Source organism: Diorhabda sublineata, chromosome 3, assembly GCF_026230105.1.
Source record: "Diorhabda sublineata isolate icDioSubl1.1 chromosome 3, icDioSubl1.1, whole genome shotgun sequence".
Taxonomy (NCBI): domain Eukaryota; kingdom Metazoa; phylum Arthropoda; class Insecta; order Coleoptera; family Chrysomelidae; genus Diorhabda; species Diorhabda sublineata.
Window position 1 is genome coordinate 17,322,667 of NC_079476.1, and position 211,337 is coordinate 17,534,003.

General features: G+C 32.7%; 12 protein-coding genes, 2 long non-coding RNA genes and 2 other non-coding genes across 19 annotated transcripts; 9 read left to right on the forward strand and 7 right to left on the reverse strand.

The window, feature by feature from the left end:
- Positions 1-1,055: 1,055 nt before the first annotated feature.
- On the forward strand, positions 1,056-78,332 carry LOC130441683 (dynein axonemal heavy chain 7). The gene is made up of 38 exons (XM_056775466.1): positions 1,056-1,244; positions 2,410-2,676; positions 4,633-5,698; positions 8,967-9,276; positions 9,837-10,151; positions 10,623-10,625; positions 11,034-11,287; positions 13,168-13,565; positions 15,557-16,154; positions 19,238-19,495; positions 19,677-19,895; positions 21,966-22,195; positions 24,315-24,480; positions 25,954-26,349; positions 27,131-27,459; positions 27,621-27,951; positions 30,387-30,666; positions 32,361-32,705; positions 35,268-35,614; positions 37,709-37,912; positions 37,970-38,217; positions 38,272-38,581; positions 39,693-39,929; positions 40,016-40,252; positions 40,720-40,946; positions 41,026-41,210; positions 41,417-41,618; positions 42,334-42,550; positions 42,889-43,179; positions 48,597-49,010; positions 52,156-52,731; positions 59,770-59,875; positions 62,483-62,847; positions 64,211-64,627; positions 67,687-68,307; positions 69,455-69,622; positions 71,747-72,052; positions 78,169-78,332. The coding sequence occupies exons 1-38, from the start codon at positions 1,056-1,058 to the stop codon at positions 78,330-78,332; spliced, it is 11,796 nt and encodes a 3,931-aa protein (XP_056631444.1).
- A 4,908-nt stretch (positions 78,333-83,240) lies between these two features.
- LOC130441518 (glucose dehydrogenase [FAD, quinone]-like) lies at positions 83,241-94,413 on the forward strand. The gene is made up of 5 exons (XM_056775236.1): positions 83,241-83,611; positions 86,121-86,339; positions 88,048-88,325; positions 89,704-90,058; positions 93,529-94,413. The coding sequence occupies exons 1-5, from the start codon at positions 83,434-83,436 to the stop codon at positions 94,365-94,367; spliced, it is 1,869 nt and encodes a 622-aa protein (XP_056631214.1). The 5' UTR covers positions 83,241-83,433; the 3' UTR covers positions 94,368-94,413.
- Positions 94,414-96,985: 2,572 nt separating this feature from the next.
- On the reverse strand, positions 96,986-103,512 carry LOC130441519 (uncharacterized). The gene is made up of 5 exons (XM_056775237.1): positions 103,383-103,512; positions 102,989-103,105; positions 98,772-98,953; positions 98,429-98,715; positions 96,986-97,518 (listed from the first exon to the last, which is right to left on the reverse strand). The coding sequence occupies exons 1-5, from the start codon at positions 103,476-103,478 to the stop codon at positions 97,346-97,348; spliced, it is 855 nt and encodes a 284-aa protein (XP_056631215.1). The 5' UTR covers positions 103,479-103,512; the 3' UTR covers positions 96,986-97,345.
- Positions 103,513-108,602: 5,090 nt separating this feature from the next.
- Positions 108,603-121,655, reverse strand: LOC130441282 (sarcosine dehydrogenase, mitochondrial). The gene is made up of 11 exons (XM_056774886.1): positions 120,932-121,655; positions 117,409-117,662; positions 116,721-117,263; positions 116,450-116,630; positions 115,997-116,262; positions 115,740-115,937; positions 115,433-115,681; positions 114,310-114,458; positions 111,204-111,460; positions 110,871-111,141; positions 108,603-108,864 (listed from the first exon to the last, which is right to left on the reverse strand). The coding sequence occupies exons 1-11, from the start codon at positions 121,071-121,073 to the stop codon at positions 108,675-108,677; spliced, it is 2,700 nt and encodes an 899-aa protein (XP_056630864.1). The 5' UTR covers positions 121,074-121,655; the 3' UTR covers positions 108,603-108,674.
- Positions 121,656-124,921: 3,266 nt separating this feature from the next.
- On the reverse strand, positions 124,922-136,939 carry LOC130441684 (xylosyl- and glucuronyltransferase LARGE1-like; the record flags this gene model as incomplete). The annotated part of the gene is made up of 11 exons (XM_056775467.1): positions 124,922-126,646; positions 127,868-128,091; positions 129,348-129,527; positions 129,691-129,843; positions 129,898-130,022; positions 132,115-132,442; positions 132,502-132,748; positions 132,801-132,871; positions 134,233-134,450; positions 135,358-135,624; positions 136,807-136,939. Coding segments are annotated over 11 exons (2,133 nt in total), but the record flags the coding sequence as incomplete, so codon positions are not given.
- Positions 136,940-137,652: 713 nt separating this feature from the next.
- LOC130441918 (uncharacterized) lies at positions 137,653-142,541 on the forward strand. 2 transcript variants are annotated; one of them, XR_008909656.1, is made up of 3 exons: positions 137,663-138,009; positions 138,823-139,221; positions 140,568-142,541. It is a non-coding gene; the product is annotated as an uncharacterized LOC130441918 (long non-coding RNA). The 2 variants fall into 2 exon arrangements; XR_008909657.1 differs by having other exon boundaries at positions 137,653-138,009; positions 138,823-142,541.
- Positions 139,252-145,352, reverse strand: LOC130441916 (gastrula zinc finger protein XlCGF26.1-like). The gene is made up of 6 exons (XM_056775795.1): positions 145,249-145,352; positions 143,926-144,456; positions 143,662-143,870; positions 143,251-143,604; positions 141,590-141,806; positions 139,252-140,134 (listed from the first exon to the last, which is right to left on the reverse strand). Exons 2-6 carry the CDS (start codon positions 144,399-144,401, stop codon positions 139,681-139,683), a joined length of 1,710 nt encoding a protein of 569 aa, XP_056631773.1. The 5' UTR covers positions 144,402-144,456; positions 145,249-145,352; the 3' UTR covers positions 139,252-139,680.
- A 31-nt stretch (positions 145,353-145,383) lies between these two features.
- Positions 145,384-151,763, forward strand: LOC130441917 (sulfite oxidase, mitochondrial-like). 2 transcript variants are annotated; one of them, XM_056775797.1, is made up of 11 exons: positions 145,384-145,498; positions 146,008-146,127; positions 146,575-146,668; positions 147,605-147,786; positions 147,863-148,022; positions 148,144-148,333; positions 149,009-149,140; positions 149,198-149,390; positions 149,451-149,651; positions 151,312-151,484; positions 151,563-151,763. In XM_056775797.1, the coding sequence occupies exons 4-11, from the start codon at positions 147,693-147,695 to the stop codon at positions 151,692-151,694; spliced, it is 1,275 nt and encodes a 424-aa protein (XP_056631775.1). In that variant the 5' UTR covers positions 145,384-145,498; positions 146,008-146,127; positions 146,575-146,668; positions 147,605-147,692; the 3' UTR covers positions 151,695-151,763. The 2 variants fall into 2 exon arrangements, with proteins under 2 accessions (XP_056631775.1, XP_056631774.1); XM_056775796.1 differs by having other exon boundaries at positions 145,437-146,127.
- A 1,873-nt stretch (positions 151,764-153,636) lies between these two features.
- LOC130441685 (sulfite oxidase, mitochondrial-like) lies at positions 153,637-158,853 on the forward strand. The gene is made up of 5 exons (XM_056775469.1): positions 153,637-153,665; positions 153,716-154,002; positions 155,953-156,028; positions 156,335-156,519; positions 158,810-158,853. Exons 1-5 carry the CDS (start codon positions 153,637-153,639, stop codon positions 158,851-158,853), a joined length of 621 nt encoding a protein of 206 aa, XP_056631447.1.
- A 2,078-nt stretch (positions 158,854-160,931) lies between these two features.
- Positions 160,932-166,943, forward strand: LOC130441919 (sulfite oxidase-like). The gene is made up of 5 exons (XM_056775799.1): positions 160,932-160,986; positions 161,036-161,222; positions 162,871-163,071; positions 165,245-165,414; positions 166,767-166,943. Exons 1-5 carry the CDS (start codon positions 160,963-160,965, stop codon positions 166,890-166,892), a joined length of 708 nt encoding a protein of 235 aa, XP_056631777.1. The 5' UTR covers positions 160,932-160,962; the 3' UTR covers positions 166,893-166,943.
- Positions 166,881-176,540, reverse strand: LOC130441920 (protein preli-like). Its single transcript, XM_056775800.1, has 4 exons — positions 176,248-176,540; positions 175,926-176,139; positions 168,231-168,386; positions 166,881-168,170 (listed from the first exon to the last, which is right to left on the reverse strand). The coding sequence occupies exons 1-4, from the start codon at positions 176,337-176,339 to the stop codon at positions 168,003-168,005; spliced, it is 630 nt and encodes a 209-aa protein (XP_056631778.1). The 5' UTR covers positions 176,340-176,540; the 3' UTR covers positions 166,881-168,002.
- Positions 176,541-176,774: 234 nt separating this feature from the next.
- Positions 176,775-176,846, forward strand: Trnaq-cug (transfer RNA glutamine (anticodon CUG)). Its single transcript has one exon. It is a non-coding gene; the product is annotated as a tRNA-Gln (tRNA).
- Positions 176,847-177,313: 467 nt separating this feature from the next.
- Positions 177,314-177,386, forward strand: Trnak-uuu (transfer RNA lysine (anticodon UUU)). The gene has a single exon. It is a non-coding gene; the product is annotated as a tRNA-Lys (tRNA).
- Positions 177,387-177,507: 121 nt separating this feature from the next.
- On the forward strand, positions 177,508-206,847 carry LOC130441921 (insulin-degrading enzyme). Of its 2 annotated transcripts, XM_056775802.1 has the most exons (20): positions 177,508-177,979; positions 178,040-178,084; positions 189,620-189,816; positions 189,894-190,101; positions 190,158-190,327; positions 191,112-191,234; positions 192,635-192,837; positions 196,115-196,315; positions 196,372-196,509; positions 196,566-196,669; positions 196,794-196,896; positions 198,457-198,552; positions 198,612-198,721; positions 200,977-201,121; positions 201,180-201,290; positions 201,398-201,518; positions 201,750-202,111; positions 204,588-204,722; positions 204,784-204,993; positions 205,377-206,847. In XM_056775802.1, the coding sequence occupies exons 1-20, from the start codon at positions 177,927-177,929 to the stop codon at positions 205,596-205,598; spliced, it is 3,057 nt and encodes a 1,018-aa protein (XP_056631780.1). In that variant the 5' UTR covers positions 177,508-177,926; the 3' UTR covers positions 205,599-206,847. The 2 variants fall into 2 exon arrangements, with proteins under 2 accessions (XP_056631780.1, XP_056631781.1); XM_056775803.1 differs by lacking the exons at positions 177,508-177,979; positions 178,040-178,084 and adding an exon at positions 188,927-189,553.
- LOC130441923 (uncharacterized) lies at positions 185,310-187,733 on the reverse strand. Its single transcript, XR_008909658.1, has 3 exons — positions 187,054-187,733; positions 186,826-186,957; positions 185,310-186,745 (listed from the first exon to the last, which is right to left on the reverse strand). It is a non-coding gene; the product is annotated as an uncharacterized LOC130441923 (long non-coding RNA).
- LOC130441922 (probable histone-lysine N-methyltransferase set-23) lies at positions 192,853-193,697 on the reverse strand. The gene has a single exon (XM_056775804.1). It carries the CDS (start codon positions 193,668-193,670, stop codon positions 192,867-192,869), a length of 804 nt encoding a protein of 267 aa, XP_056631782.1. The 5' UTR covers positions 193,671-193,697; the 3' UTR covers positions 192,853-192,866.
- Positions 206,848-211,337: the final 4,490 nt, after the last annotated feature.

Here is a 211,337-nt window from a genome sequence, read left to right on the forward strand (position 1 = left end):
GTAGACAAAATGTTCAGTTTATTGCACAGAGTTTCAAAAGGTACCTTTTGATTCGTTTGACAATACTTGTTTAGATTAACAAAACTCTTGCTAAACAATCGTTGGATTGTTGCTCGATACTTAACAATTCTTGAGATTACAAATTGAAGCACGTTTGCCTGTCGCCATTTCGCTTTTTCGCTGTCGCGTAAATATATCACAAAATGCTTATCGCCTGCCAAATTAACTAAATTAAAAATTAACATGAACAAGGTTACCAGCTTTGACTCTTTATAAAACAAAATTGAGTGAGGTAACGATAGGGTCAAGGTTGAGATATGTCGGGTCAGCTGTCAATTTGATCAATTCTCAACAAAATGTCATTTCGTTAGGTGAATAAAATCTGAGTAGGTTCTTAAGTTAAGAAATTGTGAAACATTAGTAACGAACCAAAAAAATTAAAGCCGAGCAATATACCAATTCAAAAGATTAAAGAAATATTAATTGGATTTAATATGATCGTTGTTTTTGGCAATATTAGAAATATGGAAGCTTTCATATGATGGCTACACGCTTGTTGTAATTTGTGACAGCAGAAAATTGGATTGTTTGGGATTGTAGAAAGCAGACCGTCCCATGCCTTGTGGCAGGGTCTTTGGAAACTTACGGAAAAAGCATTTATTTACCCCACGGTGGTCATTTTTGAATGGGCATAAGTTGTTTTTGATAATTCATTAGATTTCTCAATACAGCGCTTGTCTGAATTCAAAAGAGCGTTCTGCATTGACTGCATTTGTTTGACCAACTCAATCCGGCAGCTCTTCTCTCTCCCTGATACTACACTGCAATAATGTTTTGTTTTTTGCATGAATATTTTGTTGAGACTAATCGATTGGTTAAAGAATGTTGTAATTTGAAACATAGAATCGAATAAAAAATTGTCTGCAAAGTTCTATAATAGTAGATTTCTTTTTTTTCTTGATTATTTTGCCTCCGATTGACAGTTAATTGATAGTGAAGTTATTTTACTGTCAATAATTAATAATTTTCACATAATTTATTATTAATATATTATAATGTTTAGAAAGAAAGCAAGTAATACGGACAAAAATACGAATCGTAGGAAAAAACCATGTAATTTCACAGAAAAAGACTTACGTCAACCGCAAATTTTAGAAGAACTAATTGCCACACAACTTTCAGAAGAACTTATGAATAAGTTCAAAATTAATAAGAAAAAGAGGGAAAAGCTGCTTCAATTTCAAGTAAAACATAAATTATTTTGTTATCATAAGTCTAGATATGTAAAATTTTGAAAATCATTATATTTTTCACTCAATTTTTTTTTAAATTAAAGTAGGACGCTAAGTAAAGGAGTTGGACGCATAATTTCTGCTCAACAATGATATAAGTGAGTTAGTTATAGAAAGAAAGCTAGTGGAGTTTTCCTTCCAAAATTAAAATTAAACTATGAGGTCCGTAAAATAAGAATTTTCACAATGAAAAACATGATTACTGGCATTGAATAATATAAATTTAGAAAAATTAAAGTTACCTTTATTTTCAACCAATAACATTTATGCCTAAGTCCACGGCAACGTCACGCAGATAGCGGAAAACCTCTTCTTTCAGTTCTTCAACGGTTGATTTGCGTCTTTCCCAAGTATTTGTTTTCGTTTGTCCTGATAGATACGCTCTCCAATTGTGAGCCTGTCTCTACTCTTATTTTGAATCGCGCGCCGAAGGTTCTTCAACGTCTTAAGTTGCGATCCACATTAATTATTGTGCCCGTAGACAGGAATTTGCACAACAACAACCCTTTCTGGCCACAAAAGACACTTGGTATTACTTTGCCGGCAGATAGAATTTACTTCTTCTGCTTCGGCTAGCTTGGATGTTTCCACTAACGGGATTGCTTTTTTGATTCCGTTAGCAGTTAGTGGACCCAGGTCTTGTCCCCAGTAACAACAGTAACCAGAAATTTCTCGCCATCGGCTTCGTAGGCATGAAGAAATTCGTGGGCCGCTTCTACAGGTTACCGTTTGTTGTCATCCGTCCGCATTTTCGAGACCCAGCTTAAACAAACTTTGGCATGCTTTTAGACAGTCTTCGACTTTTACAATCACTGGTTGTCTGTATGTCTGTCATCCATTTGCGCACATGCTGCACTCTCACAATTTTTCCCATAAACCTCACACAGTTGGGAACTTTTTTGCACCCAAAAAAAGGAATTATAGAGCGTAATTTGCATCTGGTGTGAGGATCAAATTGAAGCTTCATCTTTCATTGCGGGAAACATCCCAACTCAAGCCGTGCATGGGAAACACTCCTATATTAGGGTCATGTTGCACTAAATATATCCCAATTTAACTAAAACAAAGCCTCTCTTTCATCCATATCTGATATTGTATCTTGTAATTTTATTTTCAGGCAGAGTTTGTGAAAGAGGAGAAAATTAAAGAGTTCAAACATCGTCTTACGCCATTATACCCTCAAGTTCCCCGAATGGACGATTCCCATAAAAAAATTAGAGCCAAGGCGGAATTGTGCCCTTCTACTCCTATGTCCATATTTCAAGGGCGTTGTATCACAAATAAAGTTGCCGCTAGAGGTCTCGAAAAAAAATTCCCATGGGTTATACCGAAGATAATGGAAGAAGCAAAAGAAGACTTCATAAGAATTACTCATTTGGCTGGTGTAAGTAAATCTGGAAAATAGATTACTACGTGCTTTTTAGTAGAGAGCTTTCTTTTTTGTAGCAATTCCTCTTTATCTCCTTTTCCTTGTGGTGCCCACTCGTGATGAATATTGGCGATCATCAAGGCAATCTTTATTCTGTCAGAAGCGATTCGAAATATTTCTTAATCCTGAACGTTCGTTTTCTTATTAGTTTCCAAATCTTTTGACTTGTAGGATGGCTTGGAACAATGCATATCTGGATTCGTTTCGGACTATAGTGTCGAAATACTCTGCATTCAGTATCAAATTACAATAACAAAATTAAAATCTTTCTCCGACCGTATAGCGTCGATCACTCGATTCAACTGACCAACGTCGAGTCGACGCACACCTTTTATATCGATAAAGAAGATTCTAGTCGAGACTCGAAGCGCATAGAATATTCTATTGTTCTCAACAAAAATAAAAGATTACTTCTGCGTTTTGTTAAGAGATGGCACTACGGTCTAGGGCAAGCATAAAGGTATAATCTCTGCCTTGATGCAAACGGCCCTCAACACAATCTAAAACTGGAGTGATTAAGAACAACTCTCGATCAAATCCAGTAAAATATCACTGGTCCCATTTACAAGGAGAAGGAAGACGAATATAAGCGCACCTATCCGTTATGGAACTGAATTAATGATTTCAAATGAAGCAAAATACTATCAAGGAGTCATCCTGGGTAAAACACTTACTTGGAACCAGCACGTCGACGAGGTAATTGCAAAAGTACCTGCGACTATATGGATTTGTCACAAGCTTGGTGGCAAGACATGGGGAGCCTAAAATTGTATTCTGGATATACTAGACAGTCATCAAACCCACGATCCCATACGTAGCGCTCGTTTGGTTGTCAAAAACTGCACAAAGAGCAGCTCAGAGAAAAACAAGATTTAAAGGCTATGCTGTCTAGGTATTGAAGGGGCAATCGCAACCTGCCCTACTATAGCGCTAATGAACCTGCCTCGTAGGGAAGAAAGAGGCATTTAGCGACGCCCAGAGGCTAATCCAGACAGTAAAACTGAAGCTAGAAAATTTGATAGTCATTTAAGGATTCTAGAGCTAATAAAGCTAGAATGCCGTGACAAACCAATGGATCAAATGTATAGCGAAGTGGTATTTAACAACCTCTAATCATGGGTTAACAAAAATCTTCCAAAACTTTGAAATGTGTCTTTCTGGTACACAGACAGTTCGAAGCTTGTATAAGGAGTTAGACTGGGAATTTCTAGACCAAAATGCAAGCTCTCTGTACCTCTAGAAACATCATGTGCTCAGGAATGTTTGGATAGAAACGTCTCTAACATGCACATAATTATACATTCTTCCAGATAATCAAGTTCATGAATCATGAAAGTCCCGAAAGCTAAGCACATCCAAACTAGTGTGGAAGTGTGAAAAAGCCATAAAGCAATAGCTAATAAAAACAAAGTAACCCTAAAGCGGCTTCCAGATCACCAGGGTATACCAGGAAAAAAGGAAGAAGACAGCCTTGCTAAAAGGGGACACACTTTAGACCAGAACCCTTCTGTGGCCTCACGAGATGCCACATCAATAACAAACTGAAGGAATGGCTAAAGAATCAGATGAAGTCTAACTGGAGAAACACTAAGATAATCCTGAAGACTTATAACCATATCAGCTGAGAAGTTTGAAGAGCTTTTCAAGATGACCAGAAACATAAGGTACTTAAATCTTTTAGCATTTCGTTAAAAGATTTAAGTACCTTGAAGGATGTAGAACAAATCTATGTAGAGTCTTGTATAAAATACCTTCTAGGTATAGCTGCAGAGGGATGCAAATCCAAAACGACTCTCCAAAACAATCTACAATCTAGTTTCTATCTCATTCGCTTGTCTAGGCACGTACTAATCGATTGATTTAAAGTGATGTATGGTTAATATCCGTATCGTAGTAATTGTTTATTTTCAGGTGAACTTGAAATCGAAGCCGATCGATCCTGATATAAAAAGATTTGTTCTAGAACCTTACAAATATCTTGGAAAAACACCGAATTATTCGATTTACCTTTGGACGAGAAAACAATTTCGAACAAAATACTTGCTGCAACATCCGCTAGTGAAAAAGATTTTCATCGTCTGTTCAAATCTACCTGAAATATTGTTCAATCTCGGTAATTTTAGGGTGAAACCGCATACTTTAGAAGAGCTGGACGATATATTTAATCATTTAGTTGGAGATTCTGAGAACCTTTTATTAAAATTTTACGACAAAGTTTGTCAAATAGTCGAATCGGATAATAGTAAATTGGATCAAGATAGTTACAAACATCTTCTTAAAGTTTGTACAGGACTCGTTTCGGTTTATATGAGTTTACTTATCCAAAATACAATAAAACATATCATAGAAGTAACTAAAGACGAAAATTTGATACCGTATCTACAGTTATCTTTGAAATATAGCAAAAATTTGTACATGCATCCCAATCAACAGGACATCATTTTACTATATAGTCTTTTTATTTCGAAATTAGTCGATTTGGGTACCAATTTTCCCGTTCTTGAGGTACTGAAAATAAAAAATTATCCGGATAAATTGACACATTTGAATATTACCGACGAATTTTACGAAGAATCTTTAAATCAGTTGGGGGATAATATAATTGCTATGTTTATACCTATAGACGAATATCTTCGTAATATAGTCGAAGATTTTAAGGAAATGTTTTTGGATTTTAATATGGAAGAAGAAAATGAGAAAGTTTTCGAAACCGGATGTTTGCAGATACGCCATTTCCGAAATTATATATCCAAGGCTAGTTCTATGTTGGGGAGTGAATATTTCGGTATAGGTCAATTGGTATTATCGGAATACGTGGCATCTATGAAAGAATCATTATCGATTATCATCGAAGATATTTTTAATAAAATATGCGAGATACATATAAATGAAAACGAAAATATTTGTCTGGCTTTCGAAAATATCAGACAAGATGCATTACGCAAATTACATAACAGCGAAGAACTCATTGCTCAAGGTATGTATATAGAGTAAAAAAAAGAGATTCGTTGGGTATATTTTAGGTGGGAGGAGGAAATTTTTTATGGAGAGGAAGGTTCATTGGAATTGGCCCTGATAGAATTGCTTCTCTGCAGAGCGGGGGTTGTGGTGATAGGTTTGCTTCAGACTGACCAGACGGGGTTTAAAGAAGAAGAAAAGTAAGCTCCAGTCTAAAAAAGTCCATGTTTCGGGATATTTTTTGTTATTTCTTATTATTTTTGTTTTGTTTTTCTGGTTTGAGAAAATTAGTGGTTAGGATGTGGGCGGATACAGCTGAGGTTCACCAGATTACAGAAAATCTGAAGCACCGACGATTGAAGAACTGTGAGAGTAGGGATTTATCTAATGGTTATGGGAGAATTGTCTAAGAAGTTGAGGTATATCTCAGAGAGGTCTCCGTGTGCAGTTGCTAGCAGCTAAAATGGCATATAGGGGAGTTTCCCTTTGAGTTTTAATGCGAGGAGCCAGGGTATGAGAAGAGTTTCTTTGGCAGCGGAGATGTTTGATTCGATAGTACTAATCATTTGGCGGGCTTGAAGGTCATTTGGACGGCTTGGAATGGGAGATGTCAGTATTGACATAAACAGTGTTACTGGGGCTGAATAGATACTTGTATTGGTAGTACCTAAGAATGAAATGCTCGCAGGTCAGAAGTTTTTGAGGAGTGTGACCGATGAGAACGCCAAAAAAAAACTCAATTTGGAAGACCGACGCGATACTGTACGCGATATGGCAGAACAGCTCGATTACCGCACAATTTTAGCCAGATGACTTCTGAATTCTGAGCAGAAATTCACACGCTGGTTTGCACGCGTCTCCTGCAGAATATTCACAATAGACGAGACTTGGGTACAGTACTATATTCCGGAGAGTTAACGCGCGACTCTGGGGTGGAGGAAGACAGAAGAAGGCGCACCATTTAAAGCGAAGGTTACACTATCAGCGAGGAAGGTGTTCTTTATCGTGTTTTGATACTTGAGACGAATTGTGAACGTGCACTCTTATTGTAAAATCCTGATAAACTTGTCTACATAGCAAAACGACATATTCCAATCGAAAGTGTGATATTGCTGCAAGACAACGTCAAACCACGCGCAGCTCGGTTTGCGATGGAAACGAACGAATTGGGTTGGGGAACACTGGAAAAACCCTCCTAATAGTCTCGATTTGTAGCCATGCGACTATTATTTATTTAGTCCATTGAAAGAGGCAGATTTCTTCGTGTGCGAATGGTTACATGGCATGTCGTGTGATTTTTACGAAAAAGGCATCCGAAAGCTTCCGATGCTGATGGTCATCACCAGCGACAGTTGGCGGAGTGTTAGGAGATTATTTAGAAAAAAATTCAGTTCTGTAACTTGATAATTTAATTTTATTTGGCAAAATTCCAGTTTATATTTGAACCACCCTTGTAGTATATCATAATTTGGTTAATTTTAATGAAAAACAAGGTATAAATTTTAAAAAGGAACAAGCTGAAAATTAGTGGCAAGGCCATCTCTCCCTCACCTTCAGGGAGTGATGGCTATTGTGAAATTAATTAGGTATACTCAATGCTTAAGTGTTTTTTTGCTTTTATTGTTTTCCACACTTTTGACAGAAGTCGCTCTAAAATGTACGGTCTTCGTGTAACAACATGTTGCAGTGTATTTATTTAATCCATTTTATCTTCCTTTTAGTCTGTATATAGTCTTCCCACACCCGACGTACAAACTTTCATCAAAATCCTCAGTTTCTCTTTCACTAAAATTACTTTTTCATCTTAGCTGTTTGAAAATTGCATTTTTCTTCTCTTCATTATCTTAAAACCTTTTTATTTTCCTTTGCAGTCTTTTTTTATTTATCTCGGGCCTTTCTCTCCTTTTCTTTGCGATTTTCCAGATACTCTGGAAAAAGTTAAAATAGTCGCTACTTGTTTAGCTCGTTTTCTAGCAGCATATTTTTTCTGGAAAGATGGACAATATTTTGTTATTAATGATTTTAAGCGCTGATGGTTGCGCGTTATCATTTGGTATGTAATATCTGTTGGTTTTTGAATGAATAGTTTACATTTATTGCCGGAGAGGTTTTTTCATCAATTTTATAAAGTAGTTGTCTTTCCTCAGCTTACACTCACACATCTCACAAAATTGGTATATGGTACTACGGTGTCCAACATTATTTCTAAGCTATAATCGACACGTTTTCAACGGTTTAAAAAAGCTTCTGTTTAAATGCTGAATATGATATGTGATATAGCTGGTAAGCATAATATGATGATGCAATTAGATTTTGCAAACTACAACATTTCGAATGAATTTACATGAGAAGCATGCCCGTCGAGCACTGATCGGACTTCTTGAGGTTTTCTAGGTACATGCATCCTCGAAGAAAAGTAGTGGCGTTGATGAAGGCAAATTTTTGTGCCACACTTCAATTAAAAATATCAATCAACAAATCATAAGCTAATAATAAATCAAAAATTGGTCTAATAATATTATTCAAAAATTACGCTGTCATAAAATGAGCAGAAGTCATTGGATATTATTAGTTCTTCTTCTTCTTAATTGATGAGCTTCTCTTTATATTTGTCTTGGTAATCTTTGGAGATTAAATTGTTCTTCATTCTTGTTTGCTTTATTTTTATAGTTTGACCTTCTAGCTTAGAACTTCTTAACTGATGAGTTTTTCTTTATATTCGTCTTGGTAATCTATCTCATTGAATCAGACATGTGTTTCAAAAGAGTTAACACTAGAAAAGTGAACAAAACCACCTGCTGCTTTTCACAAACATACCTCATGGAATAATAAAACCTTTGGAGATGGAAATTTTGCAAAAAGAAATATTCTTTTCTTCGTAGGTGAATGGTGATGAAATTTCCGTCTAAAACTAGTTTTTTTCGAGTTACGTGCTTTCGAACATAAATGTGGGATGATTAAATTGTTATAACACCAAAAAAAAAAAACGAAAATTTGATATTTTGGGATATGGGTGGATCATAATTAGGCCGACGATATGCCTTTTTCAAAAGCAAACCGCAATTTGTCTTTGGATACTGTCTTTATTATTTTTTTTTTAGGAACAAACTTTTAATTGTTTTCAAAATTGCTTTCCAACTTGATTTTGTTACTTTAATTTGTCACTTGAATTTTTTCTTGTATTCTTAATCAAATGGTATTAATATTTCTGTTTTAAAAAAATCAATGTTTTAAATATTTGAACTAATTCTTTGATTATTTGTAAGTTATATATTTAACCATTCCAGGACAATATATGGTTTGGGTGAAAACCGAATTATTGCTGGAATTAAGAGAGAGAATACAGAAAATGCTGTACGATCTTACACAGCTGATGGAATTTGGAACTATTAATAAAGACCATATGGATTTAAATACTACAACGGTCCTATGGCTTCAAAATATTGAAACGATCCTCGAACATTATTCATTTATGTATGAACAGTTAAAATTCGAAGCCGAAGAACGATTACAGAAAACAATAGCTTATGTCAACGCCGAGACTATCATATTACTGCCTTTGTTAAAAATTTTGGATGATATGGATGATTATAATAGGTAAGAGCTTGCCATGAATGATAAAAAAGAAGAATTAGCTTTTGAAACATTCGATATAAGAATTTCTACAAGGACAGGTTTTTTTTTATTAATTCAGAAATTTTTGTTAGAAATTTGAGGGCATCGAGAGGTATCTAGTCTTCGATACCTGATTTTTCATACATTTATAATACAAAACTTGGCAAATACGAGGCTTGTAAATATTGTATTGATATAAAACATAAGTAATCATTTTCCAAAAATAGAGTATTCAGTATTATATACTCCAATGAAAATAACATAGAGTCAATAAATTTAAATACCTTGGATTTATGTTAAATGAAAAATGGGATTGCGACGAGGAAGTTGAAACTCGGATAGCAATTGCAAAAACATTGATTCTACGATGAATATGAATTGCTTGGAAGCTCTGAAGTATTGAGAAAACGTATAAGAGTACGCATCTGTGTGACGATATTTACAAACCATTCAAACAGAAGTAGATTCAATCGTATAGTTCTTTCCAATAGATTTCGCTACTTGGGGAAAATAATTTCACATCAAAATATTAATATTTTTAGATGCAGAGATTATGTATTCAAAATCAAATGTCATTTGGTTAAGATCAAAGAGCTTCGTTCGAAGATTATATGGATAAACAAAGAGCAACGCGTGCTTGGATTCAATGTGGCGCCGTTTAAGCAAATAGAAGATGTTGAAAAATTCGTGTATCCTTTTTTTCATTTGATTAAGATGTGCATGGACATACAACGGCACATAGATGTCTGTTTATATGGTCCTTTTGAATTTTTAGATTTCTCGGTCACCGAAAATGTTATAGAAGATTACATGAAAGAGTTATTAAAAATACAGAAAGCGTATAGATTGAAATGTAGGTAAGTTTCGAATTTATTGATGTGAATACAATTACAAGTTTGGGTATATTGAAAAACCATTTATATTTATAAGAAGTTCATTAATAAAATGGTAGAAAATGAGAGCTAATGACATTGGAATTAAATATTACAACAATGCTTTAAATTAACGAGCGCAGTGTACTGTATTGAATTACTGATTTTATAGTAAATTATTGTCAAAAGTTAGGTTAGCGGGCGATTAAAACCACCGAGGTTTTCCTTGAAGACACCTTGCCTTGAACCTTGGATAAACTGTAAGTTCTGTTCATAAGTTTGAAGCTCGCTGTGAGTACTGGACACTCATTGACGACATAGTCTGCTGTTTTTTCTTCTTACACGCATCAGCGGAATCCCAGATCGTCTAACTTAAAAAGGCCTCTTAGATTCGGTTGCAAGGTCAGCCACTAGTCGAATTTGGCCTCCATTCAAGTGGTTAATTTAATTGGTAAGACAGTATGACTTTAGCTTGCCGTACGCTAGGTGTGATATTGTTTTACTACCGAGAGATGAAATAAAAATGGATTCTGAGCCCATTGGTGGTTTTTCTTATCTCAATCTGGCGAATCCAATCACATTTTGGTCACAAAAGCAAGTCTAGCAAGGAATTAAATCTTTTGAAACCTTATAGACATGAATAAATTTACGAAATCGTCAAACAGTTGATGTTAGATGAAGGTTTGTCAGCCCATAGATTTTTTAATTATACTATGAACAACTAGGAGTGTTTCCACATCCACCCTCTTTACGGATTTAGTCCATAGTGACTATTGACTGTCTTTAAACGTGAATAAACTGTGTAATAAAAATATTAAAAGCAATTGGTTAAAAAAAGTATACTGTTACCATAGATAAGTATTTTAGGATTTCCTCGAATGACGATGAATTGCGGTTTTTCGGTTCAGTCGATGATCCCGATACGAACGCGTGGCCTTCTCCGTTGAGATTAACCGCGCAAGCGATACAAGCTATTAAAGATTTTAGACCGGCGATGACAATGATGCGGATCATGTGTAATGACGCTTTAATGAAAAGGCATTGGAAGGAAATGTCTTCTTTGGCTGGTTTCGATCTCACCCCTAATGCCGGTACTACCTTATTCAAATTGACTCAGATGGGTAAGCTTGTTATATACAAATGGGAACCGGAAAGTAATGTTTTTAACACTATTTAGAAGTACACAATGGCAAGTCACGATCTAATATTGACATGCGCAGACACGACATTACTTTCCGATCTAATATATCATAATTATTCTATATAAAGCCTGGTTTATGCGAGATTGTCAATTACTAAAGTACTTCTGAGCGTATACGAGTTTTCTAATCGCTACAACATTTTCTTAATAGGAAAAAAATGTCCAAAATGCCATCTCGAGATATCTTATTCCTTTTTGCTTACTGGTAAAATTGTGTTGATAATGAAGTCGATTATGAGGTCTGTCTGGAAAGCTAGATGAATGAAATAGAACAAAAGATACAATTGAATTACCTTTATTGATCATTGTACATAAAACACTTTTGACAATATTCATAATGCTTCTGAAAATTGTCGGAATCGATCGCAGAAAGGATATCAAATGTATTTGGAGGTTCAATACGTTGGCAAAACGTGTCCCTCTTAGGACCTCCTACATGAGGGGAAACATAAAGAAGTCCACAGGAACCAGTTCAGGGGTGTACTACTTTGTTTCTCCTTCACATTAACGATTTAATCGACAAAACTAAACTTAATCTATAGTTTCTCCGACGATAGCGCACTGAAGACGTCGTTTAAATCAACCGCCACAATAAACTAGGCTAACACCCAAATCTGTAGACGGCAACAGATCACAACCATCAATACCGATCTTGAAAACATTGTAGAGTGACGTGGAAGCAATATCATTAAATTTAATGCAGCAAAGACCCAGACTGCTGTTTTTAGTCAGAAGGCTTTGGTTTTGTATGGATATAAAATATCACCATCATCACAAAGAGTTATATACTCCGCAACAGTTTCTACAAGGCTCATATCGGTCCGTCTTTGTAGTATTGCTCGCACATTCGGAACTCGGCTTCCAAGCTTAACCTAAGGATGTTGGACTCAATACAGAAGAGAGCAATTCGATTTATAGGCCCTCAGCTGATCAGAAACTTGGACAGCTTAGAACATAGATTAAACGTCGCCGACCTGACTCTGTTTTACCACGGCAGACACTTTTCCGAGCTGTCCAGCATATTCATAACTAGAGCAGTTTTTGGAAGACCTACGCGACATATAGACCTGGCCCATGAAGACCGAGTTCGTCTTAAGATTCCCAGAACGTCAATTTATCGGGACTCCTTGGAGAAACTTTGGAGAAGTGCAAGCTACCAAGGCAAGTCTTTCCCGAACACGACAACCTACAGAAGCTCAATATCAATATCCACAGACATCTCCATACGGTTTGCTTTTAACATAAACAAAGAATTGGCGTATATTGATTGCAAAGTAAAGAGGCGTGTTATTGTGCAGCTAGACCCATTGCCCAGTCCTAAGAAACTGTAGTCGAAGCAGTCATTTTAAAATTGTGAGTGACGTTTACGGTTGGACCCACAAGAACTAATTCCTGATAGACCATTCCATTATAGGTATCATCATGTGTTATACTCCATGATAATGATTCGAAGGATGTGTCTCAATCACACATGGTAAATAAATATTCATCGGCTTCCCTTTATTATAGGAACAGGTCTTTCTTTTAACTAAATATTCATGCACGAATTTGCAAACCGTGTCCTCGCTAATTTTGAATTCTTTCGTCATTTCGTCAATCATGTCTGATTTCCTCTTTGTAGATGGCCGTGGGTCATTTCAAACGGTTAAACCACTCGAATACATATTTTCCCGTACACTCCATGTGTCTTCATTACATTTGGTATACTAATATTCACGTTATTAAAAATATATCGATTCAAATTGACTTTAGACAGATTATAAATATCATTATACTTTCGCTAATAAATTTTCATGGTAGGTTTGGAAGGGGATCTTGATAAATACGATGTAATCAGTTCGGGAGCAACGAAAGAACGTGAACTATATAGAAACCTTCAAAAGATACAAGCCGAATGGCAAGAAATCCTATTTAAAGTAGGACAATTCAAAGAAACTAACATAAATATATTGACGGCTTTGGATGATATCCAAATTATTTTGGACGATCACATATTGAAAGCTTTAACTATGCGTGGTTCGATTTTCGTCAAGCCGTACGAAACTGAAGTTCGAACTTTTTACGATCGGCTTGTTAGAATTAATAGTACTTTAGATGTATGGGGAAAAGTGCAAAGTCAATGGCTTTATTTGTTACCCATTTTTTCTTCGAAGGATATTGTGGCGCAAATGCCGGAAGAAGGAAATTTATTTAAAGAGGTTAGTTTTCACCTTTCATGAAAGTATTAAAAGTGCTCTTATCTTTAAGAATTCATATTTTGAACAATTAGGATCTTGATATTATAACATTTATTTAATCAGTCATGATTTTGCGTGATTATGAACTTTACGTGATCTCTACTCTCAGACCCCTCATACTGCAGAACAGCTGAGATCTTATTTTTTGAAAATATTTAAGTAGTTGCGAGTAAATCTTGATATGTTGTCATTTACTAAATATTAATTCTAATACGAGGGCTGCTACTTCAGCTTCGAGATATGGCAATACTGATGTACGTGACGTACACAGAACGTGTAGTCATACGAATGCTAATTGAGTTGTTTACAGATACAGATGTTTACAAAACATTCACTTTGGTCAAAAAATTGAATTCAATCGATTATATTTTATGACTCGCTTCGACTTCGATGTGACTAAGCACCATCTTGAGCCTGGTTTTGCGGATTCAATCGTGCTTGGCCTTTGCTGCTGTATGAATTTTGTGATGGTCATCCATGGCTGTCTCGACATGTCTCCACCGTTTCTTTAGAGCAACGTAGAACGGTCAGTTCCAGCACCAGGAGAATCAATCGCGAAAAACCACGACAATGTTAGTTCACACACATTAGTTCAAACAATAACGTTTTTGAACAGTCAAAACATCGAATTGATGGGTCATCCGCCTGCCTTGATTGGCACCCAATGATTTCTTATTATTCCCGCAGATTAAAAATAAATTGTGATGTGAAGGTCTATACCTGAAGAAGTCGTTAATGAATTCAAATCACATGTGGAGGTACCTCAATGGGAATGGAAAAAATGCTTTGATTCGAACGTATACAAAAGTATGGGAATTGATCTTAATGGAAAATATTTTGATAAATATAAAAACATATCCAATAATGAATATATTTTTTTTATTTTTCTATCTCAAAACTTAAGTAGCAACCCACTTATACGTTGTGGAACAGTCAAATAGATTAAATTCGTTAATAAACAATGAGAGTGTTGAGAAAAATACTTAAACAGTTTCAAATGTATTATTTTGAGTTCTCTGAAAATTCTAAATAGAATTAATGCTCAATGCTCTATACCTTTCTGCAACTGTTTCGGAAATAATAAGTGTTTTCAGGTTTGATACAAAAATTGACCTAAAAAATAGAAAATTATTTTATTTCACAAATTATTTCTTAATAATGTAAAAATAGATTAATGTCGATGTAAAAAATCTAATACCAGACGTGAATGGTCTAACCAGAGCTTTATATTTAATATTTTTGGCAAATCCCTACAAAAAAAGTCTGATGGCGTCAGATTAGAAGATCGTGCTGGCTTTTCTATTTATCCGGGTCTCTCTAACCACCGATTTAGAGGAATTTCGTTAAGATACTGCCGGACGTTGATTTGGTAATGAAGCGGTGTTTCATCTTGCTCGAACTATATTGTATTCGCAGGTTTGTTGGATCAGGATATAAGTTGCCACGACATTTTGAAGCAGTTCTAAGTATTTATCTCCATTCAAGTTGCCATCAATGAAATTGGGGTATGTTCTTTCATCCAGTGACGATTATCACAAAAGCGGAAATTTTGTCGATTAACATGACCGTGAAGTGTAAATGTACTCTAATCACAAAATAAAACATGATTTAATCGGATCATTTATTTACAAAAAAACGTTCTCTTATTGAAATCGTCGTTCATGAGCTCTTGAGTTGGTGTCATTTGATAAGGATGCATTGTGCGATAGGAAAATGCACCAATGAGAAGGGGTTTGCTAAGTTTAAACAAAGCGAATAAGCACCAAAGACGATGCATACAGAAGAAGCCCCGAAAACATAAAAAAAAGTTTCTATTTTATTCGTGGTTCCTCAATTTTTCAAAACAAACCTGATATTAAACAAACAAGAGTAAATTTTAGACAATTGTTACCATAATAGGAATTGTGAACAAAACCACTGTCGAGCAGAGTAATTTTTTGCTCAATTTCCAGGTAAACGATACTTATAAAAGATACATGGATGTGGTGACCAGAGATCCGAGAGTTTATGAAGCAGCTGGAGCTCCTGGAGTATTAGAAACAATGCAACACTGCATCGAACTCCTCGACAAAATCAACGACGGTGTCACTAATTATCTCGAGAGAAAAAGATTGTTTTTCCCAAGATTCTTTTTCTTATCTAACGACGAGATGTTGGAAATACTTTCCGAAACTAAAGATCCTCTTAGAGTTCAACCGCATCTAAAGAAATGTTTCGAAGCCATTAATAGATTACAGTTTAACGAGAACTTGGAAATTTTGGCGATGTACAGTCAAGAAGAAGAGAAAGTCAATTTTAAAAGTATCGTTAATACTAAAGACGCTGGAGGTAGCGTTGAAAAATGGTTGGTTCTAGTAGAGGAACAGATGATTATATCGATGAGAGATCAAATTCTGAGAAGTTTCAAAAACTATTTCGTGTTAGCGAGAACCCAATGGGTACAAAAATGGCCAGGGCAAGTGGTATTATGTGTGTCTCAAATGCATTGGACGCATAAGGTACATTTGGCGTTAAATAGAGAAGAAGATATGAATGTTAAAACATTTTTAGGTAAGTTGGATGTATACTTTTAAAACATTAAATCAAAATTTGTTCGTTTCTATTACCACATTCAAACATTACACTTGTATGTTCATTTTATGTTTAACTGGATTTTAATCGTTAAGGGATTAACACTTGCTGATTTGCCTAAAGTGTATCAAGATTGACAAGACAGAGAAACAATAGTAATTTCGTGATATCCAGGCGGGCAGTCGCATATCCGTCGTCTGATCTAATAAGCAATGAACGTTTGATGTGAATGGATGGATGAGTTGTGGTGAATCTTAATCTGAGTCTCATTCTAGAGGTTTTTGTATGGGAATGGGAATTTCTTGAACCGTTGGCTATATTTATACTGAATAAACTGTTTACACCACTACTACACCAACACACACTCTCTGACATGCGTTTCGCTAACCAAATTATCGTCTTCAGAGACTGAAGGTAAACTAAAATCTTCACATTCATTCCTTGATTAGTAAACTATAGAGTGGGCTGTAAGGAATTGGCCCTTTGTCCCTCATGATTGAGACAGGAGAGTGATAGGCAATACCTGATTTTCGGGCTGCTCCATATTTTACTTGAGCTATGTGCTCTTTAAACCAGACAAAAACGTATGTCTTAGTCTGCCCAATGTACTTTCCGTCACAATCACCACAGTCAATTTCATATATACCAATCTTTTCCAAATTTGGTATTTTATCCTTACGATAGAACATAACTGTTGGATGCATTTGGAAGCATTGAAATCGCTAGATGTAAGAGTAGCTTAAATAGGGTCAAAGGGCCAACTCCTTACAGCCCACTTTATAGTTTAGTAGTCAAGGAATGAATGTGAAGATTTCCGCCAAGGAGGTTTTCCCGCGGAGATTAATTTTCGCTGGAGAAATGAAAATTTAGTATAAAACAAGTAAGTCAAGTCATTTGATTTTAAATCACCTTCAGTCTCTGAAGACGATAACTTGGTTATCGAAACGCGCGTCAGACAGTCAGACAATTTCAACAAAAGTTGTTTTGAAGGGAATAGTCGCCTGTTTCTTCCATTAGATCAACGTAAAACGGTCAATTCTGAATGGTAAACCAGTAGATGTTCGCCAGATGTGTTCAGGGAAACTAATCGCACCCACCACGACTATAAGAGTTTTCACACATCAAACAAAAACGTTTAGGAACAATAAAAAAAATCGAATTAATGGATCATCCGCCGTACAATCTGTAATGTCGGGCCATAACGAGGGGTAGAAATTAAACAGCGATTGAACTTCACCATTTCTCTATTGTCTTAATAGTTTGGAATTACCTTTTACAATGAATGATGACACATAATATTGGTTCATAATTACAATATAGTTTACCTACGTAGACAGTAAATTGCAATATCACCAAAACATAGGTGACCTGGTTATAAATAATTAACAGTTAGCGTACAGGGTGTATACATAGATAGAGATAGAAAAGAATAAAATAATTGACTTAAAGGGCACCACAAATCCTTTTCTTCTTATTTCTGTAGATCAAAAATAAATTACCAGGTCAACGTTTTCTTGACATCTGAAGAAGCGGTGGAACCTCAATCGGAGTGGAAAAAATGCTCATATGCATTCAGGAGTGTATTAATCTTAATGGGGAATATTTTGGAAAGCAATTATGCCATATCCCACTATAAATATTTGTTTTAATTTGATCTCAAAACTTAAGTAGCAATCCTCTATATGACACAATTTTGTTATCAATAAACTATTTTTATTTTCGGCCATTAAGCCATTACAGTCGACGAGTTTCATTCCTAGTTTTGTAAATATATGTTTTCTCCAGGCTAGACCTCTATAACTACTATTAATCTTGTGGGATGTTGGTGAATCAGTGCGAGATGATAGCACAGCAGTGTCATCAGCAAAAGTTGCTATGGTGGATCTTGAAGTAGGGGAATCTACTCTGTCGTTGTTAATGGCTGCTATTTTATTTATTACTAGTGCCCAAACTTTTGCAGTTGGATTCAGCTTCGAAAGGTATAGAGGTTTATGTAGTGTTTGACTATAATTATCCTCTAGAATTTGGTTTATGACATTGACTTTATCAGAGCTAAAGGAGCATAAAATTCGTCACATTGAATGATTGTGGCTCATCTCTATTTCCAAAAAATTATAGTAATTCTTGATTTAAGCTCATTTCCTGACAGCCTTGTTTAAATTTGTCGCACCACACAATCGTTCTTGGGTAGTTGCTTTGAATCGGGTGTCTTTACCAATCGATAGATTTAGAAAATGGTTACTCAATCAATTACGAGGGTTTTCACGAAAAGAAAAGCAGAAACGTACAATTTTGGAAACATTTTTTCCACTCTAAAGCTAATATAGCTCTGAAAGTCTTGAGGTGACGAAAAACGCTGCCCGTGTATCTTTTGTCTGACAATGGGGAACAAGAAAAAGTCAGGCGATAAATACTGGAATCCGGCCTTAATACGAGATGTTCCTCCTTCAAATATTCAGTTGTTGACGTCAAATTATGCAGAATACATCTGGAATATATCACATCTAAATGTTTATGCAAAATCATAAGAGACGTCTCTATCTATCTGTTACATGTCACATGCCAATTTTCTTCAATCATGTAGCGCACAGTATCGATGTCTCTCCGAATGACAACCGATTTTGGCCGATCTTGTCGACATCTATCATTGATTCTACACATTGATATTGATTGAGACTTCTTCCCAAATCATGAAAAATCGTCCAGCGTAAGCCTTCACGGTTGATACCGCTTTGTAGATTCTCATCGCAGCAGTATCACAATCAACTGAATTTGAAAATTATTTTGTTTTTTAATGGTTCTTGTTGATCTTGGCCTACCATAACTTATTTTTTTTTGGTCTTACATTCCCAATTTTTTGTCAACGTCGTTCAATGGCTTTAAATGTATTACCACTTGGTAAGTTTCTTCCATTAGAGGCAGGCATCTATTTTGAAACACTCTGTATTTGATTTCCCCTCGAGAAATTATAATTCACTTTCTGCATAAACGTTATTGATTAATACTTGAAAATTAAAGATCGATATTCACGTGGCAAGATATAAATCGATATTTTCTTGTAGAAGAACTCAAAGAACAACTCCAAGACATTGTTAATCTGATCAGAGATCCTTCATTAACTAATCTATCGAGGATAACTATAAAAGCGTTGATAGTAATAGACGTCCACGCTAAGGACGTGGTTGATTCTCTGTTCAAAGAAAGAGTTACCAACGATAGAGAATTTAAATGGTTATCTCAGATGCGATATTATTTGGAAGACGATGAAGCGTTGGTACGACTCATCAACGCCACCGTCAAATACGCTTACGAATATTTAGGTAAGTTTTTATTGAAGTGAAACTTTGTAGAGCTAACAAAGCAATCACACTCATTGTCCTTTTCTAAATACCATCAATTTAAGTAGATTGAGAGAAGCGAAAATCATTACAGAAAGGAGACGCCGAGATTAGTCGACGTGCATTGTTTTCTTTTTATTTCAGATAAAATTTTTTATTTCAGGTAATTCGGATCGATTGGTAATCACTCCGTTAACGGATAGGTGTTATAGAACTCTTATTGGAGCTTACCACTTGCATTTAAATGGAGCCCCGGAAGGACCAGCTGGTACTGGTAAAACAGAAACTACAAAAGATTTGGCTAAAGCTCTGGCAGTGCAATGTGTGGTGTTCAATTGTTCCGATGGACTAGATTACAAAGCTATGGGGAAATTTTTTAAAGGTAAAGCAATAACTACTCGGAGTTAAGTGTCTAGAAGCATAATTACAACTTAAGCTACCGATAAATATTTAATACATCGTCGATTTGGAGTGTAAACCTGCTACATTTTTGGCCTCGAATGACTTATGAATACCATTCTAAAGAGAAAAACGGTTATTTTAAATCAAGACTGACAGCGTACGAAAATGAGTGATGAATAAAACTATTAAATCCCGCGTCACCGTCCTCTTGTACTTAGTCTTTGCTGCTGTCACTTAATGTTCATAATATCGTAATTAACGATTTTTGAGTTTATTGTGGGTTGTTGAAATAATTCTTTATTATTATTAAACAAAGGTGAGTATCTTTGATATCTGTGTAGTTTTATTTTTGTGACATTTACCGATATTCAAATAAAGAATCTATTTTTAAATCATAACTCTAAAAATTATCCTGGGAGTAAGCAGAACATTTTTAAAGCTACTTCTAACATTTTTGGCAGTTTAAAAGTCTATGTTTTCTTTTCGTAAGAGTTTTGATGGTTGTTTTCTTTTATGTTTCTATAAAAACTTATAAAGCCATAGAAAATCTGTTGTCTTGACGTGGTTTGCAATATCTTCCTCCTTCATAAACCAAAGGCATTCCCAGTCACTCATGATGCCCATAGTGTAGAGATGGCTTCTTAGTTAACCGTGTCAATTAACCAGTAGAATGTCACGTCTTTTTAAGTAGAGCAGTCCCTTTATGTGTGCCTTAGCTTATCTCATACTAGATGTCTCTATCCATATCTGCAGAGCCTGTCTTGCAAGCGGACCATCGATAGCAACACTTTTGGTCACACCAAGAATGGGTTCTGGGTCCATTTGTAGATTTACCGATCCCAATCTGGCGAACGAGTCCGCTTTGTCTTTATTCTTGTTATCCAAGTGACTCCGCGCCTAATCGAGCTGGATCTTGTAAACTCACTCACTAGATCTTGTGCAGATATTCTAGCACAGCTTGAAAGATGGTAGCATGTTTCCCAAGCGAGGAAAATTCGTTTATCTGGTGGTGTCCTTCGCAGAAGCTTGCTCCGGCGAAGTCATTCATCCTGGAGCTGTCTGTACACCAGGTGGCTGTATTATTTAGTATAGAGGACATAGAATCTCCACTCCACGGCTCTTTACCAGTAATGTATACCTCTTATCCATTATTATTAACGGTAACAGGTGCCCGTAAAATTCACCGCCTGACTCCAGATTTCCGCGTGATCAGTTGGTCTAAGTTGCAATTAAACTATGTGTTTGTATATTTGTGTTCATCACTGTCATATTATCACTTTTAATTCTTAGGTTAAGTAAATCTGTATGTTTGGTACCATGTTTTTTGTTGGTCTGTTTTTTCGTGAGTATGTCTTTATTTCGAGTTACACATATCTGTTATTGTTTCTTACTTAGTATATAACCCATACATCAATGGAGCGCAGATAGATAGTAAGAAAGGTTAATAATTAGAAACGGTAACATTAAATTAGGTATTTGTATCGATGTGAGAGCAGTTCGTTACAGAAGGTCTACTATCAACTTACGATTGTCGAACTATAACTATCAACTTTATCTATTTTTCATCACAAGTAACGAAGTTTCATGTGGTACTATTCGACAAGTTTTATAGATGCTACCCAATAAATTTGAATGGCGATTATGGTATCTCAAAAGGGTCCAAAGGAATCCGATAATCGGCGAGTGCTGGTACTAGATTCATTTCCCAGTATTTTCCTTGTAACTTTAATATACCACACAGGTGGACGATGTCAATTCTCCACTATTAAAATGATTAGAACCAAAATCTTTCCTGCTGATTCGGTTGCTTTAACTTTTGTTTTCAATTATGTCTTAAGAAGGAACGACACGTACTTTGTCGTCAATAGACAAATAGATTGGAAGAGAGTGAAGCAGTATACTTTTCATAGCATTAGAGACTAGTTTTAACAAGTTACGACATTTTTAAGTCGAGGCTTATAAAAACGGACACTAATGAGATTCAATAAGCCCGTGCATCAATTTTAATGATAGAAGATTTTTATACTGTGTTCATTTAATTAAATTTTAGGTCTTGCTTCTTGCGGCGCGTGGGTTTGCTTCGACGAATTCAACAGAATAGACATCGAAGTATTATCCGTGGTAGCTCAACAGATATTATTAATAATAACCGCTGTTAGAGCACACGCAGCTAAATTCAATTTCGAGGGAACGGAAATAAAATTAAATCCAACTTGTTACGTTTGTATAACTATGAATCCTGGTTATGCAGGCAGAACAGAACTACCGGATAATTTGAAGGTATCGAATGTTTTTACCACACTTTATTCAACCTACTTGTTGAGTTTGTTCGATTTTTCCAATAATTTTTTTTAACTGTAAATCAATCTATGATTCGACATTTATTGTTCGATTTAACATAAAAATTGGTGATATATTAATATGTCGATATTTGATTGTCATTGTCAGCTTATTTTGTACTTTAAAGTCGTGTCAAAGATGTATTAAAATTATTATGACTTTTTCACCAGTTCACCAGTCGCTTCCTTACCTTTTAAATGCTCTTTTATTTGTTTCAATTCCAATTATTGCTCTGCGGATTCATTCAGTTACCTACAATATTGCTTCAGGACTCAAAGCACCATTATGGTTTGAGTAGTCGCTTCTGTCATCTGCTCAATTCCGTTTTTACAGCTACTTTTGAGATTTTTCAAAGTTTGACTCCATTCAAAACTCCTTAGTTGCCTTTTGAAGCAAACATCTAGTAAGGGCAAGTTTTAACTAATCTTATTGTTTCCTCCCTTTTGTATGCTCTTCCAGTAACTCTTACATTTGTTTAATTAATCATTTAGTGTTCTATAAAAATGTTTGATAGCTCAAAATACCATTTTGGTTAGTCCATTAGACATATTTAAGTAAAGTCTATTCAAAGGTTTCAACTGAATTAACTGTATCCTCTTACTTTTCGTGTACATAAACTGCCAATTTTCCAATTTTTGGATATTCTAGCTTTGTAGTCCTAACTGTTTGAAATCGAATAGGTTTATCTAAATGCATTAGGCGTTTGTGAATGCCTAAGATGATTCTTCTAGTTCAAATTAGGTAATTTTGATCTTTCTGATTCTTATCGATGACAAAATTAGACAACGACATGCTAAGAACTGAAATGGAAGCAAATCCTATTCAAACAATCGTGGACATATCAAACACCCTCAACAAATTTTGATCGACTATGCAGCAGGTTGGAAAATAAGCAGATCACCTACAACGTAACTTCAATGGCACCATATATAACAATTTTTTTAATATCTTGAGCTTCTTATGATAATTCAAAACGCAAAAAGTAGTGGCTGCCAATTGAATGACCTACATTTTTGTGCCAAAACTGGAATATACGAAAGCGATTGTATTAGCTGGATCACTTATTAACCGTATGGTATAGTTTTCGTCGTGTGCTACGACCATGAGTGAACGTCAAGTGCCAATCACCTTGCTCAACGTATTGTCATTAATTTTTTGGTGCTAAGGCTAAAAAACCATCGAGAAGAGCCGCATGTTCTCAACTGCGAACAAGCATCACACCAGACAACAATCGCCGCGTGAACCAACTCATTTTGAAGGACCGTAGGAAGGATTGTTCGAAAAACTTGGACTGAACTTGGTATTAGTCTTGGTAATGTAGAGTATATCATCCACGAAAACCTTCAATTTAGCAAAGTAACGACGCGATGGGGTCCGAAACATCGCGCAAATATGCATGCGGCTAGTAGTTTGTAGTCACTTGCTGAAGCAACGATTTTTTAGCGCAAATTTTCAATATGAATGCACTATCACACTCCCGAAAGAAAGGTGTCCTTTAAAGAGGAAGAAGGGAGAAGCGAAGACAACCAGGTCCGCGGGTTAGATTATGTGTACTGTATTCTGCGCTACCTCATACCATGCGTCACACGTTCGATACAATATTAGACCTGACGTGGGAGATACTAGCACATAGCTCCTACAGTCCGGATTAATCAACATTTTTGGATCACTGAAAGAAGCATTCGGAGGTCAAAAATTCAACACCGACGGTGAGGTCGAGAAGTTGGTGCGCATATAGCTGTCCAAGGAATCCAGCACCAAAAAGAGGTGGCAGAAATATACATCTAGTGAGGAAATTAACTGAAAAAACTATGAATTTTTGTGCCATATCTGTACTTTTACAACTTTGTTGTATCTATTATTTAAGACCAGATTTACCCCTTGCTTGCTATAGGGTTCCATTTAACATTATTGGTCACAAAGATCCGAGAAGGATTTTACAATAGCATTATGTAGAATAATAATATTGGAAGGTTTATAAACGTTTATTACAATGAAGCCGAGCACCGCCATATTTTTATTTGTGATAAAAATGTTTTGATATTTCCATAATTTTAAGGTGTTGTTTCGAACTGTAGCCATGATGGTACCAGATTACGCGATGATTGGAGAAATTTCTTTATATTCGTATGGGTTTGTAGACGCGAGGAATTTGTCTGTGAAAATCGTTACTGTATATAGGTTATGTTCGGAACAATTGTCGTCACAAAATCATTACGATTACGGTAAGTATTCTAACCTTAATAGTATATTTTCATGGTTTAAAAACACACCTTATGGCCAAAATTGACTGATCTAACAAAGAAACAAGACATTTATTTCCTATGTTTATTTTTCTTTGTAACAGAGTCTATACATTTAGTGTAGCGATGCTCTTACTGTTTACTTACTCAAAAAAGAGATTAAAGTATGTGATAACGTCCTCGTCTTTTGATAATATTTCTCCTGCAAGTGAGACTTTAATATTAGAAAATAGGAAAAACTCACTGGGTACCAGATATGGTGATTCCGGTGGGTGTTCAACCAATTCTAAGTGCAATTTTAGCCATGTCTATTATCAAAGTGTGAGAAGGAGAGTTGTCCCGATGAAAAAGTGAAAACAGCAAATTTGGTTATTTGAAGAAGGATTCGCCTAGTTTATAGTCCTATAGATTAATTGATGAGATTGATTATTTTGATTATTATTTATTTAAAATTACGCACACCTCAAACACCCTCACACGATCCGTGCCCCCGTCAACTGACTGGAATTTTCTACTACTTCATTCCATGGTATCGTCTGTTCCTTCTTCGATATCTTTCCTCCACCTAGCTCTAGATTTTCATCACTTAAGTGGTGGACCTCTACTACGTGTTCCAATTGGAGAATTATTCCTTGCTATTTTTACAAGTCTTTCGTTTGTCATTAGACTTATATGTTGGTTCAATTTCGTCTTACGCTGTAACACCCAATAATTGATGTAATCAAATGATCGTCTGACGTTTTCACTTCTTTCTCGGTTCATAGGGTTCTTTCCGAGATTCTCCTGAGAATTTTCATTCCTCTCGTTTTCAAGAATTGTTTCGTTTTGGATATTTCTAGCCTTACGAATTCTGAAGACATCCCCAGACCTTATTTGCTCTGGATACTTGACCTCTAACGTCTTCAACGCCTCTCTAACTGGTAATGTCAATTCCAAGGTACTTGGATTTCATTTATTATCATATTAATTAAAATGGGACTAAGCGAATCTTTTTGTCTAATAGCGCTGTTGACTGATAATGATTTCGTTTCTTTACCATTAATGCGAGCTTAATACGAACAAACGCTTTTGTGAGGTCAAGGAATCATGAAAAGTCTGGTTTTTCATATTCTATGGACCTTTCAACCAGTTGTCGTAGGATAAATATTTCATCTACCCTGGATCTTCCTGATCTGAATCCTTGCTGCTCGTCTTGTCTTGTATTTTTGACCCAAACAATGTTAATTTTGTTCAATGCTTATGGACTTTCAAAACTTTTCACGTTTTCTAAACGTAAAGGGGGGCTCTGTGCTCGTTAAACACGGAATCATCCCAAAGTCAGTTTAAAAAACTAGCCCAGAGTGACCCCTATCAATGCCACGTTGCCAGAGCTCTCAAATCGTTTTCTAGAATTTTGCTAGAGCTCTCTACTACTCTGGTCCAGGAGTTTAGTTTCAATTTTTTTTTGTCTTCTAGGAATGAGAGCTGTGAAGTCGGTACTTTCTGCAGCGGGTAATAACAAAAGAAAATTTCCCGATCTAGAAGAAGACATATTGCTGTTACGCGCCATTTTAGACGTAAATTTGCCAAAATTTTTAAATCAAGATTTACCTTTATTCGACGGTATTATAAGTGATTTGTTTCCGGGAGTCGTTTTACCGGAAGCCGATTATACTAAATTAGTGGAATGCATGAAAATATGTTGCGAAAAACGGAAATTAATACCGAAAGATTGTGTTATAACCAAAGTGATTCAAACTTACGAAATGATGATAGTTCGATGGGGGTTCATGATAGTCGGTTACCCATTAGCTGGTAAAACTTCGACGTTGAGAGTTTTGGCAGATACCCTTACGCTAATGAACAAACAAGGTAAATTTGAAACAAAATAACATCTCCTTCAAAGAACATAATGTCTATTTTTTATCGAATTTTTTTTCATATTATAGACAACTAAGCTTGATTCACCAGATCTAATATTTCGTAATAGGGCGCGAAGATGGTACCAAGCAATACTCGCTCTGATGAGATGCAAAAACACCGAAACCGGTTACAGAAATACGTCTCTATTCTTTCACTTTCTTGACTGTGCTTGCAATTTTCTTCAATAATGTGTGAGGTAGGCAACAAGAAGAAGTTATCGGACTCTATTGACACATTAGATGTGGGTGGGTATTTATGGCAACTGTGTTTTGGTATCGGAAGGAGGTATTTCTCTTCGATTCCATACAACGTAGGAAGACAATAAGACAAACTCCGGCGAAGAGTTCAGAATTGCAGCAAAGGACGTTTGATGTTGGTAAAAGTACTTTTTCCCGACATCGTCCGATCCTATGTCGCTTGTCAAACACAACTTGGACTTAGTCCCCAGAGATATCACCTGTTTCCCAAGAAACACTAACTTTCCAACAGCGACGATAAAGTTCCAGCAGAGATCACAAGTTTCCTCAACGGATTGAAGGGAGACTTCTTAGATTTAGAAATACAAAAGCTGGAGTACTGTCTTCAAATGCCTTTCAAGAAATAAACTGATATTATGTTAAAAAATAGACAACAATGTAAGCTTCTCAACGATGTATAAATAACTTTCTATTCTCTATCCTCACATTTGGTATGACACTCGTACTCTTCTTTTTTTTATTGTAAATTCTAGGTCTTCCCGAAGAGAAAGTGGAAATGCTTACCATGAATCCAAAAGCCATTACAATGGGACAATTGTACGGTCAATTCGACCCGGTATCCTACGAGTGGTTCGATGGCGTTATAGCCACAGGATTTAGAAATTTTTGCACAAATCCCAGTCCACATAGAAAATGGATGATATTCGATGGACCCGTAGACGCCGTTTGGATTGAAAATATGAATAGTGTTTTAGACGACAATAGAAAACTATGTTTGATGTCAGGGGAAGTTATGTCGATGACAAGTTCGATGTCTCTTATATTTGAGGTCATGGATCTGGAACAAGCGTCTCCTGCAACGGTTCGTCACGTTCATCATTAACTTTTCCACGATATTCTGCTTTAATTTTGTCTCCACGACTTTCTGTTTACTGCACCAGTTGTCTGCACGCGTAATCAACGCGCTTTGAAACCTCAAAGACATCAAATTATATGAGGTTGTATTAACCTATCAATTTACAGGTTTCTCGTTGCGGAATGATCTATATGGAACCGGTAACACTAGGTTGGGAACCTTTCGTCGAATCGTGGTTACCAACTTGTAATCCGATATGGTGCGGCCCCGAGAAAAAAGATTTCATTCACGACATGCTATATTGGATCATACCGCCGTCGTTGATGTTTATAAGAAAAAATTGTATACAATTTTGTAATCCTGGAGAGATCAGTCTGGTTCTAAATATGATAAATATATTTCAAATGCATATGGACGACGCCGTTACTGAAAATCCCAAACGAGAAGATCAAGTTAAATATTTGGATATATGGACGCAAGTTGCATTGATTCAATCTGGTAAATATTTTTCGATTTATCTAAAGACAAAGTATTTTCTACTTAAAATATCCTCTAATGTAGAGGAAATTGGATTTTAAAAATTTCGAAATACTCAATTTTTCACAAATGAATTTTACAAAGAAGGGCACGACTTTGAAAAGTGAAAATTTGAATCGCTAACAAATCATAACAAAAGTCATTTTACTGTTAAGAAAGTGAATTTCCTGATGTTTTTATAACAAACATACTGTTATGAATAAGTTTTCGAAATGGGTCCTCACGCCAGCCATAAAGGAATTTAAAATTCGACGAATTCGCGTAGCGCCTTTCATCTATTTTTTATATATGGCGGACGCACCTTTGACGTTTGCTTATAGAACTTCTTATTATAGCAGGCGGTGCATTTACAGTATATCTTTTAAATAATTATCCGGAAGGTCTATTTATTTATTTGTTTTGTTTCTTTTTGTTCTAAATCTAGAAAATTCTTCTGGGATAGACGTATAAGTACATAATGTAGCGCAGTTAGTTTTAAATAAATAGTCATAGTGAATAGAACGAATTAGAAAAGTAAGCGCAGAAATTATTTAAGTGAAGTTTATAAGTGCATTATTATAAATAGTGTATAGTGTGTAAATAAATTAAGAACGTAAGAGGCAGTGTTCATTTATTTACCCCAGGAATAGGAAGAGTGTAAATAAATAATACGAAAAACATTATAGTATTAACCATATGCCTGCCGCACATGCCTCACTTCGTGCTAGTAGCGTGAATCGCTGCGAAAATACTGGTGCCATTCAAAGGCGTGGAATGCTTACTGTACTCTAATTCCTCTAATCCGTTGAGCGTCTTGACGAAGAGCTGAAGACATATGCGTCATGCTGGTTCCATTCTTAGGAATTTTACTATGGAGAGAACCCACGAGGTGTCTCGTGATTGTGTTGAGATAAAATCCTGAGTTCTTTTAGAAATAGTCGAAGACATAAAAATAAAAATATGTAACACGATAGCAGTAAAGATCGACCAACATAGCTTTGCCTCTGAGATGCGCAAACGATAAACAGAGAGGGTTAGTAATATTTCTCTCTGATAACCATGATTGCATCTCGGATTTTTGGTCAATGTCGTTGGCATTTTGTCGATTTGTTTATTATGATAAGGTGCATTATCGATAACCACAACGCTCTTTGGCGGCAAATTCGGAATCAACTGTTCTAACACCCATTTTTTATAAATATTAAAATTCATCTCATTATGATAATCACCTATATTGCAATTCGATTTCCATCTTATATAAGCATAGGCACAAATCCATTTTCTCCACCTGCATGTATTATGATTAAACGTTGTCCTTTACTAACAGGTTTTTTTAGACCATCCTCGGTATTATCACTCCAGCCTTTTTGGTGCGTGTGTGTAGCATGAATATAAGTTTCATCCATTTAAATAATAGGTCGACCCTCTTCTCTGTAGGTCCGCATTTTTTTTCAAGAATTCTATTAATATTTTTCTGTTCGTTTTCACCTTCCTCCATCGAAATCCAAGTTTATGAATATTTTTTCTCAAAGACTCTTTGCAACGCTGATAGTCCATATCGCCAATGATATTTCTATGAATTACCCTGAGAGTAGGAATTCTTTTTTCTGTGAAAATGGAAATTAACTATGCACCTACGTAAAATAGCCAATAGCCTATTTTTTTTCATCTCTGCTTTGTCCAATCAGAACCTTGTTTTTCACTTTACTGTTCAAAGGCATTTTCAAAGTAACGAACACAGAATTATTACAACAGTTCTCTATATAATTTCTGCACTGACTGTACTAACCGATGTTGACTGCACGAGATACTCGATATGCTGGTCGATCTATACCCACGTTAATATAACTAACAAAAAGTCACAGCTTAGAATAGTAGCAGCGGAGTGATTTTCATCTTTTTCCTGAATTTAAGCGGTGACTTCACGGGCGGCGCTTTCAAACTGTCTTGTTAGAAATCGTCACAATCTACTTCCAATCAATGGCGGTTACATTTTATGAAGACGGTTTTTCAAAGTGTGTTCACAGATATGACAAATGCCTTAATCGTCAAGGTCCATATTTTTTCTTTACTGCCTATTTGAGGTTGAAAAAATAACCCTCGTAGACCAATTTTATAAACTATTGCACAGCCTTAAATCCGGTGGAAGCAATGGATTATCATTTGAAATGATATTCTGGAGTAATTCCAGCAAAAATCTTGTCCATTGTGTTCACATCCATGTTTTGTAAGATTTTGGGCTTGGGACTCCAATGTTAATAATATAAAAAATATCAAGTGTAGTAGACAAGATTAAATCTCCAGCGCCACAAGAACTTGAACACAATAATGTTTTCAAAGTTCATTACGTTTCTCTATCAACTTTTGCGCTTCGAAGATATTTTTCTCACTTGTTGTACAATATACTATTTTCTCAGGTGTTTGGGGTGTAGCTTCAATTCTCGATCAAGATTCAAGGGATAAATTCGACGAGTTTTATAGGGAATTGTGGAGAGGTGAAAATGAAAAATGGCCATATCCCGCCTGCTTGGAAAAACTTGAGGTATCCATTCCCGCTGAAGGTATAATTTTCGATTACAGCTACAGTTACAAAATGAAAGGAAATTGGAAATTTTGGCCGGCGGTCGTGAAAACCGAAAGAGTCGATGAGTGTAAAAATATCATGCAAGCACTTATACCTACCGTTGATACGGCCAGGTTAGTAACTTTTAATTAATTTACTTAAAGATAAGGCATACACAGAATGTCTCTCGAATAAGTACCACAACTTATAAGTAATATCTCAGAGATGTTGATTATGTTTTTGTTAAAGAAACTGGGAAGCATTGGGAAAACTTCACGTCTTTCTATTACTGGCTGGAGTTTTTCAGTTGGTGATATTAAATTGCTCTAGATCTCTTTCGACTATCGTTATTTTATTCTTCTTCTCCTTTTCCGGCCACATATTGACCTCTCTAAAATGGTTCTTTACGTTAGTTTATTATCGTCAGTTCCCAAGTCGATCTTGCTGCTCTGATCACGGTTTTGTATGTACGGATGAGAAAGATAGAGGAAAAATGAAAATAAAAATTGATGAATGCAGACAACGTACGAACTATGATATGCTGAAAAAATGAACAGGGATAATATAATGAAAACAGCTTAAAAACGTTAGTCCGATGCGGGAAACAAGAAGTGGCTGAGAGGAGTAAATTGGTATTTGATAATGATATCAACGGAAAAAACAAACGAGAAAACGATGAATTGGTGGGGATCGGTTCGCACAAGAGGAAACAAAAAAACTTTTTTATCACTTAATTTTCTGTTGACGGGGTTTTGGGATCGACTCCAAACACGTGAAGAATTTATAGTTGATATGAAGAACAGTTAATTGGATGAAGACGAGATTATGAAGATTTCTTTCGTTTGTTGAAGGAAGAAGCATATATCTTCTTGATTTTTTTCGTTCAACACCCCGGAGATCACTAAACGCACAAAAAAGCCTTTTTGGACTGTAAACCCGGGTTCGTGTTACTTTAGAACAGAACCACTGCCCATTTTTCGTCTCCAGTGATCAAGCGATCAAAAATGGGTTCTGCATGGTACCGGTATGGTCCAGCAAGGTTGGTTAAGGTAGATTTGAAGATAATGAAAATGATTACAACTAAAATTAAAGAAACATCTTTACGATAAACATGCTCTACCTGGTATTTGGCTGGCAATGTCACACTAAATTACAGAAAAATCACATTAAACATAAAATGTTTTTGATGCAACTTCCAATTATGTAGGTGACAAATGACAAATGACAATGATATATCGACATGCGCAAAAACGCTTCTGGTCCCCCTAATATCTTAAACGACTTTTTGGGTTTGCGAGTACACTTTCATAACTAGTTTTTGTAATTTTTTGTTTTCCTTTGTTTTAAAAGAATTCATTTTCACCAACAATCACAATAGAAGTGAACAAAATATCGTAATCTACAACTTTTATGTGTTTTTCGTGATAATTTGTCTTGATTTTAGGGCTTTTTTCTATGAAAATCGATTTAAGCTCTTCTGATTTTCAAAGAAAAAGGTCTAAAATGAAGACAGATTATTACAAAATATAATAGTCCATTCGACACACAGACACTTTGGCTACGCCACTGTACTAAAAGCTTTCAACTACATATTGTGTTAAACCTTACAAATCATCATTTTTATTGGTTGAAGATCGATGATTTAGCATTTTGACGCACATCCTATGCATCCATATCCACAAAATCGCTTCCCTTTAAATAAATACGAGTGGTAAAGAAAGGTAATTTTTCGTTCCGTTGCTTTGTGCAAACGCCCGTGTTGGTATATCATACTTATTCACTGGGTACTCTGTATAATAACGATTCTAAATTTCATTATTATTTCAAGATACATGTTATTGGTTGACATGCACATAAGATACGGGAAACCTTGCCTTTTAATAGGACCGACGGGAACCGGGAAGTCGTTCTACATAACTGACGTATTATTGAATAGATTAAACAAAGAAAAATATGAACCGGCCTTTATAACATTCACTGTTCAAATAACTTGTAATCAAACTCAAGAATTGGTTATATCTAAATTGAATAAAAGAAAACGCGGTCATTATGGACCTCCCAAAGGGAAAACTACCATACTTTTTATCGACGATGTTAATATGCCCGCGAAAGAGGGTTATGGTGCGCAGCCCCCCTTGGAGCTATTACGACAATATTTCGATCATAAAAACTGGTAAGCAGATATAATGTATAATTGATTAAAATATTTTTTATTTATGTCACGTAATGAGCCACATTAATTGAAACTCTTTTTAATATACTATGTGATGACATTTGACCCATGTTGACACAAACAAACAGATTTTTCACGTATTTCAATACAAATCTTTATCATATCTTTCAAAATAGATTCTTTTCGAGCTAATACAAGTATACCAATAGTGTTAGGTAATATACTATTTGGTTTAAATGAGAAGTTAAAGCGCAACAATCGGAAGTATTGATTTCGACGCGAGAAATCGCCAAATTGTTATTTATTTTTCAATGATTGGTATGCATGAGTCTGGTTTTATATCTGTCATTCACTGGGGGACACTAGAACCTCTGGTTAACCCTAGACGGTTACGGAAGCTGTGGAGGATAGAGAGAAGGAGAACAAACTGTGTTTATGAAAAGTGTTTGTCGAAATGTGTTAAATAAGGATGATAAACCAATGAATTATTTCTTTGTAAATTTTTTAAATCGGCATGCTTGAATTCATCAACAATTGCTAGATTCATACTATATCCATTGCTCACACCAATGCCATTCTGGAAGGTTATTATTCGTAAAAAGACTGGAGAGAGAGTTAAGAAAGTAAAAAAATATTTTCATGGTTTAAAAGTCTGCTATTCTGTAGTATGGAGGATGTTAAACAAAATAAATAGATTTCAGCAATTGCTTCTTCATTTGCGCCAAATTTCTTATCAGCGAGAACTTTTTTGCGATCAGCGAATAGCTAGCAGTCACTGAGGGCCAGATCTGGATTATACGGTGGATGAGGAAGCGATTCGAATTGAAATTCTTTCAATTTAACTTTTTTAACTTTTTTCTTCGACATAGGAGGCCGTTTTTGCATTCGAGAGAGAGAGAGAGAGAAAGAGGGAGAGAGAAATGCTTTATTCTCAAAAAATTGTTACAATTTGTAGACAAAATCTTGTAAAAACTGAAAAACAAACATAAAAATAACTAAATAAAGATACAAGTAAAATAAAATTTCAATATACGGGAGAAACCCACAATGAGTAAGCAAATACAATATAAATCCATAGCAAAAATTTAACAATCATTTAAATATTATTATTGGAATAGAAGTCGTTAACAGAATAAAAGGTACTTTCCAATAAATATGCCCTCAAATATCGTGGAATACGAGAAAAAATGATATCGATTTGATTTCAATTGGCTAGTGATTGTGCATTTTTTTCCATTGTGAAATATTGAGCCTCCCCGTTCCTAAGTGGATAGTCGTAGTTTCTGAAATTGTGGTTGAAATATAAATCGGAGCTCTTGAGTAAATGCGCCAAAAATTTATTGCACTAAAAGTGGCATCACTGAATACTAGACTGGTCTGTTACGAAGTATAGGAAATAGTCGGGACCACGTATAGCTATGAAGGAGAAGGATGTACCAGTGTCTGTTGTGCATCGCATCATTATTTGGTGAATGGTATTCAGCTTTCCAAAAAGATCGAGAAGTAGTGGCAAAATAGCTCCAAAATAGCCCCAAAATAGCTCAGTAGAAAAAGTTAGTCTGCAGTACTGTACGCGATATCGCTGAAGAATTGGGCATCAGCGTAGGTAGTATTGAACAAATAATTCATGAATGGCTTGGTTACCGCAAAATTTTTGCCAAATTAGTGCCAAGAATTCTGAATTTTGAGCACAAATTCACACGCTGGCAGCGGTATGAAGAGGAAGGATAAAATTTATTGCACTGAATATATACCACAGACGAGACCGTATTTTGGGACATTAGAGGAGTAACTGCGATCGATTTTCTCACTGAACAACGAACTGTAAATGCGCAGTATAATAGTAACCTCTTAAAAACACGTTGAAATCTGTCTACAGACGAAATATTTCAAGCCGTAGTGCGATATTGCTGTTAGACAACACCAGACCGGATACAGCTCGGCTTACGATGCGAACCTTGAACGAATTGGGTTTCGAAATACTGGAACACACTCCTAATAGTCTCGATTTGTCCCCATGGTCTATTGGAAGAGGCACTTGGCAGACTGCAATTGGAAAGCAATCCGGAGGAAGAATCCTTTGTGGACAGAATGTCAGATGACAGGTTAACAAAGATTGCAAAGAAATAAAAACCGAATACATCCCGACCACCAGGACGACCACCTACAGGATGGTATAAAAGTTGGTCTTCATCATACCATCTACAGCTAGGCAACCATTGATGCAAACACAGGACTAAGTTCTAACGTACGATGAAAAAGAAGAAGAAGACAGTTGTTGTCTGTGCTATTTTCAAATAAGCATTTTTATACCGCATTTTTTTAAAAATGATCCAAAATAACTGACTATACCCTATGACAAATTAGTCCCCAATCATTACCTAATCACCTAATCTCAGATTAAAAGAAATCAAATAGGTAAGATCCTAAAAATATTTGGGAAAAAAGACAATCAAACTAAACAGAGATCATTAAAAGTTTCAATTTACTTTTGATATCAAAAGAAATATAGCAATTAATTACACCATTTCAACCGATTTAATTCGTATAAATTCTTCTCAGGTATGATTTAAAAACTACGGAACCTCTCTATTTGCACGACTTGATGTTTTTGGGTGCGATGGGTTTAGTAGGAGGTAGCCGACAAGATATTTACCCGAGATTCTTAAGACATTTCAGTATTTTCTCCATAAACGAATTCAGTCGTGAAAGCATGGCTAAGATATATAGTAACGTATTGTTATTGGGTTGGAAAAATAACGGATTTCCTTCTGAAATTATTAACGTCGTAAATCAAGTAGTGAACGCTAGTTTGGATATGTTCACGGCAGCACAGGAGAACCTTCGACCGACACCTTCGAAAAGTCATTACATTTTTAACCTACGAGATTTTTCAAGGCTCATTCAAGGTATGATTTTCATTCTATTATAAATAAATAATACTTCCTGATTAGCTTTTCCAACATCGGCATTTCGTAGTTTTAAATGGGGCATGACCTATCAGAAGGCTTAAGTGCTCAACGCTTCTTAATCACCCACTAATTCAACTATGAGCTAATTTGACTGCAATGTTCATGTAAAGGGTTACCTCTAATGACGATTTGTTGTCATGGTATGTTCTTTGTGCTCCGGGCGGGGTCAGCCAAGAAAGAAAATACTCCAGGGGTCACTTTGGTGATGACGAGAACGCTGAAGCTAGTAGAACAGATTTTACGTGCTATCCTCGATTGGTAAACTCGGTATTTGCTGCTGAAGCTTTCCACTTACGAAGTCGTAGAAGAAAGTGGAATAACACCAATTTGTTCATTGAAAACTCAAAAGAAAACTATACTGAAAACACAGCAATACAAATGAACCAATCCGGAAAACGAAACGATACCGATTCAAGTGGTACTACTTAATAAATTCCAAGCAAGGAACAGTTGCTAAGCAGTACGCAAAACGTAAACAGATGCGTGTAAAAAGTAGGTTACGGTAAGGGCTGAAGGTATATGATGTCACCTTTGCAAATTACTTCATATGGGGATAATTTTCCAAATCGTTTCCCTGCTAGGTTTGCTAAATGCATCAACACGACCACGACTGAGACGTGAAAGCTCAGCTTCCTCAATGGTAGTTTCGTGACTCTTAGTGAAGCTCTTCCAGTAGCAGTTTAGATATAATCGGTTAGCTTTTCGAGTCGAAACTGTCTCTTCAGCGATTGAAATTAGATGGTAATGATTTTTTCTAGCTCGAATATTCTCGAGCAAAGCGTTTATCCACGTTTTAATGGAGTGGGAGATCTGTTCGCGCATATATTCGAACCGTAACTGTTCTAATTATAAACTGCAATAAGCAAAATGCATATTTTCTCCTTAGATGCAGACATAGTATTGGTATTGTCTCATCTCTGGTGTTATCAGGATGGATATCTTTGAAAGCGATGACAAATGTGATTTCGAAAACGCTCCGTCATCATTTTCATTAAAATTTTTAACGACGCGCTAAGAAATAATTTAGTTACAAAAACGAACAGTTACATGTATCGAAATATTTGAGGGAAACCAGCGCATACAAGTTCAAACGAAATAAGGCAGTTTTTTACAATTTACAAAGTTTATGCAAAACGCCAGAATAAAGGCATTATCGTACCAAAAATTCGATTTAACATCAATTTTTCCCAATGTATGACGGGTAAAAGATATAAAATTCTAAAACAGTTTCTCTCCTTTTCGAATAGCGAAGAATTTGGTACAGATACTCATCCTGGTCCAAAGCTAAATCAAATTTGGCCGATCTGTGAGGATTTGGTTATGAAGTTTCAAAATCTATGTACACTTGAGCAAAAGTAGCGATGGATGAGAGTCCCTTGTTCGTTGGTTTGGATCACATACTTCCCAAGAGAGCCAGATTTGAGATCAAAACCTACTTGCTCTGCGGATTCAAAAGTGGATATATTTGGAGCATCAAAATTTATACATGCGAGAATACTTTGGTTGATCGGGAATTGCAGCAACTTCCAGTTTCGTCCCAAGTTGTAATGGCCCTCTTTTAAAGAAAAGGTACTGTCTGACTCAACCGATAGATCTATTTTTATTTAAACAAACAGATGTTTATGAAACATTGAGAGCAACAAGAAGAGAAGTTCCTAAAGAACTGAAAAATAAAGAATTGAATAAAGGTTTTCATTTCTACTGTACATTCTATGACCATACAAGAAGTTGTAGGGAAAGCACCATCGGATGGAGGTGTGCTGGTGCAATAGTGCACTAGAAAAACAAACGCTGGACAAGTACCTTGAAGTGCCTGTGAAGGTAACAGGAAGATCGTCTATCATTCTATCACCAATACGTTTGTCTGCTACTTGTTGTAGTAAGGGGGATGAAAAAAGTAAAAGGGTCGAGAAGGAAACGAATTATCATTTTTCGGATTATGTTGTTCCATGTTTAAAAACTTATCACACTAGTTCAAGCATTTGGAGTGTTCTAGAACTTTCAATTTATACAATATTTGTTGTGTTCAAGGTTGTGCGATGCTCAAAAAAGAATCTGCCGACGATAAAAAAATATTCGCGAAAATTTGGGTACACGAAATACTGAGAATATTCTATGATCGATTAATTGAAGACAAAGATAGAATATGGGTATATGAAAAAGTGAGACAATCTGCTAAAGATTCCTTTAGAGAACACTTCGATATGCTTTTCGAAAATTTGAAAAACGAAGAAGGTTTGTTTGATTTTAACAGTTTTTTTTTCTATAAATTTGTGACCGAATGAATTCCAGGTGTGGTTACCAGAGATGGTTTGAAGAAATTAATTTTCGGTACGTTTTTCGACCAAGATTCCGATGAAGATAAACGATATGAAGAGATTTTGAACATCGAGGCGCTGAGAGAACTATCGGTGAACGCTTTGTACGAATTTAACGCCACGCATAAAACCAAAATGGATATCGTATTATTCGATTACGCGTTAGAGCATCTGTCCAAAATCGGCAGGGTTCTATCCATGAGATGCGGTAGCGCTTTATTAGTAAATAGATAATACAGCTTAAAAAGCACTATTTTCAAAATACTTTTTTCGTAGGTTGGTATAAGCGGTTCGGGAAGACAGTCCTTAACCCGACTCGCAGGAGAATTATACGGTTACGGCGTTCATCAAGCAGAAATTACCAACAATTATTCCATCAGCGATTGGCGGGATGATATTAAAAAAGTTCTCAAAGAATCGGGTGGTAAAGGAAAGGATTTCATATTTTTAATAGGCGAAGGACAAATAAAAGAAGAATTTTTTCTACAAGACGTAGATTGTTTGCTAAACTCAGGTGAAGTTCCCAATATGTACCAAATCGATGAAAAACAAGAAATTTTGGATATGGTACGGTTAGCTGCGCAAGGTACTATTTTGTTTTTATTTTACCACAAAGGTTAGAGTTGTTCTTTTAGATTACATTAATTAATACATTAATAAACTTGTGAAGATCGAATATTCCTTCACTATATTCTCGATGTTTGGGCTCAGAATTATCTAGAATACCTGTTATGTCAGAAAATATCTTGTTTATCACTAGAATGAGATTCAAACTGAACTACACTAGTTGCTGCTAGCTGCTCCTCTGTATGGTATCCATAAGTAAGACAAACTCTTCAAAGTGAGAACGATTATACTGTAGTCGAGTAATGAGGAGGTCTAAGCACAGGGCACACGTAAGCCAGTTATTACAGGCACGTAGAATTTGACGGAAGAGACTTAGTTGAAAGCCATCGATGACGGAGGATTCTTAACTTTTTATAAGCTTTCTTGTAACAAGGGTAGTGACAGAGGGGACTGCAAAGGCGTTACCAAGGCAATTAAGACCGATATTCTAAGTATTAATGGTAATTTGAAATAGAAAATTTTCAAATAGCTACAACAAGAGCTAGGAGATGCTTCATACTGATCTAGACAAGACAAGACAACGATCATAACCCTAGAGCTACTCAACTGCTGATCATTACTAAGTAAAGGAGTTTAAAGAATATAGAAAAGAAAAAAACGAAAAGGCTTGGCAGTAGCTAGGCTAAAAAAATACTTCATAGGTAAAACCAACTACTCAAAGTGTGCGGCGGAAATAGTGCAGCTAAGTAGTGAGGAAGCCTAAGCCTAGGTCACAAGTCGATTATTACAGCTTTGTGAGCCTTCATGCAGCGAGAGGTGCGACCAATAGTACTGCAAAAGGATTGCCCAGATATTTTGAACCGATATTCCTAGTATTAGAAATAATTTCGAATAGATAATTTTGAAGTAGACTAATTGTCATTGGTACATAGTGAGAAGAACAAAGATGATGAAGAAATCTTGGGGATTGTCGAACAAGAAAATTAAAATTAACTCCTTTAAAATTTTAGCTCTTATTGTACAACTAAAGTATTGTTTTAATTTATTCTTATTTCAATTATGTACATAGTTCAACCAAGTAGCAAAATTAATCCCCATCCAGATATTATTGTATTAATTTTCTATTATAGGAGGGAACAGAAATCTCGAAGTCAGTCCATTGGAAGTGTTCTTCTTTTTCACGAAACGTTGCAAAGAAAAACTGCACATCATTTTATGTTTCAGTCCAGTAGGATCGGCCTTTAGAAACAGACTGAGATTATTTCCCGCTTTGATAAATTGTTGTACTATAGATTGGTTCGAAGATTGGCCAGAACAAGCTTTGGAAGAGGTTGCTCATACGTGGATGGAAGATATAAATTTATCAGGTTTGGATTCATAACTACATCCCTTGATATGCTTTTTTACAGTAATCTTAATTATTCCATTTATAAGAAGGCAATTCTATTTTTAGATGAGATCAAAGGAACTAGCGTGATTGCGTGTAAATATTTCCACGTGGAAGCCAGAAAGGCGTCAATGGAATTTTATGAAGCAGTTAGCAGACGCACGTATATCACTTCAGCATCATATTTGGAGTTAATCAAATCATTTACCGATTTAACCAATAGAAAACAAGATGAGATTATGAAAGCTAAGAAAAGATACTTGGGTGGATTAGAAAAATTGTACCATGCGTCAGTTAGTATAGGTAGGTTGATCGGCTCTATAGAAAAGAGAACAATTCGACTTGTAGGTGACACAGAGTTGACCACAAACTTAAGCAACTTAGAGCATAGACATAATCCCACCTAGAGTAGTATTTACAAGATCTACTCGACAGGCAAACGTAGCTCATGAGCTTTGAATTCGCAGAACGTCAGTTTATCGGGACACCTTCTTTTGGAGAAGTACAAGCCTGTGGAATCAGCCATCAAGCTTGTCTTTCCCGAGTACTACAACCTCCAGAAAATCAAGATCAATATCTGCAGAACTCTCCACATTGCAGGGACCATAATTTGAACAACCTTTTTAAATGAACTCAGCTCATAGCAATAATAATAGATGAGGTCAATCTACTGGCTATAAGCCATTAAGTAGATAACCTGGGGAGCCTCTATAAACGAGTTGCTAACTTCAATTGTTATTTATATAAATTTTTGTAATAATTCCTTTCAGGTGAGATGCAGAAATCTTTGGCCGCTTTGCAGCCTCAATTGGAAATTATGAGTAAACAAGCGGCTGATATGCTGCAAAAAATCGAGCAAGAAAGTATCACTGTCGAACAAGCTTCGGCTGTAGTGAAACAAGACGAAAAAGTTGCCAATAAACAAGCTGCACAAGCTCAAGCTTTGAAACTGGAATGCGAAGCGGATTTGGCGGAAGCTATGCCAGTTTTAGAAGAGGTTTCGAATATTTTATTACTTTTATTACCGCGATAAAAGATTTAGAATTGTCGAAGGTATTTCAATCTTCTGTTTTTAGGCTATTGGCGCTTTGGATACTTTGAAACCATCGGATATAGTGTTGGTGAAGTCTATGAAGAATCCACCTGAAGTGATTAAATTAGTTATGGCGGCTGTTTGTATTATCAAAGGGATTAAACCGGATAGAGTACCGGAACCTGGTACTGGTAGAATGGTATTAGACTTTTGGGGACCAAGCAAAAGGTATGAGAAACAAAAAACGTCTTAATTATTTCTCATATCTTTATTTAGTTACAAGTTCTGAAACTAGTGATATACACTTCATTAATCGCACTTTCTGGTCTTTCGAGCTTTTCTGTTCAATATCTGACTCGAAGGACCTGTTAATATGATTTTATGTCTTATGTAGTGATAAAAAATAGTGTGTATAGTAATTTTTTTGTTGTTAGACTTTTAGGTGACATGAATTTCTTGCAATCACTAAAAGATTTCGATAAAGATAATATAAAACCTGACGCTATGGCGAAAATACGTAAAGAGTTCATTCCCCATAAAGATTTTAAACCCAATATTGTCGCTAAAGCTTCCAGTGCAGCAGAGGGTCTGTGCAAATGGATCATAGCTATGGATATGTATGATAAAGTATACAAGGTACGTACAATTTTTACAAATTGATATTTTCTGTATGGTTCTGAAGATTCATTTTTTAAACAAAGAGGGCCTCATCAAAATCTATTTGTTAAAAATGTGTGCTTCAAAATGGAGGCTAAAATTAATTACATTCCACAATAAAGTGAACACAAGAAAACGTTCGCAAATTTTCGTATATAAATATTATAGAAAATGTCTATTGGTATAGACGAGTGTACCTGTGATTAATTTTGTCGAACATTGTGTCCTAATAAACTGGAGTTCATTAGTTTTTGACATTATCACGAAAAGACTATCTTATTTTATAATATATATAGTAATAATTATTTTGAAACTTTAAGAAATTATTTACCAAAAGCTTTCGCGTCGATTACTTTATCTATTGATGAAAACTACTTTGAAATCAGTACATTATTTAATTAAATTATTGCGAACAGAAGATAAACATGGTGGAAATCTTTTTTTTTTAATATATATAGTAAGGACTAAATATTGATAAGAGCCCTTTTGAAATTCGTTCAATCACTTCTCGAATTATCTTGAACAGAAAGAAAACGCGGCGATGAATCTCGTTTTATAATATAAAGTAACAATTCTTAAGAAACTTTGGTAGCTTTAAGAGCTTTCTCGTGGATTAATTAATTACTTTTTCAGATTATAATGAACAGAAAGAGCCGCGAATTATTTTGTTTATCGATTAAATGATTATTTTCAGGTAGTGGCACCCAAGAAAGCAAAATTAAAAGCCGCCGAGGAAGAATTTAGCATGATGATGACGATGTTGATAGAGAAACGTGCACAAGTTGAAAAACTAGAAGAACAATTGGCTGTTTTAAGGGAAAAATTGGAGGTAGCTCAAAAAAAGCAACAAGAATTACAAGATGAAGTCGATCTGTGCAATAATAAATTGATACGAGCTAAAAAGCTTATTGGTAATGCAAATCGTCTAATTTTACGAATAACAATTTTTTTTTCGTCAAAATACGTTACATTTTGTTAATCATTATGGCACAGTAGTCACTTACTTCGCATAATCACTCTAAATTTATTATTTATTCTTCCCCATTGTGTGTTTTATTGGTAGCAAAAGCTCATATTACAAATCCTTTCTTTAACTTCACTTTCAACAAATTGTAAAAAGCAAAACAAATAATCATACCAGTATTATTTAAAAAAAAGAAGTAATGACAAATTAATTTTTAATTTTAAGAGTGAATATGCGGTGGAAGTGACTACTAAATGTGCGCCTGAGGATTATTTTTTCTTAAAGGTGGCCTTGGTGGTGAAAAAACCCGATGGACTGCGGCAGCTGAAGCTCTCCAATTACAGTTCGACGGTTTAGCAGGCGATATATTAATGTCTTGTGGTATAATATCGTATTTATCACCGTTCAATAACGCATTCAGAGTTCGTTTGGTACAAGATTGGCATCGTCAGATCAAAAATTTGAACATACCGACCATGCAAATTTTCGAAATGACTTCAGTTTTAGGATCTGACGTTACGATACAACATTGGAATATAAATGGACTTCCTCGTGATACATTTTCAACTGAAAACGGTACGGAACAACATGTTAATCTAACCTAACCTGAACTTGACTATATCTATTGCAGTAATTATCTCGTGTCATTTCACAGTCACTCCACTACAATATATCTACACATTGTTCACAGTCGGATACACTGTCCGCCATATATGGACAAAAGGGTCGACTCCTCATTGTCTCACGGTTCGATGCCGGAGATACGCGCATTTATGTAAGGCCTGTGTGCAGATTTTATCAGTCAGCTCATGTTTCAAGCGCTTCCAGCTCTCTTCAATTGCTCGAGTTTGAGAACCTGTCTAAGGGCTTACAAGCCGACCTGTGTTGAGGGTGCTGTGATTAATAGTCTTGTGCACATAGTTTATCCCCGGGATATTGTCCAGTCTACACTGTGTTAACCATACCGAGATTTCAATTGCCTTCTCGTATCTTTCCTATATTGTACTTACTCATTCCCACTTTGGACTCATTCATATGCACTATACGTCCGCGGCCACATATGCTATCCTTATCAGTGTATCTGTCATACAAAGCGTACATCCACACTTCTTGGAAGTAACTGCTCCAGTGTACTACTGTAACTGAGGAAACGAAATTATCATTTGAGGTCTGGTTGATGGCTTGCTGTTACCTTTTCTGGAGCAATATCTTAGTTGCAGCTCTTAGCATTAGTACCAACAGAAAACCATGTACAGACGGCGAGTTCTCGAAAAACGCATTCATAAATTGTTCTGAACACTTATTAAACGACTTTGCAAATAAAAAACAAATAATTGAGACAATCGAAGAAATGCCATTGTCAGCTAGAACATTCTAGCGTCGCGTTGAAGATATGGCCAAGAATATTGATGAACAGGTCAAAAATGATTTGTTATCTTGTGACATAATTAGCATTGCAGTCGACAAAAGTACCGACATAAATAGTATTGGTAGGCTTGCAATAATTATTATTAGTTTTGTATCAATAAATAGCTCGAATGTCAATGAACAACCATACGTTCTTGCTTTATTGAATGACACCACCAAAGGCATTGATATTTTTGGTCAAGCATAAGAATTTACAAATTTAAAAAATGGACAAATACTGGATCAAGAAAGTAAATTGTTTAGTTAGGTGACGGTGCTGCAAGTATGAAAGGAAAAACTGTTGGATTTGTAAAACTAATAGAAAATGAACTTGGACGTTCACTTTTATCATTTTATTGTATTGTACATGAAGAAAATTTATCTGTAAAGGAATCTACACCACAACTTAAGGATGTTATGGGAAAAGTTGTTAGGATCTTAAACATGATAATAGCGCGATCAGCATTAATACACAGGCGCTTTATAGATTTTTTGGAAAAAATAGAATCGTAATATGGAGATTTGTTATTACATTCTGAAATACGGATGGTTAAGTCGGGGCAAAATTCTTAATAGATTTGTAGAGTGTTTTGATGATATACAAATATTTCATCACGAAATCGGTGAAAATGATCTGGAACTCAATGATAAACAATGGTTTTTAAGACTTCTTCTTCACAGACATAACGAACCATTATAATGATTTCAACGACTCCAAGGAAATAATCACACAATTTTCGAAATGTATGAGGAATGGAAGAGTTCTACTTCAAAATTGATATTATTTGAAACTGACATAAAAACTAAAAAATTTCATTTCTTTACCTTGTTAAAAAGGGAAACGCCATCTAAATATTCGAAAGTTGGATTTCGGTCATTAATAATCAATATGGACGTCGGTTTCAAAATCTTAAGAAACATGGAGAAATGTTTACATTTATAATAAAGCCCGATGAAATAGGAGAAAATATTATAAACTTGCAGTATTTTGAATTGACAATTTTAGTTTAGAAATGATTGATTTTAAAAGTTCAACATTATGGACGGATAAATTGAAGAAATTGCGGAACGATTTGGAAATTACAGAAGATAATCATTTTCTCATGATATCAACATGTTGGGTAGCACTTCCTACGAGGTTTTCATCATTGAAAAAAAATATTTTAAGTAAAAACAGGAGCAGGTCAACTATTGAGAATTCAAATGTTTGTGTTCGACTTGAAACGACTAACTATAAACCAGACTTGACTAAATTGACGTCACAAGAGGAGCCTGACTCAACTCAAGACCTACTTGTCACCTAGACGTGGTTCATAAACACTAAGCTCACCTGCAGAACGTAAATTTATCGTGGTTGCTTTCTTTAGAGAAGTGCCAGTCCGTGGAATAAGCTACTAAAGCACGTCTTTCCCGAATCCTACAACATATAGAAGTTCAAGATCCATATCCACATACGACATACACTACTCGGGTGTGATAGGGCTTGCTTTTTACATAAAAACAACTTCAAATTCTCAGGCCAGGCCCCTGGCCTAGCACTTATCACTAATCACTATCGCCCCATACCTTCCATGACGCTTTTGGCACCGGAATCGCACTTTACGATTTTCATCAAATGGACATCATACTGCTTTTACTTGGGGCGATGTAGCGCCGCTGAATGGAGGAAACCTTAGACTCTAAGCCATAGTATGAAAGTCAAATTATCCTTTGAATGAGTTCGTAAGGGTTGGTAGAGGTTGACGTAATTCATGTCATGTATACCTAGGAGCCATCCAGATTAATAATGCTCACTCTGATCTTGGTATAAAGGATTAACGAAAAAAAAATGTCAAAAAACATAATTTAAATAACGTACACTAAGAAATAAAATCAAATCTTGTTGGTATAATTGGTATTTAAGAATGATTTACATACGACTCTTACTGCAGTTGAGAAGAAATGTCAATAAAATCAAAATAATTGGGGAGGATTTGGTCGAATTAGATGCCGTTGAGAAAAACATTTTTTGTTCTATAAACGATGAATGGAGGGTGTTTCGTACCAACATAAAATATCGATAAAACCAATTAAAATATTCAGCAATATCTTACCTTTGATGATATTTTTAGTATTCTATTTTTGAATTCTTATATAGTGCAGTCATTGAAGCGAAAAATGGGATCATACCTCCGAATTTTTTTACTGTGAAGCGATTTGCATAAAATTTTGGAATTAGGCTCATCTTACCCTTAACTTCAAAAGTGCAAATGATCTGAGCTCCGCCTATTATTTTTAAGGGGTGTAAACAGCCCCTTGATGGAAAAATTGATATTGAGCCATTTTATAGCTGGAAAACGTGTTTAATATTAAGGAGTGAAATTGTAAAGTGTTTTGTAACACAATTATCTCATAATAAAATCATTCTCAACCCCTTGTAAACAATCCCTAAATTGAAAAAATCAGAAAAAATTACTTTGGGATGACATAAAAAGATTTAAGTATAGAGTAAATAATATGTTCTCTATCTTAATTATCGTATTTTTAACTTTCTTTCGAACCTTAAAAACAACCCCTTGATAAAAAATTGCTTAAAAAATTTCTTTCAATGAAATGAAAAGGATTTAAAAGTTATTCCACATTCTCGAAAATGATTATCATATTCTCAAGCTTTTCAACCCTTAAAACTACCCCTAAATTAAAACAGTAAATATATATGATTACACATTTAAAAGTAATTTAGTTATAGAGTAAGAAATCACCATTTATTGAATAAATTATAATCTTATAAGTTGTCTAAAACTGTACCAGATTGAAATAGTAATACATTATAAAAAATCCTGCAAGAAGAGCATCACAATGCATAAAAAATAATAAAAAACCCCTTAGTCGTCATTTTCATTCAATTAAAAAAAACATTATCCTTCATGACAACGTCGGAGTCGCTGTCACAATATTCACACTCCGAAATTTTCAGTTTACTAAGTAGTAAATTAGTTTTTGGACCATAAGTACTTCAATTTTGATGCTATAACAATTTATATAAAATCATTTTAAAGATAATTAAAAGAGCTATAACTTTTTTCATTACAATCTATAGTGAAAAACCTTTTATTTTAAAACGGTGAAGGGTCAAAGGGCTCGAGAGAGACTGTTACTGCGCTGCAGTCATGTCTCCGTCAATTTTTGAGTGACAGAAAAAAAATTTTTTGTCAGATAAAGACCTACATTTTTTCAATATTAATGTCCCGAGTGCATGTGAAATTGTCGATAATTTAATTTTCTCGAGTGCGCGAATGCGCACGAGAGGAAATTATGAGACAATTTGACATGCACGAGAGGGCATTTTGGCAGACTATTTCCTGAGAAAAATTTAATTTAAAATAAACAATAATTGTTCCTTTTCTTAAAATATAAAATTAAAACCAAATGATGTTTATTAATCCTAGACGAAAATTTGGCACTCGTGCAAATTATCGATAATTTGCACTAGTGCAGTATTATCGCTGAAATTTGATCGTTGCTAGGTAAACATAAAATATTACAGCTTTTTGGTTGGCTTAAATTTTTCGAAGGAAATAGTCATCATTATACTTTTATACGAATCTTTCATCATTTTTGAGATATTATGAAAAGAAGGTGGTTTTTTTTGAAAATTCGAAAATTTTTTCTTAAAATAGTGATTTAAAAAAAAATATGTGTCCTAAAGCAGCCAAACTGCTATAATTGATCAAACTCTTTATATTAAAGTTAATTCTAGATGGAATACGATTAATTTTAATTTTGGTGGAAATGGCATCAATGAAAATCAATTGATTTAAAAGAAAAAACCAGAGATGTTCCTCTTATTTACATTACAGCTCATTCATTTTACGTGCAAAAGACTTTTTTACTTTACCCATTTTAAAGCGTATTTCAAGCACTACAAAACTCTATTTCATTAGAATGCATAAAATGTATCTGCTCGCCACTAGATGGCATTGAATACATCGATTTAATTTCAGACAAAATAAAAAACGGCTTTGATCTTTAATATCTCGCTTAATATTGCACTTAGAACAATTTATAAAAAACCGATTTGCTCAGATTTTTACCTGCTACAATTTTTTTAACATGAAATTTTGGTTAAAATGCATATTTTTGAATATGTTTGCAAAAAACCGGTGAAAAACGTGAAAAAATAGCGAGTTTTCAATTGCCTATAACTTGAAAAGTATTGGGTATTTTGAAAAACTTTATAAAACATTTCTTCTCAAAATTTGGAAAAAAAATTACACCACCGAGAAGGGGTGGCAACCACCCGCAGAGTGGGTGCGGAGTTCACATCATTTCCACTTTTGAAGTTAAGGGTAATTCCAAAAGTTAAGAGTAATTCCAAAATTTCATACAAATCAGTTCTCAGTAAAAAAATTCGTGCAATAACGCTTCAATGACTGCACTAATAGCAAAATATACAAAATTATGAAAAAACTTCGTATTTAGAGATTGTCATACAAAATAATGAATTTCTCGGCCACCTTTATGATAAATTCTCTACAAGCATTACTTATCGATATAATTTCTAGTACCCTCTTTAATTAATTACCTTGTTTATGTGAATATTGAAGGTATCATAATGGATAATTCAAGAAGATGGTCGCTATTCATCGATCCCCAAGTACAAGCCGCGAATTGGATCAAGAAAATGGAGAAACGAAACAATCTGTTGGTGGTGAAATTTTCTTTTCCGGATTATATGAAACGCGTCGAAACTTGCATCCAAAACGGCTATCCCGTTTTAATCGAAAATGTCGAAGAAACTCTAGAAGCACCTTTAGACCCAGTACTATACAAACAAACTTTCAAACAAGCCGGTATGCTGGTTATAGCTCTAGGAGAAAATGTCGTCGAATATAATACTAATTTTAAATTATATTTAACGTCGAAATTAAGAAATCCCCATTATTTACCGGAAGTATTTAATAAGGTTACCATTATAAATTTCGCTCTCACTTTGGAAGGACTACAAGATCAGCTGTTAGGTATTTATGTTTTCTATCTCCCTCGTATACAATATTAAATTTAGGGATAAAATATTTTGTTCATTTCAATATGTATAATGACTTATTACAAAAAAAGTTTTTCTTCAATGGAAAATAGTTTCTACTCGATTTTCCGAATTATTAACGCATTAAGCGATTAGCTTGCAGATGTTATGTTTTCAGCTTGTGACGTTACCTCTTTGTTTAACAGTGTACACCAGGGGTCACGTCAGTGTTGCCAAGTCATGTCATTTTATTTCAGTAAAGAGCTGAAATGATTGTTTGAAATATTCTCACAAGCTAAAATATGATACGATCCCATACGAAAGTCCACTTATGAAAAAACAGACAATTAATCAAAATACAAGCAATTGAAATGAACTTTAAGACATAACAAAAAAAAAATAGATAATCAAGAAATAAGGAATGAATTTGATTCAGAAACAATAACAGAAAAAGTTAATTAACTGAGGACACGTGAAAAGAATGAGATTCATAAGGAAAAGAGAATCTAATACGAAATATAACTAAGAAATACAAATTTCAGAATCAACATCAAAACAAAAAAAAACAATTATATGCCAGTAATGTGTTAGCCGAAGAAAAACGAGTAAAAAGCAGAAAAGAAACCCGAAGGGAAGACAGTATAAGAAGTATAAGATCTGTAGAGTAACGGTTACCGTATAATCAGCCTAAAATGTATCGGTGGTCCCCATGAAATCTGAGAAAGTTGAAGAAAAATTCGAACTTTGTTTCCCGGACTTTCATCCCACACAACTGATCTGTGGCAAGTTGATAAGTCATTGTATTGCCATCAGGCTTCTCCAAAAATTGTTAGACTATAGCAAGGGGGTCTGCCCTGCACGCCTTTATCGTGCAGATTTTGTTACCGAATGGATCAGAAACCGACGTTGGTGACTTATCTGATAACCAACAAGGTTTTCGCTCAGGTCGCAGCAAAATTAGTGCCACATCAGAAGCAAAAGCTGCCTGGATAGGTGTCTAACTATGATCTGCATTACAAGCGTTAATGTATATGATCGTTTTCTAATATACTGGAGATTAGTGGAAGAATTTTCGGACCACAGCTATGAAAACCAAAAAAGGTACTGCTATGAGATTTTGCTAATGATGTAGCAACATTGTAGCGTGGAGTTATAGTGAAGCACAGCGATTAGCGAGGAACGACTAAAATTAATGCGTGTCTGGAAGAACATTGTATGAAATTAACAAAAACGAAGACCGAGCTCTTGGTTATCACAGTACAGAAGCGGTCATTGGAATATCTAATCGTAAATAAACATGTAAAAACTGAGGGTCGTTAAAACCTCTCAGTGAGATCATAGACACGAAACTGACGAAAAGGCATTAAAGACAGTGGCACAATTATCTCGAGTAATATCGAACATTCGGGAGCCTAAGAATAACTGTCATGTGTTAGGAAGCCCAAATCATTTAGACTTCACCCATATTGACGTAGATAATACTTCACGCATTTTCCTAATATCTTTAAAAGCTCACCATAAATAAGAACCGACAAAAATTGCTCTTCAATTTCAAAGTATATGGGAATACCTATTTCTTTTTTTACCATTTCACTACTTCCTAGCTACGAAAGTAATTGCTTGAGAGGGGTGATTTATAAAATGATGTTTGCCTACTTTCTGGTATCCGAGTTTATTTCAGGAACGATCCCAATTAGAAAGGTTTAGAAATATGGAGTATTCGGAACGCTCTTAAAGCTGGTGAAGGTCTGCTAACGATTTTTCGGAAGCATGAACGCCAGATAAACTGGTAGAAACGAGTGAAAAAGAACGTTGAATCAATGCGATCATTAGTTACAAACGTGATAGGAATTTACAGATTACTTCTCTTAAATAATTCTTCACTGGACATGGAGAATTTAACGCCTTTTGCATCGTATGTGGATTATAGAGGGTATTGATTGGTTGTACTCTCTATGTCCTAGAACTACCTGGTCTGACTTAGAGATAGCTATAGCTGTTTAAAAATTATCACTGTATTAAGTAAGTACACAATCTATACAGCGTATGTTCCAAGTTTGAAGACGCCACGTTGTTTAGTTTTTTTTTGGCGGACATCAATAGTGAACGTTTTCAATGAATTTGTAAGGAAAAAATTGGTTATCGTTATGTAACCAGCATCGCAGAGGTCGACCAAATAAGGTGATGACTTCAGCAAGAAAATCCATAAAGCGGAGCTGGATGATCGTCGACTGATAATGCGCGAGCTAGAAAGCTGTGCGCAAGATGGATGCCATGTTAGCTCACAAAATGGAAGAAAAACAGCGTCGTGAAGAGTGTGTTCCATCGAGTGTTTGGTAACGTTTGACAGAAATAATGCCGATTTTTTTGCGCCGTTGCTTGACCGTGGATGAAACGTGAGTCCATAACTTCAAACTCGAAACAAAAGAATAATAAAAACAAGACATGAAAATTGAGAACCGGCTCTAAAGACCGTTCCATCTGCAAGCGGTTAGGTTTTTTGGGATGCGCGTGGGATATTTTTCATTGAATATCCTGAAAAAGCAATAACCATCAATGGCGAGTACTCGTATTATGCGAACTTATTGCAACGTTTGAGCGCAAAAATCAAACAAAATTGCCACATTTGGCTAAGAAGAAAGTGTTGTTTTATCAAGACAATGCACCAGCTCACACATACTAAATTATTGCAATGGTCAAAATAACCCAATCACCAAATTTAGCCCCCTAAGATTATTTTTTGTTTCCAAGCCCTAAAAAATGGTTTAGTTTCCGACAATGATGAGGTGATATAGGCAGTTATTGGCTATTTTAAGGAGCTTAACGATTCTTATTATGAGAAGGGTATCGAACTTATTGAAATCGCTGGAACCTGTAAGAAGCTAAAAGGAGATTACATTGAAAATTACTTATATTTTTTTCCAAACTCAATAACTGAATATTTAATCAATCTAGTAGAAAAACAGTACACTTGGCAACACTATTTCGATGCGATATTTACAGATCTCTGTATTTTAAGCGAAATGACAGTTGTAGATGTAGTCGCTTATTTCATATGGTAATCTTTTTACAGAATTTCAAAAAAAGTTGTTATATCCCAAGAACAAATTATAAAAGTGAAAAAAATTTCTTAAATTTAGGTATAGTCGTTGCAGTTGAAAAACCGGACTTGCAGCAACTAAAAGAAGAATTGACAGTACAAAAAGCCGATAATAAAAGAGCCCTAAAAGAAACGGAAGATAATATATTAAAAACTTTATCAGAAACGAAAGGAGATATTTTAGAAGACGAAAAAGCGATACAAATATTAGACGAATCGAAAATATTGTCGACCGAGATAATGGAGAAGCAAGAAAGATCGATTATAATCGAGAAATCGATAGAAGAATTCAGGGATAAATACAAAATCGTTTCCGAGCATTCCGCTGTGCTTTATTATTGCATATCCGATTTAGCTAACGTTGATCCGATGTATCAATATTCATTAGACTGGTTTATAAATCTCTATATCGGATCTATTCAGAGAGCCGAGAAGTTTAAAATAATCGAAAAGAGATGTCAGTGTCTTATCAACGCGTTCACTTTCGATTTGTACAGTAATATAACTAGATCGCTTTTTGAAAAGGACAAATTGCTGTTTTCGTTCCTCTTGTGTTCAAAGATCATGATAGCGCAGGGCCGACTGGACGAGAAAGAATTTTTATTTGTTTTAACAGGTAATCCTGAGACATTTTCACATTTTTAAGTATAAATCTTGCCGGAGTTGATCCATTACGCGGGTTTCCTATTCCACACTTTATTTCTTATTTATTTCTCGTTTTGCTAAAGCTAACTTTTTTTCTTTCATCCTACTATTCCTCAGTTTTCCTTATGTTTGTTCGTGCCTTCTACATCTTCCGTAATAATCGTTTTTCTCTCATTATCCTCTCATTGCCAAATCATCTTAATTGTCCTTCTTAAATTTTGTTTTGAATTGATTTTAATTTCAACTCTATTCCTTGTTTTGTTTTTATCAGAAATCTCATTTGTGTACTATATATTCTACTCGTTTGTTTCTGTGCAATTATCCATGTTTCTGATCCAAATGTTAATATAGATATCTTTTTGTTTTTATTTGCTTTATCGATCTCTTGTTGGCTAAAAATTGTGTTTTAATTGCGTTGAATGATCTCCCAATTACTCGATTAGTTCCTTTAACTCTTATTTTAGTCTTCGATTTTGTGTAAGACTGTCATGTTTTATCTTATGTGTCTTCTCCTTCAAGTTTATTATCAACATGTTAATCTTTTTATATTCATAATCTATGAACTACAATTATATTTAAGTTTGAGTTTAAGTTTTTCTCGATTTCTTCCTATTATCACTATGTCATTTGCATCTACGAAATTTTAATATCTTTCATATTCTAGTTTCAGACATTGTCTTTCGTTCTTTTCGCTTAACACCATGATAAATAATAATGAGCTTAGTACACATCCCTGCTTTACTGCTTTTGTTGTTCGAACAAATTTGATACCTGTTACCTATATATACTTCAGCTCTAAAGGCTCTAAACCCTTGGTTTGAACCTTCTTCACTATTCTTCTCCACTTTATTTCGTCATTTGCTACTTATTTCGAATTAATCTTTCCTACCTGATCTACATCTCGCTCTACTTCTTGCAATACCTTCTTTTTCCAATTTCTCCTTCCTCTAGCACTATTCTCATAATTCTCTTCTGTGACAATTTGTTAATATGTCATAGTCATTTTACTCTTTGTATTTTAACTATTTATGTTGTCTTCGGTTTCTTGTATATCTTTATATTAGTTCTCTGTTATACGTCTTCCCAAGATATATTCTGTCTTTTTCACATAGTCATATATTTTCTTTAGGATTTTTCCTATAGGCGAACCAGAAATTTGGACAGCTTAGAGCATAGAAGAAAGGTCACTGATATGGCTGTTTTACCGTTACTACAACGGCGAATGAGTGCTCGTTCGAGCTGTCCAAAATTAACCCACCTAGAGCAGTATTTACAAGACCCGTTTGAAGAGTCATATGTGGATCGTTAATATCGAGTTTGGGTCTCCTTTCTTTGGAGAAGTACAATCAGCTACCAAGGCACATCTTTCTCGAACGCTACAACCTACAAGCATCTTCATACGGCTGGTGTTACTCGAACTTCTCTTGTGTAATAGGGTTCATCCTCTTTTGCTTGCTTTTACTTGAACTGCTGGTCTTACAATTGTTTCATATGCTGTGAGTTTGACTGCTCATGAAAGGTACGCTGCCCACAATATTTTTGATAGTGTTCCTACTACTTTTTTACCTTTCACAATAGTTATCTCATTTTCTTCTTTATTTGTGAGTTTAAATTTTTTCAATAAAATATGCTGTCAAATTTTTAATATATATCGAAATATGCGGGTCACAGTTCCAAGTCTACAATTCTAAATTCAACACTTGATTCGCTCGCTTAATTTTTGATCTATTTTCCACTAAGATAAATTCCCAACGACATGGTGATTGTTATGAATTCAAGAGACTCTGATATGTAAAGTGTGAAAATTCCTACGCTTCAATTTAAACTAGACAAATTTTATGAAGAGTACAATCACTCATTTAGTGCTTTTCGTGACATTTGCTTTTTAGCACGGTCTCTCCTTTCCATAGAATCTCTTTTAGATGTCGATTATAGTAAAAGAAAGAAGATAGATTCATCACTCGATACAATTGAGTGGATTACATTTTCTTAATCCCCATGGCAAAACTTGATCCTTGAAACACTTATTCTGTTTTTAGGCACAATTTTGTCGACCAATTTTTAATTGTTAGATACACACTGTTTACAACACCACTCCCGATTACGCTGTCTGAAGCGCGTTTCGATAACCAAATTATCGTCTTCAGAGACTGAATGTAAGCAGTGAATATCGCCAACGTTTCCAGAAATTCCAACTTAGTAATGATGAACACAAGTCATCATAAACAGCCTCCATTTTGTTTTGGTCTAAATCTGTCTGTCTAAATCTCAATTCGAGACTTTTTTCGAAACAACTTGGACTGAATGGTCGTTCCAGCTCTACTATAATGAAATGGATCGGAGCAGAAACATTGTTACAGACGCGTGCATGAAGATTTTTGTGAACGCACTCTATATATTGCGATAGTTACGCGAAATAAGATCGATAAACTATGTGGTATTAGACTCCTACCATATCCAGCTATAATGCGGACTTTGCACCATCAGACTACTATTTATTTTGACCCATGACGAAATTCTTGCGTAGGAAAAATTTGTACACAAAAGAGCTGTTGAAAATGCAATGAATGGTTTGAGTAAGAGCTTGCTGAACATTGGGTTAAAACCATATAATACGATGGGCTATATTTCGAATATTAAGGCTTTCTTTTTGTACAATTCTTTAGTAAAAAAAACTGTGAACCGACATTATTTACTCTATACAAATCTTCTTATGGTTATCCACATTTTTGGCATCCCATTTTGTTACATTTATTCAAAGGTTTTCATATTGAGTGAATTTTGTTATCAGTTAAATAAATGATGTGTACAGAAAGAATTTAAAGGCTATTAGAATGAGTTTACTAGCGGCTCGTGTTGTAATTACCATAAACTTTTGTTAATTGCCGTAGTTGAATGGTCATTATATAATTTTCTATTATTATAATTAAATTTTATTATATACAGAGTGAGGCAATTGGAATCTAGGATCCACTGAGTATTCTGATACGATCGGTGCATTTTGTATCGGTTTTGACTCGAGCTTTTTCTATTAATCAAGTACATGTACATGCTTCAGATGGTATTTAGAAGAATGTAGATAAATAAGAAGACATTTTTTCCATAATTAATCTAATTTTTATCACCCTTAATCACCTCTTAAGCCTATGCACGACCTCGTCTGATTAAAGTCTCTCTTCTGCAAGTAAAACTTAGAGTTAGGAAGCATGAAATAGTCGCCGTGGAACGGATCTGGTGTTATCCTGAAGGAGAAGCACTTCCTTTTTCTTCGAATATGTTTGCTTCGTCCTATTTCATCCCCTTACCTTACAAGCAATGATGAATACTACACTAATATTATTGTTTCACATTTTTGAAGGTGGTTGCTGAACACAATGTCATAGCTATACCAAAACTCGGTCATCACTTTTCCGACAGTATGTGTCTTTTGAAAATAAAACTGGGAAATGAACCGTTTTTCTGAAAACGAATTGATTATTTTTTTAAAATCAACTAGGCGGACGTAATGATTCTATGAAATTCGTTGTCACGAATAAAAATATGTATAGAATGGGATGTGGAACTAGATAATAAGATCGAAAAAATTAAAAAAAACTGGCGTTTTGTCGACAGCTCGTAGCTCAATCATTTTTTTTTTTAAATTTGAGTCGTTGAAATTTTGTAAAAAATAATTAAGAACTGTAACGTTCTTTATATGTATAAGTGATGGGTGTCAAAATTCGTGGTACATTTTTCCCATAGATTCGATTAATATTTCTAAAATTGTGTAGTACAAAACATTCATAAAATTACTGAAAATCAGCAGAACGCTCTTACACTATTGAGTGGTAAAATTTGGCAACGCCGGAGGAGTCATTAATTCCGCTACCATCATTATATTATTAATTTCCACCATGTTTCTAATGTCATCTAACAGATAGAATAATTTTACATATATATATATATATATATATATATATATATATATATATATATATATATATATATATATATATATATATATGTATATATATATATAGTGTTGCCATTCCAACTAGGTTTTTGCTTACAGTGAAAAGCCTACCCAAATCATCTAGAAACAGTCTCCAAATGACACGTTTTCTATGAAAATCTCTGCGCGAATCTTTCTTCAGTTTTTCTATACAATCGTTCTTGCAGGCACACTCTGCTTTCGTCTGAGAAGAGCACGGTGCTTCATTGTTCGTCAGTCCAATTAATGTGTTCTCTGGCAAATCATAGATGGGCTGGGCTGCTCGGGTTAATTTGGTGTCAGTAGCTGGCCTTCTTGGCTCTAGGTACTTGCCTTAAATTTTCTTCCAACTGTTAACAGTCATTCCTCGTGTTTCTCTGGGGTTCTTGTTTAGCTTGAATTCCAGTTAGGGCCCGAATTGATTTCTCAGAGATGTGCTGACAATAAATCGCTCATCTCACTCAGATGTGCACCTTTTTCCGTAACGACGGTAAACTCTGGAAACATCAGTCTGACTCATATTCAGCTCACTGGTTAGTTCTTGTTGATTCTCGCCGACAAAGTAGATATTGAAATAAAGAGTAAGTAGAACTTGAATACATCTTTCCATACAAACTCTAAATTTTTTTGCATATCCATTTATCACGAATTTAACGCAAAACAAGTTTGATTCTTGACAAATTAGATGAATTGCAATTTTGAGAATACAAAACAAATCAACAGAGATTCTAAAAAAACCAAAACGCTTTTGTAATTCAATATAAAAAATTTTAATTCACCATTTCATTGCAGTCCTTTTTTCACAAAACTCTTCTCATTTAGAATGTCGCCAATTGTAAAAAACTTCATACGACGTCTTTAATTTTTCCTTCTATCCAAGGTTGACTCAATGTTTAATCAAATCCCGGCACTAAGTAAAACGATTGCGATTCAAGCACTGATTAGATAGAGATGGGGAAACTTTTTTTTCACGTGCCAATTTTTGTTAACGAAATATATAGCGGGCCAAGTTGTAGCATTACATTATTTACTAAAATAAAAGTATTACTTTAATTTTTCTGAAATACTAATTGTGGGTTTGGTCTTTGTGGGAACATGTGACATGGGGAACCATTGTGATGCTGAATTGTACAATGAAAAAATGAGGTCATCCGAAAGCCTATTACGAAAACAATTTTTTCTTAGTTTCATTATTGAAAACGTTTGTCCGCACAAATAGCTTGAACCAAACATAGCCATTATTTTCTGGGCGTTGGCAACTATATGTGGATATTGTTTCCTAGATAAGGACTTATGAAATTCCAATTTGCTGGTGTTCAGAAATAGTTGCTTCAAATGGGTAGTGCGTTTGACGACAGACGAACCTACTCGAGCTTCATTTTTGGTTTTCGGTTTTCGCTCATATCCCCGTCCGCGCTCGCACATGTTTTATGTGCGACGTGTACTGCCATTACTGCCAATTGATAATAATGTAATTTCTGATAATAAGAAAGCTGTACTTGATTTTTGTTTGATGGTCGCGGGCCGGATTTCAACGCTTTGCGGGCCGGAGACGGCCCGCGGGCTGTAGTTTCCTCATCCCTGGATTAGACGTTTGAAAAGATTAGTTAGGCTGTAAACATAAAGATTATAAGATCGTCGCGAATATGAAATTTCTATTTTATACATTCCAGAGCTTGTTTCATGGTTCTTGAAATAATTCCGCTACGAATAACTGAATTTAATAATGAAATGAACCAGTAGCAAGAAATAAACGACTTGAATTTATCAAAAAAGTAGTCAGGGGTCTCAGGATATTGTTAATTTGTAGTATTTTTGAACTAAAATAAGTCATTTCCGAAATCGTGACGAAATGACGTCAAAATATTCACAAGATGGAGGCTTGGTGATGGAGAAGTTCTAGATAACGATAAGAATAATAAATAAAGAAGTTAATGTTGGGTTGCAACAAGTTACTCAAGATTCATTTCTTAAACTCAATTATTTTTCTCCTAATATGAGCGATGACCACGGGAAGAGGTTCCATGAGGCCATTTCAAAGATGGAAAAGCGCTATTAAGGAAAAGAAATCATGTCACACTAGTCAGAACAATATTTTTTACGTGAAAAAACAATTTGAAAAAAAAAATGAAAAAAAGTAACGTAAATATTATCCTGAAAGTGCTCTATCCAATACAATGATTTTTAACATATGAACACGAATGATATTGAACATCCAGGACAGTAATGTATCAACTCCTACAGAATTGGTTAATAAAATCATTGCTCACTTTTCATTACTTATTTTTCATGAATCAACCCATAATTTATTTTGTTCCTTAGAGTCTTGGTTTCAAGTCTGTTTTTATAGAAAATAAGTTTCAAAAATAGGTCAAATTTTGCAAATGTATATTTATAAAGAGCTGATATTGAACATCCAGGACCGTAATTTATCAACTCCTGTAGAATTGGTTATATTCTATTTGCAAAGAGCCTAGAGTAATAAATGCTCATTACAAATGCAAAACCCTGAAATTTTAATACGTTACTTTACATCGAAAATTTGGAATATTTAAATATGCCAATGATAAATAAGTTACTGGTCAAAGATATATTTTCCCCATAATTGACCGTACTAAAATGTAAGCGGTTACCTAGATAATCCGAATGGCCATCCTTTTCTTTCCAAAATTGAAGAATATCTTTATTTTTCTCTCTATTTTAATACTTTCACACCAACTTCTGAATCTCCCCAAAAATAAGAAGACCCTTATTATCATAGCCGTTGCAATGGGTTTTTCCCTTGCTAATTTTTCATGAATCACCCTATATATTATTTTCTTCCTGATAGTCTTGGTTTCAAGTCTATTTTTATAGAAAATAAGTTTCAAAAATAGTTGTATGTATGTAATTGTACGAGACTGCACTATCGAGACTACCATTTATATCCCCTAAAAAAGGGTTTGAACATCATATAATTAATGAAATAAATAAATCCAAGCGCATTCACCACCCCGAAAACGTTAATGTCACTCGAAAATAAAATATAATCGTTTTCAGGTGGGGTCGGTGGTGAAAGTGATAAGAAAAATCCCTGTTCATCTTGGTTGCCAGACAAATCCTGGAAGGAAATTTGTAAAGTGGAAAACATTCCCTCATTTAAAGGGTTAGTATATAAAGTAAATGGTATTGATAGGTTCCGTTAATTATAAAAGCAGATCAACGAGATTAACATAGTTTGCAATGAAGTAGACCTGAAGATGAATCTAAATAAAATGAAAATAAAATTGATAACTAAAACTGGTTCACTCCTTTCATAGATTACCAGAAAGATTCAATTAGATGGAATTTTAAAACTATTAAACCGTCTTTAGAAAATAAAGATAAGCCTTTACATTTAGTCTCTGAAGACGATAACTTGGTTATATCGAGCTTCGATAGAATGCATCTCTGCCCAAAAAAGAAAGCTGTGAAATCTGGCTAGTGACCACAAGAGGGCATGAAGAAAGGGCAGAACGGTTTGTTTCATTCATTACATGAATTATATGTGCATATGATAGAACCAAAAAAGAGAACAACCATATTCTTTCAGACACACAATTCGAATTTAAAAAGATGTTATGCACGATTGTTGCGGTGAATTGGATTTATGAAAAGGACTCGAAAGTAGTTATGATGATACACTTGATGAAGATTGTGGAAAACTGTTTTAGAAAGAGACATATAGACACAGGTCCAGTTTTAAGACCAAATTTATGGAATATGCCATATGATGAAGTACTTTAATTGATTATGCCTAAACGCCAATCCACGAGAGAGGAATTGTGGAAACGTTCCTTCCTCAAATTCCCAAGTGCTCTGTTACCAGCAATAAATATTGGCAATTTCGATTTAATTAGTTAAATACGTTTTATTTTATCAAATCTCTGATCTACAGCGTAAATATTAGCTCTTTAAATACTGAGGTTCTTCTGCAGAAATAGTATAGGAACCTTAGAAATAGAGTACGTGACCTTTAAAAAGTTGTTGTTGGTATAATATTCTCCTTCTGTTATAGCCTACATATATCAAATTTATATGGTAATTTATCTTTCTAATTTCAAAATAAGTCAAACTGAGTCAAATTGAGAGTTATTTGAATATCTAAAAGTTCCTCTTCCAAAAATTAATCCTGAATCTGCACTTGGTTATGCCTGAAGACTGTTGGACAGGGGCGTATGCGGATGACCTAATACTGGTGTCTAAAGGAAACGAAAACGTTGGTCGGGACTACCAATAAGGCTTTACAGGAAATAAGTGTGTAGTTGAAAAGAAACAAACTGAAACTGGAAGCTATCATCCTAAGTGGTAAGGAACGATATTGAATCAATGTGGACGGGATCCTGGTTACCACAGAGAAGGTAGTACCTTGGGATATGAATTAACAAAGAGTTTCATGTCACATATAAAATGGAGCCTTAGAAATTAAACCCAAAACACATGGACCAGGAACAAGTAAGAGAATATTGAATAGGGTATGATAATCTACTGAGAGCCGACACCACTATTAAGTGGTAGACGATATGGGATAAGACGCTGCATGCACTAGGAGCTTCTTACAAAACGTGGGTGAGTGGTATGACTGCCAGCATAGAAAGACAAACTGTTATTCAAACCAGGTACCAACAGCGCATGAATGCTTCAGAACATATGTAAAAAGAATTGGAGGGACTGCAGACGGGATATGTATGTACTGCGGAACAAACACTGTTTAAAACTGTGGAAGGACAAAGGAGTCCATGACGAAGAGAATATCTGAATGTAGAGAGAATTGAAATGTCATACAAAAAAGGAAGAGGGCGAGAGAACAATGTTCGGGGAATAGAAAACGCTTGCCTCTCAGTATTATACACTCGGTACCATTCGATTAACTTTTTCGATGATATCACTGGTTGTAGCAGTTTTTGGCCCCCCGAACAATCTTTGTGAATCAAGCTAATACTGCGACGATTTAATTAAAATGCTCAAAATGTTGTGGTCGTAAATGATGGTGTCCGTACACATTATTCATAATCAATTTAAATAGACGTATCACATTTCAGAAACAAAGATTAAATGACAGCTTGATGCTAAATTTTCCCAATTTTCATTAGAATCTTTACACTGACTCAGTCATATGATTGTCAAACAGAAACTAAGTATCCAAAGTAGCTGAAATTGTATTATATAAGTGCTGACATCTTCAGGCTCAATTCTATAGTTTCTTAAGCAATTCTATTCATAACAAAGATAGATGCGAGTGGATTAAACCAATGCAAAGATCCGGATAACAGATATCATACACAGTATCAAATGGAAGAGACCAACAATATGTGGATCAAACGTTTAGTACAATGGTACTCAAATGTAAAATGCGATTATGATGTCAGAAAAGAAGCAGTAAGGTATCAAATTTCTAAGCAACGCAACATATGGGCAGACATCAAGAAGAGATATACGATGAGGTTGCACTTTTTTTAGGTTGAAAGTGGCTGCATATGATGATGATGATGATTTGGTAGAAGATTGAACAAAAAAAAATAGTGTATTAATAATTTTTTTCTTAATTTCATCATAATTGGTTGTAAAAATTGAGTTTTTGGGAACGTTGAAACAAGAAGTGCAGGGTGATGAAGACAAGTTGCCGAAAGTTTCGTAAATGTGGAAGAAGAAAACTACGTCAGTCGTTTTTGTGATATTTATAGAGGTTTAGCATAAAATACGATGCAATGTATAAAGGAGCAAATTGTTTCAGATTTTCTAAATCGATTGTCGATTATCAATCGATATGGAAAGAAATCTACGACAACTTCACCGATAATTTCAACGTACCGCACGATTGGGAAGAAAGATTAACTAGTTTCAGAAGATTGATAGTGATTAGAATACTTCGGGCCGATCGTTTGATCAATTCCATTACGAATTTTGTGAAAAACGAAATGGACGATAGATTTATCAAACCGCCGCCTTTCAATATATCCGTCTCGTACGGCGATTCCTACAATCTATGTCCTTTGATATTCATATTATCTCCTGGAGTTGATCCGATGAGTGCTTTGGTTAAGTTTGCTGGAGATAAAAAAATGGCCGATAAATTTAAATCAATATCGCTTGGACAAGGTGAGTGAGCTTAAATAATTGTGAACTCTCATTCTATTTTATCTGATTTATAGAATAATTAATGCCTGAAATATTGTACAGGTTGTCTAGAAAGGAAAAAACAAATTGATATTCATTTATTGTCAATTAAATTTGATATTATATCATCCAAATATTCAGTTGACGTTTCGATTAACACATTCATCATCAATCTTACTAATACTAGTTCGTCTTCAAAATAATTGAGTTGAAGGTGAATATGGAAATTCGAAACGTTGGAATATAGCAAGACCTAACTTTTGGGGTGAGTTTTGAGAGGGATGTTCGATACTTTCATTATTATTGAAATTTTTCATAAAAACTATTAAAAAATTGTGGGCAACGACATATTAACAAGGTGACTCATAGCTGTGGTCTTCTCTACGTTTCGGCTTTTGATTTAAGACAATTGTCAGAGGGTAGTGCAGTGATCCGCTTTCGTGGTTCCAATCACAATCAAACACAAAGAATCACCTCTTTTTTGTTGGTTTCAAGGACTTAATCTGCCTACTCCTTAGAATTTTGTGGAAGAAATAAAAGCTGGTGAAAAAGAGGGTCCAGACTGGGACTGAAAGAAATATTGCGAAATGGAAATGGAATTACATTAATTAATCCAGAATTATGATTTTATAACTTTTACAACTTTATAACTTTTATAACTTCAAAAAACAACCTTTTTAATGACAGCAGACATAAATATTTGTTTGTTTATTGAATTTTGTTGATATTCTCACATTTTTCGAAATTGAAATCTGTCCAATTGAAGGTTAGGTTAGCTTAGGTTATATGTCGCTACCAATGTCGTTGAATTTTTATAGAATTTGCTATATGCATAGGCCACACTAAAGTTATTTGAATAAGTTTTTTCTAATAATACAGTCATCATTTTAGACGTTTTTTATAGTTATTTTCTGTTGTCGATACTTTGCTAGATTTATAATGCATAGAATAAAATTAATAAAAAACGTGTGCGGCAATGAACATCTCTCAGGTTATAATATGTTTCCACTTTTGTGAGTGGTAATTCTTTTAGATTAACCAATGTATTTTTCGTCATAATATACACAAGGAACTTCATAAACAATGCTCGATAATTAGTTAGTTGGTTTTTCATCCTAGATTTCACTAGAAATAGAATGGATTGGAAACTGTTTATAATCGTCATATTATGTTGGTTGAAGATTCCAGAGGGTTTAGGAATTACTGGTTTTGATATAAGATATATAAAATATTATTATTAGAATAAGTATTATTAAGCTGTAAACTTCCTCTAAAGTCAGAAGTATTATATAGAATTCGTTTCAAAAGATATGAAGGATATCAGTTTCAATAACAATGTTTTTAGGTCAAGGACCAGTTGCTCAAGCGATGATACAAGAAGGCGTGGAAATTGGTACCTGGGTTTGTCTTCAAAATTGCCATTTGGCGACGTCGTGGATGCCTACTTTGGAAAAAATTTTCGACGATTTAGATTTCGATACACATCCAGAGTTTAGATTATGGTTAACCAGTTACCCATCTAATAAATTTCCCGTTACACTTTTACAAAAAGGAGTTAAAATGACCAACGAACCTCCTACTGGTCTACAGAATAATCTACTCAAATCCTATATTAGCGATCCCGTTAAAAATCCAGAATTTTTCAAAGGTTGTGTGGATCACGACGAAATGTTCATTAGATTATTATACGGTTTAGCCTTTTTTCATGCTTGTATTCAAGAAAGACGAACTTTTGGACCGTTGGGTTGGAACATTGCTTATGGTAAAATACCACTTTCATGTATATATATATATATATATATATATATATATATATATATATATATATATATATATATATTAAATTTTGGATAAGATTTACGCGAATAGTTAGTCATAACACAATTTATATTTCATCAATCCCAAATGAAATAGTATGAAAATAGAATATTATTTAACAAAGGTAGTGTGGTCATAGGCAGAAGTTTGCAACAAGAGCGCTTATTTAACAAAAGAGTTATAACTTACTAGTTGATTCTTCTTCTTTATTGACTCAATTTTTTATTTTAATCTTCACTGATTATCGAGGCTCAGGTGTCTTTTCAGTATCAAAATACCTGATGTAGTCTTCTTTGATTTAGTTCGTCAGCTCCTGCACCTGATATTAGAACGTAACCTCAAATGTCGGATTTTTTTTCTGGCAATATTCTTGTTTACTTTTTTGGTATAATGTCCGTCTTCAAATAGCGAAAATCTAATCTTTACAAAAAGAGATAAGAGACCCCTCACTATGAACAATTTCCCCAATTCCGCATTACAATATGTAATTTTCGAAATAATGTAACCATTTGAAAGTATAGATAAACAACAAAAATACACAAAAAATTAAGTCCTAAAGCAAATGGAATAATTCTGAGAAAATATTGAACGTATTTATAATACTTTTTATATAATCATCAGCTAGGTACTTTTAGTAGGGTTTCCGGTTCAGTCAGTAGTTAGTTGTGAGCTGTGCAAGTGTGCCGTGTATGAAAGTTCAATTTATTCTTGAATAAATGTTTTGTAAACAATAAAGTATCAACAAGTCGATTTGCACAAAAAGGAATGTTTCAGGAATTTTTTTAAAAACACACAAACCTGATAGATTAAGTCCAATATGCGAAATAATCTATAGCATCAAACAAAATGCCAAATCATCCTTGAAGTATGTTTAGTACGAACACTTGAAATATTTTGAAAAATAACATGATTTTAGATTTAAAACAGTAAATAAAATGCAAACAGTAATGGAAAGTAGTCATTTGATAAAGTTGAAAACCGAATATATAACAAACATCCGTAATGAAGGAAAACTAATCTATAATTTCGATGAAGCATGGTTTGACCGCCACGATAAATAGTAATTGGAAATGTAAAACGAAACACCCCTTTCCAGATGTAAACGCATATGCATATTATGCGGTAGGGAGCAGGCATTGTCGCACGAGCTCTGAAAATTTCTGTAGACGTCTGTCCGAGCCATTTGCGCAAGTTTTTCAGCCATGAATTTTGTCTACGATCTTTCCTTCTATCATCAAGCGGAGAATCTCATATCGCCCGCCTCTTATTATATGTCTTAGGTACTGCAACTTACCATCCTTAATTGTCGTCAGAAGTTCTTTATGTTTACCCATTTATTGTAGGACCTCTATGTTTGTCTTATGTTCCGTCAAAGATATCCGCAGCATTCGCCTGTAGACGTACATTTCGAACGCATAAATTTTCTTCTCTGTGGCCGCATCCATGGTCCAACTTTCGCATCCGTACAGAAGAACAGGAAATATGTAACAGCGAAGCATTCTGGTCCGGAGTTCCAGGCTGCGGTTGCTATTTGCCAGAAGTGTCTTCATGTTGTTCAGAGTTTTCCGCGCTTGCTCAATTCTTGATCTGATTTCGAGTTTTGAGTCGTATTGCTGGTTGACGAGCGTGCCCAGAGGTGACACTTGATCTCTCTATGGAGTCTTAGGGTGGTGGTGGTTTCTTTATATTATTGAGAATACTAATAGTTTGGTCTTGGACGTATTCATATAAAGACCGAATTCCTCAATATATTCTGTAATAAAGTCCATAAGAAATTGAAGTTCTGGTAGGCTACTGGCCACTACCATGGTATCATCTGCGTAACGAAGATTGTTTATAATGTTTCCTTTAATCTTTATGCCTGCAGCTGTATTCTCGGGGGCTTCGAATATTGCCTCAAAGTAGAGGTTAAACAGATTACCAGATATTGAAGGCACCCTTTTCGTATCTTGGTTCAAAGAAAAACAGCACTACATGCAAACAGTGTAATTGTGTTGGACAACAAATCGTATTATTCAAGACAAATTTTAAAATCCAATTAAATATTCTTCCAAAGCAGATATATAGAAATTTCTACTTGAACAAGATTTATATTTCGAATATACAAAGGAACAACTGTTTTAAAAACAAAAATAATTGCCAAAGAACATTGGTCACATTGTTTTAAGATTACCTCCGAACTACTGTGTTTTAAATCAAATTGAATTAATTTAGTCCCGACCAAAAGACATCCTCCTTCGTCGAGGAACTGAAATGTCATAATTCACGTAAAAATAGTTAAATATGGCAACAAAAACAAGAAAAATCAAAAAATTATCTTAACAATTGTTTCTGCCAAAGATTTTTTAGCTCTACGAGTAACTTTTATCAACAAGTAATATATAACTTTTACTTAGTTTTTAAGTTACAAATAAAACTTGGAAGTAACATATTCTCTCTAAAATTTTTAATGGGTTCCTCACCTACGTTTGTAAGCCAATTATGATTTTACAAAGTGAGAATATCTGTGGTAAAGTTTTCGCTATTTGATGACCGGCATTATACAACTCTCTCTCTAGATCTGTTGGGTGCTGAACTACCTAAAAGCTTTCATTGATATTCACAGGCAGAAGTTGTAGTGGACTTGAAGCTTCTTACGATTACTTTTGGTAATAGATCTTGAGACGCTTAAGATGTGTAAACTATGATGAGAATAAGTATGTGATGAAGTGGAGCTTAGTCCTCAGTTATAACTTGGAGCTTCACGTATCGTTTTTGTCCACTAGTTAGTTGATGTGATACGTTATTCTCAGTTCTAGGTCTAAGATAACATCTTAGGTTTTTAGCTTTGATCCTTTAGATGATTCCTTCTCCCGCAGTATACGTGTTGTCTTCTAGAATATTTTCCGCTTGATGCTCATCTTTCACGTTGTACAATGTTTATTATGGAGTTAAACTCTATATTTAGAAGTAATTGCAAAAATTAATCGAGCGTTATTTAACCAATTATTCTTTTTTATTAAGGTTTCAACGATTCCGATTTCGACATATCGGTTCAACAATTACAGATGTTCATAAACGAAAGCGACGATCCTTACGAAGCTTTATCATATTTGATAGGGGAATGTAACTACGGAGGAAGAGTAACCGACGATTGGGATAGGAGGTTGATTGTTACGATACTGAGAGATTATCTCAATCCTAAAGTGGTATCCGAGAAAAATTACTCGTTCAGCGACGCAGGTAGTTGTTATGGATTACCGGAAAAGAACGATTACCAAGCTTACATTCATCACATCAATTCTCTACCTGTGATGCACCCGCCCGAAGTGTTCGGTTTACATACCAACGCGGGTATTACCAGAGACCTTCAAAATTCCAATTTGCTTCTTAATTCGGTGTTGAAAGCTTACGGGGACGTTTCGGCTGGAGGCGCCGGTGAAACGGATAAACATATAATGTCGTTATGTTCAGATATTCTAGGGAAATTACCGAAACTATTTGATATAGAACTCGCTAATGTGAAATATCCTGTGGATTATTCGGAATCCATGAACACTGTACTCGTACAAGAAATGGAACGTTTCAATAAGTTGCTAAAAGTTATTGTGGCTACATTGATAACAATGCAAAAAGCGATACAAGGTATGGTATGAAATTATCAAAGTACAATTTTTTATACGATCTCTAGAAGGCAAACGGTGAGGACGAACTTTAATTCAGCTACCATCTAAAATTATTTGCAGCCATATAGGACGTACCAAAACTAGTTGAACAATTCAAACATACGATTTTTTGATAACAATTTAGAATTCTACAACAATTTTTAATTAGATTTGATTCAGAGATCGGCATAAGTCAGGCAACAAATTTGGAGAGAGATGGAACAGAAATGCACGGTCAAAATGTTTTTATTGAAAGAAATTACAGAAGGGATTTGAAAAAGGGTGTTCAAATAATTGCCCATTCATTTACGGCAACGTTTCTCAAAGGTGAAGCATGTCAAGTTGTCCGTGAAGAGTTTCAAATTCTTCTTCAATTGTAGTTCGACGGTTGGGAAGGACCCACAGGAAGAAATCGTAGGGTCTCAGGTTACCTGACCTACCTATCCACGAAAAACGTATGGACTCACGAGACCTCCCGCATTGACACCTGCCCACACACACCCCAGGCAGGTTTAATTCTTCTTCAATGAAGACGTGAGAATTCTGATCGTTCCAGTAGACGCAGTTATACCGATTGACCGTACAGTTTAGCTTGAAGGTTGCTTCATCCGATGACATAATGAAATGCTGATCCTCCTAACTGTATTTGACTTGCAAAATTCCAATCTGCAATCGAAATCATCCTTGTGAAGATCGTGTAGGAGACGCGGTCGGTAAGCTCGATAGTGCATGCGTTGGTTCGGCGGCTCAGCGCAATTGTTAGTTGTTGTTGATACCTGTCATCCAGGACGCGGCGCTTCGGCAACAAAGCCCGTTTTCTGGTAAGAATTTCTGGTACGTCTTCCACACTGTAGAACGAGTTCGGAAATTTTTGTTTAAATTCGGTAAACAGACTTTATACGCAGATACGACATAACAAAAAAATCTTTCTTTATGAGTGAACTTGTACGGATTATTCAATCTGTAAACGCGTCTACTCGACGAGCACGTGTTATCATGACACAAACACTCGAAATCAATGATTAGTGCTTTCATTAGCTGAGCACCACGTTCCGCCTTGTGTAAATGAGTATCAACTATTTCATAAAAAAGGCCACATCGTCACGCTTGTTGTTCAATTTTTTTAGGGCTTGTAGCGATGTCCCCAGAAACTGAAGCTTTCGCGTCTTCATTATTATTGGCTAGAATTCCAGGTAAATGGGCGGGAGTTTCTTATCCAAGCTTGAAGAATCTCCCTAATTATGTGGCTGATTTTATCGCTAGAATAGATTTTTTGCAACAATGGTTTATATCAGGTAAATTATTAAAAAGTAATATTTACGAGAATTAAATATGCTGGAGCTTCTTCGTCTGGTATTCCACTTCGATTGATCCGACCATAGTTTTATCGATGTGAATAATTTAATAATACATTTACAGTATTTGTTTTATATTGTGTGTACAGTTTACAATTGTATCAAGTATGAAACGTAAACCCGTTATTCTTTCATTTTATTAGCAGTGCTACAAAGACTGGACAAAGGGAAATCACTCCAATAAATTATCAAGGAACTCAATATACGCGTTACGATGATAAAAGATACAAGAAAGTACAATAGATGATGAAAACGCTCTCAAAAACCGTAAAGCTGCTTGACAATGCATTGTGGATGTGATTTAACCAAGAAAGAACACAGATATCTGACCCCATAATAAAAGACAAGGTAATAGCTTTGCACAAAAATCTAGAAACTGTTAGTGGGTTCGCTGCTAGATTGATCGCTGGAAACCCGTCATGGCATCCACTTTGCTTCAATTTCTGGAGAAAAATTATCCGCTGATGCTAAGGCGTTTCAGGAAATTGTCGAACAATATGAACTGTTACTTTGCCAAGTCTATAACATTGTCAAGAGAGCTCTAAACTATAAAATGCTTCCAAATAAATAACTCGCTTCATCAAATGATGCCGTGGCAGAAACCAAACTTATAAAAGATAGACTAACCATTGCCCATTGCAGCAACGAAGATAGAACACATAAGTTTCCCCTGTTTGTCATTGGTAAATCTAAGAATCTTACGGCACTCCAAAAATTCATCTTCTCACCCTGTTTATTATCGCAATCAAAAATCTGCTTGGATAGATTCCAATCTTTTCAAATCTTGGTTCATCGACGAGTTCGTTATATCTGTGGAAAAGGACTTGAATCAAAAAAATTTCCCTATTCGTGCTGTATTGCTGATAGATAACGCACCATCACATCCATCTGAAGAGAAATTAGTGAAAGAGGACACTAAAGCTATCTTCTTACCACCAAATGTCACATCACTTAACCAACCAATGGATAGAGGAGTTATAGCATGGTTGAAGCGGCGGTATCGCAGAAAGTAAACAAATTTGAATCAATGAAATCCTTTAACATCAAATATGCTATACAGTATGAAAATCTTGGCGAACGCTTTAGCCGGAAGATATGACTGAAAGTAGATGGACGAAACAACGTCACACAATAAATCATTAGACCTTCAAAGCATACAACCCTTTCAGTAAAGTTGAGGAGTGGATTGCCCAATGTGATAAAGACTGTGGAACTAGTGAGGATCTCAATGACGACCAGATTATTACTGTTGTTTTGGGAAATAATGATGAAGAACCTGTGAACGAGGATTCGAATGGCGATAGTGATGAACCTCCTACCCGGATTTCACACACTGAGGCCAATAACGCGTTTGATATTACCCTTCAGTACATAGAGCTAAATATAAAATATTTCTAATAGAATCTAAGTATGTAATACATATGTAAATAAAAATGTCCTGTTCGGATTCCGACCACACTCCTAGCCCCGCAGATGATGGATTAAAGAGGTTCTACTGTATTGATAAGAAGTGATAGTGTTTCAAATACTTCTGAAATTTAGATCTTGTTGAATAAAATCCGCAAATAGATAAAAATAGTGATGTCGTCTTCTTCTCCAATCCTATTATGTTTTTTCCAATCTAGATTTCTCTTCTGCTTAACGTGTCTTCGGTTGCCTCCTTTAATGCTTGTTTCGTGATATTATTTCGATTCCATCCTGTTATTCTTTTGTGTTCCTTTGATTACTTTGATTTGATTCCTTTGATTTGTTTAGTTCTAACTTTCATACTTTTACTATTAGTGTCGGTAGATATACAAATCTAGGAACCTTTTTCGACCTTATTGTTTTTCTCTTGATTTTATAAAAAATATACATCCTAATTATTTCCAATTGCCATGTATTTCATCCTCTTTGCAATGATTTATTGATTCATGAAAATAGAATCAATTCTTTACAATCTACTCCATATTTCCATTGAATCCAAGACTCAATTCCATTTCAACGAGAAGGCTTACCTGAAGATGATAATTTAGTTATTAAAAGGAGCATTGATTTAGAAATTATTTTCTCGATTAATTTTAGGTAAACCTCCATGTTACTGGGTCTCAGGATTTTTCTTCACTCAAGCTTTCCTAACTGGAGTGAAACAAAATTATGCCAGAAAATATACCATCGCCATTGATAAATTGACGTTTGATTTCAACATATTAAAAATCGATTCGTCTAAAACCCCACCGAACGACGGCGCTTATATTTACGGTTTATTCACCGATGGAGCTAGATGGGACAAACAAAATGGTAAATTAGCCGAATTATATCCGAAAGTATTGTTCGACATCATGCCCATTATTTGGATAATACCGATACTCACTGAATCGTATTCGCCAGGTAAATATTGTTTTATCAAAGTGTATTTTTTCTTACTTTAAGGACTATAAACAGTATTGACCGCAATCTATCGTAGCATGTTATTATTATGAAAGAGTTAGCTGCCGCGGAAAGACCATTTTTGCCAGCTATAACCAATGCGTATAAAATCTCACCAACATCTGCGCTCTATGTACTAGCGGGAGTTGACGCTTGGACGACATATAAAATTTATAATGAGAACAAATCAATCGACTGACTTACTTCTTCCAATCCACAGAACTATAACGCAAATAGACAATAACAATAATCCAGTCATACAGACAAAAGCGACAAAGACAATGACAAAACAATTGGCATATACATGGACAAAACTGGAGAAAAAGAGACATACAAATATAAAACAAACACCACACTTGACATAAACAAACTCGAAGCATTTGCACTAATGACAGCAGCCGAAATTATAACTGAGAACGGTTTAACTTTGACTTCATTGCGATAACCCAACAGCTGTTGAACAGCACTAGCAGACATAAACTCAAAATAAAAATTTAAAAGAATATTGAGACAATCACAATTGCGAAATTTGCGGGAACAAGCAAAACAAGCACAAACACACAGACAAAACCTTTACTTACACGACAAAAACTGATACAAAACAACAAAAAAATACACTACAACTGACAACATGGCGAGACAAATCGGATAAATCAAATACTGGACGTAAAATATTCGCGATCTTAAAAACAATACGAAGATAGTGATTTGGAAAACGACATAACTCATTATAGGGCACGGACATATGAATGACTACTACAGACACTTTAAGCTAAGAGACACTGATGTCAGGCAAATGCATAAATTGTAACGAGTCTGAAGATCAAAATCATTTAATTATTAAGCACTGTACAATATATGGCAGACAAACCGCTAGACACCTACTAACAAAAAGTCTTTGACAAATATGACATATCCACCAATAAATATCGACATATCTGACATGACATGCGTTACACAGTAACACACTTTTACATCATCACACAACACTACAATAAAATCAACAAAACACACCAACAACCACATACAAAAAAAAATAAACAAAATAAGAAAACATATTAAAATATTTTTTTCTACGCATTTTAGTTTTACACTAGTGCGGGAAAGTTAAATTATGCAAAATTTGATCTTATTATATAGTTTTTAACTTTTGAGATTATAACTATTGTTACTGCAGGTAAATAAATATTTACGAAATAGTCCATCAAATAAAATTTAAACCTTTTCTAGCTTTAAGTAGCATTTTTAATTTTTTGAAAATATAAAATAATACAGATATTTTTTATATAACCATGTAATTGTTACTAAAACGTCAAAGTTGTTCAAAACGTCTTGGAAGTGACCAAATAAGTGCAATCTTCTTTTAAATTAAACCACATTAAACCGAATCCGATACAATAATATTAATTCATCATCAACCGAGGAAGAACTTCCCGAAGCCATTTTGAAGGCTGCAAATGAAACTAATTCCGAGCTGTTACCTGCCAAATGACTTAAAACCGTTGCCGTCACCGTCATCGTCATCTTTATGCGACCTGCAACCGATGCCATCCTCCTCGACGTTATCTACCTTCCAGTTGTAACCAAATAACTCCACTGGACCGGCAATTCTTACCAGTCTACAGAATACAACAAATTTTGTTTTCAATATTAATATTTATAATAATTAGTACTTTTTAGTTAAAGTTTTGTATATTTTGTATATTATGTTTGTTGGAATAAAATAATTTTAGAAAAATGGGTTGGTATACTTTTTTGTATATATGGTCGTAGAAAAAATAATGTTCCTAACTCATGCGTAAAGTGTCTTTCCCGCATTTGATCGCTCGCCCGAACTCCGCTCCGCGTCGTTCGGGACAGCTGCAGTCGCGTGCGGGAAAGTATCACTTTCCGCACTTGTTAGGAAAATTACTATTTCATGAGAGAAAACAGATCTTTCTTTTCCTGCTGGTTTGTAGAGTGCAATTGCTGGGATGACTTCCGTTGTCGGGTGTTTCTACAGATACTAGGTGCAAATGGCCTTATGCCGAAAAGTAGGTGGGCTTTCGGTGACGTGGTTTGGGCCTGGAGTCGGCTACGGCTGCAGTTGAATGTTTAAGACGAAAAATATGGAGATGCGTTAAAAAATGATATTATTAAACGAATTCAATACTTAACTTTAATACCATATCCTACAATTGAATCGAAATAAAGTTAACTGAAAACTGATGAAAGTTGACGATGCAGCTAAATATGTTGTAGGTATGTAACATTCAAGAGGAAGACACAGTTAACTAAAGTTCCTCTAATGGAAAGTCTGGACAGGAGCGGTCACTCACGCGATTGGTTGGCCTGGAGATAAGAAATAAAAGAAGCGCGCGAAACAGTGATCTGTTGACTATCGGGATTTATATGTTGGAACATATAATCAAATTATGGTTTTTTAAAGAAAATAGCATTTATAAACATAAATAATGGAATTACAAAAAGAAAATATTTAAGTATGCCATATATCATGTTTTTCCATGATTGGTAATATTTTTGCAGCCGGGATAGCTGTATGAGGGCATTTTTTAAAACACTTTTACATTTAACAAACGTGAAATACTTCGAAATACAACGCAAGCAAATTCAAGTGTGGTCTGTTTTGTTTACATTCGCCACATGATCAAATGACAGGAGATACTGAAGCTGCGCACAACCGTGGCCTCCACTAATATCTTGAAATGAGAGAATAGAAAAGAACTCAGAACTCTCTTACATATAGCTCGTATACAATCTTTCGAATACGGGAATTTTACAGTTAACGAGCGTTGGTTTAATCACTTTAATAGTGAAGATTTGATGTCGTCCGCCTCTGAGGGATATTGAGGTTACAAGGAAAGCAGTAGAAAACCAATCTAGCACGAGATCTTGTCAATTATAGAACTATGTTAACAAATACTAAAGCTACATGGACATACAGCCTTGTAGTTTTAATGCGCGCAATCGTATTTAAAAAAATCAATACAGCTCATGGACAAACCCACGTTGTGGCTCTAAGGTTAAACTAGGTACTACTCTACGACTTTGATCATTGTAAAATGTTTGCGGTTATTAAAGGTCAATTGTATTTAAACTATAGTCTATACACATTTATTAGAGAATAATAAAACCTAATTTATAATCCAAAACTTACTACGGCCATTTTAAATATTATTACAGAATAATCTAAATATTTATTAAAATTTTTATAACATTAAATTGGTAAAATGGTTTTTTATTGGTCTTTCATAACCATAAGATAAAAAGACAGGTTTGGATAGGCCAAAAGCCTGTGCATTAAAGATTACTAAGGCGTATCATGAATTTTTTTAAATAAATAGGTACCTATTTGCCATTAAAGGTTCGAAATTTTCTTCTTTAGACAAAAATTTCTGCCACTGCTCGATATGATAGGGATTACCTCGAGCTGAACACATTATAGAAACTTTTAAATGAAATAGGATGTTGCTAGAAAGCGCATTTACGATCGTCTATTTCAATATAAACAAACCATATTGTGGTGTGAATGAGGAATTACCAAAGCCTATAAAACAATGAGTAACCAAAGAAACATGTATCAGCGAGGAACATACACCAAATAAATTTTGGCAAGAAGATGATCTACTAATTTGAACTCACCAACAGAAAAGGGCGCAGACTGATCATCCTACAAATCGGCAATTCAAACGGTTATTAATATACTAGTCCCGCTGACTGACCATAAGGTCATGGATGCTGATGATTTACAGAATTGGCTTAATCCAAAGAATATTAAGTTCCGACCCGGCGATCCCTTCATAAAGCAAAATTCTAACACGATGAAATTAATGTAATTGCAGAAAATTGTAGAATGGCGGTGGTTAGATCACCACCATATCATTACCAACTTAACTTGAATGGTATGGGCACAGATGAGGGGACAAGTTTCAAGAGAAAATAATTCTTTTGAAATGATTTTTTGAGCCGCTCATTCTAAATATCAGTTGATATGAATAGGGCCGTAGCAAACAGTTGGTATTCGGTAATGATACAGTGGTTTGAAAGCGACAGTGTGTCCACATCCGATTGGCCGGTATGTTTAACTCAAAGTACGACCTAAAATAAATTATTTTCTTATATTTTTTAGTTAAAAGTACTATTGAGCCCTTGAAAAGTTTTTGATTAGGTATTTGTGAATATAAATCACGATTTAATAAGCGTTATTATGAAAAGAACAAATGTTAATTAGTCGAGTCTGGGTTAAAATGGCGGCCACTTTCATGAGTAACGGGTGCGCCATCTAGTAACGAGTAACGATAACATTCAGTTACTCGCATTTTTTGTAGAATGTTATTTAAATATTATTGTTGTCTGGTTAAAAATCCGAAAAAGTGAAAAAATGTGGAAATGTGAAAAACCTCCGATTTCTTTAATGCAGCTCCGATTTTCCTGAAAATTAATTCAGAATTAAGCTCTTCTTACCCTCCATATCAAGATCTACATGTCGCAAGGTGTGCAAATTGTTTTTAAGGGGTGAAAACCACCTCTTATCGAAAAAAACCAATATTATAGTTTTCCCTACCTTTTTTCTATTCAAATGTTTTTCATTTATGCAGAATAAATATCTTAACATATTGTATAATAGAAAATTTATATATTTTGAAATATCAACCCTTTAAAATCTTTAAAAACTACCCTTCTGATAAAAATAATGTAGGAAAAAATCTTTTAACGATTTAAAACATTGCAATTTCATTTTTACTCTGAAAAATTCAAAGTATTTTAATAAAATTTATTTGGTTATTAATTTCTATTAATCAACCCTTAAAAACTATCCCTTTGCAGAGAATGAAATAAAAATAAATCTAATGACTGCCAACTCTTAGATTTCGCATTCTTTTTGGTATTAAAGTTTCTTTTCTATTCTTGAAGTAATTTTCAATTGTCTATACCCTGTCAACCCTCAAGAACCACCCCTTTCATAAAAAATACAAACAGGCAACTTAGCATCAACAGAAAAAATCCGTGCACCAAAATTCTTATTTTTTATGTAACTCCATTAATTTTGAAGCTAACACATCCTACAAAAAAATCATTTTAAAGTTAATTTTCATGGCTACAAGGCTATGTATGTTAGAAGGGCTTGAAACTTTCCACATTTTATTCATAAAGGGTCAAAGGGCTGTGGATAAGCAATCCTCGCACTATAGTGACAGATTAATTTGGTTATAATTCCGTCAATTTTCTATGATACAAAAAAAATAAAAAAAGCAAAATAATCGTCATAAAAAATACTTTAATTTGACTGTCCATTTGTTTTTTGTATCTCTTATAGTTATGGAGAAAAAATGAGCAAAAAAAAATTTTTGAAAAATCAGAAAGTATTATTTAATGCTCATTTTTCTCAAAATTATGCATTTCTAATCGGCCAAACTTTCAGATGTACCGTTTTTCCGATATTTGAGGTTAAATGCTCAAATACGTAAAGCAAAAGCTATTCAAGTATCTATAACTTACTTTAGGTAGAACATTAAGATCTTAAGCTTAATTTCTTTGTTTTTTTATAAGCTTAATTTTTGTTCAACACACTTTTTTCGATAAAATGTATCATTACAGAGTTATACGTAAAAAACTATTGAAAAATGCGGTTTTTTGACGAAAAAAATCGGTGCTGCATTAAAGAATAACACCTCTACTTCTAATTCTAATTCTGATTTGGATTTGTGAGAAGTAGCTCTACTTATATTGGTGAGTTTTCATGTTAAAATTTTTCTTTATGAATATAAGGTTGTTTAAAAATCCTTAATAACTACATAACCAGTAAGACATAATGTTTTGAACATACCTTTTAGAAAAAATTGCACTTTTTACCTTGATCTGTTTGAAAGTTATAATCAGGTTAATTAGATAAGAATATTATTAATAAAAATATAGAAATGTTATTTCATTCTAAAATAATCGCTTAACTTGAAAAAATATTTCACCTATCTCCTAAAAGAAGTGATTCGCCTATGAATCACCAATGCTTCATCATTTTATTACTCTCTCATTCATAAAAATAGTCTATAATCTTGATAAAACGTTGCTGTTTTCAGGTGTCAGATACGTGTCCCCAGTTTATAAAACTTCTGAAAGGAAAGGAACATTATCGACAACAGGACATTCGACAAATTACGTTCTTCCGGTTTTACTGGATACTGATTTACCTGCTACACATTGGATAAAAAGAAGCGTGGCTCTACTTTGTCAATTAAATTGATATAATGATGTAGATTAATATTCATTTATTTCAATATTGAAGTGTATATTTGCAAAATATATAATCGGAAGATTACCATATTAATTATATGGTAATGTTTTTATTTATTCATAAAAATGCCGAACGTAAACTATTTTCATTTAAAAGTGAATTTTTACACCCAACTGTTCTATTTACATTATATGAGACTAATTTAGATTAAATTTAAAGTACATTACAAATTATTTATATATTGATCATTCCATTACTTTTGTCCAATTAAGAGTATATTTAAACAAACAAGATGAGTTATAGAAGAATAAATGCAAACAAAATTACCAAGAAACAGGAAGAGGTAACCAGCAAAAGAAGAAGCAGGCCGAAAAATAAATATATAGAGGAGATAATAACAAGAAGGCAAGGAGAGGTATAGTAAAAAATGTAGAGGAATAAGAACAAAACAGAGTTCAAGTATACAAAAGTTTTTTTTAATATTCTTCCATATAAAATTTGCGGTTATATGAACACACTTCCACTACACCAACACGTCTCTCAAAACTGATAAACTGTAGAGTGGGTTGTAAGGAATTTTGTTCCTATTTAAACTGTTCCTACATTGAGTAGTCTGAATACATTTTTTGATAATTTTACATTATTTATATTTATTATATCGGTACTACTAGAAGCGTGTTCGTCAATACTCGATTATTCGGTATGTCTATATTTTAAATGACCTATGTGCTCTTTAAGCCGGACATTAACGAATCTCTTAGTTTGCCCAATATACTTTCCGCCACAAATCTGGTGTTTTATATCTTTGGGATTGCTTAACAATTGTTTTAATGTATTGTTGGATTTATAAACAGATTTTAAACCCACAAATTTTAAAAATATCAAGGAAATAACGAGCAAAAAAAAGATTTCTTCAAACTCCGAGAATGTTGAAAGCGTACGAGTGCCAATCTTGGAATTTTCCACAGGTTTGTCCGAAGGTTCTTCGCCATCATCCTTACAAAATTCAAGTGGCTCAGGCATTGTATGAAAACGATTTTTGGACATGGACATAACTTTTTCCATTTTCAAGACAAACTTCAAGTACTGGAGTGATCAAGATCCTCATTAACTTCATCAATAACCTTTCTACTAAGCCAACGTAACAGTTTAGTGAACCATGTCTTCGTCGGGTATTATTTTTTCATAATATTCTTCATTAGAATAAAACAAGCACGGCGGATGACCCATCACTTCGTGTTTTGACTGTTCAAAAAAGTTTTTGTTTCAACTGATGGCAAATAAATACTGTTGCACCATTCAGAATTGACCTTTGTACGTTGCTCTAATGCAGTGGGTCTTAACCTTCTTAGGCCCCTTACCTGTATGATCTAAATAAGGTTACTGATTTTACCCGTCCTCCCAACGTTGAAATCAAAAAATATACACATACGTAGGTAGGCTTTATTAAACATAAAAATAATTGCACATTAAAAATTTTGACATTTTTACTCTAAATTACAGTTTAGCTAGGTTTAAGCTAGGTAATTTCTAAACTTTGAAAACATGAAATAAATTTTAGTTTGGAACTGCTTCGCATTTACAAGTTTGGTAATGTTAGGTTTTGTCTCACTTAAAACACATCTCAAATCGTGCTCTACATTAATTTCTGGCCTTCGTTTCCAGTGTTACCAAAGTTGAAAAAACATCTCACACCTGTAAGTAGTAGCAAACTGTTACCAACATTTTTAAAGCTCTGTCTGGTATGATAAGATATTTAGTACCTGCTTTTTTCCAAAATGTACATAGATCATACTTTTGCAATCCTCACGTAGTCCAAGAATTTCTACTTCAGCTGACACATCTTTATCCTTAAAAATATCATCATCAGTCAAAAATAGTAGAAATATTATTCCAGTGAACTTATTACTGACGACAAATGCTGTACCACGGAAGCTCGTAATCTTGTCAGCTTCATCGTTTTTCAGCTGCTCACAAACTTGTGAAAAATTGGTCAGTTCCAATTTGCGAATAAAACTTGGCTGCTTTGTCTTGTAATATGAAAATATTGGTCATATTTCCTGTAACATAATATTTATGTTTAATTTTTAAGTAAAGTTCAGTTTCTTTTTTTGATCTTTGATTTTCCAAAAATAATCTTATTTCCTTGCGAAGCTCAAAAACTCTGTTTAACACTTTTCCCCTTGACCTCTATATGATACGAGAGAGAGTTAAATTTAGCGATAACTTCATCGCATAACATTTTGAACAATATAGAATTGGTAGCACCCTCGCGAATATCATTTGAATTTTTTACAATGTTATTTAACGTGTTTAATAAATCAGTAGGAAGCGTGTTGACAGCTAAAACGTAGCGATGTATCCCGAACGATTAACCATCATGGAACCGTCTGTGTAAGTAACAAGTAGCTTCCGTTTTCTTCAATAAAATGTTTCAAAGTTAATAATACATCTTCGACGCGAGTAGATATCAAGGAGTTACAGAACAAGTATTCCTCTTTTACATTATTATTAGCACGAAGCTACATCAGTCGACTCGTCTAATTGCAGCGCAAACATAGGACTTTCTCTAATATCAGAAATTACAGTTTCTAAAATGTCATTACTCAATTTTGCAATACTACTTTGTATTGGAGAGTGAGATCTGCTTTATCTTGGCCACATGTTGCTCGCCAGTTACAAAGGATACTGCATCACATAAGCAAGGCTTAAGGAGATCCTCTCTCCTATGGTATGATAGTTTTTGTTCACTGCAATGCGATAAGAAATTTTATACGAAGCTTGAAGACACCATTCCTTGGCCTTTTGTACGTTTTCCGAATAATTCATCCGCGAAGACATCAAAGCACGCTCTTTACGTTTAATAAAATCTTTAATGAAATATTTCTACGTTTTTAAAATGTTCCTTTAATTTGCTTGGTTTCATGCTCTCTATAGAAAGAGTTTTACTACATTGAGGGCTTTTCTAAATTTCTGACAACTAGCTTAGTAAATTCCCATTGTAGAAATGATTCTTTACAAGAACCTTTTTTCCAGATGTTGAACCCATTTCATCAAAAAAAAAAAATCATAAAACGTTATAACGCAAATAAAAATAGTGACAGCATCGATGGTCTCATTTTAATGTTTAAATACATGTATATTTGAAATAAATAATAAGTAACTGATCAATATAAGTAAAAGAATACTTATTTACAATACTATTTTGCAGATATTTCATTTACCAATGAAATGTATTACTTGTAAAACATGTTATAAATACCTTCATTCCTATCATAACATAACATACTCAAGGTTGTATTTTCCACGTTCCTAACAATGAAATTGTTTCAATAACAAAGAAATACTGGGCAAAAAAATAAATTATAATTTTTTTAAGTGGCTTCCGTGCACAAAACAATGAAATAAATCATTTCACTAATAGCGCGTAGGTACATTTTGTGCTCTAGTCGAATTGTCATTTTAAAATTTGGCATTCGAGACAACAAACGGCTCATTGTTACCCCTCCGAAATACAAGTTTAACCACCGCGGGAGTAATTACCCCCAGGCTACGAATCAGTGCTCTAATAAAACGGTGGCGATATGTCCAGTTATTTCAAAAAAACAGGCGACCATTTGCTTCGAAATGCTTCATGCGCAACTTTTGTTGCATTTTGCACCCATAGAGTCGATTGTTGTTTACTTTTGGGTTCATATTTACATATCCATGAATCGTCGCCTGTTTACGATCTCGTAGACGTCTTTTGAAGCACCGCGATTCAATTTTTTCGTTATTCCAATCGAATTAAGCTTATAAGAGCGATTGTCAAATTATCCAGTATCCAACGCGAACAAATCTTTCTTTTTTCCAAATGTTCAATACAACTTTAAATATATGCGAGTGGAACTAATGCCCAAGTATGCCTCAACCTCACGTCCTGATATGTCGATCTTGCAATATCAGTTTACGCACAGCATCGATGTTTTATGTTACAACACCCAATTTTGGACGATCTTCACGAAATTCATCATGTAGCGAAGTGTGACCACGATTGAATTCGAAACCCAGCGAAATAAGGTAGCTCAAGGTAGTGCTTCATCACCAAAAGTCAAAACGAACGAAACCGTCCGCGATTTGACTCCATTTTTTGGGCAAGATCAATTTTTCAAGTATCAGTAAACAACTCAATTAGCACTCGTATAACAACACGTTCTAAATACGTTGAACATTAAAATTGTCAAACTTAATGATGGTAGTGTCAAATTTGACATATCAGTCTGAAAGAGGGCAGTCCGTTACCGTAGACGTAGAGCGTTATTCGGAAATGTTAAGGTCATTCTTCATTTCTAACTTCGTCAACATGCAGAGAATGATCAAATCTTATTCCAACAACACAGAGTCATAGCCTGCGTGAACGTCAATATTGTTAATAAGATTTTCTCGAGTCTAGCTATATGAAACCTGAAACGACATCGTACAGTTGAAGAATCCGATTGGAAAACCTGAGAATTCCTCAGCGCATGGGATGCATTTATCGGTAAAGACGCCATCTGACCGGTGTCAGTTTTAAACGTTAAAAATTAATTACACTTACGGTTCTTCTATGCCTTTTAATACACAATAAGATTATAACAATAATCAATCAAAGTCATTTCAAAAATACTGTATTGACGGTCGCCTGTATTGTAAATATCGTTAAACAATTTCTATAAAGTAGTAGATAATACAAATTGATCCTTACCAGCTAGATCTATATGCTTTGGACTTTTTATTTATTATACGACTCAAATTCTTTTTGAGAGGATAGAAATTTGTCATATCATGAAACGTGATTCTAAAAGAAAATTTACCATTTCTCAGAACAGTAATTTCCATTAATATTTCAAAGTTAACTCCTGAACCTTTCATAATTCCAATTAATGAATATAAAATAATAGACATAGATTTACAATTTCGAGAACCGCTTGGTATTGTTTTGAAATAAAAATTTTCGTTATCAAAATTTATTAAAATTTAATGTTTTAAAAAATGTTTTATCGTTCATTGTTTAAATATGTATTAGTAATTTTCATTGTATTGCATTAAGTATTTGAGCAGCAACTAATGTTTTACTTTCAATAACAATAAGATGCTACAAGTTGTTGTACTATCCTTACTCTTATTTACAAGCACGTTTGGGTTATATGACGAAGACATTGTTCAAGATTATGTAAAATTGATAACAGAAACATTAGAAACTTCAAGAAAATATGAACATCTGGAGAGTTCGCGAAATTACGAAGCTCTTAAATCTGGACCACCGAAAGGTATGATCATTTTTATTTACAACATATTGAAATACTGAATACACTGTTACAATAACACTCACAATTACTCTGTCTGACGCGCGTTTCGATAACCAACTTACCGTCTTCAGAGACTAAAGGTGAACTGATCACCTTCAGGCTCTGAAGACGATAACTTGGTTATCGAAACGAGCGTCAGACAGTGTAATTGTAAGTGTTGGTGTAGTGGTGTTATAAATAGAGTATTCAGTATGAATATCGCCAACACCAACGGTTCCAGAAATTCCAACATATTGAAGTTAATACGGGGCATCTCGTAAATAAATATGTTTAATAACAAATGATATATGATAAACAAATAAAGTAATATTATTTATGTCTAACAATAAGTTAATTTGAAAAAAGATAAGATTAACTTAAAACTAAAGTTAATTTACAGAAGAATAAAATAAGGAAGATATAACAACGTTCATAATCCTTTTCAAATTTTATAAAGATAGGAAAATGAAAATTTCTCGACAAATATTTGTAGCAGAGATTGGCAAATATTTCCATGATAATAAAAAATTGTTTACCAGAAAATTGTTGATGAAAAGTAAAAAAAGTTTGAGTTTAAAATGGGAGAAATCATTATCTGATTAATCAAATGTCTAAATACTATGAAAGAAAACTATTTTTATAGAATGAAAGTTTATAAAACTTCCTAAAAAAATGATTTATTGTTTTTAGACGACGCCATCTGAAAATTGTTCGTTCTGTATTCATTTACATACTGAAAGTTGCGTTCTGAGTCTTCCATGTACTGAAAGTGATAGTTCCGTTCTGTAAAACACTTTCGGGATGCTCTGGAGTAGACAACTTTAATTTCCGTAAATGTGACTCTAGCCAATTCAATGTTGACAGTTTCATTTCGGTGATTTTGCATAACCTTAAATTTTTAATCTTCTGAAATTAGTTGTTCTATCCGAAGTTTTGTCTAAATTAATAAATAAAATGAATGATGATGAAAAATAAAACATCAGCGATGAAGAGTTACTCGAATACACGCCACCTGATCTCACCGAAGAAAGCAATGCGGCGGTTCTTAATTCGTTGCCGGATAAATCTCGTGCAAGGTACGAAAAACAGTACGAGCTCTTTATGAAGTGGTGTCGCTAGAAGAAGGCGAAAAACCCAAAGGAAAATGTAATGCTCGCTAATTTTTCAAAAAAATCTAAAATCTGGAAAAGTTCTACTTTATGGTCTACATTCTCGATGATTAAAAGTACTCTCGCAATAAAACAATTTCCTGAAGAAACAAAACAAAGGGTACCCTGAAAAAAAATCAAAAATTTTAACCAGAGAAAATATAATAGAATTATTGTTACATTCTTATGCTTCGTCTAAAAAATGTTGTGTACGCCGCGGCTGAAATACTACTTTGTTGGACTCGTCTCGCAATTTTCAGACTCGTCCAACAAAGTAACACTTTCAGTCCTTGGTATACAAATACCTATTATTTCGGTACAATCATTCGTTTTCTCATAAAACGTAATTGAAAGCCAGATTACCTTCTTATTGCTGCAGTACGAGAAAACTCATAAATTTAATCATAATAATCATCGTAAAGATAAGTATGAGAGTAAGTTATGTCCCTCCAATTTATTTTTAAAGAGAAGTTTTTCGAAAACGTAAATGTAGTTCTACCCACTTTACGAAACACCTGACTAAAGCTTCCATGAAATCAAAAAAATATGATGCAGTCATAATGTCCGCTGTTTACTCTCATAGATGTGAAATCTTTAACCCTCTAATTCGGTCTTCAGCTTTGCAAGCAAATAATAGTCGAACGGGGTCATATCCGTGCTATATAGTGGGTATTCAATCTCCATAAAGCCACATTCGTGTACAAAAGCCTTGGAAAAAGAAGTAATTTGGACTATGGATATGGAATATCATCCATACATCGACTGATTTTGGCGCGCCTTTAGCCGTCAAGACCTCCCTTCTAATAATTCTCATCTCCAGCCAAACAGCTTAGACCAATTTTCAATCGATGGACACAAATCAACAGTAAACAGCCTCCATTCTGTTTTTGTTTTGGTTTGGCGTTAGTCCTTCTTTAGTCAGAAATTGTATAACAACAATCAATTTGAGACATTTTTTAAAACAATTTGACTGAATGGTCGTTCGAGCTCTACTGTAATAAAATGAACTGAAACAGCAAGTTGAAAATTTGTGTAAAACTTATTGAGACTTGTCACTGAAGCGTCCACAAATGATAATTTATAAGAATGTCAACTGATGTTACATATTAATAAAAAATGACTAATGTTGCCTTTCATATGACCGATTAAATTGGTAGAGGTATTCGCCCCTTCATATATAAGTGAAATAGCTTATATTACAATATTCGATCTGATACGTAAAACCAAAATTATTGTGAAACTTCTAACAGGGCATAAAATTTATAAAATCAGTTCTATTTCTGCAAAATATCGGTCACCGAATTAGTTTATCTCCATTCTTTATAATAAATTTATTATTTCAGTTTATGGCGTATTCGATTTCATAGTTGTTGGATCTGGATCAACCGGATCGGTTGTAGCCAGTCGATTATCAGAAATATTGGATTGGAAGGTTTTGGTACTCGAGGCTGGTGAATTTGGAAATAATGTTACTGAAATTACCGCCATGGCTTATAAAGCTACGATTAATAGTGAATATAATTGGGGCTATTACAGCATTCCGCAAAAAAACACTTGTTTAGGTATGAAATAACATATAGAAATGTTTTTTTTTATATTCTTTTCTTCCAATACGTCAGTTGAATATATTAAATTATTGTATGTATATTTTATTGTTATTAAACAGAATGATAGTTATAGTAGTAACTGAATTACTGTTCAAAACATAATTAGAAAGTCGGCAAATTCAAGGAATAGTTGCGATTGTCTAACTGATATACAAAGAAAAGTTTTAAATAAGCGCTCAAAATACCCATTCCGACAACAAAAGTAAGGAATTTCAATACGGTTAAATCCCACAATTGTAAAGAGTGACTTATATTGTAGAGCGATTAGACGTAGCTTAGGAGATAATAGACGACAATGATATCGACGAATTTCGCCATTCTTCTATCATGCGAGTCCTTTTCTCCTGTGCAATTCTTACTTCTACCCACACCTCTTTGCCATACAAAAGTATCGATTGTACTATGCTCATCAGCAACCACCTTTTACTCCACGCCGGTCTACCGACATTGCGAATCAACATGCTTGGTGCGGCAACTTTTGAAGACGGTACTGCAACTTTTATATTCCTAGGTCGAAGAAGTCTCACGCCAAATATTCTTTTAGCTTGGATAAGAGGTGATAATTATTGGAAGCAAAACCGAGCTGTACGGGGAATGGGGCATAACAGTTCACCTAGGAAGTGGAATCGAGCGTTGTCGTGAAAAAGTATTTCCTTCTCCGACAGTCGTCCTCTCTGGCGATTCTGGATTGCTCAATGGAGGCCAGTCAATCTTTTATATTATCTATTTGAGTACTGAATACGATCATTTGAATTTCTTGTGTGACGGTGAACCAAATGGACTTCTTTTACGAGATTGTTGTTTTGTTTCGGGAGTGGAATATACTTTTCCTCGTTTGTACCCTCTTGAAAAACTTCCGAGTAAAGTCAAGGCGTTGCTGCCTGCTGCCTCTGTTAGTCTAGCCCTTGGGAAGCTTTAGTAATACGTTCAACAAATTTACAGACATTCACCCTTCTATCTTTGAACAGCTTCTGGACAATCGCATCAAAAACCGGCGGACCTTCACTCCGTTCTCAATCGTGAACTTCCTACGACCCTTAGCAAAACCACTACATCTTTTACTCACCATAAAACTCAGTCAATTACCGATGAATCTCCACCAGCAGTACCTTCCTTGTGTGGAGAATCCGTATTACTGCACGAACCTCCCACTTGACGAGAGTGAACACTGAGCAGCGACCGAATTGCAGACGGGCCGACTCGAGAGTGGGGGAACCACATCGCTCAGCAACGTTGTCGGATTTACCTTATCGCGTTTCCTCGAGGCTGTTGTTCATTGGGAACCTTATTTTTGGTACAACCCTCGTAACTTTTAGGCAAAGTTACTACTGATGCATCTGAACATAACAAAGATTAGAATAAAGCTAACTTTTATCTGCTAACATTTTTTATATTTAACAGAAAAGTTTCTAATTATGCTTAACTAGTGTAGATTTTCTTTCTCTTTGACCCGCAATGGTCCACGTTGAAAATATGACTCACTCCATACATTTGTGGGATCCACCTAAAAGTAAGTTTGAACAGAATTTGAGGTGATTCAAATCAAAATTGTGTCGCGATATTCCGGATTCACTCACAAACAAACAAATAACGAAACAAAGAGGAGAAAATAATGTAAAAACAAAGCATTACGGCAATCTTTAAACTAAATAAATTTTTTTAGGTTTTAAAGAATCTCGTTGCCCCCATATTAGAGGTAAAGGAGTTGGAGGGACGTCTTTAATAAACGCCTTAATTTATACAAAAGGTAACAGACACGATTTCGATAAGTGGTGTGGGCTAGGTAACAAAAATTGGTGTTATAAAGACGTACTTCCTTACTTTTTGAAATCGGAAAACTTCAACCCTACAGATCCAACAGCTCCAGTTGAAGAAGAATACCACGGTTATAGGGGTGTTTTGAACGTGGAACACCCTATGCCTAGAACTAGACATTCTCAGGTATGAAATCATTTCTCGTTGTTATCCAGTTGTGGAAAGTATTTCTACGTTTTAAATAAATATTCAATTTATTGATATTTTCATTTATAAACACACACGCTCAAGCGAAAGCTCGTTCCGTTAAGCAACAACCATCAGAAAAAGTCCGACAGGTTTTCATTGCATTCCAGACTTTTTTCGCGCGCTGTATTCTTCTTCCCCAGCCCCTAGCTCTTCAGGAGATTCCTACAGTTCTTATCTTTTCGTTACTGGTTAGCTGTACAACCTTGTCGTAAAATATGTGTATTTCCACTACCTCGAGTTGAACATTTCTTACCTTTTTCGGTAAGGAAAGCTCTAATCCAAGTGGTACTCTATAACTGTTCCCTCGGCACTTGTATAGAGTTACCACCTTGAGGGATTTTTCTATGTAAAAAGCATGCCTTAATACACTCGAATAGTTCGAGTTGTGCCCGCCGTATGGATATTGCTCTTGAATTTCTGTAGGTTGTAGTGTTCGAGAGAGCTGATTCCACAGGTTTGCACTTCTCCAAAAAAAGGAGTCCCATAAATTAACTCTCTAGGCGTCTACAAGCGAACTCGGTGTTCATAAACCACGTCTGTCTGTCGAGTGTGTCTTGGAAATACTGCTCCAGATGGGATTTTGTTGCACAGCTCGGAAGAGCATGGTATTGGTAAAACAGAGTCAGGTCAGCGATCTTTGTTTTCTGCTCTAAGCTATCAAAGTTTCTGGTCAACTCTGGATCGCTTATAAATCGAATTGCTTTCTTTTGTAAAGTATCCTCAGAGTATGCTTGGGAACCGAGCTCAAAATGTGCGAGCTAGACTCAAATTATGAACGAATCTGGGCCTTATAGAGGAATTAGAAGCTGTTGCTTTTTGATCTTAAAGAGGATTCCAAATTTCAGTGAAGCTAAAGCAGCTAATTTGACCTGACTAGTGCTGAACACCAGTGTTGACCTTAAGCCTTTCTGAGATGTGATTATCAAAATGACCTAGATGGATAGGTCTTTGGGGAAGTTACTAAGCCAATCGATAAGTGAGAATGACAAACGGGACGATCCTCTGTCGGAAGCTTTTGATATGTTGGCGACGTAGACCAGGAGATCCCTGATTGATCTATGTCTATGAAAACCGTATTGATAGTCGCAAATGATGTTAACAGACTTAAAATTTGCTGGTTAATAACTTTCTCCAAGATCTTGGCAATGGCTGGAGCTAAAGAGACCGGACGTTAGATGTGGGCAGCCGTATTTTTTCGTTTTTTTGGTATGGGTTGAACTCCAGCAAGTTTCCAATCTACAGGATGCTCTTTTATGCGTTGACTAATCTAGAATCTTCTTTTTGAGTTTTTTTATAAATTTTTTGTTCTTTGTAGATATTTTTAGAAGCAAGCGAGGCGATGGGATATCCTATAAGAGATGTGAATGGAAAAAATCAAACAGGTGTAATGGCTTTTCAAATAAATACTAAACGCGGTAGGAGACAGGATAGTGGTACTGCTTTTCTAAGGCCCGTAATGTATAGACGTAACTTGAAAGTTTTGACCAATAGCTTGGTAACTAAAATTTTAATCAAAGATAGAGAAGCTAAAGGAGTTCTATTTTTAAATAAAGGAATTTTGTATGAAGCTATAGCGAGAAAAGAAGTTATAGTTTGTGGAGGTACTATCAATAGCCCACAATTGCTTATGTTATCCGGAATCGGACCCAAGAGGCATTTACAAGAACATAGTAAGTACCCGTTTTGATTTATTATGTATTTCATTCATATTGTTGCCAAATAACAAAAAATGTAACTCTTACAGTCTTGATATTGAGTGACAGCACAATATGGAAAAACGTTTTAATTTTTCGGAACGCTTTCCTTTGGAGAAGTGCAAACTTTTTTTCATAAACAAGGCAGTTAAACTTTTCAGTAGACTCAATTTTACTATCTCGAAGAGAATAAGAGAAATCACTCTAATGAATATTGTATCGCATCATGATTACAGACTGCAGACGCTCAGAACGTAAATTTATCGGAACTCCTTCCTTTGGAGAAGTGCAAGCCTTTTGTTTTCATAAACAAGGCTGTTAAACTACAGAAATTCAAGATCAATATCTACAAGCTGCTGGAACTAGTCTAGTGTAATAGGGTTTACTCTCTTGTGGTTGCTTTTTACATAAAAAAATCATGGCTAAACTTGGAAGCAGTTCATTTTTATCTGCAAAAGAAGAGTGACACAGACTATCTTCTTCTTTCGGTGCTGTGGGTGTCTTCAAGTGTGGGCTATCTCCGTAAAGAGATATAAAATTTCATTTAAATGTGTGTGAACATCTTTGTGAAGATTACGCAGCTTATTTTGAATACTATGTTCAAAGGTCGTTTTCTTCCGTGTATTAGGCGTAGTCGTCTGTTTTATCTTCGACATCCCTGTCTCCCATCCTGCTTCAAGATTTCTCCCCACCTTTTTCTGGGTCGGCCGATACTCCTTCAGCCGAATGACCTCCAGAAATAGATATGGCGAATGATCAAACAAAAGAAGTCAATGAGCTCCTACATAAGGAAACATGGGTCAAATACCTCCAAGAACTGTACGGGTGAAAGATGTTGAAGCAAAAATGTAAAACCCATCGAATATCCATCAAAGCTCACAACTTTCAGTACCTAAACCCACCAAAAAATTGTCTCATCAAGTTATCTCAGAGCTCAAGTAAAAACATTTAGGAAGAAGAATTTGTACTGTACAGGAACCACGAAAAACTTATTTTCTTACGTCAGAGCTCAATGACTTAATCAAAGATTTGAATTTGGCTAATAGTAAGGCAGAGCTTTTGGGTTTCCGTTTGAAGTATTGGAATTTGCTCATTGATGCCAAAATAACAGACCGACGAAGTCAACGTGAAACGTTTTCTACGTTATTTACCAAAGAAGATGAAGTTTGTTTGTAACGACATAAGAGGTTTGTTTGAAGCAATTAGGATGCCCTGTATTCCCAAAAAGTGACATTTATTTATTGACTGCTCCACGAAAAGCTTGAAAGCAAAACAAATAAATTTCCATCTCTTTTACCCGTTTATTCTGTACATCTGGAAGAAACATATAGAAGTGTAAAAGTTCCACCAGGAGCTTTGGAATATAAAGAGCATAAGTGGCAGTTGAAGATCTTGAGGATTCTCAATGTGGCTGAATTTTGTATTGGGAAACAATACGTAAAATGCAAATCTATTGCTGAACCTGAAAATGTATTAATGCTGCCTTTACACATCAATTTAGATCTTATGAAACAATTTGTGAAAAAGCTAGATGAAAGATATTTTTGAAAAACTTTCCGAAGTTCTCAGGAGCAAAGTTAAAGCTGGAATTTTCAGATATAATTTCAAAACAGCATAGGGACGTATTCAGAGCAACACATGATGGACTTCGAACGCTATTATCAGGGCCGATACTACAAAAATATTATGGGGAATACATTTTGACTTCGGTGAGACAAAGCTCTGATATGAATATGAATATGAAAGAAAATGTAATAGTGTATACGGTATACGGACGAATCTGAAGCAGCAGACAAATCTAAAGTAGAAATGTACGTTTCTAGAACTAAACACGCTGCAAGTCTGGGCAACACACCATGCATTTTTCAAGCAGAAATTTATGAAATTGAAAAATATACTCAGTTTAATCTAGAGTGGAACTATCGCAAACAGGAGATCATCTCCTGTCCGATAGCCAATCAGTCGTTAGAGTTTTAAGCTCCAATATTATAAAACCTAAACTCGTTTGGAATTACCTATAAAACTAGCTAAGCAATAAGAATAGAGTTACCCTGTAATACATTTCGGGACGCTAAGGCGGGGACAGACGAGCTCTTCATGAGACCTGAACCCTTCTGGGGTATAAGCTACAAAACAATAGAAAAATCGTTTGAAAAGAAGGTAGATAGGAGCCAAACCAATTATTGGGACAACCTACAAGGACTGACACAGGCAAAGACTCTCCTGGGACACTATAACCAGAGAAGATCAGCTTAATTTATCATCCTAAGTGCAGATTTACTTGCACAGAGGACGAAAATGCTATCCACATTCTCTAGAAGTGTGAAACACTACGAAACTACACCTGGGAGCATGTGAATTAGAAGACGAAGATCTCTGGCACCTACAGACATCCCACATTTTGGACTTTCTATAAGGAAAGGGATTAACAGATTAGCTATAAACACTGGGTTCCCCAGTATCGCCGAAAGCAAGGTGGAAACAATAGATCCTTTGGGTCGCAGTGTACATGACACCCCAAAATCTACATCTACATACATACATAAAAGCCAAAATTCATGTTGACTTGTTCAATTTATTAACTTGCCTTTTTAAAAAGTATTTATTTTTTGTTCATTTTATGAATTCTTGATATGAAACAATGTCAAAACGTGAAATATTTAATTAAAATTGAGAAAATAATATCCAAATATTTGATTGAAAATCGCAAAATTTTCAATATTTTTAACTACAAAAGAAAACGATTCTTATTAGTTTTGAGCTTTGACGTCATAAGTTAATGAAAACATTGAGCAGTTGTCTGCTTGATGATCACGAATTTATCGTTGCCGGCAACGTAGTGTGTGCTGTTATAAAACAGTTTTTATTTATTAGTTATGTATAAATAAAATATTTTTCTATATATAAGACTAAAGTAAATAAATTTTTTATAGGTTAAATTCTTACATTATTACATAGTCACGTTAAAGAATAAAATTAATTACTACGAAATATTGAAAAAGTTAATTTTGAAAATTGAAAATAATTACATCTCGCATTATCACTTTCAAACCATTTTTATTGTAGCATATTTGAATTTCTGGCATCATAAAAAAAAACTTCATCAGGTGTTTTAGTTGTGGTGTTTTTACATCCTGGCACAAAACACGACTTATATACCATTTTTCAGATTAATCAAAGTTTAATAATAACTCTTAAATGTTCAGTGTTTATTTTATACCTATGACGTCGCGCAATATGGCGGTCTTACTGAAATGTTTAAACTACCTACATAATTTTTGAATTTTTCAAGTATTTTTTTTTCTATAAATATTGATCAAATAATTAAAAAACAAATTATAATAATAGTTGTATATAAACTATCCAAAGCTATTTTTCTCTCAAACCATGCAAGTACCATATTTAGTGTACTACCCTAACCATATTTAGTGTCATTTTTTTTACAGATATTCCAGTGGTACAGGATCTAGCAGTAGGAAACTCTTTCTCTGATCACCTTCAAGTGTATGGTTTAACTTTCTCCACCAATTACACAGAGCCAGTTTCAAATTTAAGAGAAGCCGTTGTAAACTATTTATATAAAGGTACTGATTATTTAGCGGAAGCCCTTTCGTCGCAAGCTGTCGGATATTACCAAACACACTTAGAACCGACTGAAAATTATCCTGATATAGAAATAAGTATATCAGACACGAATATAACAATAGAAGCCATGGATACTTACGTTAGAATGAAAGAAGATATAAAATATGTTACTAAAGGAATTGACGGTTCGAATTCTTTTGTAATGCACGTAACTCCTTTACGTACTAAATCCTTAGGTACGATTCGATTAAAAAGTTCCGATCCTTTAGAATACCCTATTATAGATCCGAATATTTTATCGGATCCCGAAGGTTACGATCTAGAAAGCGTTTACCTCGGTATCGAATTAGCATTAAATTTGACTAGACAAGAGCCATTTAAGCGTATTAACGCGAAATTAGAGCTTAAACCGCTTAAACAGTGCAACAAATGGATGTTCATGAGCAGAGAGTACTGGAAATGTGCTAGTAGATATTTAGTTTCACACAACAATCACCCGGTTGGTACTTGCAAAATGGGACCGGATCCGAAACAAGGTGATGTGGTTGACAACGAGTTAAAAGTCCACGGGATAAAAAAATTGAGAGTGGCCGATGCAAGTGTTATTCCTCTCTCCACTTCTAGTCATATTAATGGCGTTTGCTACATGATTGGTGAAAAATTAGCCGATATAATCAAAACTACTTATAATAAAATATGATACTGTATAATATTACGTAATAAAAAGTGATTTTTTGACGTATAAAGTTTTCAGTTACATTGAAAAGACCTTGACAAAATATTGGTTGATATAAAACAAATCACACATGGTTAGCTTCTTTTTTATTTGTACTACCAGAAAAAGACTATGAAATAATTTGCACCCCTCAAAAATTCGAAGATAATACCGTGCTCTTGGAGAACGCATAGTTTTAGCAGAAAAATATGTCAAATTTCCTATTTGCACCCCTCAACACTCCTGTAACGTTTTTCGAAATTATTTACACTCCTCCTTTTCGTAGGGTGAATTAATAAACACTATCTTATAATAATTCACTTAAACAATTTATGCGCTTAATTTCACTAATTAGTTCTTTTCACTACGACTATTTATTTAAAACTGAAGCTTACTGCGCTACATAAACTTATTTATATACCATAAATAGATTTCTACAAAGATCTAGAACACAAAGAAAAAATGAAATAAATAGACTTTCCTATAGATTATTTAAAAGAAATACTGTAAATAACCCGCCTGCTATAATAAAAAGTTCTAAAAGGACACGTCAAAGGCGCTTCCACCATTTATAAAAAATCTTAAAAATGCCGTGCGAATTCGCAGAATTTGAAAATTCCTTTGTAGATGGATAGGGCCGGTCTAAAGACTCATTTCGTGAGCATGTTCGTAACACTCCAATGTATATTCAAACAGAAAATAAATTCAATTTGAATAAAATCACTCATGATTCGCTTTGTTTTCATTTATAAAACCTATAAACTATCATTAACTAATAAGCACCCTCGGGTAAAATGGAGAAAACATAAAAGTAACTTGCGTTCTCAAAAATTATCATTATATTATACAGAAGAAATTGATAGCACAACTGAAAACAAAGCAAATCTGTTGTACAGTAAAAAAAGTTTGCACTTCCACTAGTCTACATTCTTCACTGGTATTTTGATAGATGTCCAAGGTTCGAAACCTCGAAATTTCACTGGAAAATTCATTCACGAGGTGTGGCTATTAAAAAATACGCATGTGTCAAAGGTTAACCACTGTCAATTGTTAAGCATAAAGACTACTCTTTCTGGTCTGATTTTTTATTTTACCGTAAAAATATAACCACAGATTGTAGTGAAATTTCACCTAAAACTTGGGAAAACCGTTTGCGACTTCGAGCACATAACCTAATATCAAAAATCGAAAAAACCACCAAAAAATCCTATTTTTTTCAAATTTAGGCGATTTAAATCCTATATATCCGTTGGTGTCCCCCTATCTTGCTGCGAAACTGGAGAATCCAGGGTTTACAGCTGACCCATCAATCCCATTTCTTTTAAAAAGTCTAAAATGTAGGTATACTTTAATTGCCAGAGATCTTCGGCTTCTATTTTATACGCATCCAGGTGTAGTGCTTTGAAGTTCCTGAGTGTTTTGCACTTCGATAGAATGTGGATAGAGGTTTCGTCCTCTGTGCAACAAAACCTGCACACCTCATTATCTGCTAGGTCTGGCGTCTTCGCTAGATAAGATAGTAAAGTTAAGGCAGTTTATTTTAGCTTTGGAAATTTCGTTTTTTGGATTACCCACACATCTCTTGGCTGTCTTGGCAATATCTCTTGAAATTCCAGGAGTAGGCAACCATCATACTGAACATACTGTTTACACTACCACTACACCAACATTCGCAATTACACTGTCTGACGACGTTTCGGGTGAACTGTTTACCTTCAGTCTCTGAAGACGAAAACTTATCAAAACGCGCGACAGACAGTGTAATTGTGAGTGTTGGTGTGGTAGTAGCGTAAACAGTGTGTTCAGTATGAATATGACCAACGGTTCCAGAAATTCCAACTAAGTCAGCCATCATATTTTTATTCCACCTACCTATGCACCGTTTTTTCTTTTCTTTTATGTCTTACATTCTCAGAAAAATAGTGGGAGAGTAGGAAGTGCACTTTCACGCTCATATTGCATCCGAGATTTTTATGATGGCGTAACATTGTTCCTCCTAAGTTTTTGTACTCAGGATCTGTACCCGGAGAACCACGCACAACTTTTTTTAAAAGCTCACGCCCAAACTATGTTTCCTTTCTGATTCATACTTTTTTCATAATTTGCGTCTTCCATCAAAATTCGAATTTGTGGACCCACGAAAGTTCCCGTCTTGATTTTTTTTGAGGTTATGCGGGGAAATTTTCAATTTTTTTAAGCATGCGCCTTCTTTTGATAATACGATCACAAGTTGCTTCATCAATCCGAGCTTTATGTGCAGCGGTGGTAGCAAAATCAAAGGTTCATGTAAGTATACAATTTTTGTTTCCGGTGTTTGTCACGAGTTCTACTGTCCAATTCACATAAGAAACAATGCATTTTCGAATAACCCAGTTGTTGACCTACCAGCATTTTGAAATCGCCACACAGAAGCTATTTGATGCTCCCCATATTTGATGTTGCCAATATGGTTCCTACATTTTCATATGTTTCCTCCAAGTGAACGTAATGGACAACTGAAATGGAGGCGTATTTATTGCCTTTATGTAGAAGAACTCTTTTTAAATTTCTTTGAGAGGAATCAATAAGAAGTTTCCACTAAGACGTTTCGTGATTAGAAAATATTTCATTAGATCAGGAATATAACGATGTCATGGAAAGAATGTACTTGGGGCTAAAAGATTTGCGAGCTAACCAGACGTGGCCGAAAAAAGCGAATTTTTGAAATTAGCGTCAAAAGCTGCTTGAAGAAGATCTATTTTAATTTGATCATAGATTTTGATGTGTTACCTTTTGATGCGCTACCCATAAAATGCACAAAAGATTTGGTTCGAGTAACTTTCAGTGTTGCCTAGTATTATTAACAAACCAATTCATTAAAATAAACTTATCCACTTGCAATTGACTTTTTAAAAAGAAAAAATCAAATTAATAAATATTTATTGTAATATTTATAAAAAAAACTATAGAGAATACGATGAGTGTTATTTTTTTTCGGGCCTAACTGGATATTTCGGTTTGGTTACACCGATATACCCGATCACTTGCATCGGTCTAATACCTTGGATTTGCTCACTAATCTCATTTCCATTCATTTCACTTTGATATATTCTGGCACTGGCCAATGCTGCTTCTTCGGCAAGTTCGGGGGGAGCGGCTTGAAAACAAATTGTTTGTAAATTACGAGAAATTAGAGCTGAAAGAACGAATGCAGCAATAGTAGAATTTCGCAAATCTGGAGTCTTTTTGTTGATTTTTTTTACAATTAACATCGTTGATTTTAATTAAATAAGTATGTTTTTCAAATTATTTGAGAAATATTAAAATGAAATAAATATTTTTTGTATCAGCAGTTTAAATTTGAGATAAATATGTTACAGATATCATAACAATGGATTTTATACAATACGGTGCATTGAATTGTGATTTGGTGTCCATGATTGTTATCCAGTACCAGTGAGTACAACCCAATTAGAACCAAAACCCACGAAACTTAGTTATGTCTCTGATTTTTTGCATTTAGGTAGTTCTGATGGTGCTTTATCGATACAGTAAAAGTTATACATCAAAATTTTGGCCCTTAAGCGATATATTTTTGTTGAAATTGTCAAAATTTAGAATTTTGAAAATAACTCGGAATCTATGCCGTATTTCGAAAAAAGTGAAGAAATCAAAAATGTTGTTCAAAGAATTTCCTACAAAAAAGGTTCCCTGTGATTTTTTCCTAATCTCAAAATTACTGTTAACAAAAGCGAATTTCGCGTTACTGCATTTTTTGCTTAAAAAAAGAGTGTTCTATACGATAATCGACACTTTACCTTTATACCAAGTAGCATTCCTAACGACTTGAGAGTCTCAAAGTAAGGCTCAAAATTTCGAAAATAAATTGATTTAATCTTTCATCCCTAATAATCCTCAGAATAGTTTAATTGCATTCTACTTGCCAGTATTTAATGCCCTTAACAATCTCTACATTATGAAAACTCTATTTTCTTCGAATAAATCAAGAATCCTAACGATGTGTCTTGTTTTGGGTAAGATTTTTTGATAATATTAAGATAAATTACCCTCTGCAGCCGCTTCGGCTGCCTTTACGGCTCCTGCAAATGTACACATAGCCTCCGCTTTAGCATATTTATCGACAACGTCTTGCAATTCCGTATCCGGTATCATCGACATCTGCGATATCGTTTCTATACGACTAGCAGACGCTTCCGCCATTTTTTCCACAACCGATTTTTGAAAATTTAATTCCTTAGCCGGCATAATCGTATCCGTCAAACCTGACGGTATATTTTCGTTTGACGATATATCTTTTCGTCGTTTCAATTCGCTCTCCACGGTCCGATCGAACCTTAAAATCATCGGTAATTTGAATTTTTTTTAAAGAAGAAGAACAAAGTCGCTTACCATTGCATGATCGATTCTTGTCTTTGATCGGCGATATTTTTATCTTTTGGTGATTCCCCTTCGGCCATTATTAATTTCGGTAACAAAAATCTGGGATCTTTTTTCGGGGGTTCTTCGTCGCGTAAAAATTCAGCCAGTAGATCTTTATCAATACATTTAAATTTAGTTCCTTCTTCGTTTATCTGAAAGATTCAATGAACAACACGTTTAATTTGATAATCTTTATTTGATTGACGTCCAGCTGTCAAATGAAACCTTTAATTTCGAAAAATTTAATGTCATTGGTCGTATTTGGGAACAATTTTGTCGTTTATGCCATTAGGCAATCTATGAAAATATCTAATCTAAGTCAAAATAACGGCCGTGGGGTAAACAATCTAGTTTCTCGTATGTAGGTACCCGTGTTAACTTTTCTTGATTTTTTACCGGTAGTGAGAACTGTTTTATTTGATGGTATTTAGAGGTTGTAAACGTCGATAAAGAAACGGTTAGAAAAATTTTACACGAGGAATTACACATGACAAAAGTCTGTGCGAAGTTGACGACAAAAATTCAGACTCCTGACCAAAAGCTCAAGCGTCAACGGGTCTGCTCCGATTTCCTTGCAAGGTTAGAAAGGTTATAAAAAGATCTGCTTTGAAAGGGACTGGATTTGAGTTGATGGAAGCGATAAAGCAAAAAACGGCAGAGCTCCTACAGGCACTCGCCAAAGAAGACTTCCAGCATTGCTTCGATCAATGGAAAAAACGTATGGAAAGGTATGTGCCGAGGGAAGGGGAGTATATTGAAGGGGGGCATTCGAATGTAGAATATTTTTCATAACAAAACCCTTTTTCGTAACCAGTCTCGTTATTTAATAACCAGACCTCTTATTGTAATAAACAACCTCGGGAATGAAGGCTTTAATAAACTAAAAACTAAACTACTGACACAAAATATATACCCGACAATGACATAAAATAATAAGATAAGGTATCATAGTAAAGATTACTACAAATGAAGTTAACAATTAATATAGGACAACTTAGTTTTTTTTAAAGTTTATAAGTGAGTACTTTTTAGAATTGCAAGACTCGAAGCACAACACTTCATAGTCGAAAAAAAACAGCTAATTCTCGCTTCCAGGAAAAAATTTCGCACTTTAAGTAGCAACAAATAACTTTACAAAAGCATTTGTTTATCCCACGGCGACCATTTTTAAACGGGCATCAGATGGTTCGCTTGGTTGCTCAATTAGAAAATTTTATTTGTCGACAAACGTCGAAAAATTATGTATTCATATATTGATTAATTATCAAACAAACACAAGTTCAAAAACTGTTTCAGATATTAAAATTAATTTTGCAAATTAACTATTGTATATTTCTTAAAGACCGACGACAATACAAAAATTCGATCAAAATATCTGATTATCCTAATTAGATCAACGAGAATTCATAAATTTCTTTACGAAATACGTAAGCGCGCTCTCCCAGACTTACAAAATCGAGATGCTATCTTTGTGATATTAAACTCTAACCAGATCAAGCGAAATTCTTGAGTGAATTATGTCTTCTCCATCCTATACAACTACTAAGAAAAAATGATGCCATTGTAAATAACTTGCTAACGTCATTAAATTAATATAATATAAAAGACAATTTTTCTTTTGCAAAAGTCAGTCTAAGCTATAACTGTAACGTTGTTGTACCGAACAAACATTTGACTTCTCCTTTATCAATTACATATTTGGCGCAGTCAGTAGGATTGTTCGGGTCGTGCATATTGAACGTTCGATATTCGTTTTAACGATTTACCGAGACAATCGAATCTCGTTAGTTATAAAAAATCGGCCTGTGTAGAGTGAAAATTTAAGATTTTGTGGAATTAGAATTAGGACCTAGCTTCTACGAGGATTAGCTGTTCATTGTAGTACAGGAGGTATGATTAAAGTAGCACTATTCATTTTATTACCGGGAATTCTCGGATTTCTAGAAACTACAGAATCTTAAAATAACCCCAGCCTTCTACCAGTTAAACTCGGCAGCGCAAAACTAATTCAATATTATCATTCGATTTTGTACTATTACGATCTCAACTCTTTGAACATCGAATTTCAAAATTCAAAGTATACAACTCTAAAAACAATCGATTTAATTAAAAGTAATAAAATAAAAATAGGAGAACTCCCTAATAATTTAAATACAGTTAATTTTATATTATATTTATCGTATAGAAATTAAATTGAGTTATTACCTCATCATCTGAGAACAAAAAGTGGATTAGTAAATGGGCTTCGATCAATTTTTAAAGCAATTATCCGAAATTTAGATACTAATAATTGCGAACGTTACGAGAGACTTATTAAAGATCTTCAACAAAATCAAAATTCCTTATCACAAACGATCAAAACACAAAATACTGTAGCTATATCTTTAATTGACAATTTTAATTCAACTACTCAACAAATAAACAAAAATGAAAAACTGTTGGAAAACAAAACTTATATCATAAGTTCATTTATTCGAAATCAGTATAATAATAGTAATATTTTCATTAAAGACGTTCTTAATCAAGTACTGAATATGTAATTTTAATTCCATATTTAATGTTATTCGATATTACAAAATGTAGAAAATTCCATTTTTTGTGCAAAAGCGGGTATCATGCACCCAAGTATAATAAAAGCGAAATATTTATTGAGACTCCTACAAATATTATACGAAAACCTTGAAGAAAATCAAAATCCTGTCAAATTAAATTTAAATTCGATACCAATCTTTGAAAACCTCATTAAAGTATCTACCTTCATTTTAAACGACAAAATCACATACATATTACATGTACACCTACATCCTGCAAAATTAACACAGATAAAATACAGAAAATCAATAAAGAAACGATAGAAATAGGAAGTTAGCCGACTCTATTGCCTCAAATAATAGTTAATATCAACCAATCTGAACAGGGTTTAAGACTTCAACATCAGTTACCTCCTTTGGACTTGAACGAACTTAACAAACTCAGGCCGGGTTTCTTCACTTCCTAATAAGAACTCTACTAACTATTATTTACCGAATAATCAAAAATTCGGTGTCTTCACCTTCTAATAATGTAAACCTCCGAGTAAATCGAGTTATTTGCCAAATAAGTTATTAGGCAGTCCCAAGTGTCAATTAAAGAGTTTAGTAGAAACTTAATCTTTAGTATATATCAAAAATTGGTTTGTTTGTTTATTATACCTAAATTTGAATAGTTCATTGTTAGAAATATTCATCATACAAATAATTAAATATATAATATGGATACTTTCCAAGATTTAGAAGATTTGTTTGATGAAGAATTGATTGAAATACAGAAAATTTCAGAACAAGCTTTCTCCAACTCATGACAACCTCAAACATTAACCTTAACAAAACACGTGCAAATATAATTACGCACAGATCGTTGTCACAAACACAAATCATAGGAAACCGTCAATAGAACAACGTTTTTTCACTTATTTCTTTCCTTATTCAATACATGGACGATTGCTATATAGGCATCTTTCATAGTGTTACCAACAGTAAACAATGTGACAAATACTTATTAGTTAGTTCAGATTTAAACGAAGTAGAGTGAAGAAACGATAAACATTTATTCGACAATTAAAAGTTCCTACTCAAGTTTTGTGACTAATAATTATTTGGCACTTTATTAGAAAGTGAAGAAACCGGCCCTCAGATCAAGAATAATTAAAAAACCAGCCAAATTTAGAGACTGCTACCGTTGACAACCCTATCGTTACAAAAACAATAGTTTATATGCTTTTAATAATATTTGTTGTGTATATTAGTTTTAGAAGCCGAAAATGTCCGCCTTCCTTAACCTCAAAAGCCGGATCTTCAGGGAACTTCTCCTTTATCAATTACATATTTCGTGGGAAAAAACTTGAATCCAAAGAAGATGCTGCAAATGTATCTGAGCCCCAAAAATTTTCTTATCAAGAGCTTACTGAAAGTTGTGTTCGAATCATAGAATAATTCGAATATTAAGACTTTCTTTTCGTATGATTATTAAATAAACACCCTGTATATAATTTGTTTAAGTTCTGGAAATCACCGTAAAGCGCTGGTGTCAGATCTAGAGTATTTACTAAACTAATTTGAAGCTCGCTTGAGATATTGCGTCTAATTACTTTATCCGTTATATCAAGAATCAAGGGCGTATCAAAAGGATCAATATCAGTAAAGTGTTACCTCTTTCTTATCACTCGACAACTTCATATTCTTTGGCATCCATCCTACTCTATAATCCACTTCAATCGCGTCTGCTGAATTGGTTTCACTCACTAGTTGTCTATTTGGAACTCTAAACTGGAAAATTGAAATATTAACATAAAATAAAAGAATTAACTAAATTCCTCCTTAATTTTGGCTGCACAGAAATGAAAAAGTCTCAATAACCGACCCTTTTGCTACTTTATATATGATTAACTTTACTAATACAGCTTTTGGATACTATGTTTTCTGTAAGTCAACTTCTCCACACTGTATATTTTTCGAACGCAGAGTATGAACATTTTTTATAAATAAAAATTTGAGTATATTATTCAAAAAATATTATAGTGTGAAATAGATAATCAGAACTAACCTGTGTGAAATGTAATGGTCCTAGTGCCTCCATCATTCCCGTAGTTATCATCGCATTTAAAGTAACTTCGTCGATGTATGTTGGACTTCTAGTCATATTTAAAGAATTTAATCTGGGATGTCGAGTCCGAACCGATGTATTTCTAGAGGAATCGCTTCTTTTCACTCTCTATACATATATACAAAAAATATTCTATAAAATAATTAATTTCTAATTGAAGCTGAAATATAATTTGGAAAACAAAAGTAATAAAACAATTTTACTTGTTTTTGAGTACGCGGATAACTTACATGGTTAACGCTAAATGTATTAATTAATAGTGTTAACAAAGTATTTGTCAAAAATCCTTTACGGGAAACTATTTTAGAGTTTAATGCTGAAGACAATATTGCAATTGCAAAAGCACAAAATATTGATCAACTGTCCTTTATCAAAAATCCATTACAGTTTTGTAATAAATCTGTAAACAATTTAGAAAAATAAGAAATATCTTCTACAGAATCCGTTAAAATTGTAATTCAATAAATAAAAAATATTCAACCGTTTTAGAAATAATAAAAAAGCCGTGAGCTCCATCACGACGAAAGTCGAATTTTTCGTCGAATGAAGAATTTAACTAATACACAAACAAATCTTTCCATATAATGAATTTCTTGGAAATGATATCAATTCTCAATCTTATTTCTTTATATGGAAAATTTGCTATTCCTCAATAACTTTTCATTTCACAACTTAACTCTCCCTCTCGAATGAAAATTCATAATTTCAATAGACCCGGTGGTCTCGAACCCTCTTGTTCAATTCCAATTGACAACAAAGAAAAAATTGTCATAATGACAAGAAATTTCGAAAATGGGAAGTGAAAAAAATCACCCTAGCAACGATCATACTCGTATTATTCATTAAATAGGAGACGGTCCAGTTCAACAATTACAACGATCAAAATGATTTCGGGCGTTTTGTGCTAGAAGAACTGAAGAAGAAAACTTTGAACTTGAGAAAGACAATTCTTTAACATCGCTCCTACTTGCATGCGAAGTTCGAACCCTCTAGTTAAACTTTTTCTGGCTAAAAAATAAGAAAATATAACAAAATGACCATAAATTGGAGAGGGGTGGAGATGGAAAGTTTCGACCTTAGACAGGAAATCATCTCGCAAATAATTGAACCTACATGTGAAATTTCATTTTTCAGTCGCTTTTCGTTTGACCTGCAGAGGTGAGTAAAGGTCAAAAACCATTTTTTTTGCACTGCAACCTCTCGAAATATTCATTTGTTTTCAACCAAACTCTAATAACATCAATCCGCCGCCAAAAAAGCCATGTATGCTAATTTTGAACCAAATCGGACCCATAGCAATTGCTCGAGAGACGACAATAAGAATTGTAGCTTAAACAGATATTTAGACATATATATGTTACGTCCCAAGCCCGATCTTGTACGGAGTCGAGCTTCGTACAATGAATTTGTACGAAGTCCGATCTGTACAAGCCATTTTATACGAAGCCGAGATTGGCGGACTTCGGACAGAGATGATTGTACGAAGTCGACTCTGTAGAACGCTGGTTGTACGGAGTCGGAGCGTCGATACTCACTCGGTAATAAGCGCGTTATTCCGAAGTAGTACACGCAACCTAACCTAACCTAACAATAGATGGTAGCCAACTTGCCGGAGAACATACTTTCAATCACAATAACTACGTTTGTGTTTACTAACATCTTAATAGCGCGCTCATTACCGAGTGAGTATCGATGCTCCGACTCCGTACAACCAGCGTTGTACAGATCGGACTTCGTACAAATTCATTGTACGAAGCTCGACTCCGTACAAGATCGGGCTTGGGACGTAACATATATAAACTACAGACATTCGAAAAACCATCATAATCGTGTTCAGGAGATCTCAAAACATGAGAAAAATGATGTGCCCCCCATTTTTCTTCTAGTTATGCCTACCGTAATAGTCTAATTTTTCCTTGAAAAATTCGACTAAAAACAGCGGCTTCAAAACCAACTAAAAAAATTACGAATGGAAACATTGAAATTGATGTAGGTATAGAATTTTCAAATTTGAGTCAATTTCAGTATGCTCAAGTTACCACGGTAGTTGTTGAAAAGAGTTTGACAGTTTTAATGGTGAACTTATTCAGAATGTATTGTCATACTAGTGCTATAACAAGGAGTAAACTAACAGCAAGTTGCCAATCAAATCGCTTCGACTACTTAGCTACAGGATTAATTTCGTGGAGGTCATCCCAAATCGGCTGGTGTACCAGAAAGCATATGTGCTATGCGTAAATTGATATTCTGATGAAATATTGCAAAATCGTCATGTAGCATACCGTGAAATTGAAGCATTAGTTTCATTCAATATTGCATGGACATTTGGCTGTAAAAAGGTTCATTCGCGTTGGATACCGCATAATTTGACAATCGCTCAAAAAAAAACTAGTGTCGATTGATGCAAATTCAATAGCTGAGCTTCGAAAATCCTTACAAGCTACGAATCATGAATCTATGGATATGAAGCCGAAACTAAAGAACAATCGTCTGTAAAGGTCTTTCGAAACGAGCCAAATCCAACAAAAGCTTTTCAGGGAAACCAATCGCAGAAGACGAAACATTCTCCACCACGATAATGCGAGCTCTCCGCATCAGTTCTAACAAAAACTTTTTCGGGCAGTCAAAATATCGAATTGATGGATCATCTGCCGTTTGGCGCTCAATGATTTCTCATTATTCCCGCAGATCAAAAATAAATTACGAGGTCAATGTTTTACCACACCTGAAGAAGTGGTTGAGGTAACCCTCGTAAAAGGCAAAATTTCCGGAAAAAACTCCTTGTCTTAAATTATAATATAAGTTGATTGCTTCAGTTATATTAAAATAATCTGCAAATTCCTCATTTGTAGGTATCTGTAGCTTTCTGACTAAATGTAAATAAATTGAATTTTTTTTTAAAAAAAATATACAAAATGTGCATTTTCCTCCTTATTTTAAGTATATATCGTTATTTTTGAGTGCATATTTATGCGCATAGTACCTCAAATTTTTTCGCACATAAATCCCCTCTTTAGTATATAATAATTTATAAATACTTATTCAATAAGAATCTAACTTACACTTGCTGTGCATCTAGTTATATTCCAATTGTTGTCATCCATGTTAAATAGTAACTTTTTTCAATGTCCGTTTGGGAGGAAACCAAAATTTAATAACGTTATCAGACAAATTCAAAGCGATGGACACAGATGGTAATGATGACAAAAATGTCACAATTATTTGATAGATATCATCGTTAACATGCTTAAAATTATTATATAAGTTTCGTCAACAATCGTTCTCGTTTAGAATCAGAAACGCCGAAATTTTACCTGATGTCACCAAAAAGAATTCGACTTTTCATTCTGACGTTATCACGAAAATCATTGAAATTTATAAGTACACAAAATGGGAGTCAATAATTAGTAAACAATATCGGTACTATCATTATAGACAAAATATTTTATGGTGAATACATTCAATTTTTTAAAAACCATCGAACGTCTAATCGAATGAATTTACCAAAATGAGTATTAATCGAACTTCATGGGAAAGTTCAGTCCCAGAGATGGTAGGAGTTAAGCCAATTAAACAAAAACATTAGAATATTTTGTTTATTAAATATTGATATATTAATAAATCGATTCATAGATAATATGATAGATCAATCGATTGGTATATCGATAAATAGAAGAAACCATAAACTGATAAATCTATTAATGTATTGATGAACTGATATATAAATCGATAGATTAGTAAATCGAAAGATTCATGAATGGATGGTAGATGGTAGATCAAATGATTGAATATCAATAAATTAAAAAATCGATGAATTGCTACATATATCGATAATTTGATATATCGATGAATTAATCGTTTAATACATCTAAAAATAGAAGAATCTGCTTATCGATTTACTGACAGATCAATTGAAGCAATAATTGATCGATATTTCAATAAATTGATAAATCGACAGATCGGCAAATTGAAAAATCGATAAATCTATAGATCCATATGTATATAAAAAGATATGTTAAAGCATCTAAATGTTCTTGATTTTAGGTCTCTTCTGTTTCAAAATCAGTTCTAAATATATTTTGATAAAGACTTAAAGAAAAGTCGAAACGTCAAAAATCATCTTTTTTTCAAAAAGAACTGATTTTGAAACAGACAAGACCTAAAATGAAAAACATTTAGATGCATTAATATATCAAAAGGTGAAATCGATACATGGAGACAACGATTAAATAAAATATATATAGGCTGATAAATCGATAGATACAAGAATCGATATATCGTTAGACTGATAAATCGATTGAGGCATTGAAGTAACTGATCGATAGATCAATGGATTTGGTAAAACGATTTGTCCATTATCTAATGTTACGGAGAGAGGATTTCTTTTTCTTTAGATAGATCTATATGTCCATAGACCGATATATCGATTAATTGATAAATCAATTGATACAAGAATCGATATATCAATAAACTGATAAATTAATTAATGCATTGATGAGCGAATCGACAGATCAATGAATTAATAAATTGTTAAATCAACGGATCGATGTATTGATATATAGATTAATGAATAGATCTATTTGTTGATAATTTGATATATCGAATAATTAATCGATTAATATTGTATTGATTGATTAATATAATGGGACATCCATACATCGAAATATCGATTAATTATAGAATAGATAAATACAAAAATCTGCATATCTATACACTAATTAATCGATTGAGACATTGACAACCTGATCGATAGTTCAATGGATCTGATAAATAGATAGATTTTGAAATCGAAGATCGATTAAGTTTTATATCAGTAGATTGATAAATGAATAGATAAATTGGGTTGATCGATAGACGAATATATTTATAAATTGATAAATCTGCGGGTAGATAGATAATGATTCTTCTTCTGTTTCCTCTTCTTTTTCATTGTATTTCTATGCCTTTATTAATACGGACGCTTCCAAATTGATAGGACTATAAAATTGTTCGGGCTTTTTGATTAATTTCAAACATGGAAATTATTTTTATGGTTTTATTTTAGTATTTTAATACTAAAATTTTTACTCAGAAGAATATTAGAGACTTTTTTTATCTTTTTTACAATATCTCTTTCAACTTGCTGATCCAGGGAAAGGATACTTCGAAATTATAACGCCATAACGATAGAGAAACATTTACTTAACATAAAAATTGAACAATTACTAACAATATTAAACCTAACTGAAAAAATCAGTCTTCGAAATGCGTCTGTTCCTCAAACTGATGTTCGTATTGTCCTTTCACCCTTAAATTTTGAGGATCGAAAGGACTTTTCAAAAATAACGTGGCGGGATACTTTTTGTTCCTAACCTCAATTTGATATGTACCACTTTTGAGATATTCATCATCTATTACTTTTCCATTGGGGTGCTGAACGTATCTATAACACCAACAAAATTCTTGTATATTCACGTAAACTTCATATTTTCAAGCGGTTATAAATTTAAACTATAATAAAATTGAAAATAAAAAACAAGGTTTAACACTATAATCACCGAAACACATTGTAGTATAGAAAATGTTGCCAGACATTAATCATTAACTGGCCCGGTGATGTCTGGCAGATCAGGAGATTTGAATAGTTGCTTTTTATTGGTTACTTTAGGACCATAGATAAAGCTAGCCTTCTACCTAAACCTCTACCGGTCTGAGCAGGATCCATAAGCGCATTTATAGCGTAATTGTCATATTGACGTTAAGAGTTGTAGCAGATTGATTGCAGTGGTAGTTTCCATAACTTCCTTGTACATGGTGAATATTAAGAAATATGGACGGTTCATCGAAACAAGTAGATTTGGTCGAACCTAATTTTGAAACAACTCTTATAAAATAGTACGATAAAATAGACAGTGATCACAGTAGAAGACCAAATCATTGAGTCAAAAAACAATACCAATTTTTATTCAGCAATTGGACGAATATTTAGTCGAAGTTTAGATCGACATCTTTTTCCACATTTTTATCCGTTTTTGACGTGGAACGGCGACCCGAACGTGAATCATCTTCAATATCTTCTCGACCATCTTGAAAATGCTTGAACCACTCGAAAACACGTGAGCGCCAGAAACATTCATTGCCATACACTTGTTTCGATAAATTATAAGTTTCATTTGCAGTTTTTTCAAGTTTCATGTGAAATTTCACAACAATCCGTTGTTCCGTTTTCACGTCAAAACAAAAGACAATCCCTATAGAAACAACGGCTACACTGATTTGTCTACAGACAGGATAGACATCCAATTCGAAAGAGTAGGTTTCAGGCTAAACAGCTGGCAGTCGTTAATCTTTAACGCTTGCGTAATTTTTCGCTAATCTCGTTACTTAATAGCCACATGTCGTAATTTAAATTTCAGTATTTTTTTTTTCGTAAATCGACCGTAAAAACGAAAAATTTCAAAAAAGATCATTGAAATCAAATGATTTCAATGAGCCAAAAAACGATAATATTAAATTTAGTTGTCTTCACATAATAATTACGAATATTCTTCCAGTCTGTTCCAGTTCCGAAAGTAGTAATACTCATTTACAAAAAAATTATTTAATCATGAAAATAATATTAGAATTTTTCAAAATTACACCCTTTCGCACAGACTGATGCCAACGAGCTTTTAAGTTTTCGTACGCCTCCAGGAACCCCTTGACCGAAATGCTGATCAGTTCCTGCGCCAAGGCTTGTTGAACCACCTCTACCGAACCGCGATGCTTCCATTTGAGCATCAATTTTATTCTCGCGAATAAAAAAATATCTGGAAGGACCAAAAAGATCTTGGCAGATCGCTTCCTGGTTGGCCTCTTCATGTCCAAGTTTTCAGTCACGATCTCAAAAACTTGGATTCGAGGAAGGTTCAATTTAACAGGAAACGTTCTGATACTCCTCATACGTTCACTATTCAATATATTTTTTACTAGTGACACAATTTCGTTGGTCTTTCTAATCGAAGGGCATCCAGAACGACCGTCGTCTTCCACTCTTCATTTATCAGAACAGCTTGTGCCACTAGAAAACGCCTGATCTAGCTGAGGCAGCATTACTCTAGAACACCTCAATCAAGTCATGAGTTTCTTTGTCCATTTTAATATCTTCATCGCGTATCGCTGCTTCAATAAACGCATATTTATGAAAAGGCATTTCGACAATAAAAGCGATCTGCTCTCATCAACTGTCGGGAGCTGACTGCCGATTTTCTCTTACAATCGTGTGCGCATTTAGAAAAATACCAGTCCTACTACTTTCTGAATAGGCTCTGTATTATTGATATATGTATAAGGAAGAACATATAACGAAAAGAAAACTAAAAGAAAGTAGTAGAAGAATTAGGGTGTGGATGCAGTAGAAATTACAAAGTATAAACATTATACAACGATTTATAAGATATGATAACTCACCCTATTCCTATACTGGAATCTAAACTGAAGCCGTAATCGCCTCGTCTCAATATTCCAACAATTACGTCATCTCTCCAAATAGTTTCGTATCCGTATAAAGCTACTGGGTCTTGTAAAGTGAAAAATACCCTTCGTTTTGTAACACCTTGTTGTTTAAATTTCTCCACTGCTTGTTTTCCTAAATATTGACCATCTTTTCTGCAAAACCTTCCTAAACCGGCTTCTATTGGATTATCGTCTATTCTAAGATCGTAATTGAGCAAATGATAACCTTAAAACAAGATAAATATTTTTTAGATATATTTTCTTGTCCAATTCAGTTATAATTGTTACCTTTTTCGCAGCTCAAAGAATCCAATGCTCTAAATCCGGCGTGTTTCAAATCAAATCCCCTACCAGCTTCCATTAATTTATTATATACGGGTATACAAGATGCGAGAGGAATGTGGATTTCATAACCTAATTCTCCTATATAACTTATTCTAAGTACTCTACAAGTATGTCCGTTTATTTTTATAAGTTTTGATAAACCGTGTGGTAATTGTTCGTTTGTTATTGGAAATTCGGTCATCGATTGTAATAATTCATTACTAAAAAGATACGATTCATATAATTAACGTACAATAATATTTTTACTAATAAATTTTCGAGTTTGACATTGTAAGGTTGATAAAATCTGAATATCCAAAGTGTGAATGGAGTTTTATTGAATATTTATCCAAATTAAATAATTATTTCTCAAAATTTAACCGGTCTTGAAAATTTTGAGGTTACGTTGGGAAAAACTGATATAAATTTTTTTTATTCTATACAACTTTTGTTACACGCATTTTTTTATTGTCTTCTGAAAATCATAATAATTTTAAAAATAAAAATAGGGTTCGATTTAGAGCATAAAATTCCACCGTTTCATCGATTTTAAAGAAAATTCAAACATTTTGTAGAAGGAAAAAAATAAAAATGATAAAAAATTGGATTATTTGCATTTTTAAGTTTTGTAGAGAAAAATTTGATGTAATTGGTCAATTTCTTAATTTTTCAAAAACTTTGATTACATACATTTTCATAGAAAATTTGTTACTGATTCCTCATAACCTTTTTTTTTTTAAATCCCAATATTCCTTAGATGAACCGATATTTTTCCAAATAAAAAGGAGTTAGAGCCTGGAGATAAAATGAACTTCCCTATTTATTTTCAGAAAAATCTACGCATTGTTATATAACAAAACAATAAAAAATTAAAACATAATTAGATTATCGGCATTTTTTCAGATATTTTGAGGTTATGTGAAAAAATAATACATGTCAATTGTACTATTTTCAATTCCCTACAACTGTCAATACACACAATTTTTTATAGGAAGTTCATTTTGGCCGTAATGGGCGCAATTCTGATTCTCCATAAAATTTTTAATTTCTTTTCTTTTCGAAAAATCACAATATTTCTTGGGCGAATCGATATTTTCTAAAATAAAAAGTGGTTAGAGCCCTGAGATAAAATGAAACTTAACTGCTTATTAAGGAAAAAATGTAAAGATTTTTGTAGAAAAAAAATTGGAAACATGAGATTATCAGCATTTTTTTGTATATTTTGAGGTTATGTGAAAAAACTATACATATGAATTGTAGTCTTTCTAATTCCCTACAACTTTTATTACACACATTTTTCTATAGGGAGCCCATAATACGCGTAATTCTGATTCCCCATAAAAATTTAGAATTTAAGAACACAAAATTTCTTAAACAAATCGATATTTCTCAAAATAAAAAAAGGGTTGAGATGAAATGACCTTTTCCTACTTATTTTCAGGAAAATCTAACATTGTTGTATAAAAAATAAAAAATGAATACATAATTAGATTATCGGCTTTTTTTCAGATATTTAGAGGTTATGTGAAAAAAAAATTGTACTTTCTTCAATTCCCTTCAACTTACATTGCGCAAATTTTTTATAGTTCATTTTTGGCCGTAATTCGTGCAAGTCCGATTCCTCACAATTTTTTTTTAATTTTTTTTCGCAAAATCACAATATTTATTAAACGAATCTCGATTTTACCCAAAATAAAAAATAGAGTTTGAAGCAGGACCTAAAAACCTGCATTTATTTAAATTTTTAGGTTAGTCTAGAGGTTTTCGGAATCTATGATCGTGAGTCAGATAAATCACCTATCAGTTGAAATCCATCGAAATAAATTAGAGAATTCACGATAATGACATAATATTCATTATGTTGAAAAATGTTTTCCTAGCTTCCCGGACTATAAAGTACGAAGAATTCCAACATATGATTACTCCTATCAGTTTCCAAACAACAGTGAACATGATCCTGATTACTTTCCGAACATTCAGATTGTGACGGTAGTTGAACCAGAAGGCAGTAAGGTTAATTGTAGGTCGAGATAAATCAAAAACGTGTAATTCGAGTTGATCAACAAACACATACCTCTAGAAATATAACAGAACTTGTATCTATAACATTCAACTTATAACTCATAACATCATATATATGTATGTATAGACAGTCACATTGTTATCAATTTATATGATAGTGTTATTAAATGTGAGAGTGATTTCGATTAAGTTTCCGCTGATGATCCCTCACCCTCAATCAACACAACATCATGTCCATATTAACGTGATCATAGTTTCCGAGAAGCCCTGTAGTGTTTCATTATTACATTTATAATCAACTATCGTACTGCCTCAATTGATAAATAAAGGACCTAAACTTTTGTATGAAATAAACTTAAAACAAACAAAAGGAGTCCTTTTTTTATTAAAACAAATGAAAAAATTGCTCGGTATTACATATGATGTTGATTACTTACAAAACAGAATTTTCCTGAAATAATGGCTATTTATAAGATTTCATTTTGATATTGACAGACACACACAGTTATAATACAGTCTGTTAATCAATTTAAAGCTTTCTAAAAAAAAATATTTTTTGTTTTGCTTTGTAGTTGGTAAATAAACAAAGTTGACGGTTTTCCGACGCGCGAACACGCGACGTATAATTGTCCATTCGCAAAACAGGGAAACTCCAAGTTTCCAAACTCAAACTTCCAATGACTGGCCATGCGATTTATTTATGGTCATCGCAAAAGCCAAACGTACCTGAAATTGTCAACTGGAAAAATACTACTACGTGGCAACAATGTAAAACTTTCGTCATGTTTATTGATAGTCTCAGAAAACCTGAAGACTGGTTAAAAGGATCCTTGGAAAACGGGGAAAAATATGAAGTAAAAGTGTATTACAAACTTCAAAATTATAATTTTTGCGAGTAATGATATTATGTAAAGTAATCATCATTACATAATGTAGAGATCAACAAGCTGTAACATTTATCAATTGATTTGAGATAATTACACGCGTTATGCAGAGATGGCAGCGTCGACAGTTTTTTTAAATCTATTTGCTTCAAATAACTACTCACCTTTTTGGACCTTGAATCGAAAGTATTCCTATTCTATTTGTCATTTCTGTTACCAAAGACTTGAAATTTTTTTTATAAAGCTGTTTCCTGAAGTGCGATTTAGTTTGATAACCAGATTTGGCGCCTGCTACAATATAATAACCTTTTCCCTAAAATTTATATATAAGAAGAAACTTATAGCTTAAAACCAGCGAAGAAATTTCATCATTAATAAGACCACCGATGAACACATTCAATAATTTAAACGTATTATTGCTAAATTTTGCTATTTGCTGAATTATTCGCGAAGTTGCACAAGTGTGTTCGTTTTCGTCGAGGCGAGTAGTGTAGTGTACAATTAACATTATATTGTAAATATGGAGCGTACAGGTAAGAAGAACCATCTCAATATATCCAAAAGTGTCCGTTGCAAGAGAGCAAATTAAGGTGGCGTCGTAGTAATAAGTGGAAAAATTTTAAAAACGAAAATCATATCATCTACACTTGCTACACTAGCGCTCTTTTGGTGAGTCTTAGAACAATATAATTTGCTGTTGACAGATGGAAACTTTTTCATCTTTTCTTCCATAAGAGATACTCCTCCCATTTTCTCCAACGAAAAGACTAACGTCAATCAGTTGGGACTTTCGCATCGCTTCGGCACAGACAAAAATTGATTCTACGCTTCTCAATTATTATTAAAAGATAATTGAAGATAGTTTTTTCAGCAAGAGTTAATACCAAAGTTCTCACGAGCAAATATAAAGGAAAAATGATAGTTAGGAAGGTGCGGGGTGGTGAATATAAAGTTCGCTCGATCTGAACCAACCATAAGTTTTATATCTTAAAACACTTCATCATCAGAACAATGTGCCCTAGCAACAAAATAAAAAACGCCGTAAATTTAAATCGATTGAGAGTATCTAAGCAACTATGACGAAGATGCCATCAAAGTTTCCCGTTAAAGACTTCCAGATTTGCTATAACATTTGGATAACTCGCTGCAGTCGATTTATTAGTGCGAATGAAGAGTTTGAACTTTGGAGGAGATCGTGATAATTTCGCAATAAAAAATTGTCACTATATCAGAGATCGGAAAATCGTCGAATAGTCGAGAAAGATGGTTTTGACATTAATGACTTACCTTCAGCACAGGACCCACTAAAGTCCCTACACCTTCCTCCAAAGGTATAACGGTGACATCAGCTTCGACGTAACCTCTGGAATTCAGAGAACACGTGTAGATGATGCTCCCCGGTTTCCTATCGACGTTAGCGGTAAACAACCAATCGGCGGCCTCTTCCGCATCCGGACCTGCTAGATACATTTTCGCATAACAAGTTAAATCGAAAAGCGCTACGTTATTTCTAGCCGCCAACGCTTCTTCCCTCACCTAAATAAAAATATGCCATAATATCCACATGAAAATCATTTTTTTATCATGATTTTACCAAATCGTGGCTTTTCGGGAAACCGAAAGTTAGTTCCCCTTCCAGTTCGTTTTCGTATCGTTTATCCTCGTTATCGACGTGATCGTAATATCCGTACCAATCGTAAGATCTAACGGGGGCGGTACGGTCCTTAATAAAATACGCGGGTCTTTCCCAACCTAACGCTTCTTCCATAACAGCTCCGTTCGCTACAAGTGCCTACGCAATAAATACAATTTGAATTATCGAAAATAATCGGCAACAATGGATAATCTCACCTCGTGGAATTGATCGATTCTATGGTTTCTACCAGCGAGCGGTTGATCGTGTGGATAAATTATACCGTAAGTTTTCGCATAACCTTCGTGGGATCGTTCTAGAACCCAAGCTCTATCTTGTCTCTGTACTGGAGTGTATCTTCTTATATCGTATGCGAAAAGAGGTAAATCAGGTCTTCCTAGAGTTATCCAACTGGCTATTTGTTCGCCCGCACCTCCACTCAATTGTACTCCGAGTGAATTGAAAGCATTCGCATGAAACAGTCCTATAATAACATAATTTTCCTCCTATTTTGAACTGAATTACAAATACTTTCCCAAACCATCAAACTCACCATGTCATACTTACTCTGTGGATTCAATAATCACTTTATTATTTAGTTCTATGGTTTGGATGCAAACAATACGTTGAGGTTATAATTTTTAGGCGTGTATTTATAATTTTCTACCTACCGACACATTTTGGATCCTCTCCCATTATTGGCTTATGATCAGGTGTAAAAGATTCTGGTCCGCAAATATCAGATTTGATACCAGCCTTTTCAAAAGAAGGACACAGTTCAACCGCTTTTTTCCAATGTTGATCAAAAATGGCCATGTCTAATTCGTAGAGATGAAATTTCTCTTCTGGTAACTGGAACCAAAAATCAAGACGTTTTATGAAGACAAACGTATAAAAAGTAGAAAGTTGAAGAAACAAATTATGTTTAGATCTGTTACTTACATCTTTAAGAACAACCGGATTTGGTTCATAACCTCCAAATAAAATGGAATCGCCTTGTGGTCTAAAATAAAGACACCCATCGTGATCTCTAATACTGGGAGTACCTTTAGCTTCGGGTATAGATCCTGTCACTACAAAAGCGTGCTTCATTGGGGTTAGAGGTATATCAAGTCCTACCATTTGGGTGAGTTTTCGCGACCATACACCGGCAGCGTTGACTATAACGTTCGTTTTGATTGTACCAATGGGCGTTTCAATCCCTACGATTTTCTTTTCATTATTTGGCGTTGGAACGGTTAGAATTTTTGTAACTGGAGTATCTTCGAATACCTTCCCACCTCTATTTTTAGCTCCTTTCAACAAAGCAGAGCAGTACATTGAAGGATCGCAATAACCGTCATTCGGAGACCAAAGGGCACCGTAAAAAGATTTCGATTCTAAGATGGGTGATAGTTTTTGAGCTTCTGTAGGAGAAATTATGTGACTTTCCAAATTTAGCAAATGTCCGAGTGTGTGCAATCTTTTGTATTCTTCTAATCTTTCCTAAAATTTTACATTCCAGTTGGAAATTACACATATCCGTTGATAAATATAGAGACAAATAATTTTTGTGCTAAAGAAACAACGCTTGATTTTAGATTTATTAACCTTTTTTTTTTCATTAGAATTTCAAAAAAAATATCTTTACCGCTGTTCTCGCAATAAATATTCCGCCATTTTGAATCCATCCGGGATTAATTCCAGTTTCTTCTTCTAAACTCGCTAAAAGATCTCTCGTCTTTTTTAACATTATATCGTCTACATCCGTGGCTCTTAAGCTCCATACCAAAGCTCCACTGTGCCATGTTGTTCCAGATGTTATTTTATGTTTTTCTAATAAAATCGCGTTTACACCACGTTTTGTTAAATGGTATAATGCGCTGCAACCTATAACTCCCCCACCTAGGAAAATTTTTAATAAAATATTGACAAATTATAATGAATATAATGGAAAATTGTTTTTACGTCAATAGTGAAAAGAGAACTTACAAAATTAGGGTAATTGTGTAAGTGGCAACATCGCATTATATAGAAAAATAATGACTCAAAAACGAAGAGATAAAAGAGAAAGTATTTATTTTTTATATACTCAGAAATATATCCCTTAGTAATTAGCCTGTTTCATCAACCCAATATCCCCCAGATAAGGCAGGAAATGGGGGGATACGGTACATCAACTATAGGAGAGTAACGTTGAAAGTCGTTGACCCTATAATTTTATGTAAGCCTGTTCAATCTGTAAAAAGATCCACCAGAGTCAGATTTAATGGGTGATATCTACATTTCCTATTGAGATTAACGTTCAAGGTCATTGACCTAATAATTCTATATTTATGTTTTTAAAACAATATGGCGCACTGTAAACATCAGCTGTTTGAAAATAAACATACTAGTCGGTGCATGCGCATTCAGATTATAAATGTGTATAATAAAATATTGTTTAAAAACCATTTCTTCATATTTTTTTTTAATAATTTTATTGACAAAGATTAAATTAGTTTATGAAAACTCCTATCCTAATTGCGTCAATTCATATCACAACTAATTTCTTGATATCGTTAAATTATTTTTTATATAAATATTTACGAAATGTATGTTTCAAAATATCAGAATTAAATATACAGGTTGTCTCGAAAACATGAATTAATGAATGAAGGTACATGAATCTAATTTTGGTAACTTTAGTTTATGAAGTACAGGCTGAGAAAGGTGTTAGAAGATATACACACTTTGTGATATAAAAGAATTTTCGAACAGTACTTGTGAATATTCCCTAATAATTTTTTGTTATTTATAGTTCTATAACAAAAATGAATAAAAAGTATAAAATAATATAATGTATTTGTACCCGTAGGTATGAGAGTCAACGACTATGATCTTGAAACAAAAAGCTTAGGTGGTTTTGCTTGTGGATTGATATGAATTTCATGTCTCTAATGTAAACAAACTCACACCGACACGACTCATGTTTTTAATTACTCAACATAGTTAACCTCCATGTGGTAAAATAATGAACGCATATTTCTATATTAATCTTTTTGGGTGTTAAACCTCGTTAAAAAAAACAGTTAATAAAACATTCCATCGAACGTTGAGGTGATACCAGTCTTTGAATCTTATTTTCTGTGGTTCTCTAACAGTAGATTATCAAGTTTTATCTAAAATCTCGTGAGACTTTATATAAAAGTTTTTTCAATCAAAAATGGAATCTTTATATTAGGATATCAGTAAAACAAGTTATTATATAGTTAGGAAGATTATCTTTATAATAACATCTACTAAAAACTATGAAATAATGTTTTTTCTATCGAACAACAACACTTATTGGGTATATGTTTCCATGGAATATAATTTCTTATAGAAATGCGCTTTCTTCTACAGTTAACAAAATATTATTAAAAATCGTGTTACTTTTATGATACTATTGAACATAGAGGTGATACCAGTCTTTGAATCTCATTGTCTAGGCATAGTGAGTCGCCCTTGTAGGAAACTAAATTTCTAGCCCACTTTTGGTTTTCCAACAGTAGAATTTAGAATTATTAGTTTTCATTTAAAATTTCAAGAGAATTTATTATGAATAATCAAAATGGTGAGTTACTTTATTATACAAGACCTCCTGTACATATTACAACAGTTTCTCACCTCAAAAGTGGAATCTTCGAATTAGAATATCACTTCATGGAAGCTCTGAGATATCTTTATGATAAAATCTATTTCAAAGTATGAAATGTTTTTCCTATCGAATGACAAAACTTATTGTGTATATGTATGAATGGACTATAATTTCTTATAGAAAGCTAGGAAAAAGTGGATATAATTGGAAATAAATTTCTAGTCCACTCATGGTTCTCTAATAAATTTTGAAAATTTTTATTTGTAATCTCGTGGGACTTTATATGGAATAAAGTTCCTCCAATCAAAACGGTGAGTTACTTTGTTATACAACAACACCTCCTGTACATATTACAACAGTTTCTCACCTCAAAAGTGGAATCTTCGAATTAGAATATCACTAGAACAAGTTTATGGAAGCTCTGAGATATTATCTTTATGATAAAATCTATTTCAAAGTATGAAATGTTTTTCCTATCGAACAACAAAACTTATTGTGTATATGTATGAATGGACTATAATTTCTTATAGAAAGCTAGGAAAAAGTGGATATAATTGGAAATAAATTTCTAGTCCACTCATGGTTCTCTAATAAATTTTGAAAATTTTTATTTGTAATCTCGTGGGACTTTATATGGAATAAAGTTCCTCCAATCAAAACGGTGAGTTACTTTGTTATACAACAACACCTCCTGTACATATTACAACAGTTTCTCACCTCAAAAGTGGAATCTTCGAATTAGAATATCACTAGAACAAGTTTATGGAAGCTCTGAGATATTATCTTTATGATAAAATCTATTTCAAAGTATGAAATGTTTTTCCTATCGAACAACAAAACTTATTGTGTATATGTATGAATGGACTATAATTTCTTATAGAAAGCTAGGAAAAAGTGGATATAATTGGAAATAAATTTCTAGTCCACTCATGGTTCTCTAATAGATTTTGAAAATTTTTATTTGTAATCTCTTGGGACTTTATATGAAATAAAGTTATTCCAATCAAAATGGTGAGTTACTTTGTTATACAACAACACCTCCTGTACATATTACAACAGTTTCTCACCTCAAAAATGGAATCTTTGATTTAGAGTATCTCTATAGAACTATGGGAGCTCAGGGAGATAAAATCTATTTCAAACTATAAAATGTTTTATTGAACAAAACTTTGCTGGGTGTATTTAGGAATGAACTTTAATTTTTTATAGAAAGCAAGTAAAAATGGATACAATTGTTTATATTAATTGCATCTACGTAATTGTATCTTTAGAAAAGGTATAATTGTCGTATTGATATTACTCTTTAAAATATTCAAAAAAATATTGGTAAAAAAAATCATAAGAAATTTAGCTGTTTCCTTTTTTTTTGGTTTTCTTTATAACTGTGATTAAAAATGAATCAAGTTTCTAATAGTCTTTTAGTGGTTTACATAGAAACGATTTTGATAACGTGAATGACCTTAAAGATACTAACAATAATTTATCAATATAATTTTATAAAAATTTAGTAAAATATCAAATTTATTTTATATATATAAAAAATATAGTCACTTACCTACAACAACAACGTCTGCTTGTTTAGGTAAATCAACTTTATTGCTAAAATATTGTTTTTTTAAATTTCCTGTTTTCGTTTGACTTCGAACAATGCCACAAACTTTATTAATTCTTAACATCGTGTTGTTACATACACGCATACACAAACACACGTTAGTGGCACAGATTGATTCTTAGCTCGATACATAAATCTAATAAATGGTTTAATTGACTTGTTGTTCTCTATAACGAACAAAATTGACCTCAGTATCTTTAGAATATCCATCGGTGATAATTTTCAGATAGCTACTGTGTACTAACTACATTGACTTTTTAGTGTCTACACAGCGAAAAATAATCGCTTCCAATGAATTTATTTGTACGATAAAATTAGTGTAAGATTACAAATAAAAGAAATTATTATTATTTATTATGGTAACGATAGTTGTTTCAATTTTTATATTTCGTGAATTCGTACGATTATCCTAATCAAGGTCACCAGGATAGCCTATAACGGAATTTTTAGATTTTGCGCACTTTAAATTACCAGATAAATTTGCCAAATACCTATGATAATACAATAATTTAATAAATTCTTAAAATTCTCTTTGTTAGAATCGCCAGGAGACCATGGAACACAATGTAGTGATTCGATTTTTACATATCAAACCATCAGTTAAATTCAATATTTGGCAGTAATGACAATAATAATTTTTAAACTTTTGGAATTTTTTCTACCTGCGTTAGATCCCGATAAATTGGAAAAAAGATACATTTTAATCTGAACCTCATTTCGTGGTCTATTTGGTTGACTTGCGACGAGATAGAGCGTCCAAAAATTCAGTTTAGATGTCCATAAATCAGAAAAACGAAACGTTCTAATCTCGAGCTTGTCTCGTGGTCTGATTGGTTGACTTGAGACGAGGTAGGACGTTCAAAAACTCGTTTTACATCTCAATCAATCAGAAAAAAAGACGTTCTAATCTCGAGCTCGTCTCGTGGTCTGTTTGGTTGCCTCGAAACGACATAGAAGTTCAAAAACTCGTTTTAAATCTCGATAAAACAGAAAACCGAGATTTTTTAATCTCGAACTCGTCTTTTTTAGTCCGTTTTATTTATTCGAAATATAATAGGACATTTTATAACTCGTTTTACATCAGAAAAACGTAGCGTTTTAGCTGGAGCTCGTCCCGTGACTTATCTTATTAATTGACGTTCAAAAACTCTTATTCATCTCGTTTTAAGCTCATACCATGGTCTGTTTTTGGACTTGAGACGAGATAGAGGGTTTAAACTACATATATATAAATACAAAAAACGAGACTTCGTAATCTCGAATTCGTTTTGTGGCCCGTTTTGTTGAATGGAGACGAGATAAAACGTTCAACAACTCGTTTTACATATGTATAAATATAAAAAAGGAGATGTTTTGATTTCGAGCTAGTGTCATGGCCTCTTTACATCTCTATAAATCAGAAAAACCAGATGTTTCAATTTCGAGCTCGTCTCGTGGCCTGTTTCATTAATTCGGAACGACATAGGACATTCAACAACTCGTTTTACATATGTATGAATAAAAAAGCTAGGGTCGTGGCCTGTTTTATTAATTCGAGACGAGATAGGATGTTCAAAAACTTTTTTGCATCTCTATAAATCACAAAAACGAGACGTTGCAATCACGAGCTCGTCGCGTGGACTGTTTTTTTGACTCTAGATGAAATAGGACGTTCAAAAACTAGTTTTTCATCTCGATAAATCAAAAAACAAAGCGTTTTAATCTCGAACTCGTCTAGTGGTCTATTTTATTCATTCGGGACGAGCTAGAATGTTCAATAACTCGTTTTACATATCGGTCAATCCGAAAAACGAAGCGTTTTAATCTCGAGCTCATCTCGTGTCTTGTTTTATTAATTGGGACGAAATAGAACGTTCGAAAACTCGTGGCTCATTTTATTATCTCGAGACTTTCAAAAATGTCTTGGACTCAAGAAAATAAAAGAAAAAAGGAATATATTCGAGAAATTTTTGAATATCATCAAAATGTGCGGTTGTTGGAAAATGACAGGGGAAAACAATATAAAAATGAAATTTTTCGATCCAAATAGAATAGAAATCTATTGGTTTATAGACAAGTCATTTTTTTTTCAAGTTTCGGTGGTGACTAAAAGCAAAAATAGGATTTGATAGAAAAATTCATCTAATTAATAAAAAAAAAGATTATATTTTCCAACTCGAATAAATCGATAATATCTTTTGAAAACAAAGTATACGAAGCGTGTTGGGAAAAAACGAAAAAGTTTTGAAAAAATATTCAGGTAATCGGTGACTTTAATTTATATACCTGCATATGCGCTTTTTCCAAACCCCATACTCCTCATTTAAGATAACCTCAATCTCTTTCAATGAATAATTTTTTTATATCATCCATACTAGTAAAGCGACAATTCTTTAAGGGTTTTTATATTTTTGCAAATAGATAAAAGTCACAAGGAGTCTTATCTGATGAATATGGAGACAAAATTACATTATCTGGTCCTTCGAGCCGGATATTCACCATGAAAATGACCAGAAAAAGTAATTACTGTTGGTGTAATAATATTCAACAGTAAGTTCAGTATAAATATCATAAATACTACTAGAAATAAATCTAATACCATAATGAGTATAACATTACAGGATAGTTTTTGACAATAAATTCACTAAATAGCCAGAGTGAACATTCATGAAGCACTATACCATTTACTACCATTACATAAACACTCAAAATTACATTATCTGCTACTTGGAGCCGAATATTCACCTACAAGACTCGGAGGACCAGAAAGTATGATTCCGTTTCTGATATAATGGTAGTAAACAGTGTGTTAAGCATGAATATTACTAAGGGTCAGTGAAATAAGTCGAATAACACGTTTAGAAACACTAATACCACTATCAAATCCCCATTTCACTCATTATGGACTCCAATTTTGCTAAATTTTATTTTTTACACAAACTTTAAATAGAAATTATTTTATTAATTTCAAAAATTGAGGAGATTAACGAATATATTTCAGGAGCACTTTCACCAACATAATAAAAAATTTACAATCAGATTCTCTGGAGCTGTAAAATTGAAAAAAATTCGTTATTTTCTGAACACGCCTCGTATGTTATACACTAATATGTAGAATAAATATTACTAACTATAATATATAAGTGGTATCAACAAGATAATATAATATTCTTGTCTACTACCATACAAGAATCACTTTGGTACCCATACTTTTTTCAAATCGTCATTGGCAGATCAAGAAAAATTTATATTTTCGAATTTTTTTGTAGCAAATATCATAAAATTCAATTTATCTCTACATTTTTTCATCATAATTGTACAGATATATCTTCTCAACCTAAATTTCATCGGGAATATGACATTACCTCTTTAAATGTATCATCTTTAGAGACTGAAGTTATAAAGAACTTTTGATGTAAGTGGTTTATAGTTGATGACTCTCACTTTCTATGCAATTTCTGCTTGTATCGTCTTCTGATGTTTCCTCACAATCGTCCTTTCGTTTTCATCACTAAGTTTTCGACGTATTATTTCAACATCAATCCTTGGTGTAGGATCGCATTGATACAGGTTTTTCTTCTCCAGCTGAGTTAACGTTGTCTTCTGGCACCCTCTTGGTTTTTTAACACAACCGGCATCTTTTCTGCGTTTATGAAGACGTTGTAGATCGGCTTGGTGCTGCTGATTGGTATATGGAATGATCGAGGACTTTTTTACACCATAGTTGCAGAATTTAACAAGCTTCAACAACCCGTCCTGGTCTCAACAGGATAGTATAACGCTCTAACACCGCCATGTCCTTCAAATTTTCCCCAACAAAGTGATATCTCGAAGAGGAGACATCCGCGGTCAAATGATGGACGGTAAAAAAATATTAAGACATGTCAAAACAAGAACAAAATGAAGGACATTTGAATTATGTGATTTTGAAAAAATAATTCTCCTTTTCTGTAGATTACCACACAATAAAAAAATAATACTGTAAATAGTTTTATTTTAATTTTTTTTTTTTTTTTCGATTAAAATGGACTTATGGACTCTGTTTTCGGTTTTTTTCATCAGAATAATTCCATTTTTGTTCCATATAAATAAAAGTTCAGGCAAGGTAAACAAAAAATCATCATTCTGTGTAGTTTGCTATGATACGGTTAAACTTCATGTTTACATAGATATTGGAACGATCAAAAATCCCCAAAAACCCCTTTGATCGACCAAGAAACAGTTTGATGCGAAATGAGTTCAACAAGAGTCATTTTTTTATATAATAGTCCAGGAAAACTGATCGTTATCAGTATAATTCCTTTTTTGTTCCAGGCAAGGTAAACAAAAAAACATCATTTTGTGTAGTTTCCTACGGAATTTACAGAGTTAAAAATTTTATGAATTTGAAAGGAGGTAGCTGTTAACGAGGCGCTACTAGAAAATAATATGAACTAAATGATGAAACCGTATTTAAACACTTTAGAGCAATAAAGCATTAATCTCTACAAATTTTTCACGCTATGGAATCAATCCTTGGCTTGTTAATGTGTCTATTGTGGGTAAATATACTCCTGATGAACTAAAGGAGAATATATTAGGTAACAAACAGTTGAAAGATACTTTTGTAATAAAAATAACTTCCAAGAATGCATCTTCTTCTTTAACAATCGACCTCATCATTTTTATCCTGGAGCATGGTGCCTCTAACGTCGAACTCCTAGCTGGATCAGGTCCGCCTCAACGTCGTCCAACCAGCGAAGGCGCGGTCTTCCTCTCAGTTGCTGTCCTCCAGAAACAAGAATGCATCTACTGAAATGAATATCATATTTTTATAAGAACAATATTTTTCGGATGCTTTTTAACTTGAATTAATTCGGTATCAATAGATTTTTTTAAAAACACTCGACTTTTCACTTATTTTTTTGCTACCTTAATAGAAAGTCTCATATGTTTCACATAAGCAATACGGTTTGTTCTAAATCGCCTGGATTATAATTCTAATCGGTTATTTATACTAAAATACGAGACTTTATATGTTATGTCCCTATAGAATGATAAAATTTTGTGTATTGAGTTTTTGAGGATTTTTAGTATGGTAATAGAGAAAATATTGTTCATAACACTTATACATTTTTATTATTATAAAACCCTCTGATTATATACGTCTATTTTTTGATATTAATGTATCGAAAAATATATAAAACGTCTAAACTACCCCATAAAAATAAAATTTAATAAATTATTGATTATCACAAACCCGAAGCTACTGGTATAATATCTTTGTATATATATATATATATATATATATATATGTAAAATAATGGTATATAATAATTATTTGGCAATATATCTTTGATGATTCAAGGTTTCAACAAACCTTCTATTATAGGTTAGAATCTTTTTGTATTTCAAGCTGTTTCCAACCCTATTACCGATTAAAAAATATTGTTTTACTCAAAAACAACAAGTACTTTTTATACTTGAGATGTGAAAAATATTCATGAAATTGATTATTCTGTCGCGTTTGGATAATCGGTGTTGGTTTCTATAGTAGTCGAAGGGATATCTAATGACATGCTATGTCTCTTCCTTCTTCTAATTTCCGGTAGGATAGCAGAAGTGTTGATATATGGAAAATTTCTATTATATTCTTTGTTTAACCTTTGTATAAACTCTTCTTTTAAAAGTCGAAGACACCTAAAATAAGAAAAAAAAATATTGTATCATATTGGTAACGAAAATATTTCCCTAGTAGTACTAACGTTGAACAGATACGAGATTTGTTTGAAAAGTTTGCAGCTTAAGAAAGAAACAAGACATTCTTTTTCTATAATCATATCTATATTCTACATAAGTTTTCAATTATATATCTGGTTTCATGTAAATAAGGCTCATTATTGACCTGATGACAAGAATTCATGAAGCAATAGATCATAAACAATGTTTACTACAATTACATAATCACACATTACTTTTTCTGGTCCTTCGAGCCAGATATAAATCAGATCAGCTCGAAGGAGCGGGAAGAATAGTTTTGTATCAGTATAATGGAGGTATGAATATTAATATCTATATAGTTGATCTGAAATGTTTCCGACGTAACAAGACATTGTTTTTACATAATCATTTCTATTTTTCGATTTCGATGATATCACTGGTTGTATGTAGATTATTGACATAGTGGCAAGAATCCATGAAGAACTAAATCAAACATAGTGTTTACTACCATTATAACATCGTAAAATAACATTATCTGGTCCTTCGAGCCGGGTAATTTCCGAAAAGAACCAGACAGTAGTTTCGAATTGATATAATGGTACTATGAATATTACCAAGATTTAGATTTATTATTAGCATACTTCATGATTATTTTAGTAACACAATAATATATACTGGGTGTTATAATTTAAATCTAAAGAAAATAATGGAAGGATGGTTGCGACTGGATTTGATAGAATTATAGTAGTTCTGTGGAAAACTAGATATAGCTTGGAGGTTACTGTCGTATTAGGCTACCTGATGCTTGAAAAAACATTCTATAGAAATAGAGGAACTTCTAATCTTCTACTTGAGCAACTAGTGACAGAAACCCAAATAAGACTAGTTTTTATGTAGTTCACATCATTTACTACAATTACATCAACGCCCAAAATTTCTACAGGCAAATTATAACTTCACTCATAAAAATTTCCTGGAGAAAATTAATGGTGATTCCTTGATACAAATTCGACATAGATAATATCTAGTTTAATAAACATGAATTATAAACATATAAATTTTGATTTTAGACCATTTTCTCTAAAAATTGTGATATTAAAGAGGAATTTATTAATTCGGAACCATTCAAGTGCCACGACCGTCGAAAACTAATCTCAAATATTTACAGTTTACTGTTGAGAAAACATTTATTTTACTTACAGCCTGTATACCGAAGACGTTCTAAATCTTCCTAAATCGTAACTAGGAGTATGAGGTTTATGGATAATAAATACATCTGGTAATACAACAAACGCATAATTTTGTGCTTCTAATTCCATTATATGCGAAACTTTGTTCCAACCAAAGCCTATAAACTTCTCGTCGTATTCCACCACATCGCTTCTAACTACTATGTAAGGTTCGTAATCGACTTCCCATTTTACCTTACAAAAAAATTTATTTTCTGTTATTCATACTAAACACATTACAAATAACGCGTTTCGTAAACCAAGTTATCATCTTATATTATCTTATATTAGTTATAATTATCCTTCCTTACCGTTCTCTGACATCACAGGACAATTAACAGACACACATTTGACATATGACAGGAAGGACAGCACACAAGACAGATGCGATCATGCGACAGTTGACAGATGGCGGAAAAAACAGATGAAACATGATGTGTGGTTCATAGAAATCACATCATATACGATGGATAACGGATATGATCATAGACATCATAGGACAAAAACATTCAAAATAACGGATATGAAGGATCATAGACAACACAGCATACACGACAGTTGACAAATGTCTGAAAAGACAGATGACACATGAAAGGTGAGATATCACAGCACACAGATACAATCATAAACAACAAATCACTTCCGTTGTCGTTGATATACAAGATGGCGGACACCCCACCAATAACCACTTTGCTTATCTACTGACGATAATTTGGTTATCGAAACGGCGATTGTGTAATTTTGAGTGTTGATGTAGTGATAGTGTAACAGTATGTATATCACTAACGGTTCCAGAAATACTTTGAAGCCATCCTTGAACTCCCTATAAACATAATAAGCTCCCCAATCTTCAGTTTGAGCAACTAGTGACAGTAACCCAAATAAGAAGAGTTGTAGATAATTCTAGATAGAATTTTGGTAGCTTCTTGGGATTTTAGAGAAGGAATTTTAGCCTACCTGTCAATGAACGTCCTCTAAAGATAGGGAGCCCCCCAATCTTCTACTTGAGCAACTGCCGACATTGAACTAAATAAGAATAGATTTGAGTGGTTCCGATAGAGTTGTGATAGTTTTTAGGAACCCAAGATATATAGCTCGAATTGAATATGCCATTTGTCAGAGATAACTACTTTGAAACCATTCTTGAACGTCCTATAAAAACAGTAAGCCCCCTAATCTTCATTTTGAGCAGCTATTGACAGTTAGCCAAGTAAGAAGAAATGTAGATGATTCCAAATAGAATTTTAGTAGTTTCTTGGGATTTTAGAGAACTCTTTGGGTCATTTGTCATATCAGACTACCTGTCACCTGTCAATGAACATCTTATAAAGATAGAGAACCCCCCCCCCCCAATCTTCGGTTTGAGCTACTGGTAAAAATAATTTAAATAAATTGTGGATGAATCTGATGAAATTTTAGTAATTTTATGGAAAAGTGAGGTTATTGCTTACATTATAAGGTTTGCTACTATTTTTCCAAATATTATACATTGTAGGAGTATGACCTGGAGTCCAAATATTTGTCAAAAAAGGTATAATTGATTTTTCCTTCAGACCAACCAACAGTTGATTTTTATCGCTTGGTATTTGGTTGACGTATTTTTGTATTTCGAATGCTGGTACTATTAGTGCCTAAAACATATAAAAAAATCTAAACTACAAGATATCTGTGTAATAACAAATAATGGACTAAAAGTAGTACAACATTTTGGACTACTCTTGTATTTAAAAAAAAAATAAAAGTAAAATTTCAACGAATAATTGGAATACATGAAACGAAATGGTATATATTCACCTTCTTTTTTAAAGATCCGAATATTTTAATGTGTTTTATTAACGATTCATATAAATCTTTCGATGGAAGGAAATCTATATCAGCCAAAAATACGAATGGTGTTTGTACGTTCTTCAAACCGATATTTCTCAATATATTTATAGGATAAAAATCCTGAAATGAAATATTTATTACATCGATTTTAATATACGGGTACAATTGACTCACTCCATCTTTAAAAACTGCGTGATACGCAACGTCCCATCTGTTTTTCAAAATTTCCGATGATGTTATGAATTCAATGCTTTTCATTAATTCGGGATCGGATACGTATAAAGTTAAACTTATCGGTCCTAGAGAAGATAAAAATGAAAAATCACTTCATAATAAAACAAAAACAATAAATTGTCTATAATTCCAGTATATGTATCATGAGAGTCAACCCGACCCTGCTCTTTGTTTACAACGCCGAACGGTAACGTAAACAAAGTGTAGGACCGCACCGGCTCGATCGGACTTTCACGCGAAAATGAAAGTGTTACTTACTTTTTGTTTATAAAATGAATTTGAATGAGTGGGAACAAAAATTTAGTGATGTACAATTCATTTTCAATATTCATGTAAATAATATATCATTATATGTGAAATAAGATTTTGATAGAGACCTTAATTGAGCTGAAAATCCGCCTGGCAAGTTATATAAACAAAGAGCAGATCCAGAGTGGCTCGTATGACGGTTATTATGATATTTTAAATTGTAAATTGCTTCGATTGCATAAAATAGTAAATAAATTTTAAAATTGACAATAAAAAGTCTGTAAGTAGATGCAATTATCTATGACATTCGTACGTTAAGTAATACATTCATTTATATAAGTTGAATAAGATTTTGAATAAAAAGGATAATGTTTTGCATCATTTTAAGCAGATAAAAATTAAAAATCTGTTGAAAATAGCAGAAAGTATTAATTTCTATTCCATAATTTCCATATACGTATCGTGTGGTGCAAGCCAGTACGATCCTGCTCTTTGTTTATGTCGCCGAACGGGTTAGTATATAAACAAAGAACAGATTCGAAGCGGCTCGTATAACGTTTATGATGATATTTTAATTTCTACATTGCTTCTCCTGCTTAAAATTATGAATAAATTTTAGAATTGACAACAAAAAGTGAATGCAGATTATTTTTAACGTTCATGTATTAAATAAAATATTTATATATGTCAAATAAAATTTTAGTACAGGCCGGAACTGTGCTAAAAATTTGCCTATACAAAATTTTAATATATAAATGTATGTTCTAGTCATTGATTAATTAAAAGAATAAATATTATAACAATTAAATAAAAGTAAGTTTTTAAAATGCCCACAAAATACCAAAAAGAATGGTTTATATACTTAAACATTTCAAAACTCTTGAATATTGTAGAAAAATATATAATTTTTTGTCATAAATGAATATTGTTATACGAAGTATCGAAGTGCGGTCCTGCTCTTTATTTACATATTTCCATTGCTAAATTTCCCAGGCAACATAAATAAAACGCAGGACCGAACTTTTAAAACTTATTTGGGTGAAGAAATCGATTTTTGTTTAAATAATAATTAATAAATTCTTAAAAATTAAAATATATTGAGAAAAATTAAGGACAGTTTATATACTTGATAATTCAAAAACTTTTGGCAATTTAAAAAAAAATAATTTTATTTTATAAATGAATATTGTGTACGAAGCGTGTGAGTCAGTGCGGCCCTGTTCTTTGTTTACATCCTTCTGTTGATAAGTTTTCCGGGAAACATAAGTAAAGAGCAGAACCGGAACTTTATATCTCGTATCGATGAAAAAAATAATTTCTGTTTCTTGAATATAAAAGAAAATTTAGTTGATATATTTGAAAATCTCGATTTAACAGATTATTTTTGGTTTACATGATAATTGAGATATTTCTGAATACGAAAAAAAACAGGAACAGTTTATACACATAAAAATTTAAAATCTTTGGTCAATTTTATGAAAATATATAATTGAATTTAATAAACAAATTTTTGCATGACGAGCCCGAGTCAGTGCGGCCCTGTTCTTCGTTTACATTATTTCATTGAAGGTAACATATAGAAAGAACATGACCGGAGCTACTGGAACATTTATAGCATGCATTAATAAACATATCTTTTTTTGATAACATATTAATTGAGATATTTTTTCGCATAGAAAAAAAATATTTAAAAACAGTGATAACCTTAGAAATTTAAAATCTTTTGCGTATTTTATAAAAAAAAAAACGAATATTGTGTTCGAAGCGTCTGAGCCAGTGCGGTCCTGCTCTTTGTTTATATCTTTCCATAGAAACTAATATAAACATAATACAGGACCGGGCTAACTTGGAGTTTTATAATTCATATGATAGAACATTTTTAGATCATGATATTGTGGAAATACTTACCAGACCAAGCTTTCACCAATTCTTCAATCGTCTGTAATCTATCGTAGGATAATTGGGCAACGAAAGTAACATCATTTTCGATAACAACGTGCTTATATTCCCTAATAAAAAGTAGCGTCCTCCAATGGATTTTAGCTAAATTACGAAATTCCGAACACACATCATCTGAATCATTCCGTGCCACCGTAACTGGTTGGTTATTGCAGCCATACAACTTCTTCCTCAACAAATTCCCGTTGTGTTCTTGAAATCCAATAGCCACGCTCTTGAAATATTCCCCGTCTTTATTTTCCACGTTATATTTCTTCGGGGAGTTCCAGTGAACTATCTGAAAATACATATTAACGTTTTATTATTATTAAAAATAATAAATAATAATGAAAGTACCTTCACTTTGTTATTCTTATAACAACTTTCGCTCAAAGTTCTATCGCTCAATTGAGTATTCCACACGCAAGGCACTTCGTATACTATTTCGGGGTGTTCTTTGACAACTGCGTTGATTATATCCTGGTCCGCTAAACGAGTCGAACCGTATATAAGAGCGTCTCTTTTCGCTAGATCCGACCACAATTTCGGCCAATTTAATTTTTTCAATAAGTAGATATTGAACATTATCACACCAGAATTGTAACTAAAAATTCATATTTTTAATAAATAATTATAGAAATGGTGGTTAATGATACCCTCTACCGATAGCTGGCCAAACGTTCAACCCCAAGTAGTAATCGCTTTGATTTTCAACCATTCCTATCGCCTAAAATGATAAAATATTGTCACCAACCTGATATAGACCGTGAAGCGGGTCTTGTTCTCATTTTGATCTTTGTTTATTTACCACAATCTAGAGATTTTAAGAATTCGAAGGTTCCAGAAGGTGGTTTTAATATATAAAGTCTAGCAGCCATGACTCAGTAGATAATTTGATGGAATATTGTGTGAATAAATTCGCATACAGTTTTGTGATCAAATACTGTTTAAATAACCAAGATGAACATGACAATATTAAATTTTAATCTTTAGATCTTTAATCGATAACATTTTAAAAAAACTGGTTACAAGTGTACATTTTTCTATGCGCACATGGTTCCGAATCAATATATTCTATATAGAACATTGATATTGAATATAGAAATAACGAAGTATGAGAGCTTGTTAAATTGGGCAAGAATTGCTAATAGAGAGAGAAATAGCATCAGTATACCACTATTTATCTGTCTCTATTCAATTCTGATTGGATCTAAAGGTCACTGGGTTCTAAAACTGGTAAGAAAAATGTATATGGCTATATATTTAGGCCTTTTTCTTTGTACCTCTTCTGGTACTCAGTTTTAAAGTTTAGGTGTCTTCTTGAATCTCACTATGACCTTATAATCGAAAAAAATAAATGACCATGACCTTGATATTCGATTTTAATTGACAAGTCTCTTTAAGGCGAGATTAGCTACTGGTTTTCTATTAAGGCCTTTGAATTTTTATCTCAAGTTTACAGTCATAGATAAATTTAATATTTTGTGCGGTAATGTGACATTTCAAAGACATTTTGATCTCCCTAAAGCCGTTATAATAACAAACTGACAAGTCGAAATGGATGATACTAAACGCAACATGAAATTAAAATCAACTTCAACGTACTGTACTATTATACAATGTCAAAAATTGTATCAAAACGTTTCCCTTGCAGTACCTTTTTTATTTTCTGGACGATCCAAAAGTCACTCGGTTCTAAGTCCGGAAAGAAAGGCGTTTATGGGAAACCGTTGTTTCAAAATTTCAGCCTATTTCTTGGTACTTAAAGTTGCCGTAGCCAGTGAAATTCAGGTATCTTCAAGGCGAGGTTAGTTACTGATTTTCCATTGAGCCCTTTAAACTTTTATCTAATACTCACAGTCATATACAAATTTAATATTTTGTATAAAAATACGGGGTATGATCGGAAATTTTACATAAAAATCCTCCATAGTGACATTATATACAATAAACAGCCAGATACTGTTGGTAACGTCAAGATAAAGATCGATTTGATCGACTGTACACCCACATTTTATTATTGTAAAATAATTCAACTATAAATTATTAAAAAAATATATAAATAAAATAAATGATTAAAAAACTTACCTGTTTTTTATTGAACTTTTTAAACATTGCCCAAAGTTCGTATATGTCACCAACTACGGTCATATCTGTATCCAATACCAAAATCCGGTCGGTTATTTCTAGAGGAATTATTTTCGGAAACATTAATTTCATTAAACCGTGAATACCTGAATAATGGGTATTAGGAATCCATCTTAGTTCTGGTGTGTAATTATTCAGATCATAGAATGTTGTATTTACTAAAATATTATTAAAAAAAAAAATTATATTATATCGGAAATGTTATTTTTCTAACACATTTCGACATTGTAAAACGATAAGAAAAAAAATTTGATCAATACTTGAAATGATAGTAACCAAAATAGTTCTAACTAGAATTCTAAATAGTGAGAATTTACAAATACACTGCATAATTTTCTTATTCATTAGTTTTTACTTTCCAGCAACTATATCTAAAAAGATAACTACATCTTATTGTTGTCCTCCCACAGAAGGCTTTTGTTCTGAAGTTTTTAGTCCCATTTCACAAGATTTTAGTACTAATCCTTCGAGATACCAAAGTCTTTTGTCAAATGGGAAAAACATAATTGTTCTGCTATCTCTAAGGAAGAATCTGCAGTTATCGTGCTCTGCCATGCCTATCATCTTAAGGTGACCTGGCTGAAGACTAAGGAATATGAATCTTTTAGATAGTTTTAAGCCTGGAGTCTTTCTTCAACAAGACTCCATCTGATCCTTCAGCAATTTGTTCAATTTATTGTTGATGTAACCTCTTATGAGGCCACAGCAGGGCTCTGATCCAAAATATAAAGTAGTAGCTCCTTTTTGAGCTTGGATGTCTGCTACCTCAATGGCTGGTACACTCTGATAGCCTGGTAACCACATTAAGGTTATTTTTTTACTGTTAGCTAGTCCTTAAGGACTTTGTTACTAGCTTGGACTTGTACTCTATAGCCTTCAGGACCTTCAAGGCCGCTGGCTATCAGAGAGAATGTAAATGTAATAAAAAAAATTAACGAGAATCACAAAACATAATGCATTTTATAAATCTGTTTGTCCTCAGACGCCATATTGAAAAATTTTAGACAGTTTATTGGAATACAATCAACTATTTGCAATATTTCAAAGTTTAATATGTCAGATTACCTTGTACGACATTCCAGCTTTCGAACAGCTTTTTCAATATCTTTTCTGAAATTTTATTGGAAATAATATGGAAATGTAGCGGATTGACTCTATGAAAATAAATAGATTTAAGTAAGGTATGGAACATTAGGTTTGAATTGAACCCCGAACAAACGACTCCAATGTGAATGGTTTCACAGGGATCGTCTTTTGTTGTTCTCTTAATATTTGCATCCTTAAATGTATCTACTAGTTGTTTATCTTTTTTTATAGAAACATTTCGTTGTGCTAAAATAAAATATGGAATAATATATGCAAGACAAGATGATACTTGTGTTGTACACTACACTTTTTCAACAACCTACAAGAAATACAGAATGTCAACTAACAGAGAAAGTTTTGCATTTTGCATTAGTACATTAATAGCCTGTGCAAATAAAAATTTAAGTATTTCGTGTAGGTCGCCATAGAAAATAGATTTCATACAAAATTATGTGTATAAGTACACAAAGTGGACTGTTTTGAAAGAAATTAAATCTTCAATTATTCTTTTTGAATTATTTGCAATATGTAAAAAACTGAACTGTACTTATAAAATGTTGTCCAAAGTTATATTAAATAGATTAAGAAAATATGGAGATAAAATAATCTGTGAGTACCAAGCAGGATTTCTGAACGGGAAATCAACTACTGACCAAATATTTATTATGAAAGAGCTGGCCTCAACACACTGGGAATATGATAGAGACTTACACATACTATTTATTGACTTTAGGAAGGCTTATGATAGCCTAATAAGATCAAAAGTATGGGTTGTTCTCAGAGAGGAAAAGTCAGACTAGAAAAAGAATACACAGAAACCTGCGATATTACCCCAGGAGTAAGACAAGGAGATGGGTGGTCCCCCTGCTATAGAAAAAAGTTTGAAAGCAACTGAAGGTAAGAGGAGCAAATATTGAAGGGAAAATAAATATTTAAGCTAAGAATGACCTGAAAATAATTGCACAAGTATTCTTAGAAGAAGCACGAAAAGTAGGATTGGAGGTAAATGAAGATAAAACTGAATATATGAAGGTGGGAAGAGTTGTAAAGCCCAATCATTAAATGCTGGATGTTATGGGATACAGCTTTAAAATTACTGAAGAATTTAAGTACCTAGGATTTACTATGAACAGCAACAATAAAATAGAAATAAGAAATACAGATGAGATTAAACGCAGCCAGTAGATGTTTTTGGAGTCTATCGAGATTACTTAAAAGTAAAATGTGTCAAAAAATATGAAAATAAGATTAACCATAAATTACAATTAAACAATGCCTAATAATTTTAATAATTAAGAAATAAAAACAAAAAAATAAAAAATTTCACTAATAAAAATAATGCTTATTTTAGGATCTAGATATCTCTAAAATATTAGTTTTATTTAGTTCTTATTCACAAAAACTTTGCATTCAAAAAAATTAACTTACGTGTATATAGGCTAGGGAAAACGTTCACAAAAATAAGCACAGCAGTTGTTAATATAAGTAGGATCAACCATTGTCTCGCAAATTTACAAAAAAAGGCATTTTGGCGTTTTAGTCGAATTTTTAAAAGGTAAATTTGTCACTTTTATCAATTCCTTATGGAGAATCTTTGTTAGACATTTAAAAATAAAATAAATGCTCTTCTTTGTTTTCTTTAGTTTAAAATTGGTGCTTGAAATATTCACAAGAATCAAATCGTTTGAATCATATTATTTATCTATTGTATCTATTTCCCTGAAGTAAATTAGATGTTATTCAATATGTTTAACAATACAAAATACACAATAGGATTAGGAAAATAAAATTTATAACCAATTTGTATATAACGAGCTGAATGACAACTTTTTCAAACAGCTGATAATTCTTCTTTTTTACTTAATGTTTTAGTCTACACATTGATAAACTTCATTGATTTAATTTGAAAGTTCTTGATTTTCATTAGCAGTTTTCATATCTAATATTCATCTTATTTATAAGTTTGTTCCAACCTATCCAAAAACCGTCCTTAGTACGAAAACGATTCGCGCAATAAAGATTACGGGCAGTTACCGTTGTGCGAACGATTCTGTTTTGTGTTCCGATACTTGCCTGATAGCATAGAAAACTTTATATGGAAGAACTTTATAGCAAGAACTGTTACAAGAACCGTGTATAGCCAGTTATTGCGCAGAAAATATCATTTAAACGCTTGCACTGACCCTCCAAAGAACGGTCCAGACCATAAATAAAAGATATACAGACTATCAGGTTGGAACAAACCTATAAAATTAGTGTTCGTTTAACGGATCTGTAAAACATCGGTATAAACATGATATAAAATATAATTTGGTATAAAAAATTTGTTTTTATATAAAATTCGGTGATTTGTATCTTAATAAAATGGGTTAGTGATCATATTTATAGAACTTTCAATTATGGCAACTCATTACTATGAATAATTTTTAAGCGAAGATGGCACAATAAAATATTACACTCAGAAAAGTTTGATATACGGAAAAACTCATTGTCGATGTAGAATTATTAAGATCAATAGCAATAGCTGGATTAAATGGTCTTTGACATCCAAAAAGTTTTTCTACACACTACAATATAATAAGAAAGTATTAATTTTTCTAATTCGAATTTCAAAATCCAATACTTTTCGCAGTAAGTTGTCGCTTCTTCAATATATACTTAGTGGATCAATAAAAAATATAGTTAAAAAAAGTAAAAATCACGCTTTTAAAACATATCAAACGTTAGAAATAATTTTTAAAATAAGCTTAAAACAAAAATGAATGAAAAATTAGTACTGTAAAAAAAGCATGAGGCTCTCAATGTACGAGAAAAATGGAACAAAGCGCCCACGTTTTTTTCATAATACTAATATTTTTCATTTATTATTGTTGTAGGCTTATTTTAAAAATTATTTTCAACTTTTTAGTTTGATATGCTATGAAACCGCGTTTTTTTAAAATTATATTTATTTCATTGATATCACCTTCATATAATGGCTTCTCTGTTTATATACTAGGGTGGGCCAAAAAAACTTTTTTTAGCTACTACGAAAGATGACGAAAAAAAAGTTTTGGTAGAGTTTGAGCTCTAAATATTAATATAATATGTCTTAAAAACATAACATCGACATTTTTTTCATGATTTTTCTCATTTACTTCCCAAATTTATTGAGAAAAACTTACATAGTATGATTCGAATGAAAGCATTGAAAACTGATTTCTATGTAGTTGAAAGTACTGTTAAGATTTTTGATGCTATTATGTCTATTATTTCATAATTTGTTATTTGAAATCAATTTTCAGACTCTTCCATTCAAATTATGCTAAATAACATAAATTTTTCTCAATAAATTTGGGTAATAAAAATGAGAAAAACCACGAAAAATATGTTGTTTTAGGTTTTCAAGACATTTTTTTGTAGAAAACTTTGAAAGATTGTGAAAGTCATCATATATTATTTTAGGTTGAACTTCAACTGCGAATAACTTTTAAGCAAGTTGACATAGAGAAAAACAAAACTCTTTTGTATGCCGTTTAATTTCCTACAAAAATATATATTTCATTTTACTACACAATAATTCATTGAAATACCTAAAATTCTCAAAATACAAATTAACTGTGTAATTTATATGAGAAATCAAAAATCACGATGCGGTTCCTCTAAATATTGAGGCGGTTTGAATCCACTATCGAACGAAATTTTTATTAATTAAGCCGCTTGTTCTTTGTCCAAAGGAGAGTTACAAACAAACGAACCCACAGACTGTTGAAGCTAATATAACTGTGTTAAAAATATAATTTGGGATCACAATACACAAGGAGATAAATCTGGTGAATATTTTGTTGGAAAGAAAAGAGTAAGGTGGGGTTACAAATAAATGTTACAAATTCAATTAATCAATTTATTATTATATCAACACATTTGACGATATCCAATGTTTTCAATAAGCAATTTCTCATAAAAAGAGGTTATGGTAACGTTATAATAAATATATATCTTTTAGAAAACATTCAATAACAAACAGCAGAAATTAATTTACCGTGACATTAACAATTATAATAACAATAATCGTATATTTCACGTTCTGGTCCTTCGATCCTTCTGTAACCGGCTGGAAGGACCAGAAAGTATAATTTTAAGCATAATTCGGTTTGGGGAGCTTATATATAATTGTAGCGTCACAGTGTATCTCTTAAAAAAATTAATAAAGAATTAAAAAAAGTTAAATAACATAACCTGTAAACAATCAACAATAATTCATATACCCAGTTAAACAATGAAAAAAAATATGTAACATACCTAATAGAGACAAAGTTAACGTTAGCTGTCATATTCCTGTTTGATAAATATCGAACCAGATCCTTCTATCACATTATTTTCAATTTCGTCCTTAACTTTGATAGGTTTTAAATTGAGAGTTTCCATAAATGGTCTAATGTCCTCTCCGGACGATTCCGGTTTCACTGTTTCACTATCTTCTGGTTCGGTTTTGATTTTGACTGCAACATCGGGTGTTGGTTGTGATACGCTAGCGTTTATCTTCTGTTTTATGTCGATTTCTTCTATAGACATCGTTTCTCTTTTTAGTTTTTCTCTGGCTTTTCGTACGTTGGGTGGTACATCGTTCTGTCGTTTGAATTCGTCGAAAAAATCGGGATGTCTTTGGCGGATGTGTTTGAACAATGCTTTGTTTAGAGCGAATTTCCTATCGCAGAAGGTGCACGCGAAAGGTTTGTCTCCTGAATGTATCCTCATGTGTTCTTTGGCAGTGGTGCTGTGGAAAAATAGATCGATTATTATAGGGGAAGGAAATGTTTTTGAAAAATATATTTTCTAACCTTAAAAATTAAAATTACAAAAACTTGACAAATAATATTTCATTTAAAATAACTATTTCCATATTTAGAGTTTAATTTTGGCAACATAGCATATTTTTTACTGGTTGTAATATAAGTTACAGTATTGCCAAGTATCATGAAGTGAAAATTTTCATTTATCTATGTCGAATAATTAAAATTGACAATATTCAAAATTGTTTTTCGGTATAAATGATCATGTAAATGTACATTTTACAAGAATTTTGTATTTTTGTCATGGAAAAATTCATGAAAATTGTCTTTTTATGATTTTTTAAGGGTAACTACCCATTAAAAATTTTCAAAAATTGAAAAATATAGAAAAAAAATTCATAGTTGACTTATTTCCAGATTTAGAGTTCAATTTTGGCAACATAGCATCTTTTTTACTGGTTGTAATATAAGTTACAGTATTGCCAAGTTTCATGAAGTGAATTTCTTCTGAAATATTAATTTCCAATGATCTATGTCGAATACTTAAATTGACAACATCCAAAATTGTTTTTTTTCTTCGGTATCAATGATCATGAAAATGAACATTTTACAAGAATTTTGAATTTTTGTTTTAAAAATTGATAAATAGGATAAAAATAGATCATAGATGTCTTATTTCTAGATCTAGAGCTGAGTTTGGCAACATAGCATTTCTTTCAAATATTTGGTAAAAAAGTTACAGTACTGCCAAGTTTCATTCAGTAAATTTCGTTTGAAATACTAATTTCCAATAATATCAGAATTAATGTTAAATTTAGCAAATTTTTTTTAGAAAATTATATCATATCGTAATTATCACTAATATATATTCTAAATTCTTTCTTAACCTATAAAAATCTATCTTGTTTATTATCTTTATAATAAGGTTCAACATTGCCAAATATTTCATTTGAAATATTTATTTCCAATAATCTCTTTACATTATGTAAATTTGTTTAAAATAATTTGATTGAAAATGAAAAACTAACTTTGGTGTTATTATATTATCGGTACAATTATTGACCACGTTGTCAAGTTTATATGTAAATTGCTAATATTTTGCAAGTAAAAATTATCCAATTTTAATATTGATCTGGGTATTTAATAATATACAACGTTGTCATGGTTTCTTGTGTAAATTAGCAATATTATCAAGAGAAAATATTGCAAAAATCAGTTTTATCTTTAATTCTTCATATTTCCAATAATTTCTGATATATAAATAAATTTGACCACCTCGGTATTTTTTCAGTATCATATAACTGCCCATTAAAATTTTTTAAAAACCAAAAAAAAACTCAGCGAAATATCGATAAACTACTGTAAAATATTAAAGTCACTATCACTACACCAAAAATTGAAAGTAAGCAAACAAGTAGAAATTGTTTGATGATTTTTACCTGTGAGCAAAACATTTTCCACAGATACTACAGGGGAACGGTTTTTCCCCAGTATGCGTCCTTTTATGTCTATTGAGATTTTCCAACGTCAAAAATCCTCTATTACACTCTTCGCAAGTGTACGGTTTCTCCCCGGTATGTGTCAACAAGTGCCTCTTCAAATTCTGCGCCGAAGGAAAACCCCTCAGACATATATTACATACAAACGGACGGACTCCTAAGAAACAAAAATAATGGTATTTATTTGGAAGTGGAGTTCGCCCTATTTTTAGTCATAAAAATTAATATTTCCAATATTTTTTTATATTTTATTGGTGTAATTATAATAATAATGAGAACTAAGTTTGAAAATCTAAATTTCAACATTTTTTTTGGTCAATAAAAAATAAAATTCCTTTTCTTCATGGTTCCTTCATAATGTTACGTGAATTTAACAATAATTTAATTTATGCATAAAAATGTATTGCTTATTAATAAAAGTAATAATACAATAAATATGGTTTTTTATTTATTTTTTTTTTTTTTTAATAACCTAAAGTGTTGAAATTTTGGTTTTTCAACTTTGAATTCGTATTAATCTTAAATGCGTCAAAAAATTAACCAAATGGGAAGGAAATCGTTGAAAGTTAGTTTTTCTATTTTGTATTAATTATTTTATTATAATTAATTACAAAAATTCAAACTTCTCGAAAATCTGTACAAATTATTTAAATTATGATATTCACTCGTTTTTTTTGTTGAATTATTTGTTTTTTTATGTACTTTCCGAAAAAAATAAGACATTCTTTAAAAATGGAAAAAAATTAATACTGTAACAAACTAGTAAACTGACATAGATCGAGAAGCCGGTCCTGTTCGCTTATGTTGAAGGATGCAAAAGTTTGGTGAATACGCCGCTTGTAAAGCTATTTACATTATGTGACTGTTTTAATAAAGATAATTTCTTAGAAAACCTTTTTGTTTGTTTATGGTATTCCAGAACCTGAATTAACTAGAAAACCCTTAAATATAAATAAGCAGCCAAAGACAATAAATAATTGAATTTCATAGTAAACAGATGGTAATAGTAAAAAGTAAACAGTGAATTTGAATATATTATCTGTGTTTTTTACTTTAGTGCATAATTTAGTATATAAATTCAATCTACTGTTTAGGAAAATATTATAAATAAAAAGAATATTACAGTACAGTTTTTGGGAAAAATCTGAGAATTTACGATTTGTAGATTTTTTTCATCGGCCAAAATAGTGATAAAATTTTAGTTTTCCAACTAATGTTTAATTTATATTTTAAATTTGGCAAAATTAAAGTTAGGTTAGCTTAGGTTTTTCCAAATTGTTTGTTTCTATATGTACTTTTCGAATAAAATACAATATTAATAAAAAAAAAACAATTTTTGAGACAGTTTTATGGAACAAATCTGGAGAAATTATAGTTTTTGAATTCTCCACTAATCAAAGTGTTGAATTTTTGATATTCAAACTTATTTTAATCTTGAATTAAAAAAATAAACAAAAAAATTGAAAATGGTGATTTTTGATGACCCAACTTCCAAATATTTACCAAAATAATAAATAAAATCATCTAGATCAGGCACAGTTGTGAAACATCTACAAGAAATTCTAAGGAGAGAATTCTATAAAAATTACAAAAAAATTTACCTGAATGTGAATTTGAATGTCTTCTTAAATGACTAGCATTCGTAAAGGCTTTTTCACAAAGAGTACATTGAAAATCCCTGACATTACCGTGAATTTTCTGGTGTATATTGAGAGAAAATAAATTCTTGTAAGTCTTCCCGCAAGTTTCGCATGGAAAAGGATTATGCTCTCCTTCGTCGTGAGTTTCCATATGCGTTAATAACTGTTTTGTACTTTTCATCACTTTCATACAAATCGGACAAGGTACAGATCGTTTGGTTATGCGTTCATCTTCGTGGGATTTTTTATGTTTCCTCAGTCTGGCCTTTGTTTTGAAGGCACTGTTACAGAAATCACATACGTACGGGCGTTCCCCTACAAATTCAAACAAGAAATAAACAAATTTAACTTGAGGTTTAAACAATAATATACCCGAGTGTGTTTTAATATGATCCTCTAAATGTGCGAACTGTGTAAATTTTCTTTCGCACGTAAAGCATTCGAACCTTCTTTCCCCCGTATGTATCCTCATATGTTTACTCAAGTTTCCATTAACGGAAAATTTTTTACCGCAAACTGTACAAGCGTAAGGTTTTTCTCCCGTATGTTTTCTTGAGTGAACATTTAATTGCGTATTGTCTCTATAATTAACAGTAATAAAAATGATCTAAAAATCTAATTTTATTGATACCTTACCTGAAAATTTTATCACAACCGCAACATTTGTATCTTTTATCGCCTAATCTTCTAGATTTGAAATGCTGTTCCAAAAACAATTCTTCCACAAATTGTATTTTACAAATTTTACAACTGTATATTCCGTTGTTATGTTCACTCCAATCTTGATCTGAATAAGTTTGGTTTGTATCTTGGGTGCTATCTTCGGAATCGTGTAGCATGAAATGTGTCAATTGACTTGATTCTAAATTTTGAGGCATTTCACAACTACTTTCTCCATCTAACTCAATTGGATTCGATCTAACGTCGAAACGTCCTTCTTTCCATTCTTGATTGTTAAATCCATCCGAAGCATTACCTAATTCTATAAAATCTGGATTATCAGGTAAGCAATCAATGTCATCTTTAATTTCAATTTTGCTCAACTCGGGTTGGTTTAGTTCTGCCTCTAGAGGCTCTTCTTTAACTGCTTGAGTTAGTCCGTTAAAAGACATTTTCAATATCACACAACGATTAGTTTTTATTGAAATTCAATCCTATTTTTCATTTCTATATATTGAAAAAATATAAAAACATCAAACATTAATGACATCGTGGACAATTGACAGGCTACTCAGGTGAAAATCAGTATTTCCAGCTGATTTGCCAGTAAACATAATTTAAAGGTCAGAAGAGAAAAATTTGTGAAAAAAGAATATAAATAAAATAGTGAATTATTGCTTTTATTTATTTATATATTAATCATATATTTTCTCATATTTTAAATTTACAGTTGTCAATGTCATAATACTGATTCCATAGAACTATGTAAACTTTAAATTTCTGCAACTGCAACAATTCCTCACACTTTATCTTTGTTCGCGGACCAAACGAATGAGCATTTTCAAAATTGTCGTTCGCGATTAGCTCAGTTCTAAATTTCTAGTAACAGTTGTTTGTTAGTGGGTTACATCGAATTCGTTAATTATTATTGATAAGGAGTCAGATATAGCAGTTCTCTGGTTTTTGTTAAAGATGCATGCATGCGCATAGTCACGATCCTAAATTGGTTACCAACTAATTCTGAAATTAACCAGTGTACAGAGATTTGTTTATTATTAATATTAAAATTGAAAATAGAGAAAACTGGGTAGGAAAGCTTGATCAGGTAGTTATGAACCAATGATGGAGAGAGAAAGAACATCGCTATATCAATATCTATCTTTGTCTACTGTATTCTGATTGGATCGCCATGACGTCGAAGTTTTGTGAGGTGCAAACAACTAACAAGATTTTATTTTAATTGCGAGTTGAGTGGTAAACCAATGCTTTTTCTCTCTTCTTAAGAACAATTTCACTTACCTGTCACTCTCTCTATGTTTAATATTAACTATATGCTAAAAATTTTGATCTGTTACTAATCGTTCGCAGTAAATCAACACCTGAATGGATCCTACATTAGTTATCAACTGATACAGAATCGATTCTGAGTTTGAACCGTGAACAAAGTTTTGTTTACTACCAGTACAACGACAATTACAATTAGACTTTCAATAACAAGGTTTTCTTCTAGAGGGACCAAAATGAGAATTAATAATTAGAAACACCGATGGTAAGTGATAAATGTAATATTTGGTGTATTCATAAATAAAGATAACAAACAGTGTACTTAGTATGGAGCTATATATTATTCCGTTCTGTGCCCTTAACCTGATATGTGCTGCTGACCTATGTCTAACAGCTGATAAACTGGTATCCTTGTTTATATTTCAAAAATTTTTATGAAACAAAATTTGATAAAAGTAAGATTGATATTTTAAATTAAACTATGCAATATTAAGTATCTGATATATAACTTTTTTTTGTAATATTTACATTGTGTAATCAGAATTTTACTAGTAGTGAAATTTGTTATGGATCCTTGGTTTAATATTTACCTTCCAAATCTAAATTGATTTAATTTAATATAGTCGGCAAACTAACTTATTTCGTGTATGTTAGATCATATCGAAGCATGTGTTTACGTCATTTATTATAGTAAATAAGAAAATATGTTGCGCAGATTAAGTAGGAAACTTATTGTACATAGAGCTAGTTGTCAAGCTTTAGCAAATTTTTCAGAACTCGCTACACATAACAAACAAAATTACGAAAAAGAAAGTAAACCATTTTTAAACAGTAGGAATGTGTTAATCGGGACTATTACCATTCTAGGAGGTTCCCTTGGATATTATTTAATAGGTGAGATAATAGATTTAATTATATTATAGTCTTTGTTCTAAATGAGTTTATTCCACCAAAATAAAAGGGATTTCTATATTTTTAATAATTGAGTTCATTCCACCAAAACATGTTTTGAATTTACATATAATAAGCTAGTTTATACTAGCAAAATATGGATTTTACTTTTATTAAAGTGTATGACAAGTAATATTCACACCTAAAACTTTTTTCTAAATAATAAATATTCATGCTGTATAGGATAAGTAATCAAGAAAAGTAAATGAGATGAAAATATTTTTAAAAAAAGCCAGAAGTTTAAAGTTTCAATTATTTAGTCCTAAAAATAGATAAATGAGAAATTAATAGCAGAATATTGTATATTTAGATTTTTGAAAAATGATTCGATTTTTAATAGTTAATTTTGGATATATTATCAAAATTTTACAAACATTACACTTTTGTTAGATAAATTTAGAAACCCGTATGATGGAAAACCTGGAAGTTACGACCCAAAACTGCCAGTGTATACTTTGGAAGAAATATCATCTCATGACTCACTGTAAGTACAACTCTAATATAAATAATAAAAAATTGTTGTTTCATAATTTTTTATAATTACCAATTAAAAAAAGATTCATGGTTCAATTAGTCCTAAGTTCATCTGCCAAATCATTATACTACCTTCAAAGAAGTATTGGGAACAAAAGCTGATACAAGTTCTTTCATATCTATATTATCTTATTGATCGCTATATTGTTATTAATTGGACTAAATCCTGAAACTACAACTTTGTTGGTTGTCTATTTCCGCTCATTATCCTCCTTTTGGGTTTTTATTCTACTATATTTCACTTTTCACATTTTATTTCACTTCTGCTATATAATTAGACCATTTCTATTGGTATATCGCTATTTATTGGATATCGGACTATATCTTTATGGTGGCCTACTATCCTTTATTCTACATTAAACTTGCTTTATTACTATAAAATTCAATCTTGCTACATGATATCGCTATTTATTGAACTAAAATCCTAGAATTACAACTTTGTTGGTTGTCTATAATCACTCGTTATTCTCTTTTTGGGTTTTTATTTCACTTTTCAAAATCCATTCCACTCCTACTGTATAATTACACTATTTGTATATTGCTATTTATTGGACTATATCTTGTAACTACATCTTTAATGGTGGCTTATTGGACTATTAACGTAATCTATAATCACTTATTCTTCTCTTTTTGTGTTCTTATGCCTCTATATTTCTCTTTTCACATTATATTTCACTCCTGCTATATTTTTGTGTGTTTTTACTAATGTTTCACTTCTACCAGTATTTCTTTATATGTAGGAGCATCAAAAGAATAGTAGAGGTTGTATTGATAATTTGTAAAGTGCCCAACTGTTTATTTTCCATTACATCATTTTGTATATGAAAGTCTACAAATTTTAACTGATTACTAGTTACTTGTGGTACTAATTTCAAATATTTTTCAGGGAAAAAGGAGTTTGGGTGATTTTTAAAGAAGGAGTTTATGATATAACGGAATTTGTTCCTGGACACCCGGGCGGAGAACAAATTTTAATGGCAGCTGGTAGTTCAGTTGAACCGTTTTGGATGCTGTATGGAATACATCAAACACCGGAAGTATCCGCCATATTTGAATCATATCGAATAGGTAAGTTTGTATAATTCAAAGTATTTTCAATATTACATATAATATTTGGTTGCTGTTATTTTAAAAACAAACTTAGGTAATGTAAGGGCGGGGGATACAAAACATTTAACATCAGACATGTCCGATCCATATGCAAATGAACCGAAGAGACATTTTGCCCTAGTACCTGCTAGTGCGAAACCTTTCAATGCTGAACTACCACCTGATGTATTAATACAGAACTTCATTACACCAAAGTAAGTGATGAAGTAATAATTTTAAATAGGTCACGTTAAAAGTAGTTAACATCTCTTATTTTATCGCATCCCAAATTTTTTTTATTGGATTTGATAAATACATAGTGTTGTTTTTTTTTAGTGAATTATTCTATGTTAGAAATCACTTACCTGTACCTGAAATAGATCCAAAAACGTACGAATTGGAAATAGAAATTGACGGAAAAGAAGAAACTATGACTTTCACGTTAGATGAACTTAAAAAAATGCCAAAACGAACGATAACAGTTACTATAATGTGTGCTGGAAATAGGAGAAGTGATATGGTTAAGGTTGGTGTGGTTTTTTTTAAATTAGTATTATTTTAAAAAATGAAATGTATTCCACCAGAGCATAATGATTTATATGTATATTAATTGAGTTAATTACACTAAAATCTAAAAAGATTTTAATGTTATGAACCTAGTTTATTCCACCAAAACATAGCGATATCTGATTTCTATTCATTAATCGAGTTTATTTCACCAAAACACGGCACAATTTGTATGAATATTCATTAATCGAGTCTATTCCACCAAATTACAATATGATTTAAAAGTATAACTTTTATTAATTCAATTTATTCTACCAAAACGTAATAAAATTCAAATCTATATTCATTAGATCAGTTGATTCCAATGAAAACACAATGAAATTTTATGTATATCTATTAATAACGTACAATCCAGTAAAGAATATCATGATATTAATGTATATAAATCCAGTTTATTCCACCAAAAACAACAAAATTTCAATGATTTTAATTAAAAGAGTTTAGTCCACCAAGAAATATCTTTTAATCCAGCTTATTCCACCAAAACATACCTTCGTTAACATTGGGAGTTGATACAGATCATATTTTCGGTATCTTTAAATTGTATTTTCATCTCTTACCCTCAGATTTCAAATTAGAATTATCCAGTCAAATTATCAAAACAGTTTCTCCTGTATTCCATTTTAAATTTCAGTATAAACCTGTCAGAGGTTTAAACTGGGGCGCAGCAGCTATTGGAACAGCAACTTGGACTGGTGTACCATTAAGAGATATTTTATTACAAGCAGGTATTGATGAAGATGAAGAGAAGTACAAACATATTCAAGTAAATATTTCAATCTTCCCTTAAAAATTCACTGTTACATCGAATTAACTGTTTCAGTTTGAAGGCATAGATGCCGATGTAACAGCAAAAAATTATGGTGCCTCAATCCCCATATGGAAAGCGTTGGATAAAAGAGGAGACGTTATATTGGCATACGAAATGAATGGAGTACCAATACCAAGAGATCACGGATTTCCTATTAGAGTTATAGTTCCTGGTGTTGTTGGAGCAAGAAATGTGAAATGGTTAGGTAATAAATCTTCGACTCATATTTTCATTTTTTTTTTTTAATAATTAATGTTGATTTTAGGAAAAATAGTTGTTTCGGAAGAGGAGAGCGATTCCCATTGGCAGCAGAACGACTATAAAGGGTTTTCTCCGTCGGTTGATTGGGATACAGTCGATTTCACTAAATCTCCAGCTATTCAAGAATTGCCTGTGATATCAGCAATCTGTAAACCCGCACAGGGTAGTCAAGTTGCTGTGAAAGATGGAAAAATAAATGTTAAAGGTGAGTTTTTATTATTTGAAATTTTTAAAAAAGTTCTAGGCTTCAAAAAGCTGAGGTTTATTTTTAAATTGGAACTAATATTAATTTTTTTTGACTAAAATGACATTTTAATCGTTTAAATAGGTATTTTCAAATATGGATATCACATCCACTAATGTAATCTTTTGTAACTTTCATCTGGTCTTTTGAGCCTTCTTATCCGGCTCAGAGAACCAGAAAATTTTATTTTTGTAGTGCTGAACATTGAAAATCATACAAATTTTCAAAATTTTTTGATTTTGAAATATGTATTCACAAAAATGAATGAGCAGTTTGACATGTTGTGTCAATGAACATGAAAAACAAATAAATCACTTCGGGATGCTTAGCTGGAGTTTATGGAAAAGTTTGTGATTTTCGCCTTCAAACCTGGCTCGAAGAACCAGAGAATTGACAATATCCTGGTATTAAAATGTGTATTTTCAAAAATAAATTACACAAGCAGTTTGACATTCGTGTGACCAGAAATGACTCTGTAGCACGAATTGGCTTTATTTCTAACTAAAACTTCTGAAGAAAAACGATAATACTTCATATTGGACAAATATAGTGAAAATCAATGACTATAAGTGGAAATTTCAAAGTTTATTATTCATAAAATATATACAACTCTAAAGCCCTTCTCCAACCAAACTATAACTGCCATTGAACATTAAAAACAAATAAATCATTTACAGATACCAAGCTGGAATTTATGGAAAAGTGTGTGATTTTTATCCGGTCCTTCGAGCCTTCATATCCGGCAGAAAGTGATTGTTGTAATTCTTAACATTGACAATTATAAGAATTTTCACAATATCCTCGTATTAAAATATGTATTTACAAAATTACATGAGCAGTTTGACATTTGGCGATAAAAAATGACTCTGTAAATCGCAATCAATCTATTGTCATTGAACATTAAGAACAAATTACTTCTGGATGATAAACTGGAATTTATGCAAGAGTTTTTTATTTTCGTCTGGTCCTTCGAGCCTTTATATCCGGGCTCGAAGGTCCAGAAATCTAATCTAATCCAATAATTTACAAATTTATCTAAATTTTGCTAAACTTATTCAACTTTTATTCCTGTTTTTTTCTCAATTTCTCATTTCATAATCCATTTTTTTTTATATTATCTCCATTATTTAGCAACATTTTTTATATGCTGTATTATATAATTTTTACAAATTTATTTATTAGTAAGTCTTATTTTTAAAAATTGAACTTCCTTAGTCCTCGGCCCGGAAAAAAATTGACATCTCTTTTACCTTGTTATGTAAATCAAAGATCTTATCTAATTTATTATTTTCAATTTTAATTCACTACCGAACCTATTTTATTATAACTCACTACTTATTCCAATTTTTTGAATAACTATCACTACTTGACTTCATTTTTTTATAACTATCACTACTTAACTTTTCTTTTGATTACTGTCAGTAAACCTCATTTTTTTTAAATCTGTCACTACATTTTTTGATAACTGCTACTTCATTTTTTATAACTGTCACCACTTAACCCCACTCTTTTTATTAGTTTCACTTTCATTTATATATTTAGAAATTTCAAATCTAACTATAATAAATATTACCATTATAATATTTTTTTTAAATACACAAACATAATGCATTCATTTTAGGATATGCTTGGTCGGGAGGTGGTCAAAAAATTGTTAGAGTTGACGTTACAGTCGATGGGGGTAAAACTTGGCACGTGGCTAATTTTGATCATCAAGATACAGTTTCGCCACCTAGACATTGGGCTTGGACATTGTGGTCGATTGATATTCCGGTTAGCGATGATGCGACAAGCGTAAGTGTATTAGTATATCCGAATGACTCAATATTACAAAATATTATAGATTTTTGATGTTGAGAAATATTTTTTTAGGTCGAGATTTGGTCAAAAGCAGTGGACTCTTCATATAACACTCAACCGGAGAGCGTTGAGAATATTTGGAACTTGAGAGGCGTTTTGAGTAATGCTTATCACAGAATCAGAGTCGGTTTGAAACGAGAGTGATTATATTTGTGTGTATTGTGATATAACAAGCAAACTATAAAAAAAATCAATAAAATAAATATATTTATATTTTTGAGTTTTTTTTTTTTATTAAATTGAGACACTCCTGGCATTTTATGATACTTATTAACATCAACATAACTTTCTACTTGTAATATTGGATTAGAATATTCTATTTTAATGATCTTATTTATATGAACACATTTAACATCTAATTTATTCAAAAATACCATTTGGTTGACTTTTATAATCACTTATCACTCTCCAGATGTATTCACTATGCCATCAAATTGTTAAATGACATACAGTTGCTAGACAATTTATATATTAAAATCTTTTTCTGGAACCTTTGAATTCTTGAAATCTCTAGATTACGGTGAAATACAAATAACTCCTTTCAGAAATTCTCTATCAAGTCGCAAGTATTTTCAGTAGTAGTGTTTATTTATTTGACCAAAGATATTAATTTCAATAAAATAAGTGCTCGGAACAATCAATTCTCTATACACCAATGAAACAAAGTCTTTGTTAACCACGACAACATGACCGACGTTTCTAATCCATAAAGAAAATATTGTGGATAGAGAGAGTGGCATATAAGTTGTATTATTGGACGAGAGAGAAAGATGATCTGTTTACCACTCTCTATCTTCTTCTGCTCGTCAATAAAGTCAAAACTTGTTAATCTCCTCTTTTGCCATTTCTACCATTTGAAACTTTGACGTCATTTCGATCCGATCAGAATAGAGTAGAGAGAGAAAAAGAGAGTGGTATAGCCATAGACATAGTAATTAATAAAACTGCTGAATATGTATAACTTTTATGTTGAAAAGTTGTACCAATTTTAGAAAGAAACAGGCTCACTGTGCGGTGATTAGTGAAAAAAGCTAAGAGAGTAGGGAAATATAACGGTGGAAGGAGTACGATACAAGAAATTAAACGGAACACTTGAAAGCTTTCTTTATATTTCATTCTAATATTTGAACACGAATTTTATTGAAACCGTAGTTTGGTTTTACTTTGTCTATGGGTATACTGATGTTCTTTGTCTCTCTGCTAGCTAGATCCCTATATATTTACCATATATGTAATACTTCTATATGGACAGTTTCTATAAATGTTCTGAGTAAGGAAGACAGAATTGCAACGATTTCTCTATCCTCCGAGGCTCCAGCTCTCCAGTATAGCTAAAGTGTCTCGTACGAGAGAGAAAATGAATATTGTCGGCACCATAACGTAGGGACTGTCCATATAGGAGTACTACATATATGATCTTTACTATTTTCTCTATGATCTAGTCAGTTACTCGAAATGATTTATGGCGGATTGGTGAAATCAAACAGATTATCGAAATTTAACAGCTTTGTCAGTGTTTCTGATTCAGAATCACATCAGGAAGTGATTGTATGCGCGATTTCAAAGTTATTATTCACAGTTCTTATTTTTAGTAACAATTCCGTGACGCAGTTCGAATTTAATCGGTTCTTTATTGATTTCGAATCGATTCTACTTGTTCTCGATTTTTGTTTGGATTAAAAGTGTTCATGCGCAATACGAAAAAGTCAGTGTCAAAATGGTAAATTGGCATCAGCTGTTTTTAGTTGAGGATACAAAAATTTAGAATTTTATATGTGCAAACTATGAAAGAAATTAATAAATATATGGAGTGTAGGGGTTGTTTAATATATATTATTTGACTACTAATTATGAGTTTTTTTCATGATATTAAGTTAGTTTTTACACTATTCTATGTTCCTTGTCCACAAGAAATGATTTCGAAATTATTAATACATTAATTAATATTAGGTATTTTTGTCTAATCACACATACTTCTAAAAATGAGCCCTTATAAAATTAAATTAAAAATCTAGACTTCCGTTTTCATAATGTTTAAAAAGTATATGGGAGACGTTTTCAAAACGTCATATATTTTTTTTAAATAATGGATTTTTGTAAGGTTGCTTTTAGAAGGTAAGTTATTACATTTAATACGTTCAAGTTTGGATTACTGTTTATTTTAGGGTCATAACACAATTTCGCGTATGCAAACGTACAAATTGTACTCAAAATTTTACTTACTTGAATATTAACCATAAAAATTCTTGTGCGAATAATTATCCTAACAAATTTAGTTCATTGTGTGGACAAAAATTACCCAGTTATGAGAATACAAACATCCACGATTTTGCTAACGGTTATTTTAAAAAATTTTATTCTAACAAAGCGAAATCGAACCAGACTTCGATCTTGAAGAAACTCATTGTAGGAGGAGTCCTTGTTGGATCTGTCACTTATCTAATTAACAAAAGTGAGTAATTTTAAGGGTACATTTCTGTGAAAACACCGCTTGACATATGAGAAACAATGTTTACATTTATAATGCAATTCAAGGCTAATAATCGCGCTGACACGGTCTATAGATGTTGCAAGCTCCAAGATGTTGTATTTCGTGTAGTGCACGACACATGCGTTTTAGGTCGATTGGTCATATCTCGCATTTTGATTTCAAATAAATTGAGATACTGTTTTTGGAGAATTCATGGTTAATTTTTGTATTCATATTAAATCAAAACGACGACCCAATTAAACTTAACTCAAAAATTTAAAAAATGGTGGAAAGGCGCATGTGCAAGCACTGTTCGCAAATTCGTTGGCAATGTTCATGAAAATTGAGCCAATTTTACGTCAAAGTGCGTGCCACTTTGCATTTTGTCTTGCGAATTGCATTAGAAATGACACACCGGTCAAAAGTTTTTGCCCACCCTATAGTTTCCGTTATAAACAACAATACAATTCATTTTGTTATTTATATTTTACAGAAAATATATAGATATAAAAATAGGAATTATAAAGCTACAGTCTTTAACTGTAAGATATTTTTAACCCTCTTTTGCTTTTATTATTTTGGTACACAATTTTGAAATTCATTGTAACAATTTCGACAAATAATCGTCGTCTATTTGGTTCCATTCATTTTTTAAGATATTCCAAAGAAGTGAAGTGGAAGTAGGACAGTACTTTCCTACTTCTCTATCCAATTTGTCCTACAACAATTCAATCAGGCTGAGGTCGGACGACTGGGACAGCCAAACTATTACTTCCAGAACATTCTTCCTTCCTAATTCTTTCAAATACTCTTTGCATAGCTTCGAGGAATGCTTGGGATCGTTGTCATGTTGAAAGATAAATTATCACCAGGTCTCCAGTCACCCTTCTTCCATAATATCCCCAAACCATCATCGAGTGTCCGCTTTATTTTACAGCCGGGATTACACATTACTCATACTCGATCTTTCTTTGATCTGCGTACTAACACTCCTATCTTAGACCCAAAAACGTCTAAATTTGACTCATCACTCTTTTCCACTCTTCATGCATCCAATTTTTATGTTCTTTAGCCTCTTAAGTCTTAAAAAAGTTTTTTTTACTGGCACCCTTCCAAAAACGCAGGCTTCTCTCAATGTCTTTTCCACTGTAGAAGTACCCTAGATTCATTGATATGAGCTGCTATCTCTGAGGCTGTGAGTCTAAATTTACAAGAACGAAAACAATTCATGGACGATCTTTATAAAAAGATTTCTTGGTTTGAAAAGTATAAGCCACAGAAAATTCTCGCATCATATAGGGCTAACTGGGATTAAACTACAATCATAAACACCAAAGAAATGGTTTACAGTTGAAGAATAATAAACTAATCAGCCAATACTTTTCAAGTTTTAACTTGTTAAACTCACTGACAAGATACAAACATGCGCTTGTATAAAATAAACAAATAAAGGACACTATCATTTTTTATTTGTAAGACATCGTTCCGATCTTAGTTTGACAATATGAAAAAGAAATTTGTTTAAGTGTATTATTTTGAGATTTAATGAATGGATTATGGGATAAGCAAAAACTTTTTAGTGGTAGTGTACCTTTTTTCACGAATTTAATACATTTTGATACACACACACACACGAAAGCAATACCACCAAGAAGAATGAAGTAATAGTCTTTTTTGAATATTTTAATCTTGAAAATTTCAGTAAAATTGTTAATAACTAAATTTAAATATTATTTTTTCTCTAAGTAAAATTAAATGTCTTGAAAAATAGATGTCAAAAAATAATTAACTTGTTCCATTTATATACGCATTGACTTGTAGGCTACAAAACTATAATATATGTATAAAATCATTTAATCCAAGAAAATTTCCAATAGTATTTCTTTATTTTAAAGTTGATATATTTTTTTATTAGGATTACATTTATTTTAGACAATATTCTCGTGGGAGTATATAAAAATGGTTTACCTGACTACACAAAGGATCAACTCGCTCAACATAAAACAAAGTAAGCTAATTATTCAAAAATGAGAAAAAATAATTGATCGATAGTAACAACTTTTGTTTTATGAAATACATTCCAAATTTTAACTTTCAGGTCACACGAACATTCATTCTATTACTTTAATTAGATATTTTCAACTACTGACTTGAAACTTTTTATTTTTCTTCTTCTTCTCTCAATATTTCGCGTTAAAATGATCATTGATAAACTATTTGCAGTAGTTATGTTGAAATAAGAAGAGAAAAAACGTTTTTATGAAACTTTTTACAAATTATCTTTGTTTTTCTTTTACCTCCACAATATTTCTAGAGAAACAAGAATTTGGGTGTCGTACAAACAAGGCGTTTACGATGTCACAGATTATGTTAAGCACCATCCCGGCGGTGAGGACACTCTTATGATAGCTGCTGGGGGAGCATTGGAACCGTATTGGGCTGTATACACCCAACATCAAGTCGATAGTGTCTTTAGTGTGTTAGAAAAGTACCGAATAGGTAATTTATGGCATTCTATTTGACATTTGAAGCATTATGCGATTGCCAAAAATCTGTGATTACATTTTTATCATTTACATTGACCATTTTAAGGCAATTTGAAACCGTCATCGGTAGTACCAAAGAATGTTTGTTTTGCTGCCGACGGTCCTGGCAGCGTTTTCGAACACGAACCGCAGAGGGATCCGAGGTTGATACCTATCTCCGAACGACCTTTTAATGGAGGAGTGAAAGCAGCCCTTTTAGCGGAAAACTACTATACCCCCAAGTACTACATTTTTAACTACCTCAATACTGTTTTAAGCTAAAATTTAACGTCAATTAGTTTTAACAATGTCTATATATAAGGGTGTTTCAATAAGAGAGAAAGATTTGATTGCGCGTCATGTTTGACAGTCATAATGTCATATGATTATGACGTGACAGATCGGAAGTTGACATTTGGAAGAGGGAATCATCAAAAAATTCGAAAGTACTGGTTTCGGTTATTGTTGTGAAACACTCGATACAGGCTCTTAGAGGTGGTTCAGAACAAAAAAATTGGAAATTTCAACAGGCACTTTTCACCGAATTATGGCTAGAGATTTGCAGTTGCATCCCTACAAAATCCAATTGACTCAACAACTTCTGCCAGTAGACCATTAACAGTGAAAAGAATTCTTCAATTGGATCCTAGAGCTACCTGCTGATTTATTGAATAATTGGTCGTGTCATCTTCCGGTTTGATAATTGGAATTGATCTCCACACTCTTGCGATTTAACGCCTTTAGGCTGTGGGGTTTTATATAAAGTCACCGTTTAAGGTCAGATAATATTCATTTCGATTCATTTTATCGAAATAATGACAAAGAACAATGCGAAAAACACAAAAGGCACAATTAAAACACAAAATACGCACGTTAACAAACGGAGAATAGTTTTTTTGCCACAAAAGAAAAATGGCCGACCTAACGCAGTCACGTGTTGTAGATTGATCCGTTTGAAATATCACAGGTTTATGCCAATAGTCTGCATCCATCGAAGCATTGAAAGTCGAAATTAGATGCTGTATCAATGAAATACCACATGTTTTGAGCACTCTTATTGAAACATCACTTTTAGGTCTTACTCTATAAGAATTAATACACGTCATAGACCGAATATGAGGTTAAACGTGTTGCCAGACTTTAAAAGTTGTAGAGAGATCAGGGAAAATGTAAAATAATGAGGTTATATTGAGTTTTGACATCATACAAATTGTATGTATACATGTAATAACATGTACACATTTGAGGCCTGATTATGACGAAATTATTCACTTTGGATATGTGGGACTCCCGTAGCCTATTCACTAAACCGCCATCTTCTGTAATCTCCGTCCAACCGTGAACTATTAAGTTTTTATTTTTCGTTGGGGGATCTGTCCGTGAATGTTTCTTCATATCAGGCAGCCGCCTACGGAATTATTTCGATGTAGGTACCACCAGTTGCCACCATTCTACCTTGTGCAGCACCACCTCGACGATATTATCAGGATTTATGTTGCCGACAGTCTTCTCTACTCCACATTTCAAACCCCTCTAGTGATTACAAGCGAAGAATGTGTGTTCGGCATCATCTGAGTCGTGTTCACAATACGTACACTCAAGTGTTTGTAATTTCTCCATTTTATGGAGATACCGTCGGCAGTAGCCTTGTCCCGTCAGAAGCTTGATAATGTGGAAGTTCACATCTCCGAACTTCTTTTCGGTTCTTCTATATCGTTCGTGCGTTCAATGGTTGCCGCATCCTCGATAGCCAGGAGGTCCACGATGATTATATCCGTCACCACTAGGACAGCCTGTGCAGATCGGTAGGAGCTGGCGATTTTTAGTGCACCTTGTCTCTGTATCATCGTCATCGCTTTGCAGTATTGCTTGTGACGATTTTAGATGTTATTAAATTATCGAATACCAAATGTATTATACATGATATTATTTGGAGGTCATAATAAAGTGAATGAAATTTAGAGAATTTTACGTAAACCTCAGTATTATTGTGATTATTCGTTACTAAAAGAAAATTTTTAGGGATAATTTAAGTTCAAATTAAAGGAAAGGAAATATTAATACCAATTTTAAAAACTAATACGTCATTGATGACGTGTATCAACTTTAATGTTGTACAATCTATATATGTTTGTTTTAAAATTGATGTAACTCTTGATTAGCGACTTGGTTATAAATAATATAACATTTAATCATTTTTTATTTCTATATCCTATTTTTTATTCACCGGGTATATATATCGTGTAAAACATCTATTTTTCCAGTGAAATATTTTACGTACGAAACCATTTACCCGTTCCTTATATAAAAGAAGAAGATTATAAACTAACAATAGAAGTAGAAGGAAAAGGCTCGAAAACATTTACTTTAGACGATTTGAAAAAACTACCGCGAATAACTAGAACGCTTTCCCTGCAATGCGGGGGTTTAAGAAGACAAGAAATGACCGAATTTGTGAGTATTAATTGAAATATTTCAATTAATAATTAAATTTAAATATTTATTCACAAATGTTGAGGTTAGATTTTTAATTGTATGTTCACGGACCATTCCAGAATGACGTCATTAACAGTTCAGCCATTTTTACTGGGTGGCACACAATATCATTCGAGTACTTGTTGCATTTGTAAACATTGTCGATTATTTCATTTCAAAATCCTTAATCTCAGGCAAATTTATTCAAAAATGGCTCATTATTGTTGTGTGGTTAATTGTTCATCACGTGCTGAGCTAGATAACTTATCGCTTATCCAATTACTTGCCATTTTTACCAACAGAGGAGAACATTTGAATTCGGAAGTCAGAAAAAATACTTGGGTAGAGTTTTGAAAAGGTAAAATGATGAATAAGTATGTATAAATGTAAATTACAGATTCAAATACAGATTTCATGTTTCCATAATTGGAAATATATTTAAAAAAGTCATATAACCTGCCAATTATCAAATTCACTCGACCAATTTTTATGAGTTCTCCAACTTGTCAGGCTTTTAAACTGAAACTTCATAATTTTTTAGTCGAAAACTTTTATTTTATTAAAAACAAAATAAAAAGGCATAAATAATGAGAACGAACGATGCGAAAAACACAAAAGTCGCAATTAAAACACAAATTACGCACGTCAACAAACGGAGAATAGATCTTTTGATTGCCACCCAGGAAAAATGGCCGACCTAACGCAGTCACGTGTTGTAGATTGATCCATTTTAAATATCACGATAAAATTTCACGAGAATGGTTCAAAAATAAATCGGCATTTTGCTATAAAAAATTTTATTATAAAGTTATAGACCTGAAACATTTTAGTCTTTCTAAATAGTCTTCGTCTCTCTCTACACACTTTTGCCACCTCTCTAGAAGTTTTCGGATGCACGCTTCGTAAAAATCTGTCAGCTTGTTACACAAGAAGGGTTCTACCTTGAAATTGCTTTATAATTGCATCTTGCCAAGTGCATCTGTGGTATTCGAGTGTCTCCCAACCCAATTCGTTCAACGTTTCCATCGTAACCGGAGCTGTATGCGGTCTGATGTTATCTTGCAGCTACGGATTGGAATATTGCGTCGTTTTGATCTGTTAACAAGTTTTGCCGTTTTTTTAGTGTTTACAGTTTATTACTCAGTGAGGAAATCAACCGCAATTACTCCTCTCATGTCCCAAACACGGTCCTCTCTGACGGTGTAGCCTTCGCTTTAAATGGCGAGCCTTCGTCTTTCTTCCTCCACTCCATAGACGCGGGTTTACTCTTCGATATATGGTGGTGGACCCAAGTTACGTCTGGTGCAACAAATTTTATCCTTCTTCTTCAGAAGACGCGTGCAAACTACCCAACATGTAAATTTCTGCACAAACTTCAGAATTCATGGCACTTATCTAGCTGAGATTTTGCCGTAACCGAGCTGTTCCTGAATTATTTCCTCAAAACTACCTACGCTGATGTCCAGTTCTTCAGCTATATTGCATCGATCTCTCAAAATGAGGTTTCCTACCGCACTGACAGCAGGTATGCCACTCCTTCTAGGCCTTTTCGGAAAGCAGAACATCATCTATATATCCCTGAATTGCTAAAAAACAAATAATGAAGCATTGCGCAACAGGCACTGGTACATCCTTCTCGCTCATATGTACATTAAAAACCGAATTTGGTCAATGCCTAAACTTTTCGCGCGTTTTTTCAAAAATTCTGGTAGTGATACTAAGCAAGATTTTGTTAAAAATTCCAATTATTCCAAGATTACGACTGTGAGAAAATGTGAATTACTTTTTCAGTGTAATAGTTTTGTGACGATATTTTTTGGGTATGTTTTAGTTGAAAAAGGACACGCAAGGTGTAAAATGGGAAATTAATGGTGTAGGCAACGCAACTTGGACCGGAGTACTGCTCATTGACGTTCTAAAAGCAGCCGGCTATGACGAAAGTATGGAAGGACTAGAACATTTACAGGTATAATATTTTCGTAAAAAAAATCCCAATGCTACTTTTTTTTCAATAGTTTACTAGTGGCATGTCAGTTGGAGGGCCGTACATAACAGGTCTTCCAATACACAGAGTGTTAAATCCTAAAAATAACGTGATGTTAGCATGGGAGATGAACGGAAAAAAACTTCATCCTGATCACGGGTTCCCATTGAGGGTCATAGTACCTGGAGTGATAGGTGCAAAATCGGTAAAACAAATAGGTATGGCTCCTAATATATTTTAATTATGAATTCGAACGAAATCTTTGTCATCTAGATTATGAGTGTTTTCGTAGTGGGATTGTGGCAAAATTGAACACTAAGTGTATTAACTCTAATATATTTCCGGGCTTTCAAATACGTATGCATTCATCGTCTGAGACTGAAATTATAGTCAAGTACAATATAAAAAATATGAATAAAACTATACATTAATTAGTTAATTGCGACGTTTTAAATGTCGTTATTTCTTTGAAAAAACATTAAATTCGTCGATTTACAAAAAGTAATATTCAAATTGACGCTTCATAGAAATATTAAAGTTATTGAATATGGTTGTTATAGAAATCGGTTAGTTAAGGTTATTTGGTTGACGATGGCGTTGAATTTCTCTTATAGAATTTGTTTTCTCCGAATCTACAAGATACGCATAGATTAAACTAAAGTTATTTTAATCACTTTTCCTATTAATACATTGATCATTTTGGGCAATATATGTTGTTTCTAACAATAGACGTGTTTTGTAGTTTTCTCAGTTGTCAAAACTTTGGCAGATTCATAATATTATGTCCTTCATGAAAGACTTGTGAAACTAATGAAAACCTATTAAGATATAATTTGCTATCGCTTTTGTGAGAGGTTTTCCGATCGATGAGTGACCTCTTCGACTAACCAATGTACTTCTTGTCATAATTTAAACAAGAAATTTCATATTATATATTAAATTGTGACAAGAAGTACATTGGCCAATGGGCAGGGCCGGATTAAGATTTATAAGGCCCGGGGCTAAAATAATGACGGGGCCCCCTTAAGGAATTCGGAAACCCGGAAAAATTCACAAAATAATATCAATACGTTAGATTTGTGGTATCAACACATCAAAAAATACAGAATGATTTCCAAATGATGGGGCCCTCTTGGACCTGGGGCCCGGGGCTATAGTCCCCCCCAAGCCACTAGCTTAATCCTGCCCTGCCACTGGGGGTCGCTCATCGATCGGATAACCTCTCACAAAAGCGATAGCAAATTATATCTTGATAGGTTTTTTTTAGCTACACAAGTTTTTCATGAAGGACATAATATTATGAATCTGCTGAAGTTGTAACAATTGAGAAAAACTACAAAAAACGTCTATTTTTAGAAACAACATATATTGCCCAAATTGATCAATGCATTAATAAGAAAACCGATTTAAAAAATCTCAGTGTTATTTATGCATATCTTTTATATTTTGAAGAAACAAATTCTATAAAAATTCAACGCCATTAACAACCAACTAACCTTACCCAGCCTATGAAATTCAGCTTTACTCATAACGACTTAACCTATAAAACTTAATGTCATTCATAATTTAACAAATGAAAATTAATCATTTCTATAACAACCATAATTAATAACCCTGATATTCCTATCAAGCTTGACGCTTGAATATTGATTTTTGAAATTGATGAATGGAATGTTTTTCAAAAGAAACAACGACATTTTAAATGCCACAATTCTTAACTAATTAATTCACAGACGATGAATACATAAGTATTCGAAAGTTCGGAAATATATTAAAATTAGTACACTTTGGTGTTCAATTTTGCCACAATCCCACTATGAAAAGGGTTGGTGATTAGTTATATGGAGTATATATTATTGTTTTAAGAAAAAATCGAAGTTCGAAAAGAAGAATGTCAGGCGCATTGGCATAAAAAACTTTATATATATTTTGGTCCGTACGTTACACTCGAAAATGTCGATTACACCTCTTTATCACCCGTACAGGAATTACCTGTAATATCTGCTATATTTTCGCCTGCTCATGGAGAAACTGTATCGCCAACCGGCGGGAAGATTACAGTAAAAGGTAAGTTTCTCATTTTATCATATTTTCTTTTAAGAAAAGCCATGCAAAGTTGATTTTTTCAGATTCTTGCTTTATTTCTTCTCTATATATTTTCTTCTGTACTATACTATACAATGATTTTCCCCATGTTAATGTTGGTTGGTTGGTTATATGACAATTTAATTCAACACTTTAATGCCACCATAAACTGTGTAAGCTTTCAAAATTTGAAGGTAGGTGAAAGTGTTAAATTTTTTAAAATAATTATTATGTTTTTCTGCAATAAAATTCACTCCACTTTTTTCCTCCATATTTGTTCAAGGAAGTTCTATAGCTGGTTATATTTTTCCTTTATTTGTGTACAGGAATTTTTCAAGAGTACATTTGAGTTGAAATATTTTCAGTCGTTTGTTACATCCGAATTTGCCCCCCTCGTAATTCAAATTGCCTTGAATGAAGGGGTGTAGTTTTTATTTAGACAATTTTTTGAAAAATTGAAAAATTTCATCCCAATAAATCATGAAGCTTTCCATATCATTGGAAAAAATTTCAAGAAAATTATACAGACTGCTAAAATTTTTATCCGAATTAAGCTGTGTGTGTGTTTTAATAGTAACTCCATTTTTCGTGAACGCCATTGGATTATATGTTTAAAAATAGGGGGAATTTATGTTTACACCCTTTTATCAACAAACGATATTCAGTTTTATCATTTATGGAAAATGTGTCAGAAAAACAAAATTACATCTGCCTAAACGATCATGATACTGACAATTACCACAGGTAGGTTTGGAGAAAATACATTTTTCCACAAATTTACACTTTACCACACCATTGAATTATTTGGTCCTTCGAGCTGGTCCCGGTTATCAGTAATGGAGACTAGAAAAAAATTTTATTGAAAACGTTTTTTTACATTTTCTCAACTCAAAGATACTATCTGGTCCTTCGAGCCGGTTAATGACCAGCTAGGCTCGAAGGAAAGGTTTTCTTTTCACAAATTTACACACTTTACAACACAATTACACTGTTTGGTCCTTCGAGCCGGTTAACAAAGGGGTCTAGAAGGGAAATTTTTATTGGAAACGTTTTTTTTTCAATTCTTCCCTAAACAGTGACAGTATCTGATCATTGGAGCCAGTTATTAACGAAGTAAGCTCGAAAATGTTTTCTTTTTACAAATTCACAAACTTTACTACACAATGAAAATGTTTGGTCCTTCGAGTCGATTATGAATAATGAAGACTAAAAAAAAATTTTATTGAAAATGTTTTTTTTTACATTTTCTCAACTGAAAGACACTATCTGGTCCTTCGAGCCGGTTAATAACCAACTAGGCTCGAAGGAAAGGTTTTCTTTTCACAAATTTACACACTTTACAACACAATTACACTGTTTGGTCCTTCGAGCCGGTTAACAAAGGGGTCTAGAAGGAAAATTTTTATTGGAAACGTTTTATTTTTCAATTCTTCCCTAAACAGTGACACTATCTGGTCATTGGAGCTGGTTTTTAGGGAGGTAGGCTGAAATAAACTATTTTATTTTCATGAATTTAAACACTTTACCATACAATTTAACTGTTTGGTCCTTCGAGCCGGTTGTGAACAAGAGGGATTAGAACGAAATTTACATTTAAAATGATTTTTCAAAAATTTTCACACTTTACAGATAATCAGAAACTTAAGTTTCTCAAGTTTTTACAAAAGCAAATGTGGCGTTTAAAATATAATTTCCCCCTTATTTTTAGCATGGTATCTGTGGGCGGTGAAAAGAGGGAGTTACACAATTTTTCAAATAACCTTATTTAATGACTGAATGAATTTCTGAGCATCCTGAACAACTTTTGTTTGGATATTTTAAAAAGCTCCAAGCGGGCAAAATGTAGTGATTCTTGCGTTCACTTTGTCGCATCAAATTACACATAGTTGAAAAAATCTTTTTCCCAATTCCTCCTACCTACATTGAGACCTTGTATGTCTTCTTTTTTAAAGCGCGAAGTTGGGATTTTTGAGTCTGTTTGTTAATATTTATACTACAATCACATCAACACTAAAAGTCTGCTCCTTTGAGCGTTTCTGGTTAATACCTGGCTCGAAGGACCAGATTGTGCAATTGTATACTAATAGTATACGCTCTTTGTACGAAAACAATGAAATTATTTGAGTCACTATGTCGATTCGTTTTTTCGTGGTAGGTTTCGCATTCTCAGGAGGCGGTAACAAAATTGCGAGAGTGGAAGTTAGTATAAATAAAGGAAAAACTTGGATGCCCGCCAAAATAACCGATGCCGGAAAAGATCCGGTTCCGTATCATTTTACTTGGACTCTTTGGCAGGTCGATGTACCAACAAATGGAAAAAACTGCGTAAGTACTTTTTAAATATATCTAAAATAGGCAAGCCATCGTCGTGGTAGTAGTAAGACTTTTCAATTAAATAATTTATACTTACAGTTACACTTTCTGGTCCTTCGAGCCTTCATATCCGGCTCGAAGGACAAGAACTATAAGTATCAATATAGTGAGTGGTATTGAATAAAAGTCCAAATTTATATATGATTTTTAAAAATTTTAATCTACTTATACGCTTATATACTTTTATTTATTTAAATAAAATTCAAGTGTCTTGGTCGTTTGTAAATTTTAAAATCAATTAAAATATCACTTTTTAAACTGCCTTTGACCAATCAATCGTAATTTCACGCACTTGTCTATGATTTTATTCCATAAAAATCCTATTTTACTCAATTTCACAAAATATATTAGTGATTTTGACTAATTGCTTCTTTTTTGTATAATTACAATTAAACTTTGGCAACACTTATTGAAAATGTTTTTTTTTCTCTTTTCACAACACAATTAAACTGTCTTGTCCTTCGAGCCGGTTATTAACCAGGTAGACTCGAAGAAAATGTTTTATTTCCTTCATTTTTCATACTTTACAACACAATTGAACTATCTGATTCTTCAAATCGCTTATTAAACAGGTAGACTAAAAGGAAATGTTCATTTAAAATGTTTTTCCCTCAAATTTAAACATTTTATGAGACAATCAGTATATGGTCCTTCAAGCCGATTATTTAACCAGCTAGCGTAGAAGTAAATGTTTTCTTCTCTCGCTTTTTTACATTTTGCTACACTGTTTGGCCCTTCGAGCCGGTTATTATCCAGATAAACTCAAAGAAAATGTTGTCTTTTCTTAAAATGTATCACGTGTACAACCCAATTTATTGCCTGGTCTTTCCAGCCAGTTATTTAAACAGCTAGCCTAGAAGGAAATGTTTTCTTTTCCCAAATTTTCACACTTTACAAAACAATTATAGAACCTGGTGCTTCGAGCCGGTTATTAACCAGATAAACTCGAAGGAAATGTTTTCTTTTCTCAAATTTTCTTACTACTTACTTACAATTTATTGTCTGGTCTTTCGAGCCAGTTATAAATGAGATAAACTCGAAGGAAATGTTTTATTTTCTTAAACTTTGACATTTTACAAGACAAATTGAAATGTTTGGTTCTTCAAGCTAGTTATCTTATCAAGTCGAAAACGTTATTTTACACATTTTCAAAACACAATTATACTTCCTGGTCCTTCGAGCCGGTTATTAATCAGGAAGGATCAGGTACTGTAATGAATACCATCAACGGTCGTGGAAATTAAATTTCAAACACAAAATAGTCGTCTCTAAGCGACAAGTTGTGAATACTATTTGTGTTTTAGGTTGATTTGTGGGTAAAAGCTGTAGATTCTTCGTGCAATGTACAACCGGAAAGTTGGGAACACATTTATAATATTAGAGGGGTCGCCTGTACTGCTTTCCACAAAATCCGGGTAAACGTAAAATAAAAAAAACATAAATTTATTGTTTATTTAACTAAATATAACTACAAACTGTTATTCGTATTTTATTTGTTGATTAAGATGGAATTTTAGAGTTTTGAATAGAAAAATGTCGATTAAAAAATTTTTCAAGATTAGAAAAAAATGTAAAATCATGAGATTTTTTTGTTATTTGAAAGTCAAAAGCTTCTAAAGAACAGTAAGGATAAAAAGTGATTTTGTTTATGAGTGTAATACATTTAAAAAATAATTGACCACTATATTTCACATAAATTTTGAGATTATGAGAAAAAAGTGTGAATACAAAAGTTGCAGATCTTTCTATTCTCTACAACTTTGTCATGTATTTTTTTTCAATGGACTTTTAATTTTTGATGGAAATCGATATAAACAGTTTTTTTGCCGTTAAAAACTTGGTTATTTCAATTTTTCACATGAGTTTTGAGGTTATGTGAAAAAACTGTAAGCACAAAAGTTGCAGATCACTTTATTACCTACAACTTTGCCATTCACTTTTTTCCATAGATCTTGTAGTTTTTGCTGGAAATCGATATAAACCATTTTTTACCCTTAAAAACTTGGTGATTTCAAGTTTTCATATAAATTTTGAGGTTATGTGAAAAAAGTGTGAATACAAAAGTTGCAGATCTTTTTATTCCCTACAACTTTGTCATATATTTTTTTTCAAAGGACTTTTAATTTTTGCTGGAAATCGATATATACCGTTTTTTTGCCGTTAACAACTTGGTTATTTCAATTTTTCACATGAGTTTTGAGGTTATGTTAAAAAAGTATGAATACGAAAGTTGTAGATCTATTTTTCCTTTTTCGATTTTATGAAAAAGAATAAAAATAATTCATTGATTCCTTTAATAAATACAAAAGTGGTAGAATAACTTCTAAATTATAACTTCTATGAGGTTTATCTATGTAAAAATATACAAACACCTTTAAAAAATGCTGAAACTACCGGAATCCAAGTTAATTGTCCATTTAATCTATTCTTATAAATGAAAGTATAAATGTTTATAGTAACAATAACATAAATTAATTGTTTCCACGGTTTGTAATAAAAAAAAACAATTTTATACACCAATACATTAGTTTTATTTACTTCTATTGATGGAGAGTAGCGTAAATTGGGGCGGCTTTTGCTTTTGCCAATTCCGACGCATTTTTGGCGGCACTTTTCAGTTTCGCCGTCGCTTTAGCCGTCGAGTAACTCGAAGCTATGGCATTTTGTTGCGGGTATAAATTTGCCAATACGTAATTGAATCCGCCAACCTGTGCCAAAAAATTTAGTACACAAGACACTTCAGAAAATCGTCGTATATACTTACTTACCATTTTGTGACAATTTTTCTTGAAACGTTCGTATCCAAATGCACAAATAGCTTTGCTGAAACCTCTCACTTGAGAATCAATCCAAGCGTACCTCAAAGCCACGGTCTTATCCGGATGATCTTCGCTCTCCTTATATATCACTTTTTCCGTAACACTCTTAAAGAGAAATTAAATTGAAGTACCATTCGCTTTTTTATGAAGCACGTGTCATTTTTTAAATCGATCCAAAATAAGTCGAAAATGGAGAATGAAATTTTTCGATATATCGCTTAGTTTTCGAGATAAAAAGGTTGCTACTTAAGTTTTGAGAAAGACAAAGATTCATAATTGGAAGTGGCTTTATTGTTTTGCAAAATACTTCCAATTAACGCACTTTTGCATTCGAGTTCGAACCAATTGCCTCCAAAACATGTGATTTGACCACATCAACCGCTTCTTCAAGTGTAGAAAATCGTTAACCTCGCAATTTGTTTTTAATCTTCGGGAATAAGAAAAAATCATTGGCTGTCCAGGAAAGTACGGCGGATGACCCATCAAATCGATATTTTTATTGTTCAAAAACGTTTTAGTTGGTACTGATGTGTGAGAGCTCGCATTGTTATGATGAAAAATGATTCGTCCTCTGGTATTGGTTTTCCTGATTACTAGCAAATAAATGCTGGTGTACCATATAGAATTGATCGTTCTACGTTGCTCAAATGGAACGGTTATGACATGTCTAGTTATTCCGAAAAAACAGGAGATCATTTGCTTCGAAGTGCTTCGTGCGCGAACAACTTTTGTTGGATTTGGTCTTGAAAGAGACATTCAGTCGAATGTATATAATTGAAACTAATGCCCAGGTATGCCTCAATCTCACATTATCTCATACAACGACCTTTTGATATCAGTTTACGCACAGCATGGATGTTTTCTGGCGCAACAGCCGATTTTGGACGACCTTCACAAAATTCATCGAGATGGAGCTTCATGACCAAAAGATGAAGAAAGTTGATCGACAATTTGTTGTTGGTTCAATCCACAAAATCATCAAACTAAAATATTCGCGATTCAATTTTTCGACCAAGATAAATACTTTAAGTATCTGTAAACAACTCAAATATCACTCGTATGGTAACACGTTCTGGGTACGTTCACCAATAAATATGTCAAACTTTATAATAACAATGTCAGATTTGACATATTCATATCAATGTTGCCATATCTCAAAACTTAAGTAGAAACCCTAATATTTCTATTAAAATGATTCCTTAATTGATAAGTATCTACACTGGGGTGGAGATTTATATATGATTTATCATAATCTTTAAATGAGTCGAATAATATTTCAAAAATAATTGTTTCAATACATAAAATTTTCATATTATAGTTAAAATTTGTTCTTATTACGTTCGTAATAACTTTTGGGAGGATTGAGTAAAAATATGGAGGGGAGAATAAGCTTAGACGAGTGCGAATCCAAATTTTGAAGGACGCCTAGAGGCCTCTATTTTGATCTTTGCGTGAGTTAAAGCATTGTTAAGTGTTGGTATTTTGTTGTTGTTCTCATAAAGTAGTGCTAAAATAAGTAATGCCAATATCCAATGTTTATAATTTTAGGTTGAAAAGGTATGTATGAACTGGCAACGCTGTTCTGTTTGTTGTTACATTTGATACGATAGATTCGGCTTAGAAGATTATTTTCTGGAGCAACGTGCTCGTCTTTTCGACATTTTGGTCGATTATGTAGTTTTAGTTTATAGGTGTCACATATGTCATTTTCCGTTTTTTCACACAATTTTTATAAAAGCTCAAGAGTAACGTCGTAAGCCTACTGATTACCGTATTTTCAAATTTGTCGCCGAAACTAAGATCAAAATGGCAGGTTACGACATTAGTATGTTTGCGCATGTTGACGCTTATTCTCCCCTCCATATTTTTGGGATAGACGTTGTTAACAAAATTATTTTCAATATGACTTTTTTTCACAATTGTTGTATGTATATATGTAAAAAACGTTTAGTTATCTTCGTAATTTGTATCTGGTGCTTTAATAGTTATTTATGTATCAATGCATTAGCGTCATACTTTTTGTCACGAAGCTGGAGATTAAAAAGCCTTACGAGTGTCAAAAAGAGACTTAAGTGTCGTGTTACATATTATATTTTTTTCGAAATCGTCCAGATTCAAAAATACTTGCGGAAATGTTTGGAATTGAGGCGACAGAATAGGTTTGGAGGTTATGTTATTATGTATGTGAAAAGTTGCAAAGTGGGAAGCAAATGCAAACTTGTACAAGCTGTAGATTTTGAATGTAAACACCTTCCACACATGAATTCGTAATATAACTAGGGATGGCGATTCTTTCCAAAACAGATCGATTTTTAAATCGATTCTAACCATAACCTGATGAATCGATTCATAAACAATCTGAGGCTAAAAGATCGATTTCTAAAAAATCGATTTTTATTTACGATGTAAATATAAATCCATTTCATGGAAAACAAGAAAAAAACCATAATAAACAATTTCTGGGATCTGTTATCAGAAAAATCAGAAATTTTATAGTTCAGGGAATTAATACAATCATTTTTTAATGTATTTGTTACAATAAAACGTTAAGAAAAAAGATAATATAGCTTATAGTAGCCAATGCTTAATATCTAAGTTTTTTCAAAACAACATTCTGTCAAGTCTACCGGGCTGGCAATTGGAAAAGGCTACGAACAAGGAATAGATGATCCCACGAGTGTTTTTGGTTCTTACCAGTAAAATATAGGATCCAACTGCTTGCAAACAATAATGTTTATTTATGCCCTGAGGTCAGTTTCCTCAGGGCACACATCCATCTAGCGAGTTTTTAACCGGCAACAGTAATATTATAAGTACATTGAGCTCATTGTAAATAATTTTATGGTTTTCACCAAAACATAAAAAATGGAATGTCGATTTTCAAGGGTACAATATCGATTCACTGAATCGATTCAGTACAATATATCAATATATTTGGTCTGAAGAATCGATTCTTCTGTCCAGAACTTTGCAACACAGGAACTTACCGTGTTCTGACTGTCAGCGCGTCTGATGGTTAATTCAACAAGTAACTTCAATGCCTAGGAATTGAAAAGTCTATCGGCTAATCGACATTGATATTTTACTTTACTGCCAATTTCGAAATAGTTAAAAGAAAGTTGTTGAAATTTTTATAGGAAAAAATAATGGAAAAAATTAAAGGCAACCATTACATTGTCAATAAATAGTGAACTTAAGACTAGTTGATAGATTACTCGCACATTATTACGTAAATAGTGTATAATTTAATAGTTTTAAAAAATATTATTTCTAAGAATTATTAGGTACATTTATGGAATAAACATTTGCGTTACGTAACTAATGTGCATTATTTTTAATCGCGTGATACTTAATATAATTTTAATAACAAAAAGTGTTGGAAATAATATGTTTCATACCCATCGTTATTGAATAATAAATGAGACAAAAAAATGAACAATAAAAATTTATACAATAATTCAAATTAAATAAATATTTAATAAAAAAAAGATATTGTTAATTATTTTCAAAATTAATTAGTAACTCGTTTTAAGTTTTTACTATTATGCAGGGGTCATTCAATTAATCAATTATCAATTAATCAATTAATGTTAACACTTTCCACCCATGAATTCGTAATACAACTAGGGATGGCGATTCTTTCCAAAAAAGATCGATTTTTAAATCGAATCGATTCTAAGAAATCGATTTTTTCAAATTTATATTTACAATGTAATATGTAAACTAAACACACCAGACTTGCATTTGACTCGTCTCTTTTTGTAGTTTCATTATTTATGTCTATAAATGTTATTTCCTTCATAAAACTTCTATAATTTGAATATATGTCCCAACAGTCAATAAAATTGTTCAATTATTTGAACAGACCACTGTTTCGCGCGCTTCTCTTTTTGGAGCCGCCATTAATTTCTTCGCTCGAGGCCAATCAATCGCATGAACGACAGCTCGTGTCTAGATTTTCCTATGCAGGGACTTCAAGTTTAACATTTTTTTGTTAGGAAGTTGATTATATAATGTACATCTTTTGTTAAAGCCCTGTCCACATTATTCCAGTTCAGCGCCAATGATAAATCCAGTCCAGTTTGGATTGGCGGTGTATTTTTCATTCCAGCTCGCCCATATAGCTTCTGAATGACTGGAACAGCGTGAACATATGATCTATTCCTATACTGGACTGGGATTATGTAAACCGGGCCTAACTCTGTCCTTGACATTGACATATGTCAGTTATCACTTGTGATATTCTTCATCGGAATATTATAAAAATTTATAACTCGTAAAGACCTAACAAGTTTATGCAAATATTTTCAAGGATACTGTATATAAGAATATGTAAATAAAATGTCTCACAATAATTTAGTGAGTTCTTACAAGTGACAAATTGCTTTGGGGCCCCAAGAACGTGGCTTGGATTATGACTTGAAAAGGAGCAGTTCTGATCTAGTTACTATGAATTATGGGACCTACATATACAAATATTTGTGAAATTTTTGAAGTGATTTAGTAAATTTTAAGAATAAAATCCAAAATGAACGTTCGGATCTCTGGAAAAAAATGAATAGCTTCGAAAACAGAGAAAAAACAAGAAGTTTTTTATCATTAAATAAATTAATAAAATTGATACACCCTATAAGGTTATAAAAAGGAGATAACTTCAGAGAAATTGAGATGACAAAAGACGGTGGATGGAATGGATACAAAAGGAACAGGACCCCTCGTCTGAAACCACAAAAGATATAAAGAGAATATAAAAGAATTGAAGAAAAAGGAAGAAATATCTATGTAATGGGTCAAAAAATCATCCACTGCCTAAATATCTAAAAAAAAACTTAAAGAAAAGACTCGAGCAAATTTTTATATAAACAAATTGAATGTTTGCTTTATTTTCTTTTGAGATTAAGTCTTGACCTACATGAGCAAGCATTATTCGAAATTTAACAGACGTGGTATAACTGGTTGCAGAATTATGATGCTTGTAAGAACAAAGTTGCTTCCCCTTAGAAGGTTCGAGCAACATCTAGTTAACTATTCACGAATTAAGTTATTCTTGCAGTATTTTGTAAATTTTGCGGATATTAATTTTTGGTTGTTCAGCTGGTGCTTTTGAAATTCAGGTATTGTTGCACCTGGCTAGATTGTCGTCATTCATATTTTCCTTTTGACTGTCAACCGATGTGGAATTTTTCATTAGGGATTTGATTATAAGTTTTTTAATTTGGCTCCAAATTATATATTTGCGGTTAAGATCAATTTCTCCAGAGATTTTTGAAAAGCGGGATTTAGCCGGCCTAAAGGAGCCTTCAGCCGATTTCAAAAATTCTGGGATGTTAAATTGTTAAGAAGTAGATCAAAGTTCCCTTCGTTAAAAAGGAAGGGACCTAGTTTTGGATATAGGACCTTTATTGGGGTTTAAAACTTAGACGACCTTAATTTGGATTTAACATGAAACTTTGACTTGTGGAACTACCTAGTCCGGGACAATTAACGGAATGAACTTCTTTAATTCCTAACCACTGGTCCTATTTGTATTCTCCTGACAAGTAGGGAGCCTCAGGTATTGCTAAAGGTCAAATCCACTCACATTAGTTTTTTGTTATAAAATTTACTTCATTATTTTCTGTAAACCAAAAATTCATGAATTTTGCGGGTAATTTTTTTACCTGTTTTTTTTATATAATTTCGAATTTCAAATATAAATCGTATTTTATTTTCAACAAGTAGCTTTATTCCTAGAGATGTCTCAACCTAATTCTATAGCTTTCTCAATTTAGATAAAAAAAAATTGAGTGGCGCCCCATTGGGAAATTGAAAGCATACAAAATTTGTATACCCCTTAAACATATTAACATGATGAGCTTAGTCAGAGCCCAAAATGTGACCTTTAAGGTTACAGAGCAATAAATTAATAGAATTTATACATTTAAGTATTTTTAATATTAAATGTAATGAATTTTACATTAGTTCATTTATTATTCTGCTTCATTTTTTGATAACGTAAATAATTCAATAATAAATTTATAATATTGAATTTTCAAAAAATTCGATCATATTTGATTTGAAAGAATACTAAATCTACAACTGGGTCAAATATCCCAATATTTGTATTACAGATGTATTACATTGCTTCTTATGGAGAATTTTTATTTTATGTTATATTTCATGTTTTCAATAGAAAATTTTTTGTATTAAACTGTTCCTTAGCATGGTGTCTTGTTCCACCTTTACGGTTTTGAACATTCATTTAATCCCTATACAATAATCAAAGTAGTAACATTTTTAAATTGTTGAAGTTGTACAACTCTCCTACAGGACCATTTTTAACAATTATTTTCTCATCCACTGCTAGTTTCATATAAATAGGTTGGAAAAAAATTATTAAATAGGCAAAAATATTAGAGACTCTTTAATATGAGTTCCTGATTATATAGGAATCAACAAGGCAATTACAATGACCAGAAGAGTGTTTTATTGCACTAATGGTGATTAATATGCTTTTATAAGTTTTGGGAAAAGAGGAGAATAAAGGAGTGGTACCCTTCCATGCTATGTCAAACCAAAATGTTTCTTTGAAACTTTGATGTCAAACAACAACAAAATACATCTCTTCAATGGTTTCCTTTCAGAAAATACCTGATTAAATGTTCAACAGTAACTGAAAAGTGCAGATCTGAAGAAGCAGATCAAAAGAGTGATGCCTTTCCATGATAACTCAAACTAAAAATTTCCTTTGAAAATGATTTAATTTCCTTATAATACCTGATTGGATTCGGTCTGAAAGTAAATGAACAGTACAGATACTGTGTCAGATTAATCCACAGTTCTTCTAGTTCTAGAAAGTTTCACCATATTTTGAACAAGGATCTTGTCAAAGCAAATATGTAACCTTCTTGAATCCAAGATGAATAGAATAGTTCTCTGGAACTGAATGTCCAGGTGTTGTAAAAAACAACTCTAATACTACATAATATTATATAACCTCTAATTCAATATATTTATCTTGATTGCAGTTATTTCCACAGTAGTTGAATAGATTTATTCTATTTTGATGATTAAACAAGAAATTCTACTGCACAGTCCGATAATTCTAAACTGTTTACCAAAATAAATTAAATATTACTCAATTGTGGTAACAAAAGTAATAATTTGTGAAAGGATAAACCAGATACTCAATTCCTATACTTCAAAGAAAATTCTTTACACAATTCCGTAATTTTGCAACTATGTCATCACAATAAAACCAAACCAAAGAGCTTAATGAACCAAATAATTACAAAATTAAATTAGTATCATCTATTTAAAAAATACTAGCGACCTGATCTCGGTAATTATGTTTTATAGTAATACTTCGCATATTTCTTTGATAAAAAAAATTAGTTATAGTTCAATGCCAGAAAAGTTTCGTTTTAATTTATTGTTAATAGAATTAATCAGATCAGTAACTGCACTATATACTTTTTTGTGTTTCATTGCATCACCAACTTGATGAACATCAAGGTTGTTGTAAAAATAAAATGCTAAAGATTTAATTTACTAAATAAAACCAAAATATACACTGCATGACTTTTTTCACATTATAAAGTATTTCAATATCAAAATAACTAAATTTGGGATAAAAGTGTCGATAATATTATAATATGTACTTACCATTACTTTCACATATCCCAAATTCCTTGTGTATGTCGTAAGAACTTTATTTTCTGGATCTACGATACTTTCTTCTACAATATTTACTGATTTTGCACTGATGAATCTTTCAGCCCATTTTGGAATGCTATTAGTTTTAGTTAACAATCGTTTGGAAAATAATTTCCCAGAACGTACTTCTCTTTCTACTGTATCTTCAGATAAAACATGTTTACTACGAAGATTATTGTGATATCAATGACTAATAATTTTAAGTAAACACCTTTCTTTGTGATGAAATTTTCGTAATTATGCATGAAATGATATAAATTAGATTTTATACCTGTTTGGATTTGGATATCTTTTCCAAAATCCTTGTGCAACTTGGTCCCAGGTGTAATTGAAAACTGTAGTGTCAGTAAAGAATTTTGGCATGTCGATGTTTGGTATTTCCTAAATTAGTTAACTCGTGGAATGTCGTTTTAAAAGCTTCTGGGATATGAATAACAATTTTTATCCATATTTCCGATTTATCGGACAATACTACAATAAGTAATTAGAGAATTTTGAAAGATCAAATTTTTGGGCGATATACAATGTCTAATTTAGATAAACATAACCTAATTTGAGAAAATTATAATGAAAATCTGGATCGGTATGCGCAGTATACGAAAAGTCAGTTTTTGACAGGGTTTATTGTTTCTTTAAAATATATTAATTAATTCCTATTTATTTATAGAGGAATTGAATTAATTAATATGTTGAACACAGTTGTATATAAATTATAAATAAAATTCATAAAATATATAGTTTTTATTAAATATGCTCTTATCGACTTATATTCTTGTTATTCTCTGGAAAAGGTGTCAAGGTCCTATGGTGTAATGGTTAGCATTCTGGACTCTGAATCCAGCGATCCGAGTTCAAATCTCGGTGGGACCTTCAATTTTTTCTTAAATTCTTATTCTTAAAATATGATGAAAAATTTTGTTTATAAAAAAAATATATCATCACACGTTAAATAAATTTAATTTTTATACTAATACCACCAAACTATTATATTGTATTAAAATAAATGTCAGGTATTGAATAGAAACAATAAGGTCATAATAAATGTATTCAAATTACGCTCAATCGACCATTTTGTACAGTCCCTGTCTGTCTGAATTTATATCAAAACATCTATAATCTTTATTAGTAAACTTTTTTCTGGATCTAGCACCCGTTTTAAAAAATATAATTCTTTATTTGTTATTTCATAGAAATTTAATTGCATAAGAAAAAATTATATTATTTCCAGTTAGTGTATCTAAAAATGTTGATTTTATATTTAAAAAAAATTTCAAATTTTATTCTAAATCTTCCAGTTAACTTGCACAAATATCTGATTTTGAAACTATTAATTACAAGCCCGGGTAGCTCAGTCGGTAGAGCATTGGACTTTTAATCCAAGGGTCCAGGGTTCAAGTCCCTGCTCGGGCGGCATTTTTTTATTTTTATTATATATTATCAAAATAATTATAACCATCATTAATTATTACAAATTAAAAATAATCTAACGATTCAATGCCGAGTTTATAAGCAATAAAAATGCAACAGAGATACCAGTCAGTACGGTTTAGGGCAAGACGAGTATTGGTATCTGGGTAACACCTATTTGATATACTAATTTATTCGGTCGTACCACAACACAATACGATATTCAAATCGTTTTCTTAAAAAATTACGGTACCCGTGAGTGACTATCCATAATATACATTTAGTTATTTTTTAACGCCCAAGCCGTTAAAAATTGTTGATAAACTCATGTGTCGGCGGACTTGTTAACATTATAATGTCAGTTTCCTGTCTTATAGCTTTCTCCTCTCCAAATTCTAGATTTGCAACGTATGATGCATCTATATCAGATACAAAATTTGCCTAGTACTACCAGAAGAGGTCAAACATTTTCGATAGGTATAAGAACTCACTTGGAAGCGGTCATCCGGTACATCTTTTTGTAACAAAAAATATTCAGTTAATATGGCGCGAACAGTTCGTTTAGTTAACAGCAAAATTTCTTTTTTTATCGTCTTGTAAGTATATTTGTTTTTTTTTCGAAGTGCGTTTGTTTTTATTTTCGTGAATTTTTACAGATTATTGACAGGTGATATATCAACAAGATATGCCGCAAATAATTAGTAAGTATACACAATTTTTTATATAAATTGTATACATGTGGAATCATTCATAGTAAAGTGAATATTTGTATGAAAATTTTGATACACAAGTACAATTAATGTTTTGATTGTTTACTTGAATCACCAAATGTTGATTTTTATTTAAAATCTACATTTTTATAACAAAAATTATTAGAATCAATTCCTTGTTTTTAGATATGAATATACAAAAAATGATATCTTATTATACAGGGTGTTTCTAATTTCACGCATGATTGCTCGTAACAATAATCCTATGAAAACTTTCTTCTTATCCCTTTTCTACATATACAAACACGAGAATGTAAAAAATTTATTGTTTATCGAGTTGTCTTCTATCCTTTTTCTACGAATATTCTTGATTATAATAAAGTTACTGTTTATTGAGTTATCTACTACTTAAGTTTATCGATGAACCATCATGAATATGAGAAAGTTAGTGTCCATCGAGTTGTGTACTCAATTTTTCCTACGATCTCTCATTAATGTAAGAGAGTACTATATATCGAGTTATAAACTCAATATTTAATAAATCTTTATGATTATAAGATATTTATTGTTTTTCGAATTGTGTCCTCATTTTTTTCTACAACCATAATGAATATAAGTTCTGTCACTTAATTTTTCATCGAAGCCACATAATCATAAGAATATGATTGTTTATCGTGTTGTTTACTTAATTTTCAATATAATCCCTATTAATATAAGAAAAATACTGTCCATCGAGTTGTGTACTTAATTTTTTCTACGAACCCTCATAATTATGAGAAAGTTACTATTTATCGAGTTATGTATTCGATTTTGTCTACGATCTCTCATTAATGTAAGAAAGTTACATCTATCAATTTGTGTACTTAATTTTTTCTACGAACCTTCATGACCATATAAATGTTACTATCTATCTAGTGTATTTAATTTTTTTCAAGTCGTTTTATAACCTAAGAAACCCTCATGATTGAAAGAAAATTGCTGTTTATCGAGTTGTGTCCTCAGTTTCTTTCACAAACTCTCAGCATAATGTATATTATTGATACTAATAACAATTTCTCAATAGAATGAATCTTTGTGAACTCCGTAGAAATAATAAGTGCACAACTCGACCTATTTCCAGATTCATGTGGAAGTAAATTAGTTGCAAAATTTTTTTATAATTGAACCTCGATCTGTATGTAAACTAGATGTAGATCAGTTTTGGAAATGATCTAATAGATAACTGAATATCAAACATTAAACAGTTTGAAAGCATTTGGATGCACCGTATGATTCGTTTGTTTTCATTTTATTAAAATGAAACTGCACTATGTTTTGGCTAAGTTCATCTTCTCTATTTTTGTTATGATCTAATGCCGGCTACACAGAACTGTCACTTTGTATTCGTAACCAACTTCACGACGTAATTATCATGTTGCCAATTACTCGTCAAATATTGACTACACGAAATTTAATCAACCATATCAAAATTCACCTCACTTTGTTAAATAGGCATGAAAAGTAACCATTTTTGAAGGATTTATGACCATGAAAAATTGAAATAATTTTGAGAACTCCAAAATGCAAACGATCGTGAAAAAATTTTCTGTATTCATTACTAAACCTCAAGAATCATTCGTTTTGAGATATTTTTAAAAAAGTTTCCAATTTATTTACCACTCAACATTAATTAACTATATATCTTTTAATTGTATGCTAAAATCAATTTATAAAAGGCAGGCTCGCCTTTTGGATAGCAATCATTTTCATTCTCATTATATCATTACAAAATATCTAAATTTATGTATTATTCCTGCTTGGTCATTATCCCACCGAAAATTGACGACTAAAACAGCTCGTAAATCCTCGCCTTATCTGTATTCAGGTACCGTTACAATCATCTTTTGACTTTTTTTTATTTGCTTGTTAATTTTTTATCGATTTTCTTTATAACGATGTCGATGGTATAGATATCCATTTTAAAATTAACTGTTAATAAAAAGAATCGCCCAAATGATTAATTGTCTCATTAATATTTGATATATAAACATATTTTTTTTGAAAGCAATTATTTTTTTTTATTCTGACTACTGACAACTAGATACGTGAATAAACATTCTCGTTAACTGTGTTGTTTATTATTCGAATAAATTAATTAAAATATACTAACTAATAGATTATTTGAAAATTATTCAGTTATTGGAAAGATTTTTCAAAATTTCTAAAACTACAAGCAGCCCCTACTAAAATTTGAAACTTAATATATATGTTCACCGTTATTTGGACAAATAGGATACAGAACAAAAATGATAAGGATGCCATAGGTTTGTTCTTGGAAACTGCACTGGAAGTGTACTGAACTGGACCAGTGCAGGCCAGTTTATGAGTGTATAGAATTAGTTCGATCAGATAGAAAGAACGATATGGTGCTGAGAGCAATGGAGCATTTGTTGATTGTTGTATTCGAGGTTATTTTTTTTTGATATTTTACATTCGTCCGATAACGAAGATGTAGTGCCACCGTTTCCAGATTACACTGTCTTGCACTGCACTGGCTGAACTGACTCTAGACTTAGAGCAATCAGCACAGTGAACTGGGTGAACTAGTTCTCTTGCATTGCTACTAAGAGCAGCAACCCTAGCGCTGGTTCTGTTACAAAGAAAGATTTAGTGTACACTTCCTGAACTAGTTCTGCCAGTGCAGCTACCAAGAACAAACCTCATACTACGTGGCGCCACATTAGCATCAGTGTAAGTTTCTTTTAGGTTATATTTACTACATTATTTTGTACAGCGCAAGTCAATGAAATTGTCAATAATGACCTTAAATTTTTAGTAATTATTTAGAATTATTGGAGATCCTTGCAAAAATTGCATAAGCAATTTGTCGGCCTGTAAACTATTTGGTGGCTTTTTATAATTACAAAATTAGCGTTGCAGTAAGAGTGCAATTAGTTTTCTTAAACGCAATCAAAATTCGCAAACGAAAATCCATGCTGCATTCAATTTTATCCTAGTTTATGTTCATGTTCAAATTGTGCGTTCCACTTAGGTATAAATTTCCTCTACAAAGCTTGTGATTATGGAATGGATATTTCAACACCGATATAATTATAAAATAAGCCCCGGGTGTTTTAACATTATATACACGTGATTGTGAAAGAAAACTAATATAATTTCTACTTGTTATTAAAGTTGAGAAATTGATTCGTCTAACAGAACAATAAAAGCCCATAACAACATTTATCAGTGTTTTTAATTAATTATCAAAATGAAAATTAGTAGGTAATTTGTACAAATATGACATATTTTGATAAAGCTCGTAATAGGTCAAAACGTAAAATTTTTCCTGTTATTTTGTACTGATTTTCTATCAAAAAAACAAAAAAGTCTAAGAAGTGAAAGTTGGAGAAAATTTTAATTATGTTGACCGAATGTATATAAAACAACTTTTTTTGCAAGAAATAAAGTATATTCAATTAAATAGCATTTTAGAAAAATGAACACTATTTTATTTATTGTTTTAAATACATATTTTATAGAGCTTCTCGAACAACTTACTAATGCTCGTTTTTTATTATTTTAGTTATTTTTTTAAATTTTTCTAATATATTGCTCCACTTTTGGCCAGTGCTCATTTCAAGAAAATTTTTGGCTTCTAATATTTTTTTCGTAAATTATTTTGAAATTTGTTAATTCTGAATATAAATTATAAACACCAATATGGAGTCTATACAAATTTATATTATCTAAAATTTGTTCATAATGATCAAATGTGACCTAAAACTTCAATGACACGAAAAAAGGTTATGTTCTGAGAACTCATACACTCGCATATCTGTCAGTGAGTGACAGTCTTGAATATTTGACATTGACAGATTCGTTAAGAATTTGTTTGTGGCTGCGCTGCACTGAGCAGTGTGTGTAAAAACACATTTGTGTGACCGTCTAAGTTAACACTTAATAATGTGCAAGCAGTTTTGGTATACTTTATTTTTATTCAACACTAAAAAGTATAATTTAATGAAAAACTGTATAATTCTGTTTAAAACAGTATAGTTGGCAACTCTAGCTGAATTGTCGGCTCAAATTTGACACTTCTGGCGCATGACGTCATGCTGGAATCAGAATGTTTTCTTGGCCATTAACATTAGGTTGGAGTTGTACGTATTTACTGGGTTTTTGTGTGTTTGTGATATTTTTTTGTGTTTAGCGACTATTATAGAGTTGACCTAACTGTTATTATTTTCTTTGAAAGGATTGTACTTTCTATTATATATCATAATGCCATCGCTACATGCAAAAGACTTAGCGAAGCAGTAGACAGGACCCTGTGATCGAAAGAATAAAATTATTCAAAATATGGTTAATAAATTTCGTGAATCACAAAGTAACAAGCAGAATTTTTATTTTTTTCCAATCGTTATACTTACATTATGTTATCGTTGATTCACTTGTAGAATTATAAAAAGAACGGTTTCAGTCTGGTTGAAAATATTTAGCACGTACCCCTTATTTATGTGTTGTTTAGTTTAGCGCGTGCTGGCTCCATTCATTTCGAAGAGGGTAGTTTTATATAATACAAAGTGCCTAAAACTTTGTTTATTTACCTTTATATATAATTAGCTCAAAGAAATAAATGAAATATACCCATAATATATCAGAAACAATATTGTTTAATTGAATAATTCCATAATTTTGCTAATCATATTTTGAATAATCTCTTTTTTCACGAAACAGGAAAGAAATTATATTCCTTGTAAACCGCAAGTGACCTTGAGAACGCGAAATTCAACTGGTAAATTCAATAACCATATAAATAATATATTTATAGACATTTCTTTGTATCAAATATTACTTTTTGAATCAAAATAAAACTTAATAACAGGTATTTAGCATACATTATACTTCACATTTTGATTCCAACGTGACATCACTTTGTGCGAGAGAGTTCGCGCATGCCTATGCAAAGGCATACCTTGTATGTGTATCGTGACTATACACAAATGAAACAAAATATTTGATGGTCCATCACGAAACTGTGGCGGATATTTCAAGTCACTTTACTCGAAATGATCTATATAACTTTTGTACCTCGAGTTATTTATAACTTCCATGCCGAATTTCATAATGATCGGTGTGATCCGAAAGAATTTCTTGCCAAAAGTCGTTGATGATTAGAATAATATAATTCCAACGAATTGTCAATATTATTCAATTGACAACAGTACGAGCTGTCATTATTCTTAATTATTCTTTTCGTTAACCATAGAATATGTGATAGTTGTTGATAAAATCATAAATTAAAGCCCGATACTACTAAATAATAATAAAAGTTTCTTGTAGGTCAAGATTTAAATTTAAAATATTCACTATAAACATTTTAGTAGCCACTTTCGGAAACTTATAAAAAGTCCTCTTTCGAGTTAGGAGCAGCAATCAGCTGGTAGTTGATCTTAATCATTGCTTCCTAAAAACCCTATACACCGGGTGGACAACTAAGAATGTCCAATATCTCAAGAGCGCTTCAGGGAAAAATAATTGACAAAAGTGGCCCCGAAAAACACATGGAAATTATTGTCAGAATTTCAGATTCGCCATTAGAAGGCGTATTTGAAAGTATGTATTTTTGATTATTATAGTTATTGCTAAGAAATCTAATACAGAGTATTTTTAAATTCCGATGTTATTAGAAGCACATTTTATAACAAAATATACGATAAATATTTAAAGAAAAATTTATTATTATAATTTTTTCGTAATATTAAAACATAAATTACGTGAAAAAAATATATAAAACATTAACGTCTCATTAACAATATACACACGTTTTACAAAGAATAAATAAAACATTTTAAGGAAGTTAAAATTAAAAAAAAAATAGTAGCGTCATGCTTGTTTGTGTTAAAAGGATACAAAATGGTGTAATATTGTAATATACATCGTTATATTTGAATAAAACCATAAATAATTTGATGATCTGTACTTATCATACCATAACATTTTTAAATCAACTTCAATGAAACATTTTGTTATTATATTATAAGTTGTTATAAATTTTTTTACTATTCACTTCTGAGACGTTTTTATACGGTGTGGAACAGCCAAACGGTATAAATTCATTAACAAATAAATGAAGACGTCTTGCGAAAAACGCTTGGACACATCGACGATATAGTTTTTTTGCTATTGTACTATAAACCGTGTTAGATATAAGACCGGAAACCATGATTGGTACACCCGGTACATTAACAAAAGACTAATTTTATTATTTATAAATAAGTAAAGTTAATATTATAAATATTTATATACGAATGTCTTAAAACAAATCTCAAAATATATAAGCTATATTCAAAAATAAATTTCTCCCTAGTACGGTTCTGTTAATTAAACTTTTATAATGACAATGAAAGTTAATTAAAAAAAATAGGCGTGTGTTAATTAACATAAGACCGATTTAACAATGTGAAGCTATTTAGGACAGTTTGTTATTTAAAAAAGTCGGTTAGTGGAAGTAGATAGGTACCGTTTTTTTTCATACAAGGTGATAAATTGTTCGAATCTGCATATATCGGTATATTTTGTCGCAAAAACAAATTTCATGTTTTCGGCACATATATTGTCTTAACCTACATAGGTATACAAGTTCTTGAATTTCATATTATTAAAGTTAGTCCCAAAAGTGGGTTAATATAGATAAATTAAAAGAAGTTAATAATTCATACAACTCATTTAATAAAAATTAATCGATAATATTTTAAACAAGCTTGTTGAGATGTTCACAACCCCCATAGATAACTGTATATGTATAGAGGATATGCATTAATCGTCATGCCTTTATGTACAAAGGATTTGTATGTTTTGTGACATATATTAACCGCAATAGATAACCTTATACGCACAAAAAACGCCCCACTTTACACATTATATATCTTCGACATTTATTATGTAGCAAAATAATAAAAAAACTGATATATTGTTTGCTTGGAGGTAAAACTCATTAAGTAAGAAAATCAAAATTTTTCAGGAGAGCAAAAAAACGGGGATACGCTCATTAAAAATAGGAAAATGATAAATCATTCAAAATTTCCACTCAATTCCTTTTTTTTTTAAACTAATTTTAAATTATCTTATCTTTTTTTAAATTAACACTTGACTCATAGTGGATTAAAATTTAATTTTCGCACTTAATGAGTATTTCAAGTATGTTAGTTGGTGTTAGTGAAATAAAATATAATTTTTTTATAATCTTTTTATTTACAGACAGAAATGTTTCACAAATATTTTGTAATCAGAGAAAAACACTAAACAAATATATCATACAGTATAATACACGCAAAAATCTTATACACATTTTTTCAGGTCAAAATTACTCGAGAATCCATTCTTCATCTCTTATATCATCTATACAAGGCTCTGGAGCTCTTTCATCTGAAGTTTTTAGAGACGGTATATTTCTATACCACAGCTGGACTTCCTCTGGAATGACTCCTTTGTCACAAAGTTGGATCAAGTCTTTTTTCTTTGCTTTATTTAACTTTAATTGGACACTATAGGCAGAGACGAGAGCTGGGAAACAGTTGTCATTGCTTCGTGGTCTTCCACGATTTGATGAGCTATTAATATCTAAGGCCTTGTAGTCGTCTTTATGACTGTACTTATAAAATATTTTGTTTGGTTCTGTTTTCAAAAATTTGAAACATTTAATTTTTAACCAATTAATCTTGTTTCCTTCTATATCAGTTTTTTTATTTTTTATGATCTTAGAACTGAGGTTTCCTAAATCTAAAAAATCTGTATACTTCAGCTCAAAGCATTTGTAGGGTATGGTATTTTTTCCTGTTCTGGCTCCTTCAAATATTCGTTTATAATCATTCATCATAAATATCTCTTGATTTTTCATTTTCCTTTCTATCGTGGAATGCATGGAATCACATTCCATGAAAGAATAGCCGGATTCCAAAAATTTATGTTCAATCACCTCTAAATGGCTTCTTTATCCCAGGGGGTAGCATGGATATAAATTTCATAATAATAACATTATAACAATTTCATTAGAGCCTCTTTTCCCATTTATTTCATTCCAAAAGAAACAACTTCCTTCTTTATTTTTGCTTTCAAAGAAAGTCAAGTTATATACCAAAATTTTTTGGCTATAATAAAATTGGGAAACAGCAGATGTAGATGGGAGCTGCATTACTTTTTGCAGATCAAATGTAAAGGTTTTAAAGCTGCTGTCAAATTCTGCACACTCTTTGTCCTTACTTTCGGCTTCTTGGCAAACTGTTTTTCATTTTATGTGAACATTGTAGGATTCCTCCAGATCTTCACCTAAACAGTTTTCTTTTTTAGCAAGATTGTATTTGCTGCATAACATGCATTGATCTTTTTGGGGCACAAAAAAGGAATAATTGTACAAAAGATTTTTCTATACTGATGGATGCTAACAGTATTTATATTTTTGATTTCACACCTTTCTTTGTAAAGTCTATACATTGAGGAAATATTTAAATCGCTAGATAAATACTTTTTCTCACTATTTTTTCTGGTGTAGTGAGATTCCACAGTAGGAAAAGAATTTGTGTTCTTTGACATAATCTATTTCAATAGGCTGGGTTTTGTTGGGTGGAGGCTTCTTTTTTTCTTTTGGCTACTGCTTTCTAATGTCGTTTCCTATAAGTCATATAAAAACAATTAGTTATTATTGGTTGTGAAGCAAATCATAACGGATACTTTATAAAAGAAAAACATACTTCATTATTTTCTCGATCGGTAATCTCATCTGAATAAACATCAAGAGTTGAATTTGAAGGAGAAGGTACATACTCTGACCCAGAATCTAATAGCAGGTTATCTATTTCATCTTCATTAAGGGCAATGTTTTCCTAAATTTAAAAAATAACAATTATTGTTTTAATAATATAAATCACTTTATTAATTTAAAGAATAATAAGTAATGCACATGTAGAGAAAAAGCTTACCGTGATTGCAGTGTTTTAATCATAAACTCCTGGTTTCTATTGTTGTTTCCATTCTCATCTAATGATTCCTTTTCCTTATTATTAATTTCATTAGACTTGCACAAAGCAACTAGCTTATTACCGCGACTGAGCATTTTTAAGTGATTACAATGCACTTTTAACGAACAAAATAAACACAACAATGTTTTTATTGGCATAACCCATAACTCACTTGTAGTTAACAGATTGAATTGGATAAAGAGAGATATGTAGTTCCAAAGAAAAGCGCTAGAGGGAAATTCACCAAGTGCCCTAACCTACAGAAACCATGAATGGTAAAACTCATCAAGTGACTATGATGAACTTTAACTTTTACGAAACTTCTCAAATAATTAAATAGTGAATTTTCTCATTCTCTGATTTGCACTTATAGCAGTTATGTTCATTTAGTGACTTTTCATACTTATGGGAAATTATTACATCAACACACAATGACTTTTTCTCGAATTTGGAAAAAATTGCACTTAGTGACTTTTACCTCCAAGCAGACGATATAACCAATCTAATTCGTGATTACTGAATAAATAAGCAACGCTAAAACATTCCTATTGACAAATAACGTTGGCTAATTGGCATGCGCTTAAGTTAAAGTACCCGCATAATCTATGAAGCTAAGTACTCCAACAGGGTACGGGTTAATTGTGAACGCCTATGTTATATTGATATTAGAATTATTTTCTTTGTAATAATAAACTAATAAAACAGTAGCTAACCTTTATCTAAAAAATCTTCTTCTTCATATACTATCACCATTTCGGAGGTTTGCTATCATCATAGCTATGTTGACTTTGAATGCTGCGGCCCTAAATTGTCAAAATCAGCTGAGCCCATTTAAAAATGGCCACTATGGGGTAAGCAAATGTTTTTGCCGTAAGTTTCTGTGTGGTTTGGGAATGTAATTGTTGGATTTTAGTCCTTATTATTCCCAGTTTTATAGCACTAGGGCTTATTAAAGAATTGTGAACTGTTTCAGTCAATAATGATATTAAATTTGTTAACTCGGCATACTTCATTCCAGCTATAATTTATCGTATATAGTTGGATACTTTTCTCTCAGAAGAAATACTCTGTAATACTTGGTAATAGTTTACCCGATCAGAAGAAGAGAATATGGAATGGACTCTCGGTCGTTCCCGTAGTGCGTTTTTGAACGCTCTTGCGTAGAATGTGAAGTATATCATAGCAAATCTTGTATGAACTTTGTATTAAAATATTGTTTTCACACTCAACGGGTTGTTTTGTAAGCGCACTCTTGTACAAAGATCAGATAGAAAACGCTATCGGCATAGAAAGAGCTTTTCCATCAGGACAATGCTTATTGCCAACACCAAAATTCACGAATTGTTCTCTGAATTGGTTAAAAACTGACCGTATCCACCATATCTGGCTCCAAACGACTTTTCCTATTTCTTAATCTCAAAAAAGGCTAAAGCATTGCTGCAAAAAGAGTATGGACTTAAAAAGAGACTTCGGTTAAGTTGGAAACTTTTCAGAGGACCCTTGTACGTAAATTACATATTTTTTATTGATGTTGTTGCCAGATACAACGTTTCTATGATGTTGGTAGGTTTTGGTGCAAAGCATAAAAGTATATTAAAAAAATCAATAACGAAAGAAATCCATGAATTAATAAAATGATTGAAATATAAAGTAATGAAAATCGTTTTATTATTCCATTTCAATATAATTAAATGTTTTATAATATTATAGTGATATTAAATAACTATATGTTTATGAACAATTAGACAATACTTATATAACCAATCTGACATCACTGATTAATTATTAATAAAAATATGTTTCATTGTGTTTAAAACCAGTTTGTAATAATTATGTTTTTATTGCAGTGACTTATTTATTTTGCTGTTTGTGGACATTGAACTACCTAATTTAACACTATAAATGTAATCCTATTTAACTGGTTGAGAATAATTTGCTTATATCACTTTGTAAGACTATTAGAGATTAATTATTATTACTAAAACGTCTTGGAAGTTTTTTCGACATCATCTATCAAGATAATTCATATAGTTCATGAACTGCTACTTTAGCCGAAAAAATGACAAAACATCTAAAAGGACCTAAGATGGAAACTATACTACTACTACGCACTTTTCTATATCGTCTTAGCTGCTTTTAATGATTCCAAAATAATTTTGATAATTTGATCTTATTTTCAAGCTTAGCATTCGATTAACCATCGATTACGTGACGTCATCGATATATGAAAATCTCAGTCTGTAACGAGTTCGTTCGCAAGAAAATGTGTATGCAATAACTTCAATTATTGACATTAATATATGACGTTATTTAATCTACATCAAGAGCAAAGTAATATTTTTTTGTTATTGATATTAAATAACTAAAGTAGATAATTTCGAATGTATTGTATAAGACAAACAATTCTATTCGTGAAAAAGTTTAGTAGTAAAAAATTTAAGCCGACAGTATTTTTATATAGGTACATATATATAAACTTGAGATTATTCTACTGATAGTATTTAATATTTTAATTTTTTCTTTTCAGTACAGCAGAGCTTCTTAAAGAAACAAAGCTTAAAATGAATAAATCTCCGCTTGTTTTGAAACGTTATGATAACATCACAAAATCAGATGAAGACCAAAGGCTTTATCGAGGATTGGAGCTTTCCAATCACATGAAAATACTTCTTGTTAGCGATCCAAAAACTGACAAGTCATCTGCTGCCATGGACGTTAATGTGGGTACGCACGTTTCTGGCCAATATATTATTAATAAGAATCAATTGTGTTGTAATTTTTATAATTATAATTTTTTGTAGGTTTTCTAAGTGATCCAAAAGAGGTATATGGTTTAGCTCATTTTTGTGAACACATGTTGTTTCTAGGTACTAAAAAATATCCAAATGAAAACGATTATAGTAAATTTTTAAGTGAACATGGAGGAAGTTCAAACGCTGCGACGTATCTAGATCATACTCTTTATTATTTTGATGTAATTCCAGATAAACTATCTCAAGCTCTAGACAGGTAAAGTCTTCAAAATTTAATATTCTTAAAACGTCTTATATTTTTAAATCCTTTAGATTTTCCCAATTTTTTATTGCTCCACTTTTCACGGAAAGTGCCACTGAAAGAGAGATAAATGCTGTGAATTCTGAGCATGAGAAAAATATTCCCAATGATCTCTGGAGATTGGATCAGTTGAATAAGCATTTGGCCAACCCCGATCATCCCTTCAATACGTTCGGAACAGGTTAGTAATCATTTTTTCATTGTATGTTTTACAGATTTGTAGGGTTCACGCCAGCATGGCGACATAGCGACAATTGTCGCCAAATCATCAAGAAATATTGCCAAAATCATTTTAGGCGACACATTTGTCGCCCAAAATATTTTTAAAAAAACCTATGTTTTATATTTACTGTGCTGTTTTTGCATAAAAGAATTTATATATGCCGTAAAAATATGTATAAAAGTGTGTGTAACATGCATATGTTAATTTTTTTACTTTTGTCTACCACGTTATATTTTTGGACCACTAAATCATAACTTAGGTGGTCCTTTTGGACCACTAAATTTTCATTGCTGGTGTGAACTCTACAGATTTGAATATTTCTGTTGTTTTTTGAAAATGTATTTTTGCAAAATTCCTTGGAAAGTTACTGTAGAAATAATTTTCATGGAATATTTGTAATTATCTGATAAATAGATAGGGTTCAATTGTAACAACTTTTATCCAATCAATGAGATAGGGGGTACAATTTGATTTTGGTGAAAGATAGTGTTCATTTTCAAAGTTATGGGGCTATAGGTCGCATACTACATACCTGTTCTTGGATTTCAACCAAATTGAATGTTTTCCAGAATATACTTCTTTATCAATAAAAAAATAACAATATTTCAAATAGAAATTTGAAAGATAACAAAATTAAGCTGGTAAATGCTCTTTAATTAAAAGTTGAGTTATTTTTGCTGGTGGTGTGTAATTCCAATGTAAATTTAGTCGTTACATTCAAGAAGAATAATTTTCTCTCCAGGTAATAAAGATACTTTATTGAGAATACCAAAAGAAAACAACATTGATGTAAGAGAGAAGTTGCTAGAGTTTCATGAAAAGTGGTATTCATCAAATATCATGAGTTTAGCTGTATTAGGCAAAGGTAAGCAATTACTCAAACTTTTTTTATTCTTAGATCTTTTTATTTGAGGTAATTAGACTGCGTGTGATCTGAATGTGTCTATTACTTGATTTATTCCTTCCATTTCCTTATTCCGAATTCCAACTATGTACAGCTAATACATTATTTTTGACAGCATCATTAATGAAGTAGAAAAAAATTACTTATCATATTTTTTTGGCACAAATCATTTTTGGAGGGACAATAAAACTTTTAAGAACAGGAAACCCTCAAAACTCACCAAAAAGTTGAGTCTATGAGAGTTGGTAGAGTAGGGTAATTGAAAAATGTTAATTTTGTTAAGATGATTACCAATGACTCAAAATTCTGTTCTGAGACCTGAAATTGACGGAACTTCAGTTTAAAATCCAGGAGGATAATCAAAAGATTCTAATTGACGGGATAAAAGCAATACCTGTTGAAAATTCTATGAGCCATCCCTGCAGGTGCATATCTGCCTTAAGGGACAATTGTAACAACTAGTTAACCTTCGCATCTAGTTTATAATCAGTCGTTCTTGGTCATTCGACTAAATCTTACTTAAAATGTGCATAATTTTTTGTATTGACATAAATTGTAGTTCATTATATTGAACATCCTGTTTAGTACCACTAAATCAACACTTACAATTACACGGTTTGGTCTTTCGAGCAATATATGAAACAGTGATCCATGTGAGGCTCTAGATCAGTGTAATTGTGCTCTATTAGCAGTAATAAACAGTGTAATCAATATAAATGGTTCTAAAAATTCTTTCTCAAATTCATATTAAATTATTACTCAGAAGAAATCACAAAATATACCCTTTAGTTGACAACAAATCTAATATAAAACAAAGGAGAGTGAAAAACAATTATAAATGTTGTAGGATTAATTTGATAATTGGTATTATATTTACTATATACACAATCTACTACCACTACATCAACGTTTTTATATTTATAATATTTACACTTTCTGTTCCTTCGAGCCTTCATATCTGACTCGAAGGGCCAGATGGCTTAGTCATATGGTAATAGACAGTGTGTTCGGTAAGAATAGCACTAATGGTTATGGAAATTGAAAATTAATGAATAGTAACTTTATTATTATAATTATAAAAAAAGTTCAAGTGTTATTGTTGAGAATTGTGAGTTTTTCAATAAAAAAAAATCATGATCAGTATTTGAAGTTGAAATTACTAACAATTCCTCACTATGGAATTCCATATTTGGTCTGTTTGAGCAAATTACTTAAATTCTGAAAAATCACATTTTGCACTGTCCAGTTCTTCAAGCCTTCCATAGGACACTAGTTTTGTCCATCTCCAGATCTAGATAGTGTATTTGTGACTATAACTGATAATCTGCATATTTAGTGATTTGTTTATATTTTATATACAGAAAGTTTAGATGAATTGGAAGAGATGGTAGTAGAACTATTTTCTGGCGTAAGTAATCACAACGTAAAATCTCCAGAATGGAAAACTCATCCTTTCACTGACGACCAATTCCAAACTATAGTATATGTTTCACCAGTAAAAGACGTTCGAAATTTGAATATCATCTTTCCCACTGAAGATTTTACTGAACATTACAAATCATCGGTAAGTAATACACAATTTACATGTGTACATTAATTTTTTTGTAAATCTGGTTCATATGGAAGATATTTCTTACAATTAATTTCATCACAATAACACGGTTTCCTTGGAATTGGTTCATCACTTTCAGAATTTGTTTCTTCTCCATAATTGAATGTAATTTCTTCGTTGGGTTCTATATTTCGCGCTGCGAATATCGCTACAATTGGTATGGTGCTATTTTCTCTAATAATTATCAAATTACAGTTTGGGTTACAACTGTGGTTTATGTATCTTCCGATATTACCATAAGTAGTCGGATCTATGAACGTCTTCAATAATTTATCGCCGAATCTTTCTTTCAAACAGAATATGTAGTTTGGTTGGTTATTTTTAGTGTAAGTTTTGTATCTACTTTTAGCTTCCGTGTCCGTTAGAACTTCTCCAGCATATTCACAAATAAAATTACCGGTATATATCAATTTTGACGTATATAACCCATAACCTTTATTCAGATTTGGGCATAATTTGACTTCTAAATTTTGTCGCGGTCCTAATTGCACTAACTTGTTTCCGCAAATTGTGTGCTTACAAAGACAGTTTGTATTACACTCGAAACTTGGTAATTCTAAATTATTATATTTCAGTTTGTATTGTTCAAAGTCGAGTTTGTTTGTATATTCGTAAGCAGTTCCACTTTCCATTAAACATTGGCAAGTTTCGTATAGGCAGTCACTTAAACATTTACAACCTTTTGTATAGTGTTGATATAGATTACCCGCTTCTTCAGTAGGTAAATTTCTTGAAAAATATAATACTCCTTTCACTTTATGTTCGTAATTATCTCTAAATTCCATTTTATTATCTAGAAAACTTCTACATGAAAACAGGATATATTTTTAGGTTATGTTTATTATTAATTCTTCTTTATTTTTATGACGTACTGGTCTTTTTCTCTTGTGATTAAACAGTTGAAAGTTTTGTAGTTAAAGTTTCTTATTAATTTTTGTTTATTGCTAACTACAATTCATTTTAATAACGTATTGTAAATTAGCAAAAAATAAACATAAAAAAACAGTAGCTACATAAATTTAAAATTGTTTAATTACTAATTGTTGAATCGTAAGTATAAAGACCAGTACACTTTAAAAATCGAGAAGAAAAATTATAAACATAACCTAAAAATATCTCGCAACATGATGAAACTCAATATGGAATTTATCGATAATTATGAAGTTAAAAGGAGTATTATATTCAAGATATTTACCTATTGAAGAGATGGATAATATATATCAATGTAGCTGTAAATTTTTCTTATGCATAGTGTTTATTTAATAATGAAAATAAATCGTCTTTATTGGTCTGCTATGTGTACAAAATACAATTTACAAAGTATACAATGTACACACATCATGCAATAGAAGTTATTCGACTTTATGTTATTCTTCCACTTCTTACTGTTCAACAATGCAAAAGAACATGGTACAGTCTCAAAAACAAGTTTTTCCCTCAAATAAACGGGTGTCGAATGTATTAAAACTTTCTTAATAAGGCACATAAAATGAAGTTTCACAACATTCGACATTTTTAACCAATTTAATTCCTTAATTTGGACCGAAATATCATAATTTCTTAACTTGAAAATAAATCTGTGCATATAGCACATAATTTTTCTATGCCCTGTCAAAACAAGGATAGTAAACAACATTACAATAGGTAAAAACAGTATTTGAAATTCACAAAGCTTTTTCCCATCTTGAAATTAACTTGCTTATATACAAGAGTTTCATCTTAGCATAGCTTTACTGCAAAAGTATCTTTAAATGTTTTTAAACCTCAAGTCTACATCTAAAATTAATTATAAGTTTTTAGCAAATTGTTTGAATACCAACGTCTTGCTGCCCAACTACAATTTTAAATTTTGTTGCAAATGTTCTCTACGTGTCTGAGAACAAAACAGTAAAACTTGATTCTTATTTGCATTCAGCTTTAGATTTTGCTCATTGGAATACCCAAGGATGCCCAACAAATTTTTATTTAGGTGTGTAGCGGATTCTTCTGCATCTGGATCTAATAACAGTTTGAATTTACAATTCTATAGATTATTTTGTTAACTTAGGGGCTACATTCAAAAAAAACCTCGCATATCTCCTGATGAAATGGCCAGTATTTTTTTAGCTTTTGGTCATCTCTTCCTTGCATCAAAGGTTGGAGTATTGGATTAACTTGTAATTCCAGCGTTTAGTATTTCATTTGGGTTCTTTGTTGTATAGTTTCTTGTACTGTTGCAATTAGAAGGTCTCCGTGTATCGTCTAGTTTAAAACATACCCGGGAACATCGACAATTGCACGCAGAATCTTAGATTTGTATAGTGGCTGCATTTGATTTCAAGGTCTATTTGTTTGCGTTTCTTCTTAATGTGTTCTCTCGAATTTTTGGCATCTAGTTGTTAGTGTCGCTCTGTTATGGTGTAATTACAGACTGGAAGGTCTGCGTGAATATTATGTACATTATTTAATGGGTTTAAATTGTGACATTTTATTTTTGATCTAAAGATTCTGTCTTATAAATATGATTTTAGTAAGATGAAAAGGAAAATCTGAAGAGTCCGTTTGATTTTAAATAGCAAGCAATACTTTTCTTCTTCTAATACTACTTTTATTATATAAAAAGTTTTGCAATAAGTCTTCTTTGAGATTTTTTTATTATTTTTGGTTAGTACTTCAGTCTTAAAATCTCTTTAAATATATAGGTTAGCATCACGATCCCATTTTTGGTGTTATCATGTCAATGCTTAGAGAATTCTTGTTCTTCAGGAGAGCATATTGTTAATTTCATTTCCTTTGGACTTGTCAACTTTATATTTGTCGTGTATGTATCTTGATTTCTATTTGGTTAGTTTTGGATAATCTGATCTGTAATATAATTAAGAAGGGTAAAAACTTCTGATAGGTGTCCTGAAAACAGTTCTACTTTTTCTTCGTTGCTCCTTCCTTAAGTTGTTGGATTTGGTGTAGCATTGCAAAGTGGAGAGATAGGCATTACTTTTTTTAATTTGATTTTATTGATCTACAAAAAATTGTTATCATGCATTTGTTTCAGTTTTCATTAAAGGGTGTTGCTAAGTTGGTTGTATGAATTTTTGGCCTCTGTGCCACTTCGTTATTGCTTTTCTTTTTTCAACAATAAGCCGTTTGATTCTTTGGGGGGTTGTAAATGAGAACATGAAATTTTAAAGCAAATTATATTTTTATGGAAATAAATTCAAATTTTACAATGAAAGATGTATTTATCTTTTAGCCTAGTCATTATATAAGTCATTTAATGGGACACGAAGGTCCGGGAAGTATTTTATCGGTACTAAAAGCTCGTGGATGGTCCAACAGTTTAGTAGCAGGAAACAAACCTGCTCCACGAGGTATAGGATTCTTCGCGGTGGCAGTGGATTTAACTGAAGAAGGTATTAATCATGTCGATGAGATTGTTGAATTAGTTTTCCAGGTTCGTAGAATTTTTCTCGTGTAACTAAACTGTTGATAATTTTGGAAAACTTTCAGTATTTGAATATGTTGAAAAGAGAAGGTCCACAAAAATGGGTGCAAGATGAAAATCGAGACATAGCTCAGATGATATTCAGATTTAAAGATAAAGAATCACCTAGAGGTTATATTTCTTCTTTAGTACATAGTTTACAGGTTCGTTATTATTAAGTTTTTCTTTATATGGTATTTAATGTATCAATTATTATTAGGAATATCCAATGGAAGATGTTTTATATGCAAATTACATGTTGAACGAATGGCGTCCGGATCTAGTGGAAGATACATGGAAAAATTTCGTTCCGGAGAAAGTTAGGTAAGTTTTAATAATAAAACTCATCTCAACTGTTTTGTAAATGTTACATTGGTTGTGGTAAACAAATTTAATTCATTACTTTTTGTATTTGAACGAATGAAAAAGTGATTTTTTTTTATTTTAGGATATCTGTTATAGCTAAGAAATTTGAAAAAGATTTGGATGAAAAAGAACCCTGGTATGGAACTAAATATCGTAAAGAAAAAATTCCCGATGCAACAATACAGGTATAAATAATAGAATTTTCATGACTTTTCCTCTGCTTTGATAAAAGACATAATATTGTTGACATATCTCTTTAAAAAATCGAGTGAGTTCAAATTGGGTGAATTCCTTCACCATAGTTATGATCGTCTTTTTATTTAGCTATTTCTTTATTTTCTTATTATAAAAACCTAAACCTATAAATTTTAATCATATTGTTGTGATTTATAAAATCAGAAGGTTTTATATTTTTTTCTATTAGTTTTTGGTTCAAATTTGAAAATGAGACCTTTGGAATGATATACTGACAAGATTATATCTCCATTTTAAAAAAAAAATTGGAGGGTTATACTTATCGTTTCCCTTCATATGTAAAAGATCACTGCAATAAAAATCGTATATTTGGAAATGTTTACTCTAAAATATACAGGGTTGCTTCAAAAAGTGGTTGTTAACAAGCAGTATTTCCTTCGTCTTTAGATTTCATTAGCTTGACTGGTTCTTTTATATCGATTATTGTCTCATCTTGCATATTAAATTGAAAAAAAAATCGTTTCACTGGAAATATTTATTCTAAAATCTACAGGGAAACCTCAAAAAGTAGTTATTAACTATTGTTGTTTCCCCTAACTTGCTTGGACTAGTTTTTCAGAATCACTTATTGTCCCAACTTGTATAATCACTTCAAAAAAATCATAGCGCTTTAAATGTCACTTCGAAAATTAGTTATTAACAAGCTCTATTACTTCCAATTTTAGATTTCCTCATGCTTACTGGTTCCTTAGCATTGATTGTTGTCCCATTTTGTATATTCACTTCTAAAAAAATCGTTCCACTTGAAATTTTAACTCGGAATGAACAGGGCTCCTTCAAATAATAGTTATTAGCTACTCTTCTATCCCCCCTCTCTAGAAGCTTTTCTTAGTGTAACTAGTTCTTTAGCCTCGAGTGTTGTCTTATCTTACATATTTACTTCTGAAAAAAAATCTTTTCACTTGAAATGTCAAATCCGAAATTTATACAGGACTGCTTCAAATAGTAGTTATTAACTACCCCTGCTCCTCCATCTCTAGAAGGTTTCCTTAGTTCGACCAGTTCTATTAGCATTAATTATTATCTCCTCTGGCATATTAACTTGAGAAAATCATATCATTTGAAATGTTACTCTGTAATATTAACTACCATGTTTTCCTATCCCTAGTTTTCTATAAATAAATTAGTTCTTTACCACCGCTCATTATCCTATCATGTAAATTTATATGAAAAAAATCGTATAACAAGAAATGCTCATACTGAAATATATAGAGCAATTTAAAAAAAATAATTATCAAGTGCTCTTGTTTTCCTCATCTTTTAGTTCTACTAGCTCTATTAGCATCAATTTTTGTTCCATCTTGTATATTCATTTCAATGAAATTATATCATGAGGGATATTCATCTTAAATATACAGGGCTTTAAAAAGTATTTATATGCTTTGTTAATAGCATTAAACCTCCAATAGGAAAATATCTAAAGATTAGAATACCTCTATTTATAAAACTACCAGTTTATACTCGAATATACATTTCTGATGAACTTTTAGAGATGGAAAGAAGCAGGATTATGTCCGGATTTGAAAATGCCGGAAAAGAACGAATTCATTCCCAACGATTTTAGTTTGTATCCCATCGATGAAGATGTAAGTATATCGATGGTTAATTACAATGTGTGTATTTTTAAAATAAAAAAAATTTTTAGGTAACCGAATTTCCAGTAATAGTAGAAGACACCGCCTTGACACGAGTGTGGTTCAAACAGGATGATCAATTTTTACTTCCCAAAGCGAATCTCATGTGCGATTTTGTCAGGTAATTATTTTATCATGAAATAATTTTTTTTTATATTCATAAACCTAATTTTCTTATATTTCTTTCTCAACTTTTTCTGTGTGTTCCATTTCAGCTCTTCCTATTTTTATTTTTTTCTTAATACCAGGGTAATTCATATTATATCTATTGGAAACTGGAACTGTGACATATTCATCAATAAGTTTCTAATCTAATGGATAGAGGTTACCAAACCATATTTTTATGGTTTTTTCTTGTGATCGCAGCTTATCCCATGGTAGGCTATCAAGTTTCAAGCTCATTTTCGTCAATAGTTTGTTTGTTAGAATTTTTTAACCTCTGAAATAGAACCGAAAATATTTTATGGTGACTTTTTTTCTAATAAACGACTATTATGTGTGGTCGAAATGTCACTGACGATGCTCAATAACGAGGTTGTCCAAAAGAGGTGGTTAAATAAAAAAAATCATCATGGAAAACCTTAAATTGAAAGAGATAATAGACATTATGAAGATATCATTGAGTGTTCACATCATTTTACAAGAGCTTTTAAGCATGGAAATGCAAATCTCCAAATTATTAGCACATTTTTCCATAGTGGAACCTAAACAACAAAATGAATGATGATCCAAATTGAAGTTTGGAGAGTTTCAAGAAAGATAAAAAGGATCTTTTGAATCAATATGTGAAGTTGACTTCACCACTATAAATTTAAATAAAAATGGTCGTTATCTAAACCTAGAGGGAGGAAAAACCTAACAATTTGATTATGATCTTTGTAATTTGTAGTACCCACGACATATTTTGTTAAAATATTTTGAAAAACAATTAACTGTGTATTTAAGAACCGAAGAAAGAAGAAAATTTGGAATGATTCCATATGTAGAAGAAAAAAAAATTCATATCCACAAGTTGATAAAATGGCTTAGTTTTGTTTCAGTACACACCTTAATCTCCAAATTTAGCTTCTAGTAGAAGTCCTGGTTCGCTGAGAAAGAGGTTATCCAAAAGAGGAGGTTGTATAAAAAAATCATCATGGAAAACCTTAAATTGAAAGAGATAGAAAGACATTACGAAGATATCATAAAATGTTTACACCATTTTACATGAGCTTTTGATCATGGAAAAACTTATTTTCAAATTATTGACGCGTTTACCCATAGTGGAACCTAAATAACAAAAAATTGATGATTCAAATTGAAGTTTGGAGGGTTTCAAGAAAAATAAAAAGCATCTTTTGCATCGATATGTGAAGTTGGCTTCACTATTACACACATTTGAATCAAAATGGCAGTCATCTTAATGGATTTTACCAGAAGGAAGCATAAACATAATAATCAACTGGAGAAGTTGTGAATCTCTGTATTTCGTGGTTCACCCAATATACTATTAATATAATATTAGAAAAAATCATGAACAGTCGCAATTACTGCATGTATTTAAGAACTATCAGACTATCATGAAATAAATTCAGGAGTACCCCAGGGCAGTTCTGGGGCCGTTCTTGTATCTACTTGTCACACTCGATATACTCGAATACTTATAGCAACGTTTGCAGATGATACAGCAGTGATTTCATCTAATAAAAATCCAACTCAAGCATCGGAAAGTCTTCAAAACCATCTCGACACTCCTGGATCAAAAAATGACATCCCTCAAATTTCCATTAATAATAACAATAATCCAGTGAAAGATGAAGTGAAATATCTAGGCCTCATTTGAATCCAAAATTCTTCGAATTCTGCTCGACTCTCCATGGTATATCTCAAATTTAACCATCCACAATGACCTTAATATATCATTCATCAACAATGTCACAAAAACGAACGTAAACAAATATAAAGACCGCTGTGCTAACAATAGCAACCCCCTCTGAAAGAAAGAAGACTAAAAAGTAAATGGCCCGAAGATCTGATAAAATGAACTCGCAGTGAATGAACAGTACCTGCCATAAGACCTTCACCTGCATCATACCATATGCGGAAGAAAAAAAATTTTCTTCTACAAGTTGATAAAATGGCTTTGTTTTGTTTCCACTCGCACTGTAATCTCCAGATCTAGCCTCTAGTGACTAGTGGTCTCTTAAGACCAGAAACAATGTTTCTATAAAAAAAAAATATCAATCAAAAGAAGGAGTCATCGTTAACAGGGAAGATAGAAAAATGGAAAGGTTGCAAATTTGGCTATAAAACTTGGTTTTTTGTATACAGCATCCTTTATTTATTCATTTATGTGTTACGAGGAAAAACCCATTTCAAATTTCCTGTTTATTTCAGTCCTCTGGCTTACTTAGATCCGCTCAATTGTAATTTGACGCACATGTTGGTACAATTGTTCAAAGACGCCTTGAATGAATATGCGTACGCTGCCGAACTTGCTGGACTGAAGTGGGAACTGATTAACACAAAATACGGTTTAATTGTAAGACCCAAAAATTTGTTAGTTTTTCGAAATTTTCTTCATATGTATAATATTTTAGTTGGGCATTGGCGGTTACAACAACAAACAACATATATTTTTGCAAAAAATCATGGAAAAATTGACAAACTTCAAAATAGATCCTAAAAGATTCAACATAATTAAAGAAACCGTAAGTAGATTTGATAATCTATGAAAAAAAGTTTCAATGTTACCAGATTTTCAAAACTATAAAAAAATAAAGGAAATAATAATTTTAAAATTGAAAATATGTTTTAGTATGTAAGAAATTTGAAAAATTTCGCGGCGGAGCAACCTTACCAACACGCTGTATATTACTTGACTGTTTTATTGACGGAACATTCGTGGACCAAACAAGAACTTCTTGCAGCTGTTGACCGTAAGTGTACCTCATCGATTATTAATTCTCTAATTTATAGGTAACAAAATCTTTATATATGATATTCATTCCAAAAATACCGAACCTACTTTCTTATCTCCGCGTAAATACTTACCTGCAAACAGTTTTTGAGGATTTTATAAACATTCACTTATAGTAGAGGAATTTTCATGCTATTTATTTTTAAATTCTGACTTATGCATTTCTTTGTTCAATTTTAATACATTTCAGAAATGACGATTGAAAGATTGGAAGCATTCATCCCTCAAATATTATCCAAGATGCACATCGAATGTCTAATCCACGGTAACGCTAATAAAGAAAAGGCACTTGAACTTGTTCGAATCATCGAAGACAGTTTAACATCATCAATGAATATGTCTCCCTTACTTCCTAGACAGTTACTACTCAATAGAGAATTAAAATTAGAAGACGGTTGTCAATATTCCTACGAAGTTAAAAACGACGTCCACAAATCTTCCTGCGTCGAGTTATATTATCAATGCGGATTGCAATCCAAAGAAAATAATATGAAACTCGAATTGGTTGCTCAGATTCTTCAAGAACCTTGTTTCAATATTTTGCGGACTAAGGTAAATTGTTTAAGATACTTTTTAGTGTGCTAGAGCTGTACTTTGCCGTTTGTCACGTGATACTGGTCACATTGACGTAACTTTAGAAGCAAGTGGTGCGTGATTTTTATTAAAGCTATTAGCTGTAGGTTAATTTTACTTTTTTATTTCCGTAAAGGAAAGAAAGCTGCTGTGGCTCATAAAGGAATATGTGATTGCTTAACAGAACGTGTTAGAACAGGTATAAAAAATTCCGCCCTGGAGATGTCTCCCTCAAAGATGAGCAACGTGGTTGGCCTACTAAAGTGGATGATGACCAAATCAAACTCATAATAGAAGAGGATCGTCATATAACTGTTCGAGATGTAGCGAAGAGGCTACATGTATCACATACAACAATTGAAAAACATTTAAAATGTCTTGGGCTAGTTAAGAAGCTTGATATTTGGGTACCTCACAAATTGAAAGAATCATCATTTGTGATATGCACATTAAACGAAATGAAACCAACTCTTGAGAAGACTCATCACTGGTGATGAAAAATGGGTCCTTTACAGTAACATAGTTTGAAAATGATCATGGAGCAAATATGATGAACAACTACATCAAAAGCTGAAAAACAAAAAAAAGCCCATGCTGTCAGTTTAGTGGGATTACAGAGCTGTTATGTTTTTTGAGCTGCTTTAGGAACCAAACTATCAATTATGATGTTTACTGTCAACAATTGATGAAATTGGATGAAGGAATCAAAGAAAAACAACCAGAATTGTCAAATATGAAAGGTTTAGTATTCTACCATGATAATACAAGGCCTCACACATCTGGGTTCAGTTTTTTGCTGATAAGAACCAGAAATTTTATGAGCGCGGAAATTTTATGAAGCTGAAAGAAAGATGGCAAAAGATTACTTTGTCGCTAACCCAATATTTGAATTTGTATAATTATCCTTTCTCTTATTTTAAATCAAAAGCATAACTTTTCAATATGTAAACTAAACCACAACCACCATAATCTCCAAATCTAGCCCCTAGTGACTAGTAGCTGTTTTTAGATCCAAAAAATGATCCAAATATAGAAACTCGAAGAGAACAAACTGTTTGAATTAGGTTGTCATTTATTTTGGAATTTGAGTGACAAAAGATAGGTTAAGCTCGATTTAGATCAAAATAAAAAAACCTATGAAAAAGTATAAGCTGCAATCTTACAAAAATTAACTATTTGAAAAAGGAAAAATAAATAACGGTGATTATTACTGTATAAAAAAGAAGAAGACAATAGTCAAAATCAATAAACCATAATAATCTCTATATCTATCCCCTAATGCTGTTTTAGATCCAAAAAATGATCCAAGTATAGAAACTCAAAGAGATTACATAGTTTGAATTAGTTTGTCATTTATTTTGGAATTTAACTGGCAAAAGATAGCTTGAGCTCCATTTAGAACAAAATAAAAAAAAAACTGAAAAAGTATTAACCCAAAAGTTTTCTATCTCTTCAATAAGTAAATTTACTTCAGTAATAAGAACTTCTGCTGTTTTTCCAAACTAGTGTTATTCTTTCTTCGAGCTCATCAATTCTTAGACTTCCCTTGCCATAATTCCCCACAAATTTTGGATTCAGATCCGGACTAGCCTAAATTTAATTCCCAAAATTATTAAACCACCGTTTAGTAGAGAGTGTAGTATGAGTTGGCACGATATCTTGCTAAAAAATTATTTGCTCTTTCTCCAACAATCTAATAAACATTTTGATAAATAACTGCATTCATTTTATCGGAAATAAATGGGATTTGTAATTTCCTTTTTTCATTAAAATCAACTTGACTTCTCTATCCCAATGCAACCTTCTTCATAAACATTTTTTTCTTTTCTAAAGTCACTCTTGTTATAAATTGATATTTTTTCATCTACCAATTTTGGCTTTTCTGAATATGATTTTTTCAACGAAATTCAGTCGTTACTACAAATAATCTGCTTTTTTAATATTAGCTTACAATATTTTAAGATTTGTGGCTCCATTATCCAGTTCATGACCAAGCTAGTATCACATGCATCACAATATGTGTGGAGGATGCTCCTGTTTTTGAAAATCCTCTCAAAACCGCCCGTTTCACTCGATTAAGAAAGTTTGGAGATCTGCCTTGACTAAAAGGTGGTAAAATGAAGAAAGAAGAAGAAAATAGAATCTGTATTTTGATATAGGAGGCAACAGTTGAAATACTTAATTGGAGACATAAATAAATATTTACTCACTTTCTCTAACCCTCCACGTGCGTTTTGACAAATATATCATCTTAATAAAGAAAGAAGTAGACTATAAAGTGGTTAAATGAAGAAAGAATAAGAAAATTTGTAATATATATAATATATAAATTTGAAATTTATATATATATATATATATATATATATATATATATATATATATACATATATATATATATATATATTAATTCCCGTAAGTAAATAATTTAAATAAAAATAATTTCAACATATTTCAGGAACAATTAGGTTACATAGTATTCAGCGGTGTAAGAAGATCTAACGGTGTACAAGGATTAAGAATAATTGTACAATCTGATAGACATCCAAATTACTTAGATTCGAGGATAGAAGCATTTTTAGACAGCATGCTGGTAATATAATAAAATGAACAATCTTTTCAAATAATTTCAATAACTCGCTTATTTATTTTAGACTCAGATCATCGAAATGTCCGAAGAAGATTTTGTGAAGCATCGCGAAGCTTGGGCTGCTCAAAGATTAGAAAAACCCAAACAATTGAACGCTTTAACGAATCGTTTTTGGTCGGAAATAACGACACAGCAATACCATTTCGATAGGGCGAACGTTGAGGTCGCATATTTAAGATCTATCACCAAAAATGACATAATCGAATTTTATAAGGTAAATATAGTTTATAATTTAATTGGAAATATTAAGAAAAAGCAATTTTATAACATAAAAAAGTATCTAAATTGAAATTTTTGTAACCATTGTTGAATATACACCATAATTGGTCCTTCGAGTCTTCATATACGACTCAAAGGACCAAATTATGTAACTTGGACTCTTTGTGTAGTGTTTCAATGCAAAATATCAATTTATTAAATAAATATTGTATTTTAAACCACACGAAATCATTTAAATCGTATTTTCCTTTACGTTTTAGTGTTTTGAGTGGTAATCATACACTATCCATTAATTTACGCTAGTGACTAGTAATCTTGACAGAAATTTTTTTCTTAATATACTTATTTGTGAAAATTATATAATTTATTTTAATTCAGGAAATGCTCAGTAGCAACGCCGAAAAACGTAAAAAACTATCAGTTCAAGTTGTGTCCGTAGCAGAAGGAGGTGCTGGCTTAAACTCAACTGAAAATTCACACGGAACGTGTAAAAGTTCTGTCATAAATGACGTAACCGTGTTCAAGAGTAGCCACGAAATGTATCCTTTGGTACAACCGTATATAAATATTACAAGAAAAGGCAACAAATGTAAACTGTGATGTCAAACTTAGTTTATCTTTTTTTATACCATCAACATATTTATTTAATTTGAATATTAGTATTGTTTTTATTGAACACATTGTATATTCTCATTATTGTAATTAAATAATTACTATTTCTGGTCCATCAAGCCGGATATGAAGGCTCGAAGAACCAGATAATGTGGTTTTAAGCGTTGGTGGAATGTTAGAGGGGTAGCGACGGTACATAACTCATTTTTGGCATTCCTTTTCTCCATTGTTTTTGACATTCTGAAATCTTCTCTACGTTGAATATGGATTCTTCGAACTTTGATGAAACTAATTGATTTTGTAAGATGTCGCATGAGATTCTCAATTCTTCACACACTTTTACGCCTCCTGAATCCTGATGACTCCTTTCGCATCTTTTTAATCTTTCTTGATAAGTAATATGTCAGTGTTCATGTTTCCTCATCGTATGAGTCTACTGGGCGAATAGATCTGCATCTTTGTGGTGTGATTTAAAAATTTGGTTTTCAGTAAGCTCAGATATACATAATATGGCTTGAATCGCTACTTGTTGGATGTTAACATTATATGAGAACTTGCAGTTAAATAATTACACTTCATGGTCCATCGAGCCGGATATGAATGCTCAAGGGACCAGATACTGCGATTTGAAGCGTTAGTGTAATGTTAGAGAAACAGTGATGGTACATATTGTACATGTTTTAACTTATTAATCACTTTACCATGCAGCACTATACCCCCTACGTTGGTTTTGATCTCCTCATCAATGGACCTCCATAGCATTCTGACCTTTGATTTTGAACACCATTCTGTAATTCAGTTAGTAGGGCTTGTATCTCTACTTGATTGATGTTTATTAACATCATATCAGAACTTACAGTTAAATAATTACACTTCCTGGTCCTTCGAGCCGGATAGGAAGGCTCAAAGGACCAGATAATGTTATAAAATAATGTGTTCAGTAAAAATAATACCCAGTGTGTTGTAGCAATTTTTATATGCATTGTTTATTTCACAATTTTTTTTTTATTTTTGTTCAATAAGCAAACATGATTTGTATGTGAAAGGATAGGGTGGTGGTGAGGGTGCATATTTATATTTTAACTTATTCCCCGTTATAATAATTTACAGGAAATGTTTGAATTGTATGTTAGTGTATTGAACTGTTGTAAAATTCATTTAAGACTATTTGTAAATAAAAAATTGTGTTGATGTTCGTGTAAATAGAAACTGAATTCAAATATATAATCAAAAACTTTTTTTTTAAATTTATTTTTCCCTGCTTGAACTTTCTCTTCTATCAACGCATGGCGCTTTTGTGTCAAATCCGAGACATTAGAATATTTTTGGAAATGAAAACCACAGGGGAAAAAGGAAGAAGATACAATTTTCGAAATTTCCTTAATGTTAATAATATTTATAGTAGAAAAAGGTAACCAAAGTTTCCTCAACGGTTTTGCTGCGATTTATAGTCAATAATAATAAAAAAATTACATGGTATCCATTAATGAATTAGTTTATGAATGTTATGTTGTGAGACTGTGGCAACTAAACACCAAATAAATATTCCAAATAACTATGTATCATCATCAGGGAGTTAATTAAACGAAAGATAAGAATATAAAAACTAAATGGTACGTATGTATTTATTAAGAATTCAAGTAAATTTCAACTTTTACAATTAACGAAAAGTCAACAATGTAACCGGATTTTTTTATATCATCTCGTGATACCCGGAATAAACTCTCCTCTTTAAAACCAAACATTAATCCCGAAGCAATATCCAAACTTTTATCAATCTGATTTATAATATATATTTTATGTTTTTTAATGAAACCTTTGCTCGAAGGTTTCAGTTGTGTACCAAAATATTCTTCATCTAAATAATTAGGATAAAACTGTAAGTGGAGGGAATGTCCTGAAAAATTCAATCAATTTATAGCAAAGGGCCCACAAGAGGATTCAGCGTTTTGTATTTTCCTCATAATATTCCAGCAAAATGTTCTCTGGGAAGCTTTAAGGTGCAATTTCCTGTTAATGCTAGCTTAGAGCATCAAATGAGTGCTATCTTAAATTAATGCAGCCTGAGAGATAAGAGCGTCAAGCATAAAAATTCCTCTGTCAATAGATAATTTATTCACTAATTGCTTGGTTGATTTCTTAGCTTAAATGGGTAAATTATTCTGATCGGTTAATGTTAAAGTTATCGATAAGATGAAGAAGAGAGAGCGCTACTGAACCTGCCACCACCGGATAATCCAGATAGTAAAACTAAAGCCAGGTAATCTGGAAGGTAGCCTGAGGATTCTAGAGCTAATAAAGCTAGAAAGCCTTGACAAACCAATGGACCGAATGTATAACATGTTGGACAAAGATACCCCATTGGCAGTGGTAATTAATGACCGCCAATCAAGGGTCAACAAGAATCTTCCGAAACATCGAAATGTATCTTTTTGGTACACAGACAGTTCGAAGCTAGACCAGGAAATGATGAAGCAGACAGCCTTTCTAAACAAGGGGCAACAACTCCATACCTTGGACCATAATTCTACTGTGGCCTCACGAGATGCCACATCAATAACTAATTGAATGAATAGCTAAATAATCAGATGGAGTTTTATTGGAGAAACATTCCATGCCTAAGACAATCGAAAAGATTCATAATAATATCAACTAAGAAGTCTGAAGAACTTCTCGTTATGACCAGAAACGACATGAAAGTTGTGGACTGTCTTCTGATAGGTCGTCACTACCTCGTTAAATACCACCTGAGAATGAGTCTCACTGGACAAAATCAAACTTGAAATCAACTTTCACAGCTTTCCAGTAGCGGGAAACTGGAAATGGGGCAGAAAACTTATTGACAAAAGGGAAGAATGAATTAGATGACTAAAAATTGAAAAAAAAGGTGTATAATTATATAAAAGTTGGCTGTCTTCATTTTAAAGAAACTGATTTTTTCGAAAAAAATTTTGAACTTATACTAAGAAGATGCTATTCTTTTCAAGAATCTACCAGTGACACGTGATCCCTGTTCATCCCTCAAGTCTACATTTTCTAGAGCAACTCTTAGAATAGGAGGAAGATCTCTTGATTTAAAAAAATACTACTAAAGAATTGTCAACACCTTGTAAAAATGGACTCGATTTTGAAGATGAGGAAGACAGGGGCATTATTATCTTGGATGAATACTCAAAGATGTGAAGAAGACGGTGCAGGAGCCAGTCATAGATATTTTAATGTGCAAATGAACACACCAACAGTTTTTACACTATGTGAACTAATAACTAATGAAAAGAAACTTCGGAACTTCACTGGAATAAACTTTTAATGATTGTTGTGAACAATACACTGGAAAGTCACTAAAACAGTGTTGCCAACGCTCAATAATTTATCTCCCTAAATCCCCAAACTGAAACTCCTAAAATGCCGAGAATAGGAAACTAGGGATTTTCCTCCTAAAAAAATTTATTATTTATAATAAATAATTGAATAACATTAAAAATAATAAAATATTAAACAAATAATAAATTCCAAGTAATCAATAAATAATTTCATTCGGCAAAATTATTTATTCATAAATTATCAAAACATTCAAGTAATGATTTTTTAGAATCATACATATTGACACAGACATAATTTCAACATTTTTGCGGATGGTTGAAATGTTGCGCATGATCCAATATTATGTTACGCAACTTTACAATGTTATAAACATCCCTAAAAATATAATACCCCTAAAAACATCTCATCCCACATTTTCCCCCTAAATTTAGAGAGAAAAGCTGGGAGCCCTGCACTAAAACACTCTAATTATCTAGGAAAATACACAAAACAACAAAATATGAATAATTGCAATGTATATTAAGCTGTTTTTGGCTGTCACCACCATCGCGCTGTCATTGTAGCTTGAGGTTTTTCGTTATAATACCTGATTCAAAAAGCTGAACAATGTTTAGTTTTGACGCTGCATCAATTCAAGATGGTGCTCCTGTCAAAACTATACCACGTAACCTCATTGGACACTCTAAGTCAGAAGTTAAAAAATCGGATCTAACTATGGAAGTTCAAGTGCATTCCTGTTGTAGAGCTTCCAGTGGACTCCTGGGGGTGCACCTGGACCATTTTGGGAATCACCGCAAGCGTCAACATGAAATTGCACCTTTAGGTATATGGATTTTAAAATTGTATCGTAATTTGATATGAATTTGAATAATATACGCTGAAATATGAAATTCAATCTGTCACACTAAGAAAAATGTAAATACTCACCTAGAATATGAAATATTGGACTGGATAAATACATTTTCCTTTTCGTTAAAACACTTTGAATGTTTCCAATACTCCAGTAATAGAAAAAAATACCTCCTTTATTAGAATCAACTACAGTATTATTATAAATACTGATTTCCTCTAATCTAGACATCGAACTATTTATTTCTCTGATAGATTTCATTTTCACATTTTCGTTGCCATTTTCTCTAATTTCTGATCGAGATAATTTTGACGAATCGTATTGTAATTTGGGAAAATTGAAACCATTTTCTCGTAATATGTTTTTAATTTGTTGAATTTCTTCTATAATAGTTTTCTTGATGTCGTTTATGCTTGTTTCAAGTTCAACTTCAACGAAAAAATAATTTGTAAGTAAAGTTAGACCCCGCTTTACACTGTTTCGTATATCGCTCTTTTATTTCAAACCGGGGATTCCCCGGAATTTTAGGCAGCGCTAGGTTTCCAAACATAATGGTCAAATTCCATCCGACTGGTTGAAATCTACGTTTTTATCACTCCCCAAAGAAGCAAACTCCAAAAATTCGCCTGATAAGCTTAATGAGTCACACCCTGGAGGTATTCTTAAGAAATATTCATTCCAGAATGAGAACATAATTAGAAGAGTGGCTATGGGACACGGGAGCCCCTCTTTTTAATGCAGGTCTTGATTCAAAAATGCCTAGATCAACAAAAAGATGTTTATGCTTGCTTTCTCGATTATTCGAGCATTTAACACTATCAACCACGACAAACTATTATATCGTTCATGACTCGACAACAAGGATATTCAGATTATAAAAAATCTATATTGGAATCAAACAGTAATATGGAGACATGAAAAGTCAGGACATAGGCATTGCTAGAGGAGTGAGGCAAGGTTGCATTCTATCGCCGTTGCAGTTCAACTCAGTACTCAGAGCTTATATTTATAGAGGCCCTGGAAGAATGTGATAAGGGCATCAAAATTAACGGTGTACCAATCAACAATCTCCGCTATGCGGATGATACTATTGGCAGATAACGTCGAAGATCTACAGATGATTCTCAATAGAGCAACTACAATAAGGGGCAAAGCTGGTATTAAGATCAACAGAAAGAAAACCAAATTAATGGTAATTGGTAAGAGAAAAATACAAAATGTAGATCTGTATATAGAAACGGATCCCTTTGAGAGAGTACACCGCTTCAAATACTTGGGATATACAATAAATGATGAATACAACCCTGCAGATAAAGATCAGAATTGAAATGGCAAGATCCACATTCATAAAAATGAGAAAGCTCTTGAGCAATCTGAACCTGAGCATTGGTACCACGAAATGTTACGTACTCTCCTTGGTGCTTTACGGTGTGGAAGGGTGGACACTAAAAGTAGCAACAATGCCAAAATTAGAAGCTTTTGAACTGTGGCTGTATAGACGCATTTTAAGAATATCTTGGACTGATAGAGTAACCAATACGGAGGTTCTGAGA

Excerpts from the sequence above, each read along its gene's own strand:
- LOC130441683 (XM_056775466.1), top strand. The coding sequence starts at position 1,056 with ATGTTTAGAAAGAAAGCAAGTAATACGGACAAAAATACGAATCGTAGG. Across the intron at positions 43,180-48,596 it reads TACATTTTCAACTGAAAACG|GTATCATAATGGATAATTCA; the intron begins GTACGGAACAAC and ends TGAATATTGAAG. Across the intron at positions 59,876-62,482 it reads AACATTCCCTCATTTAAAGG|ATTTTCTAAATCGATTGTCG; the intron begins GTTAGTATATAA and ends AAATTGTTTCAG.
- LOC130441518 (XM_056775236.1), top strand. The coding sequence starts at position 83,434 with ATGCTACAAGTTGTTGTACTATCCTTACTCTTATTTACAAGCACGTTT. Across the intron at positions 86,340-88,047 it reads GCAAAAAAACACTTGTTTAG|GTTTTAAAGAATCTCGTTGC; the intron begins GTATGAAATAAC and ends AAATTTTTTTAG. Across the intron at positions 88,326-89,703 it reads CTAGAACTAGACATTCTCAG|ATATTTTTAGAAGCAAGCGA; the intron begins GTATGAAATCAT and ends TGTTCTTTGTAG.
- LOC130441519 (XM_056775237.1), bottom strand. The coding sequence starts at position 103,478 with ATGACTAGAAGTCCAACATACATCGACGAAGTTACTTTAAATGCGATG. Across the intron at positions 103,106-103,382 it reads GACCATTACATTTCACACAG|TTTAGAGTTCCAAATAGACA; the intron begins GTTAGTTCTGAT and ends TCAATTTTCCAG. Across the intron at positions 98,954-102,988 it reads TGTCGAGTGATAAGAAAGAG|ATAAACGAAGAAGGAACTAA; the intron begins GTAACACTTTAC and ends TGAATCTTTCAG.
- LOC130441282 (XM_056774886.1), bottom strand. The coding sequence starts at position 121,073 with ATGCGTGTATGTAACAACACGATGTTAAGAATTAATAAAGTTTGTGGC. Across the intron at positions 117,264-117,408 it reads TATTTATTGCGAGAACAGCG|GAAAGATTAGAAGAATACAA; the intron begins GTAAAGATATTT and ends GTAAAATTTTAG. Across the intron at positions 108,865-110,870 it reads GATTCCAGTATAGGAATAGG|ATACGTTCAGCACCCCAATG; the intron begins GTGAGTTATCAT and ends TTGGTGTTATAG.
- LOC130441916 (XM_056775795.1), bottom strand. The coding sequence starts at position 144,401 with ATGTCTTTTAACGGACTAACTCAAGCAGTTAAAGAAGAGCCTCTAGAG. Across the intron at positions 143,605-143,661 it reads TCATATTAAAACACACTCGG|GGGAACGCCCGTACGTATGT; the intron begins GTATATTATTGT and ends TTGAATTTGTAG. Across the intron at positions 141,807-143,250 it reads ACATTCAAATTCACATTCAG|GAGTCCGTCCGTTTGTATGT; the intron begins GTAAATTTTTTT and ends TTTGTTTCTTAG.
- LOC130441917 (XM_056775796.1), top strand. The coding sequence starts at position 145,938 with ATGTTGCGCAGATTAAGTAGGAAACTTATTGTACATAGAGCTAGTTGT. Across the intron at positions 148,334-149,008 it reads GGAGAAGTGATATGGTTAAG|TATAAACCTGTCAGAGGTTT; the intron begins GTTGGTGTGGTT and ends TTTAAATTTCAG. Across the intron at positions 151,485-151,562 it reads TTAGCGATGATGCGACAAGC|GTCGAGATTTGGTCAAAAGC; the intron begins GTAAGTGTATTA and ends ATATTTTTTTAG.
- LOC130441685 (XM_056775469.1), top strand. The coding sequence starts at position 153,637 with ATGGATTTTTGTAAGGTTGCTTTTAGAAG. Across the intron at positions 153,666-153,715 it reads TGTAAGGTTGCTTTTAGAAG|GGTCATAACACAATTTCGCG; the intron begins GTAAGTTATTAC and ends TGTTTATTTTAG. Across the intron at positions 154,003-155,952 it reads CACTTATCTAATTAACAAAA|ACAATATTCTCGTGGGAGTA; the intron begins GTGAGTAATTTT and ends CATTTATTTTAG.
- LOC130441919 (XM_056775799.1), top strand. The coding sequence starts at position 160,963 with ATGGAAGGACTAGAACATTTACAG. Across the intron at positions 160,987-161,035 it reads AAGGACTAGAACATTTACAG|TTTACTAGTGGCATGTCAGT; the intron begins GTATAATATTTT and ends TTTTTTCAATAG. Across the intron at positions 163,072-165,244 it reads CGGGAAGATTACAGTAAAAG|GTTTCGCATTCTCAGGAGGC; the intron begins GTAAGTTTCTCA and ends TTTTCGTGGTAG.
- LOC130441920 (XM_056775800.1), bottom strand. The coding sequence starts at position 176,339 with ATGCCAAAATTCTTTACTGACACTACAGTTTTCAATTACACCTGGGAC. Across the intron at positions 176,140-176,247 it reads AGATATCCAAATCCAAACAG|TAAACATGTTTTATCTGAAG; the intron begins GTATAAAATCTA and ends TAATCTTCGTAG. Across the intron at positions 168,171-168,230 it reads AGAAAAATTGTCACAAAATG|GTTGGCGGATTCAATTACGT; the intron begins GTAAGTAAGTAT and ends TTTTTGGCACAG.
- LOC130441921 (XM_056775802.1), top strand. The coding sequence starts at position 177,927 with ATGGCGCGAACAGTTCGTTTAGTTAACAGCAAAATTTCTTTTTTTATC. Across the intron at positions 178,085-189,619 it reads AGATATGCCGCAAATAATTA|TACAGCAGAGCTTCTTAAAG; the intron begins GTAAGTATACAC and ends TTTTCTTTTCAG. Across the intron at positions 189,817-189,893 it reads TGCCATGGACGTTAATGTGG|GTTTTCTAAGTGATCCAAAA; the intron begins GTACGCACGTTT and ends AATTTTTTGTAG.
- LOC130441922 (XM_056775804.1), bottom strand. The coding sequence starts at position 193,670 with ATGGAATTTAGAGATAATTACGAACATAAAGTGAAAGGAGTATTATAT.